The 225,299-nt window shown below is 40.1% G+C and overlaps 2 protein-coding genes and 1 pseudogene across 2 annotated transcripts; 2 read left to right on the top strand and 1 right to left on the bottom strand.

Annotated features, from left to right (window-relative positions):
• The first annotated feature begins 31,710 nt into the window (after nt 1–31,710).
• LOC127197895 (delta-aminolevulinic acid dehydratase-like) lies at nt 31,711–32,673 on the top strand (annotated as a pseudogene).
• Nucleotides 32,674–53,675: 21,002 nt separating this feature from the next.
• Ddx10 (DEAD-box helicase 10) lies at nt 53,676–189,388 on the top strand. Its single transcript, XM_051156448.1, has 18 exons — nt 53,676–53,984; nt 57,226–57,286; nt 59,646–59,776; nt 61,252–61,410; nt 62,392–62,512; nt 63,650–63,839; nt 66,047–66,173; nt 69,743–69,905; nt 71,969–72,053; nt 79,046–79,147; nt 83,283–83,370; nt 85,773–85,861; nt 87,270–87,741; nt 137,817–137,936; nt 140,502–140,669; nt 155,622–155,678; nt 174,042–174,178; nt 189,126–189,388. Exons 1-18 carry the CDS (start codon nt 53,799–53,801, stop codon nt 189,301–189,303), a joined length of 2,634 nt encoding a protein of 877 aa, XP_051012405.1. The 5' UTR covers nt 53,676–53,798; the 3' UTR covers nt 189,304–189,388.
• On the bottom strand, nt 100,761–104,777 carry LOC127198696 (40S ribosomal protein S20-like). The gene is made up of 2 exons (XM_051156764.1): nt 104,714–104,777; nt 100,761–101,177 (listed from the first exon to the last, which is right to left on the bottom strand). Exons 1-2 carry the CDS (start codon nt 104,775–104,777, stop codon nt 100,786–100,788), a joined length of 456 nt encoding a protein of 151 aa, XP_051012721.1. The 3' UTR covers nt 100,761–100,785.
• Nucleotides 189,389–225,299: the final 35,911 nt, after the last annotated feature.

Raw genomic sequence — 225,299 nt, 5'->3', positions numbered from 1 at the left:
TCAGTGACCAGCCCCATCTGCTTCACCCTTCCTTGTGGCACTGTAGGGAATTCTCCTGGGAAACTTTCATCCTGCTGTTTTGTACTGAGAACCTTCGGGGGCTCCCTTGCAAACCACACAGGTCGCTTAGAATGATTTCACTGGGATTATGGCCACAGTGCTTTGAAGTAAAAATCATCTCTTCTTGAGCCAGGCAATCTTAGCAGCTGGTAGCCCTTGGCAACCTCCTGCCCAGCCTTTCAGCTGAAGTCATTTTTTGGATTTTAATACTAACAGGTACAGCCAAGGAGAATATAGGCAGTAAGCTTCGAACCCCTACCAAGACCTAGCCGACGAACATGACACTCTCCACCGTTGAGTGGAGAGTGAGATCTGACTCTCACACGAACTCTGGTGCCCCTCTTCTGACCATGTCCCCCGGATGGGGAGACCTGGTGGCACTCAGAGGAAGGATAGCTAGTTACCAAGAAAAGACTTGATATTCTGAGAGCATATATAGGGGGAGGAGGTCTCCCTCAGTCACAGACATAGGGGAGGGGAGAAGGGGAGAAATGGGAGGGAGGGAAGAATGGGAGGAAACAGGGGAAGGGCTAACAATCGAGATGTAATATGAATAAATTAATAAAAAAATTTATAACAAAAAAATACTAACAGGTGCAAAGTAAAACAAACAAACAAACAACAACAACAACAAACAATCTTCCAGACCTTCCCATGGTCTACCTTTTCCAGGTTGTTGGCCAACAACTCCCAACAGGAGGATTCTTGAGTCACATTCACTCAGTCACAAAGAAAGGCAGATCATATCACTTCAGTGAATGTCTGAACTTTTGCCATTGAAAGCTACTTCTGACCTTGGTGGGCCACTGAGAAGCAAGTGAGTTTTCCCACACTAGTATCTTTCTTACCTACTTTGGCTCTTCTCCCTGGACAATCTCTTTCAACAGCAGATTATGGGGTGTGCTTGGTGGCAGCTCTCAGGTTAACAAGCAACTACATGTCAGCTTGAAAATAAGATGTTGGTGACAGGCCTTTATTAACGATGAAGAGGTGTAGGGCTCAGAGAAGAGTGTTTGTACAATCCTTCACTGCACTTTTCACTGCTCTCTTGGGTAATCGGCTTTACAGTTCTAGAGAGAAACCTCCATTTAAGTCCCACCTGAGGCTCAGTCCTATACCCATAGTTACGGAGTAAGAGTTTGTGAAAAACCGCACCAGAAAACTATCTAAACCTTTGCTCTTTTTTTTTTTTTTTTTTTAACTTATAAAATGAAGATCATAGCAGAACCAGTCATACAGGATTTCTGTAAAAATTCAATGATAACACAAATAAAGCAACTAGCAGAGATAACACACAGCTTAGGTTTGAGAAATGGCGTCTATGAGTAACGTTCTTTGGATAACAAGAAGCCTACATGGTAAAGAGCATGCTTTTCTAGACTCTGAAAGCAACATGTATTTGTTGGGCTGAGAAAAAAATTGGAAACCATAACACAGGAACCATCTAGAATATTCCTTAGTTATTTTTCTTGGAGCTGTAACAAACTGCCCAAGAGAAGCAGCTTAGGAAGGAAGGGTTCATTTTCTCAGAGTGTGAAGCCTGTCACCGCAGAGAAGAATTGCAGCTAAGAGTGTCTCTAGCTATGGGAGCCTGAGGTGGTGGGTCACATTGCATTCCCAGTCAGGAAGCCCCGAGGAACACAGGCTGCTTGCTCTGCCTGCAGTCTTCTTTTCATTCAAAATAATTTTTTTATGTTTAAATTTTTAGAAATGACATTATGTGAAAGTGTCTTATAATGTATAATGTCCCTTGCATGCCTGCGTAGACTTCCCTAGGACCCTTGAGTAACATGAACTTCATGAGGGATTTATAAAGAATTCTGGGGCATTTAAGGAAGCCTCCAAGGCCGGATGTGACAAATGGTGTAAGTAGATATGTCTTGGGGACCCAAAGCACCAGATGAAGTATGGATACAAGACCTCTGGCTCACACATGTCAGAGTTTGATAAATCTGGTGTTTACATCCTCCCTGGCGTCATTCCCCAAAACCAAACACAAGAAATCTGAGGAAAACCATTGCTGAGCATCCCGCGCTTTGCCCTGTGCTCCGGTGCTCAAGCCTTGGCATCATTTGTGGGCTTCAGTGTCCTTATTCTACTCAGAAGGTGACGGAGGAAGGCAATGGGTTCAGAGATTTGCACAAACACCTAGAAACAAGCATGACATTTCCACATAGTCCACAGGTGCATTGTGGACTTGATAGCAGAGCCTGAAAAAAAATCTTGTCAATAAATAGACACAAACCTAACAAACATGTCACCATTGCCCCAGTGACCACAGATGTGCAGAAAATCCAAAAATGCCAGAAAACAAAAGAAGCCAGAAATACAAGACTATTTCAGCCGTGTGTGTGTGTGTGTGTGTGTGTGTGTGTGTGTGTGTGTGTGTGCATGTCTATAGTCCTAGTTCTTGGGAGGTAGTAGAAAAGCCAGAGTTCAAGGACAGCCCAGGCTATATGAGCCCTTGTCTTTTCCCCTCCCCTCACAATCATCAATATTAACAAAATCCTGGAATTTACCCTATCAGGAAATTAGAGGAACAAAACTCTATGATCAAAAGATCTGTGTGAAATTCATGGCTATTACAAAAACTTTTTGCTTGTTTGTTTGTTTTACAAAAAGATGGCTTTTTAGCTAAAACTAATCTACTTTATAGTAAATTTAACATCCTTACTACTACTAAGTGTGGTGGTGCATGCCTGTAGCCTCAGTACTTGGGAGACCGAGGCAGGAGGATCATGAATTTTTGTCCAAACATAGTACAAAGCAAAACCAAATCAAGCCCAACCAACTTTCCATCCAAGAAAAAAACCTTAGTGAAGCAGGATTATAAAGCTTTTTGTTGTTGTTGTTGTTGTTGTTGTTGTTGTTGTTGTTGTTTTTCGAGACATGGTTTCTCTGTGTAGCCTTGGCCATCCTGGACTCACTTTGTAGACCAGGCTGGCCTCAAACTCACAGTGATCCGCCTGCCTCTGCCTCCCGAGTGCTGGGATTAAAGGTGTGCACCACCACTGCATGACCAGCAGAGAGATTCTCGTCCTCAAGAACATTGTTTACTTTCTAATGGGGAGAGATTATAAAGCTTTTACTTTGCATGATGAGGAATAGCTTGTTTCAGCTACTAGCAATGTCATAACAGCTATTAATTAAGGACAAAGCAAAGGGATATACTATTACCCGTGCAGTCTCATACTGCTAGGGTTATATTAGTTAATACAGGAAAAAGAAAAGCAATAAATTGTAACTCTCAGAAGAGAAAATTGATTAGATATGAAAATTATGAAGTTAGAAAAACAAAGAGATCCACTTAAAAAACCATTACTCATAATCCCAGCAACTGGATCAGGAGTTCAAAGCTAGACTCTGAAGGAGAGATAAACCTGTTTTTTAGGATCCCAAGTGCAGGATTAGAACGGTCTCGTGAGAGAACAGGTGAGATTAATTTACTAGAAGAGCAACCACCTCGTGCAGGAGCTTAATTGTTGTCAGCTGAAAACATCCCGTGAACTGGCTCTGGGAGGAGATATATAAATGAGCCCAGAACTGGAGGCGGGGTCTTTTGGAGACTTGGGATAGATCTGGCTGTTCATTGCTGCACTTCAAGATGCTCCGAGAGAAAACTGCTCGAGGGAAGGCTTCGGGGCTCCGGCTCCTGCTGAGGTTCTGGGTTCTGGTTACCCCAGGTTCCAGCAGAAGAAATCCTGCAGCTCACGCCCGGAGAATCGTTCCTCAGAACTGATATCCTTAAGGTTTTGTTATTGTGTCCATTAATCCTCATTTCCTACTGTTTTGGTTATTCAGGTTATAAGGGACGTAGGCTCGGTCACTAAGTTGTTAATAAAATATATTGGTTAAGAAAATTGAGCCTACAAGACTCTGTTACATAGTAAGTCTGAATCTAGCCCAGGGCTACCAGAGACCCTATGTCAACCATACATACAAATATCAAACTACTAGAACAACTAAATGGTTAGGACAAAGAAGAAATATGTAAGTGGCCAGAGTGGACAAATATTTGTGAATGTCTATCTGTTTGGAAATATTTTGGAAATTCTGTAGCAGAGATCCTCTCCTCCTCTTTCTATCTCATCCTTCTTGGTTTTATTTGTTTTTTGTTTGTTTGTTTTTGAGACAAGGTTTCTCTGTGTAGTCTGGCTGTCTACAGACTCACTCTGTAGACTAGGCTGGCCTTGAACTCAGAGATCCACCTGTCTCTGCCTCCCAAGTGCTGGGATTAAAGGTGTGCGCCACCACTGCATGACCAGCAGAGAGATTCTCGTCCTCAAGAACATTGTTTACTTTCTAATGGGGAGAGATTTTAAAAAAAGACAATCCAATATAAATTTAGAGTGTGATAAGTACTGTAATCCAAATAAAATGGATGGTGGGAGGGAGGGGCGGGGAGAGGCAGGATGATGGCGACAAGATGCCATTTGAGTGGAAACTAAAGGCTAAGAAGCCAGACTTGTGCAGAAGTAGGGAAGTCAGTACATAGCCCCTACGGGATGTAGCTGTGAAGAAAATGTGGGTAAGGAGTAGACAGGTGCTGTCCCTGGAATCTATGTCACCTTCATGCAAGAAATAATCCACTGCCCCAGATATTGTGGTTTTAGGGACTAAAGGCCTCAGTGCCATGTGCCAGGTTCTATGCCAGAGCCCCCAAAACACAGAATGACAAAACCAAACCATCCTCGTGAAGTGTGCATCCCTGGAGGAAAAGACAGGCAGTATATTTTCTAAGTGTCATTAGTGTCATGAAGAAAACTAGCAAGGCAAAATGACAGGGGAAGTTCTGGGTGGGGGTAAGGCCACTCCTTACACGGAAGTGACCGGGAAGCCCACTCTGAATTGACAAGTAAGTGCCCCTATGAAGGGTGTCTGGCTCCAACCTTGAGACAGCCAGAAGAAAGGCTTAAGAGGAGGCAAGCATCTAAACACCGTGGCAGGAGAGGGACGGACATACTCTGGGCTGATGTTTATAGACTTGGTAAACAGACATCAAAGAAGGCTGGAGACACACTTGTGAGTGATAAAGCAAGCAGCCAAGGACAGAGAGATTAGATCCTGTCTTAAGGGCATGGGCTTGGAGTTGGGAGGCTTCTGTTATGACTGGGCTGGCAATCTGGCTTTCTCATCTGTCTGGTAATGGTAATGATGGAGCCCACCTCAGAAGGTTGTGGGATGAAGCTGATGATTTGTATGTAAAGGGAGAGGAAGGGAGAAGGAATAGGAGGGGAGAGGAGAAGAGAGGAAGGTGGGGAGAGAAAAGGATTCTCCCCAGTCAGGTGGCCCACTGGACTCTGTTCTACTGTGTCCACAGCTTGTCAGTCCTGGGGTAAGGAAGACTCTCTAGACCGCAGGGCTCTGCTGGATATGGTTGAAGTCTGACTGGTCCTGCGAGCCATTTTGTGCTCTGTCTATGAAGGTGGGCTCCCTTTTCTCAGTGGGGTTCTGTTAGCCCCAGATTTTGTAAGGAGTATCACATAGCCCTCAAGCAGATTACAGGCCTGACCTTTTTCTGACAAGGAACTTGTTCAAGCACAGGGAATTCTGGAAGTACTCTGTCCTATGCTGAGGAGATTCTAGCCTCCAGAAAATGGCCTTTAATCATACCTACAAGACATCCCCTCACGCATAAGATAATTAAGTACTGTTTTCTCCTTCTTGTGATAGGACCCCTTGTTACTGATTGTAAATAAGGCACTATACCACTGTATGTAGATTAAGCATCCTGGCACCCTTAGCCCCAGGGAATCAGACACATTCTGATGGACCCCTAGTGGTAGGGCAGCAATGGTGGAACTGCCTTTGCAGCAGTTTTGACCTGCTCCATCACCACTGCTAGTTCAGTGCTGACTCAAGGAAGCACCACTAGGCCTTCGCCTCACCAGACCTGCCTGCCAGCAGGTCTGAGACACCCGCCCGCTTCCTCTGCCGTTCTTAGCACAGCAGCTTAAACAAGGAGCTTGTAACACTTTGGTACCATCGTGGTCTTGTGAGACTGCTTAATCTCCACTGCCATCTGAAACCCTCAGTCTCATTCTAAAAGAGCCAAACTGTAACACTCCATGGAAAACTCATTTTCCACCACCTTCCCCACGAGATGGGGAACTGGCCTAATGCCCAGGCCTCGAGCCTCGCTCTGAGTGCTCTGAGCTTCCCTTGAGCAAGAAACAGGACCTTGGGACCATTAATCTAACCCCCCACCCCACCCCCCTCCACCCCCGAGACAGGGTTTCTCTTATAGTCCTGGCCGTCCTGGACTGTCTTTATAGACCAGGCTGGCCTAGAACCACCTGCCTCTGCCTCCTGAGTATTAGGATTACAGGCGTGTGCCATCACACCCAGCATCAGAAACATATTTTTAAAACAATGTTTTACTGAAGTAGTTCCCTTGCATTTAGAGGGTATATGATACTTTTTGTTTTGTTTTTCAAGACAGGGTTTCTCTTGTAGTCCTGGCTGTCCTGGACTCGCTTTGTAGACCAGGCTGGCCTTGAACTCACAGTGATCCGCCTGCCTCTGCCTCCCAAGTGCTGAGCCGGAGGGTGGTGGCACATGCCTTTAATCCCAGCACTTGGGAAACAGAAGCAGGTGGATCGCTGTGAGTTTAAGCCAGCCTGGTCTACAAAGCGAGTCCAGGACAGTCAAGGCTACATAGAGAAACCCTTTTCTCAAAAAAACAGAAAACAATGTTTTGCTATGCATCCAAAAATCAGCCTTGAACTTATAGCCATCCTCCTTCCTCAGACTCCCCAGTCTAATTGCAGGCATGTGTCATCATCATCACCAGCCAGCATTAACATAGATATTTTAATAGTGCCTGGTACCTAACTGGCATTCTGTGTTATTATTTGAGCATTCTCCCTCCTGAAGACTGTGCCTGCTCTCAGCCAGACTATAGAGTTCTACGTAGCTCACTTCCTCAGCAACCACAGCTTCTAATTGTTTGCATACGTAATGCCAGCCCATTGAGCTTGCTTTTGCCCTCCGGGTTCATGAGGCTGCTATCCTGAATATCTTGGAATGTACGCAGCTAGTGGGAAGAGAGGACTATGCTGCATGCTGCTTTCATACTGCATGTAGAGGCAGGGACAAGTGGAGGAGATCTTAATTTAGAAGAGAGAACCGAGGTTCTTTTACTCAACAAAGAAATGTCCACCCAGGAAGAGAGAATTGAAATAAGTGTCATGTTTTCTTTTCCATATCTGTAGCCTTCTCACTTGTCTCAACAGTTTTTTTTTTCCAACCTCCAATTAGCTGGGCCATTGCAGTTAATTAATATGCCACTCACATCTCATCAAATGTTGACTAACAATAACCTGGAAGGCTTTTTCCTCCCTGTGACTTTTTCTTCAATTCAGTGTCTTGTGTAGATTGGCCCTGACCTCTTTATGTGGCTGAAGACACTCTTGCATTTCCCGAACTCTAGGATTACTGGTATGCACTGCCATACCAGCTTTGTGTGGGGCTGAGACTCAAACCCAGGGCTTCTTGCATGCTGGGTGAGCACTCTACCAACTGAGCTCATCGCAGCCTGACTGTGATTTCTAAATCAATGTACATGAACATCCTCTTTTTCACTTAAGAGTCTAGGTCTTAAACCACATACAATTATTGCACATTTAATGTGACCAGCACAGAACCAAGATTGGGGTTCTTCGGTACTGTGGGGTCTTGTGTAGGCAAATCCTTATTTCTGCTAAACAGGATTGGACAGCTGTGTTTCTTCCTCCTAAATCCATCGTCGGGCTGAGGTCATCTCTGCCTTCACTGATCACGGCCTCTGTAACGGGACCTGGAAGAATTCTAAGTGCTGCTCTTTTGGCCCTTTGTTTCTTTTATTCCCCATTTATTCGGAGCCATGAGGCAAGCTTCAGATAACATCTGAACTGTACGAATGGCTTGATTTTCGCATCACCTGTTTTATGGCATCAGTTGTTTCATACAGTGTAAGCCCTAAAGCTGAGCTTGTGGATGGACAAGAATGACCTGCAGCGGGGGTGGGGGGGGGCCTTCCTCAGGGAGCAGACTGTCCCTGATGCACAGGAAAAAACATGCCAAATGCACCTGCGGTCCCTGGATTAGAATGGCTCATGTAAGAGCTGACTTTTAAAATGTTTACTTATCAGAAAATGTGCATGCGTGTGTGTGCATCATCTGCATGCACATATACCGGATGCCAGAAGAAGGTTTCCAACCCCTTGGAGCTAAAGGACTACTTTTTGGAATTTATTCTCTTTTTCTACTGTGAGATCCGGGAATTGGACTTTGGTTATCAAGCTTGCATGGCAAACCCGTTTACAGGCTGGGCCAAATCTATGACCCTGTTCATTAAAATATATATATATATTTTTTTATTGATTGATTGATTATGTGTCTGTACGAGTGGGCATGCTAGTGCCGCAGTACTCATGTGGAGGTCAGAGGACAGCTTATGTGTGCTGGTTCTCTCCTTCTGTGGTGTATGCCTGGAGACTGAGCTAACTCAGTCTTGGCAGCAAGCACCTTTATCTACTGAGTCCTCTTGCCAGCCCTGAAGGACATTCTAAGGACAAATGAACTGGATGGAATAGACTAATTTCTAGATCTTGCTAAACCCTATTAAGTTAATGATTGTGTTGATGAAAATGTGCCAGTGCTTTACTTAACTTTGTTATACTTCCAATAGCTACATGACGATATGTGCCATTCCTGCAATCCTTCTTCTAGTCCAGGGGCTGACCAAACTTGAAAAGTAACAACATATTTCAACTAGTAGTCATCCGGAAGAAAAAATGCACCTGACACAGTAAGAGAAACAAACCAGGAATGGTGTCCCCAAGATTGACTCAGAGGCAGTCATGTAAATTTACAGCCACATGGGGCACGGTCCAAGCTTATAAACAATGTTTTACACAACAAAAGAGGCTCTTCTATTTCTGGCCTTAAGTCCTGGAATCCACTCAGCTCTTTTCCCTACAAAGCTGTACTACACATGAAATTAGAAGGTGAACTCCTGCGGAGTAATGGGGCAGGCAGGGGGAGGTGGGGTGGGGCGGGGCTGCAGAAAGAAACTCAACAACCAAAAAAGGTATTATGAAATTGCCCATTACTTGGTACGCTGACTTTCAAAAAGCTAAATTTTAAAAAGTTACATTTCTTATATCTCTATATTTTGGACATGGTTACAAAAACTTCAATCATTTTCCCTTTTGTATAAATATTTGAACATAGAATCAGAGATTCTCTGTACTTCTTTCCTGTTTGTTTTTAAGGGGCAGTCAACTGTAATAACCCATTTAAAGTCTTCTTCCTTACAGGGAGATTTATCAGATTTCTGTCTTGAAACACCGCTTAGACCCTGCATCCATTTCCAAGGCAGCCATTTATTCATTCATTTCTCTAGATTAATAGTTATTTTTTTATGCCCATTCCTTCATTCCACAGACACGTATTAGACTTCCAATGGGCATTGTTTTCTACCTGTTCTTGATTTCTTTTGTCTAAATCTGTTGTTGCTTTAATTTCTCCCAAACTCCTGCCTTGATTATTTGAAGCAATTTTTTACTTTTATGGGCTACACCTCATTTTTTGAAGAGTGTCTTTTATATAAATTTATATTACATATAGTTTTCTCGGGCTAGGAAGGTCTTCTCCTATGAAACTCGTTGTATTATCACTTCAGTGAAAATATCTTTAATATAAAATGGATTATATTGGATCAGTAGGATGAGAAAAATAGAAATCTAATAGATAATACAAATATGTAAATCATATGTAAATCCCAAAGTTTAAAATCAATTTCACACAAAAAAATTAATTTCACATGTATCTGGTTTTCATTTGGGGGTACTTAATATTTTTGGAAGTAATTGTACAACATTGTGGTTATACTAAATTCTATTGAATTTTTACTTAGAAGTGAGTAATTATATGGAATGTGAATTATACTCTAATAAAGGTTGTTTTGATTGCATTTCACCATTTTTGTCCTTGTTAATAAAATTATGAACCATACTCAGCCGGTAATGTGGAATATGAAGCATAGCTCATCAGGAGCATAGCTTGTCAGCTCAGTATCAAGCCACAGCACTGGAAACACTTGTGAGCCAGCCCTTCTGCCCTCAGTCACAGCCTGCTTGCTCTGCGTGAGTCTGAGAGCTGCAACAGGTAGGGTTCCCACTCGTGGGTGGCGGGCAGCTCCCCATAAGCCCCGCCAGTCACAAGGAGCAGGACTTCCTTGTGGGTTAGGTGGAGGAAACAAAGGCTGGTTCTAGGAGGCATAGGTACAGATGTCAGAGGAAGGAGAGAGAAGATGGCTGGGCTCCCAGAGGATGCTGGGAAGCCCATCAGGCCTTATTCATGAGAGAATATACAGCCCAGGTGTGCCTGGTGGTCAGAGCAGAAGGGACATTCTGGTAACAGTCAATCTGCATTAGACTTTTGAAAAGAGACGGTTATTTTTGATGAAAAAAGATGGGGCTAAATTAATTTTTCCTAGTTAAAGGCATCTTTTTCCTTTCAGTTTCTCTAGTTAAAGGCATCTTTTTCCTTTCAGTTTCTCCTGTGCCATTTCTTATCTATTTATATTTTCTATATTGATCTTGCATTTATTATTATTATTATTATTATTATTATTATTATTATTACTACTACTACTACTATTATTACTTTTATTAAAAACCAAAACTCAGATTTCCCTAATGAGGTCTGAACTCACCTTTGTTCTGTGAGTCCTGGTTTATTGGTGACAGGGCCGGGCCATTGAGAAGAGGACTTTAGGGTTAAGAACAAAATCCTGAAACAAGATGGCTAGGAAAGCAGTGTGTGCGTGGACGTGGGGGACACAGAGAATATGTCAATCCTTGGGATCTGTGATCCCAGCATCACAGGATCAGTAATACAAGAAGCGATCACTCTCTGTGGTCAAAGAGGAAACTCACAAAATCAGGACAAAATTGGTTTGAGACATCTCAAATAAAGGTCTTTAAATGTATGGGAAACTTGTGTATGATGAAGCAAATTTCAGGGATCAATTAAACAAGTCAGAGGAATAGGCTGAGCTTTGTCAATGGGACAGACTTAAAGAAGAGGTCAGACAACAGGGGGAAGAGTTTCCCTGAGAGTGAGATAACAAGGGATGGTGGGTGTCTCAGAAGACGGCAAACGGTTTCTGGGAGGAGGATACAAGGTCAATCACCCCCCAAATTCCAAGTGGAAACCGGGTGTGATGGAAATATACACCCTTACAAGGACTTTCACTGCCAATGGCTTTCAGGTGTGATTTTCAGGGTGAACTGATCGCAAAGGCAGTGACCCTGCTGCAGATCCTTGCAGGTAGCCTGAGCGGTTTGTGCATCACTGACGGTTCCTGTGACTGGGAAACAACAGGGTCGAGGAGAGGGCTGTTCTCACCAAAAATCAGACCGCATGATACATCAGACAGCGCTGCCTCTGCTTGCACGCTCCCTGGTCTGTGCTCTCCAGACTTCTGCTCTGTCTTCTCATGTCCCCATTCTGAGTCCTGGTTCATCTTAACATCTTTCATGCATCATTTTGTATCTGCCCCGCCTGACCCATCCCACGTTTCCAGTTGTCTTTTGTATCTTTTATCAGTGTCACTTAACTTACTGTCATTACTCAGTGGTTTGTTTTTTTTTTCCTCCAGAGATTTTTAAATTCAGCCTTTCTCTAGAAAAATTTCAAAAATCCTTACTGCCGAGCCTTTGGAGGCGGTCTCCATGCTACACACTCAGCGGAGACTCATTTGTGTTGCAGCCTTTCCCCTCCCTTCCTCTCATGACTCACCCCTGCCTGGCAATAGCCTTCTGCAAAGCTCACCCACTCAGGTCTTCACTGTGGAGCCTAGAACACTTCGTGGCACCTGGGCTCTCTCCTTTAGTTACAGAAGAAACTCTGTGAGGCAGACTCCGGCTTAACCGTCTCTCACTAGATTCATAAACTCCGACCCAAGCCCCGTGCTTTCATACCACTCATAGATTATTTTTTAAGTTTAGAAACCTTTGAGAATATCTCCAGTCTTCCTTACAGACTGTAGTAATCTTAAGCTTTGGCCACCCAGGCATCTTCACACTGGGGTTCAGAAGTAGACTAGAACTAAAAATAAAAACAACCCCCCCCCCCGAGGTATGAATCTGCTAATGTCCAGAAGTACACCAGCTGTGTCAGGCAATAACGCAACACAAACATGAAAAACTACGTAACATGGAAGATCTTAGACATTTCTCTTTGTTCCCTTCATCATCCGCATGTCACTCATATTCTTTAAAGAACAAAAAGAAGTGAAAGAAGAAACAACCCCACAGTCCCATGCTAGGAGCAATCGTTATTAACACTGAGTATTAAATTTTCAATTACAATATTTTAAAGGGAAAAATAAAAACCGGAACTAAAAAATTAAGAATTTAGAAAATAAGTATTATTTTAAAAACTTATTTGGCTCTATAATAAATATTTTCTGGGTTTTTGTTTTTGTTTTTTTAGTATAGGGGAAATATAGAATCAACCAAAAAAAATAATTTCCCCTTATTTAATATTCAAAGCACCTTCCAAAGAAAACATTGCTGCCTCAGTAGATGACTGTCAGAGCATCCAACAATTGAAGCCCATACCATTGCTGGTACTTACATTCTGGCAGCTGGGAATGATGGTGTGACCGGCATGGTGGCTCAACATGCTAACAATTGTTTTCTTTCATTTGGCTCATATATATATTCTCTCCTAATTTGCATGCATAATGACCTAAATGCCAAGCAATTACCTACTTTCCTCACAGGATGATTTATCCATGTGAGGAATCCCTCCCCTGCACTAATCTTTCACACCTCCACCCAGAGTTGTTGCGTCAAACAAGAGCCCAGACAACTGCCAGATGCCTTCCCTTAAGTCAGACCTAGAGACGCTGTGGAGGAATGCCTTGAGTGGGTGTAGCCATTGTCAATAAAGCGGGGTGACCCTTGTCTGTCCCCCAGCTCCCACCCTGCTCCCGTTAGCAGGTACTTTCTGAATATTTCCACTCCAAGCCCTGGTCCAAGTTTGCTACACGGACTGTCTGAAAAGTTAGAGCACGGTAAGGAGTTCACAGAGAAGATGCGGTCTCCAAAGTGGGGAAGCAGAGCAGGCTCGGCCTGGGGTCATTGCCTTGCTCTCTGCAGAGAAGCTCAGAGGGCATCTCTCAGCATGCCTTTCTATAGATGGTGAGTCACACTCTTCACTAAAGATCTAGGTCAGCTGATAAAATCTCCAGCGTTTCTGATGACTATTCTACATTTACTTTTACATTTTTAATTGATACGGCTCTCTGCACTTTAGCTTACCTGGCTCTCCAAATAATGCTACTTACAGTGGGTCTGGGCTATGATGCATGAACTGGGAGCAGTATTCATGAGGGCAGAGAAGGGGCGTCGGGAAGCAGGGAAGGGAATGAGGGTCACATTGCAACAGTGTTGCCAAGCTTTTACAAGACAGGGAGCACCTTGAGGTGTGTGTGCCTGTGTGTGCGCGCGTGCGTGTGTGCGTGTGTACGTGCATGGGTATGTGTGCATGTGTGTGCATGCATGTGTGAGTGTGTGTGTGTATGTGTATGCTTGTGTGTGCACACATGTGTGTGTGGGTAGGTGTGTGCTTGTACATGTGCATGTGCGTGTGTGTGTGCATGCATGTGTGAGTGTGTGTATGTGTATGTGTGTGTTTGTGTGTGCATGCATGTGTGTGTGTGTGTGTGTGTGTGTGGTGCTGTTTTGGAGGGAGGGTCTGAGAGAATGGATTGTATATTTTGTTTGGCAAAAGTTACTTTAACTTTTCAAAGTTCACCCTGTGCAGAAGTGCTAAACTTGAAGTAGGACAGGAAAAGACTCAGAATTTGTAATAACTTAGTTCAGAATGTTTCAGTGTTGGACCCTAGAGTCCACTCGGGTAGGGGGTCATCGCGAGAGACCACTTGAAGACCACAGTGTTGATGCAAAAGCACAAGGTTTATTGCTGACGCGCGTCAGGGGACCTCAGCACTCACTCGAGAGGCGGAGGCACCCCGAGTCCCTGTTACAGGCTACTTTTAAAGGCTAAAACCGCAAAGGTTAGGAGGGGCTGTGTGCCCAATGTTAGGATTGGCTCTGGTGGTCACTAGGGGTGCTTGTCTAAATGTTATTGGCTAGTGCAGGGGTCGTTGGTCTTGGGGGCTATTCTTGGCAAGGAGGGGTGTTTGGGAGTTTCCAGGGAATTTCCAGATGGTATTTTTCTGAGAATTGTTTACCTCAGTTGAAATTGTTTATCTCAGTTGGCCACCTTGATCTCAGAAACTGAAACTGGCCTTCAATTTTTTCTGGGTCGCTTTCCCAAGCTTGTCTGGGTCATGTTCCCAGGCTTAGGCTGAGAGAGAGAGAAAGAGCCTTACAGCAGCAGCATGGAAAAGAGTCAGAGCAGGAGTGCTGCGTACCTCCTTTTCCCTCTACTATAATGGCTGCTATTTTCTTGTGTGTGTGCTCGTAGATCACTAAGCCTTCTAACGTATTTTATTAATCCTCATACTAGGTCTTCGACGATTCAAGTATTACTCCAATTTCACAGTGCTAAGATGCGCTTTCCCCATACCTAACATTTCTGAATTCAGAACACACCATACAGTGGATGACACAGCATAGTCACTGTCCATAGCAACTCATATGCAAATTGTCATGACTTGGCTGTTGCTCCTGGTGCCGTGGAATTTACACCATCAAATCAGGACTTGTAAGAAAATCTTGAAGGCAACTGTACTCGTGTCTTCTAAGGAATACGCATCACTAGTACTGTGTTGACCTCTCAGCAAAGTGAGGGCTGCACAAGCATGAGGACCTGAGTCCAACCCCTAACACCCGTGTAAATGCAAGGTGATGCATAATTGTGATCTCAGGGCTAGAGAGGTAAAGATGAACGGATCCTTGATGCTCTCTGGCCAGTGAGCCTAGCCTATTGGTGAGCCCCCGGCCCCAGTGAGAGACTCTGTCTCAAAAAAGAAAGTCGTCGGACGTGGTGGGGCACGCCTTTAATCCCAGCATTCAGGGAGGCAGAGGCAGGTGGATTGCTGTGAGTTCCGAGGCCAGTTTGGTCTACAAAGCAAGTCCAGGACAGCCAAGGCTACACAGAAACCCTGTCTCAAAAAACTAAAAAAAGAAAAGAAAAGAAAGCAAGAAAAGAAAGTCAAGAGTTTTTTTGGTAAGAGAATGACATCTGAGATTGACCTCTAGCCTCTACATGCACACACGAACATATGCACATACATGCATACATATGCACCCATAAGGCACATATAGACATGTAGACACATGCAAAAGAAATGAATATCACCAGGCATGGTGGCACATGACTTTAATCCCAGCACTCAGGAGGCAAAGGCAGGTAGATCTCTATGAGTTCAAGGCCAGCCTTGTCTATAAAGCGAGTCCAGGACAGCCAAGGCTACACAGAGAAACCCTGTCTCAAACCACCCCCCAAAAGAAAGAAGAAGAAGGAAAGAAAGAAAAATATGAATATGATCAATGCTCCTGATGACATAGAGGTGGGGATATTATAACAGAATCAAAAGTCACTGTGTCATATTTGAGGAATATTAATATTTTACTTTTCTAATTTTTACCTTTGTAAATATATTTAAATAGCTCTTTCTATAAGTATGGGATCAGTCAGTCAAGGATACACAACCTTATAATCTTGTCTACTTTGAAAGCTGAGGCAGGAGGACCATGAATTCAAGACTAGTCTGGGCAATATAATAAGAACCCTGTCTTAAAGAAAAAGAAATATAAAATACAAATTTTATGTTACAGGAAAGCAGTGTATGCAATCGGCAATCCTTCCTTTTCTTTCTTAAAATAGGGTCTCATGTAATCCCAGCTGGCCTTGAAGTCACTATGTAGCCAGGGATGACTTTGAACTTCTAATCCTCTTGTCTCTACTTCCTGAGTGCTGGAACGACAGGTGTGTGTCACTCTACCTCAGGGTATGTGAATCCTGGTGGTGTTCATATGGTTGTGGGGACCAAACCCAGGGGCTCATGCACTCTAGGCAAGCATTCTACCCATGGTGCTGCATCCCCGATCCCGGCAATGTTTCTTTCTTTTACTTATATATAAAAGATTAATGATCCTTTCATAATATGGAAAGTTATACAGAATAAAATGATATTTCATTGCTTTCCTCTCTATGAAGAAAATAATTTTTAGAAGCATCCAACTTCTTGCTTAAAGTGACCAAAGTAGTTCGTGGATGAGTTTGATGTGACCTTAAATTGTGTTTCTTTTTAAAAACCATACTCATTTCCCACTGCAGCCAGCTGCTCTTCTACAGTTGTTTTTAAAAGCATAGGCTTATGTTTTCATTTTCATTAGCATCTGTGGGCTTAGAATTAGAACATTACTTTTCTCCTTCTTAGTTCTTTTACAATGTGATCCCTGAAGTAAACACCCTAAGACACTTGACTCTAGAGGCAAAATCTGGTTCTTAAGTTTGATTTTTCTAATAGCTCATAAAATCAGATCATAAAATATGTAGCTAGCATTTAGAAAAAAAATCAGTGAACAATCCTCAGCTCCAGTGACAGCAGATGCTATGCTCTTGTGTCAGAGGGTCTTGTGTTACACATGAGAAAACTCTCAGAGACTCTTGGTGGTCAAAGGTAATACTTCTAGAACGTAGCACAGTTATGACTCTGGATTCTGCCTCTTATTGTTTTTATTATTTTATGTGCATGCATGGGATGCATTCCAGCATGTGTGTGTGCATGTATTTGGATGCATGTGCATGTGTGCAGGTGCATACGAACATGTGGACACTTTCTGTGGAGGCCTGAGGTTGCCATCTTCTTTAGTCACTCTCTACCTCATACATTAAGATGGGGTCTCTCAATCCAACCTGGATCTCAATGTCATTTCTGGTCTGGCTAAGTGAGCTTGCTCTCACTTCAGCCTTCCTTCCTGGAGCTGAAATTACAGGCCAGCTGTATTCATCTTTCTTGGTTACCTCACTTTATAATATATTTTTCAGTTGCATCAAGTTTCCCACAAATATCCTAATTTCATTTTTCTTCACAGCTGAATAAAATTCCTTTGAATACACACACACATACACACACACACACATCGCATTTTTGTTACCCACTCTTCAGTTGATAGACATGCAGGCAGACTCCATTTCCTTGCTGTGCACATGGTGGGCAAGTGTTTGTGGTAGAGACAGAGTTCTTTGGGGCCCAGGAGTTTTCTTGACTTTGGATTTCTCTTCCCAATATACAAGAACAATGAAATGTATTTATTTGATATTATTTGATATTGTTGACTCAATCTTATATTAAACTATCAATAAGAATCCAATAATGAAAACCTCTTTTTTTCATATACTTCTTTTATGTTCTAGTATTTTGTATTAAATAGTAGGTGGTTTTTCTCAGGTCACCTCAACTAGACATAAACTGCTGTAGTTGCAAGCTTTAGTTACTTACGCCGTGTTGATGCTGTATTAGGTTTCTGAATGTTTCCGCTGGACCACTTTTGCCCTTTACTCCTATCAGGTGTGTTAACGATGCCCAAGGAGCCTCGGAGAGACAAGACAACTCTTCCCTAAAGAAACACATTCTGAGATTCCGAGTCAGTGGTGGGCCTTTAAGGACATTGTTTCCTGACACCATTGGAAAACCAGGCCAGTCAACTAACTCTACCTCTCATTTTTCATGAATAGTCCGGGAGTATGGTGAAGAGCTATTCAGTTAATGATTCAAGAGGTGTCTATACAGTAAGAAAATTCATAAGTTATAGAAACCTCTAAGCTCATAGTTCAGAGAGGCCAGGCTATTCCTCTTGGATAAGCTGTCAGTGTAAACTAAAAATCTTTCCGTTTTTTGCCTGACCAATACTTAAAGAACATTTACACAAGTACCAAGATTAAGATGGGCACACATGGGGCTTAGTTGTGCAAAGAGTACAGTTAAACACATGTAATGCAGATCTCATTATTGTGTTAGTGCTCAGGCAGACAGACCAAATGAATTATTGTACTGGAAAAATTAACTTACAACAGAACGTGCAGATCCTTTTTTTTTTTTTTTTTTTTTTTTGCCTCATGATTTTTAAAGTTACTGTTTATATAGCATAGCTGTCAGGCACTATGGTGACTGGACTAATAATGGCACGAGACATTATTGTCATCTAGGCTGAGGGAAGGGATTTGCTTTGTGTTTCATTCTTACTCCACACAGAGAACTACAGAGCTGGCACCTCTAAATAAAATGACCAGAATGCAATGCAATAGTCTAGTCTAGGTCATGCTGTGGGGATGTGTCTATGAGTACTGTTTACTTGGCAACCTTCTAGGTCAACAGGTAGCCTGAGAAACATCTGCTTCTAACAGGAGTGCTAAAGAAGAGTGTCAAAGCAGTTCAGGAAGTCTTTTTAGAGGACCTCTAAGAAGTCTAGCTTTTCAAAGGTGAGAGACTCATTAATACCTTCAGCTATTCATGCATCAAATACATACTGGGCACCCTTTGCTTCTTCTTCTTTTTCTTCTCCTCCTCCTCCTTCTTGTTACTTTGCAGTTCTCTAGATATCATGACCATACTGTTTAAACTGTATTTCTTCCTCCCCTGAGACAGGGTTTCTCTGTGTAGCCTTGGTTGTCCTGGCCTCACTTTGTAAACCAGGCTGGCCTTGAACTTACAGGGATCTGCCTGCCTCTGCCTCCCAAGTGCTGAGATTAAAGGCGTGCGCCACCACCGCCTGGCTCTCAATTATATTTCTTTAGAGATAACAATTCATACTATCTCAAGAGCAGTTGCTATGCTGTTCATAAGACATGTTTTCCTGTGGTAAAAATTCAACTCTTTCCTCCCTTTCAGTAGCAATTCACAATAATTTATGGCATTCTACTTGAGGAATGTGTAGTTGAGTGATCACACAACTTTTGCTAAACTCTTTCCCTGGAAGAGAGCTAAACAACAACTACCCCTCTTCCTAAGTCCCTAACTACAAGCAGATATGATTCCATCAAAGCTCACCCTGATGAACCAATATTAACCTTACCAAACAACGGGTGAGGGGTCATGGACAGGAGCAGGAGTGACTTTAAAGTACCCACACTGGAAGGCCTGCACCCAGCATGGATGATGACTGCCCCACGGCTGTGTAGAAGGAGCCCTGTCTCCTAGCCCTTCCTCCCCTGTATATGCTAGTCCCCTGAGAGGGGCCACATGCAATCATGGCACAATTGCACTCAGCTTGTTGGGAAGAGTTGCTGGGCATCCCCGGCCCTCCTCGTCCTTCGTGCTTCTGCCCTCCATGCCGCTAGGAGGTCACATCACCAGTCAACAAGCCCGGCTGCAGTGATCTTCCGCAAGCTGAAACAGCTGACTCGTGAAGATGGTGGCTGTTTAGCCCAGAGATTAGTCCTGTACAAGAAAAACTCCTTGGAATGTGTTGGTTGTTTTTTTTTTTTTTTTTTTTAAAGGGAAAATAAGAAAGTGTAAAGCGAATCACTTCATTTCCTCTATAGTCATGAAACTACAGGGATTTTTTTTGTGTGAATAAAGAGCATTTAAGTTTAAAAATAAAATAATGTGTGCCTTCTGTTTTCTTCTGTATACAAGCACGCTACCTATTATTTAACCGAGAAGCAAAAAAAAACCTCGATATCCAAACTGACACATGACTGTGGTGACTCATAATTTCTGTTTGACTTTAAATCCTGTTGTCAACTAGTTGCTTCATCGGTATTGCATGAGTCACCACCAAGTCTTCTGTGTGCGTTGACTAAGTAGAAGGATGCCTCCTGGTTTCTCCTGAAAGGCTGCTTCCTCCTCGCTGTGGTCAACATCTTCACCATGACATTCCTGCCCTTTAAAACCTCACAAGCTGGTGAAGGGAGAAAAAAACCACAAGGGTAACTTGGCTAAGGCGAGAGGTTTAAATAAGGCTTTCCTTAAAATGACGCGTGAGTCACCTAAAGCAGAGTGTGCTCCCAATTCAGGGTCAAAGGTCTTCAGCTCATCCCCAACGCTTGTGCATTTCAACATCACATTGAAGGTACAGGAATAGAGGAAGTATCGCAAGTTTATTAAGAGCTACTTTGGAGTTTGTTTTGTTTTTATTCTACAGACCATTTTAAGGCCCTTGAATTTTTAATCAGTGCTTTGCTTTCCCATGCTCAGCCAGGACATCAGAAGGACCCCACTAAAACCATTACATTCAAAAGAAGAAAACTTTTCCACGTCCTGGTCTGATGCCCTACCCCACACTGTAAAGATACTGTGAGTTGGCAGATCTTCTTCTGTGGGCACAGGAAAGAGTGCCAAGAGGAAATGAACGGAAGAGGAAGATGATTTGGGATCAGACCAGGACTACTTCCGTGGCTAGAGAGAGGTAGAAGCGTCACCGGCTGATGCTGTCTTCCTAGTCCCAGAGTACAGATGCCACATGTGAGCACAAAGACTAAGTCACCGTGTGAGGGTGTAGATGGGGCCAGGCCTTTATGCTTCTCTTTGTAGTTCCTATCAACACCAGAGGTGTGTCAAAGATGTTCTTGATCTGACGAGAGTTCTTGGGGTTGGATCCTGTTATTGAAGAGCTAATGACTTTACAGCGGGATTCTGGGCAAACTAAAGTCAGCTGAAATGGAAGCCAGGTATTGGACACTTAAGAGCATGATTGCATGCTTCTAGCCTGTTAGGGGATGTCATAAGTGGTTTGACACCCTCTTTTTCCTCTTCCCTTTGTAAGTTTCTGTGGCACTAAGAATTCATTTTTACTTTGAGTGTGTGTGTGTGTGTGTGTGTGTCAAGTGTATGTGAGTGCCTTCGGAGGCCAGAAAAGGTGTCAGATCCCTTGGAGATGCAGTTACAGTAATTATGAGCCACTCCATGTGCATGCTTGAGCTGAACTTGGGTCATCTGGAAGTACGGGAAGTCTTCTTCACCACTGAGACAACTCTCAAACCCTGATAGAATACCGTGTAGTTTTTAGAGTTATTAAATAAACAAAAAACCATATTTTTAAAAACCCAGGGGGAGCTGGGCATGATTGCACATGCCTTTAATCCCAGCACTCGGAAAGCAGAGGCAGGTGGATCTCTTGTGAGTTTGAGGCTAGTTTGGTCTACAAAGTGATTCCAGGACAGCAAGGACTACACAGAGAAACCCCATCTCAAAAAAACCAAAACCAAAACCAAAACCATCCCAGCACATGGGAGGCAAAGGCAGATGGATTGCTATGAGTTCAAGGCCAGCCTAGTCTACATAGTGAGTTCCAGGATAGCCAGAGCTATATAAAGTCTCTCTCTCTCTCTCTGTCTCTCTCTCTCTCTCTCTCTCTCTCTCTCTCTCTCTCTCTCTCTCTCACACACACACACACACACACACACACACATACACACCCTCTTTTAGATGTATTTGAAGATGCAAAATAGGAGGCATGTGTTTAAGGATTAGAGGATGGTAGTATGTGTGTACACCAACATACTCATTTTTAATGACCCAAGTTTTAGAAGAAAGGGACCTCATAACACTAAGAAATATTTCTCCTAAACACATTTATTTTCTTAGAATGTTCTAGAATACTGTTGATGCTGGAAAAAAAAAAAAAAAAAAAAAAACAAAAAACAAAACATCCTGAATGGAAAGGGCTCATGTAGTTTCCTGCCCGAGGAGTCACCTTGTCTAGCATTCATTGGAGTTTCTGAGAAAGCTAATTATTTCCAGCATATAACTCAAGCCTTCTTTAGAATCAAGCAGTGAGACCTTATGAAAAGATTTAAAAATTCAAAATTAATTATATTGTGACGTCTACTTCCCTTTTCTCCCCAGTCCCACATAAATAAAAAACAGGCAGCACCACCAACCATCAACAGTAGTCATCTCATAGTAAACATGACTCATGAGAACAGCAACCCCTTGAGAAATCAAATCTCGTGCTACCTAATGCTCATGACTGCCTGAGGCTGGCTCTTGAGAAATTTTTTATTAACCCATACCTGGGACTTCAGATTAAATTTCATGTCACCTTGGACACTAATGAAAATGAAGACTGACTTGTCCACCAGCCTTGTTTGGCTATCCTTAATTATTTTCCCCCTCTTTTTTGGTTATTCTGTAGTACACACTTACCTAGAACTCACTATTTAGTTCAAGATGACTCTGAACTCAAGACAATCATCCTGTCTCAGTGTCCCGAGCACTGGGATTACAGGTGTGAGTCACCACATCTGGCCAGGTGCTACTTCATTCTTTGTGACCCATTAAAAAAGGAACCATCTCCTTGTTCTTTCCATTGTGTGCCTCCAACTGCCTTCTTTGTGTCTGCATTTGCTGAGTGAAAAAGGGTTTATACTTTTTACATATATGCCTATGGATTTATGTATACATCTTTTATATCTTGCTGATTGCAATTCTTTTCTTTTTTTCTCCAAGACAGGGTTTCTCTGTGTAGCCTTTGTTATCCTGAACTAGCTTTGTAGACCAGCTGGCCTCGAACTTACAATGATCTGCCTGCCTCTGCCTCCCGAGTACTGGGATTACCTGCATGTGCCACAACGTCCAGCTTCATTAAAAAAAAAAAAAAAAAAAAAAAAAAAAAAAAAAAAAAAAAAAAAAAAAAAAGATGGCTGGGCATGGTGACGCCTGCCTTTAATCCCAGCACTTGGGAGAGGCAGAGGCAGGTGGATCTCTGTGAGTTCGAGGCCAGCCTGGTCTAAAAAGTGAGTCCAAGACAGCCAGGACTACACAGAGAAACCCTGTCTTGAAAAAAAAAGTTTTTAGGCCAGATGTGATGTTATACACCTTTAATTTCAACACTCAGGCAGATGGATCTCTGTGAGGTCAAGGCTGACCTGATCTACATAATGAGTTCCAAAACAGGACAACCAGAGCTACATAATAGAGAGATCTTGTCTCAACAAAATAAAACCCCTAAAGTATAAAAAAGTAAAGATTTTATTATATTTTTCTTTACAAGTCTCTCTCTCTCTCTCTCTCTCTCTCTCTCTCTCTCTCTCTCTCTCTCTCTCTCTCTCTCTCTCGTGTGTGTGTGTGTGTGTGTGTGTGTGTGCAGTTGCATGCAGTGGCCAGAAGAGGGTATTGGATCCCCTGAAGCTGAAGTTACAGGTAATTGTGGGGGGCCAAACTCAAGTCCTCTGACAGAGCAGTACATCGCCTTAACCACTGTGACATCTCTTCTGACTCCTTAAATTCATCATTTAGTCTTATGTAATCTGATGGTTTTATTCAGCTATTCACTTTGGTTTTGAGCACAACCTTTCTTTTGTCTATCAAATCAAGATTTAAAAAAAAAATCCTACAATAGCTATGTAACAGTCAAGAGTGATGAGAGCTTCCTTTGACATAAGCATCTGTCTTAGTGAGGGTTTCTATTACTGTACGGAGACACCATGACCACTGTAATGCTTATAAAGAAAAACATCTAATAGGGACTGGCTTACAGTTTCAGGGGTTTAGTCCATTATGATCATGGTGGGAAGCATGGCAGCATGCAGGTAGACATGGTGCTGGAGAAAGAGCTGAGACTTCTACATTTTAAAAAATTCATTTATTTATTGACTTTACATCCTGATTTCAGCCTCCCCTCCTTTTCTCTCAGTCCCCCCGGGACCCCCCCTCAAATTCTCCCCTCTCCTTCTCCTCAGAGAAGGAGGAGGTCCCCCATGGGTACCAACCCACCCTGGCACATTAAGTCACTTCAGGACTAGGTGCATCCTCTCCCACGGAGGCCAGACATGGCAGCCCAGTTAGGGGAACAGGATCCAAAGGGAGAGCTCAGAGTCAGAAAGGGTCCCCGCTCTAGTTGTTGGGGGACCCAGAAAAAGACTAAGCGGTGCATCTGCTACATATGTGCAGAGAGCCTAAGACCAGTCCATGTATGTTCTTTGGTTGGTGGTTCAGTCTCTGTGAGGCCCCATGGATCCAGGTTAGTTGACTCTGTAGTTCTTCTTGTGGAGTTGTTGACCCCTCTGGCTCCCTCAATTGTTCTGTCAACTCTTCCATAGGACTCCCTGAGCTCTGTCTAATGCTTGGCTGTGAGCCTCACCATCTGTTTCCATCAGCTGCTAGGTAAAGCCAGGGCATTGTTAGTAGGGCAAAATGGCAGCCAGTAGAACGGGAAAAGAGTTCTACATCTTGATCCACAGGTAGCAGGAGACTCTGTTCCACACTGGGAAGAGTTGAGCACAGGAGACCTCAAAACCCATCCCTACAAAGACACACTTCCCCCAACAAGGCCACAGCTACTCCATCCAGCAAGGTTGCTCCTCCTAATAATGTCATTCCTTGTGCGCGAAGCATTCAAACACATGAGTCTGTGGGGGCCGTTCCATTCAAACCACCCCAGTGGCAGAGATCTTGATGGCCTTTCCATGTGGATAATGAGTCTGCTCAGTGTGTACATCATGGTACATATAATTCTACAATGGTATTTTAGGCAGTTACTTAAACTTAGGCTCTTAGTTGAGCCAGGGATAGGAATGGGTGGTCATGGTGGCACATGCTTTTAATGCTAGCATTTTGGAGACAGAAAAGGTGGATCTCTGTAAGTTCAAGTCAGCCTGGACTATGTAGTGAGATCCAGGCCATTTGGGGCTACATAGTGAGAGCCAATCTAAAAAATATAACATAAATAAAAATAAGGACTAAGCACACACCCAAACATGACAGGGCCATCTGTGGGGGATTCCATCTCTTGGGAAAATGTCTTTCAAGTAGTTGTCCTTCCTCTTGTGTAGGGGTTAGGTTACTAGGGCACCTTGGGCAGCCCGTTAAAAAAATGGAATAATTTTCTGATTTTCAAAGACCCAGCTTATGTATTCCTCTGGGAATATATATTTAATGGAAAATGACCATCGATTAGATATGTTAAAACAAGTCAGTTCTAATTCCAGCCTTTTTTTCATGTATGTAATGTTCACATGCATGAGGGCACATATGTAGCATCAGGTGTCTTCCTCAGTCAGTTTCCACTTTGTATATTGAGGCAAGGCCTCTTACTTGAAGCCAGAGCTTGCTGACTCAGCTAGTCTGAAGAGCCAGCTTGGGTGAAGGATCTTCCATTTTCTCTGTCTCCTCGGCCTGGACCTATAGCAGGGCTGCCACAGCCACCTAGTATTTACATGGATGCTGGCTGGGCTCTGAATTCCAGGCCACAGGTTTGATTGACAAGTGCTCTATCCACTAAACTACCTCCCCAACACTTAGAGGTTTTGTTCTTTTTAAATTGAGTTAGAGTTTTCTGTGACCCAGGTTAGACAAGGCTGGCTTTGAATCTCAAATTTTTCTGCTACTACTACAATAATAATAATAATAATAATAATAATAATAATAATAATAATAATAAAAATCACCAATCCATTACATTAACAAAACATTCCGATATCCATTAATGCAATGCAAATGGATTAGAAACAGTTTTTAAAACTTTCTTATCACTAACTTACCACTACCCCACAAAGTGTTGGGATTTCTATGTACAGAGATGAACTTGATGCCACACATCTGGTCACTGGTGACCACCTGCCTCGTGTGGAATTTACTCCCACTGCTCCCAATGCTTGTGAAATGTTCACTCACATAGACATTAAGCCTCTGCTTGGACTGGACCCATCATTTCTGAGTTACATTCGCCTCTTCTGGCACAGTAGCTCATGACTCTGCTGCGTTATGTGCATCATCTTCACACTGCAAACCAAAGTCTCAGCGATTGACGTTTCTAGGAAACTGAGGCCCTTCCCCTGTGAAACGGCCTTCCATTTTGAATTAGCACAATAAGAAGAGACGTTCACGTTCAGCTAAAGAACTAAAACATGAGCACTATTTTGCACACAGAAAACTGGTGTTTCCATATTCGGACATGTTAACTTAAAAGCAGCTGCTACAAGTTAAAAGCTCATTGCTGGGCGTCCAGTTCTAACAGTGAGGACTAGCAGAGCACAGAACCCTCTCTTGCAAACCCCAAAAGGCTAGTTAAAACAGAACCACAGGAACTATATTATATTTACATTTGGCTGTACGGAGAAACAGGAAATTCCAAATGTCAACAATGAAAAATATATACACGGATGCTGTGTGCCACGTGGTGTGCTCACAGCCTCGGGCTGCAGAGGCCTTGGTGAGCAGAGGTGACTACAGGCTTTGAAATGAAAACTAAGATTCGGAGGCATAACCCTGAGCAAGAGTCACAGGACGGATGCACAGGGGTGAAGGAGAGGCTGGGAGGTCCCCCTGTCCTGCCACAGGGCAAGGCTCCACTGAAACTTGCTAAGTTCTTGGGCTTAGGGAAGGGAACAATCAACTCTTCCCCCCCCCCCCAAATAAAAAACCCTAAGTTTACCTCAAGGACAGAGCAGAAGACTGAAACCCCAACTTTAAGTACAGATAGATTTGGTACTTTCTGCATGGCCCAAAACATCCATCCCAATCAAAGCCTGATATAAAACAGCCTAGAAAAAGCAAAAATCTCACACCAAAGGAGCTGCTTAGGAGGGCTCCCAAATCTGAAGCTGTGCAGAAAGGTATGTACCCACTGAGGCTCAGAGCAATTTTCCAAAATGACAAAACACAGCAGGAAGTAATCCACCAGGTGTGACAGATAAGATCCAACAGCCAGCGGCTTTACAGCCAGCGGGTTTGCATACTTTCTCCCTCCTGAGAGGGAGCCTATTGTCCCATAAAACAAGTGTGCTTAAAGCAGCTTGAGATAAGAAATCACAGGAAAATGGGAAACTACCCAAGGCTCACTTTCAGAGATTCTAAAAATAAAATGGAAAGCTATAACTGACACCTTAAAACCTTAACCCCTTAAATCCTGTATTCATGTCCTAAAGTACACATCAAGGAGGCATATGTAGAAGGCACCTTTCAAAAGAAATTTTAAGGAAGGGAAAATATGACAGCTTATAAGATATTGATGAACTGAATGTGGTAACACGTGTCTGCATGCCAGCACTTGGGTGAAGGGGTCAAGAGTCTGAGGTCACCCTTACCTTCATGATGAATTTAAGCAGCCTGTGGTAGGTAAGATCCTGTCTGAGATAGAGATAGAAAGAGACACAGGGACACACAGAGAAAACCAGTCACTGTTTATCTAACAGGAACTTTCAAAAGAAAGAATGGAGAGTGAGAGAAGTAATATTTTAAAATAAAAATGTTTAAGAAATATACTGGCTTAAATAAGAAATTCCTCCATAGGCTTGGATATTTGAACACCTGACCTCAGTTAGTGGTGCTGTCTGGGATGCTTCAGGAAGCACAGCCTTGCAGGAGGATTTTCATAGTTGAGGGCAGGCACTGAAAGCTTATAGCTTTGCCCTACTTCCTGCTTGCTTTCTACGTCACACTTATAATTGAGTTGTGATCTCTTAGCTTCCTGTTCCTGCCAAAGTGCCTTTGGTAGGCCGCCATGCTTCTCCACAAGAACATTTCTTTAGTACAAAACACATTTCTCTTCAGAGAATTACAAAACATCAAGATCATGTTTAAGAGATAATCCAAGATTTTAAAAAATACACTAAAAGGGCACATTAGCTAAAATAACAGTTCTCACAACAAAAATGACCAAGCTGAGAGCCCAGGGAATAAGTTTGGAAACTACCAATAGAATTCAATCCCTAACAAGATTATTATTATTTAATTGTGATGTGGTAAAATGGCCTTGGCAAAATGTTTCAGGAGGACCCAGTCCTTTGTGGCCACATCACCCATAGACAGGTAGTCTTGTGGTATATAAGAAACCTAGCTTAGGAGGCTCAGTGGTTAAGTGTACTTATTGCTCTTACGGAGGACCCAGGCTTGGTTCTTAGCATCCATAGCACTCAGTCACAACTGCCTCTGATTCCAGTTCCAGGGCATGCACCATGCTCTGGCCTCCGCAGGCACCTGCACACATATGATGTATGTAGACCCATGCAGACACATCCAGGTTAAAAACAACAACAACAAACAAGGCAAAAGCCACCCAGCTGTGAGCCTGGAAAGCAGCATTTCTCCAAGGCTTTTCCTTCAAGTTTCTTCTGCCTTGAGTGCCTGCCCTGACTTCCCTCAGCGAAGGACTGTAACATCAAAGTGTCAGCCGGATAAATCCCTTCATCCCCAAAGTTAATTTTGGTCAAGCTGTTTTATCCCAGCAACAGAATATATCTAAAATGACCTTAATATCAATTCCAGTGGATTATCACGGAAATGAAAATATGAACGTTCAAAGTCCTGCGCCTAAGAACCCCAGGCCAAGGCTTGAGGAGTCAGCTCGGTAACATTTGGCTTCGCTCATGGTTGTGTCTTTATGCTCCTTAGCAGCACATCTACCGCCACCATGGTTATAGGCTTGTGCCAAGCCCGTAAGCCAACATGTGCTCATTGTTTCATCAAAAAAAGTCTTTCGTTTGAGGTTGGGCTTGTGTGTTGGAGATGCTCCCATGGTGTTCTTGGCACTGTGGTTAAAAGTAAACGTCCCTAAGAGTCAACACAGCTGTCCAGAGTGCTCTCTGGGCGTGGCGTTTATGCTGGTGTGTACGTCCATGGAGAGCTGGTTCCACGTCCTCCCTGTTCTGTCATGTTTTGAATGCCAGGGCTGGAGCAGTGGGAAGGCATTGGGTGTCATAGTGGCAGCATCAACACTTTCAGACTTGAGCAAGTCTTCTTGCCTGTCTCTCTAGATCCATTTGGAAAGTTTGAAAAGGGCCTTGCCTGCCAGGCGTCTGTCTGTCTTTCTAAGGCAGAAAATGACACGTGACATCCCACAGCTTTACAACTTCCACTCCAATTCTCGCTTTCTGCTGTTAATTCACTTTTGTTTTGATACTGAGGGTGGGGAACTGGCAACTCAGTTTAACACACAGTGAGTAAAGAAATACGCAGTCAGCTAACAGAACTGCAAACACCTGCTGATCAAGATAAGCCTTCCACGGCAGGCTACCCCAGTGATAATACTTCTGTCTTTTTACATATCTTCTTCTTCTTCCTCTTCTTCCTCTTCTTCTTCTTCATTGTCATCTTCATCATCATCATCATGATATTAATATTATTATTATTATTGATTTTTGTCCTTTTTTGGTTTTTTTTTTTTTTGTTTTTTGTTTTTTTTTTTTTTTGAGACAGTGTTTCTCTGTGTAGCCTTGGCTGTCCTAGACTCACTTTATAGATCAGACTGGCCTCACTGAGATCAGCCTACCTCTGCTGGGATTACAGGTGTGTGCCACCGTGCTCAGCTTTATAGCTTTTTTTAAAGGTCACTTTCTATTGTGTAGTATAGATCTCTTGGCCTGATCTGATAAAGAACATTCAATGAAATCAGCGTGGTGTTTCCTGACGTACAGAAGGGAAGGCTAGCATACAAAGAGAAGCTCAGCGGTGGGCAGCATTGACAACAGCAGTAATCGTGTGTCCTAGAAAATCAGAAAGACAAAAGCCTCAGGTTTCCTTTCTGATTGCCCTGGTCTCTAACAGCGTGCCCACAAACAGGTTAGCACCAACGATGCTATAAAAAACAAAATAAAACAAAACAAAACTGAAGTACTTCTTTTTAAAAATTTTGTCAAATAACTTGATTGTCTTAATACAACTTGTTATGTTTCTAAAAAATAACATAGCTTTTAATAATGCAACATGACAAAAATCCACAAGGATAGCTGTGGACAGTGGTGTCTGCCTGTACTTCCAGCACTTGGGAGGATGAGGCAGGGGGTTTGTTAAAGGTCAAGACCAGGCTGGGCTACAAAGTTGAAGGTCAGCCTGGGATACAGACTGAAGCCTCGTCTCAAACAAACAAACAAACAACAAACAAACAAATTACCAAAAACCCACAAAGAAGGACAGAGAAGGGTGAAAAAAATCTTTGGAAGTTGGAAAGCAAATGAATGAGGACAAAGTGACATAACAGAACCAAGAAAGGTGAACGTTAGAAGCCAAGACGCAGGTTGCTTCACACTCCAAAACTTTAGGAAGCCTAGAACTGGAGATAGCAGATAGGCCTAAGCAGCATGTGGGTGAGGCTCAGACAAGATTCACCGCCAGCCAGTGGAAGAAGTGGCTGGATCTACCGCTTAGCTCTGCGACTCTGCAGAACTGCAGCCCCATGGTTGTCATCATCCTGACAGAAGAATGGAACAGCAATGTTCTCCAAACAAAAACAAAAACAACAAACAGCCAGAGACACTCTGCCCTGGACAGCGCCCATAGCAGCTGCAGCAAGAGTCCGCTGACTAGATGACTCAGTGTGTAAAGACTGCTGTGCAGCCTGACGGCCTGGGAGCCACATGGGAGAAGGAAAGAGCTGACTCCTGACCTCCATGAGTACATATACACACTCCCATGCAAACACACACACACACACACACACACACACACACACACACACACACACACATACACACTAGCAAAAATGTATTAAAACCCAGTGGCAGTGCAAACGAAATCCACATAGACACAGGAACACTAGCCACTTCTTCTGGTACCCAGGCACTCATCTCCAGGCAGGAACTCTCCGCAGAAAAGCAAGAGAAGCTGACATTCATGAAAAAGAGGAATATCAGGGCCGGAGAGATGGCTCAGAGGTTAAGAGCACTACCTGTTCTTCCAAAGGTCCCGAGTTCAATTCCCAGCAACCACGTGGTGGTTCACAACCATCTATAGTGAGATCTAGTGCCCTCTTCTGGCCTGCAGGTGTATGTGCTGTATAAATAATAAAATCTTTGAAAAAAAGGAAGGAAGAAAGAAAGAAAGAAAGAGAGGAAAATCACAGATACTTGGTTGGACCCCAACCAAATCTTACCCAGACATCTGGAAGTGTCTGGAGACAGTTTGTGGTCACAGATGGAGCTTGCAACTATCCTCTAATGAGCAGAGGCTGGGGTGCTGCTGAACACCCAAGATGCAAAGGACAGCCTTCAGGATAGCAAGTGTCCCAGCTCAAGTTAACAAAGCACGGCTAGGCGTTCTGTCACTAATCCACGCCAGAGCAAAGGCCAACAGAGGAGAAGCACAGCCCAAGTTCTCGGGGTCCACTTGTTGTTGTTGTTGTTTTAATAATGATTTACATATTCTTGTGTTATGCGCATGAGTGTTTTGTCTTTGTGTATGCAGCACCTGTGTGCCTGGTTCCTGGAGAGGCCGGAAGGGGGTGCCAGATCTGAGTTTCGTCCTCTGGTCCCACATGGCAGAAAGAGAGAAGTGACTCTTTAGGGGTTCTCCTCTGACCTCCACAAACATGTATGGAGTCAGGAGGATCAGGAGGTCTAGGCCATCCTTAGCCACATGAAAAATTTAAGTCTAACCCTGGGTTGCATGCAACTTCCTACAAACTTAATATAAATAAATAAAACTTAAAAACAAACCAAAGGAGCATTTATAAAACAAATGAATGACATTTTGGAAGATAATGTATACGATAAGTTCAACAAAGGGTTGCAAGACCAAATGACAAACAGAAGGTCGTAGAACAGATTTAAAAAACAAAACAAAACAATACAAAACAAAAACGGACAAGAAGGCTTGCACTTTGAGAGCGGGAGAGCGCAGTGTCTAGAGCAGCAGCTTGTGGGCGGGGCAAGCAGCGTCCCAGGGCTGAGCCTGCAGCAGACACCCCAGGAGTCTAGATGCCATCCAGCAGACTGCCCTGTGCTCCACTAACCCACACCATGCATCCATCACCTGTCCGCTCTGCACAGTGGCAGACCGCTGCCCTCACCATCAGCGCCTTCAACTTCATCTATCCCATCTTTATCACAGGACATTCCTGATGATGTCCAGCCTATCGCCAGCCTCCTGGGAGTGGCCAGTTATGGTGCGCCAGCTACAGGAGATGCTGAGACCCCTGGTGGAAGCAGACCTGCGCTGTGTTCTGATCTTTGGCTGTTCCTAGCAGAGTTCCCAAGGATTAACAGAGGGCTCTGCAGCTGACTCAGGGACTCCATAGCTCCTGAGGCTATCAGCCTGCTGAGGAAGACCATTCCTACCCTCCTAGTGGCCTGTGGTGTCTGCTTGTGCCCTTACACCTCCCGTGGTCACCATGACCGCCTGAGTGAGAACGGAGCATTCCTAGCCGCGACGCTGGCAGAGGTGGGGACTAGCCCATGCCAAGGAAAGATGTCAGGTTGTAGCTCCATCGGACATGATGGATGGACATGTTGTGGCCATCAAGGCTGCCCTGCTGAAACATGAACTTGGCAACAGGGTCTCTGTGATGAGCTATAATGCCAAACTTTCCTCCTGTTTCTATGGCCCTTTCCGGGAAGCAGCTCAGTCAAGCCCAGCTTTTGGAGACTGCCACTGTTGCCAGCTGCCTCCTAGAGCCCATGGTCTGGCCCTTCGCGCAGTGGCCTAGGACATTCAGGAAGGAGCTGACATGCTCACAGTGAAGCCGGGATTGCCCTACGTGGATGTGGTGCAGGAGGCGAAGGACAAGCACCAGGAGCTTCCCCTTGCAGTTGGGCGAGTTTGCCACGTTGTGGCACAGAGCCCAGGCCAGGCCTTTTGGTCTCAGGACTGCTATACTAGAGGTCATGAAGGCCTTCCGCAGAGCCGGGGCCCACATTGTCATCAGCCACTTTGCACCCCAGCTGTTGAAGCCGCTGAAGGAAGAGAGATGGGAAAGTGTGTAGGGCTTGACCTTGACAAAACTCCCTGGGCCTCGGAGAAGTGAAGGCCAAAGTAAATGCTGCTGTTAGAACCGGGGGTGGGGGGGGGGGCGGCGCGAAATGGAGAGGAAATTATCAAAGGAACAACCTCAGATACAAATAAAACTGAGCTGGGCATGGTGGCGCACGCCTTTAATCCCAGCGCTCGGGAGGCAGAGACAGGCGGATCTCTGTGAGTTCCAGGCCAGCCTGGTCTACAAAGTGAATCTGGGACAGCCAAGGCTACACAGAGAAACTCTGTTTGAAAAAACCAAGATGGATAGATAGATAGATAGATAGATAGATAGGTGGATGGATGGAACTGAAGGATAGTTACTTTCTGGCTAGAAGAAATCACAGCAACGGATGAAAACAATTCATAGGAAGATATATTATTTTGCAAGGTCACAATCTAATGGTAACTAAAAAATAAGGAGGATACAGATACTTGTGTCCGGGAAGCCTGTGGAGAAACAGGTTCAAGTGTCTGAGGAAAAATGGTCTCCCAGCCAGAATGTCGTCCCTTCTGCAAAGGGAGGGAAAAGGCACCATTTCAGACAAACAAGGTCTCGACATTTCTACCTCTCAAATTCTCTTTCCAGGAGCCTCTGAAGGAGTAGGATAATCACAAATAAAATTTAATGTAAAGATATAAATGCTTGCTTGCCAGAGTAGGAAGTTTAAGATAGCACCCAAACCTGGAAATAGAGAACTTTTCCCATAAGCTACATGTGGTGGTACACATCCGTAACTCTAGCATCCAAGAGATGGAGGCAGGAGGATAGCAAATTTGAGACAAGACCGGGCTACATGGTAAGATACTGTCTCAAAAAATAAAAATAAAGGCAAAAATTACTCCAAAGCAAGCAGAAAATTAAAAATCCTATGCAGCTGGGCACAGTGCTGAGCAGCATGTAATCCCAGGCACTCAGGGAGGTAGAGGCAGACAGATCGCTGTGAGTTTGAGGCCAGCCTGGTCTACAAAGTGAGTCCAGGACAGCCAAGGCAACAAAGAGAAACGCTGTCTTGAACCCCCCCCCCCCAAAAAAAAAGGAAAAAGAAAACAATTCTACGCAATCATAAATGATGTTAACATTGGATGTATCTTGAAGGATGTTGGAGTTCAAGGTCAGTCTGACCTATATAGTGAGCTCCTGGACAGTCAGAACTACATAGAGAGATCTTTTCTCAACCCCCACTCCCTCCCAAAAAGTATAAAAAGTGCTGGGGCTGCAGCTCAGTGGTAGAGAGCCAGCCTAGTGTATACGGTATGCCCAAGGCCCTTAGGCTCACTCTTGAATTTCACAGTGAAAGCAAAGAGTAGACCGTGTGTGTGTGTGTGTGTGTGTGTGTGTGTGTGTGTGTGTGTGTGTACACAAAAGATGGCCATTTTGTGTCAGAGACTATGTTCTCTCTTGAAAACTAGGAAAAATCTATCCTTTTGGAGCCATACCAGCCAGGCCAGAAGCCACCAGACCTGATGGTTCTCTCTTCTCCCAATGAGGCCACCTCATGCTCCAGCCTGCAGAAAAGCCACATGGGATGGTGGCCTGAGTCACACCATCCCATTGGCCATCCCAGGCCTTTGAAACCTTGACTTAAATCCATGTACTTTACCATTAGCTTACTAATTATTTACTCAGATTCTTGCCACCTTAGCTTCTTCCACTTCACAATACAGATCACAAAATAGATACTGTACAACTCTCCTCCTGATTTATTATACTTCTTTTGTTTTTGTTTTGGTTGGGGTTTTTTTTGATTTGTTTTGTTTTGTCTTTTGTTTTGCTTTGTTTTGTTTCCTGGGACAGGATTTCTCTGTGTAGCCTTGGCTGTCCTGGACTGGCTTTGTAGACCAGGCTGGCCTTGAACTCACAAGTATCCTCCTGCCTCTGCCTCCTGAGTGCTGGGATCACAGGCATGTGCCACCACACCCGGCTTATTATACTTCTTGTAGCCCAGCCCAGTGCTGAGGTTACCTTAATGAGTCTTGTATTGGTGGGCTGACATTTTTCACTTCAGGTTTTCTCCTATCTGAGACTGCGTTCTGTCCTGTTTTTTCTTCCAACCACTCTACCTGCTCCTAGAGGCCCTCAACTGTGTTGCTTTATTCCAGAGGCTTATTCTCCATGTGTTGGCAGACACCCCAGGAAGCTTCCCTTTCCCCAAGCTTACCCACAACACAATGATGGTGACAATTAGGTTGGGTGTTTCCAGTCCAGCACTGAAACTGTGCATAGACGCTCTTCACATAACCGCCGTGGTCCTAACCTGTGCTTGCTCAGGTGTCCACAGTAAGTTGGTTTATGTCTACTTTGATGGACATAAGTCATCGGGTTACAGTGCCTGGCAGCCCCTGTGTAAGCCCTTTCTCCTGTCCTACTTTCCTCAAACTCTGGTCTGAAGTGGTTAACAGCTCTGACTCTGTTTCTACATTGTCAAGGCAGAAGTCATGTGAATGGAATGCTGATCGGCAACATTCCCTGAAGGAAGCATCCCCTGGTGCGATTCCCCATACATCCCTTCAAGCAAACCATCTCATGCTTCTTGTGCACGGCCTATCAGGTTTACTGCTCAGATTATTGCCAAATATAGGGACCAGCTTGCTTGGTTCACCTTGACCGGTGCATAGGCTGGTTTCCACCTCCCCCCTTCACCATTATACACCTAAACCAGAACTCTTGACCATAATAGCCCTGGTAGATCTAATTACTGATGTATCATTTGTTAAGCATCATGGTCACCTACGTCTGCAGCACAGTCATCAGCCTAGGTAGCCGCTGTAAATAAATCACACTGTTTTTGTTACACAAATAGAAGCAGATACTGCAACATATGGTTGGTCGCAGTCACTTACCCTGGCCAAGTATGAGCTTGAGCAAGGGAACAGACAGCAATATGCACTAGTGTGGCATTCAACCAATGTTCATGTTTTATGCTGTACCTAGTACAATACAGTTTTTATTGTTCTAAATAGATAAATGTCTGGCAATGCCCGGTATAATAGAACCTAAAATTGAAAGTGATGGACGCACAGAAATTTCTCCTATAGACTGAACAAGAAGACTGTATAAATTGTACATGAAAGGAACTAGAGCATATCAATATTCAAGTGTCCTTTATTCTTACAGAGATGACTGAGGCTGTACTTGACTGTATCATAAACAATACTTTAGTATGTTTGAGTGGAGTCTTATCTCCTTTTATGAATCTTCCACATGACACTGACCCCACATTTAATAGCCAAATTTTAACAACCCTAAGATTTCTTTATAGGTTTGTTTATTTATTACTGTTTGTACATTTTATGTTAGCTAGTTTACCACATTTCATGGGCCTTCCATGCATGACTGCCTTTAGGTTTGAAATATATCACAGAAACTGAGGGTATGCTATTTGTTGAGTAAATGAGCCTCAAGTAAATCAGTAATAAAAGTGACAAAATTCTCCTTTCATCTCTCAATATTTATCTAGATTCAAGAAAATATAGAGAAAAGAAACACACAACACTACAATGAAATTTTATCTTTTTCCTGACAGAATAGTTCCCACTGAAGAATCAAAACTGAAAAACACTGGGGAGCATGTGGGGGGGGGGGGACGCTTACACATCCTTATTGGGAATTTAAAGTATCATCACTATTGATGGTGGAGTACTATAAATAGAATTGACCATATAGTCCAACTATCTCACTCTTGGGTACACACCTTATTATGATCTGAATCTAAGAAGCACACCACAGTCTCCTGTATTGCACACTTGCTCCTTGGCTAGTGGCACTGTTTGGGGAACCTACAGAACACTTAGGAGGTAAAGCTTCTCTGGAAAAAGTAGGTTCAGCCATACAGAGGAATGCTGCTTACTGGCTTGTTCTCCTTATATCATCCAGGACCACCTGCCTAGAAGTAGCACCACCCACAGTAAGTTGGGCCCTCCCATTTCAGTCAAGAAAATGCCCTACGGACTTGCCCTGTAGACTTCCCAAATCACCTTAGCTTATGTCATGTTGACATAAAAACTATCCAGCACAGCCATATTTGGACTGGGGGCTATTTGATCAGAGAGAGTTACCCAACAAGCATTTGAACATGAGCAAGAACAAGGAACAATTTCAGGAGCCAACAGCAAGAAGCTTGTTGGGCTTTGTCGGGTTGTGGGAAATGAGGGGACGCATTAGATAACTAGATATCGCTAAGGTGAGAATAAGAACATCTTGAAAGCTTTGGTAAAGATTTGGATTCCAAGGCAGGCATGGTGGTGCACACCTTTAATTCCAGCACACAGGGAGGTAGAGGCAGGTGGATCGATGAGTTTGAGGCCAGCCTGATCTACAAAGTGAGTCCAGGACTGCCAAGGCTACACAGAGAAACCCTGTCTTGGAAAAACAAAACAAAACAAAATAAAACAACAACAACAACAACAAAAAAGAATTGAATTCCATTGTTAAGTATACCAGGAAGATGTTTAAGCATGGAAATAAATGTAGTCAATTTGCCTTCTAAATACTGTAAAACTAAGTTTATCTGCAACAGAAATAAAAACACTATAAAGAGATTTAGAATCACCTAGGAGACAGCACACACACACACACACACACACACACACACACACACACACACACAGTTCTTTCTCTAGGAACATGATTACATGTCCCCAAATACCCAGGATTAATGGTCACATCTGGAGGAGCGATAGAGACAGAGAGGAGAGGAGGGTTTTGCTCCTGGAAGGAGTATTGAGAAAAAGATAGAATCACCCACAGGGCTTTCAGCCTTAGTGATCCAGGCTTTGCCTGTGACCGACAAAGTGAAACTAAATATAAGTATAAACAGCATAGCGAACGCAAGGCGAGCTCGTAGCACAGGGGATCTAGGTACCAAGCACGGAGGCCACCAAAATTCACCACAGGTGGGAAGGGGTTTCCATGGGCCTTGTCGCAGTAGAGTCCCATCAGGGAAGCACTCATCGGCCATTCCCCACAGATGCTGCATGGCCACCACCAGTTTAAGGCTGTTTCCTAGAGATGACAGAAATGTTTTAAGATTGATTGTGGTGGTGATTACTAATACATGTGTTTTGGTAATTGTTCTGCAAGAAAGAGGCTCAGAAAAATGGTGTTAATGATCAAAGACACTCAAAGTCATTCAAAGACATTCAAACTCATGAATTGCAGTCTTTAAAGTGAGTAAAGTGAGTCAGATCACAATAAAGCTGTTACCCCTCTCCTGCCCTGCCCACCCAGCCACCCAGCCACCCATAAGAGATGGCAGTAAATGCTGCAGAATCCTGATCTCTTCTTTCTTGGCTTGACCAAAAGAACTTTAAAGAAGAAATCAAGATTCTAGTCAGCTTTAAATGGGGAGAAGAGAGCTCCCATTTGTGTAATGGGTGCATAAAAGTTTATTGCAGTCATATAAGCAATGTTGGAATATATGATTATGTGCTACATAATTTTCCATGAGACATTTTTGTTCTGCAATAAAGAGGCTCAGAGAAGTGGCATTAACGATCAAATAAATTTTAGAAATAATTATATCATATCGCTTCTTGGAGATTTGATTTTTTTTTTTTATATCAATGTATTAAAAAGTCCTGAGGAAGGCTCCAGTCTACAGGGGAATGCAAGTCTGCTGCCTAGACAGGTTCTCCCTCAGCTCAGAATTAAGGAAAGAGAGAGAGCCCCAAGCGGATATGAAAAGGAAGTCACAGTGAAGGCAAACTCCTGTCAGAAAGGTCTATCTTAGCTGTTGTCCTGTGATCATCTGCACTCGTACAGGGGCACAGGAAGTTATAAAGGAGACAGACACCCCATGGGGCTTTGAAAGCTTCTGAGGCCTTTTCCTCCAGTGGCCACAGAGCCTGAGCCTGGTCTTTGCCCAGCAGCAGGCCTTTGGGTATGGATCCCACTGGCCACTGTTCTGAGAACCAGAGTGAGGCATCTAAGAAAACTTTAATTGGATTAATTCTAAGGACCTAGGATTTTATGTTGATTTGCTCAGCAAGTCCTTAAGAAGCACTCAGTGTGTGCCATCCGCCCCTCAGACCCTGTGTATAGCAGCAGAGGACAAAACAGAAAGCCACTCCTCCTACCAGGGGGGGCCTATGGTCTAGCAGAAGTAACAGAACTTAGAGGCAATCTATAAATAATGTTACATAATAGGGACAAAACAATTAAAACGTCAGAAGAACATGCCACGTCAGGATGGCAGTGGGGGGGTCAAAAGCCTTTGTGAAAAGGTGAATTTTTTTTTGGGGGGGGGGAGAAAATATTTGAAAGATACAGCTTCAGAAGGAACAGCAGATGCAAAAAACTGACTGCAAGTCTTTTGTGCTCCTCCCGGATGTAGCAGTTAGGAGAGGGTTTACTTGAGCGCTTGTTGTTCGTGTGTCTCTATGGAAAAAAAATATACATGTTTTTGCCACGTGGGCGGCTTGTCTTTGCGATTGTACACTTTACTCCGGTGATTCTTCTTAGCCCTCAGAGTATAAACTGTTCTGTGCTTTGAGTAAGGCTGGCTATTATTGCATGAGACTTTAGTCCCCTTCATTTTTAGGCCCTGCTCTCCCCGGGATCACATGGCCTTTAGCGCCGTAAATAGCAAACCACCAGGCCACATGGAACTTTCCGTGTCCTAAGTGTTAACAATGCAATGTTAGAATCAGCCTGCTGCTCTGTGGCAGGTCTCCCTGACAGGAACCTACAGAGACAGGATCTCTCCGCTGGGAAGTGATTAACCTCAAAGGGCATTGATTCCCAGCTTCCTAGGGTGAGGGGGCGGGGAAGGAGCCTAGAATCAGGAGCCTGGCTGCTGACTATAAACTTCCTTCTCCCCTCAGAAGGAACAAGAACAGACCCCATTTCTTCCACTTCTGTTCTCTTCAGACAACTGACACGAACCATTTATCGCTGCCGTTCGGGCCTCAACTCTCCTCAGGAGCCCTGCCACACAGTTTCCCCTTTACAGGTCTCAGCCCACAGCTTTCACAACTCTTCTAATAAACTCAGACGCCGGGAATCTTTGTCAGCTACTTCTTGAGCCCTCTCCCACCCTACCTAAAACCCAACAATAAGGACTTTGCCCTTTTTTTGGGGGGGGGCGGGGGAGGGAGATCAAGACTGGGTTTCTTTGTGTAGCCTTGGCCGTACTGGACCAGTCTGGTCTCTGTGCTGGGATTAGAGAATTTTGAGTGGGGGAGTGAACCGAGAGAGGGGTGGTGGTCGGAGAGGTAGTAAACAGTGATTGTGTTAGCAGTCAGGCTTTTCCGCCGGCCTCACGGGTCATAGCAGCAGCTTTACCCAACAGATGGGGCAGATCTTCCAGATCTCTCCCTCTTCCCCTCCCCCTGTCTCTCTCCCCTTCTCTTTCTCCCTCACTTCGTGCCTCCCCCCCCACCCCATGTCCCTCCTCCTCTTTCTGTCTTGTTCCCTCTCTCTGGTTCCTGCTCCGCCTCTGTCGCTCGTCCTCATTCTCTGCTTTGTTCTTTCTTTCCGTCTGCCTATCTCACTCTCTCTTCCCACTGCTCGCTTCCGAGCCCCCCACCCCCGCAGGCCCTAAACCTCTTAGATTAGATCTGTTGCTTGGCGTAATTAGCATCATACCTTGACACAGGCCGCCAACCAAAGGTACCGCCCACCCTCGCTGCTTTATCCTATCAGATTGAGTTTCAAATAGATGCTTTTTTTGGGGGGGGGGGTTCGAGACAGGGTTTCTCTACGTTATCTTGGCCATCCTGGATTTACTTTGTAGACCACCAGGCTGTCCTCGAACTCACAGCGATCCGCCTGCCTCTGCCTCCTAAGTGTAAGTGCTGGGATTAAAGGCATGCACCACCATGCCCGGTGTTGATATCACTATTGTTGTTGTTGTTGTTGTTGTTGTTATTATTATTATTATTATTATTATTATTATTATTATTATTATTATTATTATTATTTTAATTAGGGTCTCTAGCCCAGGCTGGTTTTGAACCCCCTGTGCAGGGGAGGCTGACTTTCTGAATCTCTTGCCTTCACTTCTCAAGGGCTGAGCTTGTAGGCAGAACACCTGGTTTGTGCGATGCCTTTAAGGATCAAACCCAGAGCCCCACACATAGTAGACAAACACTGTGAGGCATGTCTTCAGCCCAGGTTCCTATCATATCTTAGAGAACTACTGCTCCTCATGTTGGGGTGCAGGCAGTTCAACTGACCTGCCCTCGGGGACCTTTAGAGTCTTGGTAAGTCCTATGTCACCACCTGCACCAGGCATGCGGGATATAACCCGCCTGCCCCCCCTCCCCTTCTCTGTCTTGGGCTTTTTTCCCCTCTGTCCGCCTGGGGCGCCTCTTCCCTTTCCTTTTCGCCTCTCCTCCCTTCTACAGTAATTCTTCTTATAACAAATATGATGCGTGGAGGCACATTTATCAATATTACAACAGTAGCTAGCTAGGAAGTAAGAGATCCGAACAGCGGCCAATTCTACTTAAACCATTCCTCCACATTTGGCTCTTAAGGGGTTAAATTCTTCTTACCCAGACAAAAGGAATGTGTTCTACTTTTCTGGGACTCTCTTTTGGATCTTCAAAATCACCCCGTGGGTATCTGCAGACCCCTTAAAACTCCCCCCAGATAACTGTCCCATGACTTTCTACTACGGATGCTCAACTGTTATGGCAAGTGATTTACTGAGCATGCTCGCAAAGAACTTCTGCACAGTGTGGAACAAGTCACAGTTGGTGCAGAATTGCATAACTCCCAATTCACTATGCATATGCAAATAGTTTTCATATGCCCGCCTCATCCTTTTGCAAAGGAGAAAGGAAAGGCAGGGTAATAATAGCCCATCAAGTGAATTTTTGCTTTAATTTTATTATTATTCTATAAAAGAGAAAAACAAAGAGAAAAATCCACTTTAAAAAGGAAATTTTGAGATGTAGGAAAGTGCATAATTGCTGGGCTGTGGAGAGGCGGCCTAAAACAGATGGTGTTTGATGCACTAATTTTAGGAGTGTCCTAGGATAGAATTATGTTCAGTTCATCTTAGCAGCCCATGTCAAATTAAACTGGGAAGAGGTCCTCTGGCATTCTTAATATAACTTTAAGCTGTAGGGTTTTCCTGTCTTCTACATTAAGTGATAAGGTGAAGCATTGTTATGCTTTGTATTTTAATTTCACTCTGGGATTTTGATAAAGGACAGACTTAATAAATTCACATTCGACTTAAAAATTTTGACATTGTTACTTGAAACAATGCCAATAGACTCACTATAATAGTCACTGTAGAGATTTAAGTAGAGATGGTATGTCCCATTTTTGCCCAGGACAGGCCTAATTTATATTTTAGCAAATTTTTTGTTTGTTTTTATTTTTCAAGACAGGGTTTCTCTGTGTAGCCTTGGCTGTCCTGGACTCACTTTGTAGACCAGGCTGACCTCAAGCTCACAGTGACTCACCTACCTCTGCCTCCCAAGTGCTGGGATTACAGGCATGTGCCACCGGATCCAGATGTTTTAGGAAAATTATTAATAATTCTTTTTTTTTCCCCTCTGTCAAAAGTGTGTCAGTTTGCCTGTCAAATGCCTAGGTTCAAAATCCTGCTGATAGTGGGAGGAGGAAAGAAGGCTCAGTGGTTAAAGCATGTCCCCAGGTTGGGAGCAGTAGGCACTTTCACCCACTGAGGTATCTGACTAGCCCTGCATCAACTGGCAATAAAGCTAAGTAGTCTCACAGGAGAACAGTATTTCCTATTGTTTGTTGGTTTTCTAGGCTGTATTCAAAGGTTTGCTTACACCATACTATAATCATTTGATAAGATTACTTAGCATTAATCATGACAAGGCTGTCCGAGATCTTAATCTCTATTCTGAACTACTATAAATTATCTGAAAAATTTACCTGTTTTTTGGGGGGTGGGGAGGAGCACTGTCATAAATGTTCCAAATGAGGAAAGATTTACTTAATTTATGGCTTTAGGAATTTCACTCCAAAGTGTCTGGAACTAGTACTTCCACCTGATGTGAGGCAGTGTCATGGTGGTGGGAGTGAGAGACTGTGACACACAGGGAAGGATGGGGCAGAGACTGCATGGCTGTTCAGTCGTCCCCTTCCCTCCCCGGGGTTACACACTTCTTTCAGCTAGGCCTCAAAGTTTTTCCACAACCTCTGAGAAAAGTATTACTTGCCGAGGTTCAAACCTTCAACAGGTAAGCCTGTGGGGACATTTCAGATGCAACTCATAACAATGGCTCCAAACATTTGTGTGTGGATGTTTGTGGTGTTGCAGGATATTTGATCCCATTGTGATCCCTGAGATTGTGAACTATAAATCCCTGTTTCTTCTGTTTGAGCCCTAATACCTCAGCATCTGGCTTCTGAGTCTTCATTGGTAAAATAGAGCAATTGGGACATTCTTTTAAAATAACATTGTGCAGACCATAAGTTTTCAAATCTGTTGGGTACAGTGTGACGGCTGGACTGTATAGTTTGAGAATATATAGTTTTATCAGAATCTGTCTTCCTGTCTTCTAAGATGGCTGTAACACGTTGTAGTATCTCAGTAGTGAGTGGAGCCTATCACTGTCCATCTCTACCAACCTTTAGTACCATTAGTACCTTTAATGGGTCCTTAGTCTCACCATAGCCTACAGCAGTCTCCAGCAATGTATCAAAAAGACATTTAAGAGTGTATGGTCCCAACAGTGTGAGACTTCATTGACCAGGTAGTTGACCCTCTTGAATATCATTTAATCCTTCTTAGACCGGAAGCTTTTGTTTTGTTTGCTTATTGATTTATTTATTTAGACAGGGTTTAATGTTACCTAGGCTTGTCTGGAACTTGTTAGGAAGCCAAGGATGACTTTGAACTTCTGATTCGCTTGCCTCTGTCTTCCAACGCTGTAATTACAAGCATGCATCACCATACCCAGTTTTATGCATGGCTGGGGATTGAACCCAGAGCCTCATGCAAGCTAGGCAAGCTCTCTGAACACTGAGTTCTATTTCTGGCTGATTCAACTTCATACTTGGAAAATGAGTTAGGAGATGCTTAGAGATAGTGTCTGCAATGAGCCCAGAGATGCATGGCATCTCCTAAGTGCAGTTAAGTATGTGGGAAAAGCAGTTCAAAACCATTCTGGAAAGCTTAAAGAGTATTAACTGTAAACATCTCAAAGACTCAGTGATGTAGAAGGACAGGTCAACTCACCAGCAAACCAACTACTTGTTGGCTATAAAGACCCATGACAAAATTAATCTAAGCCCAAGAGGAAAGTAGTACTTAATCTTCTGCTGCCACCTTCTGGCCAGAAGTGAGCTAACCCGTGCGCAGTCCTGATTTTTCATGTAGTGAATAGTGGAAGAAGCTGAATTTGTTTCCGACACATGATTAGGGAATATATTTTCAAGCATTTTTACAATATTGGAATTCTTATGTGTGGGAGACATGAGGAGGGAAAGGTAAGAGGACCTGAGGAGGGAAGGATGCCCCTCCCCTGGGATCTAGTTTGCTTTTCCTGCTGAGAGAAAAGAAACTTCAATGTAATAGTTTGTAAAGCTCAACTACCTACAGAGATAACATGTGTTTTCCTAAAGCTCTTTTGAACAAGGGTGTCAAACACAATGACAAGCCATGCCTAATTACTGTCGGGATGCTTGAGTCTGCATTAGCTGTACTGCATTAGTTCTCTTTTTCATCCCTAAGTTTAAATTTCATAAGACTACCTTACAATTTCACTTCACAAGAAAAAAATTAATATAAAAAGTAAGTATGATAACCAGAGAGATGGCTCAACAGCTAAGAGCACTCGCTGCTTTTTCAGAGGACCCAGGCTCAGTTCCCAGTTCCCAGTTCCCAGTACTCACAACTATCTGTAACTCCAGTTTGGAGAGATCTAACATCCATCTTCTGCTGTCTTCAGGCACGGCATGCATGTGGTTTATATACACACAGTCAGGCAAAACATCCATAGACACGAAACGGAAATAGGTAAATAAATAAGCATACCAGATCATCTATTTTTAGTTAACTTTAAACATTCTAAAAGTTTAAGTTTTGCTTAATCTTTGAACCTTGTAAATTACATCCTTTGATGACTATAACTCATAAAGCCATAGGGTTAATATATTACATAATACGTACTTATATATGTATATATAATGTGTTTTCCTAAAGATGTCTCAAACAAGGGTGTCAAATACAGCAACGAAACATGCTTAATTAGGGCTAAATTTTTTTTTTTTGAGACAGGGTCTCTCTGTGTAGCCTTGACTGTCTTGGACTTTCTAGGGCCAGATATTATATTTAATTTTAAATATATAAATAAATATATTTCATATGTATATGAGTATATATTATGTAAACATTCATATTATTTTATGAATTTTATTAATGTGTGTGTATGTGTGTGTGTGTGTGTGTGTATGTGCGTGTGAGACACTCAAGGACAGCTGTCCCTCAGGAACTCTAGGCCATGTCTTTGGATAGTATATTGTTCATTTCCTACACAGCTCTATGGAAATACTTGATAAACTCACTAACTTGCCTTCACTCTGGCTCTCCCTGCAATTCTTTTCTTCATGGTAGTCAAGGATCTGGCACTATCTGAGTGTCCCTAAGTGGAAGGAAAGTCTTAGGCTGCCAAGAGTTGCTCTAGGCTATTGTTATCCTGCCGTTGCTGCTACCCCATAATATTTCATATAGCACTAGTGAGTGGAAATAGTTTTGTTAAGCATATTTATATTATCTTTAGCTGAATATGTTTTGGTTTTTGTTGTTGTTGTTTGGTTTTGTTTTTCAAGACAGAGTCTCTCTATGTATCCTTGGCTGTCCTGGACTTTATAGCTGAATATGCATTAAGGCCATATGGATCATATGGAGATGTTCTTTCTTATGCTAATATTCCAGAGCTTTGCTATGGTTCGGTCTTTAGTGACAGTAAACATGAATTGATATGAATTATGTTCTTAATTAGTTTGGCTTCAGTGACTGGGATCTGAACAGTGATCTTTAACAGATCCTCTGAACAATCCCCGAAGCAAGGAGATATCCTTAGAAGAATAGGGCATGTGTGATCTGTCAGTGAGATACAGCACAACTGAAAAGGACGGGAAGAGGAAATAGAATAAATGCACTGATTTTCACTGAGAAATAAGTGGAAGCCGCTGAGTGCCTCTGGCCTCTCTGGGCTCACCAAAAGGTATTACTGTGTAGGTACCTTTGAAAAACTTTTTTTCTTAATATAACAGTTTTAATTCATATAAAAAATTTAAAACAAAAGAAAACATGGCATAGCGAAACAACACACCATAGGTACCATAAAATTTCACACAATTGTAAAAGAACTAAGTTAATTTAACTGGACTCAAATTATCTGTTTTAAAAACATGGTTTTCAGACTGGTTCACAGTGAAGAGTTGCAGTTAAAGTTTGACATCCTTGTTCGTGTGTGTGTGTGTGTGTGTGTGTGTGTGTGTGTGTGTTTTCGAGACAGGTTTTCTCTGTGTAGCCTTGCCTGTCATGGACTCACTTTGTTGACCTGGCTGGCCTCGAACTCATTTTTTTTTTTTTTAAGATTTATTTTATTAATGTACTATTTATACAACGTTCTGCCTGCATGTACACCTGCATGCCAGAAGAGGGCACCAGATCTCATTATAGATGGTTGTGAGCCACCTTGTGGTTGCTGAGACTTGAACTCAGGACCTTTGGAAGAACAGATAGTGCTCTTAACCTCTGAGCCATCTCTCTAGCCCTGGCCTTGAACTCATAACGCTCTGTCTGCCTCTGCCTCCCAAGTGCTGAGTTTAAAAACGTGGGCTACCTGGCCTCATATATTTTTTTTAATGTTTACAAAATCTGATTAAAAGCTGGGTATGGTGCCATATAACTTTTTTTGAGATGCACTTTGAAAGCATCCAAAATGTTATAGACACCTAATGCTGAAGCATGACTTGAGAGTTTCCCTTGAGTTGCATGTTACCATACTGCCCCCAGTCAGGCTAGCAGCCTACGATGTCATTGCCTGCCCACCTCTACATGTGCTAGCTGCCCAGGATATAAAAAGGGCAAATCGTCTTCCTCTTTTACCTCTCTTCCTCCTCCGCTCTTTTCCTTTCTCTTGTTGTGTCTGTCTGTCTCTCATTTTCTCTCTGTCTCTCTTTCCCCCCCTTGGGGTGCCCCTCCCCCTTTCCTGCTCTCCCACGCTCCTATAATAAACTTCTGCATATACTATCTGCTGCCTGGCATCTCACGTTTAAGCATTAGAGTGCACAGACCCGCACTGGGGGTACATCCTATTCTCTGTGACTCACTTTCAAGGCGCTTGCACCCATGCTCCTGACTGGGCTTTATTCTAGCCCCTGAGCGCCTTTTCTTATTAACATCTCTAAAAAGGTCTTCTTCAAGTGTCCTTCAAACTAGTGAGGCCTGAAATTCTTTTCTGCATTATAGCTTTGAAAATCCTGTTAAGAGCTGAATCAAAATCCCTAAAAGATTATGAGGACTCCTCAGGCTTCTGAGGGTGACAGTATGGAACTCTGTCTCCACTCCCTCATCAATGACATCACAGCATTCCCTCACTCAGCTGCATGACTAAGGAACAGGAAGTAAAATGTGTGTCATTTTTATTGGGAATTATCTTTCATAAGCAAACAGTAGATTTTTAAAATTTTTGATTATATTTGTATGAGTCTACCTTTATTAGAAATCCTGGAGAAGAAAACAGTCAATCAGAGAATAAAAAGGGTGATATTTATTATTATTATTATTATTATTATTATTATTATTATTATTATTATTGGTTTTTCGAGGCAGGGTTTTTCTGTGTAGCATTGGATGTCCTGGACTAACTTTGTAGACCAGGCTGGCCTTGAACTCACAGTGATCCGCCTGCCTCTGCCTCCTGAGTGCTGGGATTAAAGGCATGTGCCAACATCGCCCGACTATGACATATTTTTTAGAAACCATAAAGCTTATCAATAAAGTAGAAAGTACCCAAAGATGAAATCTTATTTGAAATCATAGCTATATATACACAAACGTACGGAATAAAGATTATATTTAGAGAGTAGCTAAGCTTATATCATTAATATCATTTGATCATTCGTTAAACATTATGTGTTGCTTAGTTCTCTTAGATAAGTGACATTAGGCCTGAGGGTTTCTAGACCCCAGTGTAAGCCAGCTGTGGTAAGGCATGTAAGAGGCAGGGGCAGGAGATGAAGAGCTCAAAGCCAGCCTGCATTACTCAAGACCCCATTTGAAGAAACGCACACAAACAAATGAAACAAAGGGAAATGCCACTCTCTCCAGAGGGGACACACTGCATTATCCTCAGCAATGCCTAAAGTCATGGATAATTCCAAACTGTACATATATCACTGGCTACATGGGCCCGTAAATCTGCCTTCATAGTTTCTATGTATTAAAAAAAAAAAAAATCAAGGGATAGAAATTGGTAAAGTAAAATGGATTTCTTCATAGTTGAGTCAAACCAAGGAGAAAAAGACTTCTGGTTTCACTCTCATTTCCTATAACAGTGTTATGTTTTACAGATATAATGAAATGACAACCGGGAAATCTGTATTGCTGTCCTCTGTCTGTGAGGTAAGCTGTCAGGACATCTTTTCCTCTTTTGGCATCTGGGCCTGTCTCTCTGCACATGAGATCCTTGGGACAATTTTAAGCCTGTTGTTTTATGACCCATGTTCTACTGCTTTATATATAAAACATGCTTACCTTATATACTCAGACCTCTGATATAGTGTAAATACATAGATTAGGCACAGTAGAGGCCAACGGTAATTACTAATCAAATAGGAGAATTATAACAATGTGCTCAAATAAAGTTCCATGGTTTTACTATCTGGAAGAGTGAAGACAAATATTAATATTTTTGGATAGCAGTTGACTGTTGGTTACAAAAATCAGAGAAAATGAGGTGATAGATTGGGGGGACTAAGGTTCATAAACCTGCTACCTTAGGTTTTCTTTATTTTATTTTGAGTTTTTGGGTTTTTTGGAGACAGGGTCTCAAGTAGCTTTAGCTGATCTTGCCCTTGCTTTGTACCAAGGCTGGTCTTAAAGTCCTGACCCCCATGTCTTTACCTTCTGAGTTCTGGGATTACAGGTGCGTCCACCATGCCTAGTGTTATTAGTGCTAGGGACTGGACTCAGGATCTCGGGGATGCTGGGCAAGCAGTCTGCCAGCTGAGGTGCCGCTCCAGCCAGTTTCCCTATATTTTGCATAAGGAATCAGAAACTGGTAAAGAAAAACCATGGAAGGGAAGGTCCCAGTTTCTATTTATCTTTCCTGGAAAATGTTACAATGTTACAGAAAAACAAAACAAAACACAAAACTAGGAAATATGCAGCTGTCTATTTAGCTGTGAGATAAGGGCTAGAACTGTGTGAAATCAGTTTTTAGAGCGTTTTCTTCCTTCTTTCCTTCCCTCCTCCCTTCCTTCCATCCATCCTTCTTTCTTTCTTTCTTTCTTTCTTTCTTTCTTTCTTTCTTTCTTTCTTTCTTTCTTTCTTTCTTTCTTTCTTTCTTTCTGTGTGTCTGTGTATACTCATGACCTTCTATTTAGTGTTGCTCACATGTACATGTGTTTAGAGCTGCCTGCCTGGGATTGGATGACCTACTGAGGGGCTTGCTCCTAGACAAAACTGACTCTCTCCTTTTTGCAGCATCCGTTGATTTCCTGTAGCTCTGTGTGGCTTTGTAGTGGTGGGGACCTTGTGAATTTCCCCCATCTATGGTGGCATGTCTACTAGTGTCATCATTGCAGTTATTTTTTTCAGGTAACAACATTATTGAGATTTCGAGGTGTGTGTGTGTGTGTGTGTGTGTGTATTTTGGTTTTTCAAGACAGGGTTTCTCCTGTGTAGCCTTGGCTGTCCTAGATTCACTTTGTAGGCCAGGCTGGCCTCATAGTGATCTGCCTGCCTCTGCCTCCCGAGTGCTGGGATTAAAGGCGTGTGTCACCACGCCCAGCCCCATTATTGAGATTTCATGGGGACAGCTTCCCCCTCCCCCCATGTCTAGAAAACACTATCCTGAAGCCTATGTCCTGATCTGGCGACTTGTACAATCTTTCGTTTTCCTCTGCTACAATGTTCTCTGAGCCTTGGATGTGGAGTTGCACTGTCGATGTATCAACAGGAGAAAGCCCCCCCTTTAAAACAAACAAACAAACAAACAAACAAACAAACAGGCAGAAAGCTGGACAATGGCAGCCCACCCCCAGGACCTCTTCTGTTGAACAGTTCTGGTTAATCCTGATCTGAGGTTTAGCATCTTTACACTGCTCTCAGGACCTCTGACTCCTTCCTCCAAGTTCAATTAACCGTTTCCCTTTTGCACTTTCTTGTACACTGTTTCATTCTGTCTGGGTTTCATTGGTAGGCTCTGTGGGATGAGAGCTCAATGTTGGCCTCTGATGTTAAGAGCTCCAATTGTCTGGTACCTTCCTACTAATATCAAGCCCTCCTGAGTCTGTTGGCTATTCCCTATGGCACTCAAAGAGAACATCCCAGCCTCAGTAGGAGGGAGGGGTTGCTGAGGAGCTGAGAGATGCATTTTTTTTTTTTTTTTTAATTTCAATGGGGTAGCTTCCCAACATTGCTCATATTTTAAAAACAAACAACAATACTCACTGGTTCTTCAAGGATCTCTTGGGTAGAATCCTTTCCTTGCTTTACTCATTGTTGGTGACCTATCTCACTTCTCCTCAAAACTCACACAACACATTGTTTGTGTGTGTGTGTGTGTGTGTGTGTGTGTGTGTGTGTGTGTGTGTGCGCGCACGCGCGCGCGCGCACTTAAGAAAATGTAGTGGGGGTGCTGGAGAGATGGCTCAGAGGTTAAGAGCACTGGCTGATCTTCCAGAGGTCCTGAGTTCAATTCCCAGCAGCCACATGGTGGCTCACGACCATCTATAATGAGCCTTTTCTGGTGTGCAGCCACCCATGCAGACAGAACACTGTATATATAATAAATAAATACATATTTAAAAATCTAACTAAATAAAGAAAGAAATTAAAAAAATTTCCACGGACTTGCTCAACCAGAGAAATCCATGTGGTTTTGATATGTTTAATAAAAAGCTTATTCTAAAAAATAGTGTCTGGAAAAAAAAATAGTGTCTGGGTGGCTGGCGAGATGTCACAGAGGTTAAGAGCACTGGCTGCTGTTCCAAAGGTCCTGAGTTCAACTCCCAGCAACCACATGGTGGTTCACAATCATCTAGTGTCCTCTTCTGGTTTGCAGGTGTACATGCAGACAGAACACTGTGTACATAATAAACAAATGAATCTTTTAAAAATGTAGTGATGGAAAATACGGAAAAAATCTTTGTTTAATTTACAGCTATAGTCATAGTCCTGGAAATAAATATTTACTTGTTAATTTAAAAATCACTATGAGATATTCAATGTGAATAGTCAGGTGAGGCCACGTTGTTGCTAATACTCAGAGTAAGTGTGGTGGCTTGCCTAAGAATGGCCTCCATAGGCTCGTATATCTGAGTGCTTAGTCATCAGGGTGTGGCACTGTTTGAGAAGGATTAGAAGGTCTGGCCTTGTTGGAGTAACTGTGGCCTTGCTGGAGAAAATGTGTCACTGGCAATAGGCTTTGCGGTTTCAAAAGCCTTTGCCAGGCACAGTGTCACTGTACGTGGTGTGTGTGTGTGTGTGTGTACGTGTGTGTGTATCTCCATCCTGCCCATGGGTGAAGATGTAGCTCTCAGGTACACTGCTCTAGTACCTGCCTGTATGCTCCATACCCTACCTGCCATGGTGACTAAGGCTCTGAAACTGTAAACCAGCCCCTATTAAATGTTTTCCTTTTATAAAAGTTGCCTTGGTCATGGTGCCTCTTCACAGGAATAGGACAGTGACTAAAATAGTAATCATCTCAGTCTTTTTTATTGGTAGTTTATAAGATAAATGGTGACTGATGTCTAGAATGCTGGCCACTGGCAACTTTTAAAATGCCTATGTGTTGCAGGATATTTGATCCCATTGAGATCTCTGAGACTGTGAATTGTAAAAACCTGTCTTTGAGCCGGGCACAGTGGTGCACACCTGAAATCCCAGCACTCTGTGAGGCAGAGGCATGTGTATCTCTGTGAGTTCAGAGGCCAGCCTGGTCTACAAAGTGAGACTAGGACAGCCAGGGCTCCAGAGAGAAACACTGTCTAAAAAAACAAAACCAAACCCCAAAACCAACCAAACAAAAACCCAAAACCTGTCTTAGATTCCAATGAGATTCCCTGAGAAGGTGAACTGTAAAACTTATTTTTTGTTTGGAGTGGTTGAGCCCTAACACACACACCTTTAATCCAAAAACTTTCTGTTTATTGTAAATACGCGATTAAGGTGTGGTTCAGCCAGCCCTAGCACACACCTTTAATCCAAGAGCTTTCTGTACACAGAATTGTATAAAGTTAACCAGAGGTCAAGAGGCAGAACAAGAAACCAGCTGACAGGGATAAAGAGTAGGAGAGACATTGAGTTGAGGGGTACTTAAGACAGCATGTAGACATAGAAGGAGCTCTTTAGCTTTTAGCTCTTTAGCTCTTCAGTTCCTTGGCCTCTTGTTTCTGGTTCATTTATGTATCTCCTCCCAGAGTCTGTTCACAGATCTTTTCAGCTGGTGACAATCAAGCTTCCACATGAGGTGGTTTACCTTCTAGTGGATTAATATCACCTGTTCTCTCACAAGACCGTTCCCCATCCAACACTTGGGATCATAACAAAAACAGGTTTATCTCTCCTTCACACGTGTACACATACACTTTCACGTTTCTTCCGTTTTTTGGTTTTTGTTTTTGCTTCTTTCGAGACAGGGTTTCTCTGTGTAGCCTTGGCTGTCCTGGACTCACTCTGTAGACCAGGCTGGCCTCGAACTCACAATGATTTGCCTGCCTCAGCCTCCCAAGTGCCATGTTTCTTTCCTTTATTGAGATAATATCTGGTTACTGAATGTGGAGATAGTGCAGCTGGTGGCCTTCCTCTCCGGTTTGAATTAGTGGCTCCCAATTGGTGAATAAGACTTAGAATCAGGATATTTGTGTTGGTAAGTGGGGTCAAAAAGGGAACGTGAGGGCTGGAGAGATGGCTCAGAGGTTAAGAGCATTGGCTGCTGTTTCAAAGGTCCTGAGTTCAGTTCACAACCATTTGTAATGTGATCTAATGGTGTTATATGCAGGCAAAACATTGTATACATAATAAATAAATCTTTAAAACAAACAAAAACAAAAAAAGGGAACTTGAGCTGGGTCGTGAATGCACACACCTTTAATCTCAGCAGTGCAGGAGGCTGAGAAAGGCAGATCTCTGGGTTTGAGGCTAGCCTGGTCTACAGAATAAGTTCTTGGACAGCCAGGGCTACACAGAGAAACCCTGTCTCGAAAAACGAAACAACAACAAAAAAGTAAAGCCAATTGATTTGTCCAACATACTTTCTCTATTTTTTTTAGTTCTAGCCATCGTTTTTTGACCTTCATTACTGTGGTCATTGTCTGAGGGGCTGAGGGGAGGATTCTGAAGGACATAAATGCCCTTTTTTTTATTTCTAGGGATGTACACGTTAGTGGATGGAAATTAGTCATCAACCCGCAGATTTTAGACAAATCTTTCTGCGTTCTGGGTCATAAAATGTAGAACGAAGATTTCGATTACAACACACATAATCTATAACGCGTAGAAGCGCGCTCTCGAATGCTAGGTACAGCCGAACTCAGAACGAAGAAAAATAATACTTTACTTCGGTTAGTATGACGTCACCATAGTAGCCATAGGTAGCGCAAACGCGCTGTTTCCGGAAGTCCACTGCCCCCACGCTCCTGAGAAGCAGTCGTGCACGCCCCGTTCCTCTGAGCACGCTTCTCCACAAGCCTTGAGAAAGCTCCGCCCTACGGAAGCCAAATCACCAATCATCGCCCGCGCATTGACTGTCGTCATTAGCGTGTGCCCACTTTCCCAAAGCTTGGGGCGGGGGGCGGGCTCCCGGGTTTGCGCATGCGTCCCCGCGCACTCTCCACGCGCTGGGTTCGCGTATTCCGTGCGGTACTTAAGGCAGGAGGTGTCTCACGTCTGGGGGTCGGCGTGGGTCCTTGTCAGCCTCCGCCATGGGTAAAACGGTTGATTCTCTGGGTCAGGGAGCCCGACCCGACCCAGTTCGGAGCTTCAACCGCTGGAAGAAAAAACACAGCTACAGGCAGCACCAAAAGAAGGAGCGGAGGAAGCAACTGAAGAAGCCGGAATGGCAGGTCGAGCGCGAGGGCATCAGCCGCCTCATGCAGAACTACGAGAAGGTGAGGCGGGCTCTGGGGAGCCAGGGTGGGCGGTGTCGCCGCTGTGATGGACATCCGGGAAGGGTGGCCGGGAAAGGGGGCGGACCCGGCCAGGGAGGCCTCACAAGTGGTTGGTCTGTTGGGTGTCGCTCCCCAGGTCTTGGCTCTTCTGCTTGCCGCAGTTCTGGGAAAAGCGGTAGAAATGCAATGATACTCCGGGTAGGGACGCTTAATGCTGCAGTGGTTACAGAATACAGAATAGTGACAGCTGTGGAGTGAGAGCCGAAGATGTAGTTCAGTAGAGTGCTGGCCCAACATGCGGGAAGCTGTGGGTTCAGTCCCCAGCTCCACCTGGTCAGGGTACATACTAGGGAGGTGGAGGCAGGGGATCAGAGGTACAAAGTCACCTGCAGCTTTATAGCAAGTTCGAGGTCAGCCAGAGATGTATGAAACTGTCTCAATAATGAAATAAGAGAATAAAATCTGGGATGGCATAGGAAAATGCTGTTCTTGGAAAATGTTTAAAGTAGTAGAAATAATATCTACTTTTAGAAGTAGTCTCCATGTGTTTTATATTCTTCGCCCCTATCTGAGGTGTGGATCTTAATATTCCATTTTACGGAGGAGAACCATGGAGTTTGGAGAGGATAAGAAACTTGCCCTAGCGGGGCGGGGCAGGGTGCGGGGAGGGAGCGCGTGCTGCGCACACCTGTAATCCCAGCACTTGGGAGGTAGATGCAGGCGGAGCTTTGTTAGTTCGAGGCTAGCCTGGTCTACAAATGAGTCTAGGACAGCCAGGGCTACACAGAGAAAGCCTGTCTCAAACAAACAAACAAACAAACAAACAAAACAAACAAAAAACCCAACACAAAACAACAAAAAAGGAAACCCTGTCTCAAAAAACAAAACAAAAGAAACCCAGGCAAACAAAAAATGAAATTTGTCCTAATTTCTCACATCTAGTAGTGGAGCTGAAACCTAGACCTGTGTTGACTTCCAAAGCTTTTGCCTTTTAAGTTGTGATTTCGACTGAGGCCCTTAGCATCGTCCCCTGTTCTGTGCCTCTTATTTTCTTCATGTTTTCCACCGTGAATCAGTGTAGAGAGAAGCTGGAATGTGCTGGTCTGTTACGGCATCCCCACCTTGTAGCCAGTGTCCCTAGATGAGTAGCCCCATAGTCAGCACTTTGACAATCTGACATCTCTTCCTGCCTTGGCAGGAAAGACCTGGAGTCAGGAACCTGAGGCCACTGGTCATGTTGTGTCTTAAGTCAGGAAGCAAATAAAAATTGAGTATTGGTATTCATCTAAGTTTCTCCTTTTTATTCAGTCTGGAATCCCAGCCCACGGAATGGTGCTGCCCACATTTGGGGCTTTCACCTCAGTTAGTTCAAACTAGAAATTGTGGACAGTCATGTCTAGAAGTGTGTCTTCTGTGCAATTTTAGATCTCATGTAGTTGATGATATGAACTGTTCCCAGTCTACCTCATGTCAACTGACATCTAACCAGATCACTTTCTGCCCTTTGTCCCCCATTGGCTCAAGACCATCTCATAATGCAAAAATGCATTCATTTCATCTCAAAAAATCCTCATATATTTTTTCAAAAACCGGTCACAGTACTGTTTTAAAAAGCCTAAAGTCTCTTCTGAGGCCAAGGCAAGCTCTTAACGGTGAGCTCCTAAAAACAAGTTACATAATTCTAATACATAATAGCACAGAGTAAACATTCTCATTCCAAAAGGAAGGAATGGAGTCGTAGCAGTGACGGATTTGACAAAAGCCGTACTGAAACCTAGCAGGGCAAACAACAAACAAACCTCCAAGTCTGACATAGGAGACTAATGAAGGACTCATCTGGGCTCAGAGGGCTCGGGTAACTTCGCCTCTGTAGCTTTATCCCCTGCAGTACACATACCCTCTTGAGTTGGCTCCATTCTACACCTGAGCTTTCATCAGTCCCCATGGTCCAGCAGCTTGTGGCTTCTGTCATTACTTAGACTTCATCACACATTCACATGATGACTTCTTGGGGCCTTCTTGCAGAGACTCTGACCCTGCCACACATTTGCCTGGCCTTACTGGCTCTTTGGAACCTGAGTGTGAACCTCCGTGATCCCAGATGCCTGTGAAACTAGTACCATGTGGACGGCAATGCCAAACTGCAAGTTCTGTCAGTTTGAGATACAGCCTGTCTTCTTTGGACTACACTTAGGTCAACTTCTTTGTGTCGATCCAAAGGAGGCACCTCCTAAGTGGTTGGTTTCAGAGTAGGGAGCCTCTTGAGTAGCATCCTCAGTTTAGGTCCTTTAAAATGCATTTGCATTTTCCTTAGGCTTCAGTGGGTAGAGCTTTGTTCTTGAGGTTCCTTTTCCAGAAGAACACAGGGTTTCTCTTTAGAGTTTTTGTCCCTCTGAACCTCATGAACTGGGCCTGTACTATCTACATTTCTCTTGGCATTATGGTCTTTTGCACTTTGACCTGGATATCTTATTAAGGTGTGCTTGCACATGCTAAGACTTGTCTACCTTGAAGTCCCACACTCTTCTCCATTCCTATGACAAACAAGTGCTGAAGGCGTATGGATCACATCATCAGGCTTTTAACAACAGCCCCAGTTCTTAGTACCATCTTTCTGTATTAGTTACTTGTCTCGTTGTCATGAGCCTAAAAAAGCTGACAAGAAGCAACTTAACGAGAGAAGGATTTATTTTGGCTTCTAGTTTGAGTGGGCACAGCCTCTCTTGGCAGGAGGAAGATGGCAGCAGGAGGGTGAGATGGCTGGCCATGTTTTGTCCACAGATAGGAAACAGATGAGTGCTGGTGTTGTTTGCATTTAGGGCGAGTCTTCCCACCTTAGTAAACCCAACTTAGAAACGGCATCATAGACATGCCTAAAAGTTTGTTTCCTGAAGTTGACAATCAGTGCTATCTGCCACTCCTTCCTCCTTTGGGTATTGTACATCCTGTGAAAGCAGCTCATTAGTTAGTGGTACCACAAGTATAAGGAAGGAGGAACACATCTTAAGTCCTGTGTGGAACAGTATCTGCCAGTTGAGGTTCCTCCATGGGACATCATGTTATTTGAATAAATGACTTATTTAGAAGTATTGGTTTGCCTATAATTTGGTTATATGAAGGATGAGCTAGGCAGGACAATGTAGGGGGAAAGGGTAGGGGTTATATTATGAAACTAATGAATTATCTAGAATTTCTTATTTTGTCTGATATTATTTTCTTTTTACAATCTTTTTCTTTCCAGATAAATGTAAATGAAATTACAAGATTTTCAGATTTCCCTTTGTCCAAAAAAACACTGAAAGGTAGGTATATATGGTCATTTTTAGGATAGAGCATTAGATTTGCAAACGCTCTTCTAAAATTTTTAAAAAAACATGCCTGTGTGTGGAGGTCAGATGGCAGCCTTGGGTATTATCTCTAGGGAAAGTGTTCTCTTAAGGCAGGATTGCTCATTGACCCGGGGCTCACTAATTATGCTAGGTTGGCTGACCAGCAAGCCCCAGGAATCCTCCTGTTTTTACCTTCTAGTCTAGCTTGAAAAGCTCACACCACCACTTGTGATGTTTGTTTGTTTGTTTGTTTTTTGTAGGCTCTGGGGATTGAACTCAGGTCCTTATGCACTTTACTGACTGGTCTATCTCTTGCCCCATTGCCTTTTATTTAAGGGACGATATTTCAGAGAAAGGTTAGCCTGGGGAAAACAAATCTTAGGACATTTTTGACATTATGAAATACCATAAATACGAGGTTTGCTTTTTTTTTGAAACAGGGTTTTGTTATGTAGGAGAGCCTTGAACTCCCTTCATAGTTCAGACTATCCTTAGACTCAGCAACCCTCCTGCCAGGCTTGTACCATCATACTCACCTCTAGAACACTGTTTTAACTAGTTTTTTATTTCTTATTCTTTCTGGATTGGTTGAATATTAGTTAAAAATGACCAGGAATCTGAAAATTTTGAATGAAACTTTATGATTCTATTAGGTAAGTAGGAGAACGAACAAAAGCCTGTTACCCTTTGTGCTAGTTTTGTGGGTAGCCACGTAAAAACAGCAGTCTTCTTGGCAGTAGACGTCTCCTTAGGACAGATGGCCAGAAGCCCAAGGCTAAGATGCTGACAGGAGTGGTTCCAGGGCTTGAAGAGACGAGTCTGTGAAGCTGGGTGTGGTGATGCATGTCTCTAATTCCAGCGCTGGGAGGGAGAGACAGGCGGATTGCTGTGAGTTTAAGGCTAGCCTAGTCTACAGAGTGAGTCCTGGATAGCCAGGGTGACAGAGAAACCCTGTCTTAACACCACGCCCCCACCGCCAAAAAAAAAAAGAGACACGGGTCTATGGTAGGTCTGCCACTTTGACTTACAAATGGCCTCTTTTTTGTATTGTCGTTTTTTTCTCTGACAAAATTATGTTATGTTTATAGTGTATAATACTATGACTTGAAATATGTACATAAATCAAGCTTATTAATATACTTAGTCTTTCCTTCTTGATCAGGACACTTAAGATTTTCTCTCAGCACTTTTCAAGCATGAAAGCATAAATTAGAATTAGCTATGGTTATTGTGATATTATATGCAACGTATCTGCTTTTGTTTTTGAGATAGGTCTCATGTATTCAAGACTGGACTCAGTACTGCTATTGCTATGTAGCTGAGGATGACCTTGAACTTGTGATCTTCCTGTCTGCATCCTAACTACTGGTATTATAGGCATGTACCCAGGGATTAAACCTGGGTACATCTAAGTAAACACTCTACAGATTGAGCTGTCCCCAACCCATAATATCTCTCCCCAGCCTACTATGTAGCTCTTGAACTTATTCCAACCTGTGTACATTTAAGTAATAGTTTTCTATCTCTGCACTCCCTCAGTTTCTGGTAATGTTCTTTTTCTTTTTAGGATCTATAAACATGAGATCATTTGTTATCTGTCTTTCCGTGCCTGCCTTGTTTAATTTTATTTAATAGAATTTATTTTAGGTTCATCCATGTTGTCACCATTTTACGTATTGCCTAAGTCCTCAAATAAGCCTCTGTCTTGAACACTAGAACAGTCAGTCTCCAGCTTAGCACAAAACAAAACAACTAATTTATTATTATTACTGGAATGTGTGTGTTGGAGGGGGGTGTGATTGCCACTGTGCTCATGTGGAGGTCAGAAAAAATTCTGTGAAGTCAGTCCTCTCCTTCATTTGGTCCCAGGGATTGAACTCAGGTCATCAGGCTTGCACAGCAAGCACTTTATGTGATGAATCGTTTCATTTACTTATTGCCTGAAGTGTTGAAAGTTTGGAGTTACATGCTTTTAGTTTTCAGGATATAGACCTCAGTGACTGGAGGTTTGGAAGGCTAGGCTATGAGCCCCCAGACCTTCACATTTAAGTGAGCTGTTCTTTGCCTATTTGTGATTTTCATCAGGGTAGAACAGAAGAACTTCCAGCCATCTGTTAGTGATAGGGACATAGTCCTGCCTGTAGCATCATTCTTTTGCTTTGTTTTTTCGACACAGGGTTTCTCTGTGTAGCCTTGGCTGTCCTGGACTCACTTTGTAGACTAAGCTGGCCTCGAACTCATAGAGATCCACCTGCCTCTGCTTCCCAAGTGCGCCACCGCTGCCCAGCTTTAGCAATTTTGTTAAGTATACTTCTCCTCTCCATACTGCTAGGTTTGCAAGAGGCTCAGTACCGCTTGGTAACAGAGATACAGAAGCAGACCATAGGGTTGGCTCTGCAAGGTAAAGACGTGCTTGGAGCTGCTAAAACTGGATCCGGCAAGACGTTGGCTTTTCTTGTTCCAGTAAGTACAATTATTTTGGATCAGAGCCTCTATTACATTATTTTGTAATGTTCTATACCTACAAGGTAACAGTTATGTGAATGGTTGTTTCCTGTTGGAGTTCTTGGCCAGACAGGAGCCACATCTACCTTGTTTTCCTGCTCTCAAGCTCCTTAGCGCCTGTCACAGTGCCTTGCCCATGGTAGGCACTCAGTCACTTATTTCCTTCAAGGAATCACTTCTGCATGCTGAAGGAGGTGGGTATTCCATGGTGGTAGTTTAGGACAGTCCTGTTCTGCCTCTGTGCTTGGCTTATTTCATTTGATACAATTCCCAGGAGACCTGCTGGGGAAAGCTGCCTCTGCTTTCACCCTTGCGACCTTGCCTGTGGTTTTTATATTTGCCACCTGCCTAGGGTAAGGCTGAAATATAGTCATGTTGTGAGAATTCTTTCCCCAGGGATTTGTAAACAATTATCTATTCCTACCTTACAGGCACCTCCAAGAAAATGCTAAGTATGATTCCACTAAAGTCCAATTTTGGGCTTACTTATAGAACAAGTGAGGGGTTAATTGAACAGGATGGCTAACTCCATCCCAGCATGGCTATGACACCCCTATAGCTGCACCGACAGCTTCTCTTCAGTTGGCCCCCCTACATCTGTATACTCCAGCTCCTCTTGACACACTGAGGCCACGTACAGTTAGGGAAGATGATATATGAATGACTGGGAGGCTCAGGAGGGAGTGGCCAGACTCTCAGGTGACGGGTCCAGAGAACATTCCAGTATCTGCTATAAGGAACACCAACAAGCTCAATCTCAGGGGGTCTCTTGGCAGTAGTTACAGTTGTTCTGATGAAGGTGACTCTGTTAAACATGGCAGATAGTGTTTTACTACAGCTCACATCAAGGGGATTTGGGTGTTGAGAATTTTCTGGAACATTGGTAACTGCTGTCTTTTATAGTAGTATAGTAGTAGGGTAGTAGAACTACTTAGGAATTCACTTACATCTCAGTTGCTTAGTTGGTTTCTTAATTTGGTTCTTAAAAAAACAACTGGCCCTGGAGAAAGAAAGTCGTAGTTTGTTTCAGACTCCTTAAAACTAGGCCTCTTAAACTACAGCTGTTGTTCTTCCTTATGACTATTACAGCAGTGTCTTTCTGTATGGAGGGAACCCAGTCACTGTAGCACTGTAGCAGCAGTACAGATTATGATGTGGCTTTTGTTTGGAAAATAAATTGCTTGTTCATAATTCAGTGGTTCACATGCCCTCTGCAATAGTTGGTCTTCTGATTGCCTGGCTCTGACGTCAGATGAGTTACCTTAGGGCTTCTCTTTTCTCTCTGAATTGGGGTTGTGTTAGTTGGAAGAAAACATCTCTTTGAGATTGGATAAAACTTGTGAGAGGAATGCCTTTTGCTTTGAGATTTGAGTCAAAATGCGGACTTGTCTAAGTGATTATTGAATACAATTTTTTTTTTTCTCATCCTTAAGGTGTTGGAAGCCTTATACCGGCTGCAGTGGACTTCAATGGATGGCCTAGGAGTTCTGATAATTTCACCTACTCGAGAACTGGCCTATCAGACATTTGAAGTTCTACGCAGAGTAGGAAAGAATCATGAGTTTTCAGCTGGCCTCATCATTGGTGGGAAGGTCTGTCCTTATCTGCCGTTGCCCAACATCGCTCTGGAGATGACGGGGGAGGGAGATGGAGGACTCATATAAATGGATTTCCCTTTTGGATGGGGCCTCAGTGTGATCACTGTCATCCACATAGGTCTACAAAGTCCATTCTTGTCAGTATCTGAATTGATGAGGCTTTCAGACAGATGTACAGGGTAACTAGAACAAACATATTTGTATGTTTTGGGAAAAAGAGCCTAACAGTATGTGGATATAGTACCTTTTGATAGGATATCTAAAAGGCTGAATAAAAAAAAAAACATTGCTATGTCACTGTCACATGAAAGGAAGAGAATTATTTTGAGGAATACTTACTTAGATCATGGTAAAACCTAGTCAACTTTTGTTGACTTTTTAGTCCATCTGAGATGGTTGTGTCTGCTGTGTCATTTAGGACTGTGAGGATAAGCAGTTCTTAAATTTCTATTCAGATGGACACAAGCAAGGAGGAGGTAGCATCACAAACCCTGCTCATTTACCTGTTACTTGTTTTAACATTTAATAGCATCTGATGGTGTTTGTCTTAAGGTGAGAACCTGGAGACTGTAAACTGTAGTGCGTACTTAGCGCTCCCCTCCCCTCCAATAAAATGGGAGAGCCTGTGCAGTGGCCCTCGACCTGACTTAAAGAGTGGGAATAATTCCAAGTTTTGAGACCGTTTTAATAGGAAATCAAGTCTTGGCACAGTCATTTGTTAGTTTTTCTTAGCCTCAGAATCCTGAGTGTGATGAAGGGGTGAAGAGGAGTTTCTGAGCTTCTTAAGCCTTCACTGAAGACTTTGATTTAACTTGGAAATGTGGTGGATGTGCTACAGAACTGGAAGGGAAAAGTGGTATTTATTTCTAAGTATCAAAACTACTCTGATGAAATTCCATGTGCAAATGGATTTCATAGTTGTACATGGGCTGCTGTGAGGCATATGTGTGTAACCATGGAAACAACTATTTGCAGGATCTGAAACATGAAGCTGAGAGGATCAACAACATAAATATACTCGTTTGCACACCAGGCCGACTTCTTCAACACATGGATGAAACAATATGTTTTCACGCCACCAATCTTCAGATGTTAGGTGGGTCTTATGATTTCTGATAATACAAAACAAAATAAAACGAAATTCCAAGCAAGCAAGCAAGCAAGCAAGCAGGCAAGCAACAAACACTAGCGCATTACCGAGAAAGCCCTTCTGAGATTTAATAGTGGAAATGTCATATTAGATAACATGATGAAAATAATTTGAGAAATAATTTGTACTTTTATTTTGGCATTTGGACTTTTTGGTTTTTGAGATCTGCCTGCCTCTGCCTCCCAAGTGCTGGGATTAAAGGCGTGCGCCTCCATACCTGGCTGGCATTTGGACTCTTAAATCAAGAGAGTAAAAGATTGATATTCTTCTTTAATTGAAAAGGAAAATAGATGGTTTCTAACATATTTAGCTAGTTATTTGAGTATTTTTCTTTCTGGCACATGTATGTGTATGCGGTGTATGTGTGTTCACACCTGTGTGGGTGTGAGTAGAGTCCAGAGACTGATGTCAGGTGTCTTCCTCTTTGCTTTGCACGTTATTTACTGAGGCGGGGTCTCTGATAAACGAGGAACACAGTGGACTGGCAAGTACAGCTGACCAGATGCCTGGGGATCCCGTCTCTTGAGTGCTGGGACTTTGCTTTTCGTGTGGGTGCTGGAGATCTGCACTCTAGACCTTATGTGTGCATGGCAGGTGCTTGTCCACTGAGCCGTCTCTGGTCAGATTGTCATTTGTTTTAATGAACATCTTTTTTTGCATGGAGAGGCTACTTCTTGGGTATTTTAATAGCTTTTCATCTTTGAATATTTCTGTCCTTACAGAAAAGTTGCTGTGGTAGGGTTTCTGTATTGCCCTATAACTAGTTGCCCCTACTTTTAAACTTGCTTACTTTGATTGATTTGTCATTAGTACAATTAACAACATACTGTGTAAATTTAGGTTTTATTTCTCTGTTTAGATTTTATCAGTTTTCCACTACATTACTACCTTATTTTTGAATTGTGATTCTGAGATTTGAACCCAGTGCCTTGCACATGCTAGGTAATTGCGCTAACACTAAACTGTATCCTTATCTTAGCCAGAGTCTTTTTCTGCTTTAGAATTCCAAGCAGTATACTAAATTCATTTAGCTTGACGTATTCTTTAACTATTATAGAGCAACTTGAATTTTTGTTTTTTTAGTTCTTGATGAAGCAGATAGAATCTTGGATATGGGCTTTGCTGATACCATGAATGCTATTATTGAAAATCTTCCCAAGAAACGCCAGACTTTACTTTTCTCAGCCACACAGACCAAATCTGTAAAAGACCTTGCACGCTTGAGTTTGAAAGACCCTGAGTATGTCTGGGTTCATGAAAAAGCAAAGTACAGGTAGGAACTCTTTCTCCCTGAACCATTTTTTTAGTTCAAGAATTGATATTCTAAATTTTTATTTTGTGTGGAATATGCTTTTTATTATTGGATACAAAGAACATATTACTTATATCTTTTAAAATTACTCAAATTCTGCATATATGTTTAACTGAGACTCTTTTAATGCAACATTTCTGAAAATGTGGTCTGGAGAGCAAGCACTTTTGGTAAGATGTTAACAGGTCTTGTACTGCTTACCAACCACTCCCACAATAAATGGGCGAGAGAGGATCTGACAGCAAATACTGAGGCAGAGTTACACACTGCTCTTGACAAGGCTTCTCATTATCTTGAGTGTTTCTATGGGCTTTGTTATCTAGAGCAGTGACATGGACATAATGTGTAACTCTATTGGGATTGAGTACAAAGTCACAGTGCAAGCAGTACTAGTGCATTAGGGAACATACTAAATGCACTAATACTTAGTTACTAATAGGTTTTTCTGTTTGGAATTGTTCCAGCTACTTTTGTTTTACCTTAGGTTTAATAAATATAGATTATAATACATATGTTTATGTGACAGTGAAGGGTGTATATGTTTGTGGGACACAAATGGTTGGTGGAATTATATCTTAAATTGTATTTGATATCTGATATGAGTCATTATAGACTATGGACACAGTTGACTTCCTGGAGATGTATTTTGCATTGACCATAAGTTTGATACTGAAAAGATATAATTGGTATTAAATCCATTATTATTTCATCTTAAAAGTTTTTTGTTTGTCTGTTTCTTTGTTTTTTTGAGACAGGGCTTTTCTGTGTAGCCTTGGCTCTCCTAGGACTCTCTATATAGACCAGGCTGGCCTCAAACTCAGCAATCCAGCTGCCTCTTCCTCCCAAGTGCTGGGATTAAATGCGTGTGCCACCATGGCCCGAAAGTCCACCTTTTAAGGAAAGTTGGTTTTTTTCTTTTAGTTTTTTCTTGAAATAATGTCAGTCTAAAGAAAGAGATTTTAAAAAAAAAAAAAAAAACCTCTAATTTTTATTGAAAGTTTTAAATGCAGTTCTTGAATATAAATCTATACTATGGGTATTGAGCCCACCTTGATGTTGTTGACCAGATGAGGTTAAAGAAAAACCTGAGACTGGACTTCATGTTTTCCAATGATTTAAAAAAATCTGCCCCACCCCCCACCCCCAAGACAGGGTTTCTCTGAGTAGCCCTGACTGTCCTGGACTCTTGTAGACCAGGCTGGCCTCAAACTCACAGAGATCTGCCTGCCTCTGCCTTCCAAGTGCTGGGATTAAAGGCGTGCGCCAACATGACCGGCTCCAATGGTTTTCATACCCCAGAGTAATTTGGAATAAAACTATAAGAAAATTTTAAAGAGTAAATCCATATATACTTTTCAAACATTATTATGACTTTTCAAATATGTAACTAACAGACTTTTACAATTAATTCTTTAGAAATTTTGTTTATTCAGAATTTCATCTGTATGTATACATATAGTATAAACATGTAATATAGTGCATATAATATAGCCATTATATTTCCATTACCCTCTCTTATTCTCTGTTTCCTCCCATTGAACCGCTTCTCCCTAACAAGTCCGTGTCCTCCTGTCATCCCTGCAGTAAGTCCTTTGTACTTGCTGTATGTGGTTAGCCCGTGTCAGGGATTCCTTTTCCTAGCCATTTCTTCATGTTTTGTGTGTTAAGCCATCTTAATGTGGCATGCACGTGAAGTAAATTGCAGGTAACTATGTACTGTTTTATAAGTGCTTCAGCATACATGATCACTAAAGTGAGTTCAATACTTACATAATTTCTTCTTTGTAAAACTTTCCATGAAACATGCAGATGTTAAGTCTAAATTGCTTAGATGAATGCTTGTATTTCTCTAATCCCACGCCTTAGTAGAAGTTGTAGACATTGGCCATCAGCTGAGCAAAGTTTTCCCATGCTGCTTCCCACAGATGCTGGTCATTACCTTCTTTTTGTGGTTGACTCTCGATCTTGTATCATTGTGTGTGTGTGTTTTCATACAGTCTCTAGATGATTTTGAACATACTTAGTCATTATGAGCTGCTTCTATGGAGGACATTAGAGAAAAGGAGAAACTGGGATAACGGACCACTGATAAATTCCTTTTTTTAGTGTTGATTTCAAAACAGCAATATGACATTGTTAAAATAATTTGTTTTTCTTTTTTCTGCAAGCACCCCTGCTACATTGGAACAGAATTATATAGTTTGTGAGCTGCACCAAAAAATTAGTGTGCTGTTTTCCTTTTTGAGAAGCCACCTAAAGAAGAAAAGTATTGTGTTTTTCTCCAGTTGCAAGGAGGTATTGACCCTTTGATTGTTCCTTTTGAGTGTATTTCTGTGGGATCACTGCCCTTGAGTGGCAGGTTTCAGTTAGAGAAGGAATGACTGTATACTACACAGTGCTAGGAGACATAGCTATAAAGATTGGTAATCCTGTGTTTTTGTTGGAAAATAAAGCATGAATGAGACTTAGCCCAATGAAGGCAGACTCTGCTGTCTTCCCTTCAGTGCTGTTGTAGACGTTAGTGATTCTGGGAACAGAGTAGTCTCCATCAGGTCTTGGTAGAAGGAACTTAGCTAGGTGGAAGTTGGGGCTTTTATAATGTAGCAGTTCTTTCCTCCAAGTGTATGGAACTAAATATTCTCTTTTTTTCCTATGCTTCTTGCTCATTTCTTTTTGGAATGCTCATACCTTTATCCTGATTCTGGCTAAATAGTTGGTGCTTTTAAAGGCAAATTTAAATTGCTATACATGAAAATCCTTTTTAGAATTCTTTTAGGATCAGTTGTTCTTTAAAAGAAAATTTCTTCTGCAATATTTTGTCTAGATCCTTATTTAGTTAATACATAATTGATGAATACTAGCCCTGTACTAGGAATAAGGGGTTCAGGGTTATTTGAATGTTTCTCCCTTAAAGAGAAAAGACCATGGTTGATTTACATGCTACCCTCTCTGTATATGTAAGATTCCTGATGCTAGATGTATAGTAAACTCTAGATTTATTGCCTTTGAGTAGCTTAGCATGTAAAGCCTGCAGGTGAGTTCTAACTTTTGGGAAGGTAAGAGGTGGTTTGTTTCTGTTGTCTACTGAAACCTGTAATTTTTCTGTAAAGAATGATTTCAGGTATTCTTAGGACCTATTTCAGAGTTTTCTACTTCTTAGGGAAGCGTTGGGTTTGTTACTAGAGAATAAGAAATAATGTTCAGAAATGTTTTTACTCTAACTCTCTGATTTTCTTCTTGCCACAGTAGTCTCCATGCCTGCCTTTCAGTGTCTTAGTCAGACTTTCCCTCAGGACAGAATGTCTGACAGATTTACCATAAGGGAAGAGTTAGTTCAGCTCATGCTTTCAGAGGTCTCAGTCTGTCATGGGGGTATGTGTATGACTGAGCAGAACAGCTCATGCCATGGTGGCCAGAGAGCAGAGAGAGTGTGGGGCGCCCCCTACCTCTTAGCTAATCCTCTCTGGAAAAGCCCTCATAGATATAGCCAACGGGTGCATCTCCTGCTAATCAAGTTGATAATCAAGATCTACCGGCACACTGATCAGCCGTGTGTGTTCTAGGCTCTGTCTTTATCTGCACAGTGCTTTGCTATAGCAGAAGTCCCTTTGTCTTGCCCTTTTATTCCTCTCTCCCTTTTGTTGATAATTGCCCACTAAGAATGAAAAGCAAACCCAATGTTCCTGTCTTTCTCTGTTCTTCACAACAGTGCCTTCTAAAGACTTAATTTTAGTACTTGAATCAACCTCTTCACTTTGTTTGTTCTTAACCCTTGATTCAGTCAGTTCCCAAAGGATGTAGCTCTCCAGTTAGTACTCAGTTATCAGTTCTAGCTTACTTGCTCTAGCAGAAGCACTCTCCTTCTCCATTAAAAATTTGACTTCATACCCATTTACCTGTCTTGCTTCTCCCTTGATGACTGATCTATTTTAACTACTTTTGCTGTTTTTTTCCTGTTTGGCTATTGGAATTTTGAGTACTTCTGATCTCTCTCTTGTGCCCTCTTTTCTTAGTATGTTTTGTGGGTAACCTCATGGCTTTCATGGTGTGAATGCAGTCTGAATGCTGTCACTGCAGAATCTACATCTCAAGACCTGACTTCTTTCCTGAGCTCCCCTTGACTACTGAGAATATCCAGGTGTCTGCAGAGACCTCTCAAATAAGAATACTTTAAGAGTTGCTGTCCCCAGCTCTGCTTTCCCCAACTTTTCTCCATTTTTGTAATCCTCAATTCTTGTCTTTTCATCCATAGTGATGCCATTGGTAATTTGTTAGCTTTATAACCTCTTGTCATCTCCAATGCTCCAGTACAATTTAGATCATGTAGCCAGAGTTGTCTTTGAAAAGTGGCCACTAGAATGTGTCATTGATCTGTCTAAAACCCTCTAATGAGTTTCTATGAGTAAGAATTAAATCCCAGGCTTGGACTTTACAAGGTTTTAGGCCACACTTACCTTCCACCCCAGCAAGTTTGTTAAAGAACAGGACGTGAAATCCAGTCTTGATTCAAGAGAGTCAGATTGCAGGAAGTTCTTGAAGTCATTTAAGTGCGTTTCTGTATGTGCGTTTGCTAAAACTGATTTGCCATGGTGCATCTGTGGCCTGCAGCTTTGTCTTTACCATCTCCCTTTTTGTGGTGGCCCCTGTGTGTATCTTTACAGTAAAAAGGCATGGATCCATTATTCTTGATTCTACTGACATAATGTGTTAGGGTCAGGCTCTAGAGTGTTAAAGAACATAGAAGTAATAACCAGACAGTAGTGGTTGGCCGAGAAGGAAGGCGACATATAATTCCCCTCAGATGTACTGCTGCTCATGTGTCTAGGGGCAGCTGTGTTCTAATACAGAGGTTTGCTGTTTAGAAAGCGATTAACCGTTATGACTAGTAACATGTTCAGTTCAGGCCTTTTGTGGTATATTGTGATTTTGGCAGTTTTTATAGTTCAAAAAATTGTTTCCTCTGGGTCCATGTAAAAATTATGTAAAAAGTTTTTCTCTATATATGTTAGAAATGTTGTTGAATTCTGCCTCGGTCTAAACATATCCAGTTAGGAAAAAGTACATAGTAAAGAGAAATAAAACTAAAACAATAGTTAACTCCTTTAGGCCTATACATTGAAATATACTATAATAAAGTTGTTTATTAAATCCTATTTTTATAGGAAGGGGGATTAGCTAAGTGCTAATGTGATAAATTCTCAGTCTGAGTAGAAAGGTAACACAGCTTGTTATTATAAGAAATTAAATGTGCAACTTAGCATTTTGTTGAAGAGATTTATGAATTAAAATGTGATTAATATAAGACTTGTAATCTTAAAACCTAAGCTGCTGGGGGGTCAAGAGAGAAAGAAGATTGCAGGAGGGAAGGAATCTTCTTCCATCAAGAGTGCTTCACATATTTCTCATAGCTTTTCTATTTAGAATCTCTGGGATATTTATATAAAACTTTATTTCAAAATACTGTTTTAGCTGGGAGGCAGAGGCAGGCAGATCTGTGTGAGTTCGAGGCCAGCCTGGTCTACAGAATGAGTCCAGGACAGCCAAGGTTACATAAAGAAACCCTGTCTCAAAAACAAAAAACAAAAACAAATAAAATAGTTTTATAGAGGTTATATTCTCACAGCTATTCAAAATTGGAAAGAATTTAGGAGATTTTAAAAAAGTAAGAATATATTTTTTTCAAAATTTATTTTTACTGATTGGGATTTAAAAATTATTTTAAAGTCAAAATTCTTTTCGAAAATATCTGAGCAAAATGTTTTTAAGATTTTAATTCTAGATTACATTTCTTTAAAAAAACCTTACAGTTGGTGAGATTTGTACTCCATCCTGAGGCACTAAACTTCCTCTTTGCTCATGCCCAGGTTCAGTATCTGTACAGGGTGTTCTGCCGGCTGCGCCCGGGCATCTCTATCCTTGCTCTGCATGGCCGGCAACAGCAGCTGAGAAGAATGGAAGTCTACAACGAGTTTGTCCGCAAGAGGGCTGCAGTACTTTTTGCTACTGATATTGCAGCCAGGGGACTGGGTAAGTAAATTCCTGGAGTCCCATTACTGTGGTCATAGGAAATATATTTACTTATAGGGCGTTTTTCTGGAAATCTTGGCATCTCAAACCTTGTGAGAGAACAATTATTAAGCTGGTAAGTTGATGAATATGACAGATGAAGGTGAAACATTGCATCTCTTGTGAGCTTGGTTATGTTTTATGGTAATTAAATTATAATCCTAGAAGCCCCTACAGTCATTAAAAGAAGAAAAAAGGATTTTAAGTTTAAAGAAAAATTCTTTCAACTTTGAAAACTGAAATTATATCTAACTTACCAAGAAAAATCAGTGAGATCCTTTTTTTTGTTTTGTTTTGTTTTTTGAGACTGGGTTTCTCTGTGTAGCCTTGGCTGTCCTGGACTCGCTTTGTAGACCAGGCTGGCCTCGAACTCACAGCGATCCGCCTGCCTCTGCCTCCCGAGTGCTGGGATTAGTGAGATCCATTTTTTGACCAATCATTCTGATTTTTAAAAGTCATATTTAACATATTTTTATTTAAAAAATAAAATTATTTTATTTTATTTTTTATTTTATTTCATTTTTTTAATTAAACATTTTTAAAATTCATTATATTTTTTAAAATTTTTATTTAAAAAAAGACACTGTGGTGACATGGCATGTACCTTGTAGCTTTGTGGGGTAGAATGAGACGGAGGTGGTTAGAAAATAGTAACCTGAATTCTTGAGTCACTTTTACCATGTATAATTAATTATAGTATATTTTAAGCATACATAAACAGTAGGCAGACATATTACCCTCCTCTAGCAGTAGTTTTTAGCTAGTCTAAGATTTGCTTTGTAGACTAGATTGCCCTTAAAGTCACAGAAATCCACCTGCCCCTGCCTCCCAAGTTCTGGGATTAAAACTCTATGTACAGCCTCTTTCAGCTCAAATTTTTTTTAATGTTAAAAATTATTTTACTTACTGTCATCAGAACTCCTTGCAGCAGACCCTATAAGTGAGTAGAGGTGGTTCTGAGAAATTGAGAACAGGTTTCTTTGAAAATGAGTTAAAAAAAAAAAAAAGAAAGAAAGAAATGAGTTAGGCCTGAAATAGTCAGAAATATAGGGTTTATATTGCTTATAAGTTTAGTTGGAGGCAGGACTAGCTGGAAAAATAAACTTAAAAAAAAAAAGATTTATTAATTTATTATGTATACAGCATTCCTCCTGAATGGCAGAAGAGAACACCAGATCTCTTTATAGATGGTTGTGAGCCACCATGTGGTTGCTGGGAATTGAACTCAGGACCTTTGCAAGAGCAGAAGGTGCTCTTAACCTCTCAGCCATCTCTCCAGCCCCAGAAAAATAAACTTTTATGCAAATTTAAAAAATGTTTAAAAGTTTTAAAAAATCTTATTTATTTTTATTATTTTTATTATGTTTGTGTGTCTGTGTATACATTCATGTGTGTGCAAAGTATCTGGAGACCAGAGGCGATGTCTAATAACTTCTGTGCTTTCCATCTTAGTTTTTGATACATAATATTTCACTGAATTTGGAGTTCACAGAATGTGCTAGAATAGCTAGTCAGCAAGCTCTAAACACCCTCTATCCCTATCTCCCCTGCTACAGTTAGAGGCAAGTGCTGCTATGCTTGACTTAAAACAATTTTTAATTTTATTTAAATTAATTTTTTGGTTTTTTAAATGTGAGTGCTAATGATCCAGACTGAGGCCCTCATGTTTGTGTGACAGGCGCCTTGCCAAACTGAACTATCTCCTCAAACCCAGAAACCAGCTTATGGTTCACTAGAGCCCTATGGAGAGTGGTGCTTTTAGGTAATTAAGCATCAAGGTGTTTCATTGTCAGTCACAAAGCAAGTGTCTCTTCTGTTTCAGATATGAAGCAATCTAATTTTAGTTCATTTTAGTCAAAGTAGAGAAATGTAATTTCTTGGTAAATGCAACTAATTTTATGTTTAATAAAGTATTATTAGTGAGATGTGATAGAAAGTCTTTCCACATAATACTATAAAATAATAATAGTACAGCAGGTTAGATACTGAAATTGTTCCCTCTCCTTGATATTTCTTCTCTATAGACTTTCCAGCTGTGAATTGGGTTCTTCAGTTTGATTGTCCAGAGGATGCCAACACGTATATTCACAGAGCTGGTAGAACTGCTAGGTAGGTACACTGGCTTATTTCTTGGCTTTTTGTACTGTTTAATAACAAAACATGATTTTGTTCCAGCTGCAGGTGAACGAAGAATGGAGCAATTAGGTATTGTTAAGGCCTCATTTGTTGTGAGTTAATAACAGCCTGATAGGGCTAGGGAGATGGCCCAGGGGATTACAGTGCTTCCACGCAAGCCTAACAACCTGAGTTTGATCCCTGGAATCCACTTACAAAGCCTAGCATAGTGGAACTCATCTCAGTATTCCTATGATATGATGGGAGACAGAGATAGAAGGTTTGCTCAGATGCTTGCGAACCAGCTAGCCTGGAAAAACACTGTCTCAGCAGAAGCAAGACACTCTTCCCTAGCAGGTGGAAGGTAAGAACCACCTCTGAAAAGTTGGCTTCTAACCTCTACAAAGACTTTGTGGCATGCACATGCTTATGCACAAGAAAAACAAACCAATAAATAAAATAAAAGAATATAGCCTGAAGGCTGTTGTAATTCAGACCAAACTATGACATTTTAGTATTTTGTTTTACCTCTCTAAACTTTCCTGAGAACTGCTTACTGAGCGTCACCTCACTGAATCTTCATGACCTCTCTGTTTTCATATGAGGAAATCAAGAGTTTAAGAAGTATGCACTATGTTTGAAGATACAGAGAGCCACGACTTGAGCCCAGGCAGCCTGATGTCTCTATCCATGTACTCTGTGGCATACGGTTTAATAAGGGCAGGATTAGTAGAGTCATAGATGCCTTTTTTGAGTGAGAGCTAAAGGCATTTGTGAAGGCCCTTCCCAGGGACGCTTTTCATGTTTGTTACCGTCCCCTTTTCCCTGCATTCCAAGTTGAAGCACTTTATACTGGCTAAATAGCTATGGGGAAAATGTCTAGATTATAAAACAATTTTGAGCTAAATAACAAAGGAACTTAAATGAATGAAAAAAGGATTGTGTAATCTATAAGTACTATTGATATTGCAGCAAAATTTATAGAATTATAAATGGCTAACTGCTGTCTGGGTCACAATGCTTCTCAAAAGCCTTAGAATACTTCTTTTGCCTTAGTTGTTCTTTGTACAGAAGCTGATCTCAAGAATGTGGAGAGATGGGATCTGGATGTGGTGGCTCTTAGCTGAGGAGTGGAAGGCTGAGGCAGAGGGACCTTGGAGTTCAAGACTTACCTGGGCTTCAGAGCAACTTCAAGGCAAACCTAGGCAGTTTACTTCAACTTTGCTTTAAAAGAAGTAACAGGAGGGCGAGGATATAGTTCAGTCTAAGAATTCTTGTCCTAGCATGTGCAGGGTCTTTAGTGCCTGCCATGCATATATGAGGAGCTGAGTTTGATACCCAGGTACCCATGTGCAGACACTTGGAAAGTGACATACATCTATTTCCCTAGCACTTTTGGGTCGAGACAGGTAGATCCCCTGAGCTCATTGGCAGCTGGTCTGGTGAGTTCCAGCTTCAGTTAGAGACTGTCTCAAAAAATAAGATGGAGAGCAGGTGGTGGAGAGTCATAATGGTAATCTCCAGCCTTCACATGACACACTCACAGGAACACGTGCATACGACATATAGAGAACAGCAAAAAAAAAAAAAAAAAAGAAAAAGAAAGAAAAAAAAAACCACATGAGTAACATTTCAGTAAAATTGTTGTAATTTGGTATTTATAATGGTTAAAATTGTAAATAACAAATATTAATTATAATAAAGACATATTTATTATGAATAGCTGTAGTTTTTACTATTTCTTTGGTTTACATTTTCTTAACAGTTTTCCTTGTCATCAAAACAGTAGTCTGGTGTTGATATAACTGGACTAGCTAGCTTCTGCTTCTGATTTCAAGGCTTTCCCAGGGATCAGAGTGTCTGAGGCCTAAGGGCTACGCTCTTGCTGCACAAAGACTGCTTCTCTAGCCGCTTCCTCTTTCTCCCTGACCTGTGCCCACTCCTTCCCTCCTGCCTTCCTCACCCTCGGCTTTCTCTTATCATCTCTTTTCTTTTGCAAACTTATTTCCTCTTTCTTTGCAAACTTACTTTCTCTTTCTTTCACATTCAGCCCAGTTTTTAGTTTCTTAAGAAGGTGGACTTTAATATTTTGGGTTCACATTTGGATTATTTTTCACAGTGAGATCTTTTGAGAAGTCTTAGTCGAAGTTGGTGCTATAAATCTTTTCCCCAATGACTTAATCCCTTTTAGTTTGTAAGAATTGGTGATGCGCCCATGCACCTTGGCATTTCTGTGGTCCTGTAGGTCTTTGGATAGAAATCATGGTATATGGTATCTTACAAACAGATTAGAAAATGGCTTACAGGTTTTTCACCTGTGCCCGTCATGTGTCATGGAAAGTGGAGACTGATTTTTTTCATAGAATATATTTAGCAGTTTTGAAATCTCTCTCTGTGGGATTAATGAGTGTTTCAGTATATCAAGAAATGATTCAAGCCAGTGTGGTGGTGCATGCATGCCTTTAATTCTAGCACTTGGGAGGCAGAGGCAGGCAGATCTCTGTGAGTTAGAGGCCAGCCTGGTCTACACAGCAAGTTCAAAGACAGCCAGGGCTACACACACAGAAACTCTGTCTTGAAAAACCAAACCAAACCAAAGCAAAACTCAACCAACAACAACAACAACAACAACAACAACAACAACAAAACAACAACAACAAAAAAAACAAAAAACAAAAAACAAAAAAAAAAAGGAAGAAAAGAAAAAGAAAAAAGAAAAAAGCCCCCAAAAAATAAATGAACAAAAGAAGTGATTCAAGAAAGAAGAATTTCCCAGGATTCTGGTTCTGGCGAAGTTGGTGGGAGGAAATACATGTAGTTGGATGTGTTATGGTGAGCATTAAATTAGGTCTTGATGAAGACTTAGAGCAACACTGCAGTGCTGAGTCTGAAGAGAGTGCTATTTTTTAAAAGAGAATACTATTTTAAGGAATATTTTAATGTATTTTTAAAAACAGTCATTAACTTTTAAAGTAGAAGTATGACCTTTTATACATAAGGAACAAATTCTGCGTTGACTATCTCAGATGTAAAGTTTGTGAAAAGGTTAGCATATATAATGCTTACTTTTTTCTCTGGTGGTTTAAAATGACCATTAATGGACTTAGAGATAACGAGAAAGCTTTGTGGGCCATGAGACTGAATAATTGAGTTGAATAAAGGCTAAATTAAAAATTGAAACTAGGCTGTAATTAAAACCAGGGTGCCAGAAAGTGTTTGCTTTTTGAATTGAGCATTAATGTATAAATATAAAAAAGTGAATCTGTTAGAAAAATTACTAAAGTTGGAGAATCTGGCTTCTTTATTTTTTGTGCTTTACCAAGGAAAAATAAAGGATGATCTAGGTGTTTATTGTCTCCAAGCATTTACTTTTTAAATGAATTCTTTAATCTTTAATGAATTCATTGGCTCTATAGCAAAGAAAAATTCCCCTTAATCCACTTAACAAATGATAGCCTTTTAAAGACAAGTGAGTGAAGAACGTTTGTAGTGATCTATCCTGTGGTATATTTTGCCACTTAAAAACAACTGTCTTAGGGCTTGCAGATTTTGGTGCTCAAAAGCTTGAATTCTTTTTTTTTTTTTTTTTAAAGTTTTTGAGACAGCATTTCTCTCCGTTATCTTGGCTATCCTGGACTTACTTTGTAGACCAGGCTGGCCTCAAACTCAGCAATCCACCTGCCTCTGCCTCCTAAGTGCTGGGATTACAGGTGTAAGCCACCATACCCGGTCAGAATTATTTTATTTTAAATAAAAATTTGCAGTTGAAAATAACAGGTTTGTAATTAGAAAGTAGACACACAGCAGCTGAGCCCTTATGTGTGGGCAGTGGCGAGGCTAGGGTAGAAGATGGGAGTTTTCATTTAACTGTTTGCTGCTGTACAGTGTCAAGAGAAAAACAATTTTGCTACATTCTAATTCAGTCTTTTTTTTTTTTTTTTTTTTGCCTTGCTTTTAGTTCTAAAATTTTGAGTTAATTGAGATAGCAAGCTGTGATTCCACTAGGGGACAGCAGAACCAAGCTTTTGTATTTCATATGCCTTTGATGTACATCTTAATAACTAATATGGAGCCGAGAATTAGTTAAAATTCCTAAATTGTAAAGGGTTCATGGTTTGCAGAAAATACTTGTATGTTAAGGAGTCACTGAGAATTTTTAAAAGGGTCCTTAACTTTTTGCAAATTGAAATAATTGAGAAAAGACAATTTCCACGAGAATTAAGACTAATGTGAATTTACTATGTATGTGATAGGAACAGTTTGCAAGTGGAATTTAAAAAAAAAATTCACTTAGCTGGAAAATTTTAAAATTCTACTAATCTATTTCTCTCAAAAAGGAAATTGTTTCCTTGTGTGGTTTTCTGCCTCTGCCTGTTGCTAACTAGGCTTTAAAGTCCTGTAACTTGAAGCATTGGAGAGCTGACATGGCATACAGCTAGTAGAGGCGCAGAGGCAGTTCTTAGGGGTTGGCTACTTCTTAGGATACTTCTTAGGAGTTGGCTGTTCCTCAGGTATTTCTGTTCTTTATTTTATTTTATTTTATTTTATTTTTTGGTATTTCTGTTCTTGTTCTCGTATTTTCTTTATTTTTTTCCCCTCTTGTTCCAGGCCAGATCTTGTTGCTGCTTATATATGCTATACATGCTGTTGTCGTTTACGTTAGTTTCTGATATAATGCTTTCCCCATGGTTATCTGTGTGGCTATTTCTGTTATCCTCCTCAAGCCACTCTTTCACCCTTCTCTTTTCTGTATCATTTATCATATTTAGATATGTTAGAGCAGTTAGATGGTTTTCTTTTTTTCCTTTGATCTTCTCGTTGCTAGGTTGTTTTATAAAGGTTTTTTTCTACATTGGTGGCCAGTGAGCCCAAGAGATTCTCCTGTTTCCCCCCTTCAGCCCTTGGGCTGTAGGCAAGTATGGTATTTGCCTGGATGCTGAGGATGTGAACACAGCTCCTCCCTCGTGCTTGCTCAGCGAAGCATCTGGTGCTTCTGAGTTCACTCATGGTGCCACCTCCTCAGCTTGTCCTCTGACTTTTAACCTGTCCTCAGAGAGGTGTTACAGATACAGCAGTTGCCATGTCTGTCAGCTATCTTATTTGGTTAGAGAGTCACCTTTTAATTTTATATGCTAATAACTTCTGCCAACATACATGATGTAGTCTAATGGCTAAAAGCAATGTTTTAAAATATTTTTTGTAGTATTCTTTGAGTCATTCAATTCTGTATTTAAACAGTGAGGAAAGTATTTACAACTATTTTTTCAGTTCCAACAGATAATTAGATAAAGGAGTACCTATATATTCGTATCTTCTGTTTGTTTCCAAGGAAATTAAATAAAAACAAAGACAAAATATTCAAGTATTCACCGGTCTCTGAACTACTGCCATTGTCCTTTGTGAAACTTGACTGTCCCTTCTAAGCCGCTACTCCTAGTGTTAGGCTGGCTGCTGATTCTTCAAGTTTCATTTAAGGTGTCATTATTTCTAAACATTTAAAAATCTAGAATATTATATAGAATTCTCTGTCCTGCTTTTACAGCTTCCTCTATATTACTAATACACTAAAAATCCTGTATTATTACTGTTAACCCCCATCCCCATCCCAGGACAGAGTTTTTCTGTGTAGCCTTGGCTGTTCTGGAACTCACTCTGTAGATCAGGCTGACCTCGAACTCAGAGATCTACCTGTCTCTGCCTCCTGAGTGCTGAGGTTAATATCTATTCATATAGACACTGAGTTTTATTAATAGCATAATGTTTGTTTTCTCACCATTTCTCCATTTGGTATATTAATAAGATTTAAAAATTTTTTTCTAAATTAGCTATAATAAAAAAGCTTCACATTTTGGTATGTTTTATTTAATCTTTTTCAGTCTGTCCATACAGGGATATATTTTTTTCCTTATTAGAGTGGAGTTAAAATTTAAAATTAATATGTAAGAGTAAAAAGCTTACCTTTAGTTTTCATAATAAAAGCATAATACTATCTCTTAAGTTATTAAAGCCAATTTTTTTCAACATTAAATGATAAAATACTATTTGCACACAGTGTTACAGACTCTGTGCGGAGACATTCAAGGTAGTGATAATCAGGCTCTAACGCACCTTTTTAGTCATCTTCCCTGCTGATCACTTTGTATTCCAGCTGTGGACCTTTCCCTTTCCTAGGTCTCTTTATTAAATCCGTCTTGTGCTGTCTGGTTTCTTCTGCCATGATATGCTGTTCCTTTAGAACACCTTAGGGACCCCTTTCTGTTTACCTTAAACACCTACCTGAAATTCCATCTGCTGTGCCATGTTCTTTCCTCTGGCAGCTCTGGGTAGTCTTTCTCCACTTTTGAGTTGGTGGTGCTTGTTGCCTGTGGCTGGCCTTTGGCATTATTTGATTGTTTCCTGAATCTTTTGTTTTTGTTTGTCCATTCTGCTTAGGGTGAGTGTTACATTGTTTGAAGACAGGGAGCTGCTTCTTTGTGTTGTTTTTAGTTTATTCCTTGGTTACCGCTTCTCAGTAAATAGTTATTTGGCTATAAAAATGTGCCCCTCAAAATTTGTAGCCTGAGCTTGAAGAATGCTTTGAGATTATATTTTCTTTTCTATATCTAAAAAATGCCTACACACCGCATTTGATTCTATTTTGTTGTTTCTGTGTGGCAGCTGGCACTGTCCTGCCACTAAACTATTCAAGCACCACAAGCAACTGTAGTACTTAGGAAGCCGTTGCCCTGTGCCAGCACACATTTCTGAAGGTGTGGTGTAACTACAGCTGGGCTTTAGGCAAGGGAAGAGCAATTACAAGGATTCAAAGTGTTTACCTGCCTGGCCCATTTCTTTACATTGATCTGAAAAGTTTTATTTTAAAGGTATCTGTAAAATCTGTAGGAAGATGAATTGATTAAAGTGAATTTGATTTCATGTCATCTACTTGTTTCACTGTTAAAATGTAAATGAAGATTGTGTTGATGCATTTGAAAACTTTTGTTTAGGTACAAAGAGGATGGAGAAGCTTTATTAATTTTACTACCTTCAGAAGAACAAGGGATGGTGCAGCAGCTCCTCCAGAAGAAAGTGCCTGTGAAGGAGATCAAGTAAGAGCGTCTTGTCCTCTGTTGTTGTCAGGATGGATGGCATGACATCACTGTGCTTATTGCCTACACTTATTTCCTTCCTCCTCCTAATCTACTTGACCATCTGGCTTCTGATGTAGAGGGGAAAAAAAGACTCTAAAAAGCTCTTATGATGAAGGTTTATGCTCACAGCAAGTTTGAAGGCAAGTACAGTTGCTCGACATTCCCAGCTCCACACATGCAGTCTCCTTCAGTACCCGCATCCAACACATTGGTGATCTGTTGCAATATTGAGTTGCGTTGATGGGGTTACCAGTGTCACTTACTGTCTCTAGTTCATATGAAGTCACTGTAATTAGTATCTGAGAGATTCATATTTTGGTTCATGATTTCAGAGGTTGTAATGTTAAAGCAAGGAGGTATAGCACAGCGAGCAGCTCATCTGATGGTAGGCTAGGGAGCAGAGGGAGGACGGCTGCACTTGAACACTTGAAGTTCCCAAGTTTAATGAAGTCTAGTCTATGTCAGGATGCCTTTTTAAATTGTTTCCTGAGATAGGGTCTTTAACTGAAGCCGGCTGGCTGGCAAGCTCCTAGGATGTCTGTCTCTTCCCCAGTCCATCCCTCAGATTCCAGTGCTGGGGCTTCGAGTAGTCATGACTGTGCCCATTTTATCAGGTTGGTGCTGGAGATCCAAACTCAGGCTTTCCCGCTTATGTAATGCTTTGCCCATTTAGTCATATTTTGAGTCCTTTTCTGCTTCGTACTTATATTTATGATTCATGTTGAATTTTTAAAACAAAAAGTATGTGCAGAATTTATGTTTTTACATGTCCAGTTCTAATACCATTTATTAGAAAGACTAATTTTGTTCCATTATATTGCTGTGGTTCCTTTATCAAAGATCTGTGGACTCTATATGTGGCTGTATTTCTGGGCTATGTTCTTTAATTATCCTTTTATCAATTACCACACTGTTTTGATTATTATAGCTTTATACTAAGTCTTGAGGTTGGAGCATGACAGCCCTCCAGCTTGTGTTTGGAATCAGTTTATTGATACCCATAAAATAACTGCCTGGTATTTGGATTGGTATTACGTTGAATCTGCAGAATAAATGAGAAGATTGAAACCTTGACAAGATTAAATTTCCCTGAAACTAAAAGTTGTTGTTATTCTTTCATCAGATTTTTTGGTTTTCCCTATGTATATCTTGTTTACACTTTCTTAGACTCATGCCTCAGTAGTAGTTCTTCTTTCCTTGTAGTGCCAATATAAATGGGACATTTTTAGTTTCTAGTTTCTAATAGTCAGTAAATGGGAAAGACTTTGGTTATATTTGCATTCTGAAACCCTGTTATAATTTTTATTAGTTCCAGGAGAATTTTGTTTCTTTTGATTTTTCAAATAGGCCATCATTTCTTCTCCAAACAAGTATAGTTTTACTTTTTTTCTTCTCCAATCAGTATGCCTTTAATTTTCTTTTTTTGGTTTTACTACCTTGAAAAGTAGATTTTCCTGCTTTGCTCTTTTCTTTTATCACTTTATGTGTATGGATGATATGCTTACATGTATGTTCTTTGTGTTGTGTATTTCTGGTGCTAGTGGGAGCCAAGATGATGTCAGACCCCCTGGATCTGGAATTACAGATAGTTGGGAGCTGCCATGTGGGTGCTGGGATTTGAACCTGTGTCCTCATTGCTCTTAACTGTTGAGGTAGTTCTCCAGCGTCCCCTGCTTTGTTCTTGAGTTTAGTGGGAAAGCGAGGAAGCTCTTGTTTATATTAGGATGAAGTTAGCTAGCTCTAGCCCTCCTCTTCCTCCTCCTCCTCTCTTCTTCTAGAAAAGATTTATTTTCAAGTTTTTATTTCTAATTTATAAATAACATTTTACTGTGTGTGTGTATGTATGTATGTGTATATATATATATATATTGATGTGGTGGATTATATTAAGTTACCTATTGAATGAATGTTGAGCCAGTCATAGTCATGCTACAGACTTACTTATTAACTGGTTGGTTAATTGATTGACTGATAGAGGGTCTCATGTAGCCCAGGCTAGCTTCAAATGTACTGTGGAGCTGAGGTGGTCTCCATTCCCCAAATGGTGAGATTAGCCTGTGTATGTGTTGTTAATGTTGTTTGTATGTGTGGTGTATTTGTGTATGTGTATGTCTCTCTCTGAACCAGAAGTTCATCAATTTGGCTAGCCTGGCACCCTCGCCAGTGAGCCCCAGGGTTCCACCTGCCTCTGATCTCTCTACATCTTCCCCCAAAGCGGTGAGGATACAGGTACATGCTTCAGTGCCTCTGAAGAGCTGAACTTAGCTCCTCATGCAAGTATGGTAGGCACTTTACTAACAAAGTCATCTCCCAGCCCTGACATCTAAAAAAAAAAAAAAAGGATTTATATTGAAATAACTTTGGAAAATACGGCAGAGAAAAATAAGAGAAAGGAGAACTTTGTTTCAGGGAGCATTGAAGATTAAAAGGATGATATCTCTTTTTTAAAAAAATTATGTATTTATTCACTTTACATTCCAATCTTAGCCCTCTCCTTCTCCTCCTGCTCCCACCCTCTCTCTCTCTTTTCTTCTTCCCATGCCCCTCCCAACCTACCCCAGCTTATCAAGTTGTATCAGAACTGAGTGAGACCTCTTCCCCTGTGGCCTGGGGAGGCAGTCCTACCAGGGGGAAGTGATCAAGAAGCAGGTAGCTGAGTCCATTGTCAGAGATAGCCTGACAACCTCCACTCCCCGTACTAGGTGCCCCACATGAAGCCTGAGCTGCCCATTAGCTACATCTGTGTAGGGAACCTAGATCCAGTCTGGGCATGACCCTTGGTGCTTCTGTCTCCGCATACCTCTCTGAGCTCTGGTTAGTTGGCTCTGTTGGTCTTCTGTGGAGCTCTTGTCACCTCTAGGTCCTTCTATCCTTTTCCCCTCACGTTTCCACAAGACTCTACACTTCACCCAGAGTTTGGAGAGGGAGCACAGAGAGAAGTGAGAGTTGAGATCAGATCTGGGGACAGAGGGCCTGCAGTTGAAGAGAAACCATGGGTGGCGGCATCCCTGTGACAAGCTCGATACCTAAGACAGGATATGCCTCTAGGAGGATATGGGGTGACTCTAGCTGAGACTCCTAGTAGCAGGGGTTATGGAGACTGAAGAGGACGCCCTCTAACTAGACAGGATTCCTAGTGGAGGAAGGGGAACACCAGCCTACCCACAAAAACTTTGGCCCAAAACTTACTCTGCCTACAAGATGTGCAGGGATAAAGATAGAGCAGAAATTGAGGAAATATTGAATCAATGCCTGGCCCAACCTGAGACCCACCCCATCGGAGAAAGCCAACCCCTGACACTATTAACAATATTCCGCTATGCTCACAGACAAGAGCCTAGCATAGCAGTCCTCTGGGAGGCTTCACCCAGCAGTAGATCGAAACAGATGCTGAAACTCACAGCCAAATATAGGCTGATAACTCTTGAATGAAATCTCTTTGTGGGTTTGAAAGGTTCATAACCTCTTCTCACTGAGGAGGTATGCATTGAATATAATGGAATCCGTCAGTCTCACTTGTGTTGGAGACATTGAAAAACAGCTTGATATTGTCTGAAAGTAATTTGGACTATAAAATAGTGAGAGGACTGGTTGAGAATGTAGAAGATAAAAATTGACCATAAATTGAATTGTTGAAGCTAGTAGCTTTGCATGTTTTGAAATTTTTCTCTTACAATAAAGGAAAAACAGCTCCATCTACACCTTTTGTTTCTCTGTTGCTACTGTAGCATTGGAGTAATGCAATAATTCAATTTGAAGTTAGGAAAACAGTTTCTTGAAGCTTTTGTAAAAATGACATTGAATTTCATTTCATTAATTTATATCCTATGGGTGTTCACTCTCTAGCTTTATTAAATTAAGAAGTAGCCCGTGCTAGTAAAGGTGTTAATGTAGATAGATGATCGCTGTCTGTCTTCTCTTACTCATCAGTTGTTTGGAGAAATCTACTGTCCTGTCATTTTCTTCTAACTGTGTTATTCTTGCTCCATAGATGAGAAATAATGTTAAATATTTAAAATTCAAATGAGGTGCAATAGGAAAATGCTATGTATTATTTTCTGTTTTTTAAAATTGAATTTTTTTTCTTTAAAAGAATCAATCCGGAAAAACTTATTGATGTTCAGAAAAAATTAGAATCATTTTTAGCCCAAGATCAAGATTTAAAAGAAAGAGCTCAAAGAGTAAGTCATTTTTGAATTCAGTATTTGTGTATTTGTCTTTGGAATGGAATTATATAAAGAAGTTATATTTTATCAGTTTATGCTATTAGTATGTTACATGTCCATAACCATAAGGTTTTTAGCAATGTAAGTTTTACATAGATTACTTAATTTTAAAAAGTATTTCTTAAAATTTACGTGTGCGCAATCTTGTTGGAGGCACAGGTGATTTTCTAAGATGATATTTAGATTTGAAGCAGCCTGATGTCCAGTATACTTGATAAAGTTAACTTTTTTTTTTCAGTGAAATTGTTTTAAGTTCTGGTTGCATTTTCTGACTGAAAGATTAATACTGTCTTTTTAAAGGCTTGATTTCTAGGTGGCATAGAATCATTGCAAATTATCTTCAACAATGAAATTTGAATCTGTTAATATGACTTAATATTCTTGAATTGCTTTTCTAAACTAAAAAAGTCTTAGGAAATTGTCTATACTTACAAATTTTACTTATGATGTACATCTGATATTTTGTACTGTGTGTATGTTCTGGAGTGGCCAAGTCAAACTAATTAATCTTTATACCAATTAGTTGTGAGGAGAAATGTTAGAAATTAAAAACCATGTGATGCTGCAAAGTCTGGTAGTATTGTGATGACCAGCAGGTCATTTGATTATCGATCAGGAAATAACAATTACTGAAAGGATATTTTAACTGCTTTGTGCATTCAGAAAATGAGCCTTCTAGAACAAAGGTTATAGAATAGCATACTGAAGTAAACGATGTGACTTGTTATTGTCTCACATGGTTTAGCAGAATGGATGTATTCCTGGCATCATCAGGCTGTCTGATTTCAGGAAAGTGACTTTCTAGTTTTTGATTATAATCTGGATGAAACAAAGGCTATAAGCACATGTGTTATTTCTTGTGGATGATTGCAGGGGAAAAGACCGTTGAACCAGCACCATTCATTCTTCTTCCCCCGCCCCCCCCCCAATTCATTCTTTTTAATGCCTTTGGAGACAGAAAATGTTTTTTTGTGGGGAAATTAGTTGGGTAGAAAAGATAGTGTGAATATAGAGATGCAGAAGAAAATGTAAAGCTTAAGAGATATGGACAGAAGGATTAAATATACTTTATAAAAATTACATGTGTACTGTATGGGTTCTTGTGTTTGCATGTGTATGTACAAGTGCATAGATGTTTATGGACATGTGTATGGAGTCCAAAGGTCAATTATGGGTGTCTTCTTTAATCATTCTCTACCTTATTTTTTGAGACAAGGTCTTTTATCGCACCTGGAGCCATGCATCCAGCTGGATTGGCCTAGCTGGGCTGCATGTTGCAGGGACCCTTCTGTTACTAGCTCCCCAGTTCCGGGCAGCACATTCTGTGTGCCTGGCCTTTAACACGGATGCTGGGCATTCAATCTCAAGTTTTCATGCTTGTGTAGCCAGTACTTTACTGACTGAGCCATCTCTCTAGCCCATATAAAAAATTATCTTTGAAGTAAAAATATTTGCTTAGATGTATTTTAGTATCCATTTATTTTAAAAACCAGTAGGATCAGGATGACATAGCTGTGTCATGGGCATAGTTTTATATTAAAAAAAAAGGGGGGGGAGGGAGTAAAAATGTCCAGCATGATGGTAATATCTATTATATATATATATATATATATACATGTATATATATATATATATAATTATATGAAATTACAACAAAAAAGGAAAATAATCTGTCAAAATTTGACTCATTTATTATAGTAAAATTTTATCTTGTTGAAAAAAATAACTTTTGTCTGTGATATTACTAAAAATAGCTTTTATTCATGTCTATTCTATTTCAGAAGATATTTTAGGTGATCTGTATGAATGCTCTCATTGACATAACACTTAGTAGAAGGCATTGGTGTGTTTTTGATAGATGAGAAAACTTCCATTTAGAAAAATGTTTGCTCAGCCAGTAACACGTAATCAGTATAGATGCCCTACCTGTATCTTTCCTAGCTTGTGTTGTCCCCATCGCACCTTATTATAATTGAACATTGTTAATTAATATTCAGTAGCTTTTTGGGAAGTTAAGTGAGACATGAATTTTCTTCTTTGAAGTAAGACTTCCCCGTCTAGCCTTGATTTTTCAATCCCTTTGCCATTCTCTCCCAAGTGCTGGAATCACAAGCGATGTACCACCGTGCCCAGCTGAGGTGATATTTTTCATTGCATTGAACTGATGGATAGAGAGAAAAATCTTTTCTAATATTACAGTTATAACAGTTTATTTTTCTGTGCATGCAAAATAGAGGTTTTCTGATGTGTGTGTGTGTGTGTGTGTGTTTTACAAGTACTGAATTTATCTATTTTTTTTATTTTTGTTTAGCTTAATATTCAATTTCTATTACATTTAATAATTTTTTATTTTGCAGTGTTTTGTCTCTTACATACGCTCAGTATATCTTATGAAGGATAAAGAAGTATTTAATGTGAGCAAGCTACCTATTACTGAATATGCACTGTAAGTATGGACAACACAGCTGTAATAAAGCTAGAGGGTGGTCCCTAGTGTGTCCTCTAAGAGTTTAGGTTACTTCTGCTTTACCTTAGAACAGTACGTTGAAAATTTGCAGAGAAGGATATTAAACTAGCTCTAGAAGATTAACTCATATTTTAGTACTTGTTGTCAGGAAGGTCTGTATTTATAAGTTCTGTATTATTTTTTAGTCTTGATATTCTTACGGATATTTGCAGTTACTCTTGCAAGATTAGTGACTCAGGTTGCTAAAAATGGAATGACTAACTGGTTTTGTTTGAAGAGTTGAGAGATTACAAAAACCAAAATAGTTTTAAAAGGTAGCATCAACTCTCTTTGGGGGAGTTTTATCTATGGGAAGTGCATTGACTAAACCTTTTAGAAGTACCCTTGAGCATCATCCTCTTTCAATATCTATCTTAGGTTTTCCAGATAAAATATGGGTAAGGTCTGTATGTTTAGCTTGTTTTCTAGGAATTTGAGTAGCTTTACTTTTAAATTGAGGTTAACAAGAAATACAAAAGAAAGATTTTTATTTGAGGATTTCATACCTGAGAGTATACTCTATTTTTATCCTTTCCACTTCCTCATAACAAAAAATTTGATGTGGGCAAGCTTCTGTTTTCTTTCTTTCTTTCTTTCTTTTTTTTTCTGGAGAAATTTTTTTTAAATTTTATTTTATTAATTTATTCATATTACATCTCAATGGTTATCCCCTTCCTTGTATCCTCCCATTCCTCCCTCCCTCCCACTGTTTTCTTTTTTTGCGTTTTTGAGACAGGGAGGGAAAAAAAAAACAACCCAAGATTTTCTCCTTTTAGCTTTTTTAAAAAGAAAAATGCATGTTGATAGTCATGATTTTCCTGTATTCTTTTCAGAAGTGGGATTTGAGGTGGAGATGATGGTATATGTATTCTGCTCTTTTCTATGAGAATAACTGTTTTTCATCCCTTGGCCATACCTTTTCCCAGTTTATGTAGTAGCTTATGTTTTGCAAAGTACCTTCATACAGTTAGTTAATTGATACTTCATAGCGCCTGTGAGAGCTGGCAGTTTCTTTTCTATGTTATGAGGAAACTGAGAGTTGAATTTGGAAATTGGGTCGAGCACATGAACTATGATCATGCTATTTCTGCTTCACTGCTCTTTATTTTATACCATATCCACTCTCTTGAAGGGAAGCTAGGTGTCTAGATGTGTTCAGGGCACAGTCTCAGGACATTTGCCTTCTCTTTTGGATCATTTAATCTGTCAGAGTTGATGTGTTTTAGAGGGATGTTTAAAAAACAAAAAAACCTTGGACATAGATCTGTGCTGTGGAGAAACTTCGGTAATACCACAAACATACTATCACTGTAATGAGATAATTATTTTGTTCTTTCCATTTTTGAAGGTCTCTTGGTCTAGCTGTGGCACCCCGGGTAAGATTTCTTCAGAAAATGGAGAAGCAGCCCACCAAAGAATTGGTAAGGAGTCAAGTCACTGAAGCAGTTCAGCCCAGGGCTCCTTCCCTCACCAATGATGAAGTAGAAGAATTTCGAGCTTATTTCAGTGAGAAAATGTCGATCCTTCACAAAAATGGAAAAAGACTAGAAGAGACAGAGCACAGCGTGGCTAGTGGTGATAGTGAAGGAGAACAGGATGAAGAGACGGAAGACGAAGCAATGGGAGAGCAACAGGGAAACGCAAGAGAACCTCAGACTGACTCGGCTCTCAGTGTTGAGGAGGCACAGAAGGTCAAGGATGCTCCTGTGCAGTTCTTAGACAGAGATGATGATGATGAAGATGGGCCTGATGCTGATTTCCTCACAGTGAGGCGGCGTGATGTGTTTGGGGTGGATCTTAAAGAGAACAAAGCATTGCCGGTAAGTTTACTCCAGATGGAGTCGTCTCTTGGCTTTTTACTTTGTGCCTTTGGAAAAACTCATGAAAAGTAACAACTAAGAGAAGCTTAGAATGAGTTTCTTTGTTGTGTACTTCTCCATTTCTCTTTGTATTTAAATACAGGAAAAATGCCAAAGAATTCTCATATTCTTCCTAACTTCAAAACTAAACTCAAGAGGGCCACACTCTTCTTACTGGTTTTCTGATGCTGTGTTTTTAAAGTAGCTATAGTAATGATTGTGATATGAAGGGGCCAGTGAGGTTTATTGTTATGATGTGAGAATCCTTCATTATAAGTCTTAACATCTAGTGTCTCTCTCCTCTCTCTCATGGTTTTTTCAAGACAGGGTTTTTCTATGTATAGCTTTTGCTGTCCTGGACTTGCTCTGTAGAACAGGCTGGCCTAGAACTAACAGAGATCCTCCTACCTCTGCCTCCCTAGTGCTAGGATCAAAGGCGTGCGCCACCAAACCCAGCTAACATCTAGGCTCTTGATGGACTACATTACTGTAAAGAGCAGTTGTAGTTACTTAAACCTTTTTAAAAATTATTATTGTTTTTCATGAGTCCATTTTATTTTGGTCATATTCACCTCTCAATTGCTTTATGTCCATGCATTATAAGTATGACCTCTCTCCATCATGTGCATGTACATATATGTAAGTATATACACATATAATGTATATGTCTATATCTAGCTATATATCTGTCTGTCTGTCTGTACCAATATTGCTATCTCTCTCTCTATTATCTATATCAGCTATCTTCTTTCTTTCTATATAAAGCCTTCTGAGTGTTGCCTGCATGCTTGTGGGTATAGAGCTGTCCTCTACAGCATAGGCAACCTACCAGGAGCCCTACCACTGAAGTAAGTTGTCTTTCTCTCTCCAAGCAAGCTCTTGGCTGTCAGTATTTACATCTTTCTGAGCATGAAATAAATAAGTAAATTTATTTATTTTAACATTTGTTTATTTTATGCCTATGGATGTTTTGCCTGCATGTGTGTCTGCACTTTGTGTATATAGTACTTGTGGAAGCAAGAAGAATTTGAAGCTGGAGTTAGGGATGGTTGTTAGCCATTAGGTGCTTTCTGGGACCTGAACTTGGGTCCCCTGTGAGGGCAACAAGTGTTCTTAGCCACTGAGCCTTCTCTGTAGCCCCATGAAAATTTTAATGAAATATTTGCTTTTGAGAACCAAGTTAGTATTTTAAGTAGAAATTTCCCTATTTCTTTTGGTGATCTCCTGAAAGAAGTGTGTGACAATGCAGCCCGACTGTTACTCATGCAGTAGTTCTAAAGAGCTCCAGGCACAGCACGTACCTGGTTGTCAATCATGAAACTTTGGAAAGTGTTTTTTAAAGCAACTAAAGATACAAAGTGGCAGATATGCTTACTGAACGCTGACTCATTTAGAGGAATGTTTTATAAAAAGCACGCCATTTTATTTTCTGAACTGCCCTGTGAAGTAGGTGCTGTTTATATAGGCAAAGGGAAAATGTGGAGCTAAGTTCTGTACTGACTTATTCTGTTTTAAATTAAACTATTTTAAGTCATGACTCCTTTAAATCAATACGTGAAGTAAGAAGGAGACAGTGGATTTTCTTCTAGTCTATTCAGCCAGTGTGATGATTGATTTTGGTTGTCAGTTTGACTGGATTGAGAGTCATTGAAAGGATTCATGTAGCATGCTATCTATAAAGGGCTTTTCTACAAAGATGAAGTTATGGAACAGATACATAGTAAACATCTCTTATGAAGTACATTTTACCTTGGGGAAAAAAGTTTTAATCATTGTCATAATCCAGAGTGAAGCAGTTCATCACTAAACATTGCTTCATCCCCTTTGGAGTAAGTGACTTCATCCCACTCAACCACTGATCTGCTTTTTCCTCCTGTAGTTTTGCAGTATTCAGGATAACATATAGATAGAACCACAGGTGTGTAGTGTTGTGTGTTTGGTGGCTTTGGACTTGTGTACTTACTTCTACTCCATTCATCAGTAGCTCCTGCCTTTTGATTGCTGAGGGTTATTTCATAACACGTCCTGAGGCTTTTGTCAGTTGGCCCAATTGTTCACAAAAATTGTTCATAATTTTTGGTGATTATGACAAAAGCTGCACATGCAGAACCTTCTCATTTCTCTGGTGTGTAAACTAGTGTGGTAGGTTAAGTATTTGTTTTTCTTTGAGAGGAACTATACAGTTATTTACTAGATGAGCTTGTAGGAACATTAATGAGTTTTAAAAACTCATAATTTGTTTTTAAGTTGATATATTCAGCTATGTAACCAATCTATGAATGTTTTTATGGCATTTCTCTGGTGACAGCTAATGGTGAAGAACCTATCAGTCTGCATTTGCTGCCTGTTTATCTTCTGTGGTAAAATGTCTATCTTCTATTCTTTTAAAAATTGTTTTGCTTACTCTACTGAGTTGTTTATATAGTGTAGATCTATATCCTTGATTAGATGTGTTGTTCTAGTGTTTTCTTTCAGTTATGTCTTACAAAGAGCAGAAATATTAAGTCTTGAACTTTTATTATCTTTTATAAGTATCATAGCTAGTAAGTTTGTGGTCAATACAAGGTTATGAAAATCTTGTACTATATTTTCTTCCAGAAGTCCTAGGGATTTAGCCTTTTACTTAGAAGTAAATTTTATTTCAACTTAATTTTTGTGAATGGCTCTAAGTTAGGGGTCAAGTTTAACTTTGTTGTTATTGCTTATTGATCCAGTAGATCCCTTATTTTTCATGGAAAAGATGATTTTCCCCCCAATTGGATTACCTCAAGTCCTTGCTAAAAGTCAGTTGACTGACACCATGTGTGTGATGTGTGTGTATGTGTGTGTGATTTCTCTTCTAGTGTATGTTTGTGTATTCACTAATGACATCAAGATTACAGTAGCTTTGTAGTAAATATTAAATTACTTTGAGTTTTACAATTTGATATCTTCTTTCTCTACCATAAATGTTGGCTGTTTTGATGCTACTACATTTTTGTAGGTTTTTAAATTAGTTATTTGATTTGTACAGAAAGCTTGCTGGTGTTTTCGTGCTTTTGATTCTACGAATATGAAACTTCTATTTATGTAGGTCCCCTTTACTACCTTTTATCATTGTTATGCATACCACACACATTTTGTTAGATTGGTCTTCACTGATATTTGTCAGTACTGTTTTACATGAAACGTTAAAGTCACTTTACTTTCCTGGCCAGTACACAGAAATACAGCTTGTTTTTGCGTATCAGCCACTTTAAACTGACCTATTCTGGGGACTGTTTTGGGAGTTCTTTTGACATCTTGCATGTAATTGTTTAAATCATCTTTATTTGTAAACACCAAACTAATTACTATTTTTACTTTCTGTACATCATTTATTTCATTTTCTTGCCTGATTATAACGGATGAGAATGTTAAGAATGAGCAAGGTTTGGGTAGATACCAATATGCTGTTCTTGATCTCAGGTGGGAGAAACATAAATTTTACTCTCGTATCTGATGTCAACTTTCAGTTGTTTTTGTTTTATCAGAGTGGGAAAGTTCCATTCTATTCCTAGTTTGTGCAGTTTTTTTTTTAAACTATGAATTTTGTCGTATGTTTTCTATAATTACCAAGTTAATCACATGATGGTTCTTAGGGTATTGAAATAGTATACTGACTAGTTTCTACCCCCAACATTGAACCAGTTTAAATTCCTGTGGGAAAAAAACCTTCACTTGAGCATGGTTTGTTTTCCTTTACTGTAGTGTTGGATTATATTTACTAAAAGATACTTTGTTAGGGGCTTTTGTTTCTGTTGTCACAATGAAAATTTGCTTTCTTTCTTTTTATAATGGCCTGTCTGGATACTATATATTTTAAAGACTTTGGTTTATTTTGTCAAATAATCTAACAGAATGGTCATGTTGATCTTTGTCATATTCCCTTTCTATTTCATTGTCTATTTACATGATTATTGAATAGTAACTCATTTGTAGGTTTATTCATAGAAAATTGACATTTTGAAGCCGTACAAGAATTATTTGATTGAAATGCATTATTGAATTTTTGTAAGCTTAGACATAAATAATTTACTAGCTCTAAATGATGGAGCAGATCCAGCTTTATAACTTGTGGTTTCTAATTATGATCTAAAATTCTGTTTCTATCACACTATTAAAATTTTATCTTTCTGTCACCAGATATGGGCCCTCTTTAACCTGGGCCAGAATAGTAAGTAAAAAATAAACCTGTTTTATTTCAAATTCAACAAAAATATCTAGAAATACATTTAAAATGTGTAATTGTTTATTCATTTATTTTTTTTGTATCTATGTACATACATGCACATGCATCTGTGAGCTCATGGGTGTGCAGATTCCCACGGAGGCCAGACGAGGAGATTGGTTACCCTGGAGCTGCAGTTACTGATGGTTGTGAGCCTCTCATTGTGAGAATGCTAGGTCTAAGGTTGGATCCTCTGGAAGAACAAGTGGTCTTAACTACTGACCCATCTCTCCAGTTCCTAAAACACTAACATTTTAAACTCTAATTTTGAAATATTATGTCCTATTTATCATATATGACAAGCATTTTGGGGCCATTAATGAGGTTTTGAGACACTGATCAAGGAAAAAATTTTTTCTATTCCTTCACATTGCCTAGTAGTATATACAAACAAGAGTTCTGAAACAGAGGTCGTTGACAGCCCCCTTCCATTTCAGTTCAACTTCATCTTTGTCCTTTACTTTTTAAAGTATTTTGGGGGTTCATGTTAATATATTTTTTGATTCTTTATCAGCTTTTAAAGACAGTTGGTTTTGAGTGTGATGTCAGCTCTACAATTTGAATCAGCTTCCCATTTTAGCTGTTACATTTTTTCCCCAAAGTACACCCAAACATTGTATTTTATTTTTAAAATTTATTTATTTATTCACTTTATATCCCTGTAACAGCCCCCTCTCTCCTCTCTTTCCAGTCTCACCATCACACCTTCCCCTTTTCCCCCTCCCTTTTCCTCAGAAAAGGAGACCCCTACCACTACCTACAAGCCCTAGCAGTTCAAGTTGCATCAGGACTGAGTCTTCTTCCACTGAGGCCAGACAAGGCAACCCAGCTAGGGGAAAGTGATCCAAAAGCAGGCAACAGAGTCAATGTCAGAGACAGCCCCTACTCTAATTGCTAGGGGACCCACACGAAGACTGAGCTGCCCATCAGGTACATATGTGTAGGGGACCTAGGTCCACTCCATGTATGCTCTTTGGTTGGTAGTTCAGTCTTTGTGAGCACCCATGGGCCTAGTTTAGTTGACTCTATTTTTTTTTTTTTTTTTTTTTTGTGGAGTTTTTGTCCTCTCTGTGTCCCTCTATCCTTTCTTCAACACTTCCATATGACTCTCAAGTCTCTGCCTATTGTTTGGCTGTGGGTCTCTCTGCATTTGTTTCATCTACTGCTGGGTGGAGCCTCTCAGAGAACAATTATGCTAGGCTCTGCAATCATAGCAGAGTATCATTAATAGTGTCAGGGGTTGGTTCTCTCCTGTGGGGTGGGTCTCAAGTTGGGATAGTCATTGGTTGTCCATTCCCTCAATCTCTGCCCCATCTTTATCCCTGCACTTCTTGTATGCAGGGTAAATTTTGGGTAGATGTTTTTGTGAGTGGGTTGGTGTCCCCCTCCCTCCACTGGAAGTCCTGCCTGGCTAAAGGAGGTGGCCACTTCAGTCTACATATCCCCTGCTGTTAGGAGTCTCAGCTCAAGTGATCCGCCCTCCCCCCACCCCCCCAATATTCTTCCAGGAGCCTACCCTGTTGCAGGTCTCCAGGTTGTTTCAGAGTTGCCCTCCCAACCTGTTTCCCTTCTCTCTCCCAGCCCTCTCACCTCCCAACCCCTGCTCTCCCTCGACCTGATCCCCGTCCTTGTTCCTTTTCCCACGCCCTTTCCCATGCAGTTCTCTCTCTTGATCCACTTCCAGTGTCTATTCTATATCCTCTTTTGAATGAGACTCAAGTATCATCCCTTGGGCCCTCCTGGTTACTTAGTTTCTTAGAATCTGTGGGTTTTAGTATGGTTGTCTTGTACTTTATGGCTCAAATCCACTTATAAATGTGTACCTACCTTGTGTGTCTTTCTAGGTCTGTCTGGTTTACCTCGCTCAGGATAATATCTTCTAATTCCGTCCATTTGCCTGCAATTTCATGATTTTCTTGTTTTTAATAGCTGAGTAGTATTCCATTGCATAAATGTGCCACATTTTCTTTATCCATTCTTCAGCTAAGGGACATCTAGGTTGTTTCCAGTTTCTGGCTATTATGAATAAAACTGCTATAAACATAGTTGAGCAAGTGTCCTTGTGTATTAGGTGTTGGAAATAATAGTTCACCTTTCTGAGCTGTTAGTGGTCTTTTTTTTTTTTTTTAAATTGGGACTGGCATTGTGTCTGTTAGGCAGTGTTATTCTGATGATTATAACGCAGCCAGCTTAGCTTGCGTACATGAAGGAGCAGAGTTGTTAGGTGTTATTACTTCCGCTTAACTGTATCTGAGACAGCTGTTGAAAAGTTCTCTTTCCAGATCAGAACTCGCTATAGACAAAGGGTGGTATGGAGCCAACCTTCGCTCCTTTGTGGCTTCTTCCTTTTCCACCCTTTATCACCCGGGTTTTACCACTAGATAGAAAAGAAAGGATAGAGGAGAAAGAGAAAAGTAGAGATCTTTTAATCTAATTTCTCTCTTTTGTTTCTACTTTGAGCATCACTACTAGCAATCTTCAACCACCCCCTACCCCCACCCCAATCACCAAAAATCACTCACCCAGAATTCCAAATGTCCCACAATCTCAGAAACTATCTGCCGCTGGCAAAACCACGCCTGCACTAGAACACAAGGCAGACCATAGTCAGTGGCTGTGGACAGTCTGAAGCATCCCCATATCCCACACCTGAGATTCAAATGAAAACATATTTTTATAATATTTCTGTGTTTTTTTAAAAAGGAAACCATAATTCCAGAATTGTCACTGCAGTGGTATGTTCCATTTGTTTCAAATATAATATCAGACAATGGATTTTTTTCTGTGATTGTAGTATAGCTAGTTGATGGGGCAATTAAAAATATTCTGAATGTCCTAATTGACTGAAAAGTGACGAATGTTATACTGGCAATCCAGATCTAGTTCATACCACAGCCAAATGTGAACTAAGTAACAGCATGTATGCAGCATTGGGCTGGGCACTCTACAACGTGTGGTGGACTAGGGAGAGTTCCTGACTTGCTGGTGTAGCCAGACAAGTATAGTGTCCTGGTCTCTCTGTGCGGCCCTGCCTGTCCTGGAACTTACTCTGTAGGCCAGGCGGGCCTCAAACGTAGAGATTCAAGTGCCTCTGCCTCCCCAGTGCTGGGGTTAAAGGTGTACACTCCTGGGCATGTATACTGCCAGCTTTTTTATCTTTTGGTGATAAAACCTTCTGTAATTTTTGATTCTTCAATTTAATATGGCCAAGAATAGAACACAATATTGTGGGGTATTTGAATATGTATAACATTTGTGTTATATACAAATTTTATTTGTAATAATATTTTTACAACGATTTGTAACATTGTAAATTATGTTTAGTGATTGAAACTATGCCTTGTCATTTAGAAAATGTGGCACTGTTACAGTATCCATATTTTTGGTGCTATCATTGATGAACAGGATTTTCTGTTACAAACGGCCCCACCACAACTGGTTCTGAAGAGTCTTGGTTGGGTGTTGCTTGTGGTTTCAGTATGTCCTTTTAAATTCAGGCGTTGCTAACAAAACAGCAAGAGGAGTGCTTATAAAAGGTGGCTAAGTCTCAAGGGCTCTTTCTCTTGAATTCGATATATTGAAGCTTTTGTACCTGTTACCTTGGTTTTTGCTGTATCTTCTTCTCTGCAACTAGAGAATTTGAATTTGGCCTTCCTCGGCAGCCATTTGAGGACACCAAAAAAAGGCCTTCACTAGACATCATGCTAGCTACATGTTGGACTTCATGTTGGACTGCTCAACCTCCAATAGTGTGGGAAATATATTTCTATTCTTTATAAATTACCTAGTCTTCAGTAACTTGTTACAGCTGTGTGTCTAAATTATTCACTTACCCCTAACCTTCCAGGAAAGAGAAAGAGGATGAAAAAAAGATTAGTACTTAAAACTTCGGCAGGTGTATTGACTATGCCCTGGAAGTGTCTGGTAAAATGAGTCTCTTGAGATCAGGTAGTACTTAATATAGGCTCCACAGTCTTTCCATTTTTTAATTTAATTTTTATTTTTGCATGTGGTATATCTATTTATTTGAGTGTGTGCATATGTCTGTGGCTTCACAGTCATACCTGTACAGTTGAGCATTCACATAGGTGCACGTGGAAGCCAGAGGTGGATGCTGGTGCCCTCTCTGGATTTTCACCTTGTGTCTTTGAGGCAGGGGCTTTTACTGAACCAGGTAGACTTTCTGGCCAATGAGCTTCTTGAATTCTGCTTTTTCAGTACCCAGTAACCAGGTCACAAGGTTACAGTGCTCCATTGACATTTAAATAGATTCTGAGGATGTGAACCTAGGACCTCATGCTTGTCAGTAAGTGCTTTACCCACTGAGCTTGTTCCCTAGCCCTTCTGCAGTATCTTTTACCAGTAATGCTTGTTTGTAGCATGAGGTCATTTTCTTAAATGAGTCTTTTATGTCATTTGTTGAACTTTGTTTTATCCCTAGTAGGGGGAAAAGGTAAGTGCAGTTCTTTTCCATTTCTTCAGCAATGATTCAAATTGTCTATTATTTTAGTTAAAAAATGAATTTATTATTTATTTACTTACTTGTTTTATTTTTTATTTTCAAGCCAAGAATGCTTTCCTTTCAACAAAAAAGTTTTATCTCTATTAAGTAGGTAACAGATCATGATAATATCTGGCATAATTGCCCCCTCTCCTAGGAAGCTGTTGCCCTTTTTGATTTCTTTCTTTGTTTTTTAGCCTTGCCTGCTAGCTGTTAGAATAGAGGTGACAGACAGTTTTGATATACTTTTCGGCATAGAATCTGCTGGTTTTCATTGGCATACTTGAAAACAGAATATTGTTTTATACAGTTGTATAAAATGGTAGGGATTACTATTGTATATAAATTAAGCTTCATAAACAAACACATTAGTAAAATGGGCACTATAAATGGTCCTGGAATATATGAAGATATTCTTAAGAATTAGATATGTGCGAGATAGGAATCATTTACTATAGCTTGGCTCGTTCCAGGCCAGCCAGGGTTATGTTTATTCATGCTGGTGCATATCCTGCCTCTTCCATAGTAGACTTCATGAATCAATTACTACATTTGTGAATCACTTCTCAGTGGCAGTCCCTATAAGGCTTTCTTAAGATTGCTTTCTAAAGTGAAATGGCATATTTCCTATCTTCTGGGTGATCAGTATTAAAATAATTATTCCACCAGCATACGTTATGTCTGCTGGCTTTTGTCATGGGAGACAACAAAACAGGAGTGTTTTCTACTTTTCTGTAATACTAATTTTGGAAGGTGTATGGATTTCAAAATGTTTGCAGGGAATGGTTGGCTATTCCAGGAGTACGTAACAGGGGCTTGCTGAAGAGTGCACTTCCCTCTGGTTTGACAGTGTTGCTGCTGTCTTTGATCTTTTTCAGTTGCCTTCTTCCTGACTTTTTACTCAAGTAGAACTTGGAGAATCAAAGTGTAAAGTTTAGACTATCTCTACTCCCAACAAGAAAATTTGAGGCATTTTCTTGCTTCCACATGAAAGGAGAGAAGAATATTTTATTATCCAGAATATTTTCTCGTTTTAGTCTATCTACTAGAATCAACTTAGCCATTTAGATTTATAATGTGTTTATAGTTACACAATGAACTGTTTATATTAGGTTATCTTTTCTTCCTTTCTGTGTTTTCCTTTTATTACTTACCCCTATTTTATGGCAGACATTGCAGATGTATCTGGTTTTTAAAAGTTTTTGTTTTTTGTAACTGAGGAGAGACGATGTTTATAGTTTCTAGGACTATCACAAGCCTCCTCTTCTTCGAGACTCACAGATTAGCCTACTGTACTTTCTAAGGTGTGTTGCTGGACAGTTGTTCGCCAGCTTCACACCTTCTACAAGGACTGTGCAGAGGTGGATCAGAGCTGATTGTGCCCACAGAGTGGGCCTGGGCCCCAGCTGGGAAAACCTGAGTTTAGGAGAGTCTGTTTTGTGAGAGGGCTGCTTAGCAATCCTGCTCAGCCTTCACTCAGTGGAGATATTGTCTCTTATTTTGCCTAGAAAATAAACTTATCTCCCGGCACTAAGGACACATGTTTGGTGGTGGGGTCCTTCTCTGTACCTTCTCAGGCTTTATGCTGCCTAGACATTTTTGAACACTAATACAATAACTGATGAAAAATGCCCGGCAGAAACTTGGCGCATGGATGGTGGTCTCTCAGTATACTGCTGTCCAACCATAAATAGTTAGGGTTTCTATTGCTGTGATGAAACACCATGACCGAAAAGCAAGTTGGGGAGGAAAGGATTCACTTGGCATACACTTCCATATTGCTGCCCATTATCAAAGGAGGTCACTACAGGAACTCAAACAGGCTGGAACCAGGAGGCAGAAGCTGACGCAAAACGTCGTGGAGGAGTGCTGCTCACTGGCCTGCTTCCCTGCCTTGCCCAGCCTGCTTTCTTACAGAACCCAGGACCACCAGCTTAGAGGTGACATGACCCACAATGGCCTGGGCTTTCCCCATCAATCACTAACTAAGAAAATGCCTTACAGCTGGATCTTTTGGAGGTTCCCTCCTTTCAGACAACTAGTTTGTGTGTTAAGTTGACATCAGATTAGCCAGCACAGCTACATAGTATAGCAGAAAATCAGAACTATTTCCACTTGTTTTTCCTCTTTGGTCTGTTTCTTCCAAGTCACAGAATAGAAAAATGACAATTGTTTAGGTGATCATCATGAATTCCAGAAAGGTACAGGTCCTTCTATGTGAAAACCACTAGTTTTAGTTGATAAGGCCCTGAAACAGTGGGTCGTGTTTTTGGCAGGGGAAGGGGGGCATAATTCAGTATTTCCTGGGTGATGTTTCTTTGCCGTTATCTTAGCACTCAGCATCCTGTGTGTATTGTCATTTTGTCTGTTTTTCTCACTTTCTTCTATGCCTTGGTATAGGTAATAACATTTATAGTTCAGATTCTGTTGCAAGAAGTAAAATTATTTAGATGTTGAACTCTGCTAAACTTTGAAGTCCTGATACAAATTTGGATAGGTTATTTCTTTTTTATTTTATTTTATTTTATTAATGTATTCATATTACATCTCAATGGTTATCCCATCCCTTGTATCCTCCCATTCCTCCCTCCCTCCCATTTTCCCCTTACTCCCCTCCCCTATGACTGTGACTGAGGGGGATTTCCTCCCCCTGTATATGCTCATAGGGTATCAAGTCTCTTGTTGGTAGCCTGCTATCCTTCCTCTGAGTGCCACCAGGTCTCCCCATCCAGGGGACGTGGTCAAATATGAGGCACCAGAGTACGTGTGAAAGTCAGACCCCACTCTCCACTCAACTGTGGAGAATGTCCTGTCCGTTGGCTAGATCTGGGTAGGGTTTTGAATTTTACTGCCTGTATTGTCCTTGGCTGGTGCAGATAGGTTATTTCTAATGCTCTTTTCTCCTAAGAGTCTTGCATTTCTTTTATTATGTTTTTCATTTTTTTGGTATAGACTTTTGAGATAGATTTTATAACTACAACTTATCCAGCGAAAGTGTATAGTCCATTAATTTTTCTTTTTTCAATCTCTAGCCATCATGGCTAGAATTTTAGAATGTTTTCATATTTTCAGAGATAGACAATACAAAAAAAGAAATAGACAATGCATCTCTTTATAATTCCCCACTTTCCCTCCAGGTATAAGTAAAATATATCTATTTATTTTTCATCTCATCAGATTTATTTATGTTTCATATGAATGTAATCACAAGTGGTATTTGTGAACGGCTTCTTTGACTTGTGAAAAAGCAACTTTTATTCTCCTGGTTCAGTTGTTGTCTGGGAGGATTACTGCCTCCTTCTGCTAACCTAGGCCTAGTCCTGGAAGCTTCTATTCTGTATATTCTGATCTAGGCCTCGAATATTTTCAGCTTCTGAGACTTACGGCTTAATGAGCTCACCCTTACTTGTTCTTTCTAAGCTCTGGACTGGCTGGTTCAACTCAACTGTTCTGGCTCAAACTCTTCTCTCAGCTGACTTATTTAACCTGGCTTCTCTCTCAGCCCAGAATTGCTCTGCTTGGCCTCAAACTAACTCAGCAACATGCTCTAATCTTCTGGCTTCTCATTTTCTGGCCTGTTCCGTCTTCACCTGAGCTCTCTCGGCAACCTATCTCTCTATTACTGTCCTGCCTCCTCTCTCTCAAAAACTGCCTCTGAAGTAGCTTCCCGTTCCTCTCTCTTCTTGTGAGAGTTAGGCATACCCTAGTCTGTCAAGTCATCTTTGATTCACTACCTTTTCTGCCACCAATTAGACATCACTTTCAAACATGGGTGCTTCCTTCTACAAACTGACTTTACCTTTATTTGTGATTAAAGGCATGTATCACCACACCTTGATCTAAGCTTTTCTTTACGTGATACTTGCTCTATACCAGGCGGCCTTGAACTCAGATCTATTTGCCTCTGTCTCCTGGATTAAAGGCATATTTGTATTCTAGGCTGATCACACAGACCTAGAAGATCTTTGAATGTGATCTCTTACCAAAACAGCCATGTGCTGAATTAACATTCCTCTACAGACTTGGTGTGTCCTCTCTCTCCTTCTCTCTCTCTTTCTTCCTTCCCCTCCCCTACTCTCCCTTCATCCCCCCCTTTTGCTCTGCTACGTTTTAAAAACAGGATTTACTATATCGCCCATGCTGTTTTTGAATTTATGATAGTCTTCTGCCTAGTCTCCTGAGTGCTTGGAATACAGAGGTGAGCCAACAGTTCAGTTTTTTTTCCCGGTTAAGCCAATTTATTAAAATAGTTGACTTAGGCGTCTGCAATGGTGACTTCAACTTCTACTCCTGGCTCAATACTGATGGAAGTATTCTGCTTAACAATCTCAGAAGGACTGTGTAAATCAATGAGTCGCTTGTGGATTCTCATCTGGAAACGATCCCAAGTCTTGGAACCTTCACCACAAGGAGTCTTTCTGGTAGTGATTCTCAGTGTCTTGGTAGGCATGCGCACTGGTCCTTTCACTTTCAGATTCTTTTCCTTTGCGCCTCTGATCAAGTCGGCACACACTTTCTCCAGCGACTTTACATTGCGGCTCGTGAGTGGGATTCGAATTCGGTGAATGGCCACTTCTGGTTCCACGGGCGTCTTTCTGGTATCTTTAAAAGCTATGGCTGCGGCGCGGCTTCCTGACCGACTTGTTCCTCAGCAGGAGCGAACAGCGGTGAGTCAGGACCGGAGCAGAGTGAACAGAGCTCCGTTGCACGCACCACCGCATCTCAGAGAGGACAGTTCAGTATTTTTTAAATGTCATGTTGTTGCATATATCAGTGCCTTTACCTTTTAAGGCTGTATAATTCATTTTACAGACATACTGCTTTTGTTTATCCATTTATGAGCTAATGTACATTTAAGTTATTTTACTGTTTTTGGTATTTATAAATAATACTGTTGGAAGTATATTGATGTATGCTTTTGTGTGGGCATTGATATTTATTGTTGGAAATATTCATGTAGGAATGCTGAGTCCAGTGCTAGTTATAGGATTAAAACCATTCCGTTTCATTTATAAACTTTATTATAAAATTTTTGCAAAAGAAAATCACACTGAAATTAACTAGACCCAAAGTCTGTATATTTGAGTGCACTTTAATCCACTTAAAATAGTCATTTGAAAATGAAGTTCTGTACAATGGATTTTATACTTTTACTAGCAAATATGTTTTTGTACAGTTATATAGGATTAAAAATTTGAGTTGTCAGATGGCTTTCCAAAGTGGCTGCACTCTTATCAACAGTGTATGAGGGCTCTAGTTCTTCCATAGCCTCATGACTAACCATTGTGCATCACGTGATGTATTGCTGTCTTAATGGGTATGGAGTATTGCCACATTTGTGTGCGTGTTTGTCTTTGATGTGCAATTAGGCCTTTGTTTTTAGTTTGGTTAATGATACAGAACATAAATGTTAAAGGAATACTTCTATCTGAGTGGAGGGTATATAAGGGCCTATGAAGACAGGAATTAAGCCTTAAGAAAGGACTTTGCTAATAATTCTAGTTATAAGGGCTTTAAAGCAAGTGACTATCGTCATGAATAATGAAAGACTTGAAGATAGAAATGTATTCTGTTATGACTGGAAACTAGGTTGATTGTGAATATACACCTAAGAGAGTGTGGTTGAGTGTGGTTGTGCCAGAGGTTGCAGTGTATTAGTTTCAGCTTGACAGGTGCATAGGAGCCACTTAGCTGTCTTTGCTTGATGTGATTTTATATAAAGTCATGCAAGATCAGTCTAGCCCTTGGCCTTTCTGGGCATTCTGAGTTCAGCACTGTACTTCAGAGACCAATAAACATACACAGTAAGATTGAAGAAACATTTGCATAGTAACTTGAGATATGGTGGAATAAGCTTTTAGTAGACTGAGTCTCTTGCAGATAAGGTAGAATTTTGGACAAAATGTAAAATCTAAATACTTCAGAATGAGCAAAAGTAAGCAGATTTTAAAAGGCAAATAAAAGTTTCAAGAAAGAGGGCCAGAGAGATGGCTATCAGTTAAGAGGGTCCCTAATTGCACTCCCAGCACCCACACGGTGGCTCTGTTCCAGGGCAATATTAGGCTCCCTTCTGGCTCTGGGTACTATGTATCACAATCATGCATGCAGGGAAATCAACCATGCACATTAAATTAAAAAAAGAAAAAAGGTGTTTGAAGAAAGGGCTAGCATAGAGTAGGGTAGATTTTCAGTGTTACTAGCTTAGTCTTGAAAATGAGCCACAGTACCACTGTGAGAGACACTCCTATAGAAGTTTGAATTTTTCTTTTTCTTTTTTTTTTTAATTTTAAATAAGTTTTAGAAAATTTATTTTTGGCCTGTTGATTGTTGAGGAAAGTGGTAGTTAACAAGGCTGCTGGAGAACGAGCCAGGCTTCTGGAAGAGCCACAATGAAAAGCTCCAAATTATGGTAGGAAAAATTTAATTTTGTTTTGGTAGCACGTGACAGAGAAGCTGTTTAAAAAATCAGAAGACATACAAAGGTATTGAGAATCTAGGCTACATTATCAGCCACCTTGGCCTAATTGGTGTTGGAGAGCACTATAACCATTAACTGCAAAATGCTCATTTCTTGATTTGTTCACTGTGTTTCTAATGTACTATGTCAATAAACATCCTGGAAAAGTGGCTTTAAGTTAAGATCAATGACATGGACTCTTGTCAGCGTATGCATAATGGAAGCAGGCTTTGTTAAGAATTATATGAGAGGACAGTAGTGCCATATATATGTTCCTCAAGGGCTTTGGGGTAGGGATTGGGCAGCTGCCGTGCTGTCTTGTACATGAGAGTCAGTGTTAGGCGCAGTGGATATTCCACTGGAAATTAAAGTAGCTGGGCTATTATACTTCTATTTTTATTGAAAGTAGATTTTTAAAAATTTACTATATTCTGATTATAGTTTACCTTCTTTCAAACTCCTCTCTGATGCTCCCCATTTTCCTACTCAGCCAGATAGATCTATACCCTGCGTTTTTCTTCCTCTTACTAGGATATAAACAGGCACCTAATAAAATAGAAGGCAATAAAATAAAAACAAACAAACCAGAAATAGGACAGAACAAACAAGAATAAGAGCCAAAGAAAAGGCTAAAACAAAACAACCCCCCCAAAACCCAAGAAACAAACAAACAAACAAACAAAAAAACCCCACCACATATCTACATGCAAAGACATACTTTTGCAAACACAGAAATTGCGTAAAAACTAGAAACTGTAATATATATGTAAAAGATCCATAAGGTTAAAAGAAAAGCAAAATAAAACAGAAACTGAGAGCAGTGTAAGACAGAGAACCTCCAAAGATGCCACTTGTTTCTGTTGGCTGTCTACTGCTGGGCCTAGGGCCTACCTTTAAGAGCGTTTGTATACCTGGTGGAACTATGCTGAGAACACTGGGGTTTTATTTGTGAGAGGTTATCAGTTTAAGATAGTTTCTGGGCTAAGAGTGGAAGCTTGTGTCCACTTGCCTTCTCAGCACTGAGACCTCATCTTCTCAGTCCCTGCAGGCCCTGTGCATGCTGCCACTGTCTCTGAGTTCATATGCTCTGCTGCCTTTTTCCTTGGTATCTTCCATCACCTCTGGCTCTTAAAATCTTTCTTCCTCTTCTTACGCAGGCTTTTCTGAGTTCTGTGGGAGGAATTTGATGGAGACATCCTTTTAGGGCTGTGTGTCCAAGGTCTCTCCCTCTCTCTCTGCACATTGTCCAACTGTGTATTTCAGTATTTATTTCTCATCTATTGCATCAGATGATCCACTGCAGTCTCTGATGATGACTAAGATCTGTGAGTATAGCAGAATGTCATTAGGAGTAATTTAGCAGAACATTAATATTTGGCTTTTCCCTAGGTACCTGAGCTATCTAGTTTCAGGTTCTTGGTCATCTGAGCAGTGTTGGGGAATGGGTTTCACCTCGTGCAGGTGGCCTTAAATCTGACGAGACAATGGTTCATTAGTTCCACAGGCTTTGTGCTTCTGTTGTACTAGTGCATCCTGCAGGCGGGTCATCATTATTGATCTAAGGTTTTGTAGCTAGGTTAGTTTTTCTTTTCTCCTTTGGTATCCTGCACAGACTCATCCAGTACCATGAACACTTAGTCAGTAGGAGTGAAGGCTCGTATGTAGGCACCAGCTCGACCTCTTCATGTACAGTGAGTTGTGTAGGTGTTCAGCACTCTGGCCTTACCGTCAGTTTGTACGAGAGCAACCAAAAGCCTTGGCAATAGCCTGGGTTGTTTGCAGGTTCCCATGGGGCCCCTTTGATTAGATGTAACACGTTCTCAGAACTGGATGATTCATTTGCTGACAATAAATGTCCAGTTTGGCCTCTGTCTTCTCCATTCTAAATGGATTCCATTTAGATCTCTCTCTCCCTCCCTCCCTCCCTCTCTCTCTCTCTCTCTCTCTCTCTTTCTCTCTATGTCTCCCCCCGCAGACACACACAGACACACTAGTTCCTGGCTATACTTTTCTTTTTAGTATTTCTTTAGTTTTCTGCTTTAAAGATGTTTGTTCAAACTATTAGATTGCTAATTTACAGCAAGTTTTATTGAATATGATTTGTGTTGATTAAAAAAATAAACTGACTTGGCAATAATTCTGCCAGAGATTGTTTATTAGAATGCTCATGGAATGCTGGATGGTGCTGACATAGAAGGCATATCAGTGCACATATGGTCTTACATACATGTAGATGTCAAGTTCACTGAGATCAAGGTGTATTCTTCAACTGCATTCATCAGATTACAATCAGAATGATATTTTATATTAATAATTGTGAGAATGAGTACACAGAATAAGTTAGAGATTATTTTTAGTTGATCTTGTGTTTTTACTGGGTACTTTATTCCAGTGCTGTTTATTTATGCTTTTATATGTAGTTGGATTTGTCTGTTGGTTTAAGATACAGACTTGACTTGATCTTTGTTTTACCTAATACTAAATTTGTAAATTTGTCCCTGTAACATCTTCATAGGTCTGCTTGCTATTCCAGTAGTGCACTGTGAATACTTGTTTGCAGGATTCAGGTCGGCTTCATTTAGAGGCCCCCAACAGTGCAGCCTGGGTGAGACAAGTAAGGTAATGTTCTCCTGTTGCCGAGTACTTATCCACATAGTCTTTCTTTATGGATTCTGATGCCCACTAGGTTTTTCCTAACTTTACAGTGAAGAAAATGTGATTATGTTTTAGCAAATTACAGTCAACATCACTCTTTCTTGGTTTCTCCAATTTTATTATTCTTAGTTGAAAAATGACTAAGTTGTAAAGTCATTTATTTGGTAAAATAATCTTTCTTGTAGTTCCGCACATACCCAGACATACATTAATGATCTCTCTTGATATAGGAAAAATTTGAACAAAGTAAATGCAGGACATTTGATGGTGGCTTGGGTCTATGGTGAACTTCTGTGGAGTAGTTTGTCCTAGGATATGGGCAGAGAAGGTGCTGTGTTAGGGGAGGGGTGTGGCTTTTTAAAGATTGCAGTTTGTTTTTCGCAGATAAATTTCAGCATGCCTTTCTTTCTCTCTACAAAAAAAGCCCTCAGTCACCTTAATTTTTATCCTCTGCCTCTTTTCTACCTATATAAAAGATGTTTAGTCTCCTACGATTCATGTGTGATATCAGAATGTTTATAAAAACTCAGTTGTCCCACTACCTATTTGTTTAAATTACATCTGTTAGTATAATTTTGTTCAATTATTTGGCTAAAATATTTACTGGTGACCATAGTTTTGCAGTTGGAGACTACTTTGGGATTTCGTAGCAGATTTATGTATTTGGCACTTTTCATTATGATAAGTTGCATATTTATCAAGGTTCTTCTGTTCAACTGCTAGTAGTTTTTTGGCCAGGTGTGCCCTCAAGGGTTTTTGTCTAAAAGGCTATTTATCTTTGTTAATACCAGCTTTAACATTCTTACTATCTTGGGGTTGGAGAGAGTATAGCAGCTAAGAGTACCTCCTAGAGGACCTGAGTCCAGTTCACAGCTTCCATGTTAGACTGGTCACAACTACCTGTAACTCTAGCTCCCAGGGGATCTGATGCGCTCCTCTGGCTTCTGTGGTACTTACACACACACACACACACACACACACACACACACACACACACACACACGGCAGACCTAGCAGACATAGTAGACATATACACACATAAAATAAATAAGATCTTAAAACTAATTTTAGCTGCCTTAATAAAGAAGTTTCTCTTAATTGTCTTATGATTCTGCTTAGATTTGACAGAACTGTTTAACTTTCTATTCCCATAACTATGTCGTCTTAGAAACTGCCATTCTCCCTAAATCTTATTTTTTTGTTCTTGATACTTCTTATCTTCATGAAAAACATTATTTAAAATGAAAAATTAGTCAACATGTAATTGCATATTTGTAAGGTACAATTTAATATTTTAATACATATACCTAACCTAATGTATAAATGAGGGTAGCTATATTTCATCACCTGAACATTTCTCTGACTCTTTTTTTCTTTCTGTCTCTTATAATTAATTACTCTATTTATTTCATGACTTTTTCCTGATCATCTGTCTTCTGTCATCTCTGTTGTGTATATACTTCTGCAAACCGCAGACATAACTAGTACTTTTAGTTGCATTGTGTATTTGCTTTTCTACTCTTTCTACCTAGCAAGCTTCAAAACAGACTTAATTTGATGATCCAACTTCCTTTGTTTATGCCTGGGTACCACAGTAACCTCAGCTATGCCCCTCACTGTTACTGCTGCTTTTTACACCATGGTAGTAACATCAAATATCCATCATTTCTTAGTTCCCTGGCCCGTCATTGCTAGGAATAAATGGTATACCATTTCACATGACTAAACTAGATTCATGGTGGCATGTGATAGATAACATTGTAAACTGACATGTAGTGCAAGTTCGTGTCAGTTGGGTATTCAAGGTATTTGATAATGTGTGTTTCATCTAAAACATTATATTGTCAACTTATAAGGGTTTTAAATACCATAAATAATTGCATATGAAACATTGAAACAAGCTTAGATAAAGGTTTTGATTTTGTAAGATATTAGGTTGGGAAAAGTATAGTAATAGTGGAGTATATTTGTTTTCTGTAGTATACATGACAAATAGTGACAAAAGGAAGAACGAACTTATTATTTTGCCTTTTCTGAGGTCAGAGTGTTAAATAAAATTCACCTGGCTAAAAGCAAAGGCTCAGCAGCACTGAGCTTTCTGTGTGGAGGGGGTGGTGGGGTGGGGGTGGTGAGCTTTTTTTTTGTTTTTGTTTTTGTTTTTGTTTTGTTCTTATTTTAAAGCTACCAGAGGCTCTCTATGCTGGCCTATTTCACAAGCATGCCCAGAGGCTCGTGTTCCAGATGATGCTAAGTTGTGTCAAGTTAACAGTTAATATTAGCCATCACAGTCCTATGCTTTATTTTAGCCATTGCTGTATATTCCTGAAATTTGTGGAATATGATCAGGAGTAGAACACTGAATAAACAAAGGAATTGATTCACTAAGCATGTGTTATTGTACTTCTAGTTATGTGATAAATACTCATTTTATACCTGTTACCCACCACAACATGTACTCAATTAAACAAATGATACAAATACAAGGTATGAAATGAAAAATTTTCAAATGCTTTCCATTTCATTTTACTATGGCACATGGTATGATCTCAACATTTGGATGGTTTTTTTACATTTTCTTTTCATAATTAGGGGGTGGTGTGAACACCCATCAAAGAAATTGATGTGCTGAGCTAGTGGATCTCTTTTCAGCTTTACTGAGTACTAAAAGCAGGGATGCTTTTTAGGAAGACTGTTGTCGATGTGTTCTGAAGGCAGTTCTATTCTGTACACAGGCCTTTGTCTTTCCTTTGGAGAAAAATAATCTGGAAGTAACCATTCTTTCTTTTAGAACTAGAGTCATATTTTTGGTCCTCTGATTCTAATCTTTCTAGATGGCTCTTAATGCCCACTTTTATTTTTTATTTATTTATTTTTGTTTTTTTGAGACAGAGTTTCTCTCTGTAGCCTTGCCTGTCCTAGACTCACTTTGTAGAGCAGCTGGCCTCAAACGCACAGCGATCCTCCTGCCTCTACCTCCCAAGTGCTGGGATTAAAGGCATGTCCCACCAAGCCTGGCCAATGCCTACTTTTAAAAAACATTTTGGACTTAAAATAGCTTCCAGTAAACTTCTAGCTGGGCGAGCCCGCCTCCACATTGTTGCACTACTCTTAGTGGTTTGTTTGTAACGAGAGCTCCTTATTACATGGAGCATCTGTGAAAACTGGACTGTGAATTATCAACATAAGAGTGTAGACATAGAGTCAAGTATAAATCCAGCCCTGCTGTCTTTGTAAAGCATTCCAGCAGCTCTAGTGGTGGTGTTCTTGCTCTAATTCACATAGCTCTGACTTCTGCCATTTGGGGTAGGAAGAAGATGGAGGAGCACTGTGACATCAGAAGTAAGAACACACTGATAGCATGGAGATCTATACACACAACTTGCTAGCAACATATATTTGGTAAAAGCATAATGTAGAAACCATGAGAAATGCACTATGAATAGGAACAAATTTAATACACCATTAAGTAAATGCATATGACATTTTCAGCAGTAATATATTAAGAATCAAAGTTTGAATGAACATTATTGATATTTATTATTCACTGGTACTTCTGAGCTGCTTTTCTGGCAGTTGGATTAGAATAATAGTCCTTTTGGATTGAACTTGCTGTTCTTGATATTCTTAAATTATTTAAAAAAATGAAGGCCTACATATATTAAGATGAAAAATTATTAGCAAGTCATAGCTGGCAGTGCTTTTGACTGTCCCAGTAGTATACATGGGTAATGGTTCATTTACTCAATCTGAGTAATTTACTGAATCTCTAACTATTGAGAACATAATATTGCAGCCTACCAGGTGTGAGTCAGAGGTAACCTTCTTTAACCATTTGTTCCAAACTCTAATGATTTACCATAATCATTTCATAGAAGACATTATAAAGCTCTACTGGAGAGCAAACAACTTGACCTTATTTTAAGCATTAGAAATACTCATCCAAAGTTAAAGAAAAGAACATTTTGTGCATTAAAACATTTCATGGTTGGCTTTTATTACAAGTGCTGTAGTAATAGGAAAAGTTTTCACCTCGTAACTACTAAAATAAATCTTAATAATTCAACTCAGAGGATTTTAATGGTCTGAAATATTAGGGCATCCTAATTCTCCAATAATCTTTGCAAGAAAGTATTTCAATAGGAGTCTTTATGAGCTACCTAAAAATGTTCAAATATGTCAAAATGAAAGTTAATTATTAGTGACTCCTTGTTTCTTAACCAATTTCAAATGAACTGAAGTATTTTGATTGATGCACTACTTCAAGAGTAATTTTCTAGCTATGCATCACACATGGGTCAAATGTTTTCTCTCCTTTCTAATACCATGTGCTTGTCTCTTTATATCTTTATGTAAAATTTTGAAGAGTTAATCAGGAGTTTATCAAGACCATGGTTGATCTACCAGGGACCATACCCTTAAGGAAAATCGATTCTTTGTTCCATAAGAAGCTCTCCTTAGCTCTTCAGTTGGGCATCATAGAGTTTGTTGTCATAGAATTGTATGCTTAGCTTCTAGAGAGAACAGTGGAAGCAATCATGGTCACTGAATAAGTTAAGATTTCAAAAAAATGCCAAGAAGTTAGAAAAAAGGCAATAAGTATGTTTTTTAAATAAAAGGTATAGACATACATTCTGAAGTGAGATATGTCAAGCTAGCTTTGACCTTTGGCAAAACAACTAGAGTTTGTGAAATGGATGTGGTCAGCATGGGTGAGGAAAAGGAATGGCCACGAGGACCCAGTGTAAGCTACTTTAAATATCTATCATTTCATTTTGTGAATAGGATTGTCAGATTAGGAATTCTAGAGGTTATGTAAAATATTTCCTGTGTTCTGCTTTTAACTTAGGAATTCTAAAAGTAGTGTTTTTTTTCTAACCCTATATTTTTTTAAAAAATCTGCTGATAAGTAGCCTACAAACCTTTATTAGCCCTTGATCAATTTTTCTTTTTGGACAAAGCCTTCCCATGTAACCCAAGCTGGTCTTGCACTCAAGTTCCTTGTGCCTTAACCTCAACCTCAACTTCTGGAGTGCTGGGATTACATGTGTATACCATCATGCCTGACAAGTTTCTAAAATTTTAACTTATTCTTAAATAATTTTTATTATTTAAAATTTCATACAATGTATTTTGATCACATACACCCCACTCTTCTTTCACCTCCTCCCAGATCCAACCCACCTCCTTATTTATGTGTACCTCCCACCTTCCTCTTTTTCCGAAATATAGCATGTCAAGTCCAGCTTGTGCCCTCGGGCTCCGTGTGCCCTCGGTCTCACTGGAGCATGGTTATTCTACCAAAGGTCACACTCTTAAAGAAAACCAAGTGTTTGTCCTCTAGGAAGTTACCAACTCCCCATAGACCTTCAGCTCTGTGCTAGAGTATTGATTGGCATGGTCTTATGCAGGTAGCACAGGTGCTGTGACTTTATGAGTGTGCCAGTCTTGTCATGTTCACAAGACATTGTTTAGCTCCAGTTCTCCAAACTTCTGGCACTTACAATCCTCCTTCCTCTTGTCCACAGTATTATTTCCTGAGCCTTGGGGGAGGGGTTATATAGATGTCCCCTTTGTGGCTGACCATTGCCTTCTATTGAATGGACAGTAAGTCCAATTAGACAGGTGTTTGTTACCGCCAAGATGTGGGTGCCACTATTGCACCTTTAGGGACATCTTGCTGTACTGGTCCTTGTTATAGTTCATTGATATCACAGCTGGCTACCCAACTATTGATTGCTTCATTCTCTTGGCAGTTTAGATAGTACGTTTTGGTATTATGAAAACTAGACTGCAGGAAGGAGGCTTTATGGGTTTTGACTCTGTTATTTTTTCCCCCAGCTATCTAAAAGATACTTCTAAAACAGTTGAGTTATCAGGGAAGACAGACCCTCTGCATGAAGTGTGCAGTGTCTTTAGGTTGCGCCTAATCAGTTGAAGAGAAGGGCCTATTGCCTAACATTTCAAAATTGTTTTCACATATATAAAGTGATATACATCTCTGCCTTCATGTTACATAATATTTTGTTATTTTCATGGAGAATATTTGTTGATTTGGTTCACAGTGAGGCTCTTTTTTTCTTTCTTTTTTAAAGAACTGACATTGTTTAAAGTGTTCCTTAGAAATTGACAGTAGGTTCTCCTGGTTTTCTTTCCTTGTATATAAAATAATCTGATTACCATTAGTAGACTGTCTTTGAGTTATGTCTCAAAAAAGTTCTAGTCACAAAACAACTAGTATATATGAATTTCTATCTTATATTTGTTGGTCATTTTTCTTTTTCAGATTTTATGTGTTTTTTAAGGCACCACATAATAGTTGCAGTCCTACTTTTGAACAGAGTTTTTTGAACAGAATTCTCTATAATAATGCCTGAACACAGAGCACAAGTTTAGTGCCCTTGTATCTCTCACTGTAACTTGCAGCGTTCTTGATGAATTAACAGATTCAAAGGAGAGTCTGTATTTCTTTCTTTGATTTCATGTTGTTACATCCAGATTAGGATGTACACTGTTGGAGTGTTACTAAGAGCTTGGTGCTGTCTGAGGCAGGACAGTGCTACTGCTGTCTTAAAAGATCAAGGCCCTTTGCCGCTTCCCCTGGAGATTTGTTCACCATGGGCCATTCTTTTGACCATGTCCCAATAAAGCTAGAGCCATTTGGGAAGATGGTACCTCAGCTGAAAGAGTGCTTCCATTTGTTTAATGTGGGAGAGACCTTCATCTGGGGCAGTGCTATACTTGAACAGGTAGTCCTAGGGTGTATAACAAAGCAGGCTAATAATCAAGCCCTGGGAATCAAGCTAGTAAAGCAACATTGCCTCCATGGTCTCTGCTTCAGTTCCTGCCTCCAGAATCCTGCCTTCAGAATCCTGCCTTGAGTTCTTGCCCCAGTCTCCCTCTGTTATGGACTGTGATATGGGAAGGGTAAAACCCTTCCTTCCTCAAGTTGCTTTTGGTCAGAATGTTTATCACAGTAATAGAAAGCATCTAGGATACATGCCAAATATAGAACTTTTATTGATTCTCCGCAAAGAAAAAAATTCAAAATTCTGAGAATTATACAAATAGATCATGTTTTACTTCAGAACACTAAAAATCTTGTTACAGATTCTAGAATGGAAAGTCTTTATATTTTATTATATCTTGACAACCCAGAGTCTTGTTCACTGTAGATATTGTGTTAAAATAGTAAACAAGCAAAATTAGCTTTCATTAGATATTGTTTCCTCCTATGTTGGGTGTATTGTGCCACACCTGTCACCTCAGTGCTCAGGAGTTACAGATGGTTGTTAGCTACCCCTGGGTGCTGGGAACTGAACACAGGTTTTCTGCAACAGCAGCAAGTGCTCGCAATCTTAGAGCCATCTCTCCAGCTCCCAAATATATCTTTAAAACAAAAATATAAACAGGAAGCCAGGTGCGGTGGTGCATGCCTTTAATCCCAGCACTCAGGGAGGCAGAAGCAGGTGGCTCTCTGTGAGTTCAAGACCAGCCTGGTCTACAAAGTGAGTCCAGGACAGCCAAGGCTACACAGAGAGACCCTGTCTCAAAAAGCCCAATATATTAAAGATCTCAACAAACCAGACTAAATCTATTAGAAGAAGAAGTGGAGAAGAGCCTTGAGCTCATTGGCACAGACGATGACTTCCTGAACAGAATGTCAATAGCTCTGTCTCTAAGATAACAATAAATGGGACATGAAACTGAAAACCTTCTGTAAGGCAAAGGATACTGTCAACATAATAAAACGATAGCCTACACACTGGGAAAAGATCTTCACCAACCCAACATGCGACAGAGGGCTAATATCAAAAATATATAAAGAACTCAAGAAATTAAACGCTAACAAACCAAATAATCCAATTGAAAAACTGGGTACAGAACTAAACAGAATTCTCAACAGAGGACTATCGAATGCCTGAGAAACACTTAAAGAAGTGCTCACTGTACCTAGTCATCAGGGAAATGCAAATCAAAATTACTCTGAAATTCCATCTTACACTTATCAGAATGGCTAAGATCAAAAACTAAAGTGACAGCACATGCTGGCCAAAGACGTGGAGAAAGGGGAACACTCCTCCATTGCTGGTGGGGATGCAGACTTGTACAACTACTTTGGAAATCAATCTGGCACTTTCTCAGAAAGTTGGGAATAGTTGTACCTCAAGACCCAGGCATACCACTCCCGGGCATATACCCGAAAGATGCTCCACCAGAGCACAAGGACACTTGCTCACCCATGTTCATAGCAGCTTTAGTCATAATAACCAGAATCTGGAAACAATGTAGATGTCCCTCAGCCAAAGAATAGATAAATTGTGGTACATTTACACAATGGAATACTACTCAGTTATTAAAAACAACAAAATCTTGAAATTTGCAGGCAAATGGATGGAACTAGAAACGATCATTCTGAGTGAGGTAATCCAGACCCAGAAAGACACGCATGCTACGTACTCACTTATAAGTGGATATTAGCAAAATAATACAGGATAACCCCAGTACAATACACAGACCTAAAGAAACTAAATAACAAGGAGGTCCCTAGGTAGAATGCATAATTCTTATTCAGAAGGACAAATAGACTAGACGCCGGAAGCAGTTGAAGAGAAGGAACAGGAAGGGAGCCTACCATAGAGGTCCCTGAAAGGCTCCACCCAGCAGGAGATCCAAGTAAATGGTGGGACACAAAGCCAGGGAGCATAGGGAGTCTTTTGGAAGAGGCGGGGAAGGGCCTGGAGGGGTCAGGCTCCACAAGGAGACCAATGGAGCCAATGAATCTGGGTGGAGGAGATGGGTGCTGCAGAGACTGATACACTAACCAAGGACCATGCAGGGTGAGGACCTAGACTCCCCTGCTCAGATGTAGTAGATTGACAGCACAGTCTCCTCATGGGTCCAATAATATGGGGAGTAGGGGCTACTTCTGACATGGACTCTGACTCTCACACGTTGGTCACTTCCCCCTGGGGCAGGGATGGCCTTGCCAGGCCACAGAGGAAGAGGATACAGGCAGTCCAGCTTGATCAGATGTTAGGGGAGGAGGGCTCCCCTTTCTGAGGACTAGGGGAGGGGGGAGAGGGTATGAAGGAGGATTGATGGATCGGGAGGCAGCTACAATCGGGATGTAAAGTGAACATATTGAAAATAAAAGTTAAAAAATAAACTTTTCTGTAAATATGTTTCCTAAAATAACCCAAATATATATGTATATATGTACACACATATACATATGTGTGTGTGCATTTATTTATTTTTTTGATATTGATTGAGAAAATACTTTAGTAAAGTGACTTTTGAATTGTCCTATATGGTGATTATGGCATAAATGAAAATATATTAAAGCTTGAGGATTTAAAAAAAAAAACCCTATTCTTTATAATTACTTTCTATTAGAGACTTTCCACAAGATTTTTGTCTTTACCTCTCACATTCTGGGAATACAGAAATGTGGCATCAGGTCCATCTTACATAAGATTTTTATGGACCTTCAATTAAACAGTGTACTGAAATCACAAAATCTCACTGTAGACTTGAAACACAGGCAAAGGAGTATATAGTAATGATGCTCTGTTACGTCCAGGATGAGCTGGTGTCTTCACTCTGAGCCTGTGAGTGTAATAACCTGTTGTTTGCTTAAAAGCAATGAAAATGACACAACAGTAGTTACAGGGCTGAATTTAAAACGTAGGCTGCTTCAATTTCTGCTACATCCTCATTCTGTCCATCTTTTGGATTACTTAGCCTAAACAAAATTAATCATATTTTTATTACATAGAAGAAAATACTATGTTTCCTATGCCTTAGTTTTAGATTATACAGATTTTTCAGTCACATTAATTAGTATGAGATGACAATATGGTATTAAATTTCAGTAAATTAGGTAGACTGTCTTTAAATTTGGCCAAGAAAAGTATTTGTAGTCTTAGTTTCACTTCTTCTGCAGACATGAAATAAAATACTTTGACTGCAGCTTGAGAAATTTGACAACCTCATATTAGACCCAAGACTTATTTTGTATTTAATCTGTGTCAGTTTACTTCTGTATTGTAAAAGTACTAAGATGTGTAATATTTATTCACAAACTTTTTATCATATGACTACAATGAAATTATTTTTGATCTGTATCTAAATCAGTGTGATTTGCTTTATTAACCTAAAGCTTTAATTCACTGATTTCATTGCCTGCGGCATGCTTTGTATATGATTTGGTGAAGTGACAAGACATTAACTGATGTGGAAGATAGATGTAAGTATTGACATAGAGAAGCTTAAATTAAAAGTTGACATTTTAAAGGTGATGTTTGTCATTTGTATGATGGTCTTATGTTACTTTTATTGTTTTTGTTTTGATTTGACTATGGCTCATATTATAGCCTTGTTTAGCTTGGAACTCACTATGTAGACCATGCTAACTTCATGCTTACAGTTACCCACCTGCCTCTGCCTCTCATGTGCTGGGATTACAGGTATATGTCAGCTCACCTGGCTATTCTTTGTTGTTGTTGTTTTTTCGAGACAGGGTTTCTCTATGTAGCCTTGACTGTCCTGGACACTAGCAATGGAGGAGTGTTCCCCTTGCTCCACAACCTAGCCAGCATGTGCTGTCACTTGAGTTTTTGATCTTAACCATTCTGATAGGGGTAAGATGGAATCTCAGAGTCATTTTGATTTGTATTTCCCTGTTGACTAAGGGTGTAGAACACTTATTTGAGTTCTTGGCCATTAGAACTTCCTGAGTTGAGAGTTCTGTTTAGCTCTATACCCCATTTTAAAATTAGATTATTTGTTTTGGAAATGTTTGCTTTCTTGAGTTCTTTATATATTTTGGATATTAGCTCTCTGTCAGATGTAGGGCTGGTAAAGATAATTTTCCCATTCTGTAGGCTGCTATTTTGTCTTATTGATACTGTCTTTTGCCTTACAGAAGCTTTTCAGTTTCATGTTCCATTTATTAATTGTTGATGTTAGTGTTCAAGGCCAGTCCCCACTTTCTCTTCTATTAGATATAATGTATTTGGTTTTATGTTGATGTCTTTGATGCACTTGGACTTGAATTTTGTGCAGGGTGACAAATATGGATCTATTTGCATTCTTGTACATGCAGACATCCAGTTAGACCAGCACTGTTTGTTAAAGATGCTTTCTTTTTTTCCATGGTACAGTTTTGGCTTCTTTGTAAAAAATCTATTGTCTGTAGGTGTGTAGGTTTATTTCTGGGTCTTCAGTTCGGATCAGTTGACCAACCTGTCTGTGTTTATGTCAGTCCTATGCGGGTTTTATTACTATTGCACTGTAGTACAGCTTGAAATCAGAGATGGTCATGCCCCAGAAGTTCTTTTATGGTACATGGTTGTTTTAGCTATATCCTGGTTTTAAAATTTTTCCATATGAAGTTGAGGATTGATCTTTTCTGGTTTGTGAAGAATTGTGTTGGGAATTCCATTGAATATGTAGATTACTTTTGATAAAATGGCTATTTTTATTATGTAATCCTACCAATCCATGAGCATGTGAGATCTTTTCCATTTTCTGATATCTTCTTAAGTTTCTTTCTTCAGAGACTTAAAGTTCTTGTACTGAAAGTCTTTCATTTGCTTGGTTAGAGTTACGCTAAGATACTTGATGTTTTTTACCCCCCAATGGTGAAGCATGTAGTTTCCTTAATTTCTTTCTCAGCACATTTGCCATTTGTATACAGGAGGGCTAGTGTTTTTTTGTTTTTGTTTTTGTTTTTTTAAGTCAAATTTATGTCCAGTCACTTTGCTGAAGGTGTTTATCAGCTGTAGGAGTTCCTTGGTAGAAGTGTTAGGGTCCCGTATGTATATATACTACATATCATCTGCAAATAGCAATGCTTTGACTTCTTCCTTTTCAATCTGTATCCCTTTGATCTTTAGTTCTCTTATTGCTCTAACGAGAACTTCAGGTATTATGTTGAATAGAAAAAGAGAGCGTAGGAAGCCTTATCTTGTCCCTGATCTCTGTGGGAGTGCTTTAAGTTTCTCTCCATTTAATTTGATGTTGGCTATTGGCTTGCTGTATATTGCCTTTATTGTGTTTAGGTATGTTCCTTGTAACCCTGATCTCTCCAAGACTTTTAACATGAATGGATGTTGGATTTTTGTCAAAGGCTTTTTTACCATTTAATGAGATGATCATGGGATTTTTACTTTCAGTTTGTTTATATGATAGTTTTTTGTATATTGAACCATCTCTGCATCCCTGGGATGAAGCTACTTATTCATGGTGGATGATGTTTTTGATGTGTTCTTGTGTTTGGTTTGTGAATCTTTTATTACTTTTTGCTTGATGTTCATAAGGAAAATCAGTTTGCAATTCTCTTTCTTTGTTGAGCTTTTGTGTTGTTTAGGTATCAAGATGACTCTGGCCTCATAGATTGAGATTGGCAGTGCTCCTTCTGCTTGTATTTTGTGGAATAGTTGGAAGAGTATTGGTGTTACCTCCTAGAAAGTCTAGGAGAATTAGTGCGAAAACTATCTGGCCCAGGGCTTTGTTTGTTTGTTTGTTTTTTTGTTTTGTTTTGTTTGTTTGTTTTGTTTGGGAGACTTAATAACTGCTTTTGTTTCTCTGCCTTTTAGTTTGTTTAGCTAAGGGTTTTTCTATCTTGTTAATTTTCTCAAAGAACCAGATGTTGGCTTTGTTGATTCTTTATATTGTTTTGTTTCTTTTTTCTTCTTTTGGTTTTTCTGAGACAGGGTTTCTCTGTGTAGCCTTGGCTGTCCTGGACTCACTCTGTAGACCAGGCTGGCCTCGAACTCATAGTGATCCTCAAGCAGCCCTGACACACCCAAGAAGAGTAGGTGTTGTTCTAATTTTTGGCTAGTTGTGTTTTTGACTTTTCTTGGGAACTGGGGAATATAGGTTTATTTACTTCAGCTACAATATTGGTGGAAGACCAAGGAAACAGTTCCACCTGTGTCTAGCTTGGTTAACCAGGGCCTATTGGGCTCCCTTACAGGAACATCTGTAACTAAAGGCAGTTATATCACTAACATTTCCCCCCTAGTATAGGTAATGCCTAATGAGAGGTGTATCTGAGAGCTCCCTGCCCAGCTTGCAGGCAGCTCCACTGAAGAACCTCAGTCTCCTCTTTTCCAGCCATTGTTCAATGCTTATATTATCTCAGAGAGGGCCTTGGTAGTCTTGTAAATTTCTGAGGTGGGTCACTGTGAGTTCCAGACCAGCCTGGTCTACAAAGCTAGTCCAAGACAGTCAGGATAACATAGAGAAACCCTGTCTTGGAAAAACAGAACAAACAAAAAATTACTGAGCTTCTTCAGATTTTTGGTTGTTCCAAATATTCTTCAGTATTTGATATTGAGAGAGTGCACAGAGATAGGTTTTTTGTTTTGTTTTGTTTTGTTTTTAAAGTTTTCAATCCAGTTCTAGTTATGCCCTCTCTACAGATGAACTGGGACAGAAAAGGCTGAACAAATGAGAAATTTCTTAATTTAGGATTAACAAATTTAAATGAGGAAAATTAGGACCCCACATGGGAATGGTACCTTCAATGAACCAAGTGAGATTTTAACTCTTGGTAAACTGGGGAGCTATCTAGAGCTTCTTAAAGTGTTATAGCTCTGAGAAACATCACAGCTCTTACAGGTTTTCAGACCAGCAGGTCTCTGGACCAGTAGTAGGTCTTGAAGTTGAGTCACAGGGTGGTAGAGCAGCAGGTCTTAGAGGCTGGAGGCACAGGTCTCATAAGAGGTGGGTCTTGGAGAGTAAGAAGAGTAGTAGAAATACAGTCATTTCTGCAGTTGGAGTGCAGAGTCCTGGAAGCTAAGCCAGACGGATTCTCCCTGCCTACCGCTGCAAGTCAGTCTTGAAGCCTGGGTGACTTCCCTGCTTGTGGAGTCTTCTGAGTCTCATTTGAAGACAGACTGCTTCTACCACCTCTGATAAATATTCTCAGGAGTCTGTCTATTCAGAGGTTGCAAAACCCTTTATATGGAACTATATGGATCCTCATTGGTATGTAAATGAAGTATAAAGTGAGCAAGGACCTGTTAAATTGAGGAAAGAAAGGAAGAAAGCTGAGTGTTTCCAGAATGTTTTCAATCTAATAAAGTTTGAAAGTCTGCTTCTTGTTACAGATATCTAGGTGACAAAAGGAGAGTTTTGCCCAGGAATTTCAGTTAGTTTGCAGTTGCTATAGCAAAGTTGCTACTGCTTTAGCATCCAGAGTTGATGCCATGATCTCTGCCAGTATGTAGTGCTCCTGATGTTGGCAAGGCCTGTTCTAGTAGGGAATGGTCCATGGGATCAACAATCTTCCATCATAGTGGAAGGCTGCTGCCTGCGCCTCTCCCCTGCTGCCACTGGGCTCTGGACCTGTTATGCCAATTTCCATCCAACCCTTCCTCCGCAAACTCCATTTGGTACTCAGCTGTCTTTGTGTTGACATCTGGGACTGGCCAGTCTTGATCATGGCAACGGTCTGTAAGATACAGGCTCCTGACCTCAGATCTTTGCTTTTGGAGTTGAGCTTCTTGTCACAGTGCTCCGGATCTGAGACCCCTCCTACCCTTAATAGTATTATGAACTTTTAAAGTTATAATTCTGTCCTGTTTGGGTTTATTTTGTATTATTATTATTACTAGACTGATTTATCTTGTGTGTATGTTTGTGTATTGTATGCCATGGCACACGTGTGGGAGTTCATCTGCTCCTGCCATGTGGGTCCTGGGTACCCAATTCAGGCTGGTAGACTTGGTGGCAAAGTGCCTTTACTCTCTGTGTCACCTCATTGGCCCTATTTTGTGTTTTTTGATGACTAGTGATGTTAGGAATCTTTTTATGCACTTTTGGCTCATTCCATATTTCTGGCAAAGGACTCTAGTTAGTTAATTTAAAAAATATCAAGCATTAGGGTACCTTATTCTTATTTTTATTTAAAAATTTAAAAATTTAAAAATATTTACTTATTATGTATACAGTGCTCTATCTGCATGTACGCCTGCAGGCCAGAAGAGGGCACCAGATCACATTATAGATGGTTGTGAGCCACCATGTGGTTTCTGGGAATTGAACTCACGACCTCTGGAGGAGCAGTTAGTGCTCTTAACCTCTGAGCCACCTCTCCAGCCCCTGGGTACCTTATTCTTATTTTTTCCTGTGTCAGCTGCAGCCCCACTAGTTGATTGCCTTCTTCGAATGCTCTTCTTGATTTCCTGGATATTGTTCTGATGTATGAGAGAAGTTACTTCAGTACTTCCCTCTCCGTGTCATTTTTAGCAGTTTCCTTGGGGAACTTCCATGGAGAAATGCTACCCAAAATATTATCTTTTTTGTTCCTTGCACAGATTTCACACTCCTGAGGTGTTTCTAACATAGTAATCATTTATTTGTATGTTTATCTGGGCATCGAGAACAAAGACAATGCTTGTTTTATTCTCATCTCACAGGACTGAGCACCATACCTCATTCAGAGTTGATACTCAACAGTTACTAGTGGGGATATGGATGCTATCACTTAGTGTACTTAGTTCAGCTTTATTTTTGTAGTGTAGGTACAGCTTTGCTGTTAATTCTTCATTTAAAGCTTCATTTTGTATTTGTGTTCTGTGTCAAAGTGAGCACCTAAAAATTGCAATATTGTTTTTCACTTGGCTGTGTCTCCCTTTGGCACTGTTCTTCTTCCTTGTAATGTATGTGTGTGCTTTGCCTAGCTGGAGCTATGCTTAGTCACTACCTAATGATGTGTATATTTAGAACATCTAGTGCTAGACTTCAACAGTAAATTAAATTTTTGGTAATTAATGGACAGTCATAGGGAAATTGCATGCTTATAGCAATTTTACCTGACTTTGCTGGACAAAAATATGTTTCAAGTATTTACTTGAAGAAGGTTGCTTTTGTAGTATTTATGGTTATTTATTCTGATTTTTTGTTAATCATTTTCATTATCTATTATACTTTTTTAGTGTTTGATTTATTAATTAGTTTCTTTAAAAAGTGGTAAAGGAATTGCTCTTTTTCCTTTTGTATCCCTGTTTGCCCAGTATGTAGAAATGGAAATATGTATTGGTTGGTATTTGATATTGATATGCCAGTTTGTGAGGTATTTGCTGAAGTTCGTGAAAAGTAATCTTTTTTTTTTTTTTTTTTTAAATTAGTGCCTTGGTTAGTCATGTTCTGAGCTTTTATTTTAAAAAAGCATTTAATATACACTTTGTGTGCCACAGAAGTGTTTGAATGTTATTCTCTTTACAAAACAGAACCTTATAGAATACTGATCGTTTAATGTTTTTATACAGGTTTTCTTTAGTTGTAGTTATTTCTCATTGTAAAACAATGGCTACCACAGAACTTAGTTGAGATTAAAACAACAAAATTTTTTTTTCAGTGTTCCTTTAAGCAGCTAAAGTAAATAACAGGTTAAGACACAGTTAATAATCATAGTAGATATAACTAATATTGTTTCTGAAATAATACCTTACATAGTTAACCTTTAATGCTTTATATAATATTTATATATAAAACCATAGCTTGCTTTATGTTGAAATGAAGTGAAAGGACAGAGTCTGTGGAAAGGTGTGTGCATGTGGTTGACCCATAGGGTACATGTAGCCCTTTGAAAGATTTGAAGAGCACTTTTTTTCTTCTTTTCCTTGGAGGGTCAGTAGAAGAGTCCCTGTCTACTGTCTAGATTAGGACCTTGCTTGGAAGGACACTTGTGGATAGAGGGCGAGGAAAATTCTTTACACAGATTTAACCATGTGTTTCTGCTCAGAACCCACCAAGATCTGTCTCAAAGGTCAGGAGGAGGGGAGATCTGTCACCTGTGGACATCATCGGCAGGAGCAATCACTGTAACATGTAACTTTACACTGTAACACTATAAAGGAGCTGGAGGATTTAAATATATATATATACACACACACACATGCTAACTTGACACAGTTCAGGAAGTTTGTTTGTAGTAAGAACAATATGTTTGAAAGTCAGACCCCACTCTCCACTCAGCGGTGGAGAATGTCCTTCCATCGGCTAGATCTGGGTAGGAGTTCGAAGTTTACTGCCTATATTGTCCTTGGCTGGTGCCATAGTTTGAGCAGGACTCCTGGACCCAGATCCGTGCATCATAATGTTCTTCTTGTAGGTTTCTAGGACCCTCTGGATCCTTCTATTTCCCCAGTCTCCCATGCTTCTCTCACCTAAAGTCCCAATAAGACGTCCTCCTCTCTGACCCACTTTCCTGGTACCTGAAGACTTTCATGGGACATGCTCCTTGGGCTAGTGTCCATTTGACTCTTTTTGCTTCTGGGTGAACTCACTCATTATGATAATTTCTAGTTCAATCCATTTGTGTACAAATTTTGGGACTTCCTTGTTTTTAATAGCTTGATGGGGAGGCCTGGTGGCACTCAGAGGAAGGATAGCAGGCTACCAACAAGAGACTTGATACCCTATGAGCATATACAGGGGAGGAAGTCCCCCTCAGTCACAGACATAGGGGAGGGGAGTAAGGGGGAAATGGGAGGGAGGGAGGAATGGGAGGATACAAGGGATGGGATAACAATTGAGATGTTAATAAAATATTAAAAGAATGACATATAGAGAGGAAAATAATAGCAGTTGTTACATTTTTAAGACCTACAGATGGATTAGGAATAATTTTGTTTCTGTGAAGCTATTGTGAGTAAATATTGGAATGAATATAATATTATGATTTTAATACTTTATCATTCAATGTAAAATATTTGCATATGTTATATACACTGGAATTTATGTTTTATATATGAGCATGTGGAAATTGGAATGACAATCATAAATAAAATTGCTTTAAGAAAAGAAAAGAACAATATGTTTGATAGGCAGTGCTGCTCAGGCGGATTAATTGGAGCCCATTAAAACTTAGAAACGCAGAAGTATTGGTCTAGGGATTTGTAACAAATAGTAATGAGTTTATATAAAGTCCAGTAAACCCAACCATACCATACCTCCCAACAAAGGATATCTGCTGTTGGTTATATTTTCCTCCACTCCATTGCCTTTTATTTTTGTAATATTTTTTCTTTAAAGCAGCCTTTCATTAGTATATAAACAAATAATCAAAGGTGAATCTTTTAGTTTCTTTTTTATTTTTTATAAATGCTGTTGTTTTGATTGATTTATCCACAACTTATTTCTACTTAGGGCATGACTTACTTTCTTTCTTTCTTTCTTTCTTTCTTTCTTTCTTTCTTTCTTTCTTTCTTTCTTTCTTTTTTTCAGACTGGTTTTGACAAATTTCTATTAAGTTGCTTCCCTATAGTAATTTTTTGAAACTGTAGTCTTTATAGGATTTCATTTTCTGAAGCAAACAGATCCTCCTCCTCCCAACTAAAACAAAAAATTTCATGGATCCATTTGTGTTAAGTAGAAAGATATGTATGTATATATTTGGAAACATGTTCTCTTTAGTAAAAACCTACTCCATCTGTTAACATAGTTTTTGAATTGCAGAGTGTAATTGTGTGACAGTTGCCCTGTGAATTCGTCGTCTTAAGCTTGAACAAAACCTCTTTTGTTTGCGCAAAGTATATTCAATTGTTATCAGTCCCTTGGCTGAAATACAAATACACCATTTGAATATTTTCACTCAAAACAACCTGTTAGGATCATGCCTTCACCTGGTGTTATAATGCCGCAGAGCAGACAACAAAGCCTTTTTCCCAGGAATAACCATCAGATTTGAGGTTATTCTGTGGACTCTGTATTAAGAGACCTGTGTGTGCGCTCTCTCTCTCAATCTCTCTCTCTCTCTCTCTCTCTCTCTCTTTCTCTCTCTGTCTCTCTGTCTCTGTCTGTCTGTCTGTCTCTCCCTCTCCATCTCTTCCAGTATTTAATAAATTATTTTTGTTATTGTTGTCTGCCAGCAGCCTTTCTCCAGTCTGTTAGACTTAAGTCAACATTGCAAGGTTTCTGCTCCCTTTGTTACTTGGGGTCGGTCTTCCACTGGATAAATAGTATTTATCAGGAGCAATATTTTAGAACCTTGAAACCTTCTAGAATCTTTGTTTTAATCATTTCCTCGATCTCTCGTGGCTCCATCCTCTTCTTCCTTCTCTTTCTCCTCCCCTCACTGGATCAGAATGTCCTACCCTATTCTCTGTGTTGCTCAGCATTGGTTTTTGATGGCAACAAAGAGAACAAATGGTGACATATTTACACAAACTTGAAACAGGAGATACTTCGAATAAACTTCACAATGCAGTGTCGGCATTAATCCAGAGAATGGGGTGGAGAAATCAACATTTGAGTGAACAAGGGTAAACTGAACACAGTCTCAGAGGTTAAACGACCACTGCCTATACTTCCAAAGGTCTTCAGTTCAATTCCCAGCAACCACACGGTGGCTTATGACCATCTATAATGGGATCTGGTGCCCTCTTCTGGCATGAAGGCACATGTGGGCATAATACTGTATAAATAATAAATAAATACATCTTAAAAAAAAAAAAAAAAGAACATTATGCCAACAGAATGTCTGTATGGGGACATAGCAAGAAAGCCTCTGTCTGCAAAAACATTGAAGGTCTTCACAAGGACTTGAATTGCTCATAACCCTGGTCTCATATTTCTTATATTTTTGTTGTGAGCCTAGCCTTTAACATTTGAGGCATTTCTCCATCCTGGCCCGTATTTCTACTCTAGAATTGTACAAAATAACTTCCTGTTGTTTTGACAGTCCATTATATAATAGTTTTCTTGTTGTTGCAAGAAATTATCTTTAGCTGCTGAAGACTGGCCTTTGACATATGGGTTACTTCAATGTGGCTGTTGATATTATTAAGTCTGAGGGTATTTAGTAGCTCCCATATGCTAGTCAAATAGAGTTGTATGTCACATAGTACCGCCACAGAAGCAATACACATCACTTTAGTTACATTAGTGATATCTTGTAATTATTGGAACATTGCATTGAAGAGACTAAAGTTACAGGCCCTGTTTACATGGAAGGTAAGGATATTATACAAGTGCATTAATATGAAGGCAGGATCATTGGGTGTTACCTTTGTGCCTTATTGCCATAGACAAGATAGAGGTAAACATCTAGTCATTACAGTGGTGTATTTTATTGCTTATGAATTGTTTTCATGTCAGGACCAAGGTGGGTATGTTGAAGCATGGCTTCTATTCACACAAGCTAAAGAGGCACTGTACCTGTCCTTCCATGTGCTTGTGGAAATCAGACCCACCTTTCCCCAGAATGTATTCATTAAAATTTTAGTGAAACTATTAGTTATATTGTAGTTGCTTTTGCTAAATATGGTAAGCAGTATATAAACATAAAAGATACATTTCTAGTTTAAATAGAAGTATCAATTGAAGCATAGTTTTGGAAGAAGATAGTTTTCCATGTTTATTTGTTCTCAGTGTTACATTTTTAGATTTCACAATAGCATTAGTTTTTGTTTTGAGAATTGTGAAGACAGTGAGTTTTCTTTCCATGGAATATTTTTTTTTTTTTTTTTTTTTTGATTTTATTATCTGTCTGTCTGTCTGTCTGTCTGTCTGTCTGTCTATCTATCTATCTATCTATTTATCTATCTAAGATGAAATTTCTCTGTGTAGCCATGGCTGTCCTGGAACTCATTCTGTAGACCAGGCTGGCTTTGAACTCACAGAAACCCATCTGCCTCTGCCTTTCTGAGTGCTGGGATTACAGGTGTGTGCCGCCACCACCAGGCACCATGATGTATTTAATTCTAATTTCCAAGTTATAAATTTACTAGTCTTTATGTTAGTTGTAGTACTGACTTGTGCTTATATGGAAAGATCTTCATGTTTGATTTTAATGTTCTCTTACCATAGAAATGATTATTTTATCCTAGTGTTTCTTAGGTGTAAGCATATTACAGTGTTCCTGTTTATATTTTAAGAAAGTGACTGTGTATTTCACATTAATGGTGCATAACCAGTCTGCTCATTAATTTTTCTATGGCTGTTGCCTGTAGATTTGTCTAATGTACTATACACTATTTGTGGAATGGGTAAGAAAATCAATAAGACTTTAAGACAAATCTGGCTATTTTCCAGGGTTTGTTAAAACATCATACACTGCTGCTATGCCTTTGAAATAAGCCTAACTTCTGCCATGCTGTGCCAGCAAGCTCCGCTGTGCTTGTTGTACATGTAACAAATAAGCTATGCTGATTTTCAGTTCACTGTTGCTTTTCTGAATATTTCTATTTAAAATAGAGTTTTATGACTCCGAGAGTTGCACTTGAAGGAAAATATTAATATTTCATAGATTTTGCCTGCATTGATTTATAAATACAAATATGTTAGTACAAAGTACAAATCAGCACAATGATTATTTGTTAGTCTTAGATATTACTCTGCTTTTTAAGCTCTTCAAAAAAATCTGTTCACTAGGTGCATTAGAGCATATTTCAAAAGATAAAAATGACAATATCTGAAATTTATTGTTTATGAACAGGTACTGTAGAATCTCTTTGGGTGCGTGATTTGGTTTATCACACTCTACCTGTAATCATTCTAAAGTGTGTATGTGTGTGTGTGTGTGTAAAACAAACTCATTTCTACTTATGAATTTGAATCTCTAGCTAAATTTCCTCTTTCATGTCTTTTAGATTTGAGACTTACTATAGCCAAAAATAACCAAGACAATTACTTATGGACTGAGCCCCCCTCAAAACTAAGACATGACAAAAATAACTCCTTTAAAAGTTAATTTTACATATTTGTTACAGTAATAAAAACTAATGAAAAAGTATAGTAAAGAAGGTCTGTTGAATATGACTTGACTTTTGTTTTAATTCATATTTTATTTCTCATTTCAAAAGGAGTTTGAAATCACTTTAAAATATACTTAATATTTTCTATTAGAAAATACCAGGATATGTACAATAGAGATAGAACAGAAATGACTGGCAGAAGATACAAAATGCAGGTCATAGAGTTTTATATCGTTCCTAAATATGGATCAGAATTTGATTCCTTATGTCTTGAATGCCAGAATAAAAAGAGAAAACCTTGCTGGTAAGAGAATATCATAGATTTAGAATCAAAGAACCAAATTATGAGTTTCATAGTGTACCTTAAGGTATCTCACTATATTACTAGAGTGTTAATTTCATTTTAATAAAATTTATATCAGTTCATCTTGCTTATTTGATTAAACTTGGAATTCTTCAAAATCAGTTTCAGATATTTTTTCATTAGGAATATTGTTATTTAATATTCTTATTTATTAATGACTCAACCAAATCTGTCAAACTACTAAATGGCTTAAATAATTGAAGTATCTGGAAAGGAAATAGTCTAGAATAAGTTAACAGTAATGGTCAGTGTGTTCATATATATTCTAGTATTCCTTTTATTGGACTTAGTACTTTTAGTATTGCATCTGAGTTATTACTTATATAATAGAGACGATATTATGGAGATGAATGTTAATTACTGTTCATCCTATTAATATCTGCCTCAAACAATTTTAGTTTTTCGCTATTGATTTAACTGATTTTCTCGAACTTTAGTTGACAGTTTGGGAATCTGCTGTAGGGATGGTAAAGTGGTTTAGCAACACACTATTAGTCTTGAGAGGAACTTTTTTCACAGAGCTTCTCTTCTCTTCTCCCTTGTATCTTCTTTCTTGTGATTTTGTTTTCCAGTTGTCTCCTTTCATCACTGTAACTGTCTTAAGTCTACATAGTTGTCCTTTCCCTGTTTATTTTGTTCTTATGTGTTGTCTCTTGGCTTGTATTGTGCTAGAAACTATCCAAGTTTCCTGTCCCTTACAACTTTATTTCACTTCTGTTTTTAATTACGGTTGTCCTTTTGTTGAGTGACAGAAGAAAATTAGACTTGTCTTTGATGTTGGTACTAGGATAGATCTTTAAGGGCAGCGCTGGATCTTGAAAACTTCATTTAGTTTGGGATTTTAGTTATTGTCATTTGCCTGTTTTGTTTAGAAGTGGCAAATATTGCCCCCCCTTTTATAAAAAGAATAGTCTTCCCCTGATGCAATACTCTCATATATATAAAATATATATATATATATATGTATGTATGTCCTGGCCAACATGTTTTCTCTTGTTAAATTCACTATTGAAGTGATTCAAATAGATACAGAAACCAGTTACCTGTCTCTGAGGATAGTGGTAGGTATCAATGTTTGTGATGTTGACTAAATCTTCCTTTAAGCAGTATTTCTGGAATTTACTTTGCATCACTAGAATAGAGGACTCAAGAAAGAAACATAAACTTGAAAGTTTGATTGCACAAATGTGGTGTTTGGTGTACTTTTGTCAGTTCTAGGAGGATTTTAAAAGTCGGGGGAGGCAATATAATCATGATATTTGGACGTAAGTTAGACATATGATCAATATTGTCTGTAAAGCAAAATGTATCAGGTTTTTTTCTAAGTTGCGTCTGTCTGCCTGCTTTCTAATATGAAAAAAGTTTATTAAAAATGGCAGGTTTAAAAATTGGATTCATGGGCTGGAGATATGGCTCAGAGGTTAAGAGCACTTGGCTGCTCTTCCAAGGGTCCTGAGTTCAATTCCCAGCAACCACATGGTGGCTCACAACCATCTATAATGAGATCTGTTGCCCTCTTCTGGTGAGCAGGCACACATGCAGACAGAGCACTGTATACATAATAAATAATCTTTTGAAAAATTGGATTCATAAAGCAAAATATCACTGGTTTCATAATTTTATCTACAAGCAAAGCATTCTGAGATTTTATTCATTTTAGTGTCCCCCCCTCGGGTTATAGTGGGGTAACTCATACGTGTATTTTAACAGAAAGAGTGAATTCTAAACAGCCTAAAAACTGTCTTGGAAAAAACCAGGTCCAACATATGGGAACCAGCTGCAATGTGCTATGAGAAAGAACCAAGTCGGTACTGTATAGAGGACAATCAATAGGGGACTTAGGGATAGAACCATTTAAGAGTATAAAGGAAGAGTACGATGAATTTAGTTATCATGACACACATAAGTCTCAACAATAGGACATGAGATAAAAATAAAATTAGATCTGGAGAACAGAAATTAGGATTTTATTTAAACTAATTGGAAGCAGTGAAGTGTTTAAGGAGTTATTAGGCTGACCTTCAATAAAGAAAGTTTTAAAATTAGGAGATTTGTGTTATTTCTAACAGGAAATCAACGAAGAGGTAGAAATATGTTGAAGAAACTTGAGTCAAAGTTTGATGTTGAACTGTGTTGAAAAATGCAGGAAACAGAAAAGGAAAATAGAAACTGTACTGATACTATATTGGAAGTTGCTTTTGTTAAGCATGCAAGTTAAGATAATGGAAATACATACTTGAGCATGTATTAGGTTAGGCAGTGCTCCCCTGGGCAGGTGAGCCTAGGTTGTCTAAAAAGCAATTTGAGTAAGCCAGTTAGTAAGTAGCTTCCTCTGTAGTCTCTAATTCAGTTCTTCCTCCAGGTTTCTGCCTTGGCTTACCCCAAGATTTTTTGTTTGTTTGTTTGTTTGTTTTGGTTAGTGTTTTATCCCATCAATAGAAAGCAAATTAGGATACCTACTAAGATTATTATTAAAAAGAATAACACTGGGACTAGAGAGATAGCTCAGTGGGTAAAATGCTTGTTCTGCAATCACAAAGTTTTGATTTTGGATTCCCAGAATCCACACAAAAGCCATATATGTATAAAGGGAGGGTCAACGTATAAATCTCAGTGTAGGGCAAAAGGGGATATAGGGAGATCCTGGGGCTCTCTGGCTATGCTTTTAGCTAAAGAGGTGAGCTCCAAGTTCAGTGAGAGATCCTGTCTCATAAAAATAGGATGGAGAGTGATAGATGATAAAACAAGTCAACCTCCGCCTTCCATATATGGACTTGTTGATGACTCTCTCTCACACACACACACACACACACACACACACACACACACACACAAATCTAGTGTAACAGTGAAGCTTGTAACAGTAATGCACATGTCTTAGTGTTCCCCCCTTTTTTTTTGTAAAAGGAAGTTATTTATTTGCATATTTATCTGAACACTTACAGTGTGTGTGATACAACAGTTAATGTCCAGTAATTGCTTAATATCACCTGTGAGAGCAGGTAGGCTCTCAAAGACCCAAACACCACCATCCTTGCACTACTGGACCCCTACTATATCCTCTGATATAGTATCTTACATGCCTTCTAAAGGTAAATGTGTTAAAGGCGTGGTCCTTAGGGTATCACTGTAAGTGGGTGGTAGAACCTTTTAAGTAAAGTGGTGAGGTTGAGTGAGAGCTGTTTAAGGTCATTGGGTCATAGTGTTGACCTTCCTCTTCATCTTTTAAGCTTCCTGCCCTTATTATGGTGTCTGTCTTGTCCAGAGCATTGGGATCATGAAAACCTTTTCTAAAACTGTGAGCCCAAATATACCTTTTCTCTGTATAAGTTGATTATCTCACTTGTTTGACACACCCAGAAATCTTGTTGACACAGATGTCTTGTGTTGTAGAGCTGATTGTACACTTCTGAGTGAGCGAGGCTGTTTAGAGGCAAGTCAGTAGCTAATCAGGATAATCTAAGCCTCTTCTCAGCCATATTGACACTTCTGTTGCTTTTTTTCAATGGCTTTCTTAAAGTGTTTTATTTTTTTATTTTATTTTATTTTCCTTTTTTAATTATTAATTTATTCAAATTACATCTCAGTTGTTAGCCCATCCCTTGTATCCTCCCATTCCTCCCCCCCTTGTGCTTCCCCCCCCCCATTCCCTTCCCCTATGTCTGTGACTGAGGGGGATCTCCTCTCCCTGTATATGCTCATAGGGTATTGAGTCTCTTCTTGATGATCTATTATCCTTCCTCTGAGTGCCACCAGGCATCCCCATCCAAGGGACATGGTCAAATATGGGGCACCAGAGTTTGTGTGAAAGTCAGATCTCCTTCTCCACTTAATGGTGGAGAATGTCCTGTCCATCGGCTAGTCTGGGGAGGGGTTCGAAGTTTACTGCCTATATTTTCCTTGGCTGGTGCCATAGTTTGAGGAGGACCCCAGGGCCCAGACCCGCCTGTAGTTTTCCAGGACCCTCTGGATCCTTCTATTTCCTCATTCTCCCAGGCTTCTCACACCTAAAGTCTCAATAGGATGTCCTCCCCTCTGACCCACTTTCCTGGTAGGTAAAGTTTTTCATGGGGACGTACCCCTTGGACTAGTGTCTCGATATAAGTAAGTATATACCATTTAACTCTTTTTGCTTCTGGGTGAACTCACTCATTATGATAATTTCTAGTTCAATCCATTTGTTCACAAATTTCGGAAATTCCTTGTTTTTAATAGCTGAGTAGTATTCCGTAGTGTAAATGTACCACAGTTTCTTTATCCATTCTTCTACTGAGGGACATGTAGGCTGTTTCCATGTTCTGGCTATTATGAATAAGGCAGCTATGAACATGGTTGAGCATATGTCCCTGTTGTGTGGTAGTGCATCTTAAAGTGTTTTATAAAGGGGATCTTTTTTGAAGGGAGCAAGCTCGAGCAAGAATTGTTCGTTTTAGAAAATAAGAAATCATACAATGGAGAAACCACAAATACCTCCACATTTTTTCCCTATAAGTTCAGTGGATTCATGAGCTAGACTTTTGTCACTCGAGTGTGCTGTTACTTTTACTGAGTTAAAAAAAAAGATTCATACATACATACATACATACATACATACTTATAGTATTCTGCTTGCAGGCCAGAAGAGGGCACCAGATCTCATTATGGATGGTCATGAGCCACCAGGTGGTTGCTGGGAATTGAACTCAGGACCTTTGGAAGAACAGCCAGTGTTTTTAACCTCTGAGCCATCTCGCCAGTCCCCTCTCTTACTGGCTTTTATTTCAGTTGGTCAGTTTATGGTATTAGGATTATATGCTGGGACATTTTCTTTCTTTTCTTAGGGACTGGACTCTAGTATTTTATTAAGAATAGTTTTAAATATCCAGAGAAGTTGCAACAACTATATTATTGGATGCAAATATACTCAGCACCAAATTTTATAATTAGCCATTTGCAATATTTCCCTTATCATATTACCATGTATTGAACACATTGCCAGTGTCACTACATTTTCCCCATATTTTTCAGATTGCATGGTGTTAGCTGGAGTTCAGTTTTTGTTGACAGTACGTTTTGATGTGTAAATCCTCAGGTCATACAAGAGAGTGACAAATCGGAATTGAAAACATTTGCTAGGTTGGCTGAAGTGTATCCTTGTGTAGCTCAGACTTTTATCCAGGTGGAAGTCCCCATCGCCCTGGGAAGCTTGCTCACACTACTTGCCGGCATGTTCGTTTTGCTAGTCTGTGGCTGTGTGTTTATACTGTAATAGCTGTGTCAGGTGATCTGTCTGTGGTTGTGTGTTTATACTGTAATAGCTGTGTCAGGTGATCTGTCTGTGGCTGTGTGTTTGTACTGTAATAGCTGTGTCAGGTGATCTGTCTGTGGTTGTGTGTTTATACTGTAATAGCTGTGTCAGGTGATCTGTCTGTGGTTGTGTGTTTATACTGTAATAGCTGTGTCAGGTGATCTGTCTGTGGCTGTGTGTTTATACTGTAATAGCTGTGTCAGGTGATCTGTCTGTGGTTGTGTGTTTATACTGTAATAGCTGTGTCAGGTGATCTGTCTGTGGTTGTGTGTTTATACTGTAATAGCTGTGTCAGGTGATCTGTCTGTGGCTGTGTGTTTATACTGTAATAGCTGTGTCAGGTGATCTGTCTGTGGTTGTGTGTTTATACTGTAATAGCTGTGTCAGGTGATCTGTCTGTGGTTGTGTGTTTATACTGTAATAGCTGTGTCAGGTGATCTGTCTGTGGCTGTGTGTTTATACTGTAATAGCTGTGTCAGGTGATCTGTCTGTGGTTGTGTGTTTATACTGTATAGTTGTATCAGTGATCTGTCTGATTGCTTTCTTCTTTACACAAGGCTTGATGGCAGAAAATCAGGCAGTCCAGAATCTCATGCTACCAAGATGGGTGGTAGTGGCACACAGCGCACCTTTAATTCTAGCACTGGGGATGCAGAGGCAGGTGGATCTCTGTGAATTTAAGGCCAGATTGATCTACAAAGTGAGTTCCTTGATAGCTAGGGCTCTTATACAGAGAATCCCAGAAACAGAGAAAACAGAAACAGGACAAACAAACAAACAACAACAACAATAGTTTATCTCACCATAAAACTACAAAGATCTGCTAGAAGTTAATAATAAAGTTGCAAACCCAGGCGATCGTTGGAGGAAGTCTCTGACAAAGCTTTGTGAGGAAAAGTTGCATGGGAATTCTGAATGGGTTGAAGGAAAGAGGGACTTAGTTGTTCCTTGTGTTTTTATATTTAGCATTTTATTTAGATAAACAAGTTGCCTGCCACTGTAGTCCTTTCAGTTTAGTTTTTCCTTCATCTGATTGCTCTAAGGAAGTGAGGATGGCAATATTCACAGAAAAAGATACATACATGTCTCTGAGAGAGTGGTAGAGAGATCTGGAGGAGTAGGCATAGCAAATAATGCCTTCATGCAACCAGCTGGACACAGCCACAGAGTCACAGGGAGGGCTGAAGGGTTTCCCAGGGAAAAAATAACTTGAAATATATTTTCTTATGGAAGTCTTTTTTTTTTTTTTTTTTTTTTTTCCTTCTTCTTATGGAAGTCCTATCCCATCTTATACCTTGTAGCCCAGGGAAGTCAGGGTAGGAACTCAAGGCAGGGACCTAGAAGCAGGAAGTGATGCAGAGGCCATGGAGGAATGCTGCTTATTGGTTTGCTCATGGCTTGCTCATCTTTCTTTTCTTTATTTCTCTCTCTCTCTCTCTCTCTTTCTTTCTAAAAGATTTATTTACTTATTATTATGTGTACAGTGCTCTGCCTGCATGTACACCTGCAGGCCAGAAGAGGCATCAGATCACATTACAGATGGTTGTGAACCCCACCATGTGGTTCCTGGGAATTGAACTCAGGTCCTCTGGAAGAGCAGTCAATGCTCTTAACCTCTGAACCATCTCTCTAGCCCTCATCTTGCTTTCTTATAGCACCCAGGACCACCAGTCCGGGGTGTTATCACCCACATCAGTTATGAATCAAGACAATGTACCACAAACTTATCTATAGGATAGTCTTAGGGAGGGAATTCTCCCTGAAGAAAGAGCCTCTTCTCAAATGACTAGCTTGTGTCAAGATGACATAAAACGATCCAGGATAATAACAAACATGGAAAATTGTCTAAAATATATTAATAACATCATAAACTATCTTAGTAAGTTTGTTGTTTCTAATTTAGTATGTCTAATTTATTCAAAATTGACTATTGATGAAATGAATATTTTGTGCATGCTTACTATCCTAATATAACAGTTACGCATCTTCCCAAAACTTCTGATGGTTCTTGCTAATTCCTCTTTATTGCCTTTTCTGAGTGGTTGGTTCACTGTAGTACAGAATTAAAAGCTAGGAAGCTCACAGTCTAGTATACTGTGAAATAGCTTGTATCCAGATTAAAAATAAGCATAATGCAGCATATTTTATGTTTTTTTATTGGCCAGTCTTTTCACACAGCCTGTCAGATGGTACTAGGTACTATTAGTATCCTTAACTTAAGGAGTTTAATCCCCTCCCCAATTCCTAATTGCAAAGTTTTCCACACATTTTCTTGACTACTACGCCAAAGACTTTTTTTTTGGATGGGGCGTCAAATATTTAATGTGGTCAGAGGCACAAACAAGAGAGCAGATGTTCACATCTGGCGATGACAGGACCAGAAGAATTTTTTTCCTGAACTTCATTCCTCTTCTGCATAATCACTTTCCGAATGTATTTTTTTAATTAATTTATTCTTGTTACATCTCAATGGTTATCCCATCCCTTGTATCCTCCCATTCTTCCTTCCCTCCCATTTTCCCCTCCCCTATGACTGTTCCTGAGGGTGATTACCTCCCCCTGTATCTGCTCATAGGGTATCAAGTCTCTTCTTGGTAACCTGCTGTTCTTCCTCTGAGTGCCACCAGGTCTCCCCCTCCAGGGGACATGGTCAAATGTGAGGCACCAGAGTACGTGAGAAAGTCATATCCCACTCTCCACTCAACTGTGGAGAATGTTCTGACCATTGGCTAGATCTGGGTAGGGGTTTAAAGTTTACCGCCTGTATTGTCCTTGGCTGGTGCCTTAGTTTGAGCGGGACCCCTGGGCCCAAATCTGCCTATCATAATGTTCTACTTGTAGGTTTCTAGGACCCTCTGGATCCTTCTACTTTGCTATTCTCCCATGCTTCTCTCATCTAGAGTCCCAATAGGATGTCCGCCCCTCTGTCCCAGTTTCCTGGTAAGTGAAGGCTTTCGTGGGACATGCCCCTTGGGCTAATATGCAGATATAAGTGAGTAAATACCATTTGAGTCTTTCTGCTTCTGGGTTAACTCACTCATTATGATCATTTCTAGCTCAATCCATTTATCCACAAATTTCGGCAATTCCTTGTTTTTAATAGCTGAATAGTATTCCATAGTGTATATGTACCACAGTTTCTTTATCCATTCTTCTACTGATGGACACTTAGGCTGTTTCCATGTTCTGGCTATTATGAATAAGGCTGCTATGAACATGGTTGAGCAAATTTTCTTGTTGTGTGCTGGAGCATCTTCTGAGTATATTTCAAGGAGTGGAATAGCTGGGTTTTGAGGAAGCCCTATTCCCATTTTTCTGAGATAGCACCAGATAGATTTCCAAAGTGGCTGTACTAGTTTGCATTCCCACCAGCGATGAAGAAGTGTTCCTCTCTCCCCACATCCTCGCCAGCATGTGGTGTCGCTTGAATTTTTGATCTTAGCCATTCTGATGGGTGTAAGATGGAATCTCAGAGTTGTTTTGATTTGCATTTCCCTGATGACTAAGGAGGTTGAGCATTTCTTTAAGTGTTTCTCAGCCATTTGATATTCCTCTGTTGAGAATTCTCTGTTTAGTTCCAAGCCCCATTTCTTAATTGGGTTATTTGGTTTGGTGGTGTTTAATTTTTTGAGCTCTTTATATATTTTGGATATTAGGCCTTTGTCAGATGTAGGGTTGGTGAAGATCTTTTCCCAGTCTGTAGGCTGTCGCTTTGTTCTCTTGACAGTGTCTCCTGCCTTACAGAAGCTTCTCAGCCTCATGAGGTCCCATTTATTAATTGTTGACATAAAGGCCTGACTTTTAAAAATTATTTTATTATTTTAAACTGTGACTGCATGTGTCTGTGTGTGGGTATGTGAAGGATGTGCTGGTATCCTTGGAGATCGCAACTCATGGAGAGGCAGTTGTGAACCTCCTACATGGGTGTTGGAACTGAACTCTGGTCTTGTAGAAGAGGAATACTCATTTTTAACTGCTGAGCCACCTCTGCAGCCCTATACCAAAAATCAGCTTCTCATTCTGTCTATTCATGTAACAGGAGCTGTGCTGTTTTAGTCAAGTACTGGCAATTGCTACTACTGGCTGCAGTTAACGGAGAGTTATCCAACATTTCAAAAACACGAGTCATTCCCTGTCACTCATCATAGAAGCCATGCCATGATCCTGTTCCTTTCCTCAGTAGTCACTCAGTTACTCACTTAGGATAAGTGAGCAGTAGCTTCAGATTCTCAGTATTATGCTTTGGTGGTTTTAGAGCATTGGTTTTGTTCAAACAGTACAGTCTGTTAAGTACTGTTAATCCTTCTTGTCTTTGGGCTCAATTTAGTTGTTATAGGATATTTTCCAGAGTTCATATAGTAAATTTCTATAGCTGACAGAAGAATGTTGAGTTGCAAATACTGTATTAGTCATTTTGCTTTAAGTTTACATTTTCCTAATGTAGAAATTTAAGTTTGCACTTTGCAATTTAATACAATTTTTGTTTTACCTGGGAAACATCTTTGTCTTATGGCCATTTCTTGCTTTAGCCCATTGTTTCTGCTGCAGCAACATTTTAAATAGTACAGCTTTAGCAATAGAACAAAATGAAAGGTGTTGCCTAATGCCTGTCACGTTCACATTTAAATCCCCTTTAGCCTTCAGGGAGCTATTAGTTAAAATGCCACATAGCTCAGTTTCTGGACAGTATTTTAGGTGCTTGTAATTACCAATGAGAATAGAAAGTGTAGTCATTTTTGGAAAGTTTTTTTTTTTTTTGTTGTTATATTGCAATTACTTTTCTGATTCCTTCTTTTCCCCGTTTACACAGAAAAAAGAACCTTCTAAATCCAGTGTCAAGAAAAAATTAACCAAAGTTTCAGAAGCAAAAAAAGTAATGAAGAGAAATTTTAAAGTTAACAAGAAAATAACATTTACTGATGAAGGGGAGGTAAGATTCTGTAAATATGTTATTTCTGAACTACATCTCGGGGATTATGGAGCTTGGCTTTCCTGCTGACAGGCCATTTGTTATTAAAAAAAAAGAAAAGTATCTCAGCACACTGGTGGCTTCCTTTTTATGTTCCTGTAGACCTTTATTAGCTGTGTGGCCATGGACAAGAGTTTCTTAATGCAATAAACCGCAGTCCTTGGTGATACCTGCAGTGAAATGATGTTAAATTCCATTCTTTATAGAAAATATTTTCTCATCAATATTCATCAGCGTGTTCCCTGGGAACAAGCACAAGAATACTAACATAGCTACCTACCAGAGCATCTTTAGCATGGCTCTGTAAACTACCTGATTTGCACTTCCTCAGTTATATATGCTGTGCTTGCATGGTCACTGCTTGGCAGGCTCGTGTAGGGGATTCTCTGCCTTTAAGTAATTTTATATTTAGGTGCTTCCTTTTCATTTTGCCTTTATCTGGGCCCGATTGTAAATACATACTTCTATCTTATTTCTTAGAAGAGGTCATTATTTTAAGAATAACTGTTTTGTTTTTAAATGACCAGGCAAACCTAGGACATCAGGTAAATTACCCAAAGAATGAAAACTAGTTCCTGGTAGAACAAAGCCTTCAGAATGTTCATCTCATGACCTCATTCCCACCAGCCTACAATTTCCCTAACCGTCCTAATCTAAATATCACACAGTACCATTATAATCCCATTGCTCTCAACCTTCCTTATTAATTTTTAAACAGAAATTGTTAATATAACCCCACATTCTTATTTGAGGATTATAACTTTCTTTGGTATTTCTCCACAAGGAAGGTATTTTGTTCATTGTTGAATTCCTAGCATGTGCTACCATGCTAGCATGTATTAAACCCTCAGAATAATGTTTTGAGTACTCTGTTACTATAGTAAAATAAGAGCTTTTCATAGTGATTAAAAAAAAAACAAGCATTTCATTATCATGGCTATGTTGATGAAGTAGTCTATATCCAAAGGGGGTGTGCTTCATCTTCATTTTGAAGTTAAAGAACGTGATGTTTTGGGGGCATAAGGATGAGCTGCAGAAAAACAAAATGCAGGGTAATTCAGAGCTGCTAAAAGTGGAAAATGAAGCCAGCATACACGGAAAATATAATCATTGTAAGATTATTATGGAGAAGTGAGCATCCAAGAAGTGAGCTAGAGAAGAATGCAGTCGTGTCTAGTGCCCTGTGAAACGAGTGCTCTTACACTAACGAGCTTAGCGTGCTGCAGAGTTCAGCTGCACAGATGACTGTAATTAGCTCCAAGATGATTATAAATCTCTTAACTGTGTAATATTGCAATGTGTGCTTGTTGCTAAGAGGAGCTGCTTGTGGCTATGCATGCTACTGAAACTTCTGAACCTCTAAAAGATGGGCTGCTATTTGTTTAATCCACAGAAGGGTATGTTAATTTCTCTCTGCGATCCAAATTGGACGAGAAGTTGGAGTAATTGGTATTATCTGTTCATCACTATGGCTCCCTTTTTGCAGCTGTTTGGAGCTCAGGGATTACCCACACAGTTTGTCATGTCCTTTTACCATCACCATTGGCTGCCATAAGAATAAGGTTGTGGTCATCTCATCTTGTAAAATGGCTTCAGTAGCGAAGATGTATAAGTACCTGTGCGTTGTTAAGTGAACTTTCTGTTTGCAAGAAGATTAATCAGCATATTTTTAAGTCAGAGGTACATATTTTAAATGCTCTGGAAACCAGTTGCTAACTTAAAGCAGTAGAATTATTTTTGTCTAAATTGTTTAGAGCTTATACTTTCATAGTGTGAGACAAGAGAGATTATTGAGTTGCCTCTTCTTATATATGCAAGGGACACAGGTGTCCAGAGCATAATGAATTTATTTAGTATGACACACTAAACTAGTAAAATAGCCAGAACACCCAGCCAAGTCTCCTTTTGGATTCATCTACTAAGCACTTTGTTCCTATCCGTAATTTAACCATGTGAAATCAGGAGCAGTCCATGAAACCCAAACCAATTTTCCCCTTTATAGTTAGTTGGTTTGCTCTGTGTAATACCAGTTGATGTGTGACTCATTGATTAATTTCAATTTTCACATACTGTTACGAGTTCTGAGGATGAATGAGCAAGCTATATAGATAGATACCCATTAGGATATTAGAGCTAATAAAAGAAACAGGAATGTAAAACAGCACATTTTCATGAGCTGTGTTAGAGGCATGTACAAGGTGCCTGAATGTAGCTCAAAAGAGATAAATCGTCACCCAGCACTCTGCTCTGCACAGATGATTTGGAGCTTATTTAGTTGCACGGAGAACAGAACATTAACACTTTTGGGAAGTGTTTTAGCCTTTAATTATGTTCTTACAGTATAATGACAATATTATCTTGGCTGTAGGGGTTTTTTCTATGGTATCTTACTTTAATTATGAAGTTTATGAGCTGGTATAAAAAATAACACATCGCAAGATAAAGGTATGTATATATCCTATTTGAAGCAAGTTTCTGTAGCCATTCCCTTCATCCTGCCCTCTGCTTACCCTTTCCTGTCTTTAGTTGGTTCAGCAGTGGCCACAGATTCAGAAATGTGCTGCAAAAGATGTGGAAGAAGAAGAAGGTGATGGCAGTGGTGGTATCAACTTAGACAAAGCAAAGGAAAGGCTTCAGGAAGAGGACAAATTTGACAAAGAAGAATATAGGAAGAAAATTAAGGCAAAGCATCGGGTAAGCATTTTGTATTGAATTACAACCATGTTCCTAATATGTTTAACTGTTCACGAGAAGTGCACCGATAATATTACTTTGATCACTGTTTTCAGTGTTACTTCTTTTGTGGCTGAATAGGCACTGTATTTGTTCCTTTTGCTCTTCTGCTGAAGCCTGTATAATACTGACTGGCCACTGAAGTCTCTTGGTTTAAGTGACTTGAATAGTATTACTGTATTTTAAAGTTACAGTTTGTGCGCCAGTTAGTAGTGTCCATATCAATCATGGGCCACCTAGTTGAGGGAGTTACTTAAGGTTATATTGTAACTCTCTTGGTTTTAAGTGTTCTATCTGATATGTGACATGTGATTTGTGACAACAATGAAATAAATCACTGACACCTGACTGTATGTAAAATTCTTTTTTTTTTTCCCTTTGTCTTTTTTTTTTCCATTTTCTTATTTTATTCATATTACATCTCGATTGTTAGCCCTTCCCCTGTTTCCTCCGATTCTTCCTTCCCTCCCTCTTCCCCCCTTCTCCCCTCCCCTATGTCTGTGATTGAGGGAGACCTCCTCCCCCTATATATACTCTTAGAATATCGAGTCTCTTCTTGGTAACTTGCAATCCTTCCTCTGAGTGCCGCCAGGCCTCCCCAAATGGGAATAGGGCTTCCTCAAGACCCAGCTATCCCACTCCTTGGAATATACCCAGAAAATGCCCTATCACACAACAGGGACATATGCTCAACCATGTTCATAGCTGCTTTATACATAATAGCCAGAACATGGAAACAGCCTAAGTGTCCCTCAATAGAAGAATGGACTAAGAAACTGTGGTACATTTACACAATGGAATACTACTCAGCTATTAAAAAACAAGGAATTCCCGAAATTTGTGGACAAATGGATTGATCTAGAAATTATTATAATGAGTGAGTTCACCTAGAAGCAAAAAGAGACAAACGGTATATACTCACTTATATCAAAACACTAGTGCAAGGGATATGTACCATGAAAAACTTTACTTACCAAGAAAGTGGGTCAGAGGAGAGGACATCCAATTGAGACTTTAGGCGAGAGTAGCATGGAAGAATAAGGAAATAGTAGGACCCACAGGGTCCTGGAAACCTACAAGAAGAACTTTATGACAGGCAGATCTGGGTCCTGGGGTCCTCCTCAAACTAAGGCACCAGCCAAGGAGAATATAGGCAGTAAGCTTCGAACCCCTACCAAGACCTAGCCGACGATCATGATATTCTCCACCGTTGAGTGGAGGGTGAGATCTGACTCTCACATGAACTCTGGTGCCCCTTTTCTGTATGTAAAATTCTTATTGTGAGATAATTGGTGTTTCACTTGTAATTGTAGAAATACAGAGATAGCCCAAGTTCTCCACTTTTAGAATTTTGTCATCACCAGAATGTTTTATCAGTGAAATTATACAATATATAGCCTTTTGGAGTTATCCTTTTTAAAAATTTAGCATTATTTCCTGGGAATTCACCAAATTGGTGTATATCAGGGCATTTCCTTTAAAAAAAACTTTAAGAGATTTATATTTCTCCTATGTGTGTATTTGCTTGAATATATGTATGTATACCACATGTGTGACTAATTCCCGAAGAAGCCAAAAGGGGGCATTAGATGCCATGGAGCTAAGTTACAGACAGTTAGGAACTGCTGTGGGTGTTAGGAACTAAATCTGGGTCTTCTGAAAGAGGAGAAGTGCTCCTAACTATTGAGCTGTCTCCAGTCCTTTTTTGTCTTTTTAAGTACTGAGTAGTGATCTGTTATAAGAATGCACTAAGGATTGCTCACTGATCAACTTACTGAAGGACATTAGTGTTTCCTGAATTTTTTTTCTTATGATTGCTTGATGATATTTTATAAGAGAGAATATTTCTATAAGACCCTGGTGACCTGAAACTTCAGTTTTCTGTTACCTTTGTTGGGGACATTTGTATTATTGTCCTGCCATATTATATAATTCCTCAGAAATGGGTATTAACCACTAGATTAATGAATCAGTAGATGAGCTAAAGCATATTTACATTTTAAAATAAGTTTCTGCAGCATGCTTCTAAAGTACTGTGATTTCAGGATGGCACAATGTGATATTTGAGAATCCTAGTCATATTACTAAATTATATTTAAGAAGCCTTTTATACTTTTGGATGGGACTATTATTTACATAACTTTGAAAAGGATTCTTGTAGATTTTCACTCTTTTCTTTTTTTTTTTAAACCTTGTAACTATTTAATGGACCAGATCATGTTTTTCTTTTATAAGAGAGATCAGGAGTTAACCATTTTTAAAAGATATGATATAACTTTAGATATCATTTGACAGAACCAAAGAAAAAAGTGTATATTGAAGATGGCTTCAGGGACAGAAATGAGTGTTGCCAAAAACATGTAGAAACCTGGTTGAACTATAATGGCTGAGGCTGGGCACTTATGTTACTGAGAGAACTAGGTATTTCCTTTAGTGTAGTATATACATTGAAATTTCACATTAGCTATATGTTAAGATTTTAACAAATACTAGGAGTCTCAACAGCTTGTTTACCAAAGTTTAATTTACACTATGCTCCGAGAATTTATCTGGGGGTTAAATTGAGTATAAAAATATTTTATGCTTTATTATTTAAAAATTATAATCAACTGTAAAAGAAATGTGAATAATTTACATAAAAGAAGATTATTTCTTTTTTCCTGTGTGGAAATCATCTACAGAATATCATTACCAGAACTTTTAGAAAGTGAATTTCAAGCGGGCTAGTTATCCATGCAGTCACATTATGAAATGTCAAGGTAGAGTACTGAAGATACATTATCCTCAGTCCTCAGGAAAAGTATTTAAACCAGTACAAAGTAGATTTTTTTTGGTTATTCTCTGAATGAGTAATGTATCCACATGTTCTTGAAATTAAGATGATGAAAATGACCAAATATTGTGGCTCACACCCATACCCACCTCTTTTTCTTTTCTGGTAGCTACCTACCTTAATCACCTTTGTTTGTCTGCTTGAGACAAGGTCTCAACAGTTCCATAGACTGGCCTAAAACTCGCTGTGTAGCCAAGTGTTACCTCCAATTCCTCACCCTCTGCTTTAGCCTACTGAGTACTGTTATTAATGCCTTACAACACTGTGCCAGGTTACTTGAGAGCACTACTTTTATGCAAATAGTAGCAAGTCAGATATGTATTTTAATATTTATTTACTTTAGACATGGTCTCATTCATTAGCTCAAGCTGACTTAGAATTCCCTCTGTAGATTGGTGTTGCCTGGAACTTGCGATGGTCCCTGCTACTCTCTCTTCAGTGCTAGAGTTGCAAATGAGTGCTATCATACCTGCCTAGAAGATTCTCTGTTTGTTACATGAAAAGTAGCCTCTGTATATGATGTGTTCCACACCTTTCTTACTTTCTTTTGAACTTTTTGGGTCTTTTTCTCTGTACTGTTGAAATATAGCACACCTTTTATATTCTTTCAGGATGAATAGAGCAATTCTGCATTGACAGAGTTGAACAAGATATAGCCAGGACTTTACATCCTACTCTAGAAGCTGGCACCTCTGTAATGAACAGAGCCGGTCTTTTAAAAATAACTGAATGTAACAGTTGTGTTCTATAGAAGGTGCCCATTGACATCCCTTCCAAACAGAATCCTGAAAATTGCCATGCTGTTAACTCAGTAAAGCATAATGACAAGTACTAGAGGGGTCATTTTCTAAAGCTGAATGCAAACACTGCCTGGAAGATGACTGGTTTCTTGGTAGAATTTTCAATGGTAAAGTCATCGTATGTGCACAACTTTTGTGTTTTAACATGGAAAAGTGTGCATTTTGAGTACATTGAATTTAATGTATAATGAAGTAGGTGCCTAAGACATTATGTAGACTGCTCTCAGTATTGTGGAATATATTTCTGCCCAGAGATGAGAGTTTCTTAAATGGCATGTTTTAGTGTTTGGCTGAAGGAGTGCTTGGCCATAAACAGCAGATGCCTCGTCCTGAGAATGCCTTGCTTATCTAATTGGAACCTAATATCAGTCACTATTTGGCTTCAGTTTCCTTATCTGGAAAATGATGAGGAGTGCAGTTAATTTGTAATGAATGTACAATTTTCTAGATTTAAGTTGGACAATAGAATTTTGATTTGTGAAGTTCTCTTAATGGCAAATCAGATTATTTGCTACTTGATGATTACTTCCCTCATGGTCTCTTACTTCCTAAGAGCCACCAAATCTTACTGTGAAATTGTTTTCTAAGCTTGAGCACATTATTTTGTTCCAATTAATTGTTTTACTTGAACACATTGTTGATTTTCAGATAGTATTTTTTAAAATAATTCAGCATATTTAAAAAATTTATTTTTATTTTATGTGCATTGATATTTGCCTGCACATATGTATGTGTGAGGGTGTCAGATCTTCGAATTACAGTTTATAAGCTGTCATATGGGTGCATGGAATTGAACCCGGGTCCTCTAGAAGAACAGTCTCCAGACCCCTTAGTGTATTTCTATAATGACAATTTTAGTTCTCCTAACCTAAGGTTTTGCCTCTGTTTTGAAGATGTGCCGTATGTCTTCACTGAGGCTGTCACTGAGCGTGCTAGTTCTGTGATAGTATGTTAAGAAGAGTTTCATGTCCCAATAAAGTTTTGATGGTATTAACTTTAAGGCCTATCACTCAAGTTTAGTTCCTAGAGACAGAAAAAGGTGGAGAAACTTTTGATGCAAAATTATGAATCTGCAAAATGTCATCTTCTAGGCAGTGTACATTCATTGCAGTGGTGAACTTACAGCTTATTGGTATGAGGCCTGCTGGGGACTAGCCGTTGGTTATGGTGGAGAGCACAGGATCTACCCTTACTGCTGAGCTGTTGACAGCCTCTGAGAGAGGAGGGCTGATCGTCTTTAGTCGATGTACCCAGTAGTGAGCATACTAGGCTCCAATAGATAATTCTAAACCCGGACTACACAGATGGCCCTAGCTAAACTTAGTGGGTGAAAAAGAGATTTATAGAGAAAGGTTGCTAATGTGAGGGAGGGGGATAAGAAAAGGTAGATGTGAAAGTAATCGGTATGAGTTATGAAACTGTCAACAGAAGTAATTTTAAAAAATTACACAAATTCAAAGTATAAAGAACATTTTATGAAAGTTATGAATAAATGATAATATATTAGAATATATAATATACATAATAAATGAAAAAGAGAAAGTGAGAGAATATAACAAAAATTCATACATGCAGTCAAAACACCCATACACAAAATAAATGTGTAATATATTTGAATATATATATATATATATATATGTTGAAAAAGCAAGAGAAGGTGAGAGAGAATATTAAAAAAAACCCTTAATTTACTCCAGGCACTAAATCCACTAAAAGTTGAGTAAAACTTGAAAAAAAAAAAAAAAAAAACCCACCATGAATATGCGATGCAACTGAATAAAATCTATGTGGGAGGAAGAAACACCATCAATCTGATCATGTTTCTGCATTTGGCTTATTTATAAAGAGATGTCACTTGGGGGTTTCATAAGTTTTAGAATTTTTAAATGCATGTTTGAAATATGTCAGGATGATAATTTTATGTTAAAAGGTAATTATTTAAGTGAGTTCAGTGTAGGCTTTGTCCCTTTCCAAACCTACTTTATTTGGGGTTCTTTAATCCTTACACCTCCCTTCCAGCCCACCTGCCCTAGATAGGAGGGAAAAGAGGTTAATGGGAACAGGAGAAGTAGGCCTTTGTGGACTCAGTTCCTGGGAGCGAGTCCCCTGGCATAGTCGGCAAAATTTCAGCAGACCAGCAATCCAACCAAAGTTGCTGCTGGAACCTGGAACAGCAGCCGGAACACGGAGCCTTGATGTGTTCTCTGGCACGGTTCTCTCTAGGAGCGTCTGAAAGTGGAACAATGAACAGCCAAACAATACCAAGACCCCAAAAGCCCCCCGCCCCCTGTTTTGGGCTTTTATTTATATATGAATCTCCTCTCGAGTCAGTACTAAGATGTGTTTCAGTTGGCAAAAACCAATCCCCCACACGAGGTGGTGTGTCTTCTAATGGATAAAGATCACCTGTTCTCTCACAAATCTGTTCCCCATCCCACACTTGGGATAAAAACAAAAACATGTTTAGATCCACTACATAACCCACACTTGGGATCAAAACAAAAATGTCTACAATTCAGACTTAATGATTCAGTTAGGCAGTAGTGTTTCCTTTAAGAACTCATGGTTGCTGTTGGAAGCTGGAGAGATGGCTCAACAGTTAGAACATGTGCTGCTCTTGCAGAGAACCAGTTTAGTTCCCAGAATCCACTCAGTGGCTCACAATTATCTGTAATTCCTGTTTCGAAATATCTGATCCCCTTTGCTGGCCTCTTTGGATACAAGGCTTGCACATTCATACATACATGCAGTCAAAACACTCATACACAAAATAAATAAATTAAATAAGAATTGCCGTATAGTTTTGAATGTCCTCAGCCATTGTGACGTAGGTCTCAGGTCTTCATGCTGGTCCAGTGATTCATTCTCTGTATTATACGCCTATCTTTGACTTACACTTTGGTCTACCAATACCTGGAAGCTATAAAGTTTCTTCTGTAACAGCAGTATTCATCCTTTTCTTAAAAGCTTTAGAAAACTGAGATATAGAGTTCTCTTCATTAAATTTTTTGAAATTTAAGTCTCACTGTATTTTAATCTGTATTTAAAAAATTTAAAAGACATGAGTGTTTTATCTGTATGTATGTCTATGACCCACGTGTATGCAGTGGGTCCAGAAACATGGGTTGCCATCTTTGGAACTGGAGTTACAGATGCTTGTGAGCCATCATGTTGTTGCTGGGAACTGAAGTGAGGTCCTTAGGAAGACCAACAATATCCCCTAACAACTGAACTCTCTCTTCATCCCCCAATTATATTCTAATGTGAATAGTTCACATATTTAGAGGTACAGCATAGCGTTTTGCTGTATGTATACATTGTAGAATGATGAAATTTGGCTAATACTGATCATTTCAAGGCACAATATCTTTGTAGTATGAACACTTAGAATCCTTTCTACTAGCTACTGTGAATATATAGAATATTATTTTTCAATTATTCACCATTGTATGCAAAAGATCCCTAGAACCTATTATTTTTGAATTACATTTTATGTTCTTTGACCAAGACACCTCCCTCACTTCAAAGTTAATCATTATTCTATTTTATATTTCTGTGAGTTTAGCTTTTTAGATTCCACACCAGTGATATTTTTCTGGACTTGGCTTATTCATTTATCATGATGTCCATAGATTCATCTTGTCACAAATGATAGAATATACTGCTTCTTCATTGATAAAATTTTGTATGAATATTAAGATTTTAATTTTTTTATTTTGGGCAAAAGAAATGTAGTATGATAGTGTAAATAGGAGTAGACACAGCTGCTTCTGTATAGAAATGCATAGCTACCCGTGGACTTCTGCTGCCTTCTCTAACTGTTTTAGGCTATTTAACAGTTTTATTTGATTTTTTTCATGATTTTGCACTGAAATTTAAAGCACTATTTTATTTCTGAGACTTACTGGTAGCTGTAGTCAGTAGGCTTTTCACTCTTTTATATAGAACAGTGTGAAATGTTCATCAGAAATAAAGATGCTGCAAAATTACAATTCTCCATAAGAAAGGATCAGCAAATGAGGGAATTGTAAAGACAGCTCTACTCTGGCACAAAGACAAGAGGTTTTGGGATATCCATTAAAGCTGTTGTTGCTGAAGTGGGCTGAACATTTGCTCTGTGCTGTGCTTCCATTTTAGCTCTGCCAAATTACTTGTGTTTTGCTATTACAGCTGATGACGCAGAGAAAGGACCCCAGAGAAGAAGGCTCTCATTCTTTGAAGTTCTCTTTGAAAGCTTTATTCATATTGTGTTGTGCATTTAAAGAGGACAGTCCTGTCAAGAAATTGGTCTGGACTACTTGAGAAAGTGGTGCAAGCCCAGCTTTGGTTCCACTTAGTGGTGAACATTAAAAAAACAGGAAAGCATTTAGAGGACATTTTAGAAAATCTGATTTGTTGTTGATACAGAACTAATTTGATAAAGAATCTTGGTGACTTGATTTTAAGCCATATGTGACAGATCAAGAAATAGGGAGGTTGTTATAAGCCATCTTAAAAATAGTAAAGACACTGTTGATAGTAGCAAGCAGCATTAGTTAACTGGGCCCTGTATAAATACTTTATATACTCTGTGAGCTATTGCATGCTTACAATTAACTTCTGAAATAAGAGGGCCAGTCTCCTTCTAGAATATAAGATTAAAACTTAGAAGAATCAAGTAATATGTACAGGTTCCCACATCTTAACAAATAGAGCCTTCACTAAGGTCCCTGCTACTGAGTAAACTTGGTTTAGCTCAAACCATGACACACTGTCTTACGCTGCAGGGCAGTTCTGAAGTAGTGAGTAAAAATGTGGAAGGAGATGGTAGAAGTGGGCATTGGGCTTTGAAGACACAATGGTGATAAATAATGGAAGCTGTATTTCCAAAGAGATGTAATTAGTCTCAAATAAATTCAAAGACAAAATAAACATTGTCGTTAGCCATATAGTTTAGGGCCCCAGACCAGTACTTTTCCTGAATGATCACTGCATGGCAGCATAGGTACTAGTGGAAGAATCCAGTTTCCAGTGGGTGTTGCCATTTAAAAGTCTAGGCAATATTAGAGACTACAAGCCTGCTTATGTAAGAAACTGTACTAAGGTTAAAAAGTGCATCATGAGGGTAAGGGATTACTGATACTGAGCATTTGGCATTTAACTCCACCATTCATGATAGAAGTCTTTTAGTTCACCAGTTGTGTGATAAATCTTTGAGATGTTTTATCTTCCCTTTTCCTCTGTTGTACAGATATAAAATTATAGATGCCATGTAGTATTTGAGAGCTGGATAGGTGGTTAACATGGAGAATAGTTGGAGAGCAGGGAGGTTGGTGCTATTGGAAATGGGACTGATGGGGTTGGGTCACACACCACAATGGTTACAGGATGCTCAGATGTTTCTGTTCTTTCCATTGCTCTATACCCAAAGCCCATACACATACACCATAAGGCCTGGTACATGGCAGCACAGTGAAGATTTTAGCCATTAACTATGAAGTGACTGCTTTCATGCATTTTTGTTAGATTATTCTAGACCCCCATACCCCTCCCCGCTCTATGTATCAGTGTCCTGTTCATGTTTAGCCTTGGAATATGGATACATTGAAGAACCTTGGTCTTGTGGTTCTGAGAAGGGTGCAGCTTAACTGGGTTTTTGTTCTTAGAGAACAGGAGTTGTCTTCATAAAACTTTTATATCTCTCTTGAACATACTTTCATTGAGCCAGGCTCTCCCTCCTTACACCCCAAAAAGCAATGAATGTAATATTGAAGTGACAGGAGATGCCCCTCTGGTCTCATGTGATAGCTGGCAGGGTTGCTTGATATACATTCAAATGGTTTGTGCTCCCATTATGTGCTGAAAACAAGACATATTTCTAAATCTGCAAATTCCATATGACCAGAGAATGATAAAAACATGAGTGCCTTGACCTGACTGCTGACCAAAGTCATACTTCATGGTACTTGCTTTGTTTCCCCCTCGAGGTAAAGCTCAACATTTCTGAGACTTCAAAGAAAGATAGTAGGTATATATAGAGAGAGTATTTTGTACCTTGAAATGTGATTTTCTGTTTTCTTCTTTGTGAATTTGACCTTCATTATTGAATTTCATGCTTCCCTTTTACTTAATCATTTGTAGCATAGTAGAACTAAAGATAAAATTCTGTCTTTTTGCATGGTATAAAATAGTTTTTTGGTATCAGTATGTTCTCAAAGATGAAGTTTTAAAAAGGAATTTATTAGACTATGTAAACTAAGTGAGTTAAGGGAGACCTGAGACCTCAGTCATTGAGCCTAATAATTAATGTTCAGGTCCCACTTGTATCTAATCCAGCCTTTTGTCTTTGTCTCATCGCAGACTCTTAAGTGACAGCCTTTCTTGTTTCATTAGAGAAAAAAGTGCTTCTCAGTATCCATTTCCAAATCCTGGATTACTGTAATGCTACTTCTTGTTCTTCTGCTTTTTTGTTTGAAGGCCATTTTTCCTTTCTAGAATGCTAGTAGCTTTTTATGGTAAAGGAGGTCCAGAGAGAGAATAGCAGGATGTGAGTGATAAAAAAGGTAACAGTTTTCTAATGATTTATTTTACACTGGTTTTTCTTTGTTTCACCCAGATTTTGAAAGATAGTTGTTCTTTATGTCTCCCCCTCCCACACACACACTTCTATGTCTCAGCTATATTCACTTCCATTGCTATTAGTCTGTGGCTCTCTCTTACCTATATGATGTCATTAGAGGAAAATATAAAAGGAAATACTGGATTCATTGAGTTAATAGCTCACAAGCTTGAACTTTTATTCAGTTACTAACTTTATCATTGTGTGTGCATACAAGTGTGAGTTTCTTCTCATGGGTGCACTATGTTGTGGGAGTACACACTCCATGGCACATTTGTTTAGATCAGAGGACGACTTTGTGGAGTAGGTGCTATCCTCTCATCTTTATGTGTATTCTGGGAATTGAACTCAGGCCATCAGGATTGTACAGAAAGTACTTTTACTTGCTGAGTCATTTTGAGGCTTCAGCCCTGGCCTTTAAATATTATTGAGGGCTTAGAGAGCTGGTTCAGCAGTTAAGAGCACACACTGTCCTTGTACAGGACCTGAGTTTTGTCTCAGTAGCTCACATCAGGTGATACGCAGTCACCTCTAACTCTAGCTCCAGGGATCAGGTAACCTCTTCTGAGCTTTGTAGGCTTCTTAACAACTAACCCGTGCACCTTGACCCTAACACAACAATATAAACAGAACTAAAAGTAAACTAGGTTTTTGTTTTGTTTTGTTTGTTTTTGGAGACAGGATTTTCCTGTGTAACCCTGGCTATGTTGTATCTTACCTGGTAGACCAGGCTGGCTTTAAACTCACAGAGATCCACCTACCTCTATTTCCCAAGTGCTGGGATTAAAGAGGTGCACTACCACAGTCTGGTTTTTTTTTGGTCTTGTTTTTTTTTGTTTGTTTGTTTGTTTGTTTTTTGTTTTTTTGTTTTTGTTTTTGTTTTTTAGACAAGGTTTCTCTGTGTAGCCTTGGCTGTCCTGGATTTGCTTTATAGACTAGGCTGGCCTCGAACTCACAGTGATCCACCTGCCTCTGCTTCCTGAGTGGGATTAGTAAATTAAATATTAGTAAGATAGAATATTATCTAGTAACAGTAGTGGACTAATTTTGAGATTTTGGTGACAGTATATATTTTTCTGTTATGGCTAATATGGCTTGATCAAAAGCCCAAAGATTAAAAACAAACAAACAAACAAACAAACAAAAAACAAAAACAAAACAAAAAGCCCAAACATAGAGAGCCTAGGTTTATGTGAAAGGGTTTCCCTGATGCAAACATCAACATTGATATTCCATTTTAGATGCTTTTATATGCTAAGAGAAGGCAAGTTATTGAATAATTACAATAAATTTTCTTTGACTGTTGTAAATTTTCTATTTATGTTTCTGTGCACAAAGAGCCTGAAAAAGTTAAATACATATGTTAGGTCCTGCGGCAGGGCATGGCTGCCCTGCCCTCTACCTAGGGACGGGGCTTCTCCTCTCCCAGAGATTCACTTTATAAACCAGACAATTTGGTTCCAGGGTCCCCTCTTCTTTCCCCCACCTCCCTACCTTCTCTTTTTCCCTCCCCCTCTCACCCCCAACAAACACTTCCCTTCCCTTCCTCCTCCTGTGCTGCTTCAAATAAACCTGCATTTATATTACAGCTTCATCGCCAATTAGCTCATTCTGTTTGTTTAATCAATCAACATAAAATATATCCAGGATAAAAAAACATTGAAATGAAAAGACGTGATTATTAATCAGGCAGTACCATTAGTACATACTGATAAGAGAAGACACTGCATCTGAGCCTACAAAGCTGAGGGTAGAGGAGTGTGGAGCACAGTAATGTGCCAGCGTTGATGCTGGGTCTCACAGATCCAGGAAAGTATTAGGCCCATCGCTCTATGTTGGCCATTTGTCTAGTGACCTGATTATGTTGACTGCCCATCCTTTTACCTATAAAATGTGGAAGGGACTTTAAGTTCTAATACCCTATTTTGAAGTGACATATAAAATTGCCTAGCATATTGTGATAATTTTGAGCTGTTACTTTTGACAAGAAAATAATAGTAGTAATGTGCAAGCAGACATTTTTGTTAAAGTATAATGCAGGTTTTTTTTTTTTTTTTTTTGTGTGTGTGTGTGTGTACACTATAGTTACAGAATATCTGATGTAGCTATAGTTTTAAGATTAGGTTAAGCAGAAAAAACTTAAACCATTTTGATTATTATAGAATAATATGTAATATATTGTTATTTAATGCTAGTCTTTAGGTTAGTGATACCTTTTGGGTAGATAATAAGATTAAATTGTCCTATTATTTAGGTAGAAAGAAAAAAGACAAATTATAGATACATCTGCAAGCTAAAGACAGCTCTCAAACTAGCAAAATAGCATGAGTTATTTAAATTTTTTTCTTTAATAATGTTACTTTGCTTCTCTGTGTCCTCTTTTAGTCTGCTGCTGGTCAAAGAAAATCAGTAACTGGTACCCACTGTATAAAAGTTTTTGTATAAAGTATTTAGAAGTTGTATCTGTTTTCTTTCTCTTCTCTCTCTCTCTCCAAACCCTTAGGGGAAAAAAAAAGATATCTCTTGTATTCTCACTAGGGGAACAAGTCATTGACTGTGTGTCTCTGTGCCCCCACTCCACCCCCATGTGTGTTTGGGCTGAGTTGGTTTTCTGAGATGGGCTGTGTGTAAGAAGGCTGACCTAGGCTTTTCTGAGATGGGCTGTGTGTAGGGAGCCTGACCTAGGCTTTTCTGAGATGGGCTGTGTGTAGGGAGCCTGACCTAGGCTTTTCTGAGATGGGCTGTGTGTAAGAAGGCTGGCCTAGGCTTTTTGTCCTCTAGTTGTGTCATTTCCTTTGTGGAGCTTCCAAACACGAGTCACTATATGCAGCTTAAGGATAAAGTTTGGTATGAATCAGTACATTGATTGGCTGCCTTCAAAATTTATACTATGTGTTTTTCTTCTGTAAATACTTCAAACACATTTTATTTTTGTTTTCATTAGCACATATAGGAAAACTCCATAGACTTGGCACACATACACACAAAAATAAACAAAAGCCCCTAAAACATTGTAGAGATACAGAGCAATAGTAATACAAACTGCATGGTACTGGCATAAAAACAGACAGATTGAACAATGGAATTGAGTCGAAGACTCAGAAATAAATCTACACATCTACAGATGCATGATTGTTGGCAAAGAAGCCAAAACCAAACAATGGAAAAAAGAAAGCATCTTCAAATGAGATCAGTCTGTTTATAACTATGAGGGCATGATAATATGAAAAATTCTTGAGTTTTTATTTTATCTTTCCCCTTTGTTTCTTTGTTTTTGATTGATAGAACTTCCAAATAATCTAGAATGTTCTTTTCCAATTGTACAATAGCTGTGCTAGTTTTATGCTAATTTTGTGTTTGTATAGGTGAGAGAAGAAAAAGAAAAATCGATTACAGAAACAGAATAACGTAATGATAGGCGTTTGGGGTATGACACATACCCAGTAGCCATTTATATTTGAGGCTTTATTAGTCTTCCTTGGAATCTAGTTTTATAGGTTCTTGTTTTCTAGTAGATTTCATCTGTGGTGCAATCAGAAGCAACTTAAATTGCATTTAAAAGCTCCATGGACTCCTTTTGGTATCAATTAATATTTGATATCCATTTAGACTTTAACGTTTTTGTTTTCCCTTTGTCATAAATAATTCCATAAGCTTTGTCAAGGTAAATAATGGAATTCTATTATCAGAATATGGATTAAGACTTTTTTATTTTAACTCAAAGGAAGTCATATGTGGATAAAGCAGGATGGAGGTAGAAAAGTACCCAGCATCAGCCCTATTTATTCACTTTCACATTGACAAAGGATTTAATGTACTAGTGACACATGACTCAAACTTCACTGTAATACATGAAAGGAAAACTGCATTTTTAAATACTGACTTAGTCATTTACCCAAATTTAAAACTATAAGTTATTATCTACAAATTTTAGGTTGAGAATAGACATCTTGGTTTTTGAAGAAGATTGTGCTGCTTTTGTAAGTTTATAATGACATTCTTTTTTTACTTTAGTTGAATCATTTTGTTTAGAACTTTAATACTGGATGTGTTTTTCTTTCCTTTTTTAACCTATTTTGTGATCAGTGGAAAACTAGAAGTGAAGTTATAAAGCAATTTAGTGAAATACCATGTTTCATAAGAATGACCTTTGATTGCTTTTGAACAAATGTTCCGAAGAACCAAAGTGAGGACCGAGGACAAGGGAAACAATCATGATTGTATTTTTCCTTCTTATTTTTTCTAGTAGATGACATTGATTGTGTTCCAGTCAAGTACCAAATATTGTACTTAATATGTAATATGTATTATTAAGTACATGCTTCTATTGTTTTCCTTTTAGCCCAATCAAGAAAGTGTAAGTAACTAAAAATGTGTAGTATGTAGTTATAATTCTAGATCTGACCTATATGTAATTACTAAAAATTGTTGCCAGGCGGCAACATGAGTCCAAGCATTCATGAGGCAGAGGCAGGCAGATCTCTTGAGTTCAAGGCTAGCCTGGTCTACAGAGCAAGTTCCAGGAAAAACTCAAACCCAAACAAACCAAACCAACAAACAAAAAGGTCCAGCCAGTCCTGTAGTAGGCATTTTGTTTACAAAGTAAAACTGGAGAGTGTGTGCTGCTTAACAGCTAATGTCTAGACGTTTATGTGCCTCTAATTCACCTTCTTTTTCTGTAGGAAAGACGGCTAAAAGAAAGAGAAGCCAGAAGGGAAGCCAACAAAAGACAAGCAAAGGTAAGGACGGGTATATGTGCGGGTGTGCTTAAATCAGCACCTTTAGATCTATATTGTTTTGTTCTTTGTTTTAGAAACAGGTCTGTTAATATATTTGATAGAGAACTTTATATAAAATGAAGACAATATTTTGTAATATTGGTTTAAATCCCTATTTTCTATATAGATTTACTTTTGTGGTTTTTTTTTTTTGTTTGTTTGTTTGTTTTTGTTTTTTTTTTTTTTTGGTAAAATATCAGGACATTCCTGTGTAGTTGGAATTGAACCCTTATAACCCATTGTTTACTTTTCCATTGGTTTGCTTTATTTATAAAGGGTTAAAACGTTTAAGCTGGCTTGCAGTCTGAACTTTGCCTCACTCCTCTGGCCACCTTTTCTATTAAATACAGAAGACAATTAACTTTGTGGGTCAACTCTGTCAGGATTTGCATACCTGTCATTTTTAGGGTAGAAATGCGGCCTGATTTGTACTCAGCTAGGTAATTGGGTAATAGATTATTGTGAGAACATCAGTTGTTTTGCTTCATCTCTGAGGATCTAGATGAAAACACTCTAAGCTTCGGTATATCCCATAAACACACATAGTTTTCCCAGAATATATATATGTAAAATTATAAGCACCGTCTATGTGCAGCTGTTATTTTTAGTCTGACATGCTTAACACTAAATGAAGATTTCAGCTCCTGCATTCTGAACGTATTTAATAGAAATGATTTCCTGTTCCCAGAACCAAATACTGAATTTCCTTCTCATGCTCTATGTGCTATGCCTACCTAGCCATGGTAGTTTTTTCTTGGCAATTAGCAAAGAGCTGACTCTCTTGAGTAAGCCTACCATGCCTAGTTTCTCCACCCACCCCCGTGCTGGCCATAAACACTCAGAAAACAAGTCATGCTGTAGTGTTGAAGTGGGAAGCACTTTCTCTACAGTGTGAGAGGAAAAGACTGCTTACATTATTATTGAAAAGTACTCTATCGCCACAAGTGTCAGAAAATGAAATACCCAGAATGCACAGCCTGACTGCTAGTGCTCTTGCATATATTTAGCATGCAAGGTTGAAGGGACATGGCCTGAAACTGAATCATAGGAACTCTATTGGATAAATACAAGTCTAAGAAGGAATTCTTACCTTTAATTGGAAAACAAAAGACAAAAACAAAACCAATCATGATATTTATGGCTATTTCATGTTCAGCATTAAAATAAGCCTATTTTATTTTTTACTAAGAAATTCTCATTTCCATATATAAGAGAGTCATATTACTATATTTCCTTTGTATTTTTACGTTTGCATGTGTAGCCTACCTTTGTATTTGTGGGTCCCATATTTACAGAATCATCTAGAGACCAGACATGTAGCTAAGTCTACATTAGTAATGAACATTTACAGATTTTTTTCTTTGCATTGATTTTAAAAAAAGATTTAAAAAAATTTTTGATTACGTGTTTTTGTTTGTGGCTGTGTGGGAATAAGCATATGAATGCAGGGGCCTGTAGAGGTCAGGACTCCTGGAGTTGGAACTATAAGTGGTCGTGAGCCACCTGATGTGGCTGCTGAGAACTGAATTCAGGTCCTCTGGGAGAGTAACAAGTGCTCTTAACCACTGAGCCATCACTTCAATCATTGCCATTATTGCTATTTTTAAAAGAATTTAGCAGTTATATATAACTTAGATAGCATTGGGTATTGAGAATCTTGTCTTGGAACCAATTTCCTTGAGTCTTGAGGGAAGACTACTCAGTATGGTTCATTTTTTATATTTATTGATGTGGTGTGCTTGGTCTTTCATAATGGTCTGAATTGTAAGAAATTGTTTTCACTTATTGGCCTGCTTCTGGATTGCTTTTCTTTAGCCTTCCTATAGATGGGTGTCTGCTTAGTTTTGATCTTCTTTCTGTTGGAGAAGTAACCCTACTGCCTAGTGTTAGGTTTTTCGGTAGGGCTGATCCTGAATATGAATTTGATGAAAACTTCTCCGCTCCTTGTCATATTTTTCCTGTATGTCTGTCTGTTTCATGACACCCAGGGAAGGGACTTCCTTGTCAGGAGATCTTGTTCCAACAAAAACACATATACTGGCTGACTGGATCATAAAAGTAGATCCAACTATCTGCTTTCTCTCGGAAAACACCAAAAGAAATGGAGTGTAAGGGCAGAAAACAATGAGTCATGCTAATGGGAACAAACTGAAAATGAGCTAGCATGGCTTTTCTGATATCTGATAAAATAAATTTCAAACCAAAGTTACTTTAGAGATAAAATCACTATTAATAAAAGGAACAATTCAGCATAATATTACATGTGCTCTGCATAGTGAATATTTCATAAAACAAACAATAAGAGTATAAAAGGTCTGATAGACCAGGTACAGTTCCTGATACAGTAATAATGGGTGACTTTATTTCCCACTCTTATTTTTATAAATATGTCATCCAAACCTAAAATCAATAACAAAATATAAAACTCCAAAAATAAACTATATCATAAATCAAATGAACCTAACAGATATCTATAGAATATTCTATCTGGCCACAAACACTCACATGGTCTCATTAAATGACACCTGGGTGTACTGGAGTTTATAGACAGGCACTTAAAATGCAAGAATAGTTTTTAGTATTCAGTACAAAGCTCACAGTTATGTGGTATGTAAACAGTAGCAGCTGTATTCCTAATAGTTAGAATCCAAGATAGACAGTCTTGGAAAAGAGTAAAAGACGGGTTTGAGGAGCATGCTGATGTTTCTTCAAAAGCAGGCAGGATTCTGCCTTTGCACTGATTATTAAAAATCTATTCTTAGTTTTAGAGGTGGGTAGGGGAAAGTGATTTCCTATTTTTAAGAATTTATGGTATCCACTACCTCTTGCGTTAGTGGCGGTAGGTTTTGTTGATAAGGAAGACTTTTGGGGATACATTTTTGGTTTGCTATGTGTGGCCTATAAAGTGGCAAAACTTTGTTGTTTTTTACTTTTAAACCATAAAGACTTGTTGGAGAACACCATACACTAGTGCTCCAAAGTATCTAAAGGTAGTACCTAGAAGACTTCCTCCCTGTAAGTAGTCACATGTCTCTAAAATATCACCAAGAAGAATTTTTTTTTCTCTCTGACATGGTTTTTGTTTTGTTAGGTTTTCCCTTTTTGGCACTCTAAGGAATTATAGGTAGAAATGCTTGGAAACTAAAATTATATTTCTGTTGTTATTATCAACAATAAATGATTTCTCTTTGCTGTATTTTCTTGCTTTGGGGGAAGATATTGCCAGATATCTATAATGTTTTATGCAGTAAGATTTTTTTTTCTGTTTTTATATTATTGATATATTACAGGGTAAAAGACTTTTTTACTTGAAGAGAACTCTTGAATTTGCTATCTGTATAGTGTGTGGATGTAGATGTCCTACAACGTCATCTGGAGATTTTTAGCCTTTGAGCAAGCTTTCATCAAGACTATCCTTGAGCAATAAGCTTATGAAATAAGTGGAGGCAGTATAGCCATTCAGCTGTTGAAACTGAAGTTAACTGACTTGTATTAGCTCATATTTAATTGGTGGAATAAATACATCCTCAGATTTCTGTCATAGGCTGAACAAAGGTCTTTGGGCTTTATTGAGGAGTTTGTCTGGTTTTTTTTGTTTTTTTTTTTTTTTTTTTTTTTATTCACTACTATGTATACTGTACTCTGGCTGCACATAAACATCCAAGCCAGAAGAGGACATCAGATCACATTATATAGATGGTTGTGAGCCACCATGTGGGTGCTGGGAATTGAACTCGGGACTTCTGGAAGAGCAGACAGTGCTCTTAACCTCTGAGCCACTTCTCCAGCGCCGAGTTTGTCTATTTTTGTCTCTTGAGATTTTGACTTTAGCAAATCCTACTTGTATGGCCTTGGGCAGTATACTGAGTGTTTAGGAGGGTGTAGTAGAATGAATTCCTGAATTTATCTCTGGTTCTTCTTCTAAACTATTGAAGACTTATATGCAAAATCACTCTAGTTCCCTGGGCTTTTCCTTAATAGTCCAGCTATTTTGGAGAAATGTTTGTAGTATGCTATGGTGAATATTTGCCTATGCAATGTGCCACACTTCCTCTGTAGATACGTAACCAAAGCAATACATATATGCTTAGGCTGAAAACTGTTCACATAGCAACACTAGTTGTAATCATCAATCATTGGGAATTATTCAAATTATAGAGTAGATAAATTGTAGTATAGTCATACACTGCAATATTACATATCTGTCAGGGCTGTATACAATAATAGGAACAAATTTCACAGATATAAATTGAGCAAAATAGGCCAGATAGAAAATATATAATACTCTATTTATATAAAGTCTTTCTCAAAGCAAAACTAATGTTTGGTGTTAGAGTTAGAATACAGAATGTTAAGGGTATTGCCACTGAGAAGGCAAGAGGAGCATGGGGATTTCCAGGAGCTTGAGTTCTGATTCCTAGTTTGGTTTGTAATTATGAAATTGTGCCCACTTCTCAGGCTGTATGCTTGTGCTTTGTGTGTGATCCTAGGTGTATAGTGAACCATTGCCTTCTTATTATCGCAACAAAATACCTGCCAAGAGCACCTTAAGGATTTGGCTCCGGGCTTGAGGGTACAGTCCATCATGGAGAGGAAAGAAAGCCCGGGCAGCCGGAGCCCGAGGCAGCTAGGCACATGGTAGTCTTCTTCTTCAGTCAAGAAGTGGAAACGGAATGCCCATACTTAGCTCGCCTTCTCCCTTTTTATTCAGTCCTGGACCCCAGATCATTGACTGGCATCACTCAGATTTAGGGTAGGTTTTCTTACTTCAGTTAACCTAATTTAGAGGCTTTCTGATAGATATGCCCAGAAATTTGTTTCCATGGTGATAATCAAGATTAAACACCACACACTGCATATTTCAATTAGGATTTCTTTTTAAAATTGAAAATGAAGAGGTAGGTTACATTTCTAAAATTACATTTTAGCTTAGATGTTTACAGTTGGAGATTCCTGAATATAGGATATTATGAATAAGTTCTGTAAGTAAGAAATCTAACCCCTAAAGTAAGGGGATTAAATAAAAGCTCTGAAAGTTAATAATTTATATTCTTCAAATACATAATTTTAAGATTTTCATGTGTGATGAATTACCCCCTAAAATTTATACAATTATTTCTCTCATATAAGAAAATGAATCACCTTTAAAAATGTGAATTATTACTATCAGCACTATTATATGTGTCCTTTAAGTTCTTAGATGCCAAGAAGTGGGATGATCCTAAAAGGATCCATCTCTTTACTCTGTATGTTTTGAGGTGCCTATGATGTGCTAGTCCTGGTAGGATTAAGCCTGTTCTTGAGGAACACAGTGTAATGAAGGGAATTTGCCTGTGTGAGTCTGGCTTATTTCACTGAGCATGATGATGTCCAGTTTCATTCGTTTTTGTACCTGGCATAATTTTGTAGATGGATAAATCTTATTATTTATATCACATTTCCTTTATCTAGTCTTTATTAATGAATACTTGGGTTAATTATGTAACTTGGCTGCAAAAATGTGCTTAAATAAACATGAATTGCACAATTATTTCTATTGTATGTTGATTTAGATTTCTTGGTGTATGTACCCAGGAGTGATATGATTCCCTGGAATTTATGAACCATGTGAACATTAAACAGTGAAAAATGATTTCCCCTTCCAATGAATGAACTGAATTGGGAAGACATTTTTTTCATTGTTTAATGTTCAAATCTGAAAATACTAATATTTAAATGTCAGAGGAATTTTTTAGAATAGCACATGTTTGATGTTCTTGAACCTTCCTGTTTGACATATTTCATCACATACTTTTATTGAGAAAGTTTTTCTTAGAATTTATTTTGGGGGTCTACTGCTCTACTGAAGGGCACTTAATGTATAAACGTTGCTCTAAAATTCACTCTGAATAGACTGTGGATTATCAATATGGATATCAAAAAGAAGAGTGAAAAAAGCATATTTAAATGTATTTACAGATCATAGAAATCTCAGTTTTGTTCTTGTTTAATATTCTATAATTTTGCCAAGAGATTTTTTTTTTTGTATTAAGAAAAGTTTGGTGGTTATCCTAGTTTCTAAATTATGCTTTTTATGAAGTATGCTAAACCTGCTAAAATATTTTTACAGATGTTTTGACAGTTAATATTTTTTTTACCTTAATTGTAGAATATTCTGGTGAAATGTGGATATATTCAAGAACTTCTATCATCATTTATTTGGTTTCCTCTGCTTAGAAAACTAGGAGTCACTTTCAGTGTTTGCACACTTATGTAATTGTGTCAAATTCTAGTAATTCTATTTTAGTAAATCATTCAAACCAGTAAGTACTTCTCTAATGGGATGCCTTACATTTCAGTACTGTGACATGGTGTTGCCATCTATGAATGTGTTGAGCTAAATTCATAGTTACCATAGGGTCCTTACACATCTGGCTAGACTCCTTTGAAAAACTATATTCATATAGCCAGTTTTCTATTTGACATGTCTATTTCAGTTTTTATGAGAGCTTCTATGTATCTAAATGCAAGCATCATATCTTTGTGCTCTAAATATGTTGTTGCCATGATCTTTATTATCCCAGGAAATGACACACCTATCCTTTCATTAGCTGAACAAACATACTAGAAGTGCTGTTGACTTCTCTCTTTCCTACTCTACCAGAAGTTATCAGTAAGTGCTACTTATTTTACCTTAAAAATAGAAAATTTGAAAAAAAATAAGAAATTTGCTATAGCTCAGATAAGTCTGAAGTTATTATCAGTTAATTGTGATAACCGTGGTTAGGTTTTTTAGTTATAATAAATACACCATGAAATATTGGCCATAAGAAAGGTACTTGAGAGGTATATAGTAATTATGTACCTACAAAGTTCTTATAAATTAAAATCATTAAAACATTAAACTTCATGTACATAGTCCAATTTTCAATATCTTTATTACTATCACTGTAGTCCAAGTCACCATCCTCTTTAAACATAAGCTTTTAATTTTTAATAACCTTGTAGGCTATTCCTAGCATCTCTGCTCTCTGTTGCTTCCTTTAATATAGTAGCAATAACAAACAATTAGAATTTGCATTATATTATTCTTTAAAACACACACACACACACACACACACACACACACACACACACACACACCCTTCCTTAAAGGCTTCTTCAGCTTAATTGTAGTAATAGCTGCAAAGTTCTACATACAGCTCAGATTTTGTTGTCCTATGTAGCCAGTGATTGTACCCTATCTTCAAGTGTTATTATTTCTCATGTACAGCAAGCTAATTTTGGCCCTTGCCCTGGCAAACTGCCAGATTGCTATGTGATCACTTCTTTAATCCCTTTGGATTTCTGCTAAAAATGCACTTTACTAGTGAAGCTTTCCTGATAACCTGTTAATCAGATACTGACCTCATCCTCCCTTGTATTCTTACCTATTCTTTTTCTCCTCAGCATTTATCCCTGCCAAGAAATCCATAGCTATGTACCCGCGTTGTTTGACTTACTTGCACTATCATGGGACCCTCTGTTCACTATTCTGTCTATGCCACATAGGCTGACACCAGGCTAACAGGAAGTACTCAGTGCTGCAGTGAAGGAAGCAGTGTCTCCTTAATTTACTTGATTTTACTGTGAAAAACAACAATTTCCAGAATTACAGAGAACTGTATATTAGAAGGTATGACTTTGGAGATGTAATAGTGTCATTTGGAGAGGGAAGAGTAAACCCAATGAAGTGCCAGGGGGTGAGGAAAGGAAAGGGTGCTACTGCACACAAACAAATTGCTACCTTTAGGCAGTCTTGATTGTGTAAGCTGGAGCATGCTTCCCACCCAATGAAAAGATGTTACACACTGTGGTTAATTTCCATTTTCATTTAGGGCACCATAAAGTGCCATACAAACAGTACATTGGAGAATAAAAGGGAGTATGGCAGCCGTAGATTGTAGTATAATGCAGAGGTGCCATTGGCTTAACCTGTAAAAACACTGAGCCTGACCTCTGTGAGGCTTAGACGTCCAGAACACACAAGCTTCTGCTGGTAGAAAGTGGGACTTTAGATATAGTGCCTTATTATTTTCCATTCATCTCTTTTCCAAGAACTCTCTTTTCTGTATTTGTCACAGTAGCACGGAGAAAAGAAAATACACTTTTTCTCCACTTGTGTAGAACTTAGAATAAATTACAACCTTTTGTTTCAGCAGTTTCTTCCTTACTAGTCTTGTAAGTCAGTAGAACAAAGAAATTGAGCATTGGTAGCATGGATATGTCCCCTTGTTGGTATATCAAAAAGTTTTAATGTAGTACTGATAATCTAAAGTTCACAAGGGCTTGTCATGTTAGTATCAATTTACCAAAATGGCATTCATGATGGTATTTTCAATCACTTTTGGGCTATTTTGAGCTGTGTTCCTTGGAACTCATATTGTCAAATATTTGTCATAGATACAGAACACTAGTATAATGTTATATCAACAAAATAAATCACAAATGAATAAAAGAGATTGATGACTAATTGCAGTCAAAGCCAATCTAAGTTTGTATAAATGACTTACTCATTAAGTGGTTATTTGCAGTGAATATCCTTTAAGATAGTTGTATCTTATTATATTATTTTTGAAACAAGCTATTTCTTCACTGTTTGGCTTTTTCAGGTGAAAGCAAATTAGAGTAAGCATGAAATGCATAACATTCCTTATTCCTTTAAGATTAGTATTCATAGAGGTTAGTTATAGGGGTAGAAAGGTAGAGATGTAGCATGTAAAAACACGTTGAACTAAATAAAACCATGGGCATGTTGATATAACATTCTCTCTGCGTTTAGACAGCTTTGGTGTCTAAAGCTTGTTTTGACAGCAAAAATGTGAGTCTATTGTTTCAGTGTGCTAACTTCTCAACTGACTCCTCTTAATTCTGACACTATTACAATTCTGTTTCTGTTAGAAGAGCTGACTTAATGTGGTACTTAGTCTCAGTGTCTGTCTGTCTGTCTCTCTCTCTCTCGTGAATTTAATGAAATATTATCACTATTTCTTACAAGTATGTTTTTAATGAAAGCACAAATCTTAAATGTAGATACTAATTTCCATGTGTCCTTTTCCATTTTTTTTCCTCTTGGAGCCATTGTCTTCATTTATTTTCATTTCCTCCTCTTTTTTCCCCCTATGCTCTCATAGTGTAGTGTCTTAAAAAAACTTGAAAAAATATCCTTATTAAATCTGGTTCACAAATAAGAGCCACTGCTAAGATGGAGGCCTGAAGTGAAATCTGTGAGAAAATGTTCATAGAATAAACATTACGTACATAATTCATAATCAACACCCTAAATACACAATGCTTTGTTATTCTCTCATGATTCAGTGGAGAGTTAGCAGAAGTTATAACATTGCTATTTTGTTAGCACTTTTGTTTTGGTGCTTAAGTTCAGAATAAGTAACGTTTTTATTAAGCGAGTATGTGTCTTATAGGAACAATTAGACTGGACACTTTATTGTCTAGGGGTCAAACATGAGGAAAATTTGGCATTTTGTTCTTGAATAGCATATTTATAAAGAATGATTGTCTCAATTTCCACAGGAATAGTTATTCAGGAAGAAAAGTTAGAACTTGTTTTCTTTACTATCAATGTAAGATCTCCAAATTCATTATGCCTTATAGTTCCATACTTATGTTTTTGTTGCTGATAGGATACCCCTTTACAGAGCATATACCATTATAGGATGGTTTTCCTCCCAGTGTGTGATTACTTTTGTTCTATGACATTGTATTGATGCTCCATTTCAGAAAGCTTCTATTTTGAACAACTTCTTTTGTCCTCTGCATCATTCCCCTCCCCCACCATAAAGAATCTTGAAGAAGTTAAATAATTGGTCCCTGTGCACCCCAAAGAATGATACTTCTTTGATGTGTACATTGCTTGTGTGTTTTGTTTAGCCCAGACATCTTTCATGTGGGTAGTTCATAGTATATAGCTGCCTTGTAAGAAAGTTTAGATGTCCTAATAGTTTCATCAAAATTCAGGGTCTGTAGCACCAGTCCCAAAAAAATTGCATTAGTATTGTCTCATCCCTCTGGACATTAGAACAGACCAATCAGGTCAAGTAGTAAAATGTATTTAATTCATGTAGCTCTCAAGGATTTACTTGTTACCCATAGTAGGTGTGCTTACTAGACCTGAAGGGAGATATTTCTTGTTAAGTAGGCATGGTGGCCATTCATACCACTTCCCATGATAATGCTTTCTAAAAGCAGGAAGAAAAATCTTAGGGTATTTTATAGCTAAAACAAAATATACAGTGAAATCAGTATGAAGGGCTATAGGGGAATCCTTATATGTAATACAGGTGAAAACTTAGGTGGTGGGAGAATGTCGTGATAGTGAGAATTGTGGAGCAATGAAATGAGCTTGAAAGCTCCTAGCAGCAGTGAGTTACCAAAAAATAAAATATATTTGAAAATTCCCAGTCCCAGATGTGGAGTGCTTTCTATAGGAGTTGTGATCAGGGAGGCCTCCAAAGCATGACAGGCTCTTGTCGGTCCAGTTGGTTGGCTGTCAGAACTAGAGGGTGAAACCTTATTGCTGAAGACACCATATAATACAGAAGTGTGCTTAAGTTGGAAGACAGGGCTACTTTAGCTGTTGGTTTATGCACTCAGCAGCAGACTACAGTTCCTGTACCTTTAAATGGAATGCAGTAACAGCAGAATCTGTCTCATCTAGGTACACATATCTGTAAGTGCTCAAAAATGGTAACATACAACTTTTCTCTATGATACTTTAGTATGCCCTCCTTCTTAGGTACAAAACAGTTAGGAAAAAAGTGTGTGTGTGTGTGTGTGTGTGTGTGTGTGTGTGTGTGTGTGTGTGTGTGTGTGTATGGGGGCGGGGTTTGGGTCATTGCCAAATTCATTGTCACATTGTCTGCAATCAGAATTAAAACAATACCCTATGTTTGCTTTTTTGACAGCATTCTATGGTAAAATAAACTTGAAAAGGCTATGATTGGAGGGCAAAAAACTACAAATTTATTCCTCTAAGTCTTTGTCTTCTCAGAAATTAAAAAACAAAACAAACAAAAACCCCTGCACATATAACACTAGGAATAGAGTCCATTATAGACTGCTATGGGGGAGGGGGAACCTTAATTTTTCTGTTAATTAACAACTAATACATGGGGCGTGGGAGGCTTAAAATGTGACCACTGCTCTTACTATTCACATACATAACACTCATGGGAAAGGGACTTTTAGTTGATATTCCCACCAAACATAATTAGCAACCTCCACTATAATGCTCAAGGCTTAATGGGAAGTAGGAGAAAGTATCCTTGAACAGGAAAGTGAGGCACCACCACCACATAGGCCCTCCTGCTCTTTAATATCCATGTTTAAGGATATTAATGAAAATTGCTATTTGAAATAGAACAAAAAAGATCAGCGACTATATAAAGACCTTACTAAATTACAGAATTTTAGATATGGAACATTTTAAAAACAAGTAAGGAAATGTTAAAGATTGAAATTTTAGATGATTTGTTCAAAGTTCTATCACTGGCCCCCGGGGGGTGGGGGGGGGAAGACAGTAAGAATAGCACTGAATTCTTTCCTATAAGAATACCTTAGTACAATAGTATTAAAATACAGTTTTCTATACTTTTGTAAAATATTAACAGAAATAAAACCTAGCATTTAACAGGAAGAAAAACTTGCAAGTCTGACCAACCATCCATCAATAAAAAGCAATAAAAATTTAAATACATAATGATTTAACATTACATTTCAAATTATCTACAATTCTGAGGGCTAACTTCTTACACTGTAAACCTCACCATGAAATTATTATGAAGCTTCAGACTTTGTTCACATCATGGGAGCAAGCATAAACTTAATTGTTGGCCCAATTCTTATGAAGAGGCATTGCTCACTCCTTTTTAACTACTGCTCCTCTTCTGGGTGAGAAATGGAAGGAAGTGTAAGGTGAATGGTATTGACAGAATTTGGGGAATTTCTTTGATGCAGGGGAAGTTGGCATTCCCTCTTGGAGTTCTTAGTTTCATTAATAAAATAATTTACTTGCAGGGACCAGAAGAGAACAATCCAACCCCCTGATGTTGTTGTTACAGATGGTTGTGAGTCACCCTGCTAGTGCTGGGAACCCAATCTGGCTTCTCTGTCATTTAGAGCAGCAAGTGCTACTAACCAGTGAGCCTTCTCTCTAGTACGTACACCCTGCCCCCACCTACTTTCTATGGAAACTTCTTACATACCCTGGATAGCTTTATACAAAGGTTGGATTTATAACTGTAATATATATTCTAGGGTATATTTTAAATTATTATTATTAAATTTTGGCATTTTCAAAATTAGGTGACAAATGGAATTTAGACAACTTGTAATTTAAGTTCAACCAGAACTGAAGTAGGTAGGTACTGTGATTAACAGAAGCAGCTATTGATCTGATTAATAAAAGTGTAAGCTTGGGTTGGTTTTTATGAAGCACCAAATGTAAAATTAGGTCTGTTTTGAAATGTGAACAAGTACTCTTAGCCAGTGAAATGCGCATTAGGAACCTTTCCACTATATAAAAACCAGTCTTTAAGTGAGTAACTTCTAGTTAGTGTATGCACATGACTTGCTTTTCTCTATTGTTTAGTTATGTTGAGTTACATCCAGATCTCCTTGGGATAGAAACATGATGAAAACTTGATAATTTTATTATACAATATTATTCTTTGCAACAGATACTAAACATTTAGTATTTTTTGTTAAGTGTTATAAGGAAGATGAGCCCAAATTTAGCTTCAGACCGTAAAAAATGATGTCTTTGTTGAGATTTCTTTTTGTAAGATTAAAAATAAACAAGAATGCTGACTTACTATTTTCACTAGAAATATTTCAAGGGATTAACATTTTCACTCCAAGTCCATTAGTTCTGGTTAACAGCAAAGATAAGATCACGGTCTCACTTTAATACAGCAGACTCTCAAACACCACTGTGCATGATGTTCTACCTGTCTTGCGTTCAGAATTAAACTGTAGCCCAAATGTTGTTAGCCTGCTGTCCAGAATACCACCTCCATTTTTACCTTTGTGGCCGAAAATTTACCTTTTGTGCACCAAAGAAAATCACATCAATATTCTTTTAGCTGCAGTTCACCATTGACTGGGCACAATTAGACTGTTTTGATGTCTCGTATCACCCAAGTTGAACAGCCAGAGAAGTGACTCAGAGCACTAATGTACACATTAATGGAAGGGGCTTTAAGGCGGGTCTGGAGAGGAAATAAGCAGCTTGCATAATCCTTCCTTCCTTCAAGGACTCCCAGCCACCAGGAGGTGACTTAGCATGCCTTCTCTGTTCCATGTGCACTTCCCGCTTTCTCTTTCTCACTACAGTGCCATCCTCAGCTCCCTCCCAAGGAGAAAGTCTGGTTGTTGTCTTTCATTATTTTCCTGCAGGCCCTGAGAACTTATTAGAAACTGGAAACAGATACCCATCCCCAGACAGTGCATGGTAGGCTTGGTGAACTGTGTATTTCGAGCATGTACTTCCAACATTTGGAAGACGGTATTTCTGAAGTAAAAGAAGCATCCTTCACTTGGGTCCTGTGGCTCAGAGAGCAGTGCTGGCAAAATGACAGCTCTCTGTTGGGCTGCTTTATCCTGAGACTGTAGCTGAGGAATAGGGACAGATGTATAGAAGCCTTGGGTGCAAGTCTCAAGACATGCATAACCTGCCTGATTTTTCCAGGTGCCAGTGCATGATGTTACAAGTTCACTGATAAATGATTTATTCCAAGTACAAAGTAAGCCAGTACATTTTAATGGGAAAGTATAAAAAGTTCATCTGTGTGCTATTTGTTTAATTAAAAAAATAAACTAGGAACAGGTGGTGAGGCGGGAGTGAGGACGTTGTGTTTGGAAAATGGCTGCTGGCTTGTTGGGGGGGGCAACACTTTGGGGATCCTAAGAGAATGGGGTGGGGTGGGGTGGCCTGGTGAAGTCTGGGGAGAGCCAGCTGTTTTGCTGCTGTCCAAGATCTGTGAGAACATCTGGAAAGTACAGGCCCAGCTGAAGCAGTCTGTGAGGCTAGACACACTCTGGGCGGTTAGAGGTGAGCACCTGTGAGTACCTGCTCCTGGATATAGGAAACACCTGGACACGACAGGACACTGGAACACGTATATGGGAAGAAGACAAAGTCAAATAGGTCAGGAAGAAAATTCTTTGTGTGTGTGTGTGTACATTTGAAACTTTGGGGCCCATGGTTTCATGGTTTTGGTAGTTGCGGGAGAGGAGATCCAAAACCAGGGGAAGAGGGAGGCATTCCACCCTCTGAAATAAGCAATAGGTAGGCAACTTGGGCTGCACTTATCTGGAGTCCACTTGACCTGATAGGTGGATTCTGGTGGATTCCCTGTAGCTTACAAGAATCCTTTCTAAGTTTACAAAGGAGATAAACTTTAAACATGTTAGCATCACTATTGTTTGCAATCTGCAGTGAAATTCATAATTGTAGAAAAAGCCAGTAGACATACGTCACTTGATCTCGATTTTTCAGTATGATTACACATCATGAAAGAGGGGCTTCTTCCCTCTGTCCAGTGTGTAAAAATTTGGCACAGTGAGGAAAAACTATTAAGCCTATACTTAAAAGACAAACCAAAGGAAATTAAAAATCTTGGATCCATGATAGTGGATAGTATAGTGGGATTGAAAAAATCAGATTTACATTAATAAATTAGAGCTCCACTGATTAATGTCAAAGCTCTCAACAGTTTTAATACAACAGTAACATAACAGGAAAAAATCTGAAGCATCACCTTCTTATAACCATCTTGGCTTTCACTTGTATTTGTTAACCTTTAGAACCTTTTTAGACTCTAAAATACTTTCTTAGGTCCTCACCCAAAACAGAATGTTACTGATGACCTAGTTGCTGCTCTGAAGATAGTTGGCCTTTTTGCTATAATTTTACGTGGTAGTGAGGGAGTAGGAGTGAGATAAATAGGTGGACAGAGAGGGAGAAGGATCATAAAATAGCAAGGTAATAATGATGGCGGACTTCCAAGATGGCTGGCTTCTTCCTTACTCTACTGACCTGAGATAAAAGCCTACCAGATTAAAACAAAGTAACTTTTTTGTCAAGCTGATAGGACTCCTATGCTGATGGGACTATCTAAGCTCAGTGTCAGATCAGGATATGTTTGCCAGAGTTGTGATCCTGTCAAATTAATGAACCCTAAGTCAGGGTTGAAGACCCCTCAAAAATCCTTAAAAGCCCTAGCCCTCAAGGAGAGACCTAGATTTTGAGCTCCTGATACTCCCTCTGCTTTGTAGAGGGTCTTTTTTCATGGGCACCTTTATTTGCGTATTTCCTCACACCTAATAAAAGCCTTTCTTCATTGGCTGACTCTGTCTGCTGTGTCTTAGAGTTTCCCTGCTACTGCCAGTTGTGATTTAGATTTTTCTTGCCTTTAGCTTATTAATTACTAGAGAAAATGAACCTGATCAAGATCCCCCCATGGTGACAGTAGAAAGAGATTGCTTTCAGATGATATATTACAACTGCTTTTAAAGAAGATTAATGGAATAATAGTGGTAGGTTCTCCCCTACAGCCTATGACGTGTCTCCCCACAGGCCCTTGGTCCTAGTAATGGCGCAGGGTATGGGTTCCATGTTGTGGAATAGGCCTTAGATCAACTAGAAAGTGGTTGCTTATACCCGTACCATCTGTACCACTCTTGTACTGGTGAGTATATCGTGTCAAGCTGATTGTTATTGTAATTTAATGTACATAACATTAAACTGACTCCTAATGACTTATTGCTGAACGCATAGTTTAGTGTATCTCTCAACCATCATCAGAGAAGCTTCTTTTTGCGGTAGATGGCAATTATAGAGACCCACAGGTGGTCAAAGTACAGAGAGTGAGAGTACCCAGCCGTAAGTGGGACATCTCTATCACACCCTTTCCTCCCAAGCGGTTAACTACAGTGCAATGGTGTTTTGGAACACTACAGGACATTTATACATATGAACTCACAGTAGTTGTTAACAGCATGTACAAGGCCTGTACAAACTCAAGCTAGACAGTGTTCCAGTGTGGAGTTGAGAGGTAGGCACAAAGTCTCACCTCTAGGTGATGAGAGGCTGCTGGCATTTGGTAGCTGCTGGGAGAGGGAGAGGGAGTTTTCCTTAAGTGTGTGGCCCCCTTTTAAGTCATATTCAGAGTATATGGGGAACAGAAATTAGACTTGTAGGTTAAAAAAAAAAAAGCAGTGTATGGGTAGAGGAAAAGAGGGAGAGGTTGAGGGGGTGAATGCAATCACATTACATTTCATAATTCTCAGAATCCAAAAAATTATAAGTGATATTAGACGAAGTTTTTTTTTTTAAAGAGAGTTTTTAATACATGGGGGTTTGTTAGAGCGTTAAAAATTATAGCCTAGCTGGGCATGGTGTTGCACTCATTTATCCTAGCATTCAGGAGGCAGAGACAGGCGATCTCTGAGTTCGAGGCCAGCCTGGTCTGCAAAGCAAGTCCAGGACAGCCAAGGCTACACAGATACCCTCTCTTGAAAAACTAAAATAAACAAATAAGTGATATAAAGTAATTTCTCTGTTTCTTAACTACTTATCTGTGAGAGGCCAGATTTTCTTCTTATACTTGAGACACAGTAACATATTGTAGCAGATTGGAATCAGTCAGCTAACAGTGACTTGGAAAAGTATAAAGCAGTGTTTTTTTTTTATTTTGAAAAAAATACTGCTTTTTGTAAAAATATACCTTTTTGTGTTAATATATATATATAAATAATAAATGAATTAGTTAACTATTTTAACTTCTAATATAACCTATCAGTGTTGATTTTCTTAACATTAGCAGCTCCTTGGGATGTTTAGTTCTATTTAAGTGTGAAGTTGTCCTGAGACCAAAAAAAATGTTACCTTCTTATAGTTAACTCTTCTTCTTCAGACATATATTTCTTTAAGCACAGCAGATTGGAACGTTGTGACTATCTTGTACCACAGGAGATTATTGTTCTCTTGAGTATATGGCAACACCACATTTTTGTTACTATCTTTATTTTCAAATAAGTGATACTAGTTTGCCAGAGTTGCATTGTTTGTTGCTTCTAATGGCAATTTTCCCTCCCTTCTCCTTCTGATATTTGTTCACACCTTTTATTGCTTCCAGGAAGCTTTCTTAAGAAACACACTAAGGACTTTTGCAGAGGTGACTAATCCCTACCTTCTTAACTTGATCCTCATTTTCTTATATTTAAAGATTGTTAGGAGAGCCATTCGTATGTGTAAGAGAATTTCTGCAATAGTTTGAACTTGTGTAGATGTTTATTTTGCTATTCTGCATAGTGATTCTGTTTCTGGGAACTCCTTGATCAGTTGAATAAAATAAAAATCATTAGGTTTGTCATACTTGGTCTGAAAAAGATTTATAAATATGTTGACTGAAGGAAGCTCATTTAGACTTTCAAATTTGAGTCCCACTTACTGTTTTTATTCATGCAGCTGCATTTGAGTTTTATCTACCAGGTAACCAAAGGAGTCTTCTAGAAATCAGTTTGATAGAGATGATGCTGTGCCTTGGGTGTGTAGTTGTTCACTCTGGCCCCTCCCCACTCCCCTGCTCTTCCCTTCTCCATCCTTTGCTGCCCCAGTGCTCTTAGTCACATTCTTTCCTCACTTAAATGCCAGTGATATAAAGAGGGCTCTTGCAGATCTGATTGCATTTTAAAATGTAGACATTTGTCATAAAAATCAGACAAATGTTATTACTTCTGGTCTTTGACATTTTCAACTAATAATTTTGAAGTACACACACACACACACACACACACACAGAGAGAGAGAGAGAGAGAGAGAGAGAGAGAGAGAGAGAGAGAGAGAGAGAGAGAGAGAGAGAGAGAGCGAGAGAGAGAGAGGAGGAGAGAGAGAGAGAGAGAGAGAGAGAGAGAGAGAGAGAGAGAGAGAGAGAGAGAGAGAGAGAGAATATGAATATGAGAATAATAAAACAACTTGGTGCTTTTTTCTTTGTAATTGAGTTACGTGGAAAAAGTAAAACGGAGAACGGAACTCAATAGAGTTATACTTCCTGGACTATGTGTTTTATTGTAATTTTGAAATAATACAGATTGTCTTTATAAATGTTGAAGTTCTTAAAGTCTTGTTTCGAGGCCTTTACAAGTCTTGTAATTTGAGAATATCAGAGGACTATTCCATTTGAGTCTATAACAAAACTTGACTACTATCAGCTATTTCTTGTATCCTTATTCTTCCATTATCAGTTGGCTTTTTACATTGTGATTCTCCTTGTATTTTCTTAGGCCAAAGATGAAGAGGAAGCCTTTCTGGACTGGAGTGATGAAGATGATGGTGGGTTTGATCCAAGCACACTTCCAGATCCAGATAAGTACAGAAGTTCTGAAGACTCTGAGAGTGAAGATCTAAAGCTGACGACAAGGTGTGTTCTTACCCTTAGTGTCACCACTACAAATTTCACACATACGCCCTTCCTGTTTTAATGAATTCAATGGCTACTAAACTATTACTTCAAGGTTTGTTTTGTTTTGTTGTTTTTTAACCTTTAATGTCCTATAAAATCCTGCTTCTGCTTGTTCTGTATGTCATACTCTTCTGATCATTTTAAGGATTTTGGCTAATTTAATTTTTTTATTTCCTGTTAGCACAAATAACTATGATATACAAATTCTGTTTTCGTGCTCTTTTTTCTTTTTCCCCTCCTCCCTCATTCTTAATCTTTTATACTTGAACAGTTTATAAAGTAGAATAAGTACAAACAGGCAGGGGTTTATTTTGATAACTATCAATGGATTTTGATGAGAAGACTATTTAAAAATTATCCCTGAGAATCTGGGTGTGTAGGACATATCTGAAATTCCACCACTTAGGAGGCTGATAAAGGAGAATCCCCATATATTAAAGACCATCTTGGGCTATACACATGAGTTCCAAGACAACCTGGAACATAAAATGGAACCTTGTCTTAGAAAACAAGAAAAGTGGGCAGGTGAGGTGGGTCAGCAGGTAAAGGGACTTGCAGTCAAGTTTGATCCTAGAGACACACGTGATAGAATGAGAGAACCAACTCTGGTAAGTTGTCTTTTGACTTTGTACTATATGGTTTGGAGAGTAACCTACAATATTATATCTGACCCTCCTCCTTAAGGCAGCTCGATGAAGTTCCTAATAGAGGGAGTCCCAAGTAGAGCAAAGTATCCCCCTGGGCAGGACTTCCAAATAAAAGAACAAATGCAACAGATAGCGAGAACATCATCAGATCTGACTCTCATGGTGATGTCCAGCAGAAGCTGGCTGGGGATGTCCTGGCACTCAGCTGGAGTTCCCAATTTTGTATTTTCTCCATGGATGTATAACTTCTGACCTCTCTTTCTACTGCAGGCATTTTTATATCACAGTATAAACACTGTGGAAATTGTTTATCTTTTACCTGTTCTCAAGGAACAATATTTTTGCTCTTGGGCTTTTTTGCTGTCACTTCTCCTTTCCTGTCACAGTTTGTTTGGGGTTCCCATTCCCAGACAAGGAATCTTAGAGGATACTTGACATAGACATGCCTGGGTCTGGAGTGAGGGGACCAAACTCATTTCCACCTTCTCAATCATCTCAAACAGTACCTGCCAGTTTTCCAGTATAATGCATATTATAGACCTCCATTGTGGGCACATCCTCCACAATTCCCCTATGCTAATGAATGAATTAACAAATAAATACTGATTTATTTAAATTAAAATATTTATAATTTTAAAAAACCCAAAAACCTCTGAGAATTAAAAGATGGCATTACACTTTCACACTTTTTCCCATTAGCAAATAAAATAACAGAAAATTTTTATATAAATAATAAAATTCTTTCCATTTAAAACCCGTTCATTTGTCTAGCCTCTATTTGCCTCTATGCCAAAATTAAATGAAATGTGGTAAATCGAATAATGGTGTGACTTAACTCAGCATTTTAAAAAAGAGTTCTGTGTATTATAATAAGCTTGTATTGAGTATTAAGCTTCATGGCTTTCCTAATTCATTCAATAAAAGTTAGGTAGCAATGACAGATAAATTTAATATTTTTGATGTGAAAACAAAGGTTGGTGAGACCCCCTCAGATGATAGCCCAGGGAGTCTAGAGTTGAAGAAATAGGCCACAGAAAACATTAATTTATCTTTAAAGAAGAACAGTATTTGGCAAAGGTCTCAAAAAAAAAAAAAAGGTATTTTCTTGGAAAGCCATGCTACAAAGAGATACCGAGTTAGTCTTTTTTCAAACTGTGTGCTTATTGGTAAAAGGAAATTTTTACTTATCCGACATGTAATGGTGTCAGAAGCTTCAGGGATTTGCTATTGGGCAACTAGCTAGTAAACATACCAACTTTATAGTGTTTTCTGATGCTAAATAACAGGCATACTAATTTTACTAGCGCAAAGAGCACCAAGGGTCAAATTATTTCATTAGGCTTTAGAAAAATAGAGACTTTGGGCAAAAAAAATTTGTTAGGATTTAGAAAACTACACACATGATTGTGCCACTCGAGGAGTAAGCAGTTTAGGTTAGTTTCTAAGTTATCCTTCAGCGAGTGTTGCGTTTCATGTTTGTCATTATTTCTGCATAGTAGCGTTTTCTACTGCAGCTAATGTGGTTTGTTCTCTAATAGTCTCACATTGGTTTTTATCATAGTTTACTCTCTTAATTGTCTTTCAGGGAAGCCTGACTTTACATTGATTCTCTTTTATAGGAACACTTGCAGTTCCAGCTTCTGTTCTCTCTGTCAGTATTAATGATGTGAATATGAAGGCCTTTAAATATTTGAATTTCTTAATTGATTGATAATAAAAGTATAAGAGGCTATCTGCTTGGCCCTAAAAGTTTGAATAATTCAAGAAACAATAGACTATAGATTGAAGAAGCTGGGAGTGGATAGTACAGTGACAAAGACGATAAAGTATCTCAAAAGCTACCGAAACATTTTATTGTAAGATGGAGTTTCAGATGCAATATAGCTAAGCAGTACAAGGGAGTTAAGACAGTTCAGTTACAAGGTCAGCCACTTAGCGGTGGCAGATTAAAGTTGCTCAGCTTGTCCTAAGCTAAAATAATAGTCTTTGTTGAAGAGTGTATGGACAGGATTTTATTGCTATCATGAGGATTTTATTCCTTCAGTATATTTAAGAGTTCTCTGGTTTGTGTGTGTGTGTGTGTGTGTGTGTGTGTGTGTGTGTGTGTGTGTGTACATACATACGCATTGTGTTGTTCAGCCTTCTCTTCTTACAGATGGAGAAATAAAGCCTTTAAGAGGGTAAAATAATTTATGGCCATGATCACAGAAAGTATGTGTAAGTGAATCTGATTGCCTAGTTCTACTGCTTCAGTCACATGACATGGAACTTGTGTGGCTTTAAGAGAAGTTGGTCAGGAAAACTGAAGACACATTTGATGACGCTTGACTGGAGGTTGGGTCCATGTACTAACTAACTAGCTTTAGGATTGTTGATATTCTGGCTCAGGTGATAGTGTTTGGGGCAGTTGGGGCTAGAGGTAGTTTAACATTGCATGTGGCCACCAGGAGTAGTATATCCCTCATCCTCTGAGCTGAGATAAAAAATGACTTTAGATGTTGCTAGGTTGCCTGGAGTTGGGGCAGGGGTGTTTATAGTAGTTCAGAATCACTGCACTAGACTCTGGTAGGCAGACATGTACCCCTGGTGTTTCATGTCCTTATGGAAGATACATTTTATTTATATTTCTTTCCAAGTAGCCCAAGTCATGCTTACTAACATCAAGACGAATTGATACATAAGGTAAACCCTATAAGGAGTCGTCTGCAATTTAGCTAAAGTATTCAGAAGGCCAATGATAGTACATTTTAACAAGAGTAATTGCTGCAGCTACTACTTTTTGCAGAAATAATGTAGGCACAGGTGTCCTCTGATCCCGTCGGGCTACATCTTTTCTTTGCCTGTCGCAGACTTGATGACTCACTGAGGTTTTGTGATATCAGCTCTTGGGTGTTCTCACTGCACGTTTACAGATCTGCTTGCTGTGTTATTTCTTGGTTCCAGTGAGTACCTACAATTCCCATGATCTTGTTATCATGACTCTCCCAGAAGCTTATTCTTTGCATATAAACTTGGAGCTTCCAAAGACGAGTTCAGTCTTAAGGGACTAGGTAGAGCAATTAGGAAATAGCTGGTAGTCTTAAACCAGTATGAATTAGTTTCATTTGAAAGTTTTTTTTTTTTTTTTAACTTTGTAGCTGTTCATAAATATTCATCATAAGGAACACTTTGTCTCTCTACATGGAAAGACACTTTGTCAGTAGGAAGAAGGTGAGCCAGATTTAATGAAGAATGACCAAATCTGTGCTCAGTAGCTCTTCCTCAGGGAAGTCGGACAGGATTTTTAAAAGTTTATATTTCTGTCCTTCTCAGTTCATTGCACAGCTGCAGGAGGATTCGAACCACCCTCGGGCCTCTGGAGTTATCCAAAGTGCTGAATGTCCTGCTGAGGTTCCAGAGACTCTAATGCTCATTGTTCAACTCCTTTAATTTAGCACAGCAGAGACACAGCTCTTGCTTGTTGTGGTCCTAGGAACACTGAACATTATGTGGCCTTGAGTTCCTTTTAAGGCTCCTACATGGGAGGAGAGGCCTGGGGATGGCAATGGTGAAAATACAGTATACCCATGTGTAAACTTTAAAGAATAAAGCATCCTGGTTTATCCCCAGAAACAACTGAAATGGGGGCAGGGAGCAGGAAATGTGCTCATACAGGAGGCTTGTGCTGTTAGCCAAAGTTTGTCTCAGCCCCAAGCTTACTGTAGTCTTTTTCATAGCAGATTCAGACACAAAGCTTGCTTTTTTCTCTGATTCATTCTTCATTTTCATCCATTTCAAAGAGTCAGTCTAGTTTTTTCTGACTTTTTCCTTCTCTTTTTTTTCTTTCTGGGCCTGTGGAATTAGTTTAGGTAGAACTCATAGATGTTGGGATTTCTTTTTGTTATTACTAAAATAGAGACAAAACAACTTCATAGGAAAACTAGGGCTTTGCCTGGTTGACTTTGTGACATTATATTCCTTGGTCTGTTAAGAAGTAAACAGTCATTGTCCTTATCTCTAATATGTTTTGAAGCATGTTTATCTTTTAGCAGGAAAAGACTAACTTATGCAGTTGCCTTTGGGTGTAGAAATGATTTTCAAGTAGTCCATGTATTGTAGTTACAATGCTTGAATGGAAAAAATTATTTATCTCTGTGGTGAAAACACAGTAAGAATGTTTACATTGTTTTATCCACATTCTACGTAACTTATAAATATCAAAACTTCCTGTAACTGCAATTCCAGGATCTATTCCCTTCTTTTGGCCTCTGTCAGCACCTGAACATAGTTGCTGCACACATACATAAACACACATTCAAAATAAAATAAAATAATAATGAAATATCAGATTTGTTTGTCACCTGAGTGACTGTCACTTCTCTCAATACATTTTTTCCACAAAGAATGACTTACTGCCTGTATGTACTATCCATAATAAATGCAGGCACAGAGCACAAATGAATAAACAGAAACACCATTCCTGGCTTTCACAGAACTTTTACTTTAGTTGTGGTTACAAAGAGTTCAGCGCATGGTGTTGAAACTTGTAATGCATGAATGTTGTGATTTGCATGCCTGGAGATGTGCTAGGAAGGGCACATCAGCGCTGGGCCTCACTTGAGCCTTGTGGATCAGGAAGAGTTTCTTGAAGAAAATAACAGCTAAGCTACACCTGCAGATGGGTGAGAGGACAACTGTTCTTTTAAACTCTTTCGATTAGATTGCTTCTTTTAACCATGTCTCACAGTTAAAACTAAGAGATTTGACTCTTTGCATATTAATTTTTGTGTATACAGTACTATTCATCATGTTTGGCTTATGGTCATCCTCATGTGGATTACAAATGATGGAAAAAATTTCCAAGTATTAAATATGATTAAAGAGAAACACCTGGATGTTCTAGATATTCATTATCCAATAAAATTGAGTGTTTAATATTTATAGCCTTAATGTTTCAAACAAAAAAAGTTAGACTCTTTGTATTCCCTTTCAATCTTTTATTTGTAGACTGCAGCGTTGAGCCAAGCCTGACTCCTTTGTAAGAAATTGCCAGGCTAAGGCAGAGGGCTTTCCTAGCATGTGCAAGCTCTGGGTCATTCTTCATGACTACAGAAACAAACAATGAAAAAAACGGGGGCACAGACGGATGACACAGGAAGTGTTGTATAGTCGTGTGTTTGGTAGGTTGTTCTAGCTAGCATAAGGCCAGTTAGACTTACAGCTTGTGCTAAGGCTGTTGTCACAATTTAAGCAAATAACTTCTGTGTGGAGGATACCTTAGCCTGTGTTGAATAAATGGGTCCAATTCATGTGTGATTAACTGCTCTTAACTGGTTCTTAATGCTAATCAATAGATGGTTACATGTTTGGGTTTTTTGTTTGGTCTTTTGTGTGTTTGGTTTTCCCCTTAAAGCATCTGTTTGATGCTGATTTTGAGTAAGTTTGATTGTCTTTGTAAATGTCTTAGTAAGTGAGTTACTTCAGTCTCTCTAGCTGCTCTTAGTAAATAGTTCTGTGGCATCTCTTCAGTCATTTTTGCTCAGCAACTACTGTTTCAAGATTTTCAGTCAGGTTTATAATACACAGAGGACTTTTCACAAGCACATGTGCCTCAAAGATGAATTTCTGAGGGAGAAAAGATGGGCAGAAACAGTTTTCAGTGTGTTTGTGTGTGTGTGTGTGTGTGTATGTTCATGTATATGACTGTGGGTATGTGCATGCTGTAGGGCATGCATGGATGTCAGAGGACAGCCTCAGGTGTCTTTGGCAGGGTTACTATTGTTGTGATAAAACACCATGACCAAAAGAAACTTGGGGAAGAAAGGGTTTATTTTGCTTATGCTTCCACATTTAGCCCATCATTAAAAGAAGCCAAGGCAAGTACTCAAATGGGAAGGGAACTCAAATGGCGCAGGAGCTGACGGAGAAGCCTTGGAGGAGTGCTGCTTACTGGCTTGCTCCTCGTGGCTTGCCTGATCTGCTTTCTTACAAAACCCAGGACCACCAACTCAGAGGTGGCACCACCCACAATGGGCTGGGCCTTCTCCCATCAATCATAATTAAGAAAATACCCTAGCCTACAGCCCAGTCTTATGAAGACATTTTGTCAGCCAACGTTCCTTCCTCTCAGGTGACAATAGCTTGGGTCAAGTTGACATTAAACTAGCCAGCACACCAGGTGTCATCATCTACTTTGTCCGAAGCAGGCTCTCCTTGTTGTTTGGTTCGCATCTCACCGTAGGAGCACTAGGATTACAGACACACAGTTTTACACATGTTCTTGGGACCCAGACTAGGCACTGAGATGCTGAACTTGGTCTGCAGTGGCTTTCCACAGACAATATAAGCAGCAGGGATTTTTGTATAAGGGAGTATCTGTTTTTCTACCTCTAAATACCCACCTCATCTCCTTAGCAACTAGGCCAGTTTGCACTTTTACCTAATTCTTTTCTATGCTCTCGGGGGAGTGGAGTGGAGAGGGGGGTATCAAGGAAAATGAAGATCTGTACTGTCACCACAATAAAATGTGTTCTTTCAGCAGTCCTTTGCACTGACTTTTGTTAGATTTCTAAGGTGTGCAGTGATGTTGATCTTGTGTTTTATGATGTAACACACACACACACACACACAGCTCTCCTCAGGGCAGAAGCTCTTTTCCAAGTTAAGCTTATATGAACTGCTTGCCCTAATACCCTTGGGACTCCACTCCACTGCACTATCTTCATCTAAAGCACCGTATACAGCAGAAATTGACAAGTTTTCCTAGCAGATCTTTGTTTTCTAGTCTGGATCAGAGCCATGTCTTATAACACGTGAACTATTCTTAAGGCTTGGTATAATTTTACCTGCAACAACCTTGTACCCCTATGGTTCAAGTTAAAGACATTCTGATGCCCTTGTTTTTTTCTCCAATCCCCTACATTATTTTAATATATGCTGTTTAATCTGAGCAGTCTACTATGCATGACAGGTGCCAATTTTTGTTTTGTTCTTGTTCTTGTGATATATTAACCCCCGCCACTCCTTTAAGTACTGGATAAAGCTTCCTAGGAATGACAGTGTAATAAAACCCATTTCTGATTGATGGAAAAATATATCACAGTCAGTTTCTCTCTCTTTGCCTTTTTCCTATCAATACAATCTCTATCTAGTTCTGCGGAATAATCTCAGGGACATTGGTGGCACAACAGTAGTTGCTCTAGCAAGAGGTGATATGTGAGCTGCATGAGGTTCTGTGAGTCAGGAGTCAGAATGTTTGTCACATGCACCAGTCCACGTAGCTCAGGAATATTGACACGAACTTTGCAACATGAGAAGACGTATGTGATTGGGGGAATTAATCCTGTATTAAAACAAAGTTTGGCTTTGCTGCAGTCAGAGCTTTGAATTCCTTTTACAAGTTTTGCAGCTTAGACATATTATTTAATCTCTCCTTGGTTTCATGGTCAGCCAAATGATAATGTATAATTCATAAGATTATCGTTGAAGATGTAATGAGAGTAAAAAGAAAGCCAGATATGAAACACAGTAGGGTCAGTGATACAGGGTGATAATTGTTGTAATTAGTATAAGTGAAGCTGGCAGGAGTTTCTAAATCAGCATATAATTGATAAGAATATAATGTTTTCTGGGATATCCTCTTTTATTATTTTCCTTCTCAAAATCATTTATAAAGTGCTTAATATTAAAAATGTCAGCCCCTACATTTAGAATAGTCTGCAGAAATATTACACTGGTTGAAATGAATGATGCAGTGAAATTAAAGCTATGTGATGTATTCAATATACACAGAGATATCCATATTACAAAGCTAGTGCCCTTCTCTGTTGGTTCATTAGCATTTACTCTATATATGTAGATAGTTAATAAACTGAAATTGGCTCTATGGTAGGCAGAGAGTGACAAAGAGAACGGACCCCAGCTCTCATAGAGCTCGTACTTCTGGGAAGCAGACACACCACAAAGAAATCAGTGGAAAGTGAGACGCCGTTTGCCATGAGGGTCTCGAAAAAAAAAAAAAAATTGGTGAAGGCAGAATTGGGAGTTCACTTTAGATGAAGTAGTTAAGAAAGCCCTCTCTGAATAAAGGTCTGAAGAATTATTAAACGCCTTCTGTAAGAAAAGAATGAATAATTTATCCTAGTATTTGAATCACAAATACTCTGGACAATTATTGCAATTTAAATATGAAACCTAATAGTATAGTAATGATCCTAGAGTTATCTGTATTTCTGCCAGAGAAGAGTCTCAGCTATGCTTCATCACAACACTCTTATACCCATCGATGTCCTGACTGGTACTAGCTTTGTGGCAGGTCATGCATATAAGAAGATCGACAGCCATTTTAAGCTATTCCAGGATCCTGTTAGAATAGGAAGAAGGAGAAGGAAGAAAAGATGGGTGGGTCCTAAGCAAAGGCTGGGAGGTAATCTAGTTTATATTTTTGCTTTCTCCTGTTGATTAAGTAGCCCAGACTGGCCTCCATCTTGCAATGCAATTGCTTTATTCTTCCAAGTACTGTGATCATGGCGGAGCACTACAATTCCTAGCTTTTGAAAAATCTACTGAAAATAACCCAGCACCCATATATATCCTGACCCACTTATGTCTTAACCTTCCTCAATTTCTGTGCTACGTTAGAGTATCAATGGAAAAAAAACTTTTTATTTGTAGCATACTGTGTGCTTTGAAGGTTTGTGGAATTACAAAGAATAATTAACATGTACCTAGCTACTTAGAACTTTGAATTTAATTTTTATTTCAAAGACTAATATAGAATGATTACAGAAAAAGCAGAAGATACATGCATTAACAAAACAAACATTTAAAAGTAAACCTCCAAATCTTTATAATGTGGATGGATCTTCATTCCCTGTTGGTTTCTTTAAAAATTTCAGTATTCATATATATTTATAGTATATTCTTAATATCTTATGTTTATTTGTATAAAGTATTTACAGAGTCAATCCTTTAGGGTTAGATCTTTGGGGGTTTCACCTTCTGAAATTAAAAATAGCTCTATCTTAAATATCTTCCATAAGAAATATTTGAGCATATCCATAATTATTGCCTTGGGCAAGATTCCCAGAAGAAAATTTTCTTGGCATGCTTACTCTAAAACTCTTCAAAGGTGCTGCCAAACAGGTGAGGGCAGTCATATTAATACCCATAAGGAGCAGTGCTGGGTCCACATAACTAATGAACAATGTAAGCTGTATCAAATTCAGAGGGAGGAGATCCCCATTGATAGGCCAGTTGTGTACCTTTCAGAGAGGATGTTGACGTGTAGATGAGTCTTAAGTTCAAGACACAACTGGAAAGAGACACCTTACTCCCGATAGAGAGCCCTGGTGGAAATGCTGACCCAATGTGCAGATGAGGGTGTCCTCCATCTTTTGCTACTCTTGAATTTAACACAGAAGCTGTTCTTGTTGTGGGAGACACAATTATAGTTATCTGAAAAAAATGAATGTTGAAGCCAGAAAATCAAAACTATAGAAAAAATAAGTTTAGCTTTTAGAAGATTTTTGAATTAGAGATTCAGAGAATTTAGGAAATAAGGAAGTTACGTCCTGCTTAAAAATCACTTAACATATTAACGTTTAACATTTCACATTTCCATTTTTCTCTTTCCCTCATTATTACCAATAAATAATGGGCTCATATATTTGATTTAGGTACTGTGACATTCTCTTGTATTTCTGTTTTCAGTAAGGTCTCAGTCTTTGAATTCCCCTTTATTGTCTATTCATAGTACATATAAACATGTTTTAACCTGTACTTAGTTGTATGATTTGTTCTTTAAATGCACAATAATGAAATCTCTGGTTTTCAGATTATTAAAAGATTGGATCTCTGAATATTTCGACTTTGTTAGTAGGGGCTTTTGGTGCTCTGACTAAGCTTTACTTTTACTTTTTAAGATGTGCTTTATGTTGTTAATGTTGAGTTATTGTAATATGGCCCTTTCTGATACTTGGCTCAAACATTTCAAGATTGAGGGAGAGTTCAGCACTTTATAATCTGTAGGAGTGCTGATAGAAAGATAAAATGTGGAACGCAACCCCAGATATTCTGCACCCTGAAGGCAGGGTGCAGGTAGGCATGGTGCAGGTAGGCATGGTGCAGGTAGGTAGGTACTGCCAGTTATCTGTGTGCCATTTTACTCCCTACAGTTCATTAGGGTTCACTTACTTTATGAATGGAGCTCATAATTGTGAATTTCTATTCTGGAGTAAATCACAGTTTCATTTTTCCAGCCTTAGCATCTTCAGAATGTTTTAACCTCTACTTGCTAAATGTTACTGATGATGTTTTGCTGTGTTAGGCTGGGCTGTTTTATGGAGTTTTGTTTTATTTTGTTTTCCCTTTGTTGCTGTAACTAAACACTGGACAAAAAGCAGCTTAAGGGGAGAATGGTTTGCTTTATTGGCTTAGATTCTAAGGGACACAGGCAGTTATGGCTGGGAAGAGATGGCAGCAGGTCACTGGAAGCTGGTCACATTGCATCTCTAGTGAAGAAGCAGAGAAAGTATGACTACTGCCACCCAGATGGCTTCCACAGTTTTATTCGGTCCAGGACTTCAACCCATGGGATATTTCAGTTGGTGTTCAGGGTGGATCCTTCCATCTTGCTTAACCCATGCTAGACACTCCCACACAGACATGCCCAGGGGTTGTCTGGTAGATGATTGGATCTGTCAACTTGACAGTCAGTATTAAGCATCACCACCACTACAAGCTACTGATAGATACAACTCTTGGCCACAGATGTGCTTCTAGAATTTGTAGAAAACAATTTAAGAACCAAGAAATTAAGTGAACATGGCTTATATTAGTCGGCTAATGATGGGGATGTCCCAGCCCCTTCTTAGATCCAGTGAACTCCCTCCATGTACAGGCACTCATAGGACAGAGGCCATTTGCCCAGTGCAGCAGGGTGTGAAACAGCTGAGGGCTGTTAGCACTGCAGTATGGGAAAGAGGCCCTTTTTGAAGAAACCATATCATTGCTTTTCTGAATATTGCTTCTTGGGCCTAAATTGTGGCAGGTTATCTATAGAATTCCCATTTCATTACCAGATGATTTTGTTATTCATAACATTATTTATTTGCTTGCCATAGAAAGTAGTCAGAAAATGCCTTCCTAAAATTGCATTTGCTAATTGAACATAGGCGACATTCATATCCGATTTTCCTTTGGAGGAAACATCTGAAGCTGCTATGTTCTGCAGAGAATATAATCCACAAGAGACATTGACAGAGGAAGACATATTAATAGAGCCTACTGATTAAGCTTTCTGTGAGCCTCTCTGAGGAGCAGTGGATGTGCAAAACGGACAAGACCAGTGCTGTCTTTACAACCCAGTGGGATCGGCACAAAGCTGGCCATACTCCTAAGCACATTAGGACCGAATATCTTTTTTAAAGCTTTTTTTTTTTTTTAAATCAACAAAAATTATCTTGATTCTTTCTGGCTGAGTTTCTTTCAAAAAAGTCTTTCGTGTTCATTGTTCCAGGCTCCCTTTCAAAATTCAGCAATTTGTGGCTTTGAATAAAAGCACATCGTGTCATCTTGTTTGCCTTTCCTCCATTGGCGAAAGAGAATGGCTGAGTCAGAGCATTTGGGTACTTCTGGGAGGGAAGTGAGAGAATTAGCTATAGTTTTGCTTCCAGCTGGTTATAAATGCTTTTGCTGATTAGGCATTTTCACTTTTGTATCAGGCTATCTTCTAAACAGTAATAGAGTCCATTCAGACGTGAACAGTTTGTTCTTTTTGAACACCCATGTTGTTGGAATAATAATGTAATATTTATGTGTTTTTTCCTCTGATTATTACATACAGCCACTGTGAAAAATTTTTGAACAGGTGTAATTTTTAGGCAGTAAGTAGGTTAATGTGAAGAACTATTGTATGTTTTTATTTATCTAGTTTCATTTAATTCTCAGAACAATTCTAAGTCAATGATTTAACTTCAGAGTTTGGCTGTTTCTCTCCTCGCTCTCCCCTCTCCATTCTCCTCCTCCCTCTCCCCTTCTGCTCTCCCCTTCTCCTGCCTCCTTTCTCCCTTCCTTCCCCCTCATTATGGGTTTATGTAAATTTTAGAAATCTTGTCATAATTCCTTGTAAATTGTAGAATTGTTCTCCCCGCTTCTGTACAGAATGACAGTGATACTTTGATAGGGATTGTGTTGACTCTGGATGTCACTTTGGATGTTTTAAACACTGTTGATTCTTTTAATCTATGAATGTAGAATATATTTTCACTTTTTGTTTCCTCTTTAAAATCTTTTCATTAGTGTCTCATTGTTGAGTTCCTTCACGTAGATATTATTCTTAGATCTTTTATTTTTATAACTATTATAAGTAGGATAGCTTTCTTGATTTCTATTTCAGAAAATTTATTGTTGTACATAGTAATGCTATTGATTTTTGTATGTTGATTTCACATTCTGTGGCTTTGCTGAGTTTACTGATTAGTTCCAATATTTTGTAGGTATTTGGGGATTTTCTGTATAAAGTATTTGTCTTTCTGTGGTTATCTCTCTCTGTGTGTGTCATTGTCTGTCTTGGTAGTAAATTGAATCACACTGTTATTGTGTTTTTTATTTCCTGTATTGTTTGGTGTTTGTCAGTTACAGGCATTTGCTTTGTGGTTACCTGTTAACAGTTATTTTTTATAAAATAGTGTTTGTTTCTCTTAGCTTATTTCTTAACCCGGCTATCACACAAATAATCACAACTCCTGAGCAGCTTCGGTCTGTTCTTACCCCTCTACGCTGTGCAAACGTCCCAGGCATGCTTGGACTTTGCAGCTTTCCTCAGCTCCAGCACTTCCTCTTGATCTTCCTTAGACCTCTCCTATGGCTGAACACCCTGGCTCAGTTCCCTACTTCCTCTCCTAACTCCTCCTCGTCTGGCTCGTGGGAAGTTCAGCCCTATTCTCTCCCCTGCTTATCAATTGGCTGTAAGCTACTTTATTGACACAATTGGGGCACAGTTGGGGAGTACAGTTTACACAACATTCAGATAGTAAATTCTCAGAACAAACCTTGTAACCAGACACGAGGGTTACAGAAATCAGCATTTAAACTACACAGTAGCCAGATGCCTACAGTCATCATGGTTTTTGGTTTTTTGCTTTTTTACTATGTTGAGCTATTTAGAAGTGATTACTGACTTCCTTACCCTGTGCAAATAGCTGTTCTGTTCAACTTGATGGATGTGTGGCTGGGGAGATTGTTGGCCACTCTTACTCAAGCCACCATGCTGTTCCATGCGCTACAGCTGAATTGCCTTGAATATGATATCTCAAAGTGTTTTGAAGATCTCTGTGTGTGTATGTGTGTGTGTGCATGCGCGTGCGTGTCTTGAAGATTTTTAAAAATACATTTATTGAATTATGAATGTGCATGGACACTTGTGGAAGTCAGAAAATAATTCTGCTATTTGAGTTCCCATCTCACCTGCCCTGTGGTTTTTTTTTTTTTTCCCTCTGTGTTTTGTTTTTATTTAATGCATTTAATGATTTTTTCCCCCTTTTTCTCAGAAGTTAGTTCTACTTTAATGGCCAGTGTGCACGATATATGCTGACTTAATCAACAGGACTTAGTGTCTGTCTGTTTCTTTCCTTTCTCTTCCTTCCTTCCTTCCTTCCTTTCTTTCTTTCTTTCTTTTTTTCTTTCTTTCTTGTTTTTCGAGACAGGGTTTCTCTGTGTAGTCTTGGCTGTCCTGGACTCACTTTGTAGACCAGGCTGGCCTCCAACTTGCAGTGATCCGCCTGCCTCTGCCTCCCAAGTGCTGGGATTAAAGGCGTGCGCCACCATGCCTGGCCAGGGCTTTGTTTCTTAAGATTGTATGTGCATATTAGGCCTGCATTTTCAAAGGAAAATAGCTTAACTTTAAATGGAGATAGTTTGATATGTTAAGACAAGGATAGTCTTACCATATAGTGTGATAAACCTAAGAGGCTTTTCAGTGCCTTCAAATTATGGACAATATATCCAGAGCTTCCTGTTATTGTTATATGGAATGCCACATTATTTGTGCAGCACCCTGCACATGCCTGTTTTATGTTAGGCCCTGTAACCATGCCCTAATGGCAGTGTGTAGACGTAACATAGGTGCCCTGGTATTCTGGTTTCTTTCTGTCTCATATAATGTCATTTTACCAACTACCTGTTCTACATTTGGGTTATTCTGCCCCATTTTAAATGTTTGACTTCATAGTAATGAGTTAATTATTTATAAAGTAAATCATTGGATTTGTTCCCACCAGTGACACCAAGAAGAAGCAAGAAATGAGGAAAAGAAGCAACACTGAAGTGGATGATGTAGGACCAAGAAGTCATCATGGAAAGAAGGCCAAGTGGGAAACATTAGAGCCTTTGGATACAGGCTTGTCTTTAGCAGAGGATGAAGAGCTGGTGCTACACCTGCTCAGAAGTCAAAGCTAAATGTTTTCTGTGCCTTTGTGTACTTTGATACCTCTGGTCATCATTATGTGCGCAAGAAGTTAGAAAGAACTTTGGAGCATTTAGGTACTATGTGTCCCATTCTTAGAGGATACAGTCTCTAACAGAATGGTCACAACATTCACAAACTGAGTTTTGAAACATCAAGGAACATACTCAGAGTAAGAATGTATTTATATTTTACCATTTTGCAGCGTGTGCTCTGTTAGAACTTACCTATAGGCTCCTATTCCTCATCATTGGACATGCTTGTTTTGTTTGTGTTCGCAGTGCTGAGGATTAAACCAAGGCCTTGCATGTGGTAAATAGTGCTCTGCTACTGAGCTGTGTACCTAGTTTCTGTGTCTTTGTTTACAGGAAGGTTCTGGATCCCTTGTTCATTTAGAAAAACCCATTGTTTAGACAACACAGAAAATTTAATGCTACTGTTAAATGACTAATAATTTTATGTATATTTCATTATTTCCAAAGAAGCAGTATAATGGACTAGACATTACAAAGAATGAGTATTTTTTAATTGAGTTATTAAAAAATAAACATTTCCTATAATATAAAGTACTATTGTTTTCATTGCATGCAGTGATCTGCAAAACACAACCAATTCCTGAAACTTTCTTTTTTTTTTTTTTTTTTGCATTGTTAATTTAGACTGCTCAAAAGTAACACATTGCACTTACACTTGCAGATGCTGGCAGTTATTCATAGAATCTCTAGACATCTGAGGACATTGTTCATATGCTCTATTTAGCAGGTGTCATGGGTTTCTACCCAACTCCTGATAGTAAGAAAATGAGGTAGACCCTTGTTTTGTTACAAATACTATCAGTCTCCAAAAAGAAAACATGTGGAGAAATCTGGGCATTGACATTAAACAGCTGATTTAATGTAGATTATCACACTCAGGGTTCTTTTCCTAACCCCATTTTCCTATCGCATTCACTATCAAGGCTACTTTTCAGTAATAGCTATAAATTCAAGCTTTAAGGAAGCTCTTAAGGAAGAAGATTGATTGTACCACACTTGCATATCTCAGCACTTCCAATGCAGCCTGTCTGTATTTGTTTATGAAAAACTGTCTCCTCTTTCTTGTATGTTCAGTGTCCTCACGAGTGAGCATCTTCTCACAATCAAAATGACTGTCTGTTTTCCCCATTCCCAATGCACCGCTCCTGCTGGTTTTTCTTTAGAGACCATCCATTGCTTATTCTCAAAGCTTCAGCCTCTACTCAGAGTTCAGAGTCTTACTGGGATTTGCCCAGACCCCTGAGGTTCTTAACTAGTCTGTGCTTCTACCAGCACACTGTCTAACGTACCTTCCCTGGGATGCATTCCGTAGCCTGTAGATGTGAGCAGGCTTCTCTCTTGTCTCGCCTGTCTCGGCGTCTATCATGTGATACAGTCATCCTTTGACTAAAAGCCTGTTGCCCTATTCTGACAGTTTCCTTGAGAACAGGGTTGTGTTTTATCCATCCTTTATATCCTGCAGGCCAATACAGTGCCTTCTCTATAGTTTATAATTAGGGCTATGATTTAATGACTAATCATAGCAAACCAAGATAAATCTATTTACTTTTTAATGTAATATTTAATTTTTGAGAATCCACATACATTGATTATATTTACCTACTCTCCCCTCCAACTCTTCCTGGGAACCCCCTCTTCATTCCCCTCTTCTGACTTTATGCTTTCTATTTTTTTATGACCTACTGAGTCCAGTTAGTGTTGCCTATATATCCATGGGAGTGGGGCCGTCCACTGGGGCACGGTAAGGGAACATATCTGTGAAGAAAACTGAGTCTCCCTCTCCTAGCAGCTGGGAGCTCTAAGTAGCTCCTCAGCTCTGATTGGGGGGCTCATGTACCCCCTGCCCCAGCCATGCCATAATGTTGAGTGGTTCAATCATGTGCAGGTGGCCACAGCTACTGTGAATTTAAGAGTGCAACTGTCTTGTCCTGTGTAGAAGGCATTGTTTTGTCCTAGTCCTCCCAACCTTTTTTATAAATCTTCCACCATAAACTGAGACAGCTTTTAAAGGTATATTGTAATGCACTGCTCTGTCACCTGTGTAGGAAGGAGATGCAGTTGATGGACAGGAAAACTAGTTGTAATTACTTTAATAGAGAAGAAAAGAAAGGAAAGTGGGGCTTAAAATCCCAAAATTCTGAGGTTAGAATTTCTGACACAGTCTTTTGTCATTGAAGACTTTCAAAGGTCACTGAGTGCAAGAATGCATAAACTGAAGGCTTACCACTGATTTTATGCTGTGCCATTTTAGGTTTTGTTTTGTTTTGTTTTAAGAAGAGAAATTAAGCTTATTGGCTGCCTGTATATAATTATTGAATACATACATTGCAAGGCATTTGGTTCATAAAGTACTTTGGATTGTGGTTTATCTGTAGAACTGAGTGGATCTTCATTAAGCAGTTCAGGGTATTCTTTGCTAATTTTAAAAGCTATCTAAAAGTCAGGTAATAGTGTGTGGTAGATGCTGGCTCTATTAGGTCCTGTCAGACTTCCACCCACCTGGACAGTGTGGACCAGAGACAAAGGTGGCCCTTCAGTCTGGGCCCAAGGTGAAGCAGACTAGGTGGGACGAGACCTGCAGAACAAGGAACACCAGAGTCCTGGTTTAACACGACCTGAAAGAGACATTATAACAAATGAGAATAGCGGTTGGTTTAGTCGAGTTCAACACTGCTACACACTCTGTACCTGTCCCATGAGTCACTTTGCTGCCTCCATTTGTTTAGCTGGGAGAGGGGACCAAACTTTAGTTGGTATCATAAAAAGAGCAGATGGCTTAAAAAGGACAGTGCATATTTGATGGAGGGAGCTATTGCAGGATTTTAGGACACAAAGAGGATGCAGTTTATATGTTCTAGGACCCAGAGACTAATTCTCGCTGCTAAACGAGAACTGAAAGGCCATTCATCAGACTCGCTAGTGTAAAATAATCCCCAAAATTACATAAGTCACCTAAAGCAAAAGCGTTTGGAGAGCTGCCATCTCATAAGCTAACATGGCATTCTGGGTTTGTTTGGTGCCATGCAAAATGGATAAGTTTAATTAAACGTAATTAATTTTGTTATACAACACTTGAATACCCTGAACATGAAGTAATCTCTGCGCCTTGATACCAAAGGCTGCCAAAGGATGCAGATGTTCTTGAGAGGTGGTACTGTAAGGAGTCTGCAATCAAGATTCGAAACCTTACTTTGAATCACTTAAGAATAGACATAATCCTGGTATGATTTTCTTCCACTGCCCCTGCCCATCAGATAGCCCAGGGCAGACATGTTCCACATCACGTTAGCTAGTGCCTGCTGACTCGGCAGTTGACAGCCCCTTCACTTAGTATGTGTGAGACACCGACGCAGACAAATGACATTTTGATTCCCAACTGAAATTCAGGAACCAAGAAAGAAGTTTACAGGACAGAACGGGGATTGTAGTAATGGACAAAAAAACTGAGCTTGGATTCTGAGTTAAGCAAATATGTAAGCGAAGGAGGATGCTGTCAAGCAGAAAAAGGATATGTGCCGAAGAGATGTAGAGGTTCTTGGGAGCCTAAGGAATGTGAAGAATAGTACCTTATGGCCAGGGATGACTGGACAAGGCTTGCCGCAGTGATTCAACTTGATTGGATAGAGAACGCCCTGCTTAAATTAAGACACACCCCTTAGTATATCTATGAAGATGCTTCCAAGGATGAACAGATTATGAATCATTTAAATCCACTGGTAAAATTCAAAATTTTAATAAACTTGGAAAACACAGAGGATGAGGTCTGTTTAGAAGTAGGTCTCTAGGCGAGTTCTGGCCTCTTTCTGTTAAAGTGTGGCTGCTGGGCCATGATGTGAGCATCTCCGTGATACCTTCACATTACTACGGACTAACAGCTTGCAAACCCTGAGCAACAGAAGTTACTCCTTGTTTCTGTTGACTCACTCCGTATTTGACATTTTGGACCCTAAACTGACTCTCTGTAGTGTTTGTGTTCATGAACCTGGATAAGAGAAACATTCTACAATGTTGTAAATTAATAAAAAGGCTCTATGGATAGAAGGGAAATAAGAGCAGGGACATGGCAAAAGACCATTTACATGTCTTAAATGTATGCTAAAACCTAAACCTACACCTTGCTTATATCACCAGCCCATCCAGAAACCATGTTGACATGATGCTGGCTGACCTCCTTTTGCAATTTTCCCTTCACATAACCCTACCGTTTCTCACTATAGCCAGTGAAGAGTCGATGCAAACGATTTATACCTTCCTCTAATCTTTTAATAGAAAATGTTCTTTTTTTCTTTTGGTCTAATAGATACTTTCCCAAATACTCCTTGCCCTTGCTGCTGGGAGTTCTGGGAACTTGTCTTATAAGCAGTGCTTTTGGAGATAGCATCAGTAATGCTTCAGTAAACTTTTATTTCAGGGGCCCCCTTATTCTCAAGAGTAACAGGTTAAACCTTTTATGGGTACTGTTAGATTTCTGAGACAGACTCCGTGTCACTGCCTGAGAGGTGAGATCCCATAACTTAAACTAGTTGGAGTGAATCTTTTGTGGGTTTCCTCCTCTCAAAAAAACTTTAATAAAATTTAGGGGGGAAAAGTGCTGCTTCTTGGATTGCAGTTTACAAAGGAATCACCTGAGAATTTTCAGATACCAGGCTTGGGTCCAGCAGGGCTGGGGTGGGGCTGGAATTGTGTGTTTCTATGAGAGGATGCTGATGGTGTTGGCCCATGGCTGTTTTGTTTTGTTTTTAATTTTATTGAGGCTGTAATGGAATTCAGAGTTATTAAATTATTGTTCACAGACAGGTAGTCTATCAGAGTCCCAGCAGGAAACAGATGGTGCACACAAATTAGGCTAATCCTTAAGGAGCGGGTGTTAATAAAAACATTATTTACATATAAGAGGGTGGAGTGAGAGAATCACAAAAGCTTGTCTACTGTAAGGCTACTAATAGAGGCGTTACCAGCCCCACCTTGCGACTTGAAGAATAGTGACTAAAACGCAGAAAAAGAGAGTAGACACACAGCTGCTTTGTGACCTTCAAGTTGAAGTATACACTCAGCAGGTGGCTGAAAAGAGCCTAGAGAATAAATGCAGGCACCTTGCTGTCTTCACTAGACTGCTTGGTGGCCTTCATTGCTACAACCCCACTGGAAGTCAGAGAGCAGGTTGTCTTCCAGGAAGCAGCAGGGTGGATAAGTCTGGGATGCAGCAAAAAGTGGGTGTAAACAAAGATGCACAGGACGTGTTTGCAGCGGAAAATGAAGCAGAGTAACTGAACAGCAGGGGTGGGGAGCAGCAGGGGTGGATGATGGGTTTAAAGTCTGAAGAAACTGGCCTTACTCTGCAGACACGTTAGCAGTAGAAGAGTGTCCAACCATGTGGCTGGGCCCTTCTCACTGTCAGTTCATGACCACTGTGTTTCAGTGAACCTTTAGGCTTTCCTCAGTTTCATCTGCTCACTTCCCTCTCCTGACAGCCCTGCAAAGCTTCTCCCTCGTTCTTGGCTAATGACCTTGCCTTGGCTTTTGCTAAGAAGGACACAGTCCAAAGAGAGTTTGCTGCTCTGTGCCCATCTGCTTCCAGCACCTGAGCTGTATGCTACTCTGTTCCCTCCTGCTGCCGGTATGTCACCCCCTATCTCATCTACTCTGTTCAGGATTGTCACTGCCACAGGTGCCTCCTTTATTGCTTAGTGGACAAACATGTCTCCTGTAATGGGTCCTGTCTCAAAAAAATTAAAACTAAAATTTTGGTTCCTTCCCTATCACCTTAAATCACTTTCCTCCCTTACAAGCATATCCACCCTTTTGACACTAAAGTGATTCATCTAGAAAGTTCACATTTGAGAACCACATAATCAAATTATGAGAAACAGTCACAGAAAAATCTCATGATATTTTCATTAAGTGTATGTTTTTTTAATCTGTTGATTTATAGGTAAATGGTTAAACTGTGGTATGACCCATACAATGGATTAGTATTTAGCAACTAAAAAGAATGTTATTGACTTAAGTTCTTTATGAAGGGACTTCAGGCTAACAGTGCTGGGTAACAGGAGCCATTTATGGCTATCTTAGGGCACATACGGCCCACAGATTTCTCATCTGTGTGACGCATACACTCAGGGTAGACATGATTCGCCTATTGGTGTAGCTTCTCAAAAGACCGGTCTGTTTCCATTTATACCATTCTCCCAGCTTTTTTCCTAACAGTTTATGAGACATAGCTGATATTCAATACGCTGCACATGTTGGAAGTACGAAGTGTGCATACAGACATCTACGAAGCCATATGTAATCGCTCCCACCCAAAGATTTTTCTCATGCCCCTTTGAATTCTCTGCCTTATGACTTGCTTCCTCTTCTCACTGTAGTTTCTCACCAACCATTGAGCTCTTTTTCTTCACTAGTAAAGAGTCCACGTTGTCTAGAATGTTCTATAATTGGGATCATAAGTTTGAATTGATTTTTGTCTTATTCTTGTTAGTCAGCATCATTACCCTGAGGTCAGTCCATGGAGAACTTCAGTCAATGGCATATTCTTTTTTGTTGCTGAATACTAACCTATTATATGAGTCATGCCACAGTTTAAACATTTACCTGTAAGCCAACAGATTCAAGTTTCTTTGTTTATGTTTGGAAACTGCAAGTCCAGCTGCTATGAACCTTCTTTGTACGATGCCTCGGAGTAGAATGGCTGCTTCATGTTGTAGTGTACACTTACCTTATGAAAACATTTTGGAATATTTTTCTTAAATGGCTATTATGATTGTGTCCATAGTGTGTAAAAGGCCCCGTTTCTCTGCCATTGCTTCATATGGGAAGTCATTTTAACAGCTGCCTAGTGGTGTCACATTGTGACTTTCGTTGTCCCAACACCTGAAAACAGCAAGTGCTTTTCCATATGCTTCTGTGTCATCGGTGGATTCTTTGGTGCAGTATCTTTCATATTGTGCTAGTTATCTTTGTTTATGAATCTTTGAGCATTGAGAAGTTTGGTATTCTAGGTGCAAATTCTTTGTTGCATATATGACTTTAAAATATTTTCTCTTAGTCTGTTTCTCTTACGTATTTATCTACTGGCTGTCATTTTTAAGAACAAGAACTTTAATTTTTGATGTTCAGTGTATTTGACTCTTCCTCTTACTGTGTCACAGCTCATAAACATGTTCTTATCCTAAGATCATGGCTTCTATCTTTTCCTCTCAGATTTTATAGTTTTGGAGTTTCTATTCACATTTCAGCTTCATTTAGAGATGATTCGTATGTACAATATGATTTGTCATCTAAACTTCAGTTTTTAGATATGACCGTCTCTTTGATCAGACATCATTGGTTGGAAAGACTAGTCTTTCACTACTGACTCAATCACCTTTGGAGGTTTTTTCAAACACTGAACAGTTACGTCTTATACAGCGTTCAACCAAGGCACCCAGAGACGGTTGGCCCACCTCCATATGGCATGCGCCTCATTAGTAGGCATGGCTGGATAGGAACTTAGGTGCTTCTGGAGCTTTCTGGGTGGGGGGGCGAATCACATCCCTTTCTCCAGTCCCTTTCTTCGCATTACTGTGACAGGTCTTTCATGGAAATGAGGCCCGTGGCCAGCACCACTTAGCTGGTTTTTTCAGTGTGATTGATGATCTTCATCTTTGCTGGATTGATAAGACTGTCAGCTTTCTTCCTCAGCTTCCCTGTGACGCCAAATAATGTTTTTCCATCACTCTGACAGAGAGTAATTCCTATGGGTATTGTACCATAAAGGTGCCATGGGAGGATGGATACCGGGAGCCATTCCATTATTAAGCTTTTGGTTTTTTTCTTTGCTAAAACAGATTTTGTTAGATTGCCATGTACTTCAGTGTTCCTGTGCTCACAATCAATTCTTAAGGCTCATCCTAATTGATCTACCTGTAGAGTTTGACTTTCTCATCTTATTATAACCCTGACTCTTCAGTCTCATTTTCTGTTTGTTTCTCATGGTTTTTGTTTTCTTTCTATTTGTTTTGTTTGTTTCCCTAATTACATGTGAATTGTGCGTAATTAGGGCTTCATTAAAGCATTTTCATATATTATGTTATAATGTATTTGCTCATATTTACCTCCCATTAACCTTTTTGACCCCATCTCATTCCTACTGATCTCCTTCTTCCAAGCCAGTTCTGTTTCCACTTTGATATCCCTCGCTCCCTCCCTCCCGTCCCTCCTCCACTTCCTCCCCGACCCGTGTGTGTGTGTGTGTGTGTGTGTGTGTGTGTGTGTGTGTGTGTGTGTGTGCGCGCGCGCGCGTGCGCGTGCACATGCGCATGCCCCTGAACATGAAGAGCAGTATTTACCAGAACATGAGAGGTTAACCAGTGTCTATACCACCCAAGAAGCAGCAACTGCCACTAGTTCTCCAGGGAGGTAGCATCTTTGACCCTTTTCCCCTACCTCTGATAGGATGTTGATGGGTCCAATCTTGTGCAGGAAATCACCACTCTTGTGTGTTCATAGATAGAGTGGTATGTCACACCTGGAAGACAGTGTTCAGCAACACCCCTACCTTTCACCCAGCTCTTACAGTCTTTCTGTGCACTATTCCTTAATGTTCCCTGAGCCTAGGAGAAGGTGTAGAAATGTCCTATTTAGGGCCAATCATTTTTCAGGTATTGTTATCATTTTGACCATATGAGTCTCTGTTGTACTACACACTGGGGGAAAAAAGCTACTCAGGTCAAAGCTGAACGCAACGCTAACCTGTGGGCATAAACAGAAACATTCATTTTGATGGCCTTAACATGTCCATATAACTGAACAACAGTAGTAGCTTTCCCAATAGGGCCTTTGACCTCCCCAGTCACAGGTTGAAATCTTGCTCTGGTGTACATTGTCTGTCTCTTTATCATCTGTGTTGATTGTCTCTCAAGCTAAGAATGTTGAGATATTCATGACTTGTCTCTCATACCCTTCATCTAACCCTAGCGAGTCTGCTTAGCTCTTCCTATCCAACAGTCAACTCATCCCCGGTTGTCCTGTGGTTCCTGCTGCATTCTAAGCCTCCATTCCCTGGACTGTTGGAGTCACCTCCTAACTGGGTTCATTGCTACTGCCTTTCCTGTCAGAAGCATCCCCAGTCATCCTTGAAAATCATAGATTGGCTTGTGTCATTCTTCAAAATGCACTGACGCTTTATCGTACTGCAGATAAAATCTAAAGCCTTCTCCCTGAGCCGAAAAGCCCAGCACTTTGTCTTACTTCTGATCGTGCCTCCTACTTTGCGTTCACTTTGTTCATTTAAATTACTCTAGACTTTGTTGTTTCTTCTGTCTGGAGTTCTCAGCCCTGAGGTCCTGCATCACCTTATGAGGAGCTCTCTGGGAGCAACCAATGGAAAGCAATCATGTCTTAATTTCCAGGCCATTCCCTGTCTTTTCACTTTCCATCATTGGATTTACCAGCATGTGCCATTGCCTCTTGCCAGTCTCCATGCTCCCCACTCTGTGCCAGGCAAAGTAGGCTAGATGCTTACGTAAGGCCAGAGGGTAACTTTATTCATTGCCATATCCCACATCCTGAGAGATGGCACAGAAGAAATCTTCAACAAACTTAAAGAATGGATGGGTATGTCCCACCAGTTACACATACAGTCGAATTGATAAGATTTTGTTTTAAAAGGCAGGTAGGCCTGGCAGGACTGAACCTGCCAGTCAGTCATATTTGTGACCAGCCCATCAGTTCTACTGTAGGCCACTGACCCAGGTGTGTGTGTGTGTGTGTGTGTGTGTGTGTGTGTGTGTGTGTGTGTGTCAAATCCTAACAGAGCTATTTGGTTCTACTGGTTGGTTGTGTCACAGCACTAAGTTCCATCAATACCATGTTCAGGTTCAAGAGCTCAGTTTTTCCCTTCCTCATTCTTTCCTCTTCTTCCCTTTCTTCTTTCCTTTTTTTCCTTCCATGTTGAGGCTTTGAATTCATAGACTTCTGTGTGCTGGTCAAGTTTATTTTACCACTGAGCCATATCCTCAGCCCTTACATTGAGTCTTTCTAAATGAATCTCATGCAATTTTACTATAAAATTGAGTAATAATCATAATAATCTATCCCTCAAATAGCTCTTGTCTATGAGGCAATAATATGTCCTGGGACATAGCAGGGATTTATGAGAAGGTTGCCACTAATTGAGACAATTCTTGGGATTCAGCAAGACTGTGCTCAATGATGGGAAACTGGCCACATGTGGTATCTGAGGTGGCTGATCCATTTCATTCACTGCAGCTGAGATGCCAGACATGTTAAAGAAACATCTTGGGTGTCCTTGGTCTAGCCATGTTCTGAATCCAACGTAGCCATATGAGCTACCAGCTGAACTTGTGAAGTCTATAAATTTGTGAAAAATGCCATTGAGTAAGCCTCTGCATCTTGCAGTTTGTTGTGTGACAGCAGGGAACTAAGAAGAATTTTACTATAACTTGTTCATTTGTTTTTCTGCTGATAGAAATTTGAGATGTTTCCAGGTTGAGACTACTCTGAAAGCACATAGCTATCATAACATTATTGTATGGATGTACAAATAACACACATATAAATTAGACCAACTCTTAAATAAGTTTCCACATTGTCAATAGATGAATTAATAAGGTGACATCCTTTCTCTTTAATATAGGGAAACATTGGTTTATTTTAATTGACCTAACAGCTGTAATGGAGTATGTGGTGTGATTTTTAATTACAAAATGGTTCCATGATATTATACATCAACATGCCACTTGTGGGCATATGACCTTGATGAAACACCTTTGAAGACTTATTAGAATCCTATAGAAAATGTGGTGAATTCTAGCTATTCTAAAGAATAGTTGTTTTTGTTTTTTGTTTTTTGATTGAGATGCTATGAAAAATTACCTCACACTGATTAATTTATAAACAACAGAAATCTATTGCTCACACTTCTGAGAAGACTGAGATATCCAAAGTCAAGAGACCAGCAGGTTTATTGTTTTTGTCAGAGGGCTGCTCCCAATACATGGCTCTGCCTATCCATCCCTGTGTGAAGGCATGAATGAGAGCCTTGGCTGCCTTTTAGAAAGATTAATCCTACTCATGGGGGCTGTTTGAAGGGACATAGACACGCAGACCATAACAACAGTATAACTCCCTGGGTCTGACCACCTTAAGCATAGCTATTTGAAGCTTTTCTCTGTAACTGGGCAGTACAGTCCATGTTCCTCTTATAATACAAAAGAATCTAGAAAAATAGATTTAACGTTAGTGTGAAGTTTGGGCTTTACACTTTAGTAGGTTCCCTCCCCCACCCCCATTTATTTGAATGTAGTTTTCCAAAAAGGTTTATATGTTGGAGACCTTGCTCCTCGGTGTGGCAGTGTAGAGTTGGCCAAGCCTTTCCAAGATAAGGCCATATCATTGTGGGCATGCCCTTGGGAAGGATTAAGGAAGTTAATGAGAAGGAATTAGTTCTCCTAGGAGAAAGCTATTAGGCTCAAGAGAAGCCTCCTGAGTTGTTCTCTGGCTTACTGTGTAGTAATGTGACGCCTGGCTCCTGTTAGCACCATGCCTGTAAGTTCCCAGATTATAAACTAAACAGATCTTTTTTCTTAATAAAGTACCCAGGCTTAGGTATTTAGATAGTTACAAAGAGCAGACTGAGCCACTCGGGGAGAGGGGACTGCACTGCAGTCTCTTCAGTGATGCCTGGCATCCAAGCCTTCACCCTATTCTGTTCAAGATGAGCAACCCCTCTGCAGCATGTGTGAGTTCAAAGCTGTCTTTGGTCTACTCTGACTCAACTACACCCTGGGCCCAGTACTCTGGGAGTCCAGCTCTGTCAACAGGTGACTCCATGACCTTGGCTCAGCCATGGGTAGGTACTTCCTACAGAAGCCTTCAAACTGTGGATATACAAGACAAAGAAAAGTCACACACACACACACACACACACACACACACACACACACACCTGGGTCAGTGGCCTACAGTAGAACTGATGGACTGGTCACAAGTATGAAAACAAAGAAAATAAAAGTCATCATCGGATGCCCTAAGAGTGTCATTAGTGCAATCATGTGCCACATACTAGTATCTCAGCAGTCGTGGACCACAAACAAACAGCAAAGTGTGCTCCTCAGCCTGGATATGGTACACTGTTCCACCTAGGCTTATGAATATGCTCTCTTTGTCATGTTCACACAATGAGAGGCCCCCAGTGATGTGTTCTTGGAACACACCCACTGCTGCTCTTTCATGTATTTTCTTCAATGTATATCTGAAGGAACCTATAAAACCATAACGCTTTATCAACTACTTATTTTAAAGTTTGGCTGTTTTGTTGTTAATACTTTGTCCAACTCAAATATCCTCTTATAATTTTTGGTGATTTATTAAAATTTGTTATCCTGATACCTATAAGTACACCTAGCACCCAGGTATTGGTTTCTGATATTATACAGGAAAAAGAAGAGGAGGAGAGGGAGGAGGAAGAGGAGGAAGAGCAGAAGGAGGAGAAGGAGAGGAGGAGGAGGAAGAGGAGGAGGAAGAGGAGAGGTTTCTTGGAGAATTCGCTGATTCTAGGCCTGTGGCAAGACATGCATGAGCCTGGAGCATCCTCAAGTGCTAGAAGGAATGAAAGTGCTAAAGACACAAGCAGCTTAAGAAATGAGAGAAGCCAAGGCTGTACCAGAGCCAACTGGTAGAGCTCCCCCCATGAGGAGTGACAGACAGGCAAATAGGGACACTGAGCCATAACAGCACCATACAAAAAGTGTCTGTGAGTCCCGCTGATGCAAAAAATGACTGAATAAACAAAGGTAAGGGGGCACGTCTCCCTTGAAGGATGAAAGATAATTCATGTAGATTCTGTCTTTGAGAAGTGAAACATGACTCTGTTCCTGAAGTGTGAGCTGAGCTTGCTGCCTCTCTCCCCAAGAGTGCAGTGTGGGAAAAAGAGCGCAGCCCGCAGTGGAAAACCCCGAACGACTCTGCCAAGCTATCAGAGTGAGGCTTGCTAGTGCTGAGCCAGGCTGCTTGTCTGTGCTCCTGGGATAGCTGTGGTAAGACTGGCACTCTACCTCTGTGAGACTTCTCAGAAACACACAGCCTTGCTTGAATCATGAGAAAAACAAAACAAAACAACAACAACAACAACAAAGACAAGTTCAAGCTGGCAGAGGATGGACGAGATACCTGCCTGTTGTTAAAATTCTCAAGGTCATAAAAACAAAGTCTGAGGCCGAGTTGCAAAATGTCAAATAGCATCCTGAATAATAAAGGGCATGTCAGGTAAAAAGCATGGACGTTGGAGTAGAGTGTGGCATTTAGTTAATAATGTGTGAGTATCGATCCATTAATTGTGACAAATGTGCCACACTAATGAAAAAAGTTAATAATAGAGAGAAGGTTGATGCAGGTACACGGTCACTGCCTACCAGTTTCATAATGATTCTGTAAGTCGAAATGCTTTCTCAAATGCAAAGCATATTTAGAAAGCAACATGAAGCCAGCCGTGGTGGCGCACACCTTTAATCCCAGCACTCTGGAAGGCAGAGGCAGGTGGATCTCTATGAATTGAAGGCCAGCCTGGCCTACAAAGTGAGTCCAGGATAGTCAAGGCTACACAGAGAAACCCTGTCTTGAAAAACCTGAAAAAAGAAAAAAATTTATATAAAAAAGAGAGTGACTTGAAACACATGCTTCATATTACATGTAACTTTTTGCGATGAAACAGCCAAGCGGTTTCTAAATTTTTGCTTTTGAGCAGCTTATGACGGACAATCTTACCATTAAACTCATGAGCACGTCCTTTCTGACGTTCTTCAGAGTATGTTTATGGAAAGGAAGTCGTGACATAACAGGTGAGCATATTAGAATAGTGTCCTATTTAGGGTTTCATTGCTATGGAGAGACACCATGACCCTGGCAACTCTTATTAAGGAAAACATTTAGTTGGGGCTGGCTTACAGTTCAGAGGTTTAGTCCACTATCATCATGGCGGGAAGCATGGCAGCGTGCAGGCAGGCATGGTGCTGGAGAAGGAGCTGAGAGTCCTCCATTTTGATCCATAGGCAGCAGGAGGAAGACTGAGACATCCTTCTTCCACCAAGGCCACGCCTACTGCAACAAGACCACGCCTACTTCAACAAGGCCATACCTCCAATAATGCCACTCTCTGTGAGTCTATGGGGGCCATTTTCATACAAACTACTACAAATAGTAATAAGGATTTTTATACAAAATACCTGGTTCATATATTAATTTCAAATTAAAGTCTAAGACAGTGAATACCCAGGTTTCCTGAAAAGATGCTTGGATATTTCTGATGTCCAGACTAGTTATACCGACTGTCCTGAAATAGTCTTCTACAATTTTTGGAACACTGATTTCCCCACACCAGGGCTAGGTTTTAATGTGTACCTTGCATTCAGGGTCCTTCACTTCCCCATGCTGAGTGTGGCCAAGACAAAAACCCCGGGAGTAGAGGACATAGGCAGGGCCCTTCTGAAGTACACAAGGCAGTCAGACTGCGAATGTGATAGATGAGTGGGTCTCCAAGTGTGGTCCTCAGACCCAGCAGCGTCAGCATCAGTGGCACAGCTGTGGGAGGTGCAAATCCGGGCCTCATCCTGCATCTTCTGGACCAGCAGCCCTGCTTGTAGGGCTGATCAACACGGTGACTTTATTTTGAGAAGTCTGTATACTTTTAAAATATATCTACACTATATGAGATGTAATTAGCATACCATACAGTTTGCTCATTAAAATATTTAATTATGTTATTCAATCATTTTAAATGTATCTACAGATTTGCATAACCATCAATACAAAAAGTTTTACTTTTTTTTTTTTTTTTTTTTAACTGTTGCAGAAATGTATACTGGACCCTTCAGCTATCACATGTTCTCCCTCCAGCCATAAACATCACTGGTCCTCTTTCTGTTTTGTGTAATAGACACATCGTCAGGTTGCCTTCTGTGTCTCTGTCTTTAACTGAGCTTAAGGCTAAGCATGTCATTTATATATATTAGCATCTCATTCCAGTTTATGTCCAAGTAATAGTCTGTTACTTAGATCTATCATAGTTTGTTTTCTGTTTATGAGTGTTTATGTTTATGACATTTGTGTTTTCTTCACGTTAGGCGATTTGCAATATTAAATGTGAATATATATACTTTTGAATAACATTGTTATCAATTCTTTGAGACTTTCATACAGTGTGTTTTGACTATATTTCTCTCCCCCAACTCCTTCCATACCTACGTCCCCCTCCCTACCCACCCAATTTTGTTTTTCTCTCTCTTTCTTTCTTTCTTTCTTTCTTTCTTTCTCTCTCTCTCTTCCTTCCTTTCTTTGTTTGTTTCTTTCCATGAAAAGCCTAGTTTGTGTTACCCAGCGATACTCTTGGATGTCAACCATGGCTGGACCTGGCCTAGGGTTGTAGTGGACTATCAGGGATTATATCCTTAAAAACCCAGATTCTTTCTCTCCCAGCAGCTATTAAATATCTCCTTCAGCTGAAGTGAAAGGTCTTTCCCATTACATACCCTCCACACACACACACACACTCCATTCTGGGATTTTGTCTGGCTTGAGGATATTTTTGCACAATGGATTGAGATGGCTGAAAAAAGAGATGTCCCAGCTGTGAGAGGTGCTCAGTTTTGGCCACTAAGACACTTTCACAGTTTATCATTGTAATCTGAAAGTCACTTGAGCTCTTAAGTGTTGACACTTAAGTTTTTTCTGTCTGCATTCAGCTCTGCTCCTTATAATCATATTTGCAATTTCCTTAGGTACAGATAAGGCCTCTGAGACATAGCTGGTGCTGTGATTCAAAGTGTCCCTGGCAAAGTTCATGTTGAACTTCATCCTAATTGTGAGGTATTAATAGGTAGATCAGAGGGGACTTTTCAGGGAAGATTATAAATAATTAATGAATTCATTTATGAATTAATGGCTTGGTTATCTCAGGAGTGGGTCTGTTATACAAGTCAGGCTGGCTTTTTTATTTGAATGCAGCCCTGTTACTGTGCCCAGCAAAGCAAGAAGAGCCTCAGCAAACGAGCCTCAAAAGCTGTGGGCTAAATCACCCTTCATTCTTCATAGATTACCTAGTCTGTGCCATTCGGGGTTAATGACAGAAAGTGGACTGACACTGCGCAGTTCAGTGACCTGCCTGAAGTTACAGAAGAGCATGTAGTAAAACTGGGGACAGGTCACCTACCTCTTGCCTCACCAGGAGATGTGCTGTACCCTGGCCATATAGTAAAGTGACCAGAAGGGCTCGTAACAATGCACATCCAGACTCTTCTCACGGCTGGAGTTGAATTGTTGGTCTGAGGTGAGACTCAAGCCTTAGCAATTTTTGTAGGGCTCCTGGGTATTTACAGCCCCCCCCCAATTACTTCCGATTTTCCATTTAGAAATAATTTCAGACTTAAAGATACAAAGTCGTAATTGTTCCCCCAGCTTTCCCAAATTCTAACATTTTAGCTAGCCCACATGCATTATCATTGATATTGGCAGTATCTGCTGGTTTACAGATCTCGTTCACCTTGCAGACTGTAATTGATGAACGATTCTAGATAGTTCCGAATACAGTTGGAAGTTCATCCCTTGTTCATTTCCTAGGTAATACTCCAGCTTTTCCTGGTGACTTTAGTGTGTGCACAGGCTGAGGCCTGTGGGGCTGAGTGCTGGAAAGCTGGGCTCGGGGCTGGGCTTGCAGGTGCAGTTGGCTACATGGTGTACCTTTTTCTTTCCCATTCTCTGACATGTAAGAGCAGTGTCTAAGAACCCAGGACATTGCTAAGCTATTGTCTCACTGCTGATTTGTTTGAGGGTTTCTGCCTCTTTCTACGAAGTACCAGGTCTATCTGATGGGAGGAGAAACGAGACCTAGTTACAGTCATAGCAAGCTTAGCTACTGACACCTAGGTGAAAATGGAAAACAACGTGTTGGAAATGGACGAGTTAACGAACATTCAAATATTACTTCACAATTCATGGGGCCAAGCCTTTGCTGGACAGAATGGCATTCTCTGGCTGTGCAAGTCTTGAATGCAATTTAGATTTTAATTAGAGATGTGCTGGACCTAAGGTAGAAGAAGCATTTATATAGGGAGGCCAAGGGTGCCAACCTTAAGAAACGTGTCTTTGCTGCAGATGGCTTATTAAATTAAAGCACGTCTCTTAGCCTCCAGTCCTGATTCTGCCCTATAAAAATGACTCACAGAAACATCAGGTAGCCAGTTAGCCCGAGTGACAGGCTGCATGCCAGAGCCAGACGCATCACCCAACACCATGCATGGTAAGCTGGGTTCCTCAAAGGCTTTTCTTTTTATTTTCTCCTTCAGTCAAACTACCTTGACCAATTAGGATTTTTGTCCTGATCTATTTATTATCCACTGCCCTCATGAGAGCAAACCTTAATGTCCGGTGTGTGCAAATTAGCATAACTCTGAGGGCTTCAGGGCTGTCTTAGTCAGGGTTTTATTGCTGTGATGAAACACCATGACCAAAAAGCAAGTTGGGGAGGAAAGGATTCATTCGGCTTATAATTCCAGATTACAGTCTATCATTGGAGGAAGTCAGGATAAGAACTCAAGCAGGGCTAGAATCTGGAGGCAGGAGCTGACGCAGAGGCTGTGGAGGGTGTTGCTTAATGGCTCGCTCAGCTTGCTTTCTTATAGCACCCAGGGCCACCATCCCAGGGATGTGACGGGCCCTCCCCCATTGATCACTATTTGAGAAAATGCCTTACAGCTGGATCTCATGGAGGCATTTCCTCAGCTGAGGCCGCTTCCTCTGTGATGCCTCCAGCTTGTGTCAAGTTGACACAAAACCAGCCAGTTCAAGGGTTGAGCCGATACTATTCTCAAGTGAGTAAAAATGCTGCAAGTTTGCAAGTGCACGCACACACTCACCCATCCCATTTCCCCTCTGGCAGCATTGGATTCCTCTAGGCCACAGATGCTCACTGTCAGCAAGTCCTTTCCATCGGAAGCAGCAGGCCAAAAGCATTCAAATCTAGTAGCACTCACTACACGTGTGTTTATATCAGACTTGTGTGCACAGATCCATGTGTAGCCTTCAGCATCAGAGAGGCAGTGGCCGTCTCCCATGGTGGGTGTGCATTTGTTCAGTTCTGCTTTTTGAGACAGGATCTTCTTTAGCTTAAGTTAGCCTTGGACTAGCTAGGTAGCTCAGGATGACCTTACAGTCCTGATGCTCTGTTCCCACCTCCTAAGTGCTAGGATTACAGGTGTGCCCTAGGAGCGTCGACTGCTGGTCATGTTTGTGTTTGAGTGGCTCAGTAGTGCCTGGGAGCTATATACTCAATCCAACCAGTGCCGCTTCTCTCTCTCTTCTCATCTAGGTAGCAGTTCCAGAAGGAAGGTTTCTTTTCCAAAAGACTGCAGATAAAGAAACAACCCAAGAGGAGAAAGAAGTTGTTTCCACATCACCCAGCACCAGGAGGATTTAAACCTGGCCTATCAAACTCCACAACTCAGCCGCATCTTGGTCCAGCTGAATCTTCCTGTGGTTGTTGGAGCTTCTCATGGCTGAGAGTGCTGGTGTGGAGGCCTCTTCATGAGGCACTGAGCTGGAGGACCCTAAGGCTGTGTTTGTGAACCTCAGTTCACCTCAGGAAATTTTACTGTCAGAGAGGCAGTGTGTTCAGCGCATGAAAGACAAGAGTCGTCTCTGAAGAGGCCATGGGTCATTCCCCACTGTATGCTGTTTGGTAGAAGGATAGCTTGAAGGTGTTCACAAGGACACATGACTGGCCCCACACCTCGAACCTAAGAACTGAGTGCAGCACTTGGGGGCAACTAGCATCAGGTGTAGCTGCTACTCAAGAAGGCCTCAGCCTGAGGTTCTGACTGACTCCTTAAACTTTACAGCCATCTCAGTCTTCCTAAAACCCTGTCAAATCCAAGGACAGGACACCTATTGGCCCTTCCGTCTGCAGTGAGGGACATACTGTGTGTGTCTCCATCAAGGAAGAGCCAAGGGAGTTGGGCTCTGTGGTACAGGCTTGTAAGGTCTACCCGGGCTACAGAATGAGTTGAAAAGAGGGCTGAGGACATGGCTCAGTGGGGAAACATTCGTGAGGACATGGGTTCTACCCCAGAGCCGCAGAAGAAGACATTGCCAGGGAACGAGAAAGAGGATGTAGGCTGGTTTTCGGGTTATTTGCTCCATGAGCAAGCACTCCTATGGGGATAAAACCCTGCAAGCCTCCAGGTTTGCCGCCTACCCAGAAGCCTTGCCAGGCATCTCTGCAGGTGAGTCATGTTTAGATCCACCTTCCTCCCCGGCACACATCTCAAATGTTCTGGGAGAAGATGCCAGAGACGGGGGAGGGGAGTAGCCTTTTTGTGTGTGGAGGTTCCCTGTGGGAGTCCACTCTTGCTTCCTGGGTTTATATGCAGAAGCCACTCAGACCCAGTGTATGTTTCAAATACTCAGGTAAGAGTTTCTCATCTGGAAGGCCCAAGTGCCTCCTCCTCTGTCTCTTCTTGTGCCCCCAACAACTGAGAAACAGTATTTGTGTGGAGTGGGTCAGACACCAACCTGGATTCTAGGCTATTTGTTTCCTCTCCTCTCCTTCCCATTAGAGGCGTTTGCAGTACCACAGATACCTTCCAAGTAATGAGATCCCTTTAACCTCCCACTCATGTGAAAGGGGTGGCCTTCTAGGCACTTCTGCTCCCCTCATTCTTTATGGCCCCAGCTGACCAAGCAGACCTTTGCAAGGCCCACAAACTCCAGCTTGGCTGATGTAAGAGAGAGAAAAATGAGTCATGTTGTCTCGGTGTTCGGTTATGGAGCTGAGTGGGTGCGTGTGTGTGTGTGTGTGTGTGTGTGTGTGTGTGTGTGTGTGCACACACTTGGAAAGGAACCCAACACCTAGTGCAAGCTGAGCAATAGTTCCACACTGCGCTCCATCCTCAGCCTGTGTCAGCTTCGGGCATAAAAAAAAAAAAAAATTCTCAGTTGTCCCAGAGCCTTTGCGCACGCTGTTTTCTGTGTCTGAAACACTCTCCTTCCGGATGCCAAAACCTTTTATTGAACTTTATTCAGTTCCTCATAGAAAGTTCTCCCTGTCTCTCAAATCATATAACATTGTGCTGTACATTTCCATTCCCCATACACTCATAATTCCCGTAAAACTTACAACTCACAAAGTCATCACAGATCCTAAGTATAGGGTATAAATCTGCCTGTCTTGCTAAATGCTGCCTCTGTGGACTAATGGAGCATTCATATTCTTTGGAAATGGTATAGTTGTTTTAACTGGATTTTAAAACCAGGTGGCAGTTGTCCTGGGGAAAAGACCCCAGCTCAAGGAGAGAGAGGTTTTCCGTAAAGAATGTCAAAGATGAACAAAATGTCCCTGGCCTTCAGGGAGAGCCCTGCTTTCAGAATTAAAGAAGTGTAGCCAGGGGAGACAGATATCCCAGAAAGTACCAAGGAAACACGTGTCTGACCTTGTCTTCAGTGTGCTCCTGGCCTCTGGGATATGTGTGTATGCAGACGTCATTTTCTATTAATACCATAGTTCAGAGGCATTGTGGGTATGTGGAGAGAAGGACAAAGGCAAGTCTGTGGGGTCAGAGCGGAGAAAGTGACTGAGGTTGGGGAGGTTAGGGTGTTTGGTGCATGCCTTGTCAGTTTTGGTAACATGCTGATGTGCTGAGCTCCTTGGAAGTATGTGGTCAGGTAATACCTAAGAAGCTCCAAAGCTCAAAGTCCATCAGAGATCAGGGGAAGGGACAGTCTGCCCACCAGGAGGGGTGTGTTGTCACTGAGAGGTCAAAAGAGCCAGCCTTCAGGCAGAGCTTGGGATTTCCTATCAAGTAAGAGGAAAGGGGCGTTGCCAAAGGGGAGGGGGTTGGCATGAACTTGAAAATTCTGTGTTTAGGCAGTAGCAAGGAGCTAGAGCACAGCAGGACCCCAGGCTGGAAAGCAGCAGCAGCAGCAGCAGCAATTTGACAACACTGGCCCACGTTTAGCAGACACATCTTGGCACCAGTCATTGCTTAAGTGAGGTCCCCATGTTAGCCAGACATGAATTTTGCAGAATTAGAGTTTTGATCCCAGGAGTCATAAAGACCCTCCTCACCCCTACAAAATATTCGGCACATTGATAAATTAATCAACAACTATTTGTTAATCCAAACACCTTTAGATCCTTTCCTTCTACTCGATCCTCTATTCTTGTTCATTCCCACAGACTCATTCTTGTCCTTCTGTTCACCTAAATACCCACACTTCTAGGTTAATTTATAAACAGGGAAAGACAAGTGCGTATCTGTGATGTAGAAGAGGCCAGGACTGACTACAGAGTAGACACTTAAGGAGACCGAATGACACATAAACCCCCTGGGAGAAGAGCACTTGAAAACGTTTTCATCGGGAAAATGGCACATGCAGACCACTTTAGAAGGTCCATCCTGAGAGGCGTGAGCGGGCTGAGCATGATGTCACAGGACACTGCCTGCCCTCGGGGAGTGTATCCTCCTTGGAAGCAAACCCTTCAGGTGATCTGATTACATGCTGGAGTTATAGCCACTGTGAGAGGACAAGAGTTGTAGGAGAGTCCAGGGAAGTCGGGACAAGCTAACTAGAAAGCTAACTCCCCAACAGACGAGACAGTGGAGAAGTTGAACTCCAGACGTCTCTTCACAGTGGGGTGGCCTTATTTTTGTTGTCACATATGCTAACTTGAATTTTGTCATAACCCACTATCATGCCCACTTGCAACTCCACAGTCATCATCTCGTTTGCAAATAGGAGTTTTTCATATGACATGAGCTCAGATGAGGGCATTCTTGAAGAAGATGGTGAGTCTGTCTCAGAGTTAGTGGTCTCCAAACTTAATAGATGTTTTACTTAAGAGAAGAAAGGAAGCCCCTGAAGGTGGAAGCAGAGATTGAAGAGATGCTTCTAGAAGTCAGGGAAACCAAGGACTGACTGCCGGTCACCCCCAGAAGCTTAAGGAAGAGGAAGAGCTGTCTCCTGGAGCAGACACACGCCCATATGCACGTGCACACACACAGACACACACACACACACAGACACACACACACACACACACAGACAGAGAGAGAGAGAGAGAGAGAGAGAGAGAGAGAGAGAGAGAGAGAGGGAGGCTTGTCTATTACTATGGACTATGAGAGAAAACCTTTCTGTCGGTTTGAGCCACCCAGTCTGTGGCTGTCCTAGCATCCTTGGAGAACTGGGGAATTAAAACATCAGTGAAACACCAAGCAAAGGTCCAGCCCCATGTGCTGGCTCTTGAGGAGACACGCTACAGCAATGCCTTTCGGCTAGCCAGGCTAAGACAGAATGATTGAAGGTGTCGCCTCTGTTTCAAATCTCCTCTCTGCCCCCTGTTATCTATCTCAGATGACTAGTAGCAAGTAGCTTGGCTGCTGTGTGTTCAAACTTGCCTGCAATGTGCTATTATAGTGATCACCTCTCACCTAGGATTGGGGGTGCTTTGGGGATTGCGACGCCAAGGGACAATGTCGACAGGAGTTGTTACCACTACCCTTGCTGATGGCATCATTCCCATGGACTATGAACAGGAAGTAAAATCTTCCAGGGAACATATAACCTACTCTAATCAGGCATGCCCTTGCCTCTGTGTATCACACACCCAGGCCTGCACACCCATGCTGCCACGCGCATTGCCTTGGGAATGAGTGTCATAGGAACTCTGAGCACAGATCGGGCCTGGGTCTGATTAAACAGTCACGTGTGTCTTGGGTCAGGTCTGCATGTGGGAGCACTCGGCTCTGGTCCCCGGGAGCCATCTGTGATTCAGATGGCACGGTGTCCCCTGCACACCAGGCCTGCTGCAAGGTTGTCTGATCCAGAAAAGGCGTTGCAAGTTGCCAAGCACTGCAGAGAGGCCACAGCTGTTAGATCCCTGGAATCCCACCTCCAGGTCCTGAAAGGCCCACCTCAAACACGAGGGTCTGGGAAGAACTCCAGAAGCATTATTTGGAATCTCTTTCCCTGTTCCAGCTTCTCCCTCGGGTCACAGGGGAGCAACTGCTGAGCACACCAAGCTTGAGTTGTAAGCCGGCACAGAAAGTTTAGGAGACGTCAGAGATGTTCTCTGAGGCCCTTACCCGGTTAGCCTCTCTGGTTGCTTCTGTAAGTCCAGGCTCCCAGGTCCTAGGGACAATATCATTTCGTGCTTCCTGTTTTTGACTTGTGGGCTATCAATACAATAAGCTGAGCCAGGACAGTGTCCTCAGGCCCCCTTACAAAGCAAAGGCATTTTAGGATCCTGAATTAGCTTGAGGCCAAATGAGCATTTTCTGTCTTCCAGCATCTTGAAACCAGATTTGCCATTATGGCAGACAGGACAACCCTGGTTCCTTTGCTGGCACGCCGGGGTTTTATGTGGTGCTGCAATGGAGCTCAGGCCTCGGCACTGGGCTTTGGAATACTTTGCAGTTCAGAAACATACCTGGAGCACCCACTCCCCCATCCCAGGTGCAGAGACTGGAACCCAAAGAGCAGAGCTGGGCACTTTCTGGTTGTGCTTAACAAACTAAAGCTGGGGCTCAAGGCAGGCCTAGAGCGCCCTTATCAGTGGAGGGGACTCCGTGCAGGGCAAGGACACACCCAGACACAGGCCAGTTGGCTTCGTTCTTTTACAACTTTAACTGATCAGCTGATCAGGTGTCCCTCTTTCTAAAAACAAAAAACAAAAAAAAACAACAACTGAATAAGCAAATATAAACAGAGAAAATTCTCTAAGAAAATTAAAAAGTGGAGAACAGGATTACATATTCCTACCATGTCAGGCATCTTTCTGTCACTGTGACAAAATGCCCAAGATAATCCATTTGTAAGGATGAAAGGTTTATTTTGACTCCTGATCTCAAAGTCTTCATGGTTTCAGGCTGGTAGCTGCATAGTTGATCATGGCAGGGGCGTGCGGCAGTTGATGTGTGTTTACCTCATGGTGGTCAGGGAAAAAGAGAAGGGGCAGGAAGGGGCCAAGTCCCCAATACCTGTTCCAAGGCTGTGCCCCCATTAACCCAACTTCTTGCATGTAGATCCCATATCCTAAAGGTTCTGACAGCCAAGCCTCTAACACACAGACCTTTGGGGACACCTAAAATATAGATTACGTTATTTCTTCAGGACAAGATTGGCTGCATGTATTGACACAAGTTTCTCTTTTGTGAAAACCTGAGAACTCAGGGAACATTATGTGTGCACTGAAATAAAACAAACAAAACAACCCAGACAGACTGACAGCGGCAAGGAAAAGAACCCCCCAAAACAAGTCATTTCACCTGACTTCTGGCAGGATATATGATTTTCATTTTCTAATTTGTCTTTAATTCAGAGCAGGCCTGGTCCCACTCTGTACTCTTGGCACTTCTGATTCCCCCACAGAGCCCTGATTGTAACTGCGATTAATTGATTTTAGGACTAGCATCTGCTCACAGCTATGTTCCCTGCCTCAGAAGCTCCCTGGTGGGGTAGGCTGGGGGATCGGTTTGCCACTGAATCCTGGGACCTCAGGTATATTAGGTGCTCGTAGAAACTTACTAAACGCATACACAGTTCATACACACAAGGTGTGCCTGACATCCAGACTGAAGGGCCCTGGTCCTACTGTGAGCCAACATCTCAGTCTCCGTGTGGAGGCCTATATGTTGGTGGCCATACTCCTGGCCTTGCTCTGTGACCCTCCTGTATGATCAGGAACCCTGCCTTTAGTTTTCAGTTGGCGGGAGTGTTGGTATGAGGAGCAGAAATATCATAGAAGTCTTTTCTGTCCAACAGGCCATGCTACTCTCCCTACACGAGTCACCTATTAGATGGGGTTGAAGTCACCTCATCTCTCTAAACAAATAAGTATGGAATCCAGTGAGAGGGTGAGGTTGAGCACCGGGGAAATGGCTCAGACAGTAAAGTGCTTGTTTTGTGAGAGGACCTAAATCCGATGCCTTAGCAACTACTCAAAAAAAAAAAAGCTGGGCATACTGGTGTGCCCTTGTGCTTGTGGGGATGAGAGAAAGAGACTCCTGGGCTCACTGGCGAGCCAGCCTAGCTTCCTTTGGCAAGCTCCACGTTAGTAAGAGACTCAAAAAGTCAAGGTGGATAGAACCCGGGGAACTGTACCCAAAGCCAACCACTAGCACATACTCAGGCTTGTACCCATCCACATGCACCCCACCCCCACCGCTACTCACCCTGCACAGGAACAAGGCTTCTATAGACTATTAGTAGAAGGAATTATGCACAAGTACAGTAATAATACCCAAACCAGCCCTTTGTCTGCAGCTCAGGAAGTTTTTAAAAACAGTTCTACTATGGCTGGTGAGATGGCTCAGAGGTTAAGAACACTGTCTGCTCTTCCAGAGGTCCTGAGTTCAATTCCCAGCAACCACATGGTGGATCACAACCATCTATTATGAGATCTGGTGCCCTCTTCTGTCCTGTAGGTGTACGTGCAGGCAGAACAGTGGATACATAGTAAATAAATCTTAAAAAAAAAAAAAAACAAACAAACAAACACAGCTCTACCGAGAGATAGTTAACATATTGTACATATTATCACTGATGATAACAGCTCTGTGCATTTAGAATGTTCACAGAGGCCTCTTTTTTCATTGGGTACCACACTGAGCTCTTGATTGCTTTATCATTCCTGCGTCCCCCACCAAAGCTTCATGAATGTTGTTAGTTTCCATTTCTCCTCCAACCCTGCACTAGGAAACTGCTAATTCACTTCCCATCTGTGTGTTGGCTTTTCCTGCCAAGTTTATATCAAGTGCATTGAACTCAGGTAGTGCTGAATGTCATATTGTAGCGTGTATTAGTGCTGCATTCCTCTTCACTGCTGAATAGTATTCCAGCATGTGGGCGTGCCGCATTTCGCTTATTCGTTCACTAGTTTATTCACTCATTCATATATTTACCTTGTTTATGTCTTTTAGTTGTTAGGAATGATACTGATATTTATTTCATCTGCCACTTTTCTCTGTATGTACCTTTTCCTTTGCCTTGAAGCTACACACTTAAGCGAGGAATTGCTGGGTCACATAGTAACTTCATAGCTTAGGAAATTGCTGGCGCAAGGCTTTTCTGGATGGCATTGTGTGAGTGAAGAGAGTGTGTGGGGAAAAGGGAGGCAAGGAGGGAGGAGTGGGGAGAGAGAGAGAGAGAGAGAGAGAGAGAGAAAGAGAGAGAGAGAGACAGACAGATAGACAGACAGACAGACAGACAGACAGTATGGGTAGAAGGTGGGCTGCTTAGCTAGGAACCAATAATGTATTCAGCAGTTCCTAGCCAGGCAACTTCTGATCTGAACATTTCTTCCTGTCTGCTTCCTTTTCTGAGTGTTGCCTAGAAGGGGTGTGGTCCTTCAACAGTTCCTCAATCAATTAGAAGACTAGGAACACATCAGCAAAAGGGTTCTGTAGTAATCATCACTTGGGTTTGTGGCTTTACCATCCACAGTGCTGTGACGACTAGCTGTCACCTGTGAGCTACGTGCCTTTTAGCCCTGTAAGCTTTCTGATAAGCACACTGGCATACGTTCTTGCTCCTCAGAGATGCTGTGAGACACGTGTGGACACATGCCGGCACCAGAGAAGTGCTGTCACTCCCTGTCTGTCAGTGCTCTGTCCTGCTGGACTGTGAGCCTGGGTGGACAGTAGGGGCAGCGAGGCAAGGTGGGGGCAGTGAGAGGAGGTGGGGGTTTTAGATTTAGCAGGACAAACCCAGGTAATTTTCAAACACTGGCTACAGTGTTCCCTGACCCTCACCCTGCCCTCTGGTGCACCCTTGGAGACCCTAGGCATCCTCCATGGCTAGCCCAACTCTTTCAGAACTTGTTTCTCCTGGGCTCTAGTAGCCCCACCAGCTCCGAATTCCTGCCTTAGGAAGCCTCACTGTGATCGTCTCCAGCATGTAGTGGCTCTAGCTACTGGGTAAGTCCATGCGGAGCTTTTCTACTTGTGTGTCTTCATGGGACAGTGTGTCCTGGTGTCTATGACATGGTGTCCAGTTTGCTTCTCCCCTGGGTGATCTGCACCTGTGCAATCTGCACCTATGCAAGCATTCTCTGCCCAGGCCTCAGCAAGATGCACCCTGGTTTCCCTGCTGTGATTCTCGGGCCTTTGTGAAGTCGTCTTGCCTTCTCTGCACAAATGCCGAGGCCTGTTGACGTCAGTGGAGTCAGCTGCCATCTCTGAAGTAGGTGCCTCCTGAATTGATGGATGTTTGTTCCCAGTTCGTGACAATCTCCAATAATGCTTTAAGCCTTTTCCTTCTGAACCATCGTCTCCTTGGGGCTGACTCAGTATGGAAAGGTATTTTTTTGGCAGAGTGTTATTTGTTTTGTAAAGGGATCACTCTGACCTCAGCTCACTGGCTGGTTTTCCTTTAAGCAAGGGCTCATTTGGGAGGACTCTGGTGCAGTCATGTTTCTGCCTGTCCCACCTGAGAGCTGTCTCTTTTGCTCCCTGCCTACTGTTCTCCAAAAGCCCCTGCCATTCAGTTACCTTCCAAACCCAGGAGACGCAAGGGGATAGAAAGCCACTGCTGTCTTTCTGGCCACAGGGCTGACAGTTAGCGTTTGTTCAGCTTCCATGTTGCAGAGCCTCTCTGACAGTTTCTGACGTCACCATGCTCCAGGAAGCAGCCAGGCTTCTGAAATGTTACGCCACAACCAGAGAAAGGAGTGCTTTGCAGTCAGAGACACATCCCTGCACGCTATAGGTGTGTATGCATGCTGAAATGGCAAGAGCTCTCACTGTGGCAGTTTAAGAGAGAAAACCTTGTTACAAAACACACGTAGGTGTGTGCTTACCCTGAAAGATTCACTTTGTGAGCAACAACAACAGCAACAACAGCAGCAACAACAGCAGCAGCAGCAGCATATCAATGCCCCCCCCCCACCTTTAAAGAAATCTATCACATGTTCATATCATAGCAGTGGATTGATTTTTGCCTCATGAGCTGCAAACATTCTTCACTGGTCCTGTGTTAATGCTTTCATTGCTCTAGCTCCTAAGTTTATTGTAAGCCACAGGTTTGCTCCTAGGATAATGGCTAAGTTACTTCTATCAGCCAACGGTTCAGAGTGCAATATCTCTCAAATGTGACTAAAATAGAGATGATGCGTGACATCAACTGGAAGACACCTCTGGCCTTTGGGTTGGCTGTGCTTTGGCCCAGGGTCTCTAGAAACTCTTGTGTTAAAGGCGTCGTTGCCAGTTTGTGCTTCCCTCAGAAGGTGGTGTAATCTTTAAGGGGTGGAAGTTAGGTCACAGGGGCATGCTCCTGAAGGGGATGCTGAATACCCAGCTCCTTTTTCTCTTTTACTTCCTGTGCAGTATGAGGTGAACAGTTCCTCTCAGAATGTCCACTCCCCACTATGATGGTCTCTGCTTCTCTACAGGCCCAAAAGGCCAACCAACTATAACCCAAGAAATCCCTAGGCCACGTAACAGTGGACGGAAACCTTTGAAACTGTGAGCCAAAAATACATCTTTTCTCTTATTAAATTGGCCATCTCAGGAATTTTGTCACAGCAGTGGAAACACAGGATCCAAATGAGATAGATCCTGACCTTGTGGTGCACACAACAATGAACATCTTTACCATGCAACTGCAGAAAGGCCCACTTTGTAGTCAGTCCTCAGAGGTGACCTATGATTGACATGTGGTCGGGGAGGTATGCTGTATGGACTCTGCCCAGGGACCCAGACTTTACTAGATGCTGTATTACCACTCTCTCTACCTCTCATGCCTTCCTTGTGTCACCAGGGAGATTTGAAGCTTTTAAGATGCTGGAAACCGGACAGACCTAGTTCCTCCGGAGACTCATTTCTGTACAGTGCCTACAGCTGTTCCCATGGCCTAACAGTGAACTGTAAGACTGTACCCAAACCATTTCCCACCCCTCCACGCGGACCCTGTTCAAACCTCACCCCAGTGTTTGTTGTCTCATACAAACCCTGAACAAATATTTGCCACCGAGTTATATTATTTGTCGTATTTTGTGCTCTTAGCAGCTCTCACAGTCTTTTAAGTGTTTAAATGCAACCAGCACCAACAGCGTTTTGGAAGTTGCTCACACACAGAGGGAGAGCATGCGACTGGATGCAGAGGTCAAGGTAGCTTCCAGCCGCATTCCCCTCCTCCCTTCCCCTGACACATGATGTGATTATTCCCTGCTAAAAATAGGAGGGTCACCATAGATCTTCTGCAGATGAGAACTGTGGAGAGATCATTTCTTTTTCCCATGCCCTTGCCATGTCCTTGGGTGCCAGATGGGCAGATGCCTGTGGATGATCATGTGGCACAATGGACTTGGGCTTACGTGGCCCATGTGATCAGAGTCAAGGTCACGGCAGAAGGAATCTCCTAGGTCTCTCTACCATTAGATGACAGCAGACTGCAACATTAAAGGGGGTGATGGATAGAAAGAATAATATTGGGGTTCAGTGTGTTACAGTACATCATATGCGTGTGCAGAAGTGTCACAATGGAACTCCTTTGTACAGTTAGTACGTGCTACGAGAGAAATAGATGAGGCAATGTGAAAATAGCCAACCAGTTGTAGACTCGTAGAATAATTTTGCCAAGAAACAGCCGAATTTACTTTTTTTACTACAATACTTGCAGTGGTATTTGACAAAAAGGAGATGAGTGGCCATTTAGGAATCATTACATATAAATATCAGGAAAATATTCCTAAGTATTTACTCAGCTTCTACTTGGTGCAAAGCAAAGACACCTCTAAGCCCTGGGCCAATAGGACCATCTTACAGTAAGGCTTTTTGGTGACACTAAGATGCTTACAATGGAGTTTGAGACAAGCCATAAACAGGAAGTTTATGATAATCTAATAATTTCTAGCTGCAAGATTGTTAGCATATAAATGATTTTCTCTCATTCCTTCTGGGAAACTTTATTCAGGAAAATATCTGCAGCAGGTAAGCAAACGAGGCTAATCAGGTCAATGGCTCCTTGTCTTGGGAGGGAGTGATGGGCGGGGACGAGTTAGAAGTATCACACAGATATGTGATTTTCCAGAAAGCTTAAAAAGGATGCTCAAAATACAACCTTACACACACACACACACACACACACTCCAATTTGTGATGGTTTGAGTTATGATTTTTCTTGTGTATGTGTACATGTGTGAGTGTGTGTCTATGTGTGCATGTGTGTATGAGTGTATGTGTGTGTGTGTGTGTGTGTGTGTGTGTGTGTGTGTGCACATGGGTAGGCCTGAAGTTGATGTTAAGGATAACCCTTCATAGCTTTTCTACCTTATTTGAGGCAGGGGCCTCTCAGTCAAACCTAGAAGTTACATATACAGCTAGTCTTGCCAGCCAGCTTGTTTTGGGAAACCTCTGCGTTCTAAGGGTGGAAATACAGGTGTTTAAGTTGGTTCTAGGGATCTAGATTAGTCTTTATTGTGTTGCTACACTGTGATGTCCCTTGGGTTAAGTGTCAGATGTATTTGTGACATAGTGTTTTGCACTTAAGGTGGGTTTATTGGGACATAACCCCATGAAAAGTGAAGGAGAATCCACACTTCGTCTAGATAGGAGCAATGAACAAAACCTGACTTAGGAAGGCATGCAAGCAAGGACTTTTGTGTCTCTCAGGCCGTCATCAGCACTCTTGACTGTCATCACAGGCTTGGTCTCAGCCTGTGCCACAGAAGCCATGTCTAGCCATGCCCAGCCTTTCCAGCTGCATCCCTGGTAAGCAGCTGTAGCCAAGTGACCAAATCTCCATGTCAATGGATGGTGTTATTTATCACTCATGTGACGGTCTGAGGTTATTCCTCTGATGTGTCCACTCAGAGACCTGGGGTATGGCCAAATGTCTTCTGGAGGTTTAGCCTAGGTTTCCTATGTGTAAGCAGAAGCTGAGACAGGGCTCAGTATTATCAGAGAGACTAAAAGAGGACCAGTGTAAAGCCTGAATTAAACATGGACTGGGAGTACAGTCCTAGGGGGACACCCTGAATACTTATTCATTTGTTAGGGCTGCCATAGGGAAGCACTACACACTGAGCAGCTGAAACAAGAGGAATTTGCTGTCTCAGTTCCAGGAGTCCAGCATCAAGGTGTTGGACTAACTGACTCCATCTAAGGCCTGTCTTAGGTTTCTATTGCCAAGATAAGAATACCATGACCAAAAGCAACTCAGAGAGGAAAGGGATTATTCCACTTTATAGCTTGTGAGTCCATCACTGGGGGAAGCCAGAGCAGGAACTGAAGGCAGGAACTGAAGCAGAGGCCATGTAGGGGTGCTGCTTATTGGCTTGCTCCCCATGGATTGCTCAGCATGATTTCTTACACACCCAAGGACCACCTGCCCAGGGATGGCACCACACACAGTAGACAGGGCCCTCCTACATCAATCATTAATCAAGAAAATGTACCACAGGCCAATAAGGTGGGGACATCTTTTCAACTGAGGTTTCCTTGTCTCAAATGACTCTAAATTGCATTAAGTTCACAAAAATGAACCAGGACAGGATGTGAGGGAGAATCTGCTCCATGCTCCTTGCCTAGCTTCTGGCATTTTCCTGGTAACTGTTGGCTTTTGATACCATGTGGATGCACCACTCTGACCTCTGACCTCTGCCTCCCTCTTCACATGATGCTTTCCTTACGTGCGTGCTTTTCTCTAGATCACTCCTTTCTCAGGATGCCAGAGATATTGGATTAGGTCCATTTAAAAGACTTTCAAGTAACTGAAACACACACACACACACACACACACACACACACATACACACACACACACACACACACACACACACTTTCCAGTTAGGGACATCTTCATAGGTACTAGGACTGAAGACCCCACTGTCTTTTTTGAGAACACAATTCACTTCATTAACAAGCTATGTAGATGCACCTCAGAATTCTCTGCCTATGGGACCTAAAGGGAATCACTAGCTCCTAACCTCTATTATCCATGTCTCATGCAATGCTAACCTCTCACTCTTCCAGACTGCATCTCTATGAGGGCCCCTGGGTAGATCCTGCTGGTGTTCCGTACACAGGCTGTAAAGAATCTCTGGGGCAGAAAGTAAGAGGCACATTGAACAGTTAAGACTCTAGAAAGCTGCTAGGATGAAAGTCATCACAGTGAAAGGAAGGCGAGGTCAATGAGTATCTGACACTAACACCGGAATGTGACTCCTGCTTGCCTCTCCTACTGATCTGGGGTATCCAAAAGGCAATTTAATGTTTTCCACCACACCCACCACTGTTATATCCTTGACACACAGAACAGTGTCTGGGACATTAAGACATCTGACTCATACTGAAATGCTGGCCAGCTATCCATATCTCAACATTTTCATCATGGGTATGCATTTGGGTGACTTGATACATCTATAGAGCTATAAAACATCGCCTAAGCAAGTTAGGAAGCATTCCCTTCCTGTACCTACCATTTTTACACTTATTCTGCTGGAAAGATTATACAAGGTGACCCTCCTCTTCCATTTCTCACTCCTAATTTTTGAGAAAGGCAGGTACAATAAACAACGCATTTTGTTATTTCAAATTTTTATGTATTCTGACTGTCCCTTTCTTTCTTTTTGTAAAGCCACATTAAAACAGATGTTTCTAGTAATTTAATAGCCAAGTGTCTTTGGAAGGAACCCAGGGTGGAGGAGCCTCAGTAGAGCAAACAAGGTTACTATGTATGGCTATGATCATTGGCACCTTTATTTCAACATGGTTTACAGGGAGAGAAGAGAGGTCGTTCACAAATGCTCATTTAAAAGTAATTTCTAAGCATCTGTCTGCTCTGATCGCTGCATTAAGTACTAAGTGGATGAAACATGTTCAATTGAGATCCTAACAAGGTCATTTCAAAGCACTTTACCCACTTGGTTCATACCGGGTGGATGGGGACACTGTGCCCTGACTCCAGGAATTGCTCATTAAGAAAAAAGCAGAGCACGGAAGCACTTTGGTGCTGACCTCAAAGCACTTGTCATTTCCTAATGTATTTTCCACCCCATTCCCTGTACCCTTTACCCTCACCAACCACCCTACTTGTGACCTCTGATGATCAAAGTGGCACTGGGTTCATGCCCTGTTGTTAAAAGGCTAGGTGGGCAAACCTAGACCTTTAAGCTGTTGAGAAATATGTGGTCTATTGATAGTCAAAATGAGGATGGTGAAACCCTAAGAAATTATCCTCTTCTGACCGAATGTTTTTTGGTTTCTTTCTAATAGACACCCAGCTAGTTATTTGTAGTGGAAGTTTTGTTGTCTTTAAAAACTCAATTATGTTATGTAAACATGTTTTTTGTTTTAATAGCATGTGTGCGATATGGGGCTGATTCAGATTGTCCACAGCAGCAAACTATTTGCCTCAGGCAGGCTCTGAGAGGGCCTCTTTTGCCAGCTCCAGAGAGGATTCTGTAGAGGGAATAAATATCAGAGCCCAGAGAGAGAGAGAGTTGGGGGCTTCAAGAAAGAAGAGCGTTGGTGCTCCTCCCTGTTGCTCTTGGTTGCTGTTGATACAGTTTGGTGAGAAGACAGAGATGTCCTGAAATGAAGATTGGACTTAATTCCAACAATGCTAACCAGTAAGAAGTAGCTAAGCAACCTATGCCCTCTGTCCCCACTAACCTTTCTTCTTTCCTACCTGGTGTTGGGGTGTTGGAAGGGATTGAGGTAGAGAAGGGAGAAAGAGGCATAAGGAACTCCATTAAAATAGAAATAAAAAATAGTGCCTACAGTAATTTGATGAGTATCATCTAGAATTTATTGAGTGATTCCTATGTGCTAGTCGCTCGTGTCTATTTTTAATTTTCAGAACAGGCCTAGAGAGTAGACACCACTATTCTCATTTTCAATGGAGAGTCTGAGGTCCAGAGATAATAAATACTTTGTCTAATATGGCAGTTTGGGGATTCAGAACTGTGTCACCCAGACCTTACCTGCTATATTATATACTTTACAGTATATTTTTAAAAATTCTGGTAATAAACCTTTTGTTGCCTCTGTGGATGACCCTGGGAATTATGGCCATGGTGGCTACTCTTGATTGTCAACTTGACATGTGTGGTAAGAGGGAACCTCAATTGAAGAACTGACTCCGTCAGATTGGTCTGTGGGCTTATTTGTGGTGGCATTCTCTTGGTTGCTAATTGATGGAGAAAGGCATATCCCACCATGGATGTTGCCATTCTTGGGCAGGCGGGGGCCTGGATTATGTATCTGAGGAAGCCACAGTGAGTAAGCAGCATTCCCTCCACAGTCTCTGCCTCAGTTCTGGCCTCTAAGTTCTGCTTTGCATTCCTGTTTTGGCTTCACTTGGTGATGGGTTGTAAAGTGTAGGACGAAATGGACTCTTCTCTCCCTGAGTTCTTTTGCTCAGTGTCTTATCACAGCAAAAGAATGTAAAGAACAGTGGTGCTTCCTTTATATGACTTACCCAACCCAAAATGTATTGGTTCTTTATAAAACCACAAGTTGGGACCACAGGGTTTTGCAACTGTTGGTCCCATCTGTGTAATGTCCAGCTTCAACATCACTGAATTCTTGCACTTTTCCTTCATAGGGCCTTAGTTTCATCCAGGGTCTTGTCTCACACACAAGCACTGGAAAAACTAGGATGAGAAAATGACAGGTTCTCTTGGGCCAATGGGAGTCAGGTGTGTGAGACAGCAGGCAAGCTGGAAAGAAGGCAAAATGGACAGGATGCTTTCATCACTACAGTGGTGAGGCAGGTGAGGGAGAAAGGAGAGTCAAAGGTACTTTGTTTTCTGTCTTGAGCTGTCAGGCAGGCAGCCTTCTCTGGAGGAGAAGACCAACCTTAAAGGCAAAGATAAGGGGAACTTGCAGTCTTTTGCTCTTCCTATCTGGGAGTCTTCATGGAGTTGTTACACAAATCCATGTGCCATGTGCATGTAACTTCTCAGAACCATACCGTCAGGAAGCGGATTGCACTGGCCTTTGGGATACTTTACTGAATTTTAACCAATGGGAACATCAAAACAAAAGGATGGTTTGGTTCATTTTTCTAACCACACGTTGCTCATTATGAAAGCATGCAACTCTTCTGGCTTCCAAGGGTCTCTTTCTTCTGTGAATATATCTCTTTACAGTGTTTATATTTATTCTATTTGGCCACACACGTGAAGCATTCTCTCTTTTTAAAAGAGAATTTAGAGACGTGAGTCGAAATGGTGTTGACAGGAACTTGCTTTGTCTCTTTCTCACATGTAATGGGACTAGATTCTTTCTAGCTTTGATTGTTTGAACCAATGGTCCACACAGGTAGTGGCTCACTGTGATCGCCTGGGATTCTTTGTTAGACACAGCTTCTTGCCATGACCTCATCCTGCAGGATGTTCTGCTTTAACAGGGAGGAGGCATCTCTGATGAGTTGGTGGGTCTGGGAATCACCAGTCTTCATCACAGTCTCCAGGTTTGTAACCTTAGATTTGCTTATATCAGCATTTTACTTATTGAAAACAACATAGGCCCTTTAGGATAGAAATGGAGTTTTATTGACAAAACACTGGTATCAAATTCTCAGATACTGGCTGTCACCAGGTATTAGGATAGTCACATTTTGTGGGTGTGTACATCTGAGCGCAAGTTCCTGCAGAGGCCAGAAGAGGGCATCCAATTTCCTTGTACTAGAGCTCACAGGTGGTTGTGAGCTGCCTAATGTGGGTGCTGGGAACTAAACTTGGGTCCTCTACAAGAGCAGTGCTCTCTCTTAACCACTGAGCCATCTCTCTAGTCATCCTGCCTCTACTCCCCACTCGTTTTTTCCCTTTAAGACAGGATCTTATGTAGCTCAGTCTGGCCTCAAAACCTCTGTGTAACTAAGGATGACTTTTAACTTCTGATCCTCTTGCCTCACCCACTGAGTATTATTATGCCTAGTCTTATGTGATGCTGGGGACAGAA

Source organism: Acomys russatus, chromosome 14, assembly GCF_903995435.1.
Source record: "Acomys russatus chromosome 14, mAcoRus1.1, whole genome shotgun sequence".
NCBI lineage: Eukaryota > Metazoa > Chordata > Mammalia > Rodentia > Muridae > Acomys > Acomys russatus.
This window is presented reverse-complemented; position numbering and strand designations above follow the sequence as displayed.

What these genes read in the sequence shown, in the direction of transcription:
- Ddx10 (XM_051156448.1), top strand. Translation starts at nt 53,799, where the DNA reads ATGGGTAAAACGGTTGATTCTCTGGGTCAGGGAGCCCGACCCGACCCA. An exon ending in CGTTGGCTTTTCTTGTTCCA is followed by an intron (nt 59,777 to 61,251) that starts GTAAGTACAATT and finishes CTCATCCTTAAG; the next exon opens with GTGTTGGAAGCCTTATACCG. An exon ending in CATGAAAAAGCAAAGTACAG is followed by an intron (nt 63,840 to 66,046) that starts GTAGGAACTCTT and finishes TTTTTCTGCAAG; the next exon opens with CACCCCTGCTACATTGGAAC.
- LOC127198696 (XM_051156764.1), bottom strand. Translation starts at nt 104,777, where the DNA reads ATGGGAACCTGCAAACAACCCAGGCTATTGCCAAGGCTTTTGGTTGCT. An exon ending in TGCTCTCGTACAAACTGACG is followed by an intron (nt 101,178 to 104,713) that starts GTAAGGCCAGAG and finishes GCTCCTGCTGAG; the next exon opens with GAACAAGTCGGTCAGGAAGC.